Source organism: Micromys minutus (genome assembly GCF_963924665.1).
Source record: "Micromys minutus genome assembly, chromosome: 9".
Lineage (NCBI taxonomy): Eukaryota > Metazoa > Chordata > Mammalia > Rodentia > Muridae > Micromys > Micromys minutus.
Window position 1 is genome coordinate 60,575,838 of NC_137978.1, and position 283,841 is coordinate 60,859,678.

The 283,841-nt window shown below is 48.2% G+C and overlaps 8 protein-coding genes and 2 pseudogenes across 17 annotated transcripts; 5 read left to right on the top strand and 5 right to left on the bottom strand.

Moving 5' to 3' along the window:
- Nucleotides 1–10,435: 10,435 nt before the first annotated feature.
- On the bottom strand, nt 10,436–20,916 carry UBIAD1 (UbiA prenyltransferase domain containing 1). The gene is made up of 2 exons (XM_080920759.1): nt 20,109–20,916; nt 10,436–12,488 (listed from the first exon to the last, which is right to left on the bottom strand). Exons 1-2 carry the CDS (start codon nt 20,635–20,637, stop codon nt 12,001–12,003), a joined length of 1,017 nt encoding a protein of 338 aa, XP_080776885.1. The 5' UTR covers nt 20,638–20,916; the 3' UTR covers nt 10,436–12,000.
- Nucleotides 20,917–24,746: 3,830 nt separating this feature from the next.
- On the top strand, nt 24,747–132,525 carry MTOR (mechanistic target of rapamycin kinase). The gene is made up of 58 exons (XM_080921177.1): nt 24,747–24,836; nt 28,298–28,473; nt 29,053–29,161; nt 29,699–29,931; nt 30,514–30,714; nt 31,254–31,388; nt 34,764–35,039; nt 35,122–35,230; nt 38,115–38,301; nt 39,110–39,238; nt 39,852–40,096; nt 40,509–40,724; nt 41,308–41,513; nt 43,458–43,580; nt 44,251–44,340; nt 44,623–44,715; nt 45,422–45,556; nt 45,769–45,898; nt 47,122–47,372; nt 56,413–56,499; nt 58,708–58,875; nt 59,422–59,534; nt 59,747–59,909; nt 61,122–61,214; nt 62,021–62,167; nt 64,183–64,325; nt 65,802–65,964; nt 66,070–66,215; nt 84,382–84,457; nt 86,942–87,081; nt 93,183–93,283; nt 95,940–96,055; nt 97,068–97,145; nt 97,289–97,396; nt 101,872–101,997; nt 102,070–102,201; nt 106,587–106,702; nt 107,719–107,836; nt 109,238–109,486; nt 110,077–110,177; nt 110,517–110,613; nt 110,846–110,944; nt 111,033–111,155; nt 111,290–111,472; nt 112,966–113,100; nt 113,288–113,462; nt 116,273–116,408; nt 117,517–117,664; nt 118,350–118,472; nt 122,357–122,439; nt 124,091–124,163; nt 124,488–124,562; nt 125,050–125,185; nt 125,939–126,004; nt 127,284–127,364; nt 127,547–127,627; nt 130,800–130,905; nt 131,750–132,525. The coding sequence occupies exons 2-58, from the start codon at nt 28,312–28,314 to the stop codon at nt 131,763–131,765; spliced, it is 7,650 nt and encodes a 2,549-aa protein (XP_080777303.1). The 5' UTR covers nt 24,747–24,836; nt 28,298–28,311; the 3' UTR covers nt 131,766–132,525.
- Nucleotides 49,105–54,770, bottom strand: LOC308424916 (large ribosomal subunit protein uL15-like; annotated as a pseudogene). The gene is made up of 2 exons: nt 54,735–54,770; nt 49,105–49,552 (listed from the first exon to the last, which is right to left on the bottom strand). The product of its transcript is annotated as a large ribosomal subunit protein uL15-like (transcript).
- Nucleotides 69,710–74,629, bottom strand: ANGPTL7 (angiopoietin like 7). The gene is made up of 5 exons (XM_080920957.1): nt 74,113–74,629; nt 72,399–72,499; nt 71,736–71,930; nt 70,956–71,154; nt 69,710–70,795 (listed from the first exon to the last, which is right to left on the bottom strand). The coding sequence occupies exons 1-5, from the start codon at nt 74,459–74,461 to the stop codon at nt 70,626–70,628; spliced, it is 1,014 nt and encodes a 337-aa protein (XP_080777083.1). The 5' UTR covers nt 74,462–74,629; the 3' UTR covers nt 69,710–70,625.
- Nucleotides 132,526–134,071: 1,546 nt separating the features above from the next.
- EXOSC10 (exosome component 10) lies at nt 134,072–155,648 on the top strand. Of its 2 annotated transcripts, XM_080921986.1 has the most exons (25): nt 134,072–134,188; nt 135,226–135,362; nt 136,312–136,435; nt 137,405–137,509; nt 137,815–137,980; nt 138,118–138,232; nt 138,935–139,010; nt 139,152–139,262; nt 139,630–139,773; nt 140,312–140,502; nt 141,137–141,293; nt 142,727–142,875; nt 143,006–143,056; nt 143,678–143,789; nt 146,125–146,175; nt 146,317–146,395; nt 146,485–146,591; nt 149,070–149,165; nt 149,413–149,487; nt 151,466–151,553; nt 152,445–152,521; nt 153,474–153,645; nt 154,212–154,273; nt 154,933–155,009; nt 155,540–155,648. In XM_080921986.1, exons 1-25 carry the CDS (start codon nt 134,078–134,080, stop codon nt 155,568–155,570), a joined length of 2,664 nt encoding a protein of 887 aa, XP_080778112.1. In that variant the 5' UTR covers nt 134,072–134,077; the 3' UTR covers nt 155,571–155,648. The 2 variants fall into 2 exon arrangements, 1 of the variants encoding a protein (XP_080778112.1); XR_013975140.1 differs by lacking the exon at nt 155,540–155,648 and having other exon boundaries at nt 154,212–154,576.
- A 5,048-nt stretch (nt 155,649–160,696) lies between these two features.
- SRM (spermidine synthase) lies at nt 160,697–164,024 on the top strand. Its single transcript, XM_080920693.1, has 8 exons — nt 160,697–160,946; nt 161,233–161,353; nt 161,670–161,762; nt 162,362–162,515; nt 162,832–162,915; nt 162,995–163,140; nt 163,224–163,346; nt 163,428–164,024. Exons 1-8 carry the CDS (start codon nt 160,780–160,782, stop codon nt 163,446–163,448), a joined length of 909 nt encoding a protein of 302 aa, XP_080776819.1. The 5' UTR covers nt 160,697–160,779; the 3' UTR covers nt 163,449–164,024.
- A 1,296-nt stretch (nt 164,025–165,320) lies between these two features.
- On the bottom strand, nt 165,321–165,962 carry LOC308424851 (ran-specific GTPase-activating protein-like; annotated as a pseudogene). The gene has a single exon. The product of its transcript is annotated as a ran-specific GTPase-activating protein-like (transcript).
- Nucleotides 165,963–171,052: 5,090 nt separating this feature from the next.
- MASP2 (MBL associated serine protease 2) lies at nt 171,053–182,195 on the top strand (the record flags this gene model as incomplete). Its single annotated transcript, XM_080921288.1, has 11 exons — nt 171,053–171,057; nt 171,135–171,363; nt 171,459–171,636; nt 172,152–172,271; nt 173,833–174,029; nt 174,280–174,427; nt 175,393–175,511; nt 177,683–177,761; nt 178,486–178,617; nt 179,101–179,175; nt 180,197–182,195. The coding sequence occupies 11 exons, from the start codon at nt 171,053–171,055 to the stop codon at nt 180,955–180,957; spliced, it is 2,043 nt and encodes a 680-aa protein (XP_080777414.1). The 3' UTR covers nt 180,958–182,195.
- Nucleotides 182,196–183,385: 1,190 nt separating this feature from the next.
- Nucleotides 183,386–192,250, bottom strand: TARDBP (TAR DNA binding protein). Of its 7 annotated transcripts, none has more exons than XR_013975121.1 (8): nt 192,156–192,250; nt 190,853–191,104; nt 188,343–188,506; nt 187,259–187,399; nt 185,878–186,048; nt 185,363–185,480; nt 184,255–184,394; nt 183,386–183,530 (listed from the first exon to the last, which is right to left on the bottom strand). XR_013975121.1 is itself a non-coding variant. In XM_080920994.1 (7 exons), exons 2-7 carry the CDS (start codon nt 191,088–191,090, stop codon nt 184,489–184,491), a joined length of 858 nt encoding a protein of 285 aa, XP_080777120.1. In that variant the 5' UTR covers nt 191,091–191,104; nt 192,156–192,250; the 3' UTR covers nt 183,537–184,488. The 7 variants fall into 7 exon arrangements, 4 of the variants coding, with proteins under 4 accessions (XP_080777120.1, XP_080777119.1, XP_080777118.1 ...); XR_013975122.1 differs by having other exon boundaries at nt 185,354–185,480; XR_013975123.1 differs by having other exon boundaries at nt 185,336–185,480.
- Nucleotides 192,251–203,479: 11,229 nt separating this feature from the next.
- CIROZ (ciliated left-right organizer protein containing ZP-N domains) lies at nt 203,480–232,626 on the top strand (the record flags this gene model as incomplete). The annotated part of the gene is made up of 12 exons (XM_080920964.1): nt 203,480–203,505; nt 210,757–210,857; nt 213,363–213,461; nt 216,446–216,570; nt 216,777–216,920; nt 221,827–221,868; nt 223,519–223,656; nt 224,164–224,248; nt 225,232–225,428; nt 225,673–225,796; nt 230,227–230,408; nt 230,879–232,626. 12 exons carry the CDS (start codon nt 203,480–203,482, stop codon nt 231,989–231,991), a joined length of 2,376 nt encoding a protein of 791 aa, XP_080777090.1. The 3' UTR covers nt 231,992–232,626.
- Between the last annotated feature and the right edge of the window lie 51,215 nt (nt 232,627–283,841).

Sequence of the window (283,841 nt, forward strand, 5' to 3'; positions counted from 1 at the left end):
CCATTCTAATAAATCCCACAGATTCCCATCACCTCTGTTTCTCTAGAGAACCCTAATACGACATCAGAAGAAGAGAGAAATGCGCACTTCGGGAAATCTGAGCAGTGGTGGTGTCCAGTGATGGAGACAACTGCCTTCTGCCCTCATGTGTGGCTTCTTGCTGCCCAGAATGCACCAGGGCCAGCCACCTCACCCCCAAAGCTGAGTAGTATGTGCCCAGGCGTTACCAGGGAACTTTAATACTGGGAGAGCACAGAACGCTGTCAAGATAACATCTTCCCCCAAACAAAAGCATACGGTGGCTGAGAGTGGTGACACAGGCCTTTCAGAGCAGCTAGGAGTTCAAAGCCAGCCTGGTCTACATGCTAAGTTCCAGCCCAGCCAGGGCTACACAGTTACAAAGTAAGATGACCACAAGACCCTGCACAGAGCACCAGAGCACTGGGGCTACTATGGGATCCCAGCACTGAGGAGGAAGAGGGACAGCTGGAGCCACAGCCCGTCCAAACAGGCAGAACAAGACAGCTCATTACACAGAAGGCACCGACTCCGCATCCCACTGGGAAGCCCTTGGGAACACCCTGCCCTGAGAGAGCAGGGATAATTCCATAGCTACTCCAGCAACCTTTACAAGGGTGTTGGGGAAAACTTCTGCATGAAGGCATTGCACACTTCCAGTAGGACACTCCCATTCTTAGTGTCTCAGTCATGACAGGCAAATACGCCTGTTTAATCAGTACCCACCCTGTCCCCTTCTCAAGTCCCCAGCAAGAGCAACTGCTGAATTGACTTATGACAAATACGGACTAGTTCTGAGTAGGAATGTGCCTTCAGAGGCCAGTGACCCAGGCTCCAGACACAGGCTGTTGTTAACAGTCACTGTGCTAGGCTGTTGGAGCATTAGTCCTGTCTGGGGACAAGGAGGTACCTGTCAAGCTTCTCTGACCAAAACAGGCCGGGAATAGTTCAGTGGTAGAGCCCTCGTCTTGGATGTGTGAAGTCCTGGGTTCAAGCCACAGCAGTGCAGTAAGTGTGTAAAGCTTACAAGGAATGGAGGGGGGTAAGGGGAGGAGACAGGGAGAAGGAGTTGGGAGGGGGAAGAGAGAGAGCAGCCAGAGGTCAGCCAGCCTTGGAGGGCTTTTGCATTTTGCAACTATTCTAGCATTTCCTCCTAGACCGTCTTCTTCCCTCAACCCCGAGTCACTTGGGAGTTGGAAGGAAGTTATCCGACACTGTGTTCCTGTCGAGGCAGGGTTCCTGGAGGGGACATGAGAAGGACCCCGGGTCCAGGAGGCTTCCAGAGATGCTGGACAGAACTCCTCGGTGCTTCTTGGAGCAGGACAGAGTGTGGACCACAGGGATGGAAGGCACAGGCTGCAGTCACTGCCCTACATGCCCCGCCACCGCCCTATAACTCTGGCACGTAGTAGCTCAGGCACCCTCTGAGAATTATTGCCGATAATAATAATTGTCTTTATGGAAATCATTTAAGGTGAATTTTAATGTACTTCGCAATGAGATTTCTCTCCCCCTCCCACCCCCCCAAAACCTCTCTGCTATGAGAGGGTAACATGGGCTCTGAATATTAAGTAGTCAGGGGTTACCAAGGGTGTCTCTGCCTGTTGGACACCTCCCCAGTTAATTGCCTTCCTAACATCCATCCGATGAAGGACACAGAGGAACAGAGAGTCTCCCCAGCCCCCAGTCCAATGACTAGGTTCTCTTGGAATTTGGCCAGGTATGGTGGAACCTGTACCCAGTACTCTGGAAACAGAGGCAGGAGGATGGCTGAAACTTCAAGAGTAACTTAATCTCTGTTTCTAGCTCTAGCCAGCTAGAGCTACCCTGTGAGCTCCTGTCTCAAAGCAAAACAAAATGAAAACTGTCTGGGTAGACCAGGTTACTTTCTGCCCTAGGCCACCTCTGGTGGGGCCTGAGCTCATCTGTAACTGGTCCTCTGCCCAGCGAGGAAGACAACAGACCTGTGGGGGTACAGGGCAAGGGCAGGCTGCAGGGGTTTGGGAGCTGACAAACAGCTGCCTCTACCCCTCCAACCCTTTCACTATATCCCACTGAGATCTGCAGGGCAGGACTTGTGGGGACAGAGGTCAGTCCATTTCTGAGCATCTTACTTTTGCAGGTCAGTAGAGTATAATAAAGCCTTCCCTCTACTCTTCCTTGTGCTAGATTGTTCTCAGATAGGTCTCTACTTACCTCCAGGGTCTCCAGGCTATGTTTTCAGTCCCCCCAAGAGATATTCCTCTCCCCGCAAGCCCTATAAGTCCTCATTGCTCCTGGGACACCTCTCAGATTTTCCTTCCCAAAGCAACCTCCATGGACTGGATGCTTCTCGTTTTTCTCCCGCTGGAGAAAACTGTTCATCTTGGGCCCAGGCCTGACCCTCTGCTCTCTATAGTGACACAGTGATACTGGGTTTTTGGTTTTTTTCCCTGTTGGAGAATCTCCTTGGTTACATGCCAGTGTTTTAGCATGCAGCCCTGGGAGACAGGATGCCTTCCGTTCTCAAGGCTGATGGATCGAGGAGCTCAGGGCACCGAGGCAGGTTGATGCAGAGCTGTTCAGGGGCAGGAAAGCCTCCAAGCTCCCATTAAATCACGGTCATGCCTGAGCAGGCAGAAGGGGTGCATAGCCTTTTTCAGGAAATGTTTTACCTGCAAACCTGCACGCTGCTGCCAGATACTGAATGTTCTCGGTAGATGCATGGATGATGTGTGCATGCTAGAATAATTAGATGGATGCATGCATGCATGGATGCAGAGATGGACGGACAGACGGATAAGGCCCAAACGAGAATTGAACAAAACACATCAATCTCACCAGCCCTTGACCCCTTCAAGTCCTCTAAACTCTGGGATGCAGGAGGCCAGAAGTCCCAGCATCCCTTCCCTCTGACTTCAGCTTTGGGGCCAGTCCTGATGACAGGTCCAAGGCAGATCCTCCAAGTAGTCCTCAATACCCAGTGCCCGTTACTCTGGTAGCTTTTCCTGGACTTTCCCAGAAGCACTTAGGGCAGGGGCTGGTCCTCTGACACACCTACTCCCAAACCCAAGGCTTGCGGGAGCCTACCCTTCCAGAAAAAGCCTGAAATAGTCACGTGATTTCTGTCTCCGTGGCTGGCTCCCCCTCCAGTGTTTAAGTGCCTATTGGGGACAAAGAGACAGGGATGGAGAACAGTAACATCTGTTTCTGCAACAAAGCCAATGACAATGTGGATCTGGGGGTGGTACACACACAAGCACTGGGGCTCAGATGCAACCCTACAGCTGCTGAAGAACTGGTCCTCGTCATCTCTCAGAGGAATGATCTCCCAATCCATGGCTCCTTGCTTGTTGGCATTTATCCTCACCCGGGGAGCCTTCTCAGGCCACCATTGCCTTGTGAGGCAGATCATGCTGGCCTCTTGGATGTGTCTGGATCTCTGGTGAGCTGATCCCTGGTTTCAGAAGGGTCCTGGAAGCCACAGATGCTCCAGCTCAGTCCTGCCTGCTGGAGGCGATGACAGTGTACAGCAGGGACGCTGGCCCATGCCACAGAGCATAGTGGGCAGAGCAATGGGCAGGGAGTCAAAGACCCAGTTCCTAAGCCCAGCTGTGCTGCTGGTGCTGTGCTCTTGGGTTCTGAATCTGATGACATCATCAGCAAGGTGCTAACTCTGTCGGAAGAGCCTCACTCTCCTCATTAATAAACTGGGTCATGGCATTGCTCAAATGTGGCAATCAGCTGGTGATGAACCCAATCCAGGTGACAGGGCAGAATTGAGAGCCAGAGTGTGAGATGCGTCAGCATGCACTTCTGTGGGTGTCTTCTCCCCACCCATGGCTGCGGCAGTCTAAAGCTGGCTCCAGATCTCAGGGACAGCTGAGGTGACTTGCAGGGGCAGCCACATAAAGCCAGTGATTAAATCATCCATTTCTCAAAGAGAAGCCCCCTCTCTCTAGTGGAGTACCCATGCCCTGATTCTTCTTCCTGTCCTCTAACACCCAGAGCAGCCAGCTTGGGAGTCTGTTTAGGTGCCAGAGAGCAAAGGGGGTGCTGAGGGGGACTGGGGGGAGGGTTAGAAGGGGAAGGGAGATGAGGGGAGATTGTTGGGACAATGGCAAAAGAGGCAGCTGTGGCTCTTTTAACGTGTAAAATGAAAATGAGATTTATATTTAAAAACCAAAACCATGCCTCCTCTCCTGCCTTCAAAGGAAAGGGGAGCATGGCATAGAGGATGACTTGAACCCTGGAAATGCTGCATTTGGGGTCAGGAGAGAACCTGCTGAAGTGGGACCTCCAATAGACGGCTAGGGGTCTTTGAGGGAGTCACCTAATCTCTCAGAACATCTTGACTCAAATTTTGTAGTCGCTTCAGGACAAAAGGGGGCTGGGTGACAGACCCAAGTGTTCTCCCAAATCCTGGCTACCACGGCTCTCATGACTGGTCATGGGACAGGCTGCTACTGCTCTATCAACAAGAGAGATTCATGCCTCCAACTCGTGGGGCCAGCATAGGATCCCAGAGCAGGGCCTAGCTCCCTCCTGAGGAGGCGGGGGCTTTCTTCATAGCTCCTGGTAAACCAGCTCCACAGCATCTACCGCACGTCCTGAGGCGTGGATTACGAGGGCTCAGCCTCACTTGAGGGATTTGCCTATCTTTGCCTTCATGCCGCCTCCTGCTGCAGTTTCTCTTCGAGGAGAGATGAGTCTTCTCAGCAGAGCAGCCAGGCCCTGCATCCAGCCGGCAGCAGCTCTAACCTGACAGGATAAAGAACAGCTGTATCTCTCTGCCTCTGCCTGGAGCCGCTCTGGGCTATCATTTGCTCGCAGCCCCTGTGGTTTCTTTTCATCCTCCCCAGAACAGCATGGAGTTTGGTTATCTGGTAATTGAGATTGTTCTACAAGGTGGAGCTCATTGCACTGAGTCCCAAGAATTTTTGATGCTTTCTGAATACCTGGCACACTGTCCTATTACAGAGCAAGGGGGCACACACTCCAAACGGTCTCACATATATGTACACATGCACACGCACAGTTAAAGATATACTAACAACTCTGGTAAAATGGACTTGGGCATTCTGGAGATAGTCGCACCTTGTTGAACTAAGACTGTACTCCAAGATGTGGCCTTGAACCTAGGAGGTACCTCTCTGCAGGTCACGCAGACTCTCTACCCACTATTGCTCCTGGTGAGCCCCAGAACAGGCCTGGCTCTCTTCTGCAAGAAAGGCTCTGAATAGGTTGTCCTTGGTTGCTACAGAGAACTGTGTATTGACGCCAGTGTGTAGCAATCATTGGAGAGGCCTAACAAAAGAGCAGAGAGGCAGGGACAACAGGAATGAAGCCCTCACTCCCAGTAGATGCAGGCTCAGAGCTTGCTTCTTGCAACACTCTCCCTGGGCCTCATCGTTCAAGGCCATCCATCTGGATTTGGTACTGGCAGCCTGGGCTGATCCGATGTGCTATCATCCCCCTCTGCTTGTTCCTCAACAAGGCATCTGTCACTCCTCTGACGGCTTTGACCTTGGCAGTGATAAGGGCACCTTTGGTACATCTGCCTCAACACAACAGTCGTCTGGCTATGTGAACAGAAGATAGAAGGAAAAGTGCCTTGGATAGACTCAGCAGCAGGGAGGGATGGAGGGGGCGTGTCTCTAGCTGTGAGGACAGATATACCAGGTCACCAGCACCTCTCCTGGTCTCTTAGGAACCTGAGCTCTATCCATTGTCATCTCCTCCCAGAAGCCCCCCGACTGGCTCCAAGCTGTAGATGATCGCCACCCTCCATGAGCTACATATAGTTCTTGATCTCTGTTCTATAGCTGAATTTGTCTAATGCCTTCGCCTTTCCCTAATGTAAGCACACTCACCCAAAGGGGCAGCCTCCTCACTGCCTATGCCCAGCCTACACCCAAGTAACTCTCAGGAGAGGAGCAGATCCTGGTCCCCCTGAAGGTGAACTGGAGTTCTCTCCGAGGCCCCCTGGTAGCTGGTTGCAGTCTTACCAGGCTGGGCTGTTTCCATAGACCCTCTGTTTCAGTGACCAGGTGAGTGCTGGAGAAAAAAAAAAAAAAGGCTGAAGGCAGACAGAGGGGTGGGAGCCCACATTTAACTTGAGAATGGGCCTTCCTCTCCAGCTGAGGTGAGCAGTCTACAAAGATGGACAGAATCTGGCTTGAAAACTTGACCCCACTCCCTACCCCCACAGTAATGTAGACTTACCTTCTCTCTCACCACTGAGCAACTGGAGGCCCAAAGCAGAGTGCTCAAGGGGACCTCACTTTAAAGACAGAAACACTGGAGCCCAGTGTCAAGACGGGAGGCAGCTCCTAAGGGGGCCTGGTGTTTCCTCTCTCCTCATCTCTTCCAACTGGGCTGCCTCTTGGCCATCTTGGAATGGCATGTGGAAGGTGGCTGGCTCACTCTAAGGAGAACTGCCTTCTTGGCCTGTAGCTGCTGGCCCAGACACTCCCACATTTGGGAACCTTCTTAGCGCCGTGACCACAGGAAGGCCATGTGGGGCTCCAGCCCTCTCAGGCCTCAGTCCAGCGATTCCTTTCTCATACCTCCCACTCCCAGGACTGACCAGTGGATGGAGTCCTCTCGTGTGCAGGACACCGAGGTAAGCAGAGCCAGGACAGAGGCCATGGGAGAGATTCGCATGGGCACAGACTGAGGTTTGAATGATGGGTGATCTGGGCAATTAATCATCTCCCTTTACTCAGCTTTTTGTCTCGTGAAAAAAAAAAAAAAGACCTCAACAGCCTATTCATAGAGCTCTTAGGAGCATTAAAACAATGTACTTAAGCTTCAGAACAGTGCTTGGCACACAGTGAGCTTCCAATACATGGCAACGTCAGCCCCGACGTTCCCTCCGTCACTTATCCGACACCTTAATTATTTATGGCTCTGGAAACACCAGCTGGACCTGAAGAGAGCTTCAAGTTACTGGTATTTCTCCCTTCCACTTCAAACCGAGTGGAATTCGCTGTCCTTACTGCTGCGGGTCAGCCAGCCATGTGGTACGCTGGTGTTTGTCTGTCGGCAAGCCTGTCCCATGGGGTCTAGGCACTCCCAAGCCCGTGGTTGAAACCCACTATGGTCATTTGTGCAGGAGCTGAAACAGTCTTACCTGCCTGTCCACCATTGACAGGAAACACGCTAACAAACAGAACACACGCTGGAGCTGTCTTGTTATACAATGACTCTAGCTCTGACTGTGGTGGTGATTCTAAGCTGTGCTGGCAAACGCAGAGACAAAGGTATGGCTGGAGCATGGGGTGTGGACCTTGGGGCATGCTTTAATTACCACAGAGCCCAGAGCAATTTCCCGTTACCTGCCACACACAGTTTGGTCCGGAGCATGTGACCAAGACATCCACTGCCTCCTCTTGTGCTTCTCATCCTGGGAGGTAGGAGAGTGTCTCTCAGTCACAACTGATGGTGAGCTCCGAGGTTGCCAGGGCCTCACTAGGCTTCACCATACTCTGCTGTCCTGGCAAATGGCTGCCACGTGAGTACAGGTCTCACCAGAAGCTCTCTCTTACATCAGCCTGCACGGTCTGCAGCCAGGAACGAAAGAGGCTGACGGTCACTGGCAGTGGGCTCAGAGGAGAGCGGCTGTCAGCCACCTCCCTTCAAGGACCATTGAGGGGGAAGTCAACTGCCTGGCCATGTGTCTGGGTGTGTGTCTGTCTATGACTTTTGAAAAGCAAACAAAACGGGATTCCGGTATCACTCGTCACAGCTGTGATGACACTTAGAAGCTGAAATGTCAACGTGTTTCTTGTGCCCTCTGTTTCCAACCCTCACAGGCATGTCCACCGAGCAACTCAATCCGAACAGCCGTACCACAGGGTTTAAAGGCCCCGGTTGTCTCATCTGACCTCTCTGTGGTGTGACTCTTTGCTTCAGCATTCTCGCCAAGGAATCACCTTTCTTTTCTCTTTAGTTATAGCAAAGTCGCCACCCACTGGGATGTTCTGAACACTCCAACTGCTGTTTCCACTCATGGCTAGAGAGGTTCCTTTAACAAACAAGCACTGTTACATAGGGTCATGCAACTCCCATCTGCAAGTCCCGGTTTTGCTCTTAGAACACCACATGCCTAGCCCAATCCCTTTTCCCCAAGACACAACTCTTTTGGGTCTCCTTTCCAGACCAATGTGGTCTTGTGCGCTCTCATCCTCCCAAATGCTTCTTGGACAATTTGTTAATAACGCCTTCAAAATATGGTTCCCACACTGAGAACCTGTAAAATGTCTGCTACAGCTGTTACCCATGCAATAACCACACACACGTGCACACACTCACACACACCTAGAAATGTAGTCAGCCCCAACTACATCTCCATTCATTCTGCATCCCAGATGCTGTCAAAGGTTCTTCTGAAATCCAAATGCACATCTCTGTGATATGCTCCTGATCTGTCTCCACACTAGGCAAACAAGGTGTCCAGGTTCAAGTCCAGCCCACGAAAAACGGCCAGGGCTTCTGCCTCCTTTCTCTGGACTACAGTCTCCTGCCTGTCAATCTCCTGTAGCACAGTAACCTTCACCAAGGTCATCACTGCCTCAGTCTGAGGTTAGGGCCAGGTTCCGGTGTGGGTGTGGTTATCAATACATAGAGTGAGACGGAACACAGTGAGTTAATGATTCTTTCCCCTCCGGGCCAGCCTTGAGGTTCCACCTAGGTGGGACACTGGGTGAGGGTTTAACGAACATATGGAAGGAGGGCAGGTTTGAGCAGCAGAGGTGAACAGGGAAACTACGGAAAGGAAAGTTCACAGAGCCCTAGGTAGAAAATGGGTATAGGGTGGCAAGAACCAGCATCCCACACAGGCCCATGGTACCTGTCAGCAGGGGCATCCTGAACCCTTCAAGGTTCAGGGTGGATTCCAGGCCTGAACCCCAGCACCAGGTAGCAGAGAGGCAACCTTACGGCTGGTAAATGGAAGAACTAAAGACCTAGCTAAAATCCCTGACTTCTGCCCCTCCCACCCCCAGACTGAGGGGTCCCCAGTGACCAACCATATAGGAAGGGAAAGATCCTGAGGTGCCTGGAATTGAGGTCAGCTAGTGAGCAGAATAAACCTAACTCAGACAGTAAAGGTGTGTGACCATGCAGCCTAGAGTCATTCTAAAGCCCACAGCCGAATCTGCTCTCCCATCACAGGGCACCTCCTTCTCAATCACACTCCAATATCCAGGAGACCTGAGTGTATTGCTCTGCATTTACTCACGCTGGCTTTCTCTCTTGACCCGTGGAAGCAGCTCTCTAATTCATAAGCATCCTAATTATCAGTCTTTCTCTAGAATGTCTTCCTCTGAGATCTCCCAAAGCTTCAAATTGGGCTGCCTTACTCCGGTTGTTAATAACAGGTGTTGAGTCTTGCTGGGCAAAGGGCAAAGGGCAGGGCTTGTTCCAATGTGCTGCTGAAGGCTGCCTTCCCTGCTGCTACTGACATACTGATCCGTCAGCTCTCTCCCATGGCGCATTCAGCCTCAGGAATTTATCTAAGCACGGTGATATCCATTCCACATATCTCTGCCTCGTTCATAAGGATATATTGTCAAATGCCTAGCTGAAACGTAAATGCACTCCATCTACTACATGTTCCTAATCCATCAGCACGGTGACCTGGCAGAAGAAAAATGTGAGCAGGGGAGGGGAGAGGGAAGTCAGGTTAATGTGGTCTGGCCGGCTGGCTCTCAATGGCCCCTATCCTAGGCAGGGTTACCAATGCTGCGAAGAAACCCCATGACCAAAGCCACTTAGTGAGGAAAGGGTTTCCTTGACTTTCTATGACAAAAATGACACTTCCTCATTCTTGTTCACTGGAAAACAGAGCAGAAACTAACGGGGCAGGAACCCGGAGGCAGAAGCTGATGCAGAGGACATGGAGGGATGCTGCTTACTGGCTTGCTCCTCGTAGCTTTCTCAGCCTGCTTTCTTACAGAACCCAGGACCACCAGCCTGGGGGTGGTACCACCCACAATGAGCTGGGCCCTTCCACATCAATCACGAATGTTAAAAACTGCCCAATGGCCTTGCCTACAGCCTGGTCCTATGGAGGCTTTTTCTCAACTGAAGCTCCCTTCTAGTGAGTCAAGCTTATGTCAAGTTGTCACAAAACCATCAATCCTGGCCAAACAGTTCCCAAATTCATCACTGGTAATGAGGTGACCCTCTACCATACAGCACTGTCCCGAAGTCCCGGGATGAGTTTTTGTTTTGGAGACAAGATCTCACTGTGTATCTGATCCTCACACTCCTAGAGATCCTCTAGCCTGACTCCCATGCCCGGTACTCTCCGAAGTCTCTGCACATTTCCAGTAAGAGAAGCAGGTGGAAATCAAAGAAACACGAAGCCACTGACATATATTTTCTCTTATTTTAATTAACAAATTTACAGGAAACCTTCATTGAATCAAGAGACATAATACAAATTATGGTGGTCTGTATACAAAATGTGGCATCAAAGATGGCCTCTGGGATCATATATAAAAATAGGCATTTAAAATCTGCACCGAGCTTGGTGTAGCAGCCGACACAGTTCTGATGAGGGTAGCCACATGTAAGGCCTGGCTTATGGACGGTGAGAATCATTGGTACTCCAGGCTCTGGGTGACAATGGTCAGCCCCAAGCAGGGATCATAGGCAGGACACTCCAAAGCACCAGATGCCACAAACCGGGCATACTGGGGAGAAGAGGAAAGAACACACCTTTCCTAGGTTTCTGGACCCTGATCCAAGCTCAGGGAGCCTGGCTCTCTGGTAGACAAACCACCCTGACTATAAAGAACTCTGGGCAATGTTTAAATGTTTTCCCAAGGACGTGACCCAGTGCTAACTCAAGGTGGTTTCCTGCAGGCTGAGAGCCTGCGGCACCCTTCAGGACAGCTGACCAGAGTAAAGCTCACTGGAGATGGTGTCATACTCGGAAGGGTATGACAGGAAAGAGTGAGACACTGCTGGACTTTGGACATGACCTCGTTGAAGCCACCTACTGTCTGAAGGCAACAGAGCACAGAGAGATGCAGAACCATGTTCATAGTTCTTTCACGAGCAGCGCCTCTCGTTCTGGCTGAGTGGGGGCAGGACTATTGTCCGCTGGCTTGTACATTCAGGAGGCCCCTGCTTTGCCCATCCTGTGAATGGGCGCAAGGATCCCTGACTTGTGTTACTGTTGCCCATAATCTGGACAGAGATGCTGGGTAGGCAAGAGGAATACCTGGAGAGGCAGCTAGAAGACAAGCCCTGTGGGCTTTAAATGCCCATCCACTACCACTTCAGGTCCCCAAATTACTGCCATCCTAGTGGAGTCTACAGAGGGAAGCAGCCCCCCACCCGTGTGCCATATTTTACTGAGAGGGGGTGCTTCTCTCAGCCGCCCCAGGCTTAACTGTCTTGCTGCAGGTGATCTGACACTTTCCTCCAGTGGTGAGGAGTGAAAGGAGACATGAAGGACAGAAACGTCTGAACCACCAACTACACAAAAAGCCAGGAGCACATGCTGTTAATGAGGGCCCTTCTGTAGCAGGCAGCACATTCGGGGGACAGGTGCTCCGTGTAAATGGGACCTGGCACCAATTACTACAATTTCCTACGTGCCAAGGTAACAGGGCAGTACCATGCCTTGTCACTACGGCTCTTTTGGGACACAGCTCCTTCACACATTGTCAAGGCATTCTGTCTAGAACAAGTGGGAAAAATGGATATTCCATCCTAAAGTGGCCTGACAACACCCTCTAGTGGAGATTATAAAAACACAGGGACAGTGTGTCCAATTCATCTGCAGACACTAGAGTGGTTTCAGGGTTCCCTGTAACATGGACACAAATCACAAGCAGATTATCTTTAGGGAGATAATCCCAAAATACAAGGGCAGGAGTTCTCAGCCTATGCTGTGCACCCAGCCTGGCCAGCGGCACCCCTCTCAGCCTCTGGCTTCTGTACCTCCTAAGGAGGGGCTGTGCCGTGTGGGAGCTGCCGGTCTCCTCAGAGTCTGGGCAGGCTGCCTGCTGGTGCCAGGATTATGCCAAAGACATAGAAAAGCCCCAGCAGGAGGTTGAGCTTGGCTGTCTTCTGGGGCAGCTTGTTGAACACTTGGCTGCGGAACTGCCTCTCAAGGGAGAAGGCCATGGGGATGGTGAGTAGGGGCAGCGCCAGGCTGATGCTACAGTGTGTGGCCAGGATGGTGAAGATTAGGTAGGGCAGAAAGAGCAGTGTGTTATAGAGGACATAGGAGAGGGTGGGCCCGATGAGGATGGCCAGCGTGACAATGCCAGCCTCCCGGTCAGATTCCATGTCCCTGGTGTTGTTGGAATGGAGAATGGCTTCTGTGCTGAGGGCCAGAGGGATGGCGTAGACTAGAGGGAAGATGGCCAAGGATCCCACCTGGACAGCGTAGGCAAACACCACGGCCAGCGGGCCGAAAGTGATGAGGATGATGAGGTCTCCCAGTGCCACGTACTTGAATCCAATTCCTGTGGCCAGAAAAGCCAGAGAGGCAGTGTGAATCAAGGGCTGGACACTGAGGGTCTGTCCAAGAGAATACCATGTCTGATGAGAGGCTATGAGGGTGAGAAATCACTGGAACCCCCAAACAACCCTATACAGACTCAGATTTCTGAGTCCAACTGCCAGGTACCTGCCAAGTTTGCCTTTTAGGAATTGTCCCAAAAAACAGTTTCTGTCCCAAGGTGCCCAGAGATGACAGGAGCTAAGAACATGCAAAAGGTTTTAGTGCACTGATTTCTTTTGACCCTCTCCAGCCCTGCAAGGCAAAATGTACAGCTTGCCTGCCCCCCACCCCCACCCTGAGTCTTTTCTGGTTTGGAAGAGACCAGTGAGACACCACAGCATCTCACAGCCTGTAACTTCCACAGAAAGAAACTGTCACCCACGTAGAGAAAAGCAGAGGAAGTCATCGTGCATTGTACCGTCTGTGGATCTCATCAGCCAAAACTCTGCTCCAAAGCCTGCCTGTTCCCTCCCTTTAGCACCTTCCCTCCAGCCCTGGTACCTCGCTACAGCCTACTGTGGTCCAAAGCAGGGTCTTCTTACTCTGGAATACTGCCACACCCTCCTTGTGGCTTCTGATCTTGTAAGAATCTCTCACCCTATCCCAGTGTCTTTAAAACTTCCCGTTTGCCCTTTCTCCCAACACACACTCAAATCAAACAACCCTGTCTTTGGAATCAAAGTCCCAGCATCTGGCTTGTCATAACTGGCTCCCTAGTTCTTGGCACTGGGGCTGCACTGAACACAGACACAGTAACAAACACTTCTAACTCAAGAATCCTTCCACTACGACTGGAACAGGTAAAGCCATGTGCAACGGTGGGAGCTGGCCAAGAGCTGACCCTGTGAAGTCTTTGAATCTAATGATGTTATAATGTGTGGTCTCGGGATATCTGACCACATTTTAACCAGTCTAAAAATGACAGATGACAACGGTCTGCAGGGGATCAAAACCACGGGAACCAAGGACCAAGGTCTGGCCAACCTCACCTTTCCAGAAGCAGTGTGGGTCTGCTGGCACCAAATGAGTGCCCCTGGTTTTTTATTTGAAAGCAGCATCCCTACAATGCACCACAGGCATGACTCCTCAGGAAGCAGCCAAAAAGTGACATGGAGCTTCAGCTCGCTGACTTCCTTTTTCTTCTCGTTATTGCACACTGGCCAAAGCCTAAGCACGTGTCCCCAAACACTGCAGGCCTCTCAGTCCTTGTCTGGAGCCCCTTCCTACCACATAGCTATTTTCCTACCTGTATTTCAAAGGCATGACTTTGTCTCTCTGTGTCTCTCTGTCCCCTCGCCGCCCCATCTCCCTCCTCCCAGCAGCTAGATTTACAATTTGCTTCTCCTGATGTCTTTCTCTCTGATTCTAATGTGTTACTTGAGCTTCAGAACACAGCACAACGCAACAGAAACCTGTCCTGACCTTAGGTCCTCCACTAAAGCCAAGCACAAACACACTCGAGGGATGAGAAAGGTCTGATAACGTCGAGTTTATCTGATGCAATAAAATGACTGAGCCTTTGGAAACAGCACTTTCTCAGTGTGGGAGATATGGCCTAAGACCATAGGTGCCTCCTGACTCAGAGATGTGATCCTCGTGGGAGTCTCTTTTCAAGTGTTCCCACCCTCTGCAACACCGTGTTCTGAAGGAGATAACACAAGTGAAATACTGGGTCCGTTTTCCACACAGCAGCCAGAATTAATCTGTTAAGACCTACATCAAAAAGTTGGCAAGGGCCAAGTGGTAGTGTATGCCTGTAATACTAGCACTTGAAAGACAGAGGCAGGAGGATCATGAGTTTCTGGCCAGCCTGGCCACACACAAAGAGGCTAACTCTTAGAGGAAGCTGGCAAATGTGGAGAGACACTGCAAGTCTCATGCACTGGGAATATGAGCGGCATAAGTACTTCTGAAAGGAGTTGGCAGCTCTTTGTAGAGTTAAACGTCACCCAGCGGAGGCCACAACAGTTCCATTTCCAGGCATTTACTCAGGAGAAATGAAAACAAATCCTCATAAAAAGACTTGAACATGAATGTTCAGTCACAATAGAAAAAACACAGATAAAACCCTAAGGTCCCTGAACAGGTGAGCAGAACAAAAGTGTGGCCTGTCCCTCAACAGACGCACCCAACAATAAACATCAGCTCCTGACAAGCACCACAGCACACCGGGCAAAGGAAGGCAGACTCAAGAGCTCACTGAGGACGGCACCAGCAGTGGTAACTCACACCTCTGATCCCAGCGACAGAGGCAAGAGGAGCTCTGAGAGTTGGAGACCAGCCTAGTCTACATAGTGAATCCCAGGCTAGCCAGGGCCATATGTCTCACAAAACAAACAGACAACCCAGAGTTCACACTGCGGTAAACAAAGTCGTAAGTAGTCCATATGGAACAGTTCCCTCTACACGGTGCTCTAGACCACACAGAACTGGCCAGAGTGAGAGAAACTAGAAGAGCAATTACCTATTCCTCGATGAAGAGAGCTAGGGGAGGTGGGAAGAGCTAGAGAAAGTTCTGGGGGATGATGGAGATACAAGGACTACACAGCTGTTTACATCTGTCAGGGTTCACCAAGCCAAACACGCTCCACTGCACGTCAACTACATTTGCTTGTCTTTCTCTTTGACACTCCACCTTTATTGTTGTTGTTGTTTTTTTTTTTTTTTTTTTTTAAGATGGGTTGGGTGTCACTTGTAAACCCAGGCTGCCTCTGCTTCCTGCGCTAGAATTATAGATGTGGAACATCCCTGGCTGACTGTAATTCTAATAAGATAGAAAGCAAAGCCTCCCAGAGAAGGTGGCACAGGTGAAGGAGGTTAGAGTAGGCAGCACAGAGACAGGGAGAGCATTCCAGACAGAGAGGTGGGCACCTGTCAAGTGCATGCCTTGACAGCCAGGCCCGAGAGAGAAGAGGGCAGAGGTTCACAACAATGCAGGGTCCCGGGCATCACTATTACACCCTGGCTTTACTCTGAATGAGGTGGGAGCCACTGAGGAGTGGTAAACAGGACTGTCAGCTGCCTCCCACTGATAGGGTAACTATGGCTGACGGTCGGACAGTAGCCTGAAAGGGATGAGGGCAGACCATTAGGAGCTCCTGCCGGAGAGGACCACGGTGGAGGCAGGGCACGGGAAAAGAGGTCAGATCTCAAATGGATTTTTAACAGAAACACAACTTGCTGATGTGCTAGGAGCCAGATAAGAAGAGATCAGTCAGCACAGCGGTGCAATCCTTTAGTCTAGCACCATGAAGGCAGAAGCAATCAGGTCTCTGCGAGTTCAAGACCATCCTGGTTTGCAAAGCAAGTTCGATGCTACATAGAAAAACCCTGTCTCAAAAACAAAACAAATAAACAAATAAAACAATCCCGCCCCAAAAGTTAGTATAGCTGCTCATGGCTTTGTGCCTGAAGAGCTAGAAGGATGACACTGTGTGGGCTAGAGATGCAGCTCAGTAGTGAATACCTGTCTAGTGTGTGAGAAAACCTACACACACACACACACACACACACACACACACACACACACACACACACATACACACACACACATACACACACACATACACACACACACATACACACACACACATACACACACACACACATACACACACACACATACACACACACACATACACACACACATACACACACACACATACACACACACACACATACACACACACACACATACACACACACACACTCACATACACACACACACACACACATACACACACACACACACCTGCACACGCAAAGAGAAAAATAATGCCACTGAGGTAACCAGAAATTACTTCAGACGTCCTATAGGACTGAGAGCTGGATGAGCAGGGTGTGGCTCACAGGTAAGGGACACACTTGCTATGTGGTTCACAGGTAATGGGCACACTGGTCATGTGGTTCACAAGTAAGGGACACACTTGCCGTGCTGGGCCCAAGTAAAGAGAACACTGGGAACTGTCCAGCCCCCAGCTTCCATCCCTCCAGAGAAGTAGGATATGAGCCTGGAGTTTATAACCTAGAGCGTGGCAGTTGCCGGCTTAGCAAGTGACACTGGCTACAATCATCAAAGGGGCCATGAGAGAGGAAGGAGACCACAAGGCTGAGCCGGAGGCTGAGGGGCAGGGAGAAGCTGACGGATGGGAAAGAACAGACTGTTCTGTCTGTAACCACTGCTGTCCTTCCACCTGAGCCTCACTCTGCTGGACCACAGCGACCACAGACCTTTGCACTTGCTGGCCCTTCTATCAGGTTAACTGTAAACAATGGCCAGTTCTGTTTCCTTCAAGTCCTGGTTAAAATGTCACTTCAACAAGGAGAAGGCCATGGGTTAGAGAATTCCAGAAGGCTCATGTGTTGAAGAGTTAGTTCCTGGGCTGGTGGGATATTTTGTTTTTAACACTTATTTTGAGTTACGTGCGTGCATCCGTGTGAGGGGGCTCATGGGTCAGGAGTTTGAACAGGAAGTGGCCTGATGTGGTAGTGCTGGGAACTAGAGTCCTCTAGAAGAGCAACGACCATTCTAACTGCTAAGCCAGCTCTCCAGACCCTGGTAGAATTTTACAATTTTATTTATCTTTAGAATTTTTGTAGAGAGGGTGGTTCAAGGCAAGGTTTGTGTAGTCTTGGCTATCCTAGAACTAGCTCTGTAGACCAGCCTGGCCTTGAACTCACAGAGCTCCTGTGATCCGCCTCTGGGGTGCTGGGATTGAGGGCATGTGCCACCACACCCAGACAGAGGTAGAATTTGTCAGAGTGGAGCCTTAGTAGGAGGTCTTCCAGTCATGTGGGGGTGTGTACATGGAAGAGACACTTTGACCTGGGTCTAGCCTACTCCTTTTCCTCTATTCCCTCCCAGACTTCCTCAGCTATGAATCCCTGCCATAAATACCAGGCCATAGGCCAACCAATCATACATTGGATGCCTCTAAGCTAAGTAAGCCTTTCTTCACACTGAGCAGATTAATTCAAGATTAATTTGGGTACTTTGATACAGGATTGGGAAGCTGACGAACGCAGAAAGGTTCTTCCTTCCACCTGTGCCCATGTTTTTTATTACAGCTGCCTACAGCTTTCCCCTAACTTTTTTTTTTTTTTTTTTTTTTTTGAGGTAGAACCTCATCATGTAGCCAAGGCTATCCTCAAGTGTGTAAGTGTGAGTGTGTGTCTGTGTTTGTGTGTGTGACTTATATGAAACTTTCCGCTTCATTCTCCCGTGCAGGTATTAAAGTGTAGACCACCATACCCACCCAGCCTCTACTGGAACTTACTACATAGAACAGGCTAACCTCGAACTCACAGAGATCTGCCTGCCTCTACCTCAGACATTTTTTTTGAGACAGGGTTTCTCTATGTAACCCTGTCCTAGAACTCACTCTGTAGACCAGGCTAGCCTTAAACTCAAGATCTGCCTGCCTCTGCCTCCCAGTGCTGGGGTTAAATACTCCACTACTGCCTGGCTGCCTCAACTTTTTGAATTGCCCTAACTTTACATCTGGCTATAGGCAACTACAGCATCTTGATTTTCCTCCCACTCCTTCAGTCTCCTTTATATGGTCCTCATCTTCCCTCCTAAGCTGGAGGGTTACAGAGCCCAGAACTGGTCCTGTGCTTTTTACCAACACTCTAACCATCTCACCAACCTGTAGGTTTATGTTAAGGAGATACATAACTGGACAGTGACTTCCAAATACCTGTCTCTTTAGCCCAGGCCTCCTCTATAACCTGGGCTGCTTTATCCAACTACCCACCTCACATCTCCACTTGGAGCTTTAGCAGACATTAAGATAACCAGAGTTGATCTCCTGACTTCCCTCCAAAACCCTTGCCCTTCTCCTCTGTGTGACATGACACCAACTGTGCCCTTCCAGTGGCTTAGGCCAAACCTTCTGAGTTGAGCTTAATTCTGTGGAATCTCTGCCTAAGCTCCAGTTCACTGGCAAACACCGTCTACTTCCAAAGTCCATTCAGGACCTGACTCTCCTCTCTGTGGCCACCACCTTGATACAAGCCACGGAACGTCTTGCCTGGACTGCTCATGGCCTCTGACCCGGGTCTTTGTTTTTCTACCCTTGTCTGGCATTCTTATCTATTATTCCCAGTATCATGGCCGAAGAGATTCTTTCAAACCACGACTTTATACTGATCTTCAAAACCTTGCAATGGCTCCTACACTTCATAGTAAAGACGTCCATGAGCCCAAAGGGCCGAAAGTCTGCAAGCCTGCCTACCCCTTCCCAGACACTTCTTCCTCTCATCTTCTACACCCCTGGACTAACTCCCTCGTGCACATAAGTATATGTTATACAGGCACTTTGGCACTTGCTGTTCCCCTTACCTAGCGTTCTACTCCTAGACATCCAGTGACCAATCCATCCTCTCTCGCTGCCTTCCACCTAGCCCAGGTGTTACTGCTTCAGCAAGGTTCATGCCATCAAACTACATAAAGCAGTCATCGGTGTCCCCTTCTCTGCCCTGTGCCATGGCATATACCACCTCTTACACCTGGCTATGCACCACATCACACTTCAGTTAACGAAGGACCGGACACCCGATGGTCCCAAGAGATTGAAAGGGAAGAGAAAATGAAAGGCAGAGAAAATGCCTATGCTAATGACTTCCACAGTTGTCATACTATGCTTTCTTATCACACATTGACTTTGTGTTTTAATTTTATTTCAAGTGTGTGCTCAGGTATAAGAGTTTTGAGGACAACTTTCGGAAGTTGGTTTTCTCCTTCTACTTTATGGATCCTGGAGATCAAACTCAGGTCGCCAGGCTCTGTGATAGGGGCCATTATCTATCAAGCTATTTTGCCAGCCCATGTTACAGTGTTTTGGTTGTTGTAAAATTTTTATTGATGTGTGTGCACATGTGTGCTGATGCCCGCTGAGACTCCAAGAGGGTGTTGGATTTCATGAAGCTAAAGTTAAATACATTTGTCAGGCACCCAACATTAGTGCTGGGAACTGAATATGGGTCCTCTATAAGAGCAGTAATATATATAGTTATTTTTAAGTGCCGTTGAGTTTCCCACCTTTGGGGAAATCATAGGGGTCAGCATACTGGAGTGCGATGGATAATCCTCTGCCAGGGAAAACCACCTTTGAGATCATGGCATCTCTCTTGCCAGATAAGTATGAAGATTTATTTATTCTGTATTTTATGTATATGAATGCTCTGTTTGCAATGTATCCCTGCATGCCAGAAGAGGGTATGAGATCCCATTTCAGACAGTTGTGAGACACCATGTGTTTGCTGGGAAACTCAAGACTTCTAAAAGAGCAGCCAGTGCTCTTAACTGTTCAGCCAACTGTAGGGAGATCTCCAGCCCCCTTCAATAAGAGATCTTAAAGGTTAAGCCATGTCTCCAGTGGGTGAGTAGTGTTCATAATCCACTGCCAAACCAGGATCTTCACAACTTAAGGTTCCGAAGTATCCACAATACACACATTTTGGATTTCCGGTAAAGTGGTCTAACTTAGGCGTCTTTGACACTTCTTCAATCCCTATGGAAAGTCGCCGATTCCAGCTCAGGCAACTGGGACCTTAGAGCAGGAAACAGGCCAATTCTTACCTCCTGTGTAGAGAAAGGAGCCAGACAGGCCTCCAAAGTAGATGAGAGCCAAGTGCTCCAGTTTCAGAGTGGAGAGGCAGTAAAGGCAGGCAGCGCACACACAGCCCAAGGTGTAGAGAAAGACTCCAAACCGAACAACATCCTGGGGCTCCAAAATTCTGTCCACCAGAGTCCTGTCATCGCTCTTTTTGTGGTCAATGCCCTTAGAAAAGTCATAGTAAGTGTTGACCAAATTGCCGGCCCCGTGCACAGCCAGGACAGCCACTGCACAACCCAATAACAGCCTGGGATCCAGGACACCATGGGATCTGTAGGCCAAGGCACTGCCCAGGGCCACAGGGGTGAGTGAGGCACTGAAGCTCCAGGGTCTCAGGGCCAACACGTAGGAGGCGCATTTCTGTCTCCAGGATCGTTCTGGAAGTCTGTCCTGCTCGGGCCAGTCGTTCCTCTGCTCTTCCCTGTCCCCGACCTTGGTCGTCTCTCCTGTCTGGATATTAATCTTCTCCCCCGGGGCCTGTACCGCTGCCATGGAAGCTACACGTGGCTAACGTCAATTCTAAAAGTGAGCCACTCACGGGAACCGCCCCAGGACGAAGATAGGCGGGACAGCCTGGCCTGACCTTCCTTTGGTTCCGCCCCGGAACAGAGTTTGGGAGGCGGTAAAAACTGGAGACAACTGCGAGGAGGCCATGCACCGCCACGGATTCAGCGGCGCTGCCCGCTCACCTGTCACCTGAGGCCTGTCTGGGGTCCTTTCCCCGTGCCACAAGTCAATAACCCGACTCAGCCGGCAAACTCAAGCGGGCCACCGGCGCCGCCATCTTGTGCGCCCGCCTCAGGAGACCGGCCGGGAAACCCAGGCCTGGGGTGGGCAGGGCCGTGTGATTCCGCCGAGGGGCGTGGTCAGAAAAATGCGTGGTCAAAGGTCAGAGCCTGGGTTCAACAAATGAGCTTAAAAACAAGTCACTGGAAGAAAACAGCTGTTCAGCACTTCAAGGATTTCAAGGCGTGTCGCTTTTTTTTTTCCCGTTATACTAGGTCGGTTCACTTACTAAAATAAGAAATAAGACTCATTGTGAGGAAGATTACCCCTAATAAATCCTACGTTGAAAATGTTGCGCAACATGCTGGGCTGGTGGTGCATCTCTGTGGTCCTAGAACTTGGGAGATGAGGACAGAAAAAAATTCAAGGACATCCCTTACTATATAATGAGTCTGAGGCCAACCCAAGCATCAGGAGATAGTCTTTTTGATTTTCAAGACAAGTTTCTCTGTGTGGCTCTGGCTGTCTTGGAACTCACTCTGTAGACCAAGCTGGCTTCAAACTCACAGATATCTGCCTGTCTCTGTCTCCCGAGAGCTAGAATTAAAGATGTGTGCCACCACCACCCTGCAAAAAGGAAATGGTGAAGAGGGAAGGAGAGGAAATGGAGAAGAAGAGAGGAGCAGAGAAACAGAAATAAGAAAAAGACAGATTCATAAACAAAGATGGAATATGTATGTACAGCTGTAAGAAAAAGAAGTAGGAAGTTTTCTGTGTACTAAGATGTAAGACTTACAAGATTTTTCTGGTTTGGTTTTGGAGACAGGAACAGTGGCTAAGATCCCTAGCTGCCCTTCCAAAGGAACAGGGTTTGATTCCTAGCACCCCTAAGAGTTCACAACAGTTAATATCTGCATTCCCAGGGGATCTGGCCCCTTCTTCTGGCCTCTAAAGGCACCAGGCATGCATACATGCAAGAAGATCACAGTAAATATACATGCAGGCAAAACACACATTGACATAAAATCCAGTAATAAAAAGACAGGGGCCCGTGTAGCCAGGCTGTCTGGAAACTCACAATGTAGCCAATAATGGCCTTGAAATTCTGATCCAACCTTGAACGTCTTCCAACTTCCTGATTGCTGGGATTACAAGAATTCACACACACACACACACACACACACACACACACACACACACACACACGCATACACACTTGTGATTTTACTCCTTAAAAGGGGCTCAAGAAAAAGACTCTCAGGGCTAGTCTCTCTCTTTAACCTGATTTAGGAGGCGGTCCCTGGTCAGCTCTTGTGTGTACCCCAAAAAAATCAAGCTTGCTTCAAATTTGTCCCAAAATTGTGATAGTTGTCTTCTTCTCACCTGGCAGGGTTAACGGACCTCACTAACTCTGGCTGGCCTGGAACGCTTAGAGACCCACTTGCTTCTGCCTCTTCTTAAGAGCTGGGTCCTAAAAAATTTGGATTAAATACACAGATGTTGGGGTGGTGGAGGGGGATGCTGTGATCGGGATACACAGTAAATTTAAAAAAGAAATTATTGGAAAAAAACAAAACAAAACAAAACGAAAAAACCACGCAGACATTAGGCCAAGCATGGTGGAACACACCTTTTAGCCCAGCACTGCAGAGGCAGGAGGATCTCTGTCAGTTCAAGGCCAGCCTGGTTTACATATCGAGTTCCAGGACTGTCAGGGATACATAATGAGACCCTGTCTCAAGACACTGGAAAAACGCATTGAGGTGGGGAATGGGGGAAAAACCTGTAATCCCAGCATGGGAAGATGAAGGGGCACGGTGGGAGGTGGAAGTCCTTTTCCCAAAGTCTGGCATTCAGACAAAAGCCCATATTCCTTTAGGAGCTTGAAGACAGTACCTACTTGCTAAAAGGAGTCATTGTTATCATCTCTGGCAAAAGGTGTAGCTCTCCATTAATATAGGACTGAGGTGTGAAGTTATCCTCTAGGCCCCTCAGTCCCTACTCACAGGTCCCCCTGCAGCTCACAGGCTCCTCTCTTCCAGGTACTCAGCCCCATATAACCCTGGAGATCCATCCATCCACATCATACAGATCATCCACAGTCCCCCCCAACCTCCATCCCCCCACCTCCATCCCACCCCCCCCCCCCTGCTTCTCTCTGCTTTCCCAAGAGACAGGCTTGAATTTTGAAATAAACTTTTCCTTTTATCCCCTATGGAGCAGCTTATTTTGATTTCTTTGCTGTACCCATTTCTTCCCATTGGAAGCCAGCCTCACCTAGAACTAACTCTACATAGTAAGTTTTAGGCCAGCCAGGGATCTATAGCAAGGCACTGTCTTAAAATAAAAAGCTAGACATAGCGAAGAACATGACATTTAGAGAGGTACACCCCATTCCATAGTAAATTACCTTAACCAAAAGTGACAAGACTAAGGATTTAGGTCACCTGCCAATTTGGTTCCTTGACCACACATTAGCACTTGTCTGGCATGGAGATTTTCTGAAGGCTTATTTCTTCAACAGTTCTTTTTACTGTGCATCTAATAAGTGTATCTGCCCCAAATCTCATTACATTCTAGTTGGCATTTCTCCAATTTAATATCTAGGAAGTGTATCAATGTTTTATAAAGCATTGTGTTGTAATATAACTTGTACTTTGGGGTGTTTTTTTTATTGGTTTTTAATTTTTAAAAATTTACTTTTTTAACTAATTGGAAATCTTTATCTTATTACCAAACACTTATCTACATTATCATTATTAATAGCTTCACATGTTTCTCTTAATATTAATGTATTTAATATCCCATTCAAATTCCTAATTCAAGCTATTTAAAAATTTTTCGTGTGTATTACAACACGGACAGAAAAAATGAAGAATGTAAATAAAAATATGCATTCATTTCATTTGAAAAATTTTAATGATATACATGTGTTGGTATTTGTCTGCATGTCTGTCCGCGCATGTGAGTGCTTGTTGCTGGCGCAGGTCAGAATAGAGCATCAGACTTCCTGTGACTAAACATACAAGTAGCTGTGAGCCACCATCTGAGAGCAGGTTCTCCGGACAGGCAGCCAGTGCTCTTAAAAACGGAGCCATCTCTTTAGCCCAACCTTTAGTTTCTGACCCTCAAACCTCCGCCTCCAGAGTTCTGGGATTACAGGCGAGTGCTTTACATAGTGCTGGGAACTGAAGCCACAACTTTCATGCTAATTGGGAAAGTACTCTATCGACTGATCTACATTCCCAGCACCGTTTGGGGGAGAAAAAAAAAAGACCTGTTTGAAAAGAAAATTTTGTAAGTTTTTTTTTTCTTTAAAATCTTATTTAAAGTAGTTCTTGGAGATCATCTTACACGTGAGAATGAATTCACAAGTAAAGCAATGTGGCGGCAGTGAGAATAATTTTTAAAACTTGTAATTTTACAAAGGAGAAAGTACGAGTTCCTCACTGAACCGATTTTCAAGCTATGTCTTCTGCAGTTATTCGAGAGCGTCGGACACTCCGCCCATTCTCAGCATCTCGAGCGCGATCCCTGACCTCTGCCTCAACAAGTTCTCAAGGTACCAAACCCTGGCTCCACACGGTCACGAGTATGGACCGGACTCGTAGTAGCGACGTACCGGATGTGTGTGTGTGGAAGTGACCGAAGTCAACTCACGAATGATTGGCTCTCCGGAATACGCCTTAGCCTCCTTTTGCTTGCCACTGGTTGCGTGTTTTGTCTATTTGAACAATCCCCGCCCCCGAGAAGCCGGTCCCAAAGCTCCAATTCTTCATTATTATTGGTGGATGTTCCTCCCTGTCTGCGTTGTTGGCCCGTTGATTGGTTTAGGGCTTAAGATCCCGCCCTCCCCACCTCCCGGGCCTAGAAGACAGCGGGGAAGGCGGGTGGTGAGGCTGGGGGCCTGAAGCGGCGGTACCGGCTCAGGCGGCTGCAGCTGAGGCGGTGGCCGAAGCCGCGCGGTGAGTCTGGGGCCTGGAGTCGAGCTCCTGCGGCTGGCGGGACGCCCAGACTCACGGCCAGTGTGGGCCGTGCTGGGGGAGGCCCGGGAAGCCGCCTGTCTGGACCGTACAGCGCCCCAGCACCAGCCCCGCGCCCTCGGGGATACCCCTAGGCCAGGGGATCTACTCCGGGCTTACCGTGGCGCATTTAGGTCTCTTTTTCGGTCCCAGGACCTGGAACTCCAGACCCACTTACAGACGGTGGAGCCTGTCCGTGGGAGCTCCAGTTTCGGGCTCAGCCCCCTGCACTTTACCACGGAGACCTGCCAGGGACCCCATACCTCCTCGCCCACGCAGGGTCGGCCTCAGGGTCACGCCCTCGTTTCACGTTTTAACCTTTCAACTCGAATTCCCCTAGGGCGTCACCAAAACCTTTGGGATTTGTGACAAATAGTTACTTTGAATCCAGCCCGGGGCAGTTGGCTTGTGGGAGAACCTTCAAGTGACTGTCCAGTTACTGACGTGATGAGACTAGAAAGTCCAAGTCAGCCGCCTTCCCGCTGCCTCGTGTGCGTACACACACTCAGTGGTGGTTTCTTCCTCCCTAAAAAGGTTCAGTTCCCTTTCTAGTGTTTTAGTCCCTCAGCAGTGTGGCGTTTGAGAGCTTTTTCAAGACTATTTACTTATTGTGTTTTGTGTTTATCCCCAACCCCAGTATGACCTTGAATTTCTTGCCTCTACCTCAGTGCTGGGCTTAAAGATGTGTGACATCGTTCCTTGGCTATGCGGTGGTGGGGACTGAACCCAGGTTTCTGTGCACGTTTGGCTGTGTCTTACAGATTTCATTCAAAACCAGAGTGCTTCGGGAATTGTTTTTGTTTTTTAGTATAATCGGGCAAGATAGGTGTATGCTGTTGCCATGGCATAGTGGGCTGCCCCCCCCCCCCATTTTTTCTATGGCCACTTTATGTCTCCCTGGATTGTAAACTTATTGAAGGAACAAACAGCACATAATTGAAAAATGAGTGATGGCGTTTAACTCACAGTTTGTGTTGCCACTTCCTGTAAGGCGTGTGTGTGTGTGTGTGTGTGTGTGTGTGTGTGTTATATGAAATGGTGCGCTACTGGTATATATCCTTTTGTATGATTTAAGTCCTGCCTACCTTGCTTTTAATGTCAAACAGCATAAATGGTTGCTATACTTTATCGCATAGCAAATAACAACAAGGAAAAGAAACCTGTTAATGTGAAGCACAAACTAAGGGTCTCTCCATGTTATTTATTGACGGGGTGCTATGCAAGCCGTGGTGTACACATGGAAGTGAGGACAAATTATAGGAGTTAGTTCTTTTCTTCACCTTGTTGGTCCCAGGGATCAAACTGGGTCATCAGATTTAGCAGCAAGCTCCTTTCCTCAGTGAGGCATTCCCCACCCCCCCTGCCCCCCGTATATTCTGCCCACCCTTTGTAGACGCTACAGGTCCCAAAGCCACGGATGAGAAGAGCCGGGTGCCGGTGCTGTCTGCGGCTGTCCCACGCTGTACACCAGCCTGCAGCCACATGTGGCTGGTGAGGTTTGAGGGATACAGACTGAGAGAGTTGAATGCTAGATTTCAGAAGCTTGGCCTCAAAAGAACAAGGAAGATAGTGAGATAAGTTTTTATATCCATAAAACACCAAAATGAGTCTGAGCTATATGACCATTAGAAAACTTAAAATCACATGGGGGCTGGCAATATCCCAGCACTTAAGAGCTGTTCGTCCTGTGGACCCAGTTGGTTCCCAGTGCTCTTGTCAGACCAATCACACCTGCCTGCGACTCCTGCCTCCGGGGATCTGACGTCCTCTTCTGGGCTTCGAAGGCATCTGCACATATGTGGTATACACTCAGACAGACATGCATACGTAAAACAAAACAGCACAAAATTACCTACATGACTTGTATTATATTTCTGTTGGGTAAGGCTTCTGTAGACTAGTCCACACACTCCTGCAAATGGCAGTCTGAGGAGGGGAGAAATCTTGCCTTCGCTCTCTCTACCGCCCTGCTTCTGGTGCCTGACTTTAGGCCATATCTGCAGTAGTTATAACGGCAGAGAAGAGCTGTGTGCTGCACTTCCAGAAACACTTAAACGTGTCAATCCTCACCTTAACCCATGGGTTAGGTGCTCACTCCTTCTATTAAGGTGCCATGGAAACTGGGGGATCTTCAGTGTCTCCCTTAAGGAATGTAACTTTGCCTTGGGATTCAAGCCCAGGTAGTTTCTGGAGTCCCGTACCTGGCACGAATGAGTGGAAATCTGTGTTAGGAGTTAAGACCACAGAGAAATTTATTAATATAGTTTATAGAATATTAAAGTATGGGGCTGAGGATGGAGCTCAGTTTTGATAGAATGCTTGCAGCGTGCACAGAGCTCAGCTTGGAATCCCAGCACCCTTGAAGGCCCAGCTTGGTGGTGGAAGCAGGTGGTTCCAGGCTGTCAGCTGGAGTGAGTTTAAGGTCACACTGGGATATAAGACTAACTTAAGAAAGAAAAAGATTTTTTAATGGGGCCAGCAAGATGGCTAAGTAGGCAAAGGTGCTTGCTGCCAAGATTGACAGCCTGAGTTTTATCTCTGGGATCCACATAGAGGGAAGAGACAACTCCTGCAAGTTGTCTTCTCACCTCACGTGTGCATGTACACACACACAAATAAATAAATGAAAATTATTTTCTTCAATTTGAAAAATCCTTATGTATAGAAGTAACACTTACAATAGCCTGTATTGTCTGTGAGGCTCACTGCCTCCATTTGCTAACCTTGGTCTAGTACTGGAAGCTTCTACCCTCATACAATCTAATCTGGGCCTAGAATATTTTCAGTCTAGCTCTTTCTGATCTCTGGTTGGCTGGTTCAACTCAGCTGTTGGGGCTGAAGCTCTTCTCCTAGCTGACTGATTCGATCTGGCTTCTCTCAGCCTCTCCTGAACTAAGGCTAGCAATGTTTTCTAATCCTCTGGCTCATCCCTGTTCTCTTGCCCGTTCTCTCTTCAGTCTGTGAGAAACTCTCATTTCCCTCTCTGCTGTGTGGTCTCCATGAACTCTACTGTGTTCCTGAACTGTGCTCTTCCTCCCATACTGTCTGTCTCTCCCTAAAGTAGATTCCCTTTCCTCTCTTCTCGTGAGAGTTGGGCATATCCTATTCTGTCAGATCTTTCTCTGATTTGTTACTTTATCTGCCTCTCAATTAGACATCACTGTCAAACATGGGTGCTTCCTTCTGCGCACTAACTTAACCTTCATTGTTTAGGATTAAAGTACTCACTTTAGTACTTGAAAAGTATTCACTTCACCAACCAAGTACAGTAGTATTACTCACTACTAAGTATGTCTGTGTCCAACCAGAGGGTTTAAAGGTGTATACTAAGGGCTGAGCCACACCATCACTAGAAACAGGTTCAAATAACCTGTAACAATATTGAATGACATTCTTCCCCAAAGAACCCCAGGGCAAGATGCTTGGGACAGGCCCTGCCGCGGCCACCGCCAGTGCTGCCACATCTAGCAACGTGAGCGTTCTGCAGCAGTTCGCCAGTGGACTGAAGAGCCGGAATGAGGAGACCAGGGCCAAAGCAGCCAAGGAGCTCCAGCACTATGTCACCATGGAGCTCCGAGAGGTTGGTCTTCAAGAGGTGGTTTGGGGTCGGTCTTGAGGGTACCATGGCTGGTGTGCCATCTCTGGTTTAGATTGCCACTGTAGCTCAGTATTTGAGAAGACACTGGCTTTCATTCCTTTGCAGCAATTGCACATTTCTGGAATATTGTTTGTGTGTATGGTCTCGGGTCAGCTGTTTATTTTGTATGAATTTTTTTTCCTATCATCAGCCCTTTGGTCCTCTGTCTTGCACAGTGGTTGGGATAGATCTGGAGAGTTGATAAGTCTGAAAACTTCCCAAACAGACCACAGTTGAGGTCAGAGCCACTGACCTACTCACCTGTGTCACACTGGTGTTAGGGTTATTTTAAGACAAGCTGCTCTCTGCTGTAGAGTAGAGAATCAGTAAGCTGTTGTTAAAGAAACAGGAGTCATGTGATTAGTTGTTCTTCCCTTTAAAGCTATGGAAATGGGCTATCGCCTTGTCTTTGGTTTGACCTGTGCCTGCCACCGCTCCATCTGAATCTCACGCACCAGCTCCCTACTGCCTTCCCAGGGGTACTGGTACACAAATCTATTCTGTGCACATCTTCCCTTGCAGATGAGTCAGGAGGAGTCCACTCGCTTCTATGACCAGCTGAACCATCACATTTTTGAACTGGTTTCCAGCTCAGATGCCAATGAGAGGAAGGGTGGCATCTTGGCCATTGGTAAGGACAGCCTCTGGTAGCAGCACCTGTTAGGGACACCGGTGCTTACGTCCTCCATCAGCGCTTGTTAAAGGAGTAGCATCCAGTTCCTCTGTAGTCAAAATGAGTTTTAAGGCAAAACTCGCTGTTAGATGTGACAACTGAGTCTCAGAACTGGTGACTTCTGTGGCCAGTTTGCCAGGGCGAAGCTAGAAGCCAGCTTTTCACTCTTCCACCCTAGGTGGCCTTTGGCAGGTTTGGCCACAGAGCAGAGCAGAATTTGACACAGTGGGACTCATGGATGCAAAAGTAGAAATGCATGCTGTTTGCCCAAGGATTGGCCAGAAGACCTGTGAATTGTTGCTCGGTCTTAAGATTGAGATACACAGAGTATTAAATGGGATTATTTTGATATAAGTACATAGTTCCAGAACAAAAATCCAATCTGCTGGTTCAAATGAAAAACTGCCTTCTTCCATATAGAAATGTACTGAGAGCAGGGTAAGGCCTCGTGCATTCCAGAGCACGCAACATGGTCACCTTTGCTTTCTTTTCCAGCCAGCCTCATAGGAGTGGAAGGTGGGAATTCCACCAGAATTGGCAGATTTGCCAACTACCTTCGGAACCTCCTTCCCTCAAGTGACCCAGTTGTCATGGAAATGGCATCTAAAGCCATTGGCCGCCTTGCTATGGCTGGGGACACTTTCACTGCAGAGTATGTGGAGTTTGAAGTGAAGCGGGCCTTGGAGTGGCTGGGTGCCGACCGAAATGAGGGCCGGAGACACGCAGCGGTGAGTACCCACGGGACGGAGCCAGCCAGGGCTGGGAGCAGTGGGGCCTCGCTCTGTGTGATGCTTCCTTCTGCAGCTTGTCCTGGGAGAAGGATTCCAGGCTGTGAGGTGGGGAAAAGCCCTGATAGTGGCGCCTCAGCGTGGTGGCATTCCCAGCTGCTTCCCGGTTGGTTTCAGGGAACGAGCACAAGCATCAACCCTGGTTACTGGCTCTGTCAGTCACAACTTTGTAGCTTGGCTGCTTTAGCTGAAGGCACTAGTCTTCCCTGAAATGAAAGTATTAACAAAATTGAACATCATGTTTTCGTCCAGTAGCTCTTTATTGACTGTACTGGATGGCAGGCATGGTTCTCCGCTTGTTTGTTAGTTCGGTGTTTAAGAATCAGGCTCCTGCCTGTCCTGAGTGTCTAGATGGTGTCAGCATTCTGTGCGAAGCATGAGATGCTTGGTTGGGCTTCCTTTACCTCTCCTGGGGCCGGGCTTCGTTTTTCCTTTAGGGAGATGCTTTAGGATGACGGGAGTGTCCTAAGAGAACAAAAGTCCTGCTAGGAGTTAAGAGTTCTGTTTGCCCTTCCCTCCCAGGTCCTTGTTCTCCGTGAGCTGGCCATCAGCGTCCCCACCTTCTTCTTCCAGCAAGTTCAGCCCTTCTTTGACAACATTTTTGTGGCTGTGTGGGACCCCAAGCAGGCCATCCGGGAAGGAGCTGTGGCTGCCCTTCGTGCTTGTCTGATTCTCACCACGCAGCGGGAGCCGAAGGAGATGCAGAAGCCTCAGTGGTACAGGGTGAGGAGGTGGCTCCACAGTAGCTGCTGGCAAAGCACGGTGTCATCAAGAGTCAAAGCTGGGCACAGAGCAGGGCCTGGCACAGCTTTCTTCTGTTCACTGTGAATCCGTAGTCACTGTATTGTGCTCTCTTAGTACAGAGACAGTGGTAGTCACACCATTGTTTCATGCATCTCTAAGAATAAAAGTGTGGCATTTAGACTGCAGTTAGAGGCCTCTAGCTGTGGTGACATACCTCTAATCCCAGCGTCTGTCTGTGTCCTTAGTGCTGACATTATGGACATAGACCACCACGTCCAGTTCTATGCCATGCTGGGTCTTGAACCCAGAGCTTTGTGTGTGTTAGGTAAGCACTGCCAACTGAACTACAGGCCCAGCCTCCGGACGTGTCTTTTAAAGGTTGATAATTGACCATGTCAGTATTGATGTTGGCACAAGGCACCAACAGGCACTGGGTGCCACCAAACCTCTGGATAGAGAAGGCAAGCCTGTGTTTTCTACCTTGAACACTAGGTAATAAAGGCATTCTCTATACTTAGCACACGTTTGAAGAAGCAGAGAAAGGTTTTGATGAGACCCTGGCCAAAGAGAAGGGTATGAATCGAGATGACCGAATCCACGGGGCCTTGCTCATCCTCAACGAGCTGGTCCGAATCAGCAGCATGGAAGGAGAGGTGAGGAACTGCGTCTGGGGAGCCTAGGCTCCTGTGCCTGCCTATGAGCAGGCAGGGAAGGCCCTGTCCTCTCGGGTCAACAGACTAGATCGTTTCAGGTACCAGAAAGTCCTGTGAACCATGAAGCAGGCGGTAAGATGGGTCTGGGGTTGGAAGGGTAAACGGAGGATCAGGGATGCCCTCCCTAAAGTGGTGCGTCTGAGTGGGGCTGCAGGTTGTGAGTGAGGCTGGGAACTGTGTTCTAGGTAAGAGGTTTTGAGGTGGGAGAGAGTGTGATGTGGGAGGATGGCTGGGGTATTGTGAGCAAAGGAAAAGGGGGAGACGGTGTCAGAAGTGGGGCCCAGTTAATATGCTTACTGTTTGTGGTCAGCAGTGTTTTCTACTTGCAGCACTGATATTCGTGGTGTGCATGTGGGAATCATGGGGGGCTATGGATTTCTGACACCTCTGGCTGTTTGTGGGAACAGATGTGTGGAGAGGTGGGAATGAGGTCAGGGAGTTAAGTGTTGTTTAGTCAGCTTAAAGGTGGAAGGATTTGCAGCCTATGAGAGAACACAGGAAGGCCTGAATGCTCAAAAGAGAAGCGGCACTGCATGTCTCTTTGTCTTCATGTGAAACCACTATGAGGTTCTTAAACCAACGTGGGCCATCAGAGCAGGCTTGTGTCACCCAGGAGCAGGCAGGCTACAACATCTGCCTTCTGTTGTTGGCTATGAGCAATCCCTGTGTCCATGGCACAGGGCTGGGGATGGAACTCTGAGCAGCACCAGGGCCTCTTGATCGGTTAGGCTCCTGTGGCTGAGGTCACATTCTGGTGGCTGCCACAGAAGGCCCCTGGAATAGTTTGGCTGGCTTCAGTTAGAGGTAGTGAACACAGATGCTTGCTGAGGAAAAAGGATTCAGATGTTGGAGGAAAACTCCCATCTGTGAGACTTCCTGTGAGGGTCTGTTGTGTGGAAGTTCACCGCTGGGTTCCCTGACAGTGGTTGGTTGGTAATCACATGGAGAGAGTAATAGTGGGTGTTTGGCTCCACCTGTGTCTGCTGTGTGACTCACAAGCCTCCTGCTCCTTCCTTTCATGGTGCTTTCCCCATTTTTCTGGATTTGAGATGTTTCTAAATGCACTAAAGTGCCCAGAGCGGCCCACTTCCTGGGACGTGGTGTAAATGGTAGCACTCTGAGTTCTCTTGTAGTCCAGGTAGTTCTGGGCTTTGGTTTCCTTCTGGTGAAACAAGAATGTCACCTAACACATAAAGATGTTGGTACTACGTGGCATGGTTCTCACAGAGGCGCTTTGTGAACTATAAAGAACCTCCTAAAACAGGGTGATAACTTCATCCTGTGTTCTCTCACTCAGCGGGTATCGTTAACAGAACCCAGTGTGCAGGAGCCACAGAGAACCCTAAGACTAGAACAAAGAGCACTGAACAGGAAGGGTCACACTCTAGAGGAGAGGCAGACAGAGCCCATGCAGATAGAGATACACTGTGACAAGCTGTGTCTGTGCTGTGGAGTGGAGAGAGCCCAGATGGCTGTCTGCACACGGCTGAGGGAGATAAGCAGAGCCTTGCCGGTGTCTAGGGAAGAGAGAACACTCTGGGCAGCTGGTGGACCCATGTGCACTGCCATGGCAGAGTAGCGAGAATGCCCCGAGCCTGATCAGATGAGCAAAAGCTACGGGAACATCTGGTCTCAGGGTGCAGGAAGCCATTGAGTCCCCTTTGTGTGCATTGGGATGCTAATTGTAGATTTTAAAAAGAAGAATAACTTTTAAAAACCTTCTTAGTTTTGCCTTATCTACCTGTGTGTAGAGATGCGCACATTTACACATGGGAATGAGGAAGCTATAGGTTGGTGTTGAGTGTCTTTAAAACTGCACTTTCTACAAGGTCTCTCACTGAACCTAGAGCTCAACAGTTCAGCAAGACCAGCTGCCCAGTGTGATCTGGAGCTCCTGTCGTGACCTCCCCAGCACTAGCCGAGGGAAGCCACGCCCCGCTTGCTCTATGGGTGCCGGGCTTCTGAGCTGAGGTCCTCCTGCTTTTGCAGTGAGCACTTTACCGACTGAGCTGTCTGTTTCCCTAGCCCGTAGGCATGGCTTTTGACTGATGTGAGCCTCAGTGTTGAGAAGGGATTATTAGAGGGTCAAGGGCTGAAGCTCTAAATTTTATTAAGAGGAAACCGCAAAGCCGCCACATGTCCCAGTCAGCAGGTAAAAAGACTCTTGTGAGGTCTGATGAGCTGAGTTCAGTTCCCAGCTCCCACAGCTGTCCTCTAACCACATGCACACGCAGACTAATACATTTAAAGGGGGAGCGTGGCCATCTTGGCAGGGATTCTTGTGGCTCTCCATGGAGCTGTCGATGTGTAAGAAGGGGCTGGGTTCTGTATTTGAGATTTGAGATTAGAAGGAAGAGAAGTCAGAGTGTCTGGTTTTGTAACTGTGAGAATGGAGTTGCTTTGTGCTAAGATATGGAAGCAGGCAAGGAAACCGGTATTTTTGAGTGTGTTAAATTTAAGGTGCTTCTTGAGCACTTGAGTGACCAGGTGAGTGACCTACTGAGTAGTTTTAGGGAGAGATCTGGTTAAGAGAAATGAATGGGGTGGACACTAATTCAAGTCCTGAGACAGGGCGAGAACCACGTATGACCTACCTGGTGTAGATGGGAAGAGGTGGGGTCTGGGAACCTGAAGTTGACAAATGAGGAGCAACCAGGGAGGCGGGAGCAGGACAGAGTGGGGCTCACGCAAGGGATCAGCATATCAGATGCTGCAAATAGTCACATGAGATGAGGACTCAGAGGTGACTCTTGGAGCCTTCCTGGAAATGCAAGTGTCTGTGCCAAGAAGAGCTGGGGACTATTGGAGGAAGAGGCCGGTCGATTCCCTCAGCTGCAGAGAGACCAGCATGTCAGGCACCTTGTTCTACACCAGCCCAGGACGGGCGTTCTGAGAAAATGATTTGCCTGAGTTTCTACTCAGCTTCAGGGAAGAAGTTAGGGTGTTCTTAGCCGGGTGGCAGCATATACCTTCACCTTCGCAGCGGTTTGCAATCCAGCCTTCCTGAGCACAGCAGCAAATACTCGGTAGTAGGAATTCCAGGCAGGCTGCCGGCTCGGCTTTCTATTTTTATCCAAGAAAGGTAGACTTTGTTTACCTTTTTACCTTGCTCAGTAAAAAGTAGTCTTCTGCCTGTTAGAGCAGGACCTAGTCCTCTAAGGCTCTAGAAAGTAGTAGTCCAGAGAAGAGTGGCCCTCCACTGTCAGGTAGCCACTCCTCAGGGCTGGGCAGTGGATTACTCGGTACACTCACTGCGCCTAGGGCAAAAGCCTCTCAGAAGCAGAGTGACCTTTCTTTCCTCCCCTGCGCACGTAGCGTCTGAGAGAAGAGATGGAGGAGATCACGCAGCAGCAGCTGGTGCACGACAAGTACTGCAAAGACCTGATGGGCTTTGGGACCAAGCCTCGGCACATCACCCCCTTCACCAGCTTCCAGGCTGTGCAGCCCCAGCAGTCGAACGCCTTGGTGGGACTGCTGGGGTACAGCTCCCACCAAGGCCTGATGGGATTCGGGACTTCCCCCAGCCCTACCAAGTCCACTCTGGTGGAAAGCCGCTGTTGCAGAGACTTAATGGAAGAGAAATTTGATCAGGTAAATGGCAAAAGGGCCTTCCTTGTTCCCCCAAGCCCACACCTCCCTCTCCTCGGCCAACCCTGTATCCTTGCTCTCTCAGGTGTGCCAGTGGGTGCTGAAATGCAGGAGCAGCAAGAACTCACTGATCCAAATGACAATCCTTAATCTTTTGCCCCGCTTGGCTGCATTCCGACCGTCTGCCTTCACAGGTGAGGCTGTCCTCTGAAGACATTCCCTCTCAAAAGAATCTCAAACAGGGATGCAGGCGGTGGTCCAGAGAGTCAGGTCTGCCTCTCATTGGAGCAATGCTGACATAGGGCTAGCCTCTGGTCCCTTTGCCTCCTGTCCAGTTTCTCCAGTTTCTTTTAAGAGACCTAGCAGTAGTGGAAGTGTCTTAACAGTCAGGCATGGTGGCACGCTGGTAATTCCAGCCTCTGGAGGCAGAGGCAGAAGAATTAAGAATTCAGTGCTATCCTTGATTACAAAACAAGTTTGGGGCCAGCCTGGGCTATATGAAACAGTCTCAAAAAAAAAAAAAAAAAAAAAAACCAACACAAATAATCAATGTGCAATGGAAGATCAGTTCTAGGCCAGGTCATCATGTGTAGACACCAACATAATTTCTTGTGCTGGGTGTGATGGTTCATATCCACACCACAAACTTTGGGAGGCTGGGGGGGGGGCATCTAAAGCTTACATCCAGCCCGGGCCTCAAGAATGAGATCAACAGAAGGGCACTTCAGGTCCATACCATCAGCAGCACCTGTCTGGGGTAGAGCAGGGTTAGTGATCTGCTTTCCTCCATGGTGACCGGTCACCAAGCATCGCCTGTCAGGAAGGCAGTGAGGGTGAGTAAGAGGCGGTTCCACAGGTGGTGGATGGTGAGGTCCCTATGCTGTGCTGGCCTCAGTGGTCAGTAGCTGGTGGCTGTCTGGTCTGGGAGCACAGATCAGGCCTTCCCGTGAGGCCTTCCTGACTGTGTGGCTAGAGACATTTTTCCTTTCCATCACAGTCCTCGGCTCTTGGATGAGCATTCACTGGCCTCAAAGGGGATGGGAAGAGGAAGGTAGGGGAGGGAAAGAAAGAGTATGTAGAAAGAAGAGGACAGGTTATTGACCTCTGTGAAAAGGAAAATAATAATTCCTGCCTCCCAAAATGAATAGCATGTGAGTGCGTGAGCACCTTGTATGGTGCCAGGTTCACAGTGGAAGCCATTATCATAGTGTTACTGCCTCCTGGAGCTACTTCCGATCCATTTTGGAAGTGAGGAGTTACGTATGATACTAATACTCTAGTTGCCTATTTTAGTTAATGTCCCCGCCCGGCTTCCTACTTGGTGAGAGTGTGACCTTGTCTCAAAGGTCTCTTTGTACTTCACTGTAGCATGATGCCTGTGTTTAGTAAGCTTTCAGAACCAAGTCAGAACTAATGGTAGACAGGGAAGGTCAGCCTGACCTTTAGCATGTGCTGTTTCCAGCATGGGTTCTTGCACGCCACCCAAGCCAAGTGAGTGTGCAGGGAGGTCTAGATAGTGTGAAGCAGGCTGGGCTAACAAGTGCAGTGTGTGGCTGAGGACCAGGTGGGCACAAAGACTTGCTGAGCCACAGAAGACATGGAGTGAAGATCAGCCATAAGATCTGAAGTGTCCCTCCTGCCTGCCTGGCACCAGCAGCTCCCCTCTTTCCCAGCAACAGCCACGCCTCTGGGCGGCAGAACTTGAGGGCTCAAAGTCTCTGGTTCCAAAGAAATTTAACAAGTAGGTCAAATTTGATCAAATTTTGGCATGCTGTAGAAACATACCAGGGCGTGCTCAGGGGCTGCCTAGCGGCAGGGTACAAAGACAGAGGCTACTCTTGATGAAGGCCTGTTGCTTTCTTAACCATCACATTAAAGCACATCAGTGACACTCAGTCTGGAGGGTCACCATAGTTGTGTACCTCCATGCTGAAGCACATGCTGCTAAAACTCACCACCTGAACTTCCCAAAGGTGAGGTGAGGGGTCTGGAAATAGCAAAAATACCCTACAAACCAAACCTAAAGAGAACACAAGCTGGGCATAACAACTCGAGCATCAGAGCATTACCCTCTGAGACAGATGGTAAAGACTTGCCACCATGCCTGAGGGCCAGCATCAGTGGCAGAGAAGGAACCAGAGACAGCAGTCAGGAAAGTCCTTTGTTCTGAAATGGGGAAGGGAGTAAAACAAAAAAACAAAAACAAACAAAAAAAAAAAAAAAAACAGCTCCTGGTGCCCAGGAGCATCTATTTTTTTGTGTCCAGGTGTTTTGCCCACATGTTAGTCTGTGCACCACATGAGTGCCTAGTACCTGTGGAAACCAGAAGAGGGTTTTAAATCCCCTAAAACTGGAGTGACAGACAGTTGTGAGCCATTCATTGTGTGGGTGTTGGAAATTGAACTTGGTCCTCATCTTTTCAGCCTCTTTGTGTGTGTGGGGGGGGGGTGTCACCTTATAACTCTGGCTGTCCAGGAACTTCATATAGATCAGGCTGGTCTTGAACTCACAGAAATCCACCAACCTCTGCCTCTCAAGTGCTGGCCCCTTAGCAGTTTTTGAAGAAAAACATGTAATCTTTTCCCAGAGTAGTACTAATGAGGGTCCAGCAAGCTCAGCAGAAAAGGTGCTCGACACTAGCCCTGGTGACCTGAGCGTTACCCCTGGACCCACAAGGTGCAAGGAAAGAACTTGTTCCACGGTTGTTAGCCAGCTTCCACATGCTCATTGGCAAGAACCTCAACACATCTACCCCACACAAATATAATTACTAAAGAATTCGACTAATGGAGACAACTAATGATGCTTTCCAAAAGACATACTTGAGGAGTGATTACTAAGTTTAAAATGTCTTATAAAGTTCATCCTTTAAAACTGAGTGTGGTTGCATACACCTTTAATCCTAGCATATAGGGAGTTCAAGGCCAGCCTGGCATACAAAGCGAGTTCCAAGACAGCAGGAGCTGCTACATAGAGAAACCCCGTCTTGGGGGGGAAAAAGTTTATTCTTTAAATTCTTAGTGTCATTTGAATGCTGGGTAGGGACTGACCTTGGCCTTGTGCTCTTGTCTGTACCAGATACCCAGTACCTCCAGGACACCATGAACCATGTCCTGAGCTGTGTCAAGAAGGAGAAGGAACGGACCGCAGCGTTCCAGGCCCTAGGGCTGCTCTCTGTGGCGGTGAGGTCCGAGTTTAAGGTCTACCTGCCCCGTGTACTTGACATCATCCGAGCAGCCCTGCCTCCGAAGGACTTTGCCCACAAGTGAGCACCTCTTAGGAGTTCACCATGCGACTGCTCAGGTGGAAAGAGAACACAGTGCTTCCACTCATACAGCTTAAGCCCATTCCACACATTGTCACCTCCGAGGCACGGCAGGTGGAGGACAGTCCCTCCACCTGAGGCAGGGACTCACCTTGAGAGCATGTTGGAGGGCAGTGCATTCTCCAGGCTGGCTCTGTTCTCTGGTGTTCAGTCTTCTGTTGATAGACTGCTTGTGAAGGAGCTCCTGGCTGGATGGTCATCTTTTTCCTTAGCTCTGACATGCAACACATCATTCCACCACTGAGTAAAATACAGCAAAGCCGCTGCCATCTTGCCAAATGAGAGGCCTGGGTGATCCTGGGGAGTCAGCGTCAATGGCATTGAGCTTTTACGTTTCCATGTATGTTGTTAAGAGGGTTGCTCTGGTGGAGTCAGATGCCACCCATTCTGAGACCCAGCACTCTCATTATAGGGAGACATTTGTTCCATGGGATACCTATATATTACCCTCGGGTTCCCGATAAACACACCACTCGGTTTGCTTCCCAATGTGTAGTATGGTACCTCTTCCTGAACTCAGGAAAAAAGCCCTCCCATAAGACACAACACTGCCATCTGCTGGAGCTGTCTTTTAAATACATGTACACAGTGTCTGATGGGCTGGATCCTGTAGAATTTTGCAATAATCTCCACATTCATTTGTGGCCAGCCCTGCCTAAATAACTTGTCCTCCTGCCCGCAGAGTAGCTTTGAGGTGGGACATTATGAGAGTCATTATGTCTAACAAAGGCATTCTGTATCTTTGCAGGAGGCAGAAAACCGTGCAGGTGGATGCCACGGTATTCACATGTATCAGCATGCTGGCTCGAGCCATGGGGCCAGGCATCCAGCAGGACATCAAGGAGCTTCTGGAGCCCATGTTGGCAGTGGGCCTGAGGTGTGTGCCAGAGGCCTGTGGCCACCCAGCGTCAGTGATGGGTCTGGCTTAGAAGAGAGGGGAGGCAGGTTATTTGCGTATTAATGAGATAGGCAGGCTAGCTCAGGCTAAGCACACAGATCAGTTATGAATCCCAGTTTTATCACTGGCTCCTGTGTGCTCAGTTCTTCAGCTCTCTCATCTGAGAAAGAACAGTGTATACTGTGCAGGATAGTTGTAAGGGTTAAGTGAGAGCCCTTAGCACAAGGCCTGGCGTAGAGTGTTTAGTACACGCGCATGACCTTTGCTGTTAATCCTGGGAAGTCTGGTTAGCCTCCCAAATCTTCCTTCGTTCCCTCCCTGACGAAATTAGGAGGATGCTCTGCATCTGCCTCTGGGCATGAACTGAGACTGTCTTTGGTGGCTGAACTGCACTGTAGAAGGTCTCTCTGGTGAAAACTAGAAATGTGTAGATTATTCTCAAATTGAAACGAGGCCAAGGTTGTTTAACATTTAAGAAACTTAAGTAGTAATAGGGCTCAGTCCTACTGTCTGGCAGACAGTGTGATGCCCAAGCTGCCTGGTGACATCTGCCTCGCCCTGGCCGCGTGGTTACTGCTTTCCTTCTCCACAGCCCTGCGCTCACTGCTGTGCTCTATGACCTGAGCCGGCAGATTCCGCAGCTGAAGAAAGATATTCAGGATGGGCTTCTGAAGATGCTATCCTTGGTCCTCATGCACAAACCCCTCCGGCATCCAGGCATGCCCAAAGGCCTGGCCCACCAGCTGGCCTCCCCTGGTCTCACCACCCTCCCTGAGGCCAGCGACGTGGCCAGCATCACTCTTGCCCTTCGAACCCTTGGCAGCTTTGAATTTGAAGGTAAGAAATTACAGTGGCTCTTGCCGAGGTGTCAAGGGATGTAGTGGACCTGAGAAAGGGATGAGGGCATCGAGATTCTGAATCTGTAGAGTCTTCACAAGAGGGCACTAGACTCACAGTGGCCCCTCCTTTCCAGGCTTTTCCTGCCTGTGTTTTGTCCTGTGCAAAGGTTTGGGGCAGATGGTGTTAAAAAGCATGTATTGCTTCAGAAAACCAACACATCAGAGGTGAAGACTCAGGATGGCACTCCGCCCCTCCTCGCTGTCCCGCTGACCTGGAGGGGGATTTACTGCTTTAGAATGTTGGGCAGGGGTTTTGGGTGTTCCCATTCCTGTGATGTGTGGTGCAGCTGAGTTTGGAGTCCTGCCCCTGGCAGCGGCGTTCATTCCTCTTCCTTTTCCTTTGCACCTAGGCCACTCTCTGACCCAGTTCGTCCGACACTGCGCAGATCATTTCCTGAACAGTGAGCACAAGGAGATCCGCATGGAAGCAGCCCGCACCTGCTCCCGCCTGCTCACACCCTCCATCCATCTCATCAGCGGCCATGCCCATGTGGTTAGCCAGACGGCAGTGCAAGTGGTGGCAGATGTGCTCAGCAAGCTGCTTGTGGTTGGCATAACAGATCCTGGTAAGTCTGTGGCAGAGCAGTCCTGGGACCCTGGAGCTTGAGGTGTCTCTGCATGATCTGTAGAGACCACCAACGTTAATAATTTATCTCTGCTAAGGCATTAGGCTGGCTCCTGTAGCCTGTTAGCAAAAGATAATCTACTTTTACTTCATTTCTCTTTTATTCCTCTAAATAAATTTTTTAAACGAGGGAACAAAAGATTAGGTGGAAAAGGTGTTTCGGGGTTCTCCCACTCGTTTCACAGTAGTTCTCAACCTGTGGGTCACAATCCCCACGTTCAGGATCAAACAACCCATTCACAGGGGTCGCCCTTTCACAGGGGTCACCTAAGACCAACAGAAAACAGGCATTTACACTATAGTTCATAACAGTAGCAAAATTACAGTTATGAAGTAGCATCAAAAATAATCTTGTGGTTGGGGGTTACCATAACATGAGCTGTATCATGAGCTGTATTAAAGTGTTGTGGTGTTAGGAGGGTTGAGGCGCCACACAAAGGTCACAGCTATGGAGGTAGACACTGGGAATAGGCTGGAGGGATGGGACCCTGAAGAGGTATTCAAAGACTTGTTTGCTCTTGCAGATCCTGATATCCGCTACTGTGTCTTGGCATCCCTGGATGAGCGCTTTGATGCCCACCTGGCCCAAGCAGAAAACTTACAAGCTCTGTTTGTGGCTCTGAATGACCAGGTCTTTGAGATTCGAGAGCTGGCCATCTGCACTGTGGGCCGACTCAGTAGCATGAACCCAGCCTTTGTCATGCCTTTCCTGCGCAAGATGCTCATCCAGGTAATGGGATGACAGGCAGTGAGGGGAAGACCTCCACAGTGAGCTAAGAAGGAAGCACTGAGGACAGGGAGGGAGGAAAGACAGAAACACCTTACCACGTCATGTTTGCACTAAGAGTACATATTTCCCAGCTGTGGGTTACAGTCTGAGTGTGAGCCTGTCATCAGCATGGTGTGAGGTGCTTTTTGGTTCCAGACTCACCTCTCAGGCAGCTTGTCTGTCTCTGTGGCAAGTTTCCAGCGACCCAGTGTCTTAGCTCTCACTGTGTCTGCCGCAGCAGTCTCGGGGCTCCTGCTTGTCATATTCTTGCTACTACTAGACAAGCAGAAGGGCTGCCCATCTTAACATGGCGTGATCTTGCACCATCCTGAGCCACTGCACTTGATCAGGGGTCACTGGCATTTATTCTTAAGTAATGTGAGATGTCTGAGCTCTCTAGAGAGATTCAGGTTGGCCTTTCTGCTGCAATCTGGATCCTGGGTTTTTGTCTTCACTGTATGTTCCTTGGATTCCTGTGAACAGTGCCTGTTCCAATCCTCCTGCATTGCTATGTCCTCCTGCCTCTTTTGAAGTAGACAGGTTGCATAACACGGGAAGAACTTAAGCACAGAAGGCCCATATATGCAACTCACCCTAGAAAAGTGGTATTTATTTGATGTTTGCTGCTGCAAAAACAGCCACTACTGAGCCTACCAGTTCAGACTGTGCTGAGTCTGGCATGGAAATACCTCCTGATGAGAACATGGGTTTGTTCATCCAGTCAGGACTTGATGCTCACCTGCCCACAGTGCTGTGTGCTAGCAGTGTGTCAATGAACAAGCTAGGTGCAGCTTCTGTCATACTCAGCCAGCAGGCCAACTCCGTCCTGATGTTGGAGGATGTGAAATTCCATCACATAAGTCGACCATGTGCTGAACTTAACCCTTGAAACTTGAAAATAAAGAACTAAGAATTTTGCAAATATTTATTATATACTATGCAAGGGAATTGAAAACCAGGGCCTTGTATGTATTTGGAAAATGCTACTACTGAACTTTATCTGTGGCCTTTAAACTCTGAAATAAGGGGAAAATATAGTTTTGATGTGGATCGTCCCAAATTGAAATGTGTGTCTTCATTGAGTGACTTGGCCTTTCCCTGAGGGCTGGGCACTGGGCACTGGTGGATGTCACAGTGTATGAATGACTGACACTAGCCTGGCCTGCACATCTGCTAGTTGTCCTCTGCTTCCTGGGACACGTTCCCTGCAGCCAGCCAGCACCTCACACAGTTGTTCATGTATCGCTAATTTCTTTACCTGCTGTCTTGTGTGACTGGAGGAAACAGGAAATCAGTTACCAAGTCAGCAGCTAAGACAAAGGTCTTAATTCCGCCGGACCCCTATCTAATTGGGCTTTGTGGTGTCTATTTCAAGTGTGCTTACGTTTCTTTTCCTCGGCTGTACCCAGAAGCCCGAGTATGTTGTAGTGTCTACTTGACCTTGAGCTTATTACTCTGATATGTAGTGTTTTAGGGGTGTGGGAACAGGCCCAGCAGCTCTGTTGAGTAGTGGTTAAGACAGGATTCCAAGCACTGCCTTCATGTCTGGGTCACCTGTGGAAATCCGGCTCTCCTTTCTGTCTCACAGCTGTTTTGCAGTCTTTTGATTTCTCTGACGTTACTTATAGAGACTCTTGGTAATTTTGTGTCTGGACAGAGGTTTTTCCTCAGGGGTCTTTAGTCCTTTGTCTGGGAAACCAAAGTCTCAGCTCTGACTGGTGTTTCTTCTCCATTACTGCAGGGCTTCTTACTACTGTGACAGCCAAGGCTGTTGGGAGGTCCTCATGCTCACTGAGTGTCCACTGCAAGCCTGCTTCTTTCCTCAACTGCTGACACATGTACTTTTCTTACACGGTTCTCTCTGTGCTGTCCTCTGCCATAGCGGGTTACCTTTTTTCCCTACAGATTTTGACAGAGCTGGAACACAGTGGCATTGGGAGAATCAAGGAGCAGAGTGCCCGCATGCTGGGGCACCTGGTCTCCAATGCCCCCCGCCTCATCCGCCCCTATATGGAGCCTATCCTGAAGGTAAAGCACAAGAGGTGGCAGAGTGGGATTCTCACCCTCCGTCTGAGGGAGGGGGAGGGGAAAGGGGAGGAGTGCTTCAGCACTGCCACACTGAACCAAGTGGATCACTTCTCTGGTCCAGGCTTGGGACAAGGGCCACTCATAGCACCTTGAGTTAGTGCCAGGAACTTCACCAGTTGCAGGAAAGAGTCCCCTTCATGCTTCAGGCCCCCCAGATGGGCTTGGAAAAGGGAAGTGGGTAAATAGCGTGGGCACTTTCCCACGTGAGGAAACGAGCTTTACAAACGGACACAGCTTCAGATGGGAACATGGTATTCATGTGAAGTTTTCTGTGTCTAACATGCATCTGGAGGAATGGTAGGCAGGCAGAGGTGAAAGGGCACATGAGAAACGTTTTTAAACTGTGCTGCTGCCTGGGGCATAGACGTTGGGTTCTGTGTGGGTTCAAGAAAAGATTGGAAATCCACAGTTCAGAGTCTCCTATGTTCACAAAGCCTAGAAGTAACTTACATATGACCTAAAGGGTCTTAGGGTTTTTGTTTTGTTTTCTGGTGTTTGGGATTGAACCCAGAACTTTGTGTGTACTTGGGAGGCGTGCTGCCCTCTAGGGGTTAGATAGCTCTCCTACAGATTCCTGTCCACACTCATTTTCTCATACCTTCTTCTGTAGGCTTTAATTTTGAAACTGAAAGATCCAGACCCTGACCCAAACCCGGGCGTGATCAATAACGTGTTGGCCACTATAGGAGAACTGGCTCAGGTGAGGGAGCAGCTGGCCTTCCACAGGTGGAAGGCGCTCTTTAGCCTGGAGAAAGGCAGAGCACTGCTTTTCTCTCCGTCCCCTTTTCTGTTTTTGTTTGTTCTTATTTTCATTTAGAAGCAGTGTCTCACTGCTGCCCAGGCTGGCCTCAAACTCACAGAACTCCTCCTGCCTCAACTTCTAGAGTATTTGGACTTCTGGGTGTGAGCCACCACACCCCTCCTAAAGCAGTGTCTTTGTCTCACAGTGTCCACCCTCTGCCACTGTCTTCTGGTTTTGCAGGTTAGCGGCCTGGAGATGAGAAAGTGGGTGGACGAGCTCTTCGTCATCATCATGGACATGCTCCAGGACTCCTCTCTGCTGGCCAAGCGGCAGGTGAGTGCCACTGCTGCCTGCCTGGGCTGCAGGCCCAGGGGACCGCTGGCACAGGTCGTTCTCGGAATACGCTTTGGCTCTTCTCCCGACCTGCAGCTCGGATCCAGGCTGAGCATCCCTCTCCTCTGCATGGAGGAGAATGCACGGTCGGAGCCCGGCTCCTGAGGGAGGAGGCTTGGACACTGCTTGTGGAGGCAGACAGCTTCCCTCGCCCGCCCAGCTGCTGGAGGTGATTAGAGGAGTAGTCCAGAACGAAGACAGTCTTAACTTCCTTTCGTAGCTCCTAGTAGTCGTTCGGGATATGAAAGAACCACATTTCCTCTGAGAAATGTGAGAACATTCTGTATGGTTTTTTTTTCTTTGATTTTTGAGGCAGCGTCTCACTCCGTAGTCAACAAGTAAGTCAAGTTCCTTACAGTGCAGTTAGAACTGGACTAAGGCAGCCCTCCAACTTGAGCCTCCCTGCTGCAGAGAGTACAGTGGGAGCCACAACTCCTGCTCTGTTCTTTACCTTTGATCCAGTGACTGTAGGCTCATGCTAGATCAGCTGTCTGTGAGTCCTGACTCTAGGATTCCTGTTCATAGTCAGTGACTTAACAGTCTTCTAATTGGCTCTGACATCTCATTTTCCTCTCAGTACGAAACTATACCTGTGATTTCTTTTCTTGTACGGATTCAATAAGCATGTGGTCTTTTGTCCACTCAGGTGGCTTTGTGGACCCTGGGACAGTTGGTGGCCAGCACTGGCTATGTGGTAGAGCCCTACAGGAAGTACCCCACTCTGCTAGAAGTGCTGCTGAATTTCCTGAAGACGGAGCAGAACCAGGGCACTCGGAGAGAGGTACAGAGCAGACACCTGGCCTGCAAGGACTTGAGAGAGGAAGTAATGGCAGTAACCCACCCCATACTGGGCGGGGCTTCCTGTCTGTCTCTGCTGTTGATGGGATGATCATTTGTGTGGGAGGTGTGGAGTGTGGAACAGGAGAGTTGTACCTCGAATCCTATTGAATCGGATGTTGGGGTAAATGCTTATCTTCTTCCTTTCCTGCCCAGGCTATCCGAGTGTTAGGGCTCCTCGGGGCTTTGGATCCCTACAAGCACAAAGTGAACATCGGCATGATTGACCAATCCCGGGACGCTTCCGCTGTCAGCCTGTCAGAATCCAAGTCAAGTCAGGATTCCTGTAAGTTAGAGCGAGAGTATTGTCAAGCTTGGACTCACATCCCTTACTGGCCTTTAGAATGAGTGTTGGTCAGATAACTGATACTGAATCTCTTGGCAACTTGTGAATGAAGTGCCTGTTGTCCCTGCGTCTAACAGGGATGTTACACCCTATGTATCCAAAGTCCTGTGTCTGCCCAGGGTCTTTGTAGGGTTAAGTCTCGATCACCTTTGACTGCCGTGAGAGGTAGGAATCAGCCTGACACCGCTGCCACCTGTCACGTTATTAGTACTTCTTCTTTATTTATTTATTTATTTATTTATTTTTCTTTTATTCCCTGGCCCTCGTGGAAGGGGAAGATACTCTTGTCTTCTCTTTTTATTTGAGGGAAATCAGGACATAGAAAGACCAGTAGTCCCCATAAGCCTGTGCCCTCTCTTTTTTGCATCTAGTCTGATAATAGAGACCCACTGCCCTTTGACAAGCACCGTCCACTGGGGAAAGCCTGTTTATGGAGTTGAAGGTTCAGCAGTGGCTCTCCCCAGTGCTGTAGCAGAGTGTGATTTAACAAAATGAAACTAGTTGTTCCCTAAAATCTCTCTCGGTGTGATTGTTTGTTCTTCTCCCTTCTGGATTAAGGGGGTGTACCACGCTTTACCCTTTGCACCTTGACCATCAGGAGCAGAGCCTAGGCCAGGTGCCTGTGTTCCTCAGCAGTGCCTGCGTCCAGTCTCTCTCCTGCCCTACATCCATCTTACCTCCTCATTGCATGGCTTCATTCCCAGGACAGAGTCCTTGCTGTTCAGGGTATGGCATATGCCTGCTAACTTGTCTGTATTCCCTGTGGGACTAGCCAGCTGTGGAACAGATGTCTGCCTAATTTAATTCCCTTTACTTTCATTCGGAGGAGTAATTATTTTTATTGATGGTTCCAGCTATGAAGTTGTGAACTGTAATGCTGAAAAGCTACGTTAAACCTAGTAATTTAAAGAAAACCCATCATGTACTGTTTTAGGCTTTGGTGGTTTGGGTAATAGAAAAGCTAGAATGAGTTTTGCTCCTGACAGGGAAAGCCTGTTCATCTGTTCCTAATAGCCCCCGTGCTCCATATTCACAGCAGTGTAGCAGAGAGAACATATACATGCTAATGTCTCTGAAGGGGCTTTGTTTGCTATTAGCCATGCTTAGCCTCTCATCAGAGTCCTGTCACCAGTACTTATGATCTCTTTGTCACCTTGTCCTAGCTGACTACAGCACCAGTGAGATGCTGGTCAACATGGGAAACCTGCCCCTGGACGAGTTCTACCCCGCTGTGTCCATGGTGGCCTTGATGCGGATCTTCCGAGATCAGTCCCTCTCTCACCACCACACCATGGTGGTTCAGGCCATCACCTTCATCTTCAAGTCCCTGGGGCTCAAGTGTGTGCAGTTCCTGCCCCAGGTCATGCCCACGTTCCTTAATGTCATCCGAGTCTGTGATGGGGCCATCCGGGAAGTAAGTACTTAACCCCTTCCCTGCGCGCCCCTGCTCTGCACCACACATGCAGACCTGTCTGTACTGCGGCTTCCTAACACCACGCTTGGCTTGCACCGAGAGCACTGCCTCCTCCCTTGCCTTCTGTACCTAAGTGTGTAACTGGGTCTGTCCATTTGTCTACTTCACCCACAGGAGCGCTAGATGATGAACAGAAGGAACAGCATTGTTCTCAGTACTGTAGGTTCAGCTGTGCAAGGAACTGCATCCAGATTTCTGCGTGCTTCTCATGGCTAGGTGTAAATAAGGCTGAGTTTTTGTTGTCCTTCTGTTTGTTTTTAAGGTTTATTTTTATAATTTTAATTGTGTGTAGATGTGGGTGTCTGTGTGATGGTGTGTACACGTGCTCATAGAGGCCAGGGCATTTACCCTTGGAACTGGAGCTAAAGGCTGTTGGGAGCCTGATGGGGTGCTTCGAATCGAACATGGGTACTTTGGCAAAAGTGTGCACGTATCCACTGAGCCATCTTTTCTGCCCCAAGCTAGGCAAGGACTCCACCTCTGGCTGTATCCCTCACCCTTTCTTCTCAGATAAGATCTCAGTAAATTCTGTAAGCTGGCTTTGAGCTCTGAGCCCAAGTCAGCCTTAAACTTGGAGTCCTCTTGCTTCAGCCTCCCTGGTAGCTGAGGAACGCAAGGCAGAATCACACATCAATACTATATAGATGAAGTCCATAGTTCTTCCTGGGTCTAATGGTGTCATTCTGCCCTGGTATTGTTGGTTCTAAATCGGAGCGTGTGATCAGTAGCTGGGAGCTAGCAGTGACCGTGCTATTCCCCTGTGACCTTTCACCCAGTGCCTTTGGTGTTTCTCTGTAATCCTTGAGTCAGGTGCTGAACTGGTGGCTGCATCACGACTGTGTAGTTCTGTGATATAAGGTTCCATGACATCTGTACCCATGCATGCATGGTGTGTGTCCCAACAGCATACCTCACCCTGGGGAGTCAAAACCGTTGTTCTTACTGGTCTTGGAGTGACCCCTGAGGGTATGCAGGCTGTGCTCTGCTTGAAAGACTGCTTAAATTCATTCTCTTCCCCTCCATCACATATATTTGGAGGTAGGTAGTAACTTTTTATAAACTTCTTCCTGACTTTGTGGCTAAAGTACAGAAAGGGTGAGGTTTTGTTTGTTTGTTTGTTTGTTTGTTTGTTTTTGTTTTTTAATCCCTTTGGGGGACAGGATCTCTCTGTGTTGCCCAGGCTGCTCTTAAATTCCTGGGCTCAAGGGATTCTTCCTACCCGCCCAGATAGCTGTGACTTGAGTTCTGTGCCACTGTGCCTGGCTTTTGATTCACTTTTTTCCTTTGTTCTTAAAATTGTCAACCTCATTAGATTTTTAACTCCATTAACTACAAATGCTCCCTGACTTTGATTCTACATAATTACTTGCTCTGAAAAATAAAGGAGTTTGATGTTTTTCATTTTAAGCTATAAATCATTCATTGCCATTTTCAGTGCCTCGCTGGGTCACCACTGCGGTGCTGTTTCAGTGAGACTGCAGATCTCCAGTCTTGTTGCTGATATTCATGCTGGCTTAACTGCTGTCTCCGTTTCACTGCGTTATAACTGTTCCTGTGGTAGGGTTTGGGTTTTCAAAGTTTTTAAACATTCCTTTATAGTCTTAAATTATTAAAAGATTTTTTTGTTTTTTGAAAATATTAACATCTAATTAATCTCTTGTCTTAAGTGGCTTTAAGCCACCAGAACACAGGCACCTCCAACACCCTTCATCTTCTCTTCAGCTCTTCTTCTGGAGAACTTGGCCTTCTCGATGACAGGCTGCTTAGGGAGCTTTCCCTTCCCAAGAACTCTGTAGTAGCCTGACCAAACAGCATCAGTGACGGGAGCAGCTCCAGTCTTGATTTTTGCTGTATTGGCCCGTGTCTGCTCACTGACCAATGTCCATAGTCTATCCAGGTTGACAGTGGGCAGAGGCTCTGCTTCCTCTGCAAGTGGTAATGCCTCACACCAACTTTGCCGAAGTCACCTGGATGATACTTGTCAGAGTTGATCTGTGGTGATGCGTGCCTCAGCACCGCCGCAGCCTCCTGGGTGCTTGCGATGCGACATGGCCATGGTTCACGTGGCCCCGGAATTTCCAGGCCTTCCTCAGTTGGGATGGCGGTGGCAGAAAAGAATGCTACTTTTTTCTTTTCTAATCATGAGTTAATACTAGATTTACCAAACATCTTTTCTTTGTTTTAATAATTATCCAGGTTTTTTCTCCTTTAATGTATTGGTATGTTGTATTATATTAAAATAAGTTCTAATATTCTTTGTGTTCATACCATTCTGGTTATGAGAGATTTTTAATCTACCAATACCGAATCTGATACAAAATTTAGAATTTCTGCATGAAATAGAATTGATCTGTTGTTTAGAAACAGCAGACTCAAGATTTATTTAAGGACAGCTTCAGCCTTTTCTGTGGGACACGGGTTCTATGTAAATGGCAGCACTGTCTTCATGAGGATGCTCTTGTCTTGCTGATTGTTTATGTTTCCATTTCTTGGTGGAAATTCACCTTAATTGCCGTTTTGTTTTGTTTTGTTTTAGATAACACTTCTGTTGCATTTCTGTCTTGTATTTCTGGCTTTTTTATCTCATGAATCTGTTCTTTATTATTACTTTGCTCAGTCTGCTTTTTTTCTACTTAAAAAGTTGGTGCTCCTGAAATGACAGCGAAGATAAAAATGTTTGTCACATGAGCCTCATGACCTGTAAAGGTGGAAGGAGAGCACTGTCCTGAGAGCACTGTCCTCCGCCCTCCCTCCGTGTGCATGCTGTGTGGCATGCTCATGCCCATTCACACACAATAATAATCATTTTCAAAAATAGTCATGTGCTAGGCAGTGGTGGCGCACAGACAGACGGACAGACCAGTCAGGCGAGACATGGTCATGTATTCCTGTAATTATAATATGACGTTGTGGGGGAATCAACAGTCTAAGGCCAGCATGGTCCACGTGTTGATTCACAGGTACATAAAGAGCTTTCTATTAGGGGCTGAAGAGATGGCTCAGTGGTTAAAAGCACTGACTGCTCTTCCAGAGGTCCTGAGTTCAATTTTCAGCAACCACATGGTGGCTCACAACCATCTGTAATGGATATGATGCCCTCTTCTGGTGTGTCTGAAGACAACTACATACATAAAATAAATGCATAATTCTTTGGGGGAAAAAAAGAGCTTTATATTAGACAAGTAGGTCTCTGTTACCTTCGTTTCTTTCTTATTTTTGTTATTTCTTAGACAGGATTTTTCTGTATAGCCCTGGCTGACCTGGAACTCACTCTATAGACCAGGCTGGCTTCAAACTCAGATCCGCCAGCCTCTTCCAGGACTGAAGGTGTGCATCACCTTTGCCCAACATAAAAATCTTGTTTTTTTTTTTTTTTTAATGTGTGTCAGAGGGAGTGTTCTTGGGGAGGGAAGAAGATCTCCTTTGATCTCCTGAAGCCAGAGTTAGAAGCCTACAGGCCCATTGTAAGCTGCCCAACATGGATGCTGGGAACCAAAGTGGGTCTTCTGCAAGCTTTGTGTGCCTCTTAACTAAGAAGTCACCTCCTGCTCCCTCCTTTTCCCTTCTTAATTCAGTCCGTTAAAACTCTAAATTTTGGAGAGGCAGACTCCCAAGGATTGCCTAGAATAGCTGCTTTTAAAATATTTTAAACTTTCAGAACTAGGGAGATGGATCGTGGGTAAGAAGACTTGCTTATGTAAGTTTGTGGACCTGGGCTTGGGTCCCCAGCACATGCATGTGTTTATTTGAACTGTTGGCTGCTTTGTGCCAACTCCACACTGGGGCTGAGGCAGAGGAAGGATGTCTGGGACTTACTAGCCAGAGTTCCTAGCTGAAAACCAGCAAGGTCCAGATACAGAGAGACATGTACACATACAACTTAGAAACGACACATGCGCTTGTGTGTGCAACACACACACACACACATTTTACTGTTTAAACTCTTGAGTTGGGGTTTAGGGAGATTCCACAGTTGGTAAAAGTGCTTTGCTATACAAGCATGAAGACCAAAATTTGGATCAGCAGAAGCTATGTAAATAAAGGCCAGAGGGGCCTGGTAACACCTGTGCTCTTTGTGCTTCCCAGGCAGAGACAGGGAAGGACTCCCCACAGCAAGCTTAGCTAGTGAAATCAGCAGCCTCCGGGTTAACTGAGAGGCTTTGTTTCAATGTATAAAGTGGAGAGCAACCTAGGAAGACATGCTGTGTCAACCTGTGACCTCCACATGCACACCCATACACATGCACACATACCTCATACATGCCTTTTTATGTGCATGAATGTTTTGTTTGTATGTATGTGTGTGTACCACATGTGTGTGTGTGCTTGATCTAAGAGGGTAGTGAATCCCCTTGGGACCTGAGTTTTAGACAGTAGTGAGCTGCCATGTGGGGTTGAACACATGTCCTCTGGAGGAGCCACTCCACACTCCCTCCACATGCATCTTCATGTGCAAACATACCACTCATACAGACCTCTCAGAAAAGCTTTAAGATACAAATGACATATCAGAGTGTGTGGTCACCACTAACAGTCCACATTTAGAAAGTTTGCAGAAATCACTGTAGCCAGAAACCTCTCCTGTTGGCAGTCATGTCCATTCCTGCTGCATCCCAGAGCAGCTGCCAGTCCGCCCTGTGTCTCTCCACCTCTCCTCAAGAGCTTCTATAATTGATGGTACATAATATGAGGCCTTTTACATCAGGCTTCTTTCTTTCTCTTTCCTTGTTTACGAGGTATCTTATAGCCCAGACTGGCCTTGAACTTACTGTATGCCCAGAAAACCTTGATCTCCTATCCCCCTCCCTCTGCTTCCTGAGTCGCTCGCACACAGCTGTGTGCCGCCGGCCCCAGTTTCTGCAGTGCTGGGATGGAACCTAGGAGTCTGTACCTAGACATTCTACCGACTGAGCTCCTTCTGCAGACCTGTGTCTAGCTTCCTATGCTCAATATACTGCTTCTGGGTTCCATCCATGTTGTAATGTAGATTAATCGTTTGCTCCCTTCTTGCTGAGTGACATGAATTCTCATTCGTGTTCTAAAGTTAAGTCTTTTCTGTGTTCTAACTATGGTTTCTTCTTTTACCTTTGACTTAGTCACAAATGGGTATTTTATCCACAGACTTAGACGGCATCGATTTCTACACTAATTGCATCAGGTTTGTCATTCTTTCCTGTTTGCTGAAGTGGCCTGAATGGTTTAGTTGTTTCATTGATTCCCACAGATTTCTTCATATGCTTGTGCTTGCTACTGTTATCCACAGGGTTTTACATATATCACCATACCATGTTGCGATCTCGTGTCTGTATGTTATGTGTACATGTTAATGTGTGTGCATGTGTTAGCATGTGTGCGTGTGGCACATGTGTGTGGGGTGCATGTTCATGTGTGTGCACTTGCATGGAGTCCAGAGTTTGGTGTCAGGAATTCTCCTTTTTCTCTCTCTGTTTTACATATTGAGGCAGGGGTCTGCGTGCGGAGCTCGCTGATGCTGATGCAGAGTGTAGCTCCCCATCTGTGCAGTGGGAACACCGCGCCTGCCAGTGCTGTGTTCTTAATAGTCTTCGTTAACCTGTCTCATAGTGAGAGTGCATCAGATTTCCTTTTGTGTGTGCTGTTGTGTTACAGTTGGGGTAACAGAGCAGTGGAGGATTTCCTCCCCGCCTTGTACAGCGGTGGACTATCGAGGTTAGAGACAATGGTGACTCCAGGCAGCTGTCCCTCCAAAGCCCCAGCCCTAGCATGGGTCACAACTCAGGTCCCTACACAATGTGGAAGTGGCCACAGTAGGCAAAGTCTCCCCTTTCTAAAGTTCTCTGAGCTTCTTGAATCTTGTGAGCATCTTGTCAGTTTCAGGAGTCTCTCTAGGAGGGAACATTTCAATCCAGAGGAAACAGTATGCAGTATAAATTTTATTTATAAATTTATTTTATAAATTTTATTTTTTATTTATTTTACAATTTTTTTTTTTTTTACTTTTTTGTTTGGTTTGTTTGTATGTTTGTTTGGGATTTTTTTGGTCTGGTTTGGTTTGGTTTGGTTTTTGGTTTTTTGAGACAATGTTTCTCTGTGTAGTCCTGTCCGTCTGGAATTCTCTAGATCAGGGTGGCCTGGAACTCCCGAGTGCTGGGATTAGCCACATGTGCCACCACACTCTCTTGTGTTTTATATTCCTGCTTTGATTTCTGTAAGCATCTTAAATAGATTCACACTTTTAGTGTGATGATGACCATTTTCTCTAAGTTCTTGATTAGCCTAATTTACTGTAGTTTGTTTCTCTGGGCCCTCGAGCTCTCTGAGTGTTTCGTGGTCGCATGCCTTCTTTATTTACTTAATCCGTGGAGCAGCCCTGGAACATCTGCTCCGAAGGAGCTGAGAGGAGCAGATGTGCTTTTGCTTCAGCGCAAGTGACCCAGGACAACTTGAAGTCAGTGTCTGGCTTGTTCCCAGGCCACCCAGGTAGTTAGCCCATTTGAGAGTCAGCCTGAGATGGTCAACTCTTCTAGGAGAGTTTTTCTTCTTAGACCTCACATTAAAACTGAAGATGTCTTTGTTTCCTTTTGCCAGTAGAAGGGGGTTTGGTTTGGTTTTGTTGGAATTCACTTTTTCTCTTAAAATGATCCCATTAAAGTTCTGGGTTTACGCAAAACTGTTGGATTCTGATGATCTGCTTTCTAATGCATTAATTTTCCAGTTTTTTACAGTGAGAGGAGGATTCAGAGATTTAGTCTGCCATGCATTTCAGAAACAAAAATCACACACACAACTCATTGCTCCAGCTGTTTCTCAGGTTGTTCTGTTCCAGGTAGCAAGTGAACTTTTTTCTGCTTTACAGATCAGAAGTACAGGCAGGGCATTAAGTACGTCAGTCACTAAAGAAATTTGTGACGTCGATCCTTTCTCTTTATCCTGCTTGGGAAGAATCTGAGCAGGAAGGAAGGTGGCAGAGGTTCCTGGTCTTCCCTTGTGTATGAGGGAAGTGCTTTACTCCGTGCTTTTACATGGCTACTCCTTAGGTATCAGCTGCCACGCTTTCGTCCTGTGATCAGCAGTCAGGAGGCTCATTCCCTCTTTCTGTCTGGTGGTTTTTCCTGACCCCCCTTTTTTTTCAGGTACCCCAGTACCCTGCTTTGTCTCTGACTTAAGTTTTCTATCTGCTTCCAGGTTCATATAACACAATTAGCTGGAGAGCCATTATATCTAGAGTTCCTGTCCCTGGAGCTTTTCCATAAAGGTGTCAGCAATGATTCCGTGAGGGACATGCTAAGATAGGTAGGATGGTTCTGCTGAGTTACCCTGCACCATGCGGTAGCCAGGTCTGAACATCTTGTTAGCCATGGTTCCCTGTTAGGGAACTAGGCTGTCTGTGAACCTGATTCTGTGTGTCTGGTCCTCATTTCCGCAGGTAATGCACCCCAAGATGGGATAAGTTTATATTTTGTTTGTTGCAATACTAAATAGTAACCTTTTGCTCACTATGTAGCCCAGGCTGGCCTGGTGCTGTTGCTCTGCTGCCTCAGCCTCCTGAGTACTGTGAGTACAGGGATGCTGCGCTCGCCATTCAGTAATCAGCTGTCCTAGTGTGTAAGATCAACACTGCTTACTAAGCGCCAAGGAATCTGCCCGAGTGTCCCAGGAAGAGAAGAGAAAAGTGAGTGGTTCTGTCCACACTTGATACTGGAGAGGAGCAGTCTGAGCTGTAAAGTCCTGGGTTAGGGAACAGGAAGTCAGTATTGTCATCTGTCACATTCAAACATGATGTCACTAACTGTTCTGAGAAGGAATCTTTTACATGAGGATCAAGCGACTTCTTTATCCAAGCCCTCTCTAGTCTCTGCTTTACTTAGGTGGTAGCAATCTCTGACAGTTTTAGCATGCCACCTGCTGGGTTGGTGGCTCACATCTATGATCCCAGGATGTCAGTCTAAGACAAGAGGCTAGCCTGGGCTACAGAGTATCCAGTTCCACTCTGAGTTTGCTGCTTATTTTGGTTCATAATTTCTTTGAACTATTTTAAGACCTAATTAAGAACTGGCTGTAGTGATGGCATGCCCAAAATTCAGCACTTGGGGAACTAAAGCAGGAGGACAGGACAAAAAGGACAGAATTACTTCAGCTAGAGCAAGGTCTACATGATACCGTCTATCAGTATTTAAAAAGTAATTAATTGATTATATTCTGATATCTACAATGAGGTCTTTATATAATCTTTATTAATTAATTTATTTATTGAAACAAGGTTTTACTATATAACTCTGGCTGGACTATATAACCCACTATGAAGATCATTCTGGCCTTGAACTTCATAACCCACCTGCCTCTGACTCTTGAGTGCTGGGATTAAATATTTTGGAAAGTAAGCAGTAACAAATTAGGACCAAGTTACATTGTAGCTGGCTAATAACTTCATGTCAAGTTAGTCTGTTTTGAGGCAAGGCCTCAGTAGTACTGGCTGTCCTGGAGTTTGTTATGTCAACTAGGCTGACCTGGAACTCACAGAGATCCAAATGTTTCTTCCTCCCAAGTGGTGGGATTAAAGGTGTGAGCTACTGTGCCTGGCCTCATGATCATTTTTTTAAAAGTATTTAGTGACTAAAATTTTATGCTTCTGACTTCACATTGCACAAACAGCACTCCATCCCCTGCTCTGGTGCTTTAATGTGTGGCCTAGAGTAGCACTTGGGAACAGTCTGTGAGTACAGTACTGCCAACTGCAGTTTCCCACCTCAGAGGCAGGGCACAGGAGGCGAGAGACAGTGAAACCCAAGCTTTGCCTTGAGCTCTTGCCATTCAGTAATCGGCTGTCCTAGTGTGTAAGATCCTTGCCCCCTCTCCACTGTGAGTTAAGTTTACTTGGAGCATACTTTCAGTGTGGGCTGCTGTGGAAACCAACCCCATAGCTGTCTTTTCCCCGTCTCTGGGTAAGCCTGTAAGTTCTGCGTCCTTCAGGTAACAACTTGTCAACTCTTATCTGTTTCAGTTTCTGTTCCAGCAGCTGGGAATGCTGGTGTCCTTTGTGAAGAGCCACATCCGTCCCTACATGGATGAAATAGTCACCCTAATGAGAGTAAGTAGAAGCCACTGCTCTTAATCTGCTCGTTTGCGTCTGGGTCCAGGGCTGCCCAGAAGTGAGTTTGAATAATATGGATATTTCCTTCATGGGTCACTATAGAGCTGTTACTGACTGTAAAAAATGGGGCTCTACAGTGACTGTGCCAGCCACCAGATTCTGATGAGCAGGGTGGATGGGGATGCTCCCGGCTCCCAAGTACAAGAGTGTAAGTGTGAAGTCTGAAGAGAAATCCTGAAATAATTGTTCTGCAAAGACATTCTCGAATCACTTGGCTAACACACAGCAAAGCAGTTTACGCCGGCGTTGCAACAGAGCTTTCCTACTCCCACAGAAGCCCTTCCTCCTCCCGTGAAACTGCAGCGCAAGAGGGATAGATTGGGATTGGTTTCTCCTGGGCCTTGAAGTCTGAAGACCAAGGTGACACTTTGCCCTGCAACCTCCAAAGACATAAATGTCATTTGACTTCAGTGGAACCCAAGGCAGGGATCAGTGCCTGGCATTTTATAACATGCATTAAGCAAGTGCTCGAAAACGCTGGGATAATAGAAACACCATTTTACTGTTCTGTGCAATTTAAATGGTTCTGTGGGGAGGGTTGCTTTGTAGTTAGCTTGGTGGTAGCAGTGGGGCCAATTTCAAAATGGTTGACTCCCCCAGAAGAACTTCCCAGCACCCAGGTTCAGAACTGAACAGCCCTTACATGTATAAATCATTAAAAGCTGCTATGTTCCTATTTTCTACCGCGGAGGACTCAGTACAAGGAAGACTTGGACTGAATGCTTGACTGCCCAATGGATGGCCTTGGGGCAGGGAAGGCAGGAAGGAAACAGTGTACCAGGGTAGGAGGCTGAAGCCCTCTGACTCACACCCACACATCTCCGTGAAGGAAGTATGACCAATGCACAGGGATTCGAGGAGGAGCCTGGCCTGCAAATGCAGCTTTAGTTCTGTCCCTGCGGAGAAGATACAGCAGGTGCTCTTCCTGTGGCTGTTGATCCTGGGCATTAATGAGCTCCCTGGAGCCCAGCAAGAGAACAGTCTGTAAGCAGTGATCTAGCCCGTGTCCCCAGGCAGGCTGCCAGCTTCTGAGTAAAGAAACCTCTGTGAAGGGCCCATGGTGATATAGTTGGGAAACTTTCTCTGAAGAAGGCAGAGTGCAGTCCAAGTGAATGAACATCAGATGAACCAAGGCCTAAAACCCTGCACAGTTATTGCTGAGAGTAAACACAGGTTTTCCAGAGTACTCTTTCCAGCTGATAGAAAGTTCAAGCAGCATTTTCTAGTTTGTTTTCCCCTAGATTTTCATGATTGCCTGTGTGCAGAGTTAGGGTCCTGAGAGTATTGATGAGCTGCCATCAGCAGCAGAGTCTCCCTTACTAGTCAGTCTCCTGCTCCAGAGGCTGTAAAGAAAGCTGGAGGCCCCTGACTTTGAAGTGAATGACATCATGGAGTCTGAGAGGCCTGGGCCAGTTTGCCTGGTCTAAGGCAGAATATGCAGCCATTGGCCAGAATTTATATCAGTAATTTCTGTGGGTTATCAGTACCTGGAGGTACTTTGTTGTAGTGTCCAGGCCTGATGGACACATTTTTAGGAAACAGGTATCAGGTACTGCCCAGCCAACTAAGAAATCCCGAATGGGCATGAAATCTTGGTAACCTGGAGTCGTCTTCTGGTAGAGATCACACAGCACTTCCAGTAACATATGGACCAACACCATGTCAGAATTCTTGGAGTGACCCAGATATAAAAATCTGTTCTGTGGCACCCAGAACAGTTTGATGACTAGGGTATTTCAGGTACTCTGATTGGTTTTAGGGATCAGAGATGAGTTGAAGCCTCTTGCTCATAGCCCAAGTCTAACAGGAGAGCCTTGCAGAGCAAATTGGCATCAAGTTGGCAAGGAGAACTACAGAGGGATCTGAAGTGGGTGAGGGCAGAACAGGGCAAGTGAGGATGTGACAGCAGAGGGCACACGGGCCAGCAATGGGTTCCAGACTAAGGACTCCACAGCACAGCTTGGAGGAGACAGGGCATCTGGAAGTGCAGTATCATTTGTCCCGTGGCTGTGGCTGTTCAGTGAGGGAAGGCAGGAGGAGCTTGTCTGGCTCATTATGTTTTCTGCCTTTTTAGCCATCTTATTTCTAGGTTTACTGTTTGGCAAACGAACATCTGACTCTGCCCTTCTCTTTCCCCCTGTGCAGGAATTTTGGGTCATGAACACCTCAATTCAGAGCACAATCATTCTTCTCATTGAGCAAATCGTGGTGGCTCTTGGAGGTGAATTTAAGCTCTATCTGCCACAGCTGATCCCACACATGCTGCGTGTCTTCATGCACGACAACAGCCAAGGCCGAATCGTCTCCATCAAGGTGAGCAGTTGGGATCATCTAGACAGGTTCCTGGTTGCCTCGGAGTCTGTGGATGATAACTGAGCTGTGAGACCTCTTCTTGGTGACATGCTCATGTGTGGTCACCCAGAACTTACAGTCCTCTCTTGATGATCATTCTGTTTTGTCTCCTTTGATGGATTAGTCTTAGTGAAGGTTCATCTCAAGCTGGCTGTAGTACCTAGTGCCTGGTGTACATCGCTGAGAGAAAGAAAGCAAAGTAGCATGGACTCAACATAAAAGAAGGGGAAAGAGGCACCATGGAGAATGCAGCTGGGCCGTGGTGCACACCTTCAACCCCTTCACTCAGGATGCAGAGGCAGAGCTTGAGGACAGCTGGTCTTCAGAGCCCATCCCAGGACAGCCAAGGGGACAACTCTGTTTTTAAAAAAACATTTTTTTTGTAGGCCAGAGCTCTTCAGCATCCCTACAGAACTTTACATTTTCCGTTTGCTGCCCCAGCCATATCCCGGGTACTTGATGCCTTTCTGTGTCTGTTCACCACCAGGCTCTTGCTCACTTTTGCAGCTGTTAGCAGCAATCCAGCTGTTTGGCGCCAACCTGGATGATTATCTGCACTTGTTACTGCCTCCGATTGTGAAATTGTTTGATGCCCCTGAAGTTCCACTGCCATCGAGAAAGTAAGCACCCCATTTTCCCAGACCATCTTTGTGGGTGGGTTTTTTTTTCATCTCTCATTACTTTAGTTTAGAAATGCTCCAGGTTATGGAGATCCTATGGCTGCCCTCCTGATGTGTATATTTTGGATTCATGTCACTCACACAACCTCACAGCCATTCCTTCCCATTCCTCTCTACTGCTCTTAGCAGCCTTCAGCTTCCTCTTGTTGCAGGGCAGCGTTGGAAACGGTGGACCGCCTGACAGAGTCCCTAGATTTCACTGACTATGCCTCCCGCATCATTCACCCGATCGTTCGTACACTAGACCAGAGCCCGGAGCTGCGCTCGACAGCCATGGACACACTGTCTTCTCTTGTCTTTCAGCTGGGGAAGAAGGTAAGAGGAGCCTCTGAGTGGACTCCGTGATCGCGTACCTTGTTTGGGAACTTGTGAACATTTCCAGTTGTTAGTTCATAGGTCAGTACGTGGGTTTCAGCCACTGTTGGAGAATCTAAAATTATTCCAGTTTTTATTCTTCTTCCTTTCAGCAGTTTTCATTGGAGCACCTGTATGGGTGGAGTGTTGTTCTAGAGACAGCGGTGCAGAAAATAGCTGGGACAGAACTCAGTTGGTAGTGCGCTTACCTAGATCATGCAGGAAGCCCTGGGCTCTGTCCATAGGACTGCGTAAAACAGAATGTGGTGGTACTTGTGAGGTTCAAGCAGGAGGATCAGGAATTCGAGAACACCTCCAGCTACAACCTGAGACACAGGAGACCCTGTCTGGGGGAAATTTTTTTTCAAGAGGAAAGGAGAAAAGCACATTTTTGTTCTTGTAGAATACACATTCTAGAAGCAGAGTGAGTGACCCCTCCACACACTCAGTGCCGCGTGAGAGTGCAGAGAAGTGGCATCCACTCAGGATGGAAAAGACTTTTCTGATAAGCTGTTAAACATGCCTGACTCCAGTAACACCCACTCCAGAGTTACATGGAGATGCGCTTATGCTATATACACAGGGTGGGGTAGGCAGGAAGAGTTTATGGCACAGCTGGAGAGCAGGTTAACCCCAAAAGTAATATGGGAATACTTACTTGTAGCTAAGGTCTTAGAGATTAGACAGGCTTAGGTAGGGAAACTAAAGTTTAAAGCAGAGGATCTCCAAATGTGACTTCAAGATAAGTACCTTGAGCATTCTTGTTCCTGGAAGCTTGTTGGGAATGCAGAAGCTTGGGCTCAAGAACGTTATAAGCTCTGGGTACCAGTGCCCACCAACAAGGGAAGTCACTGTGGGCAGCATCATGAGGACTTTGTTATGCTGAGCAAGAATAGAAAGCTTGGAAGACTTTGATCACAGGAAAAATAAAATTAATAACATTTCAAAATGAAGGCTGTCAGTGATATATTCAGAGTGGACTGCGGAGAAAGACCTGGGCACTGGGGAGAGCCAATGCAGGGCTCCGGGAATTGGCTGGACTTGTAGCTGGGGTGGGTAAAGGAGCTCTAGGGATGGTCACAGGAAGCAGCTGTACTCCAGGGTCTTGCAGGGTGCTCTGGCGTCTGCTCTCCTGAGTAAGAGTTTCTGCTGTCTTCCTCCCTCCCGCTGTAGTACCAAATCTTCATCCCAATGGTGAATAAAGTCCTCGTGCGACACCGGATCAATCACCAGCGCTATGATGTGCTTATCTGCAGAATCGTCAAGGTGAGGGGCCACCCTTCTGCTCTGAGGTCTTCAGCATCCTTCCCCGGACTGGCAGGCATGCTGGAGAAGTATTTCTGTAGGCTGCGTGGTTTCCCTGCACGGCGTCTGTAGTCCAGGGCCTCACAGGTGCTCTGCCACCCTTCTGCCCATGTGGGTGAAAGAGCTGTGCACATAGCACGGAGTTAATACATCTCTGCTCAGTTAGATTTTATTTGTCACTGAAATTTGAGGTTCTTAAAATTTTCATGAATTGTAAAGGATTAAATTTTATTTTAACCACTTGATAATGAAAAAATTATGTTTAGCTCTTAGGCTGTATGAAAACAGGTAGCGGGCCGGAGAGATGGCTCAGCAGTTAAGAGCACTGACTGCTCTTCCAGAGGTCCTGAGTTCAAATCCCAGCAACCACATGGTGGCTCCCAACCATCTGTAATGGGATCTGATGCCCTCTTCTGGTGTGTCTGAAGACAGCTACAGTGTACTCATATACATAAAATAAATAAATCTTTAAAAAAAAAATAAAACAGGTAGCAAGCTGTGTGCCATTTGTGCCCTAAACAGCTGATGGCTTATATGTGGTCAGAGTTTGCCTTCGCCTCGAGTTTTTGTGGCTTATCCATTAAAGGTTTGTCAGTGGCCCCAGCAGGGAGTTCAGGCACCATTGTCATTTTGTGCATAGGTACAATTTGTACTGCTTGTTGAAATCCTGGCTCTTGCAGATAGGAATCTCTTGAGGTTTGTGCATGTTTTGTAAGCAAGGAGCATCTATGGAGGTGCAGGTGTTTTCAGTACATCTCTGCTTGCAGGGATACACACTTGCTGATGAGGAAGAAGACCCTTTGATTTACCAGCATCGAATGCTAAGGAGCAGCCAGGGAGATGCCCTGGCCAGTGGACCAGTTGAAACAGGACCGATGAAGAAACTGCATGTCAGCACCATCAACCTTCAAAAGGCAGGTCCATTGTTTCCAGGGGGTTGGGAAGCAGGGCTCTGTTTTTCTCTCATTGAAAACATTCATCCCTGACCACCTTGAATTACACCAGCTAATTGGTTGACCTTAGCTTGTAGCCATCCTCCTGTCCCATCCTCCCAATTGGTGGCATTTCAGGTATGTGCTGCCTGCCAGCACATCGACATTTTGTTGTTGTTTTCTGTAGCACAGATTGGCCTCTAACTCATGTTCCTCCCGCCTCTACCTGCTACATGCTGGGGTTACAGGCAAGAGTCATTTTAGTTTATCAGATTTACTCCTTCTGTGTGTGTTTGCACATGCATGCTTCATCAGAAGAAAGCCTTAGATCCTCTACAAGTAGACTTAAGGATGGTTGTGAGCCACCATGTGGGTGCTGGGAATCGAACCCAGGTCTTCTGCAAGAGCAGCAAGCACTCTTAACCGCTAAGCCCCAATCAGCTGTAATTTTTTTTTAATGTAGAAATGAAATATGTTTTGTGTTTGCTCATAACTGCAGTAGTAGGACCTTTTTTGGCAAAATAAAAAAAAAATGCTATTATGAGAAGAAAGCTGGTGTCTCAGTTTTGTTTTGTTTTTTTGTTTTTTTTTGGTTTTATTTTTTGGGTTTTTTTTTGGTTTTGGTTTTTTTTTTTTTTTTTTTTTGGTTTTCCTGCTGCTGTGGTAAAAGACTCCCACAAAAGCAATCAGAAGAGTTCCAAAGGGACATATAGCAGGGACGGCATGGCAGTGGGAGCGGGAGGCTGGCTGGTCACATTGCATCCATACTCTGGAAGCAGAGACAGAACAGGAAGTGGGGCGGGGTTTTAAACTGCAGGGTTCTCACCCCAGTGACTCACCTCCTCATAAAGGTTCCACAACCTTCACAAACAGCACCACCAGCTGGGGAGCAGGGTGACATTCATATTCAAACCACAGAAGCTGGTAAGCCCCTGATTAGCATAAGATGGATGTGGGCTGTTTGAAGCAGTGGTTTTTTACTCTTCTCCCTCTCATTGGGCTTACTGATCTCTAGGGATCTTATTAAAGCATTTACTCTGATGTGAGATGTCTGAGGTCAGGAAGATAGCTGTATTTGTAAGGAGCTCCCAGGTGTGTCTGATATGTCTAGCCGTGGACCACACTTCGAATATCTCTGCTCACCACAGCCTGGAATGTGGTCAACTCTCTGCCTGTCACACACACTTTGTTCATCTCTGAGTCTGGTCACCTGGATACGTTATAAAACCTGAGGCTCAGTGTTCTGGCTATGAGTGACCAGGTTGGGATTCTACATAGCATTCAGGCTTCAGAGAACAAGGACAACATGAACGTACTGCACTAAAGCAACGAGCACTGCTAGAGTTCATTCCGCTCACCAGTGAGTCCTCCAGGCACGTGTGAAACGGAAGCAGGCGTGTCCACTCTGTAAATAAGGAGACGGACTCGGGGTATTACGCTCCAAAGCCAGAAGTTACATAACTGAGACTCAAATTCATAGCCGTGGCCTCTACACCAGACTCCTCCAGAGCCTGATGTTCCCACTTACACACCCAGACTGTCCCAGGAACACTGTGGGGCCTGCAGCTGGCAAAACTTCTTCTAGAGCACGAGTCAAATCATAGTCAACTGCTGCAAAGCAGCCCCATATCCCACACCTGGGATTAAACAAAAATGAAATATTCTTACAATATTTCTGTCTTGTTTTTAAAGAAACCAGAATTCCAGAACTCTTTTACTTCTGCACTGTGGTCGGCCCGTAGGCTTCACTGCAGGCGGTCTGAATGTGACAGACCTGTTCATGTTGGTTCTGCGGAGTGCAGCACCAACCAGTGGCCTTTCCTGTGTTCCAGAGGCCACCACTTTTGCTTTATGTATTTTAATTAAACATCACTCTTTTGTTTATGTTCTGGAGGAGCTTTATCATAATCAGAGCCAAATTGTGGTGACGTAGGTTGCCATGGTTGCATTTTGCAACTGGCCCTTAATGTTTCTTATTGTCACCTATGGTGTCACAGGCCTGGGGAGCTGCCAGAAGGGTCTCCAAGGACGACTGGCTGGAGTGGCTGAGACGCTTGAGTCTGGAGCTGCTGAAGGATTCCTCATCACCTTCCCTGCGCTCATGCTGGGCCCTGGCACAGGCCTACAACCCCATGGCCAGGTGTGGTATGGCATGCCGGAGCCTCTCTGCCTGCCTCCCTTCTCTTTTTTCAAGCCCCTGCCCCCTGCAGTGGACATATTGTTTATAGTGGGGCATAAAATGGTCATTTAACTAACAGACAGGCATTTTCATTAGCTGATAGCAGAAGCAAGGATTTTGTGTCAGTTTTATCAGCACAGCTGGTTTGCTGTGTATATTTAGCAGTAGTCATGGGCTCCAAGATTACAGCTTTGATCAAGATTTGCTTCCTCTAATTTATCTCAAGTTGTTTGTGTGTTTAATGTTTGAAGTGCCATGTCTAGAGTTCTGTCTCTGTGGTGTAGGCTCACACATGCCTAGCTGATGCTCTGTGTCACCCTTCTGCCTTGGTCACCTCATCACAGTGTCATCCCCAGAGAAACTGTGGCCATTTATTAACTTAGTCCCAAATTTAAACACTGGAGATCCATTGTCACCTCTGAATAGATAAGGAAAGCTTATTTTTTATTTACACTAGTAAATCTGATTAGAATTTCAAAGTTTGGGTGGTTTCTATTTTCCTACCAAATTCCAAAATTATACTTGTTGTTCCGACTTAACCTTGAAGTGTGTAATAGCAATTGAAGAAGCATCAAGTTCTAAACCCATCATGGCAGGAATTCATTACACAAGTGGGGCTAGGGGGTGGGAAGGTCCATCCATGTGACACTGGCAGTTTCAAGTTGGTGGTGCAGTCCTGGGAATCGCCCTTTTTCTGTTGGAGACCTGCCAGAAGCCTTGTGTACCTTCCTGTGGATTCTCTTCTGGTGCTTCGAGCATTTTGTCTTCTCTCTCCCACGTAGTCATCCAGTGAAATGTTGTGAATATGTTTGGAAATCAGTAGCAGATGCTGCCTTGGCCATTTTTGATCATAAGAATTTGGACATTGTCCAGGAAATGTTCCAAGGATCACATAAGGACTGTTACTTCCTCAATCTGTTCACTTACAAGTTCTCTTTCTGTTCATCCCAGTGAAGAGAAACAAGGCAGGAACTGCCAGGAAACCTTACTATGAAGACAGTTCTCCTCCCTACCCTGCCCTCCCACAGTCCCTGTGTTTCATGTCTGTACCTGCCCTAAAAGAGAATGTTGTCATTGCTAGGCTTGGTGATAAAATTGCTAGGCTTTAGCTAGAAATCACAGCAGTTGGGAGGTTGAAGCAGGAGAATTGCTGTGAGTTTGAAATCAGTCTGGGCTACAGTGAAACCTTGCTCAAACAAGATTAATAGTCAGTAGGTACATGAGATTCTTTTAATCTAAAGTTCCCTCCCTTGTTCACCACAGAGCAACTATTTAGACCATCAATTACTCTGCCTCTTGAGGAAGGTTTAGGTAACATCCAACAAGGTCTGTCAGACAGCATTTCTCCTTGTAACCAAACCGCAGTACCAGAAAGGGGTTGATGGTGCTTGTGGCACCGGGCAGAGGTACATCCTTCCTCATTCCCTGTGCTTACAGGGATCTCTTCAATGCTGCGTTTGTGTCCTGCTGGTCTGAACTGAATGAAGACCAACAGGATGAGCTCATTAGGAGCATTGAGTTGGCCCTCACTTCTCAAGACATTGCGGAAGTCACACAAACCCTCTTGAACTTGGCTGAGTTCATGGAACACAGTGACAAGGTAAGACTTTGTCCCTGTGGACAGTAATAGGAAACCAGCTGGCAGAGGGAAAGCAACCATGCAGCCTACTGCTGTGTGTGCCTAATCTACTGTTTTACTCTGTAGGGCCCCCTACCACTGAGAGATGACAATGGCATTGTGCTATTGGGTGAGAGAGCTGCCAAGTGCCGAGCATATGCCAAAGCACTACACTACAAAGAACTGGAGTTCCAGAAAGGGCCCACACCTGCCATACTTGAGTCTCTCATCAGGTAGGCCATGGACACTTATCCCCTCCCACTGCTTGTCCCCTTTCACTGGACTCATGTGGAGATTCAGCTGTGTGGAATGTGCCACCAGGTCTTGCTGGCACATTTAAATACATGGTTACAGATGGCTGCCAGCACTCCAGCCACAGTTGTCACGTCTGTCAGTCTTTATACCACCTTTACTCCCGTTGTTTCCCAGCCTGTGCTTTCTTGACCCAGTGGAATCAGTAGGAAGCAGCTCTCTGATCTCAGCAGCCTGGGGAAGGCACGTGGGTATCTAAGTCAGGGGATGCTTCTGAGCAGGATTAGGGCACCTGCTTCCTGGGCTTCCGGGGGCCACCCAGAGACCGGGTCAGGTTGACACACCAGGTATTTTAGTCTCACTCTTCTTCTTTTGGAGTTCTGAACATAAAGCATAAAGTCTGAGATGCAGTGACCTTTTCCGAGTTCTGTGATTGTTTTCTCCTCTCCTAAGATGGTTTTGAGTCTTCTGTGTATGGAAAAGGAAGTTGTTTAATAAATTGTATGCTGTTAGAAATTACAAGCGGCCGGAAACATTAGCCTCAGCTCCTAGAGAACCGCTCACTTCCCCTAATGAGTCTAGAGAATGTTAACTCTGGAATCTAATCATCTCCATGGAGATACTAACATGGTTCATCCTTTAACTGCAGATAGCTCAGGAAAAATTAACAGCTAATAAGTCGTGGGGCAGGCAGACAGACCCTGCTGAGCAGAGTGCTTCAGCAGCCGAGCCTGATGCTCATTCTCCTTTAGTAGGATCCAGACCGTCGAAATAGAGCCGTGCTTCTGCCTAGATCCACTGACTCCAAGAAAGATGATTTCTGAAGCGCCTGTGGGAACAGTTAGAGATGTGCCCTCCCTTGAGGCCTGCTTCAGTCTTTGTGTTTCTCCCTGTGCCTCCTCTCCCTTGCACAGCTTCATGTGACAGCTGACAGAAACTAAGCCAGCTAACTGGGCATGCCAGTTCAAATTCAGACAGCTCAGTTTACCTATTGGGGCTTCTCTGACTTTTCTCAGATCTATTTGAAGCTCCTCATCCCACCCTTGGCTTTTTCTTGTATTTGAGACAATCAGAGAAACATTGAAGCTGATGCAGTTTTTAGCAGAAAGACATGGTAAGAATAGAATGGTTTAAAATGATCTAATTCCCTTCAAATAGACAATGGGTTTGATGCGACACATGTTGTTTTTTTTATAGTAAATTCATTTCTTGGGGAAGAATGCACTCTAAGCTACTCAAGCCTGTTCAGCTCTTGGAGCTCAGGTGCCCTTCTGCCCCTTGGGTGGCCTCCTGAGCCGCCCTCAGGTCCTTTCTCTGTCTTCATCTGCAGCTTTCACTTCCAGTGGAAATCTTTTCCGAGACACAGCTGAGTTGCACTGCAGTGCCATCTTTACTAGGGAAGGCTGTTTTATTGCTTCTGGAAGGTGTTAGATCTTTTTTGGCTATTTGATTCATTTTGGTTTGTTTTGTTGTTGTTTTGTTTTTGATTTTTGAGAACTGTCTTCCTGTGTAACACAGAATGAACTTAGCATGCTCCTGCCTCAATCCTATGACTGACTATAGACATGCCTCCATACCCAGCTTGCTGAGAAAGTTGTAAGGAAACACCTTGGGCAAAGCTGCTATTGGGAAGCTGCCCCAGAGTTTCCCCCGCAGAGTTCCAGGTGCGAGTCCTCTGGTTCCTCTGGGGTCCTGGCACTTTGAGGTGTGTGCCAGCAGTGTGCTCTTGAGGGTGCACCCCTCAAGTCACTGAGTGAATTCCGGCCCCTCTCCCCAGCAAGCTGAAGGTGCCTGGCCTGTTGTGACTGTTAACACCCCTCCCCCCACGTACATTGGTTGATTCCTTCCCAACCCCTTTTGTTAATTTACCTATTCTCAGAGCTTACAGTGATACATACACTTACTCTAGTCAGCTCTTTCAAGTTTCTTGGTTTTGTTTTTAAAAAACAAATTGCCTTTTAGCCAGATGTGGTGATGCATACCTGTGATCTCAGGACCCAAGAGGCCAATATGGGAGGGTTTTCTGCTTTGTTTCAGTCTGTCTGAGGGCAAATTAGATCCTACATGTAATCTCCAAGCTGGGTCACCACTGAGATGATATAAGCTACTTGAAGCTCACATAGATGAGAAAGTATAATCACTTCTCAGGGGAACAGTGGATTAGAAGGAACTGAACTTTAAGAAGTATATCATAATAGCCCTGGGACTCAGTTATCCAGTGCATGAGGGCAGAAGTCTGTTAGCCTGCTTTTTGTTATGGTGGTGGTTGTTTTGAGACAGGATTTCTCTGTGTAGACCAGGCTGGCCTCACCAGAGATCTGCTAGCCTCTCTAGCATTAAGGAGATTCACCACAGTGCCCAACAGCCAGCCTTTTTTTTTTCTTTTTTTTTTGCTCAGTAGAATAGAATATAGGATGTCACCAAAGCTGTTCGTTCTCTGCCCTACTCTAACATGCCATCTCCTTTTGAATTTTTCTGATTGAGATGCCTGCATAATTAAAAACAAGGGCTGGTGCTCCCTGGAAGGATCTGCTTGTCAGGCTGATTGTGAGCATCCTTTGTAGGTGCTGTTCTGTGTAACTCCTGTTCTTTTCTTAAAGGGCCTTGTCAGAACAAAATGCCCTTTGTCTCAGCCACACCCAACTCTGCTTCTGGTTCCTGGTGGTTCTGTCTTCTCTCTGGTGAGAGGCTGTGGGGGCACCATCCTTGGTGTGTGCTTGGGAAGTGGAGGAGCTAGGAATGCCTTGTCCATTCTCCACCCTCCCTCTTGCCATCTCTGAGAAGTCTTTTGGTTATGGGGATCATAGTAAAATGAAGAAAGAACCATCAGCTTTTGTGTGGGCTCCTTCCTCTGCACGCGCCCGTGAAGCCTGTTCCCCTGATCTTCCAAGCCTTATGGTTCCGGGCACTGCATTCTCCTGCCTGCCTGAGGAAGTCTGTGTTTGAATAGCTCTCCCCTGGGAATCCCTGCTTCAGGCAACTTCTTTTCTCTCTTTACTTCTTTGAAAACTCCCTAAGGTTCTTGCTCACAAGGGGAAGTAGTTTTCTAGCAGTCGCAGAAGTTATTAAGTGGGAATCATGGCTTATCTTGTACTGACTTCCTCTAGAGAATGATTCTTTGTGTAAAGGGCAGAACCACTGGACATCCCTATGGTGAAGGGAGGAAACAGGAACATCTTGTAAAGTGTCCTGAGAGCACATTGGTGTGGGGCTGTGGATGCTGGGCTCTGCTCCTACTTCTCCTCCCCGCCTCCCCACCTCCCTCCACCCCTGCTGCTCTCCTCCCCTCCTTTCCTCCTCCCAGTTTTTTTTTGGGGGGGTTGGTCATGCTTCTTTGGTTTCCTTGAACAAACTCCAAGGTCACCCCTTGTTCTGACTTCTTACCTGCAGTTTTTATCATGCTTTCTTTCAGTGGTAATAATAAAAATTTAAAAGGAAATCATCAATTTTTGATAGTATTTATTGTAAAAGAAAAAGATACTTTGAATGTTCAAAATAAAATCCAGAATATTTGATTCTTACAAGGAAGATGCTTCTATATACAGCACAAGTTTTAAACCACAGCGCCATCTACCTTCATTGTCTAGACATTTTTGTTAAAGGGGATCTGTTTATTACAGAATGAGTAAGAAAAAGGTTTTTTGACTGAGAATGTTTGAAGGCAGTATTGTGATCACCTCCCTCTGGTCTTCTCGCCCATGTCAGGCCCACAGCATGCTTTGCAGTGCTGGCCTCTTCCTCAGGGTTCTGCCTGCAAAGCCTAAGACCCTGGAGATGCCTTGAAGCAAGTCCAATTTGGACAGCTGGTTTTAGCTCCACATTTTTGTGTCTTAAAATTCCTATATGCTGGGTATGGTGGAACATGCCTTTAATCCCTGCACTTGGGAAGCAGAAGCAGATTGATCTCTGTGAGTTCATGGCCAGCCTGGTCTACATAGTGAGTTCCAGGATAGCAAGAGCTGTGTAGAGAGACAGGGAAACAAAGCAAATCCTATAGACACAAGGAAGTGTCATGGGGTTTAAGAATAGGAAGCCCCTTCTCCGCCACCTGCTTTCATTTCTCACGGCCTGTCTGCTGAGAATCACAACTCTTTTCCTCGCGTCATCTAAGCCTCAGGGAAATGGGTTAAGTGGTTACTGTTGTCCACAGTAAGGCATGTGGAAGATGAGCTACTGCTCTGTGGACCCACTCAGTCTTTCCCCTGAGACACCCATGGCAGGTCCCACTAGCCTTGCGCCATCTGCTAATGTGCACCGTTTGGTATGTGTGGTTCTATTGTATGCATGTGCTCGTGTGACTGCACAGGTAAAGTGATGATAAACCGTCCCCTTCCTCTTCGTTGTTCGCCCTCCTCAGCCTCCGTCTCACATGGCTCTGCAGCAGCCTTCTGTTAGGAATTGAAGGCTTCTGGACGGATCTTCATTTCCACCCGTTTGAGGGAATAGTTAGCTCCATGCCAGCCATACCAGCTGATGCCATCCATGTGCTTCCGGTGCTCCCCCAGGCGGTAGTACACCCCATTGAGGTTGGAGTCTGTGCAGCAGTTGTACCAGTAGCCACCTGGTGAGACACACATGAGTAAGCTGGGGTGCCCTCCCTAGATTCTGGTTGATTGAGGGCGTGAAAGCAGAGGGAACAGCATAGCCAGAGCACCAGAGCACATCTGCAGCTCACTGCTGTCCTCAGTGGGCCCAGCCCTCCCTTGCCTCCCAGGTCTTACCTTTTCGGAGCTCTGCACACTTGTCCAAGCAGTTGTCGTTGTCCTTGTCCTTGGTGCTGAAGACGGTGTTGTTATGATAGAGGAGGGCGTCCTTCTCCACATTGCCACTGTAGTTCCCCAGGAAGAGGCGGTAGCTGTTCAGTTCATTGCCCAGAGCAAAGTAGCTGTACTCTGCATAGCGTGTGTTGCCTTCCCAGTCCTGCAAGGGAGGAGCCAAGCCTTGGAGAAATCATAGAGTTTATTTCTGCAGACCCCATCCTCACTCACTCGCCCCACAGCTAAGTAGCTCTTCAGAGCTGGAACTCTGGTAAGACTATTACAGGTCGCTGTGTTTGCTGGAAGTCAGCAAACAAAGGTCTAAGACCAAACTTGGGTCCAGACTCACCATATGGCCTGGATTGTTCTGTCTATAACCCTTCATGTCTTTGTCTGAAGGGGCAGGTGTATGATTTTTGTTAAATCTCATTTTGAGATGCTATAGGAGTAAGTGGGGACATTGTGCTTGAAGCCATCTAAAGGGGCCACCACACAGCATCATTGAGGCTTGAACTTAACAAGATCCCAGAACAAAGGAGATGGTGATCTCATCCCAGTAACTCTGGGTTTACTGGGTCATCCTGGACCTCAGCCAGCCACAGTCTAACTTTGCTTAGAGACAGGAAAAAGCTCTTCAGGGATGTTGCCACACTGACCACACAGCTATAGGAAGTAGACTGTGGTGACGCCTCTGAACCATGTGTGCAGTGGGCCTGGGCCAGTCAGCCTTGAGCTCAAGCTCACCTCTAGCTCCACACGAAGCCGGGTCGGCTGCCTGGTAAGCCGGTGGATGTGTTCATTCCCTAGCCAGAAGTCACCTCGAATGCTGCCAAACCCTTGTTTGTACTGTCTCCAGTCTTGGTAGAAGGAGACAAGGCCACTCTTGCGTCTCTGGATGATGGTCCAGCCTCCGCCTGAAGTCTCCATGTCACAGAACACCTGGAGCAGAGAGGATCGTCTGGGCAGGAGCTTAAGGACAGACTTCCCAACCTGTGTGCTGTGGTCCTGGGCTCCCTGCACACTCAGCACAAACTGCCCCAGTGTGGAGGGGCAGGGCACTTGTGGTTAGCTTGGGAATGAGTGTCTGTGGGTCATGGTGGACAGTGTGAACACAAAGTAAATGGGAAAATCAGGTACTTCTGTGTGTCTTCCCTCCTCTCCTAGAGAGAGATCTGAACTCGTTCTGTGTCAGGAAGAACTAGGACAGTTGATGTCTGCTGATGCTCTGCAAACAGTAGAGGGCTGGAATGGAGGGAGAAGCCCATAAATTGAGGATTCTCATAACTCCATCATGGGGCACATTTGCATTTTTGAATTTCCCTTTCCGTAGACCAGAGCAAGTCCTGTTGTCTCTGTGCCTTTTAATGCTGGAGGACACAGGGTAGGACATGGCAGTTGTGACCTCACCTCTAGCTCAGGGCTACCCAGGAACTCATCAGGAGGAAGCTTGTACACTCCAGAGATTCGGTAGTTCTTCTGGTACAGGGAAGAACAGTCATAGATGGCATCTGTTAGGAGAACGCAGAGTGAACAGAGATTTGGGCCTTGAGGTTGGGAGGGCATGCCTGCTGCATCTGAACTGGATTAAAAATAAAAACCAAGACTTTATTTCTACCCCATGGTGCCTGTGGGTAGTTCCCCTGGGGTATTGATTTAAAGAAGTGGACATTAGGATTGAGGGGCATGTTTAGGCTTCCTCGGTTATGGGGCCATAGAATAAGGAAACTCTTACCCATGCCAAGGCACTGTTTAGCAGGAAGTTTCGGGCTAAATCTAAATAAGACATCCTGCTGTAGTGCTAAGCTGTGAATTCTAGAAACAGTAATGGTATGGTCTGTAAAGGCCACTTGATAGCTACCGTGGGAAAAGCATCAGGCTTCTTGAGTCAGACCTTAGCTAGAGGCCAACTTCTGCTATCTCAGGGAGTTGGGTTTGGTGTTGTTTCTCAGCTAACAGCCAACAGGTACTTGAATTAAGGGAGACAGATTTGAAATCTTATCCCTCCCCAGTCTCACATCACTAGATGCTCAAATGAAAACCAAAACCCCAAACAGCCCTTTGAGACTGTTCCCTGAAAGTTTTGATAAATCAAGGAAATGAGGTTTCCCACTTCCCCTCGGGCTTGACTTGAAAACTTCCATGGCTGTCTTGAGGCTGCTGCTTCCTACTGGGGCTTCAAAGAAACAGCTGTTTCTCATAGTCTCTGGCTGTTGTCCACGACACACTTCAGCACTATCTTGGGACTTTTTTCTTGGTGCCCCCTGGGCTGGAGACTTAGGGGGGAAAGCACTGGTGAAAATGAGAGATTCCGAAGAGCCTGCTTCCTCAACAGAGCATTCTGGGGAGGGGGAATGAGGTGTACCCACCCTTCCTCCCAGGGTATTTCTAGGAGCAAGAAGTGGTAGTCAGCCCTGCATCTGGCCTGATCTCACAGAGTAAATGAAGACTCACTTTTTTGGTAAATGAGAACTCTAACTTTCTCTTTTCAAACCAAGGGTCAGGAGGCATTTGCATTTGTTTAATTTGCTAACTGACTTTCTAGGCCTTGGGCAAAACTTTTTCTTTGTCTGAACCAAGGGTAGCCAGGGTCTTACACAGTAGAAGTTAATCATGTCTTCTTGACTTGGTTTATTGTGCAGTAAGCATTACTAAAAAATGCTTTATGTGTAAAATTACTCATGTTTTCCAGTAACCTCAGAAAATTAGATCTTTCTCTGAGCAGCAATTCATCTATTGGCTCATCTGAATGTTGTTTTCCCAAAGAACTCATAGCATGTGCCTTTCTTATTTTCAGCCACTAAAGGTCAACATTTCAGCATTACGTTTATTGGTCTTTCTATTTGGGAGAACTTTATTAGCAATCATGGAAGAAAGAGAAAGTAGATCAGAATTGTAGAACACAAGGAGTCTGCACTTTGTTGAATACAAAGGTTTTCTTCAAATGGCTGCAGGCTGTGATGTCCTGGCTAAACTTCGAGCACATCACTAACCTAGAGATGGTGCAGTTATAGATAGTGCATTCCCAAAAGCCCCCCAAGGTTGTGTTGAACAGGCCATCCAGAAACAGAGCTGGGGCCAGGAGATTAGCAGGATTGTGGTGAGGAGTGTGGGGAGCACTCACCTGCTGAGGTCTGTGTGACGGTCTGTGCAGCCTGTAGCTGCATGATGTCGATCTGGTTGTTCATCTCGGAGTACTTGCTCTCGGCAGTGGTGAGCCGAGACTCCATGCGCTTGCCGCTGCTCTCCAGCTCCATCACCTGCATGACCACACTGACCCAGTCGCTCTCCTGCTTCCTGCTCAGCTCACCCAGCAGACTGCTCAGATTGGCCACCTGGGCTTTGAGCTCCTTCATCTCCTCACAGCAGCTGGCTGCTTTGAGCTGAGTCTTGCGTTTATGAGGCTTCTGCAGCCACACTGGGCGGCTGACAGAGGCTACGAGGATAAGGCATAGCCAGGTGGTCCTCAGCATTGTGTGCAGGCGTGTAGGGCAGAGTCTGTACCTAGCAGGAGTAGGAGGCTTACTTTTTGACTCACACTGGCAGTTTTCTTCCTTCCTCGTGGTCTCTTCCTCTGTGTGCTTTCTTAGCCTTTCTTAAAGCTAGAGTCTCTGAAATGCAGCTCAGTGGGCACTTGAACACTTTCCTTCCCAGGTCTGAGCACCCCACCAAGGCAGCACCTTAAATATTGCTGGTGCCTGTACCTCCACCCCTGTGAGGGCCCTGTGTGCTACAGCCCCTCCCACCTCATCTGGGAGGGTCAGGTGCCTGTTGAGTGAAGTCAGCGTAAACCGAGGCCAGAGGAGAGGAGGAGGGGGACAGGGCAAGTGTTTGTTTCCTTGTCTGTACAGTCTCTGGGCTCAGACAGGAGCTGTGAACTTGTTTCCGGTTGCGCCTATTAGATTATGGCCTGCCAGCCACTGGCTCAGCTCTATCAGCAGACAGGCAGAGTAAAAGGCTTTCCCAACTCCTGTCTGAAGGTTATATAACACAGACTGAGGGTGAGGTAGTGATGGAGACTGCTTAGCCGGGGAGGCTAGCTAAGGTAATCCATGCTGTTCACTCAAGGTTCTGTTTATTTGGGCTGAGATGAGTTTTAACAGGGCTGGATATGTCTCTTTCTGGTCATCGTTCAGTGTTCTGCAAAATCCTATTGAACCTGAATTAGTGGTTTGCGTCTGTGGGACTGTCTTCCTTTTTACACATTCTCCTTCCAAAAAGATCACTCAACATTTTACAAGAGTTGTCATAGCTTAGGGCAGAGAAGAAGATTCAGCCATGCCAGACATGGTCTGGGGTTGGCCATCCACACTTCTGTCAGGTTCTGGGCAGCAGTAAGTGGGTCTGACCTTTACCCCATGTTCACACTCAGAGAAAAGACTCCCCATCACCAATAAACACAGATCTAGGTTCCCTCTCTGCCTGCAGTGTGGTTTGCAACTTGCTGCTAGTTCCCCTGTACCTACATGCATGTTGTCTGAGAAAATGGGGTAATCACAGCTTTTATACCTTTACCTGAAGGGCATTGCGCCTCTCAAGTTATGTAAAAGATGGAATATTTCCCTAAAACTATACAAAGGGCCCTCCGGCCTTATGGCAGGAGCTCTGTCAGACTTTATATTGTGGGTCCCACAGCTTTTCCTACCTTAACCCATCTAAGCCTTTCCCAGATGGGTTTCTGGCTCCTTGAAAAGTGGTTTCTGTTGAGGCAGCTGCAGTTACATAGCAGGGTTACATTTCTGAATGAAAAGCATTAGGTGCTCGCTAGGCTACCGTCCATTTCCTCTCACCTCCCATCTTTTTTGCCTCCTTGGACATCAGGTTGTTACTAACATCTTCTGGGTTAGCTTCTCAGAGGCTCTGACTGGGAGATGGCACTGTGCTAGTCTCTGCTCTTTCTTAGTTTTCTCGGTGAATAGCTAGTTTAGGAGGACAGTACAGCCTTTCTTGGTTCTGTGAAGTTTATTAGTGTTTAGCATCAAAGTTTGCTAAACTGTGGAGCTCTTTCAGGTAATCTCAGTCTATCCAGTGGCGCTGTGTGTAAGTTGTGCGCCGTATGATCATGTAAGAGCATCCTAGCTGCTCCTGCTGCCCTAGAACTTCAGTGTCATATGCAGAAGTAAGCATAGTGAACCAGCTGGTTAATTCACATTTTACCTTCACCTCACACCGTACATAGAATCTCAGTTCTACATTTAAATTCTAGAGGTGGAAGGCAAAATCATAACACACTGGTGTAGGAATTACCATCAACATCTTGAGATAAGTCAGACACCAAAACTGTCAACATTGGGGAGAGCACGAAGGTGTGTGGGCCAGTTGAAGTGGCACTTTCCTCATCCCCAGCTCTCAGAGGGCAGAGGCAGGAGGATTGTATGTTTTTGACCACCTGAACTACATTGCAAGTAATCACATAGCAAGAACCGCATGGTAATAAGAAAAGGAGGAGCTGGAGAGATGGCTCAGTGGTTAAGAGCACTGACTGTGCTTCCAGAGGTCCTGAGTTCAAGTCCCAGCAACCACGTGGTGGCTCACAACCATTTATAAAGGAATCTGATGCCCTCATCTGGCAAATAGACAGAACTTCATATGTTTAAAAAGGAATGAAAGAAAGTAGTCATTTCTTTGCAGCCGACAGCACAGAGAAGGGGCACCGAGTCAGGCAGTGTTTGCAATGTGTGCTCTTGTGTAAACCAGGCCCAGAGATTATAAAGATGTCCCCACCCAGCAGAACATGGGAACAGGCCGGGTTTCATGATGGAGGAGATCTGCAAGGCCCATAAACACGTGCAGGTCTCTGCCATTTCGTGAATCAGCTCGGAAACTCACATTTCAACCATAACAAGGCACATACCAGCCAGAAGGGCAGGGGTGGAAAAGCTGAAAATACCAAATGTTAACAGGAAAACAGATCGACTGGTTTTCACGCTCTACTGAGGGGACCAAAGACACAGTAGGAGCAGCATGACGTCTCAGAAAGACACACTCAGGGTGTTCATGGAAAGGCCACTGACAACAACCAGGCACTGAGATCCATTCAAACATCCGTCCACGGTCACATGGCAAACTGTACTGTCTCACCAGCAGAATAGCTGTCCCACAACAAGGAAGGGAAAGCTGCTATGGCTGCAACAGCACAGTATCTGACCAAACATAATGCTGAGCGCTCATATGGTGCTCAGAAACTAACAGTGCTGGGGAGACAGCTCCAGGCTTAACAGCACGTGTTGCTCTGGCAGAGGACCAGGGTTTGATTCCCAGCATCTATATGATGGTTCACGACTGTCCATGACCCCAGTTCCAGAGGATCCAATGCCGTCATCTGACTTTTGCAGGCACATGAATGTGCACAGACATCTCTGCAGGCAAATCACTCATACATATAAAATAAAAATAAGTGTTTAAAAACAGACCAGCTAGCTAAGTGCTGGTTGGGATAGTGCAGTAAGAGGCGCCTGCAGCGTAGTGCACTGCCCTGTGATGCACTGCCCTGTGATCTCCGAGTCTGTCGGAAATGCCAGCTGTGTCCTTCCCCTGATATCCATTTGCCTGTGCACTTAGGGACGTTTTCCCTATGTCTCTCCTTTAGAAATTTATTTAAAAATAGATGGCGCATATAAAATGCATAGATAAGTGTCTGACCGCAGAAAGCATCTCATAGGGATGATTCCTGCCTCCCAGCCTGGCAGTGGTCCTGGTCTGTTGTTGTTGTATCTGCCGTGAAGGACAGGCCTTGTCTGTCTGTCTGTCTGTTATGCTAGCTGCATTGGGCACTTAGCAGGAAGAACTTGTCAGATGGAGGTGGGACTCTAGGGGACATGTAGTTCCGCTAATATCTGTTCTGATCTGACATTCTCTCTGACATTTATCTTCGTGACCTTGGAGTACGTGAGTGGTGACACCACTGGCATCTCCAAATGCTTTGGGACATTTCACTGTCTGTGAGCCTTGCTGCCCAGGTATGGTGCGTCACCTCTATAAAAAAAACTTCTTTTCTCTGACCTCAGGAGGGACATTAGTATTCCTACAATGTGGCCCTGTCCCTAATGGTCCACAGCTAGCCCACCTTGCTTTTACAGAAGGTGTATCTAGAAGCTGATGGCGTCATGCCAACCTGTTTGTGTTTCTCAACTGCATCCACTTGTTAAACCGAGTCCCATCTTGGCCATCCAGAAGCCAAGATAAGACTTCACCCAAAATACCCAGTGTGTTTTGCATCCAGTTAGATTAAACTAGCTTCAGGCTGACCTTTTGCACTCTAGCCACCAGCTTCTTTCTCAGAGTCTCTCTCCAAGCTCTTCATTTCACTCTCGATGGTAAAAAGCAGAAAAGGGGAGAAAACCCTCCAGGCTCTCCAGAAGAGGGGCAGTGCAGAATTCGTTGTTGCAGAATAAAAAGATAACAGCCAATTTGTCAAGAAGCGCTGACAAAAAAGATAAAGTTGGAAGTAATTAACTAGCTGACATGCTGGGAGCAGTGTGCCTGCCAATGGCTCCCTAAATCAGCCAGGGCCTTGGAAATGTGACAGCCATTCATCACTTTTACAGCATGCCTCTAACAGGCCCTCAGTGGGAAACCCAACCCGCACAGACCCACACAGACCCACACAGATCCTGTGCTTTGACACTGAGGCTTGAACCAACCTGGGCCACACACTGGGTTGCTTTAGGTACAAGGCTCACATCCATCCAGATGACGGCAGGTAGTACATGCCCAGCCTGTCAGCAGGCATTGCTCAGCCTCCAGGACAGTTTCCAGAGACAGTTCTTCCAGCTTGCACAGGAGTGCTCACTGAGCAGAGAGTCCATGGGGTTGGGAGTGCATGTTCAGCTTCCCTTGTGTCCTGGACCTACCACAGTAGGCCAGCTGGGTTCTCTTGGTGGTGGCTTGTTGGCATAGCATTAAAAAGAGTTATGAGAACAATTGTGATAGCCCACACCTGAAATCCCAGCACTGCAGAGGTTAAGCCAGGAGAATACAAAGTTCAAGGCTAACCCGGGCTACATAGTGAGGCCATTTCAAAACTCACAAAACAAAAAAAAATATGAAATACCTTAGTAAAGTAGAAAATACCTGTTATGTGCAAAAGCAAAATGCAGGAGCATTTGTTATATCACTATGTAGAATAAATTTAATATGTATGTGTGAGATTATTTTGAAATTAAAATTATATTGTAGTAAACTTTCCTACCCATAATATTCCTTAATTTGGGTTGGGGAAGAGCAGAGACAGAGTTCAATGGAATAGCACTTGCCTAACTCGTGTGAGGTCCTGGATTCAATCACCAGCACCTTGGGTCACAAAAAAACCATGTTTGCCTCTCTGCTTCTCCCTTTTCCACCAAATTACAAAGATGCTTTGTCAGGCATGGTAGCTTATGCCTGTGTTCCCAGCACTGACTGACACATGAATATCACTGTACATTCAAGGGCCAGCCTTGGCTACATAGGAAGATTGTCTCAGAAAACCAAGTAATAATAAATAAATAAATAAATAAATAAATAAATAAATAAATAAATAAATAAATAAATAAATGATTTATTATTATAAATTTATTATTATAAGTAATAATAAATAAATAAATAAAATTTTATAGAAGATACACTCATCCTCATCAGTTTCTAAAGGCGAAGTTCTTTTATCCATCTTTCTTGCCTAGATACCTGTTACCCGTTACTCTCTTCAGCCGTGAGGATCACGTGGTCTCACTCACTGCACACTGAGCACATCCTCTGGAAGTGACAAACATGTAGCTGCCCAGAGGAAGGGATGAGGATGCTGTAGAGCTTTTCCTTCTGTGGAAACTCTGGGATTAAGACATCAGGAACCTTTGTGAAATATCAGAAAATAGCTACTTGGTTTACATTAATTTTTTTTTAAATTTACAGTTCTACCTCAGCTTCCTAAATGCTAAGATTATCATCATGTGCTACTGTGCCTAGCACACCCACCTTTTTAAAAAGATTGGTTTGTGTGTGTGTGCTTGTGTGTCTGTGGGGGCGGGGCATGTTATTACCATGTTGTGCAGTATCACACATGTGGAAGTTGAGGGCAACTTTTGGAAGTCAGTTTTCACCGTCCACTATGTGAGGTCTGGAAATGAGACTCTGGTTATTAGGCTTGGTGACAAGCCTTTACCCATTGAGCATCTCTCCTTTTTCAGGCGATTAATTCTAAGACCTTAGAATTTCCTAATAAATTCTTCCTGTCTGCATTTAGATGACCCCACCTCACCTCTAATGTGTTAGGTTTCAGATGTCCTTTGCTTGCTGTCTGCACTGCTGTCCTTCTGTCTTGAAATTAATCTGTTCCACAAGAGCTGTTGGGGTCAGGGATTTAGTTCACTGGTCTAGTGCTTGCCTAGCAAGTGCAGTGCCCTGGCCTCAGCTCCAGGAGAAGAAAGAGATTGTGGCTGTGGTCTGTGTGCAGACTATTCTCTTGTTCCAAGACTATTGAGCTGCCTGATAAAGACACCAGGGTTAGCCAGCCCTTTCATCCTGGCTCTGTAGAGGCATCAGCCCATTCTGATGTTAATCTGTGTTGGGCACCGAGCTGAGAGTCAGTGCTGAGAAAAGTAGCAGGGGAGTCAGAGGCAGTTCTATGCCATAGCAGGATTTGATGAGGTGGAGGGCCCCAAAGCGGTGTTGTGCACCATTCACGGTGGCTGCTTAGGACACTCAGTCCACACTTGTCCTGCCAGCTGTGCTGCATGTGTCCTCAGCACAGTGCCAAGGGAATTCAGAGAATCCTTCCTTGACAGGGAACCAAGCGAAAGGCAGACTGTCTGCCTTAGAAGCAAGGCCCAGGGCCATGTGGAAGCAAACAGTTACATTCTCATAAATTTCTGAGGGAGCACCAGGGAAGCCCGAGCACTGCAGATGGAGCGCAGATGCTCCCCATCTGCCTGGGCATCTCTCAGGGTTGGTGTGGGTGGTTCTCCCTGCACTTTGTCCTTAACTCCCTGAGGTGAGTCCCAGGTCAGCCAGGGCTACAAAGAAAGACCCTGCATTAAAAAACAAAACTTAAATTAAATTAAATAGCAAGGGCCCAGGTTGAGTCGGGGAATCGCAGATGTCCATAGGTCTCTTGCTACACTGGTGTCGGCCTTCATTCTGCTGTGGCGGCAGGCTGTTCTCTCACTTCAGAACCTCTCTCTGGAGTCTCACCAGCCTGCTTTCCCAGCCTCAGGAAACAGATTTTTGACTCTTAGAGAAAAAGCACCCCATGTGATCTAGTCTGTGAAGGACATTGAGGCAGCTTCTTGTCTTGTTCATTAAGCCCACTCAGCTCCAGAGAATGCTTTCCTCGGTTGGCAAGAACATCCCCAGTTTCTTGCTCTTGAATTTAACCTCACTTTAAAAAGAAAAGAACAGAATGAGTAAGCCTCTTCCCAGTTGACTTTTTCATTTCCTAAAATCAGGTCTGTTTGTGGACTCTGGTTTTATTTGCAGGTAAACAGTTTTGACACGCTTTGTAGATTCGTAACTATGTAAGAGCACCCAAGTAATCAAAAGGAAAATGAAGGCTCCAGCGCACCGTGCAGCTTACGTTCAGACAGCAGTGAGACCAAAGTCTCTCTTAGCTCAGAAAACTCTTGGATTCTGGCCTCAGCATGAATGGTGCAGAGCATGATGGGAAGTCTGAGTGGCCTGTCATCTTCATCCACCATGGTGCTTACCAGTCTCTCGAGTTGCTTGCTGTCATGTCTTCCACCAGCACCAGTGAGAGCTGGTTGTAAGCAGTCCTCTGCTGCTAGACCAAGTCTCATTCTTCATGGCTGTCTCCCTCAGAGGTAATCTTTCAGTGGTCTTCCTTTCCACTACACAAGAAACATCCAAACTCCATGGCCATTGCTTAAGGCCCGGGTCCTTCACTGTGCCCACTGCACTGTACTTCCTCTTCCCACTGAGCCCACCACAGCCTCAAGGCTGGCTCACAGTGTAGATACGCTGCACAAGTGATTTGCTTGACATCTGAAGGAGCCAGGGCCAAGGGGGTCTCACTGCATGCACAGTGCTGTGCTGGTCTGTTGTTCAAAGCTGCATTGCTGAGCTGCGGCACTTGTGAGATGTTTGGTCTTGTGCATTAGGATGCCGGCTTGTCACTTCCTGATTCTGATTAGTTGTTGTTAAAATCCCTTTTGTTCATAACCAGTGGCAGAATGGATTAGGTAAAGGCATTTTATGTGGTTTTGTTTTTTGTCTAACCACAATGTCAGTGAGTCTCAAAGCAAGTCAAGTACTTATACTTAAATAGAGTATGTTCCAGAACACAAGATTAGAACACAGCTGCTAAAAGTGGTGAGGTGATATCTGTCTGTTTGTTTAGAGTTAGCACTCTGGTTAGATCACTTCATCTTCCTTGTCAGGACAGCTTCGTTCTACCAGGAGCTCCTGTCGCCAAGGCCACCTCAGGAGCCCGCTGATGAGTGCTGAGAACGTGCCATTCCATGACTCAGGGAGCGTATACCAGCTTCCTTTTTTCTGTTGTCTTAGACTAGCAAAGCTATTACTTTGTTAGAAAACCAGTTAGTGACCGAGCTGTACTGAGTAATGTCTGTTAGCAGTGCAGTTCACCCTACACTATGACAGTGGACCACTGAGGTGACAGGACTCACGGGCTGTGATGTGCATGCAGAGACCAGCCTAACATTCCCAGGAGTCCATTCCTCATGATACCATGTAAGTTCTGAGGATCAAACTCAGATCTCAGGCTTGGCAGCAAGTGCCTTGAGCCATCTTGCTAGCCCACTCCCACTTGTTAATAGAGACATTCGGTTGCTCCAGAAATTAGTGGGGACATTCTAATTCCATCTGAGTTTAGGGACTTGTTACCTTTTCTTGACTTGGTGTCCTCATTAATTAGAGGGAACTAGTCCTAACCGTTCTTTTCTGGTTTTCTTAGAGATGTGAGGCCAAAGGAAATGATTGGAAGGATTGTAGAAATGTGCTTTGTAACCATGAGACATTTGATTATTACACACAGATGTTATCCTCTAGTCCATCAGCTCTCTGGGCAGTTCCTTTCAGTTTTATTGGAAATAAAAGGTGGTGAAATTAAAAATATATTAATAACAGCAACCTCTTGCCATATTACCACATGGAACCCAAATCCTGAAATTTCCCAAAACCACTTAAAAATTAATTCTACTCAAGTGAACAGTTTGTACTCTGCAATAAACTAGGTCCATGTTGGTTTAATCAGCAAGACTCCCAAGTTGGTGTGTCACGTGTTGGTGTTTGCTGCCCGGTAACTGGATACGGCTGCTGTTCCTGCACTAATGCTCTCCCCGATTCCCTGCCTTCCATACCAGTAGCAGGTCAGCTTTGGTTCTGGCTTAGTTGCACAAGTTCCTCTCAGACTCGGGCTGCGGCTCTCAAGTTCTCCTGCTCTCGGGGCCATGTTGAAGCCTCTGATTGCTTCGCTCTGGGTACCAGGCTGTCCAGTGGCACTGCTCAGCAGCCCACACAGTACGGTCTCCAGTCCTGTGGGCTCCAACACCACCTGCAGGTGACGTCAGTAAAGAGGAGCCCAGTTCGAAGCATCCACATGCTGATGGCCAGCACTAGAAAGTCTGCTTCTACAGGCTTATTGCAGAGGGAGGGAGTTTTCTCTAAGAGACCAAAGATGGCTGTGGATTTGAAAATAGTGGGCTCTGGAAGACACGTCATCAGCATGAATGGAGAGCCTAGGAATTATGTCATTTTTAAAAACTTTTTACTTTATGTCAATGAATGTTTGCCTATGTGTGCATGGATGGATGGATGGATGGATGGATGGATGGATGGATGGATGGATGGATGGATGGATGGATGGATGATTCCACCATGTATGTGAAATGCCCATAGAGGCCAAGTGAGGCTGTAAAATTCCCCTGAAACTCGAGTTACAGGCAGTTGTAAGCTGACTTGTAGGCACTGAAAGCCAAACATGGATCCTCGTTAAGAGCAAAAATGCATGCTCTTAATTTATATCTGATACCAAAGGACTGCTCTTAACCACTGAGCTGTCTCTCCAGTCCCAATTTAAAATGTTTAAACATGTGACAGGAGCATAGCTTGGTAGTAAAGCACATGCTTAGCATGTCTGAGGGAGGCTTGGGGCACACACTGCCTGACATCTGAGAGAAAACTAGTCTGTGTTGTCAAGAGAACAGGCCCAGAGTATCACATTTACTGTCCTGTTCCTCCAACTGGGGGCAGGAGATAAAAACCCTTTTCTCAGATAAAGTCATTCAAGCTGAGCTTTCTGGGAAGTGATAGGTGACAGATAACCCCCGAGTCTATGAGAAATCATCCTCAGGGTACTGATGAGCCACCTTGCCTATAGTGCCCCCAGACCTTTTCCCCTCAGATGCATGAGTGTAACTCTTTCTTCCTCTTTTTCCCTCAGCATTAATAATAAACTCCAGCAGCCTGAGGCAGCTTCTGGGGTGCTAGAGTATGCCATGAAACACTTTGGAGAGCTGGTAAGTGCCTTCTGTTTCTTTCTAGAAAGGCAGAAAGTAGAGACTTAGCTACAGAGTCACTTGGCTGCCACCTTGAGAAAGTTACTTTCCATTTCTGTGGGTTTTTTCTCTAGTTTGTAAGACTCTAAATTCCAGCTTCCCTGAATCTTGAGGATGAAGTGTGCAAGTCAAGGGGAGCGTGTTCACATGGACTGGAGACCAGCAGTGGTGATTGCTGTGAACTCTTAGTGCGGGCTTCACCCTGGGATGAGTCTCCACATGCTTTACTTGTCATTATGCTTTACTTCTCAAGTGAGGGGACAGTGGGCCCGGCAGGTTGAGCACCTGCTTGAGCTAACAGAGCGATACAAGGCAGGACCAGGACTTTTTCTGGGCAGGCAGGTACCAAGGGCACTGTTCAGCCTCGCCTATCACTGTGTTACCCAAGGCGAAGCCCCTGTGCCTGTTTTAGAAACTGGCTAGTTCCAGAGGGGAGAGTAAAACGCATCTTTTTCATTTGTGTCTGATCCCATGCGCTGTGACATATGCATCTGCCTCTCTGCTGCCATCTTTGCCTGTCATAAACAAATCATTCCCGCCGTTCCTTGCAGTCTGAGGGTGTTTTGGTTAACCATGAATTTATAAAGCACTAACTTAATCAGTTTAACATGGGACCCTGGAAGGTCAGGAAACTCGGTCCATATATTTGATGGGGAGCCTTTCATAAATTGTGTAGGTCACTAACAGTGGCTCGCCTTAATTAAAAGGCAGGTCTTCTGTTTGGTGTCTAGCATTGTGCCTCATTGGACTGAAGCGGCAGGCGATCTTTCCCCATCGTAAGCACATACTGCCTGTAAGCAGACTAAGGACAGCCTCTGTCCAGATAATGACAAAACACAAAGAGAGATTCTCATCGCCTTGCCAAGCCCTGGTTTGCAGAAGCAGAAAGCACACAGTGTGCTCCTCAGACCAGGCTGTACTCTGCTGTAGTACAAGAGCTCTTCGCACATCTGGTGTTCAGGTGATCTACCAGCAGATGGCTCGTGCTCCAGTGCTCAGTGTCAACCGTAAATGAAAGTCTCTCCATCCCCAGGTTCTAAAGGTGGCCATTAGCTCAGGATTATTGCTAAGCCGTGGCAGATTTCCTGTTATATTTAGGTAGCTGAATCATATTAAGCTTGACAATGGTTTGCCTTTTCTTGGCAGAGCCTGTGCTGTCTCAGCACAGTTTATGTAACAGCAATCTCATTAGAATTCTGTGTGATTCATTGCTTAAACCTTATAGTTTCTCCAACCCATTGCAATTCAAAATGTCCTGCCCCCTGCTTGACCTGTTCCATATGCTGCTCCCTCTACGTTCTGCTGGTTCACAGAGTGTGCCATTCATTCATTAGTCACTGGCTCCTTGGGCAGAAGCTCAGCCTGGGACATTTATCTGTGATGTCCTTCATCTTAGAATGTCCCTCTACATTATTCCTCAGCCATTCCTCTCCAGTGTCCTACTACACTGTCTCTAAACCATTCTTCTCCAAGCTCTCTCTTATATGTAGGCAAAATAGAGGCATAATTCTTGGCTTAAAGGGTTAGTTTACTGTACACAGATAGGCTGATCTCAGCAAACCCCACTGGCATGCGGACTAACGGGATATTGGAAGGAAATGCAGTCAACCAGGACACTCAGCAGAGTGCTGATTTCCTCTGGATCTGCTATGTAAGCATCAGTTTTATCTAGAAAGGTGAGGAAGGAGCAGGGGAAACTAATATGGGCCCTGCATTAATCATATACAAGTTCCACCTCGGAATCATGTGGACCCTTTAGAGAGCCAGTAGCCTGGTACAGAAATAGTCTTCTACTGAGCTGATGAAGAAACTCAAAGGCAGACAGAAAACACATAAAACAGTCTCTAGTCACTCTGTCTGGAACTTCCAGACTGAGTGCCTTACTCATGTGGACACACTCAGCCTCAGCGTGGCACTCTGTCTGCCAGAATAATGGAATTCCTCCTTTGGCCTTGACAGTGGTCGAGGTGCCAAGAACTATGCAGAAGGGCATGCTGGATGAAAGGTTGTCCAGAGAACTTTAAGTAGTAGCGTTGCGTTGTATTTTAAATTATTCCCTGGAAGTTTAGAAATGCATTAAGAGCAGAGAATCAAGGGCTTCTAAAAAGAAGCAGCTGTGGTCCGGGCTGCTGTGCTTGTCACAGCCCGGGGTCAGCAGTGCAGCAGAGGAGCACAGAGCCTGTGGCTCGGAGCCCACTTCCCCTGCATGCATCCCTGTATGTACTACAGTTATCGTGACCCCTAGACGTGATGGATGGAGCTGGACCCTTCGTGTGCCCTTACTTTATCTTGGGATTCAGGATCAGTCATTAGCATGTGCAGGAAATAGCATTTCTACCTCTGCCAAAAAGCCTATACCAGCTAAGTGCTTGTCAGTGGAAGCTCGTGTGAGTGTGGTGTAGCAGGGGAAGGGTGTGAGGATCTAAGTGTACCCTTGCTCTGCAGGAGATCCAGGCCACCTGGTACGAGAAGCTGCACGAGTGGGAGGATGCCCTTGTGGCCTATGACAAGAAGATGGACACGAACAAGGATGACCCGGAACTGATGCTGGGCCGCATGCGCTGTCTCGAGGCCTTGGGGGAATGGTGAGCTGCATGGGGTGGTGGCCTTGAGTGGCCAGGAGAGGCTCCTCCTCGCCAGTGAGTTGTCTCCAAACAGGTCTCACTTTCCCAGGAAGCATCTACAATTTTGGTGTTTCTGACCTCTGTTCCACCTCAGCACGAAGTTGGCTTTGCTTTGCTTTAGTTGGTTCTGTTTGTTGTTTGAGTCACTCTTACCCTGTAGCCCATACTGACCTGGAACTTGATATCTAGCACAGACTGACTTGAACTTATGGGAGTCCTCCTGCCTCAGCCACCCTAGTGGTAGAATTGTGGCTGTGAGTCACTGTCCCCAGTTTCCCTGTTTTATGCTTTTTGGTTTCTTATCCTGCATAATGGTTCAGACAGAAGAGCCGTGTGTTCCTGTGCACCAATCCTCCTCCATCCATCTGTGCTCTTGTGCTCCTGACCTTGGCTGACCTGTTAAAGAACTCATTCTACAGCTTTAATTTTTTAATAATTAGCTCTTGGGTCTGAAGAGATGGTTTAGCAGCTAAAAGCACTGGCTGCTCTTACAGAGGACCTGGGTTCTGTTCCCAGCACCTACAGAGCAGCTGATCACCTTCTACCAGAGAATCCAGTGCCCTCTTCTGACTTCTTCAAGTCACATGGTGCAGAGACATGCAAATGCAGGCAGAATGCCCACACACATAAGAGCACTGTCTGCTCTTCCAGAGGTCCTGAGTTCAAATCCCAGCAACCACATGGCAGCTCACAACTGTCTGTGACACCAGTTCCAGGAAACCTGATGCTTTCACACAGACGTAATGCAGGCAAAACACCAATGCATATAAAATAAAAATAAATTAAAAAAAAAAAAAAAAAAGAGCAAACCAAAGCACATGAACTCTTGGTACTGCTCTTAGAAAAGCACGGTGACTACCCTCTGCAGGTGCTTCGTGGATGTCGGATTCCGAATAGTGCAGGACCGCACAAGGGTACAACAGACAAAAGGAGAGTGCCACTGTGAGGTTGATAGGCCAAGCACATAAATAGTTACAAAAGCTGAGAGAGTGTCCTTCTAAATCTAATTACACATCACTTTTTGGGAAAGTTACTGTGGCTTTTAGTTCTCAATGCTAGTGGATATAATCCCCAAGATAGATCATAGTACAGTGTTTTTGCATGATAATTTAATGTTGATGAATTTAGCCATAAACAAGACTTTCCCCTGAGTGATTATGGTTCACACCTTTAATCCCAGCATGGAGGCAGAGGCAAGTGGATTTCTGCTTTCAAAGCCAACCTGGTCTATAGAGTGAGTTCCAGGACAGCCAACTCTTCATAGAAAAACCCTGACTTGAACAGCAAACAACAAAAGAGAATTCAGATAGACAGAGGCTGGGGAGATGGCTTTTTCAGTAAAGTGCATGCTATACACAGGCAGAAGGATCTGAGTTCGGATCCCCAGTGCCCACATAGGAGCCAGGCTTGGCAGTGTGCATCTGACCCTACGTAGTGCTATAGATGCAAGCCAGTGGATCCCTGGAGCTTATGGCCAGCGAGTCCTGAGTTCTGGGTCAGAAAGAAATCTTGTTTCATAAAATTAGGGGCAAGAAGGCAGGTGAGAGATGGTTCACTGCTAAGAACATGTGCTGCAGAACATGAAGGCCTTGGTTCATATCCCAGCACCATATGAAAAACTGGACGTGGCTCATGCAGGCACTTGTAAGACCAAACACTGGCAGGTAGAGACAAGAGGTTTGCCAGTCTCACACAGCCAGCCTGGCTCCAGGCTCAGTGAGGAAATCTTTTCTTGGGGCCTGAGAGATGGCTCAGCTCTTAAGAACACTGGCTGCTTTTCCAGAGAACCGGGTTTGATTCCCAGCACCCACATGGCAACTCACAACTGTTTAGAACGCTAGTTCCAAGGATCTAATGTCCTCTTTTGGTTTCTGTGGGTACCAGGCATACACATTGAAAGGAACATATGATGGGGCACCACTGAAAGGAAAAGTCACGGAAATGAAAAGTCATGGAAATAAAAAGTCAAGGGGCACCAATGTTGTAAAAAGATGACGTCCCGGGTTTCGGCACCAAATGTTAGGGGAAGGATGAAGAGAGTGGGGGGCATATGGCCCATGGAGGTGCAGCGAGGCCTGGGGGAAAGGGGGGATGCCTCTGGGGGGCCCATGTTGAGAATCCCTTCCCCCTGAGGGACCAGCCACACAACAGTATAGTACAGAATAGAGTTTATTCAGGTCATGGGAGAGTTAAGAGGGTGGTAGAGGCGGGGAGTGGGGGGGTAGAGGAGTAGAGCCGGCCATGAGCATGTGGAGGGAGAGGGGGAAAGAGAAGGGGAAGCAGAAGGGTAGGGTTGGGAGAGAAAGGAGGGGGCAAGCAGCCCCTTTTATAGTGTCTGGTCACTGGGGCAGAGCATACCTGGCTACTGCCAGGTAACTGAGGGGTGGGATTTATAGAATCCCAACACATATGGTACACATGAGGGCATACATGCACGCAAAACACCCATACATATAAAACTTTTTGTTTAATTTTAAAAAATGTTGTTTCCAAGTAATTAAGGCAGAGAGTGATAACACAGGACGCCTGAAATCCTCCACGGGCCTCCACACACGCTCAGCACACCCCCTTAGACAAATGTTCCTAAAACTTAGGTCTGATCAGTTCTGAAATGCTTTAATGCTCCCCTGTGGCCTTTGACTCGCCTGCGTGTTGTGGCTTTAGCCCCTTCACCTGTTCCCCCATGGCCTGTCAGTGTCTGAGCACAGTCACTCTCTTCGGTGCTCACTTTGTCCCTTCCTTCCCTCCACTGCCATCCTCCTATGCTCCCTTTTCTATCTTTAAAACCAGTTTCTTTTCCTTGACCTCTTTTGTGGCCTTTCCTTTCTCTTGCCCTTCCTTTTCAATTAGAGTTGGTATTTTCCCTGACCATACCAAGTAGGGACAGATTGGATGCCTTGGAAAAGCAGAGATGTGGTTTCTTCCAACCCCCTTAAATAACAGGCTCACAGTCTGAGGTCTCCCGAGAGCAAGTGCCACAGGCCTCTTCCCCTCACAGTTCCCGCTCCCAGACACCTCCTGTCTCTTGAGTTCTTTCCAGTTTTATAATTACCTACAAAGTCTACAGGGCTGGGGGGTGCTGACCAAGCAGAGTTTTTAAGAATGTGGAAGTCTATAACAGAGACATTAAAAGACGTGAGAGAAGCAGAACTCCTTCCTGGTCTTATTTAATCCGTTCTGTTTGGAGTGCAATTTCTGAGTTTCTTTCTGTGTGAGCATGTATTCTGAGCCTGCCTGAGGCAGGCCTTCACTGAAGGCTCCATCAGGAACAACCATAGGCAATCCACAGTGAGGGTAAAATTGCCCCCTTTCCATGCCCATTTGCCTTCTGGGTGCTAATTAGAAATAAAGCCCAGCACTATAGCAGCTCAGACACACCCACCTCTTCACACTCCCCACACTGCCTCTGAGTCTCCAAGAACAGGTTCAGTGCTGTTAAGAGCACAGGCGGCTAGCTAGGAAAGTGTTCCAAATGAAAGGGCTTGCTAAGCCTTCTGCTACAGTTTCATGGGGTGGGAGGTCAAACTCGAGAGTTTCTTCTCAAGGGGCTCAGACACAGTCTAGCAGTTCCCCATTGAGAGTCAGCACTCAGTGCCGGTTTGTAAGAGAGGGATCCCTGCCTTTGCTCTGTAGTGGAGGTGTCATAGGCACTGTTCACTTCTTCCTGCCTCCTGGCTAACTGTATGAGAACCACTGAGCAGCTTGCTCCCTTCTTGCCTCCAGTTGAAAAGGAAAAAGGCAAAATCCCTTTTGCTACCCTGGCACAGAGTCCTCGCAGCAGTGGAGGGAGGCTGACTTGCCTGTGGCCACCAAGTTAAAATTCTGAGTGGGGAGATGGCTCAGTAAAGTACTCAGCATGTACGCATGAGAACTTGATTTTGGATCCTCAGCACCCCTGTAATCAGCTGAGCTGGGGAGACGGAGGAGCAGAGCCCTGGAGTTCGCTGGTCAGCCAGACTGGGTTCAGAGAGATGCTGTCTCTAAACACCAGGAAGAGAACAACTATCTGATAGGAAGACACCCAGTATAAGCCTCCACCCTCTACGTGTGTGTGTGTGTGTGTGTGTGTGTGTGTGTGTGTGCGTGTGTGTGTCCATCCATGTGTGTCCGCACGAGTGCATGCATGTGTGCTCACTGATGGTCACCCCCACAACACACACACACCACAGACATGAATTTAAATTCTCACTGCATGTGAATTCAAAGAAATTGTCTTCATGAAGCTCCACACTATACAGTGAATATACAGCAATAAAAATTTAATACTTTTTAAAAATTTAAATTCACAGCCTGGTAGGATCATTTACAGCTAATGGAGGTTTCTTTGTTTGGGAAACTCTGGAGTTGTCCTAACAAAAATGCACCAGTCGATTGTTCCTGTGCTCTGACCCACACAAATAAATAAATGAATTTTTATTTATTTCAAAGAAAGAAGTTGGTCCCTTTAGGAACCGTGTGGCCGATGTCCTATCAGGGTTCCAGCCTGGGCAGGCCCCGTGGAACTTGTGCTGTTTCCTTTGAATCTGCTTCAAGCTAAACACTTTGCTGTGTGCCTCTCCAAAGGGAAAGCTGAAAGAGACTCCTAGCTGTACCTTGAAGCTCCTATGAACTTGGGGCTTGCCCTAGTGCTCTGTAGACGTGGGATGTTGAGGTGACAGTTCTGTTTTCTCTCTTTCTCACTTGTTCTCTTTTTGGCTGGGGTTTGAGCCCAGGACCCTAGGCTGCAGGCCTTAAGAGGGCACATTCATAACTGGCCATAGGAAGTTTCTCTTCTAGTCAGGCGTGGTGACTTACACCTGTGATAATTGGGAGACTAGAGCAAGAGAATTAATTGTCTCACGTTTGAGGGCATCCTGGGCTACATAGTGAGTTGTAGGTAGGCTTCAGCTGCAAAGTGGGAGCCTGTCTCAACAAAAGGGAAATCACTATTCTTGGTGTGGTTCTGTTCTTTTATATTTTGAGACTTAAATTTTTTATTTTAAGTTGTATTTTTTGTGTATGAGTATTTTCTGTGTGTGTGTGTATATATGTGTGTGTGTATGTATATATGTATGTTTGTATACCATATTTGTGCCTTGTAGCCATAAAGGTCAGAAGAAGTCATTAGATATGTTGTGAGTCACCATGTGGTTGCTGGGAATTGAACTCAGGACCTCTGGTAGAGCAGCCAGAGCTCTTACCCACTGAGCCATCTCTCCAGCCCCCTGTTGGGATTTCTTAAGCACTGTTCACATCTCAGTAACTAGGTGGTCATAATGTGTGTGCCAGTAATCCCAACAATTGAGAGGTAGAGGCAAGAGGATCAGGGTTTCAATGCCAACCTTGACTACATAGTAAATTTGAGGCCATTCTGAGCTACATAAAACTTGGTGTCAAAAAACAGACAGCTGGAGAGATGGCTCAACAGTCTTCTAGCTAGCCCAAGTACAAACTACAGCCCCCCACATCAACTGCTTACAACCAGCCCTAGCCCCAGAGCACACAGACCTCCTCAGGCATCCACAAGCACTTGTATGCAAAGTCACACATACAAATACTCAGTTTGTTTTGTGTTTCTAATTTAAAATAACACTTGTAAGGCCCTCCCAGTCCTTCTCTGCATCTCAGTGACTGCACCACTTCAGAGTGAGTGGCTTCCAGGCGTCTGTGAGATGGGACCTTTCTTCTGCAGATTGAGTTCCTCTCAACTGAAGTCAGTCATTGGTAGTACTTGTAAGAGCCAGACTTCCGCAACTTTACCCTCAAAAGGAATGTCCAGATTGCTTTCTCTGTAGACCCAAGCCTGTGTTGAGAGGACAGAAGTTAACTTAGTAGTTCTTAAGGGGACAGATGTTGAAGATATTTTATATCATAGAGTTAGACACTTGTGTTCTGCTTAATAAACTCATGCTGGGCTGGTGGACACTAGACCCTAGAAACTACAAACAAGCCATTCACTTCTCTGTTTCCAGGCTCCCAAGTTCAAGGCAACCAGTTCCTTTGGACCCCAGCTAACCCAAAGGACATTGGTGGGTTGTAAAGCAAAGTTCTGCTAACGTGACTGCACGTGTCTCTTCCTCCAGGGGCCAGCTTCATCAGCAGTGCTGTGAAAAGTGGACTCTGGTCAATGACGAGACACAGGCTAAGATGGCCCGGATGGCTGCTGCAGCAGCGTGGGGTTTAGGTAAGGCTTCCCCATGGCGACCCAGCCAAGAGTGGGGACTCTGACAAAGGATGGGCTGCAGTGGTGCAGGCACAGCAGACCGGTACACATCAAACCATTTGTGCCAATGTACTCATGCGGCCATCTGTCCACTTCACTGTGAAAATAGCTCATGAGCGAGCTCGGGATTGAGACGTGGGCAAGATATCACCCCCTCCAGTTCAGGGACTCAGGCCCACATACCTGTACTCATGTTAGATACAGTGGCATGTTCCAGGCTGTGCTTTATGCTTCTGACTGACCTCCTGTGAGTCATGGTTCCCACAGCTCCTCATCAGCACAATGTTTCTAAGACACATCCCAGAACCCAGAACACTTACTTCACTTGTGTCTGTTTTGAAGACCCTAGATATGTGGCTACATAGAGATCTAGTAGGGTCCACAGCACAGAAGCATCTCCCTCCAAGGTGCACTGTCCCCCACCAGCTGTTGTGTGGTACTGTTCCAGGGACATAGGACAGATATCTGCTCTCCTCATATAGGAAACAACAGACCAAAGTCAGGATGCTTCCAAAGTCCAGTCTGGTGGTGTTCTTTATAGCAATATGGGTCAAAGGTAACTTATAAAAGCAGATGTGACTCAAGGAGAGCCAAAAAGCCAGAAGACCACCCCAGCTAGAAAGCTAGAACCTTGAAGTTCACTGCACAATTTGTAGGTAGCTAAACAGGTTGGAGTCTCTCCCAGGCAGTTCATCTTGTCTTGAGTGTCAACCCATCTTACTGCTTAGGAAGGGAAGAGTTGGTGCAGTTGATCAGTTTCAGGAACTTCCTGGAGCCTTAGAGTTTACTTCATGAGTTTTCAGGCAGCATGGAACACCCCACACTCAACCCTCCTTCAGAAGACCCTGAGTCCTAAGGAGCTTTCTCAGAGATGGCATCTTTATCTCAGAGGAGACTGCTGTAGCACAGCAGCATGTGGGTATCTTGCAGTCCCAGTGTCTTGTTAAAAAACAGATTTGCCCTTCAGGAAACTCCAGGGTTTTAGAAGCCCTGCAACAGGAAACAGGAATAAGTGAGTAGACTTCTTTGTGTCATGGTAGGATTTGGCACTTGGCTCTCAAGTCTTAGCCTTTCCCCTCTGCCTGTATGGCACGCCTTTTCACCTCATGATTCGTCCGTTGTTAAGGTACCACCCATCCTGTGTCTCAGATAGGAGGGAAGACAGAAGGGAGTTGCCTGTCTGACTTTATTAATGTTTATGTAGGTCTTTGACCACAAGTGTGTAACTGACTAGGGCAGTGACACTCCAGGTGTCCACCACCTTCTCCAACAGTCAGAAACATTTTAATCACGTTTTATCTGTTCTCACTGCCAGACACTCGATAACCTCCCTGCTACTCTAGCCTGTTAAAAAGATTGTTTATTTTTTAGATAGAGTTTCAGTTTGTGTCTCTGGCTATCCTGGAACTAACCACCTGCCTCTGCCTCCTCAGTGCTGGGTTAAAGGTGCATTCCACCCTGCCTGGTCCAGATCTGTCTGAGGCTTGGCAGTTCTTTTTGTTTGTTTGTTCATTTTTAATTACATCTATGTGTTTGTAGCTATAAGCATGTGAGTGCAGGTGTCAGCAGAGGCCATAGGCTCAGATCCTCTTGGAGCTGGAGTTATAGATGGTTGTGAGACACCTAATGTAGGTTCTGGGGACCAAACTCTTCTTCTCTTCAAGAGCCGTATAACCGCTGAGCCATTCCTCTTTGCTTTTCTTGATGGTGCAAGAGAGAATAGACAGGATGTGGTGTGTGCCAAACCATCCCCGGAGCCTAGAGCAAAGTAGCAACTGCCCTCTCCATGTCCTCTCCCAAGTCACAGGCTTCTGTGCTTTGCTGTCGTAAGCCCTGGGCTTCATCCAAAATGTCTTTTAAAAACAAATTGCTTCCTGAGGAGTCATCTTTTGCTGTCTGCTTTTACCCGGAGGTGTTGGTGATGGATGAACCAATAGTTGGGAGTGGAATGCTGGAAAATGCCTTGTAAAAACAGCAGCCCCGCAGTTTGCACCTAATGAGGCTGGTATCTCTTCTGCAGATGGTGTTGGCAGGATTGACGCTGGATGCCTGCTCAGCACCGGGGGAAATACATTTCTCTCCCCGGTGCAGCCGTTTCTTCATTCTAACATGACACGAGAGATCACTGCGCGGTGACCCAGCCCATCTCTCTGCCGAAATGGATTATTTTTAAATATTTGTGGCTAACACACTGCCACAGTGAAAAGGGCAAACAGTTTGTCAAAGCTTGTCCTCTAATTGGAGGATGGCCATTTTTCAATTGTTTAGAGGAAAATGTAATTTCCCAGTATTTCATTGAGCTGTGAGGTGGTCATTTGTAGGGAAGATCGTGATTTTATCTTACCTGGAGAAGCCGTGGAGGGAGCTCTCTGGGCTAATAAGGGGTAGCACTTAGGCCCTGCCTCTTGTCTTATGCGACTCCCTGGGGCACCAGCAGAGTCCCTTGCTTAGAAGGGAACCCCCACAATAGATTGCAGGGCTCAGCAGTATGTCAGGCCCTAGTCCATTTGACTTGTGTGTACCTCAAGCTAAATGAAAGTATCAATGACAAGATTCGGTGGTACCTCCAACTCGGCCAGCTGTCCCCCTGATTCTGTGTTGTGTGCTGGTGTTCCAGGTCAGTGGGACAGCATGGAGGAGTACACCTGTATGATTCCTCGGGATACCCACGATGGAGCATTTTATAGAGCAGTGTTGGCATTGCATCAGGATCTCTTCTCTTTGGCACAACAGGTAAGAAAATGTGTATCCAGCCAAGAAAATAAAAAAGTTACCGTGTGTGTCCTTTTGGTTCCTAAGCACATGTCAGCATTAGTTATTGAGCGTCTGCCATGTTCACATCTCAGAACTCTGAATGACCTTGATGCATAGCGTACGCTGCAGATCAGGGAGCTAGCTAGCATGGAGACCAGGATTCTGTCGTGTTCCTCCACTGAGGGGCTGTGTGGATTGGACTGGTTTGACAAGTTTCCTGAGTCATTGTCGGTCATTTTAAACACTTTCCCCAAGTTCTCTGTCTAGTGAGAGGAGCTCTTAAGTTTCACCAAGGGAGGACTTGGAGAGCCAGTGGTCCCCACTGTGGGGATCCTCTGGACATGCAGGGAGCACGCACTGCTCTAACTTGCAGAATGTGTAATGAAGTGGTGTATCCACCTTGTCAGACACGAGACTGTCAGTAAATGATCCGAGCACCTCAGCGATGCCAACATAGTAATTAGCCTGAAACATTCAGAAGAGAAGCCCACAGAGGGGTCTTAAGTGGTAGCACAGAGAAGGTTCAGGGTGCAATCCTGTGGTGTCCCAAGGCTGAAGTGCTTGGCAGGGTTCCAGACCCGGCTCTTCTGGGTCAGAGACGAAGGCGCCCATTTCGATGGAGAGCATTGCAGGAGCACTCCTCGCAGGGGCACGTGGACAGGGACTACTTGATGCCCACCTTGGAGCCACTGCCATGTCCAATCTGTTCTCACATGTCCATCAAGGGAAATGACAAGAAGACAGAGCTCAAGGGCATTCTGCCCCATAGCGTACGTTCCCTCAGCACCACCCAAGCTTGTGCCTGAGCCCCGCTCACTCTCTGTCTTTGCTGCGGCACTGGGCACTGAGTGAGCTTCTCTGGCCATCCAGAGTAAGTGTTCAGTTTCCTGTGGTGAGTGGTTGGCTTCATCCTACAGCTGAAGTGACACAAATAACTTTGTGAAGCGCAGATGTGGAACCCAGATCCAGAGCTTCCTTGTTTCTCTCCTAGTGCATTGACAAGGCCAGGGACCTGCTGGATGCTGAGCTGACTGCCATGGCAGGCGAGAGCTACAGCCGAGCCTATGGGGTGAGTGTCGTGGTGACTGCACGTCACAATCGACAGCCTAGTACAGCCTAATGAGGGGGCTGTAGAGGACACAGCAGGTTGCTGAGAACTTGCCGGCAGAAGGGTGGTGATAATTAGGCTGGAATGTGATCTGCTTCCTTCAGGCCATGGTTTCTTGCCACATGCTGTCAGAGCTGGAGGAGGTTATCCAGTACAAACTTGTCCCTGAGCGACGGGAGATCATCCGCCAGATCTGGTGGGAGAGACTGCAGGTAAGCTGGAGACAGCCCCAGGCCACACCTCAGCCTGCCCAGGGCCTGCCGGAGCTCGTCCACCCCACCCCCCCTGTTCTACTCTGCTCTGCCACCTCTTGCCAAGCAGAGCCTTCAAAGGTTTATCACCTCAGATGTGGTTCTGAGAGACTGACCAATTGGCAGCTCCTTCAGGCTTTTCCAGAGACAAGGAAAGTGTGTTTAGCAAGTGACACCTAGGATTATTCATTTGGAAATTGTAACCTCAGAATCAAGTTTATCAAAGCTCCAGCTGAGACCTCCACACAGTGCACTGGCTTGGAGAGCAGCTCTCTTTGCCACTTAACTTATCACATTGGCATATACACCCAGGATCTGAATCTCTCCTGGCTCTCAAATGACTTTACAGTGTGATCCAAACTGAGAGCCACCCCTCTAAGTGTAGTCACTAGCCACAGGCATCCAATGTTTTCAGCAAAGTTGTTTTGAGACAGAATTCCTGCTTATGATAACTCTTTATGTTAGTCTCATCCTAAAACATCTGTTCAGACCTCAAAGAGATTTTCCTACGACTTCTGCCAGCATTTCAATGTGGCAGCCTGAGGAGCTGCTATCTCTAGACCTGGGAGGGTCTCAAGTACCCCTGAAAAGATCAGCCTGTGTCCAGTCCTTGAAAAATTGGAGGGAAAGATCATCAGCAAACAAAAAGCACACTAGGGATGTGGTTCAGTGACCCAGCACTTGCCTGGCATTCCTGGGGCCCTGAGTGCCATCTCTTATACCACATGCTCTAGAAACAGTACATGGGTGCTCATATACTACTCTAGAAATGGTACATGGGTGCTCATATACTACTCTGCATACAGTACATGGGTGCACACAAACTGCTCTAGAAACCACATGTGTATGTGCTTATGCACTGCTCTGGAAACCACTGGTCTTCCTATTGCACAATATTCCTATTGCCTTTGGTTTTAAACTATTTCTTCTTGGCTACATCCACACCTAATTCCCACTTCTCTCTCCAGACCAATCAAGGTTTATGCCACCAAGCTTTTTAGTAGGCTGTGACAAACTCTGACTCCAGGATGCATTCCTGTCTAGGAAGCTCAGGGCACATTCCACTGGACAGGAAACAGCACTAGGCACAGGCATTCATGGCTCTGAAGTGAGCACATACAGTTCTTCTGCATGTTTTATTAGTAATTATAAAATGCCCAGTGAATGTTTTTGATGGAAAGTTGTCTCAGAAAAAATTCTACAGGGGAAGCACTTCCCACTCGACCTGTACACACCCTGGTGTTTTAAGTGCCTGTATTAGGGTGTGGCGCTTCCAAATTAGGGAGCTGATGATCTAGACTTTCCAGCATGGAGAACTTAGAAATAGAGTTGGAAGGAGCATGATGGAATTAGATGGAGGGGGAGGCTCGTGCTAGCTTCGCTGAGTTCAGAGCATCGCCAGCACCTTCCTGAGCGCTGTGTCCAGACAGCAAGATGCTCTTCAGCCTACAGGGAGCCAAATGATTGCAGCATGTGGGAGAAGCAATCAGAGTAATCACTCCGTGTACTTTTTCCTTACTCTTCAAATCATTGTCAACCTCATGGGCTGGGAAGCTGTTATCCAAGGCTGGAAATAGAGTTGCCCTGCTGGAAACTTGGCTCTGAAATGTGGCTGGTAGTCAAGACACTCAGTGAGCTGCTGGGGTGGAAAGCTGCCACATGTGTGGTCAAGTCAGTTCAGATGAACCCACTGTTTGCCACGGGGCAGCTGAAGAGGTCGACTGTAGCTTGTGTCTTTTGCCTCAGGTTCCCAGGTCAGGAATGTTCCAGTGTGCACCCTGTCACATACAGAAGCCAGAGGTCACTGTCCCAGGGTTTTAAATTTGTGAAATTCACACAGGAGGTGGCAGGAACAAATCTCCCTCCTAAGTGTGACTTTTTTATCAGCAAGGATGGAAAAGTTCACTTAGCAGTCATTTGATACAAAAATCAGTGTAGGCTGGCATGATGTCTCAGTGGCAAAATTGCTTGCCACCAAACCTGGTGTGCTGAGTTTGATTCCCTGGGACCTACTAGATGCTGGCTCTGAACTCAGTGAAGCTAGCACGAGCCTCCCCCTCCATCTAATCCCATCATGCTCCTTCCAGCTCTATATTTCTAAGTTCTCCATGCTGGAAAGACTAGAAGGAAGGAACAGCTGACTTCCACAATCTGTCCTCTAGTTCCCACACATACACACGTAGCAGCAAGCACATACACTTTGTGATAACAATTACAAAGAATTCGTCTGTAAGTAAATTAATTATTAGGCTGGAGAGATGGCTCAGCAGTTAAGAACACTGCTTGCTCTTCCAGAGGTCCTGAGTTCAAATCCTAGCAACCACATGGTGGCTCACAACCATCTGTAATGGGATCTGATGCCCTCTTATGGTGTGTCTGAGGACAGCTATAGTGTGCTCATAAATAAACTCATGCAGGCACAGATGAAAATTAAAAAGGAGATAATTAATTTACTTTTTAAAAAGTATTTATTTATTTATTTACCTACTTACTTATTTAATGCATGTGAGTACACTGTAGCTCTTCAGAAGAGGGCATTGGATCCCATGGTTGTGAACCAACATGTGGTTTCTGGGAATTGAACTCAGGACCTCTGGAAGAGCAGTCAGTGCTCTTAACCATCTCTCCAGCCCTCCTTTCTTATTCTTATGTGTTGTTTCATTCGGTTTTGGAGGAAGGGAGATTTATTTATTTTGTGTGCATGAATTTTTTTTTTTGCATGTATATCTGTGCACCATGGATGTGTCTGGTTTCTGTGGAGTCCAAAAGAAGATTGTCAGATCCCCTGGAACTGGAGTTACAGACAGTTGTGAGCTGCCATGAGGGTGCTTAGAATTGAATACAGATCCCCTAAAGATCAGCCTGTGCTCTTAGCCACTGAGCCATTTATCCAACCTTTGTTTACTTGATCTTTGAGACAGGCTCTTACTATGTAGCTCTGGCTAGCCTGAAACTTGCCATAAGGACCAGCCTCAAACTCACAGAGATCCTCCTGCCTCTGCTTCCCAAGTTTTGGGGTTCGAGGCCTTGTGCTATCTAGGCTGTAGCCACTTCCTTTTCTATATGCAGTTTTTTGATCAGACATAATAAAACAGAGGATATAAGATGGCCAATGACACTACTTCAAGAAACTATCCCTATAAAGGTGCAAACCTTGGCCTTACTAACTTTAGAAATATAAATATTATCAACTTCTCAGCATCATTTGAAATTTTAATTATGTAAATGTCTTACACACTTAGTCTTTCAAATTTTGAATGATACATTTTAAATTTAATTTTTGGTCAATGATAGCTAAGAGCACCGGGTATTCTTCTAGCAGAAACAGGTTCTATTCTAAGTACCCATGTAGTAGCTTGAAGCTGTCTCTGACTCAGTTTCAAGGGATCCAATGTCCCCTTCTGGCCTTCTGTGGAGATTAGCTACACGTGTGATACACATATATACACACACAGGCAAAACACCCATATACATAAAATAAAATTTAAGGAAGAGTGAATGAGCCCAAAATGGTGGCACATTCTTTTAATCCCAGCATCTAGGAGGTAGAGCTGTATATTCTGAGTTCAAGGCCAGCCTGATCTAATCTACATAGTGAATTCCAGGACAGCCAGGGCTTCATAGTGAGGCCATGTCTCAGAAACAAAAGGGCAATGAAAAGAGAACCCTGACTTTGAATTCAGTACCCAGGAGCTGGAAAGATGATTCCGTTGGTAAACTCGTGGAGGCTGGAGTTTCATGATCTCCAGCACCTCTGTAAAAAGCTTGCACTAGTAATCAACTGGGAAGACAAAGACAGGAGCACCCAGAGTTTTGTGGCCAGCCAGTCTAGCTCCAGGTTTGAGATAGACCCTACCTTAGAGAACAAACTGTGAGAGGCAGCCGAGAGACGGCTCCTGGGATTGAACACGAGTGCACTCACGACACTACATAAGAGACAGCAAGATGGCCTAAAATAAAAGTGCTTTCTGCCCTGTTTGTGTGCCTGACTTCAGTCCCCATAATCCACATGATCTCCCACAAACTGTCCTCTGACCTCTACAAGTTTGTTATGGCTTGGACATGCCCATGTGCACACAAACAAATAAATGTGAAAAACAAATAAAATACCCATTGTTTTTTAAAAACATTATTCACAACCCACAAAGAATCTGAATAATTTAATTTACCCACCAGCACAGTCTGAAGTTAATGACATTTTCATTCTAATCCACAGACCAGTCAGAAAGGTTAAGTAATTTTCCCAAAGCCACAGAGTACTGGACACACCAGGGCTCAGCTACAAGCACCACACCCTACCGCTTCTCTGATTGTTGACAAGTCCTGGAAGGCAGCTCCTTTATAGCTATTCCCTTTTTCAGAGACAACATGGCTGCTGATGTGGGGTTTCAGGTGGAGCAGAGGACAGGTCTAACCCTCATTTCTGAACATTCCAGGGCTGCCAGCGCATTGTTGAGGACTGGCAGAAAATCCTCATGGTCCGGTCCCTTGTGGTCAGCCCTCACGAGGACATGAGAACCTGGCTCAAGTACGCAAGTCTGTGTGGCAAGAGCGGCAGACTGGTGAGTAACCCCCCATCACCAGGGTGGTACCCTGCCCCCGTTCTGTTTGTAACTTGCCCTCTTGTTTTTTAGGCTCTTGCTCATAAAACCTTAGTGTTGCTCTTGGGAGTTGATCCATCTCGGCAACTTGACCATCCTCTGCCAACAGTTCACCCACAAGTGACCTATGCCTACATGAAAAACATGTGGAAGAGTGCTCGGAAGGTATGTTCCTACCCACCACTGTGCTCCCTGCCAGAAGGATTCAGTGTCCTTACCACCTACCTACAGTGTTGGAGGCTTCTTCCAGTTTCACAACCAGAATCACAGCCAGGTGGAGATTCCAATGCATGAAGTCACAGTTGTAGTCTTTAGTATCTGAAAAGTCCTGGGCCTTGAGAGAAGGCCGACCACTTGGCACATAGTCCCATATTCATGAAATCCAGACTAGAGCTTTTATAAGACCAGCTGGGTTTCCTTCTCAGACTTCTGGTCTCCTTTCCTGTCATCGATTTGGACTCAAATGCAACAGCATGCAGGGAGAAATGCTAAACAAGGAGGGAGTTTTCCTGAAGCCAGTGGAGAATTCCTTCTTGTTTACAGACAAGTCCTTAGAAAACAGATGTGCTCTTGATTTTTGTTTGAAACAATCTCTGGATGATGGTGGCAGTTTACAAATCCACGGGCCTTGAAGGTATGATGGCCTTGAAGGCAACATCATACCTGTTTGGGGTCCCTGTCATCCTTATCAAAAGGGGAGCGAACTCAGCTTTCTGTTCCTGCTGTAGTCTTGAAGCAGTTCTCCCAAGGTTGTTGACTTTGAGTGACACTCAGAATGAAATGAGCAGCCAGGCGTCTGCTCTGTAACTGGGCTTTGCCTCCTCACTAATGAATGGCCCTGTCCTCCCAGAGTGCACTGTGTGAGGATTCCTTTTGTTTTCCGTCTCTGAGTCCCCCATCCCCCACCAAACACACTTGTAGGCAAGTGAGAAGAGCAGAAGGCACTGGATGTGAAAGTCCTGTCTGTGTGCATCCTTTAAGCACTTGTCTTCCTGTAGAGAGCAGAGACCTTGGAGATGATTTAGCCAAGGAGTGACTTATTTCAGTGTAATAAGAGCAGCCCAGACTATGGATAGCACATGGACTTTTCTATGTCGTACAAACTCTGGTGAGGTTCAAGATATAGAAACCTACCTGAAAGATGAGTTTAGACTTCAAGCCAGAGTGAGTGCTGGGTCCCCACCCAAGGAAACAGCCCAAGCTGTCACTGCTGAGCTAGCCTTCCCTGTGCTGTTGCCAGGGTCCTTTCTTTATGGCTCTCCAAATACAAAGTAGGGACTAGCAGGTCTTGCCCTCAGGAAGGCTTCAGATAGGTGTGTGTTCCTTACTAAGACACAAGACAATGCCTAGAGACAGGTTAGTCCTGCCCCCACATTCCCCACCCCACCCCTGGATGTGGGACTAAGGAGCTAGAGCACTATGTCTGGCAGTAGCTCTGTGGCCTGAGAGACCCACCCCTCCAACCCATAACTGCTAGTTCACTTACTGAAGAGAAGAAATTACTTCCCCCTCTTCATTTCTAAAAAAGTAAAGAATTTTTTGAAACATTCTCTTTTCAGTTTCTCAGAGTGGAGTGTAGAAAGACAGTGATTTCACCCATGCTTCCTAGCCGTACATAGGGCAGCCCCACAGCAATACCAACAGCCCTGTTCGGCTTTTTGTTAAGGCCACCACAAAGTATTCAGACTGCCACCAGCAGTGTGGTGATGCACTCAGGCAGACAGGTCTCTGTGAGTTTGAAGCCAGCCTGGTCTACAGAGTGAGTTTCAGGACAGCCAGGGCTACAGAAAAACCCTGTGTCACGAAAAAGGAAGAAGGAAGAAAACTGTGAACTGTCTGGATTACCTATGACATAGAGCATGTGGGCCCTGGGCTCACATCACTGTCTGTGATGTCATTCAGACCCTGGCTTAAACCCACCCCATCCCTCCTCTCTCTCCCTCTCCCTCTCTCCTTTCTCTGGCATATATTTTTGTTTTTTGTTTTTACTTTTTAATTTGTCCTTAGGTAATTTCACACATGTATACAATGTATGATGACCCAGCACATCTCTACCACCTCCCATTCTCCCTCCCACCCCAGTTCACTACCCCCCCCCCAGCCCCACCCCACAGGTCTTGCTTTCACAGTCATGTCTGTCTGTCTTGTGAGTTTAACCAAGGCAGTGTGCAAGCTGTCTAGGAAGTATGTGTGTGTCCACCTGACACCTACAGCTCTACAGGGGGTATCAGCCATAGACAGTGATCACCTCTGTAGAATCTGTCAACACCAATAGTTGAAAAAGAAAGAGTAGGGCCAAGTGAGCCCCTTCCCTTTCCACAGCTAATTGTTGGTGGGGCCAGTCCTGTGGACCCAGTGCAAGTAGCCACAGTTATTATGAGCTGATTATCACATATGTTAAATCTACAGGACAGTATCCATAGCCCCTCACCCTATGTTCACATACGTCCCTACTCTTCCTCCACAATGTACATTGAGCCTTAGGGGCACAGCTGTAAATATCTCACTTAAGACTGAACCCATAACCATCACTTACTCCAGTACCTTGGGAAGCAGTGAGACTGCGTCCACTGCTGTTCATCCTACAGAAGTCCTCTGGCCAAAGCCGAGAGCAGCTTTTGTCTGTGGCTGTCAGTGTAGATACCTAGAAGTGTTTGGTTTCTGTGTCATTGTTGCCCAAAAGGACAAGGACAAATGCCATCTGTCTTTGTTTTTATGTGACAGTCTCACTGTGTACTCTATACCTGCCTTGAATTCTTTCCTGTTTTGTTTTATTTTTTATATTTCACATTTATTTAGTATGTTTGTGCCTATGTGTGTGGGAGTCACAGGGCAGCTTCCAGGGATTATTCCTTTCATTCTACCATGTGAGTTCTAGGAGTAGACTCAGGTCACCCTCAGGTCCAGCTCTAGCCTTGCCTAAAATTCCTGATCGCTCTGCCTCCAGGTGTACTCTCCCATGCCCCAGCTGAGTATTCTTATCCACAGTTGGCTAAATCCCAGAGTATGGAGTTCACAGGCACAGACTGCCAACTGTCCATTGTTTACAGGGGAAGAAAAGATGTCTCCTACATTACAAGGGTAGACTAGAAAACAGGTTTTCTATGTTTATTTTGTGTGCATTTGTATGTGTGCACATGCACACGCTGTAGATAACATTCAGGGTATTTTTTTTCTACCTTGTGGGTCCCTGGAGTCAGACTTTGTAGACAACACCTTTCTTTACCCACAGAGCTATCTTGCTGGCCCAGAACATGAGTTTTCAGTTTCTAGGCACAGAGTGATGCTCTAACTGGGACAGGAGTGGGGGAACATAGCCCGTCATCCAACCAGGAGTTGTGACAGTGAAAGAGGTGCTGTAATCGTGGGGACGATTGGAACTTTTGGGAGCACTGTGGGATGAGGAAGCATAGCAAAACCCTCATCTTAAAAATAAATAAAGAAAGAATCCTACCATTTGTAGCACCATGCAGTGGACTGGAAACATGTTAGGTAAAGAAAGCCAGCCACAGATTCTAGTGTTCCACAGCACAGTGCCATGCCTGTAGTTTAGAAGAGTGTATAGCTAGAAAGTGCTAAAAGCAGATGTTCCCAACACAGAACAGTAAATGTTTAATGAGACGACAATGCCAGATACCTGATTTAATTATTGCCTATTATATTCATGTGTCAAATCACACTGTACCCCATAAATTATTTGATGATTTTTAAAATGGCTCAGTGGTTAAGAGGACTCGCTCCTCTTGCAGAGAACCTGAGTTTAGTTTCCAGCAGCGGCGCTTGCCTGGCATGCAAAGTCTCAGCTTTAGTCCTCAGTACCACAAACAAAACCCAGACTCTGGCTCCTGTGCATCAAGATGCTGGTGTGTCTGGATGCAGCAGGCTTGGTCAGTATCTAGCTCTGGCCCTGCACTGCTCCTCACTCAGGTGCTCGCTGCTTGTCTCCTGTCAGGTCCCAGAGCTTCATGGTAGATCCAAGATCTAGTGGCAGGAGGATGCTGTAAATTCTGTTCCCAAGCCACCCTGCTCACATAGTGGCCTGCCTTGCTAGTGTCTTTTACCTCCTCCGCTTGGGTGCATGAAGGTGTTCTCTGGTCCTGCTTTACTTGAGTTTGGGGATTCTATCTGATCTCTACATCTGTAGTTTTGCCACGATGAAGCATCCCAGTGTCTTAGTGTTTTAAATGCATACTAAAGTTTTATTAGTTAGAAACTGTCCTATCAGCCACATTTCCCTTAGGGCAATATACTGTTAGTAAAGTAAGCACTTGATTTCTATTGTTTCATGTGAATTCTTACCTGGGTTGGTCAGACTTGTAGGTTTCCCAGAACTAACTAAAATGATAATTAGAATTGGCAGGGGAAAGTTAAAACAGGTAAATGATGACTTTTCTGGGATAGCCCGGATCTCCTCCAGCAGCACACCCTGTTTTCTGTCCAGTAGGCCCTCACCCTGCATCCCAGGGTGCTCCTTTGGGAAAGTGCTGGCTTAGGTGCCCTGACAGGTTGGGCAATGTGCCAAGTGGCTCTCTGCCTCTGTCCTGCTACAGATCGATGCCTTCCAGCACATGCAGCACTTTGTGCAGACCATGCAGCAGCAGGCCCAGCACGCCATTGCCACAGAGGACCAGCAGCACAAGCAGGAGCTGCATAAGCTCATGGCCAGGTGAGCCCTGCCCACCATCCAGCCCTGATGCAAGGGCACACTCACGGCTTCTATAGTAGCTTGCTGCTGGCGTCTCTCACTCTTCCACAGACGGTCCTAGGCAGCCATCAGCTCATCTGCTGCAGTCTCTGCCCCTGACCTCCCAAGGCTTTGGCAGCCTCCTGTGCTAGCCTCCAGTTGGCAGCTTGTCATATTTCCAAATATATTTTTTAATTTTACATTCACTTGTGTGTGTGTGTGTGTGTGTGTGTGTATGTGTGTCTGTGTGCTCATGTGTCTGTGTGTGCGCGCATGTGCGAGCGTGCACACGCATATGTGCGCGCGATTCTCACTTGGATTCAAGTCACGGCATGCACGTGGAGACAGAGGATACCTTGCAGAGGTCAGTTTTCTCCTTCCGTCTTACAGGTTCCAAGCATCAAACTCAGGTCATCAGGGTTGGTGGCAAGTGCCTTTCCCTGCTGAGCCTTCTCACTGACTCAGGTGCCTGGTTTATTAACTTGATGTGTAGACAGCTCTGACTCTAGGTAGGTTAGTTTCTCTGTGCCTGGGATTCCTGACCATGTAAAGGAATAATAAAAACACCTATTTCCGATGTGATGTGAGGTGTTATAGTGGAGCCCAGAATCGAGCACAGAGAGCGGTGCCTGGAGTAGCAACCAACAGATTGGCATTATTGCTGTCTGGAATGGAGAACAGAAGGAGGGAAAAAATCAGGGAGAAAAAATTGTAGTCAAAACTGTCCTCCATAAAGCATAGCTGGGTCCATGCAGGTACACCTGTACCAGGTACCTGGCTTATACTGTCATTGGAAGACAAAATTCTGAAGAAAAGACACCTCTAAGATTTTCTACAGACCCCTTCCCCTTCCTTTCACAGGGTTGAACATCCGTCAGTTGCCTCTTGAAAGCAGGAGTAACTGTCAGGAGTCTTGGGGCTGCTCCTAGCAATCTGCTCTTCTCCCTCGGGCCTTTGATGGGAGAGAGCAACATGGGCTCTTGCTCCTCTGTTTTCAGGTGTTTCCTGAAACTTGGAGAGTGGCAGCTGAACCTCCAGGGCATCAATGAGAGCACCATCCCCAAGGTGCTGCAGTACTACAGCGCAGCCACGGAGCACGACCGCAGCTGGTACAAGGTGAGGGCGGGCCAGCACTGCCCCAGACCCTCAGCACTCCACACAGAGAGCCTGCACCCTGTTGAGTTCTCCCATGTTCTCAGGGTCACAGCCAGGTCTCTGGAATGCCCGGAGTCTGTCAGAAGCCCAAGAAACCTGGAGTTTCCTTTGGGAATTGCAGAGAAGCTGATGGAGGCTTTGGTTTGAGGAACACTTCCCGTGACGCTCCAGGGCCTCAGTGTCTGATAGCCTCTCAATGCCTGACGGCCAGTTAGAGGATGTGTGAAAGCGGCTACTGACTGACCAGCTGCTGCACTATTCCTAGAAGGGGGTGTTTTTAGAGGAGCACATAGACTTTTTTCTAAATCTTCATCCTTACTAGGAAGTTATAAATTCTTCCCTCTGGGGTCAAAATTGATTTGAAGAAAATAGAAACATTTGGAATAAGAAGTATCCTCTGCAACTGCTTCACACTGATCTGAAAACTGCACTTCGGCTGGGGATGGAGCTCAGGGATGCAGGCTTGCACGCGCACACACGGAGTCCAGGCTATGACAGGATCAGTGATTTCCCCTATCGATAGCTGTATACCCAGAGCTGGAAATATATCCAGAGACATTTTGCTTAGTGGGAACCTTGTTCGTCAGCTCACAACCACCTATAACTTCAGTTCCAGAGGATCTACTATCCTATTCTTGTTTTTACAAGTACGAGGCATACACGTGATACACACACACACACACACACACACACACACATATATACAGGCAATGTATCCACTAACATAAAATAAATGTGCGGTGGGGGGGAACCTCAGGAAACCCCACGTTCTCAGATGAAACAGGCTACCTTGGCCCAGCACATAGACTTCACTATCTGGTGCTTTGGCACTTGGCCAGAGGCCCTCCCTCTAACTTGAGCCTCAAGCTGCAGGCACACATTTCCTTGGACTGCGCTATGCCTTCCATGTACCTATATTTTTCCCCACCAGGAAGACTAATTGCCTCTGTCTTTGTTGTACCCTCCTTGTTTAAGAGCAAGGCTTAGCCAAACCCCTCTTTTTTATGGAGCCCTTAAGATTACTGGTATTCCCACTGGCCACCTTATCTAGCCCCCATTTGCCTTGCAGTCTAAGGGCCTTAAGGTTTGTGAGCAAGCACCCCTTGCTTACACTGCCCCTCTTATTGTGACCTTACAGTCAATGCTCACCAAAAGCCCGGTGCCATTAATGCTCTCAAGATGAACAAACCATATGGGTTGTAGTAATACCCACTTCCTGGAGTATGTAGAATTAGAGACTCACTCTGCTGATCTCAAAGCTCCATCCTCAGGGCACACTCAGAATCCAGTCTTCCACTCTAGGCTTTGCAGTAGATGTGAGCTAGCCTATGCCTGCCTTTGACTCTTACCCCATGCTCGTAGGCTTGGCACGCATGGGCGGTGATGAACTTTGAAGCAGTTTTGCACTACAAACATCAGAACCAAGCCCGTGATGAGAAGAAGAAACTGCGCCACGCCAGCGGAGCCAACATCACCAATACCACCACCGCTGCCACCACTTCCGCCTCCGCCGCTGCTGCCACCAGCACAGAAGGCAGCAACAGCGAGAGTGAGGCTGAGAGCAACGAGAACAGCCCCACCCCGTCCCCTCTGCAGAAGAAGGTCACTGAGGTAACTCCACCTCACTCAGAACTGGCCAGGGCACAGCTCTGAGCGGAAGATAGTTGTGAAGTAAAAGGAAGCTGAGGCTTTCTCTGAGGCAGAATAGATGGGGCTAAACACACTGACTGGCTGTTGTTACTGTGTGCATGCGCATTTCTGCTGTCAGCTGAAGAACGGCTCCTCCTGGCAGTGAGCACATCTCAGTGCATGGCCTCCATGTGCGGGTGTGTGGGTGGCTGCCACAGCTGCAGGGCCACTCTGAGGCCAGGGCCTCGAAGATGTGTCTGTCCTCTGCTCTGTTCTTTCCTGTCTTCTCCCCTTGTCCTGTCAGTTCAGACTGTAACAGGGCAGCCAGAAAGTACAGAGAACAGCATGTTCAGTCTCCACTTCACCCCTACTGCCCTGTTCAGGAAGCCATACTATGCCAAACTATGATTATGAAACCAGTTGCCTTTATGGAATGTGTTCTATATGCCATTAGTTCCTCAGGGCTCTCACACTCCTAACTACCCTCTAAGGCAGGGTACCATCAGTGTGCAACTGTGCCCATTTTACAGATGAGAGAGTAGAGTGTCAATAATACACTTGTGTTTCAACAGGATTTGTCCAAAACCCTCTTGTTGTACACTGTCCCTGCTGTCCAAGGCTTCTTCCGTTCTATCTCCTTGTCAAGAGGCAACAACCTCCAGGATACACTCAGGTAAAAAGGAAGTGGGGAGGATGTAACTCTGAAAGGAAGTTCCGTCTCTGGTCAGTACAGTCCAGGTCAGCATATGGACTTTTCTCCTCCTGGGCCTTGGCCTTGAGACATGATAGTTTACCAAGCCTCACACATGAGGATGGAGGCAGAGACCAGGAGAGGGTCAAGAGGCCTGTCTCACCAGCCTCACTGCAAGCACGTCCTCACCCTGGCCGACCTTGGATGAAGCTTGGGTTTTAGAGCCCCGCTACCTCTGTCACAACCGTTTGCAGCCCTACAGGGGAAAAACAGACAAGAACCAGAAAACTCAGTTTCCCGTGACTTTGCCTGTCCTTCCAGAGTCCTCACCTTGTGGTTTGATTACGGTCACTGGCCAGATGTCAATGAAGCCTTGGTGGAAGGAGTGAAGGCCATTCAGATTGACACTTGGTTACAGGTGAGAATGGTGACAGTGAGGATATTCTCCCTTGCTGTGCCAGGAAACTGAAGGGTGAACCATTTCAAGACCTGCTAGACCAAAGTACATTCCTGAAATCCCAGCACACGGGAGGTAGAGGCAAAAGGATCATGACTACCCGAGGCTATATAAGACCTTGTCTAGAAAACAAAGATAAAAATCATCTTTCCCATGTCTCATGCACTGCGTGATGTATCTTCCCACATACCAGGTTATACCTCAGCTCATTGCAAGAATTGACACACCCAGACCCTTGGTGGGCCGGCTCATTCACCAGCTTCTCACAGATATTGGCCGGTACCACCCACAGGTACGTGCAAATCCTGAGCATTTTCTCATGAAACCACTGACCATTGATTTGCTGGCTAGCCTTTACAAGTGTTCCTCTGTCTGCGTAGGCCCTCATCTACCCCCTGACAGTGGCTTCTAAGTCTACCACCACAGCCCGTCACAATGCAGCCAACAAGATCCTGAAGAACATGTGTGAGCACAGCAACACGCTAGTCCAGCAGGCCATGATGGTGAGTAGGTCTTGAGGCAGCAGCCAAGGGTGCTGGTGATTGCCTCTCTCCCTCATGCACATGCTCTGTCTCCACGTCAGACCTTCCCAATCTTAGCATCCTGTGGTGTTTCCTTCCTTCTCCCTTTGACCCAGGTGAGTGAGGAGCTGATTCGGGTGGCCATCCTCTGGCATGAGATGTGGCATGAAGGCCTGGAAGAAGCATCTCGCTTGTACTTTGGGGAGAGGAACGTGAAAGGCATGTTTGAGGTGCTGGAGCCCCTGCATGCTATGATGGAACGGGGTCCCCAGACTCTGAAGGAAACGTCCTTTAATCAGGTACGGGATCAGTGACAGGACATGACCCTCACCTCCTCAGACTGCTTTCCCTCTACCTTTCTTCTGTCCTTAAAAGTGGCACTCCGTAGAAGTCATAGCACAGAAAACTGTTGTCCTAGGACTCTGTGCAGAATTACAAAGTCAAAGCCAGCATAGACCTAGAACCCAGGCCCAGAAAAATAAAGCAAAACAAAATAAAAATGTAATTGTTACAGAAACCATATTTTTTAAAAGATTTGTGCATTCTTTCCTCTGCTGCCCTGGGCTCTACTGTTTTGGGCCGAGACAGAGTGCAGTAAACTCCTAGGGTTACTGCACTAGGCTGGGTGTAGTGTGCACCCAGTGTGTACACCTTTAATCTCAGAACTCAGAAGGCACACACAGGCAGACCGCCGTGAGTCTGAGGCCAGCCGGGGCTCCATCATCATTTTTCTCAAATGAAAAATATCTGCATGCTAGAGCCTAGACAAATCTTTCAAATCCTGGTCACAATGACCATGTCACCTTGATTACATGTTGCCCATGAGATCTGTGCTTCCCTGGTTTACCCAGACCAGGCCTTCAGATCGGCCCCTCCTTAGCTTTTCATGGTTGGCTGACAGTTCCAGGAAATGCTTGGAGGAGTTGGTTGCAGACATTATGCGGTTTTGGGTAGCATTTTGCTCATAGTTACACAGCTACACCTCGAAGGAATAAATTGGTATAAGAAGAAAAAAAAAAAAGATTTGTTTATCTTATTTATATGAGTACACTGTCGCTGTCTTCAGACACACCAGAAGAGGGCATCTGTGTCCATTACAGATGGTTGTGAGCCACCATGTGGTTGCTGGGAATTGAACTTAGGACCTCTGGAAGAGCAGTCAGTGCTCTTAACCACTAATCCATCTCTCCAGCCCCAACCCCCCTATTTTTAAATAAACAAATTTATTGGCTTTTTTTTTTAAGATTTGTTTATTTATGCATTTTATGTGTACGGGTATTTTGTCTGCATCTGTGCAAACCAGAATAGGACATCAGATCCCATGGAAGTACAGTTATATATGCTGTGAGCTGCCATTGGTGCCGGGAATTAAACTCAGGAACAGCCTTTCTGCTTAACCTCTGAACTATCTCTCTACCCATTTAAATTATTTTCATTTTCATAACATGCTGGAGGGATCAAACCCAGGTCCTCACACATACCATACAGGTACTGCCTCACCAAGCAGTTCCCTCAGCTCTTGAAATTTTAATGAAATTTTAACTGGAAATTTACAAGATTCTTTCAGGAGTTATCTTATATCCCCCTGAATCTCTTTTGGGGTAGGTCATCCTCATGCCTTGGGAGCTCAAGGGTTGGGACTAAACAGCCCATACTGTTAAAACAGCCATTCCCTCCTGGAACCTTTACACCACTTGGGGCACCCTTGGAGTTAGTGTGGACTGCCTAAGGATTTGGCCTAAGGTCATGGCCACCTTGGTAACTTGAGACTTTGTTCTGCTTTTGCTCTTAGGCATATGGTCGAGATCTAATGGAGGCACAAGAATGGTGCCGAAAGTACATGAAATCAGGGAATGTCAAGGACCTCACCCAAGCCTGGGACCTCTATTATCACGTGTTCAGACGGATCTCCAAGCAGCTACCCCAGGTAGGCTCCTGAGGCTCCCACAGGCTGTCTGTCAATATCCTGGGTTCACCCTGTACATCCAGCCTTGCTTCTGCTGGAGACTTTAGGACAAGCAATTGCTTATAGTCGTTTACTGAAAGAGAACTTAGACTGCATTTCCATTTTCCTTGAGAGGCAGAAGTCTGAGTCCTTTCCTAACTGTCCACAGCTCACGTCCCTGGAGCTGCAGTACGTATCCCCCAAACTCCTGATGTGCCGAGACCTTGAATTGGCTGTGCCAGGAACATATGACCCCAACCAGCCCATCATTCGAATTCAGTCCATAGCCCCGTCTTTGCAAGTCATCACATCCAAGCAGAGGCCTCGGAAGCTGACCCTGATGGGTAAGAACTGGCACACCTCCTCTCTTCTAAAACGATCGCCTGCCATCTCACCTGCTGCAGAGAAAGAGAGGACAGTGAATCTCCTCCTGCTGTGTCTTATAAAGCTCCCTGTTTGCCCAGAGCTGTACTTGTTGGCGTGAAGTAGCAGACTGTCTGTCACTCATGTGGTGGGCAGCTGTGGGAAACTGGTGAGGGGTGTGTGCGTGTGTTCCTGATTGTAAGTGCATGTGATTGTAGGTGCCAGAGATAGGAGAGGACACAAAGTGTCACTCCATGTCAACTGCTTTTTAAAACAGAACCCTCCCCTTGCCCCCCCCCCCGGATATATATGAGCCTCTGGGGCCCTCATTTTTCTCTGCTAGGCTGAAAGCAAGTCCCAGTAATCTTCCTGTCTCTGCCCCACTTGGAGCTAGGGTTACGGGACACCTAGGTTATTTTGTGCGTGCTGGGGTAGGGCCTCAGGTTCTTCGAAATCACTCGGCAGACACGCCCTCCCTGCACCACGTGCATCCCTTTTGTCCAGAAGAGGGTGTTGAATCCCCTGGAGCTGGAGTTATTAATGTTTGTGAGCTGTCATTTGGGTGCTGAGAAGTGACCCTGGGTCCTCAACCAATTCTTTTACCCATGAGCCCTCTCCCCAGCCCCATGTAGCACAGGCTCTTACCTGGAGAGTTGTCTGTGTAGCCCAGACTTTGTATCTCATAGGAGCTTGTGTGGAGGCTCTAGCAGGGAACGCAGCTGCTCCTCCTTGACAGTGAGTATCTTTGGGAGGGACACACATGGAGCAGTGACAGTCAAAGCTACCCCTGATCAGTCAGACCAACCTCGGAGTACCCAATGGCTCACACATCCTTTCTTGACTTTTTTATTTATTTATTTGATTTTTGTTTTTTCCAAGACAAGTTCTCCTCACTAAGTAGCCTTGGCTGTCCTGAAACTCATTCTGTAGACCAGCCTGGCTTCAAACTCACAGAAATGTGCCTAGGAGATCTTAAGTGCTCCCTCCAGAGTACTGAGATTTGGAGTGCTCCCTCAGAGTACTAAGATCTGGAGTGTTCCTTCCAGAGCACTGGAGTCAAAGGTGTGCCACACTGCCAGCTTCCTTCCTCGCTCTAGGCTGGAGAGATAGCCCAGTGGCTCAGAACTCAACGCTGCTCTGACAGAGCTGCTCTGTTCCCAGCACCTACGTCAGGCCGCCTGTAACTCCAGCTCCAGGGGAACCCTCTGGCTTCTACAAGCTCCTGGACAGACCCACACATTCATGCACACAATCAAAATAACAACACTTTTTTAAATGCTTGTTTCTTAAGCATAGTGATTATTCTCCACCATCAAATAATCATGTCCCACAAATGATGATCTTGGCAATATAAAAACCATGGGTATTGTTCAGTTGGTAGGTGCTATCCTTTCATGCACAGTGCCCTGAGTTGGACATACAGGACCGTATAAACCAGGCATGGTGGCACACACTTATAATCCCATCACTCTGGAGGCAGAGGCAAGAGGATGGCTACAAGTTCAAGGACAGAATGGGCTGCCTGAGACTCTGTCTCTTTAAAGAGAAGCTGAAGAATGAACTGTCAGCTGGGTGGTGCACACTTTTAATCCCAGCACTCTGGAAGCAGAGGCAAGTGCTTTTCTGCAAACTCAAGGCCAAGCTGGTCTAAAAGCTAGTTCCAAAAAAAAACCCCATCTAGAAAAACCACATACACACACACATACACACACACACACACACACACACACACACACACACACACAGACACACACACACACACACACACACACACACACACACACACGAGAGAGAGAGAGAGAGAGAGAGAGAGAGAGAGAAAGAATCAGAATGAGAGAGAATGAAGTGTTAGCAGAGTGCCTGCAGACCTACTTGCCCAGGCAACTGTGGGGCAAATCTCCTGACCTGTCCTTCACTATGAATCTGGAGCGGTGGCACATCAGCTTTGAAGTAGGCTTTTGTCAGTAACTGTTAGCCAAGATTGTATGGAATTATCCTTTTGAAAGATCCTTGGAGTCTTTGCATAATAACTTGGTCCCAGACAGGCCTGTCAAACTAGAAAGTTATGGCTGAGAATTGCTTAGGTAATGGCTCTCTCCAGAGAACTCCTAGATCAGATAAGAAGTGTTTTGGTTTTTTAAAGATTTATTTATTTTTATGTAAATACACGGTCTTCAGCCATAGGGAAGAGAGCATCGGGACCTCGGGACCTCTAGAAGAGCAGTCAGTGCTCTTAACCACTGAGCCATCCATCTCTTCAGCCCCAGATAAGAAATTTTGGTATGCAGAAATTGACTTGCTAAAGTTCCTTTTGTGTAACAATAAAAAGTGTTTCTAGGGAACTTCCAAGGTCAGTCCTTCAGAAGCTGATCACCCTGGGCCTGAGAAGCTTAGATTCATTCTGCAGTGGCTCTCTTTGAGCCATCCTCTCAGAACCCAAAACAGCACCCCTTCTCATGTTCTCTGACACATCAGTAGGGATTGATGTCCCATTGGGCATACCCACTGGGGCTCCAGGTGATGTGACCTATAGGGATCAGGAAGGGCCAGTGGAATGGGGAACAGAGAACCTATAGGGTCTCAACACATAATAATTCTTAGTCCTCATGAAACAGTTTTGTTTTAACCAAAGCAGAACTGTTCTTTGCCTCAGTTCTCGAGTGTGTATGTGCCTGTCTATGGGGACCATATGGTTAGGAAGGGGAGAGGTTTTCATAGGCCTTGGCATTTGCTGGTGGTCTTGGGTAGGAAGTTGTGCTGATCTGTTTCTGTTGCTCCCCGTTTCTCACAGGCAGCAATGGGCACGAGTTTGTTTTCCTCCTGAAAGGCCATGAAGATCTGCGGCAGGATGAACGAGTGATGCAGCTCTTTGGCCTGGTGAACACACTCCTGGCCAATGACCCAACTTCTCTTCGCAAGAACCTGAGGTACTCAGAACACTGTGTCCTACATGAGCTCTTAGGACACTTGGCATTTCATCCTACACTATCCACATAACCATGTATTATTATTGACTTTTGAAAGTTTGGCACCTGAGCCAGGTATGGTAGTGCATGCCTGCAGTCCTGTAGCTTGGGATGTCAAGGCAGAAGGAGCAAGAATTCAAAGCTAGCCCAGGCTACATAGAGAGCCAAGGCCTACATGAGGTATACAAAACAAAAATAGCTGTCTTAAAACAAAAATAGCTCAGTATGGTAGCACACATCTATAATCCCAGCACTCAAGAAACAGAGGCAGAGGCAGGGGGACTGCAGCAAGTTCAGAAGCCTGGGCCAACAAGGAGTTTTAAGCCAGCCAGGGCTGCTTAGAGAACCCAGTCTCTGCACGGGCCAGGAACTCTTATAGTTTTGGTAGTGAGCCTAGCCTTTAATGGCTGAGCCATCTCTCCAGCCCAAGAACCTAGTCTCAAAAAAACAAAACTAACATTATAAGTTTCTGACAAGCATTACCAAGGTCCCCAACACAAGAAGATTCTCCAGACAGTTTAGGGTGTTGCTGTTGTGAAATGCCTTTAGTGATCTCTCAAAGAACTCAGAAGGGACTGGGCGTGGTGGCACATGCCTTTTATCCTAACACTCAGGAGGCAGAGGCAGGAGGGTCTATGAGTTCGAGGCCAGCCTGGTCTACAGAGCAAGTTTCAGGACAGCCAGGGATCCACAGAGAAGCCTTGTCTCAAAAAAAAAGACAAAAACAAATCTCAGACCGGAATGCTTCAAGATTTAGACCAGATTCTACAAATTGGTGTTCTCCCCCTGGACCAAGGCTAGTGGAACCCTGGTTGCACCTCTGTCCCTTAAGCCCATGGCTGTTTCACAAGAGGTTACCTTAGCATTGTAAGTAGTCACTCGTTGCTTGCTCAACACAGGTGAGTTTGTGAGGCAAGCTGAGGACCACTGTGGCTTTCATGGCATCCTTCTGGGGTGCCTTCTTCACATCCTGCAGCTGGGAGTTCCACAAAGGTGTTGTGTGTCCTAAGCTGATTAAAGCTGTACTGCTGGTCACTGTGCAATGACCCCTCTTTCCCTATGCCACCAGCATCCAGAGATATGCTGTCATCCCTCTGTCCACCAACTCAGGCCTCATTGGCTGGGTGCCCCACTGTGACACACTGCATGCCCTCATCCGGGACTACAGAGAGAAGAAGAAGATCCTCCTGAACATTGAGCATCGCATCATGCTGCGGGTATGTGCTGCTGCGTGCCAACCCCTGAGCCTTGTGGGCACCCACACACCTGCCTGGTTAGGAAAATCACTATGGAAGAAGGCTTAATGAAGTAACTAATAAAACAAATAACCTTTGTAGATAAAAGCTCTTACTGTGTAGACCTGATGCCCCAGAATCCACAGGAAAAGGAGAAAACCAACTCCCAGAAATTGTCCTCCGACCTCTCCAAGCACACAAAATAATTATTACACATAAACATATTTGTGTGTGTGTATATATATATACATGTATATATGTGCATGTGTGTATTATATGTAAATTAAATAGTTATATATAATATAAAATAATATGTGTATTATATATAAAAGTATATGTGTATATATGTATACAGATATACATTGTATTTTTTAAGTTGCTGGGTATGGTGGCACACACCTTTATTTAATGCCAGTACTCAGGAAGCAGAGGCAGGCGGATCTCTGAGTTAAAGGCTAGCCTGGTCTACAGCACAGGCTACATAATAAGACCTTATTTGTTAAAAAAAAAGAAACCTCATTGTTTTTCCCTTTGCCATGTTATTTCCTTTCTGTCTTAGCTTTGCTGTTGGTATCAGAATGCAGCTCTGCCTGGCCCTAGCCTGTTCTACATTTGAGCTGCCTCTCATAGACTCCTCTCTCACTGACTGGTTTTTGTCCTGATTCAGATGGCTCCTGACTATGACCACCTGACTCTGATGCAGAAGGTGGAGGTGTTTGAGCATGCTGTCAACAACACAGCTGGAGATGACCTGGCCAAGCTCCTGTGGCTGAAAAGCCCCAGCTCAGAGGTATGTCCACAGACACCTTCACAAGCACCCACGAGTGACAGGACATATACTCCTTTTTGTTGTGGTTAACTGAGAAACTTTCACTGTCTTCATGAAAAGCTTTTTGAAGCCTGGTTAAATTGAGAATGGTAGTTCATGCCTATAATCCCAGCATTTGGGAGGCTGACGCAAGAGGATCACCATGAATTCAAGTCCATCCTTTACTACATAAAGTTTTTTGCTTTTGTTTTGTTTTTTTAAGATCTATTTATTTTATGTAATGTGAGTACACTGTAGCTCTCTTCGATACCCAAAGAGGTCATTGGATTACATTACAGATGGTTGTGAGCCACTATATGATTGCTGGGAATTGAACTCAGGATCTCTGGAAGCGCAGGCTGTGCTCTTAACTGCTAAGTCATCTCTCCAGCCCTACTACATAAAGTTTTAAGGCAGCCTGAACTATATCTGAGATCCTGTAACTCCAGTTCCAAGAGACTCAGCATCCTTCTGGCCATCTCAGGCACTAGGCATGTATGTGGTACATAACACATACATACATTCCTACACATAAAAATAATTTTTTTAATGAAATAAACCTGGGCCAGAGAGATGCCTTGGCAGTTCAGTTCACTTGCTGCCAAGTCTGACAGCTAAGTTCAGTCCCTGGAACCCAAATGGGTAGGAGAGAACCAGGTCACACAAGTTGTCCTCTGACCTCGGCTCAAACTCTGTAGCCTGTGCACCTGCCTCCCAGGCATACACACACAGATAAGTAAATATGGTTTAATAAAGTGTTTAATGATCAGCTACTACCTCACTGTTTACCAGAGTGTCCAACCCTCTCCCCCGCTTTAAGAGACAGCACTTTGCTCATGCTCACACACTGAGCTCAGTCTCCCCTGGAGCTAGCTTTAGAGCCATCTAATCGATATCTCTGTGTCTTGAAAACCAGTCATTCATACAAGTCTCTTCACACAGTCTACTTCTGTGATGGTTTGCGTATGCTTGGCCCAGGGAGGGGCACTCACTATTAGTGTGGTCTTGTTGGAGGAAGTATGTTACTCTGGGGTGGGCTTGAAGACCTTCCTTCCTAGCTGCCTGAGGATGCCCAGTGTGTTGCTGGCAGCCTTCAGATGAAGATGTAGAACTCTTAGCTCCTCCTGCACCATGCCTGCCTGGGTGCTGCCATGTTCCTGCCTTGATGATGATAGACTGAACCTCTGAACCTATAAGCTAGCCCCAATTAAACGTTGTCCTTTATAAAACTTGCATTGGTCATGATGTCTGTTCACAGCAATAAAACCCTAAGACAGAGCTTGGTACCAGGGACTGGGGTGTTGCTATGATAGGCCTGACCATGCTTTTATTTGAAGAATGTGGATTCGGGGACTTTGGATTTGGAAAGCAGTGGAAGCCTTTAAATGGGGCTGTCCTAGTAGGAATACGGAAGACTGTTACTGAGAGTGATTTGAAATATGCCAACTTGGGCCAAGCTGTTTTAGTGGATCATTTCAGTATGTGGCCTAGAGACTGTTTTTGTAGTATTTTGGTGAAGAACATGCTGCTTTTTGCCCTTGTCCAAAGAGTTTGCCTCAGGTTAAGGTGAAGAGAATTAGATTAATTGTCTTGAAAAAGGAAGTCTCAAAACAGCCTGGTGTAAATTCTTTTGTGTGGTTACTAAAGTTCACTCTTATGAAGAGCATTTTAATGAAAAGGAGCAAGTTGAGGAAGGAAAAATACACAATATAGGGTTTGAGTATTAAACAGACACTAGGACATGAAATGGAGCTGAATCCTGTGTTTGAGGATATTAAATTGAATTAAGGGAGTAATGACCTTGGGGCAAGATCCCACACAGCTAAATTAGCTCCAGGCAACTTAGTACAAACTTTAATCCCAGGAGGCAAAGACAAGCAAATCTCTGAGTTCAAGGCCAGCCTAGAACAGAGCAAGTTCTAGGTGAAGAAATGCTTAAACCAGGTGTTGTGGTACACACCTTTAATCCCAGGAGATCGGCATACAGATCTCTAAATTCAAGGTCAGCTACTGAGCAGGATCCAGTATGGACAAGCTTAGGTAGTGAAGGAGTCAGAAAAGAGGAAGCTTGTGATAATGTATGAGAACAAGGCGGGCAATGTTCAATTCCCGCAGGCAGCAGAACTCAGCGGCTTCGGCCATGTGTCCATGCGTCTCTGACTTTACATTCAAGAGGAGAAGGAGACACTGGGACAGTTGATGCTGGGTATCTGGAACTAAGATATCAGTGGTGATTAAGAAGTAATCAGCATCCCTGAAGTGAAATCTTCTGGGAAGTGTTTTCTGAGAGCACCAAAAAGGCTGTGTTCCAGAGATAGCCAAGGTTGTACCTCATGCTGCAGCTGTACTTGGTAATGCATAAGAATCATCCAGGTGGTATTAGTTTTGAAGGCATGAAGGTATCATGAAGAGCAGCTGAAACTCGGGACTGTGAGAGGCTGTGGAAGGCCATTGGTGAAAGTACAGCCTCTTGAAGAGGTCATGCAAAGGATTTGAGGGTTGGCACCATGAAGGGAACCTAAGAGAGGCTATTGGTGAAGCCTAGTTGCAACAGAAGACCCCACTGTATTAGAGATGACAGAACCATGGGATGATCACCAAGAAAAACAGCAGAAGTATAGTGGATCAACCTGAGATTGAAGTGCTACAGAGGGCAGAGCTGGACAAGTGAAGCCAGCCCTTTGGAGGAGCCCAGAAGATCATGTGTGGATCCCAGACATTGAAACAAGAAGCTGTAACAGCTGTAACATTGAAGCTGCCTTGGAGATCCAAAGATGTTAATGATGCCAGAGCCCTGGGATATCTGTCTAAGAAAACTGCTAACAGGAAGTAGAACCAGCCCAGGAGAAAAACAGTTTTTGCAGTCAACAAAGATGAAAAAGGAGTTGAAGATCTGAAGACCACTTTGACATCAGACATGGAGATGGCAGAGTTTAGAGTTTGCCCAGCTGGTTTCCTGTCTTAATTCAGGGATAATTACAATTAAATGATTAGATGATCTCAGAAGAGACTTTGAACTTCAGACTTTTAACATTGTTAATACTGCTACGGACTATGGGGACTTTGGAAGTTGGACTAAATGTACTTTTTATTATGCTATGTTTAGGTATGGCCCCCATAGACTCATGTGTTTGAACAAGCCTATGGGGGCCAGGGAGTGGAATGTGATGGTTTGCATATGCTTGGCCCAGGGAGGGGCACTATTAGGAGGTGTGGCCTTGTTGGAGGAAATGTGTTACTCTGGGGTGGGCTTGGAGGCCTTCCTAGCTGCCTGAGGATGCCCAGTGAGTTCCTGGCTTCCTTTGGATAAAGATGTAGAACTCCCAGCTCCTCCTGTACCATGTCTGCCTGGATGCTGCCATGTTCCTGCCTTGATGATAATGGACTAAACCTCTGAACCTGTGAGCCAGCCCCAATTAAATGTTGTCCTTTATAAAACTTGCATTGGTCATGATGCAATAAAACCCTAAGACAACTTCTGTATTGTTTTTTTCTACCTCATAAATTTGAGGACCGTTGTATTGAAATCTCAAAAACAGGGCCATTGACACTTTTTGGAATGACATTAAATGCACCAAATGACTTGGAAAGAAGGGTTATCTTCACAGTCTCAAGTGGAGCTCCTAAAGTGGATATTTTCACTTACATCTTCACATTCCTAAGAAAAAGCTCATTCATTATTTACCCAAGTGCAACCCCTTTCTGATGAAATTGATTTTGAGGCACAGTTTATAATGACAAATGGGATCTTCGTTGTCATTCATTCTAGCTGGTCACTGGTAGAATAGAAGAGCAGCTGTTCTGGCTCTAACTCTGCTGACACTGCTGGTTTATAGACTGTTGTCACATGTGCTCTTGTGCTATAGGTGTGGTTTGACCGAAGAACCAACTACACCCGATCCCTGGCTGTCATGTCGATGGTCGGATACATTTTAGGCCTTGGAGACAGGTGAGTGAGTTTAATTTGTTTCTTTGAGTTTCTTTCTCCAGTTATTTTCAATGGTCTCATTTTGTTTTCTACAAATATGTAACCTTTGAATCAATAACTATTTGGATAACAATTTGGAAAGACAATCAAGCATAGTTTTATTGAAAAGTAGGATTACTGCAGCCTGCAAGAGCAGAAAGGGTCCTCAAAGTAATTTACTAATTTAACAAAGTGATCAATCACCGCTGTGCTAAGATGAAACCAAGCAAAGCAGAACCTCTGTTGTACAAAATAAACTTAAAAGTGTAATACCAATGAGAGAATTCAGGGTTGTGGGTAGACTCATCAGAAAAGCACTGTGTAGTTAATATATAACAAAAGTTTGATTTTCAGTACTATGCCCCCCCCCAAAAAAAAAACAAAAAAAGAAGAAAGAAAAAAATCAGGAATATTCAGACATTGACTAATAAGACTGTAAACAAAAACGGTTCTTTAATGTCTCCTGCTTTTCTTTTGTAATTATGTTTTATGCAGTTGAGAGTAAAAATCATTTTTGCCCCCTACTTCCAAATAAAAGCTCAAGCCAGGCTCTGACATATACCTGTAGTTTCAGCACTTGGGAGCTGAGGTTGGAATATCACCTGAATCTGCGACCTTTTTTGATGATTGTTCCCAGCCTACGATTTTGAGATCACTCTCAGCAGCGAACCGAGATCTTAATCTTTAAAAGACAAGACCAGTGGGCCAGACCTGGTGGAAAAGTCCTTGACTCTAGCACTCAAGAGCCAGAAGCAGAACAGGCAGATCTCTGAGTTCTAGGACAGCCAGGACTACACAATGAGACCCTGTCTCAAAAACAGCCTCAGTGGTGGAGGCTGGAGATGTGGCCGAGCAGTTAAGAGCACTGGCTGCTCTTCCAGAGGTCCTGAGTTCAGTTCCCAGCAACCACATGGCAGCTCACAACCATCTGTAATAAGAAATAATGCCCTCTTCTGGTGTGTCTAAAGATACACACACAGAGCTCTAGAAACCAGTAGTCTGAAATCCTAGCAGCATGCCTTTGATGAAAGACTAACAAACTAAGAAAGACTTAATCTGATCCAGATGTTCAAGCAGACAAGCCCTCTGGTAGCTGCTTGGTAGGAATGATAGACCTGTGCTACTCTTGAAAGGAACTACTTTATGGAGAGACAGCTCAGTGGTTAAGAGCACTGACTGCTCTTCCAGAGGTCCTGAGTTCAAACCCCAGCACCCACATGGTGGCTCACAACCATCTGTAATGGGATCTGATGTCCTCTTCTGGTGTGTCTGAAGACAGCTACAGTGTATTCATATACATGAAATAAATATAAATAAATAATAAAATGTGTTTTTTTTAAAAAAAAAAAAAAAGAAAAGAAACTACTTTCCTAGGGACTCAAGATCCAAAGAAAAAGAATGCAAGACTGATGACATATTTTAGGCTTTGTGGTCATACAGCCTCTGCCACAGGCCTTTCTTCTGCCTTTGCATCTCTGAGGCAGCAAGCAGCAGTTTAGGAAACACTGAGTAAGGCACAAAGTCTGTGCAACACAGGCATGTGGGGACAGGGCACAACCAAGTGTGGGCCTTTGCCAGCTAATTGATCATCAGGGCTGCCTTCTTATCCCTCGTGCTCTTACTTGTCCCTCAGGCACCCATCCAACCTGATGCTGGACCGGCTAAGTGGAAAGATTCTGCACATTGACTTTGGGGACTGCTTTGAGGTGAATATGCTAACCCTCCTGACAGAGTCCCAGAGGCCTTCCCTTCTCTCTCCACAGGCTCTCTTCTAGGAGGGCTCTCCTGCCCCCGGTTGCATGCACACTGGCCAAGGCCAGGCAGCAAGCACTTGTCCCTCTTTTCCGTTTTTGTTTTCTTAAGCCATCTTTCAAATGCCTGTGATAAATGTCCTCTCACTGAATTCAATGGGAATGCTCTTTTTTGCTGTGATGTAAATCAGAGCACAGAGAAGCCACCACCTTCACCTGGCCTCAGCTGCAGTACATAATCTCACCGTGGGTTTGCTTCTTCCTTTCATGACCCTATAGGTTGCTATGACCAGAGAGAAATTTCCAGAAAAGATTCCATTTAGACTAACAAGGATGCTGACCAATGCTATGGAGGTGAGTGGATTCTGGGTACACACTGATTTGAAATGGAGCCAGCACAATCATACTTTTCTCTGAGGACAACCATACTTGTTAGAGTGCATGAGTGCCCATGTGGTTTCTGTAGCAGGTTCCATTACTGCGTTAGAAATGACCTCCAGGGGCTGGAGAGATGGCTCAGCGGTTAAGAGCACTGACTGATCTTCTAGAGGTCCTGAGTTCAATTCCTAGCAACCACGTGGTGGCTCACAACCATCTGTAATGGAATCTGGTGCCCTCTTCTGGTGTCTTAAGAGAGCGACAGTGTACTCATATACATAAAATCTAAAACAGGAGAATTGGCCCAACTAACGTCTGCCCAGCCTAAGTCATAAATCTAAAGATTCATGAGCAAAATAAATGTTTAAAAAAAGAAAGAAAGAAATGACCTCCAAAGGTCAGCATTTCAGGTGTGTCTGCACCGGCCTGGGTCTGTTAGTGACTCTTTCTGACCTTTGTGCAGGTTACCGGGCTGGACGGCAACTATAGAACCACATGCCACACAGTGATGGAAGTGCTTCGGGAACACAAGGACAGTGTCATGGCTGTGCTAGAAGCCTTTGTCTATGACCCTTTGCTGAATTGGAGGCTGATGGACAGTAAGCTTCAAATACGTGGAATGGATTCTATTAAGTTCCAAGCCTGCCTATGCTGCTTAAATTATATGTATATGTATATGTATATGTATATGTATATGTATATGTATATGTATATGTTTTCATCCCTGACAATTACAGAGCAGTTCTGGGAGCTGGAGAGGAATTCCAAACAATTTTACAAGCTAGAGAACGCTCCAGCTTAGCTGTTTAATGGAGATGTTTTTCTGGATAAACTATACCTTGGTGGGTTTTGTTTGTTTGGCTGTAAAGTAGGAAGCTAGTATTTTAGTGGAAAACACAGATAGTTGTGAGTGTGGCCCTCTTCTCCACTCCCTGGAGGGTTCTAACTATGGAGGCTTCTGCTGGCCTATGAGTAAACCAGCACTGACCTGTCTGTGTTAGGCCTGCGGTGGAGAGCATCCAGGTGGCAGATTCAGCATTACAGCTTTTTGAAAAAAAAAAAAAAAAAAACAAACATATATATGTTTTAGCTGGGTGGGTGGTGGTACCTGCCTTTAATCCCAGCACTTGGGAAGCAGAGGCAGGATGGTCTCTTGTAAGTTCAAAATCAACTTGGTCTACTGGGTGAGTTTCAGAGGTCAGGGCTACACAGAGAAACCATGTCTCAAAAAAAGAAAGAAAGAAAAGGAAAAGAAAAAATATGTTTTTATGATCATAAGAAAATACATTTCCAACCAAGTTTCTTTCAAGTCACAGTCCAAAGTGCTTCTAACTCATCCTTTCTTTTCCTAGCAAACACCAAAGGCAACAAGCGATCCCGAACAAGGACAGACTCCTATTCTGCAGGCCAGTCAGTAGGTGGGTACACCCCGGGAAATGGCAGACCCATTGCTTTGCCCCGAGTCTTTGATGTCATCTTACCTACATAGCAAGTGTGAGGCTAGCCCCGATTACATGTAACCCCGTCTGAAAAAAAGAAAAAGGGGCTTTGTCAAGATGCTTGTCACTCAAGCCTGGTGATCTGCGTTCAGTTCCCAGAACCCACATAAAAGGTGGAAGGAGAGGCTGACCCATGAGGTCCTCTGACCACAGCTGAGCTGTGACATGCACTCCTCCACACACAGACGTTCACAATAGTAACAAATAACACATTCTAAAATAATTAGAAACGAATTGCTTTACTCTTTTTCTTTGTGCGTGTATAGGCGTCTTGCCAGCATGTATGTTTGTGCATTTCATTCATGCCTGGTGGAGGCCAGAAGCATGTGCTAGATCTCCTGGAACTGGAGTTACAGATGCCTGTGAGCCACATGAGTACTGGGCAACAAGTCAGGGCTGCCACCAGAGCTAAAGGTGCTCCTAGCCACTGAGCCACCTCTCCAGCCTATGACGTGCTTCTCTGATGTCTGCTTAAGATGTAGCTCTACAAGTGCTTACCTAGACTAGTGAGCCCTGAGGCTAACAAGGGCAGTTCAGTGGTAAGGGCACTCATGGTCAACCCTAGCCACCTAAGTTTTATCCACCAGAAACAGTGGAAGGAGAGAACTAACTCCTAAAAGTTCACCTCTGACCTTCCATACATACTGTTTCACCTCCCCACCCCCAACACATAAAAACACATACATAAATGTAATGTTTATTTTGGAAAGAATAACAGCCTTTAATCCCAGCACTCGGGAATCAAAGCAAGGGGATCTGTGAGTTTGAGGACTGCCTTGTCTGTAGAATGAGTTCCAGGACAGCCAGGGCTGCATAGAAAAACCAACTCCACCCCAACCCCACCCCCCAAAATGTTAACAGGGCTGAAGAAAGGACTCAGAAGATACGAGCACAATACTGTTCTTCCAGAGGATCTGAGTTCAGTTCCCAGCACGCACATCAGGTAGATCAGAACTGTCTGTAACTCCTACTCTAGGGAGATCCAACTGCTTTGGTCTCAGGCACCCAATACCTTACATGGCTATTGTAAGCCCACATACAAACACACATACACATAATTTAAAATGGAAATAAAGGGGCTGGAGAGATGGCTCAGCGGTTAATATAGAAAACCTCAAAAGATGTATGAGAAACTATTGGTTCTTTACTAATTGAATTATCTGCTAATTGAGGGGGGTTGTTTGTTTGTTTCTCCTAGAAATTTTGGACGGTGTAGAACTTGGAGAACCCGCCCATAAGAAAGCAGGGACCACTGTGCCAGAATCCATCCATTCTTTCAGTAAGTCCGTGCTCGGAGGAGCTCATTGCACAGGTAGAAGCTACGGTGAACAGTGAAAAGCCAGAGGGAATCAACAGAGCTGCCTTTGAGAGGGAAGAGCACAGAATTGTTAACACTTAGAGATAAGTTTCATAAAAGCAGGGCAGCCTTGGACCTATTGTTTCTACTCTTGTGTCTTTCAGTTGGAGACGGTTTGGTGAAACCAGAAGCCTTAAACAAGAAAGCTATTCAGATTATTAACAGGGTTCGAGATAAGCTCACTGGTGAGTGTGTGGTGGCTAAAAGGACATGAAGCCTGATGAGAAGAGTGTTCTCTCGGTGGGTGGCCAGCCTGCTGTCCTGGGATTTATTTCTACGTGGCTGTGAGTAGCATTAAGGAAACAATGGAGCACCCCTCTAGGTCCTGTTGCTGCAGACTCTTAATATCACTTGACATCCCTTAACCTCATTAGCTCTAGAGATGAAGGAGGCTCTGTTGGAATCTGGGTGGATTCCAGAACCAGCCAACTCCAAAGGCAAGTTACTGGCCTCATGGAAAGACACTGGAGGTGTCTGACCACTTAGATAGACTGTGGCTACTAGCATGCTTTGGAAGGATGGACGGGGAGCCAAGTATGACTTTGGAAAGAAGCAACCAGTCCAACTGATCCTCTTCTGTGGATGGGGTGGGTTAGTTTATGAAGAGTGGAGCCGAGTAGCCAGAGACTTCAATCCACACTCACTTCCTATGTAACCTCTGAATGCTTTTCTCCATCTGAGTGATAATAAGAAACCATAACAGGAGATAAACATCACAGAAAACACGGGATTCCAGGCACTGGGCATCAGCCAGCCAGTTCTGTAGTCAGGAGTGCTTAATCAATTAAATCAATAATGGAGCCACACAAGTGGAAAAATGCAGCTTCCCTGGCTTTCCAGGGCTCAGAATCTAAGGGGAACATTGTCACTGAGTGGAGAAGAGGCTGTGATGCCTTGTGACAACAGTTTGATTTAATCCAGAAGTCCCAAAAACATCTCCTAAGGAAACTACTGGAGCTCACGTGTAAGAAGGAGTATTTTAGTTAAATTTCTATTACTGCTGCTAAGATACCAGTACTTATAAAGGAGACCATTTATTGGAGCTGACAGTTTTAGATAGTTAGTAGCCCATAAGCATCATGATGCTAAGCATAGCAGCAGCAGGCAAGCTTGGTGCCTGAGAGCTTACATCTTGATATGCAACTCTGAGGCATAGAAAACTAACTGGAAATGACATGGGCTTTTGAAACCTCAAAGCCCACCTCCAGTGACCCAAGTCCTCCAGCAACACTACACCTCGTAATCCTTCCCAAATAGTTCCATCAACTAGGGACCAAGTATTCAAATGTAGGAACCTATGGGGACCATTCTCATTCAGACCTCCTAGAGGACATTAACATGTCAGGATGAGGGAGCAGTGTATCTAGAACCTTTTGATAAGAGTGATGGTAAAAGGAAGATCCCAGGCTGCCATTCAACCCAGGGAAACCACCAGGGCAGGTAGGTGCAATGGGGAGGGAACCAGGCCTGATTTTTTGTGTTGTGATACCAACTGCACCAGGAGGAGGGCATGTCTTGTCTACTGTGCAGACAAGACAACTACTGATGAAATCAAGACCTCAGATGCAAGACGTCTTGAGGAAGGCAGGTCAAAGGCTGGGCTAGGGCTGTGGCTCAGTAATGTTATTGCCTGCCACACACAAAAACTAAGTAAGAGCTCCAGTACAACACAAAAATAAAACCTGCAAAGATGGCCGTTGACACATGAGATGTGAGAAAGTCAAAGATGACATCAGTGGTGACCATCTGAGAGGTGTGTGGAGCCTGATAACCAGACTAAAGTTGTTGAAGAGAATGTAATAGAGGCAAGAAAAGTGAGATATAACAAAGCTCTTGAGCAGCTTCTGTAGGGAGGAGTAAGTGAACACACCAGAGGCTGTGGTGGGCAGAAGTCCTGGTGCTGAGACCATGGTACAAAAGGACCCTTCCCTGAGCCATGCCCTACGTCTAAGAAAGAGTGTGTTCACAAAACTGAAAAGGCCATCATGATGCCTCATAGCTTTGACCTCAGTGTTCAGAAGACAGAGGCAAGCTCTAGCCAGGGCTATGAAGACAAAGAGACCCTGTCTCAAACACTCAAACAACAAAACCCTGCGAGAAGGATGTAATCAAGGAAAGACTGAAGACTATACATAATCAGTATTCAAATGTCTAGGAGGGTTGGACCTGAGCACAGGGCAGGATGTTCAGAGGAGAGGAACGCATGCCTGGCTTTGGGAGAAGAATTCTTGAGACTGATAAAAAGAAGCCATCCAGTGTAGCCCGTGACAAGTGGAGAAACTCTAGTATCAATGGAGATCTGGACCTACACAGTCCTTGTGGTACTAGAAAGGCACTTTGCCAGCTAAGTGTGGTGGTTCATACCTGCAATCCTAGTAGTAGAACAAGGCAAGAAATACTCAAAAGTGGTTCCAGAGGTCTATAATCATCTGTAATCAGATTGAGCAGGTAGCTACATACTTCAGGTCAGCTGACGGACACTACACGAAAGCTTTCCAAACCCAATGACAACAAAACACTTCCCCCATCTCAAAGAAAAGAAAAAGAGGCAGGATGGGCCTGGGGAGGTGGCTCTGTGGTGAAAAGAGGTGTTATAATTGTGGGCTAGCCAGGTTTGATTCCCAGCATCCATATAGTTATTCATGACTGTCAGTTAACTCTAGTTCCAGGGCATCTGACTCCATGTTCTGACCTCCAAGGGTACACACATGGAGCACATACAGGCAAAACACTGGGGCACGTAAAAGTTAATCTCAAACAAAAAAGAAAACCATGCTCGCTTTGGCGGCACCTACACTAAAATTGGAATGATACAGAGAGGGTTAGCATGGCCCTGAGCAAGGATGGTACGCAAAGGACTCTGGGAGGGGAACTAAATAAAACAATTAAAAGAATAATTAAATAGAAATTTGTAATCATGTTTGTGCGCTATCTTTAGTAGACTTCTAGATATTTGGGCGTCTGGGCTATTGATTACCATAGTAAAATGAATTTGACTTAAAACACAAGCATATTATCAAAAAAGCTCTTTTGGCTAGTTAGGCTGGTGAGTTTGTGTGGGAGCAAAATCTTAACTCTCCGGTGGAAACACTGGTGAAGGTTTGTGGGGTTCAAGCTAAATGACCTTGTCCACTTCTCAAATCTGATTTTGGAACAGCCCCATTAGCCATATGTTTGAACGGGGTCTATATTAAGAGACCAGTGTGCCTGCAGGTAACAGCAATGAATTTCTCAATGCAGGTGTGGTCTGTCCTTCCTGCTTTGGTGACTGTGGCTGCACAGACAGCTAAGCTGAGCCAAACAAGAACATGGGCTGTGTTGTTGCCAAGTGCAGATGACAGTATTTCTGCTTCCTAGGTCGGGATTTCTCTCATGATGACACTTTGGATGTTCCAACCCAAGTGGAACTGCTCATCAAACAAGCAACATCCCATGAGAACCTCTGCCAGTGCTACATTGGCTGGTGAGTGAACCTTGCAAAGAAGTCTCCTCAGCCAAGCATGGTGGTACATGCCCTTATTCCCCAGCGCTGGGGATGCAGAGGCAGGCAAATCTCTAAAGTTTCAGGAGAGCCAAGGTTATAGTAGTGAAGCATGTCTCAAAAATAAATTAGTCTGCAGTAAGGACTCATTTGAAGCCTCAAATCCAGATATGAAAAGATGTAGAGTGGTCATAAAGAACATTCTTTATGGGCTCATGTCTCTTTAGAAGTTTGTAGGCTCTGAGAATGTTCCTTGCCTAATGGGAAACTGAGAGATGTAATCTTATTTGGAAGTAACAGCTGCTTTAAGAGCTACGGTTTAGGGCTGGAGAGATGGCTCAGTAGTTAAGACCACTGACTGTTCTTCCAAAAGTTCTGAGTTTAAATCCCAGCAACCACATGGTGGTTCACAACCATCTTTAATGAGATTTTATGCCCTCTTCTGGTGTGTCTGACAACTACTGTGTACTTACATATAATAAATAAATCTTTTTTTTTTTTTTTTAAGAGCTACAGTTTAGAATGGGCAGGGTACATTACTTGTCTGTGGTGCTTTTGGATTTTTGTTGACACACTAGAAATGCAGAAGGGCACAGGAAAAGTCAGAGCATGCTAGAGAGGAAAGATGAAGAAAACGATTAATAATCCTGAAGAGTCTGGGCAGGAATTTGAGAGAAGGGGCGGAGGAATCTCTGGGACCTCGGGGCCATTAGCCCTCGACTAGAGATCTTGACTGAGTCCCACAGGCTTCAGACCTGCTCTTTATTTGGGTAAAGCTTGGAAGAGCCCTGACTGACCATGCCTTTTTTTCTGTCCACCTTCCTAGGTGTCCTTTCTGGTAACTGAGGCCTGGCAAACCATCTCATCTCCTCTGAGGCTTTTGTACCTTGGTCTGTGCTTCCAGTGGACTGAAACCATGGTCATAAAGTTGGACTTTGTTAATATTTTGAAATGTATATGAAAAGAACTACTGTATATTCAATGTTGGCTTTAGCCAACCTCCTAGCTGCTGTTGAAAAGACACTGTCAGAAACACAAGGCTTGATTCAGTTCCCAGGACAATGAAACACAGTAATCCTACAGAAATTAAGCCTTCCGTTTTGGGAGAACAGAAGATGAGTAACTGAGAAATACGGGTTTTGATTTAACTTACAAAAGAACTCATCATAAGCATCTGCTGACAGAATAATCTAGTTGATCCTCTCAACCAGGGGCTCCAACAGCAAGGGCACACAGACTTCAGCACTCCATCCTGTTACCTCACCCGTCCCTGGATGCAGTGGCGACATCTACAGGATGTGCCACCGTGGGTAAGAAGGTCTGTCTTCCGCCTGATCCCATGATGCTGAAACTCACAAGAGCTGACCCTCCAGGAGGGGCGTCTGCTCAGATTCCTGACCACTGAGAGTGAGCAGATGTGCAAGATCTCTGCGCAGGGACTCAGAACTCAAATGCTGTTGTGGAGGTGCTGATCACAGAGGGACACACTAGAACAGGTTGTGGATTAGAAGCAAAATAAATATCCAACTAAATACACAAAGTATAAAGTGAAGCCACAACTAGACACCATGTTGTATCAGTAACTTTTGTGCCAATAAATGACATCAGAATTTTAAAAGCATATGTGTGTATGACTGGCTTACTGTTCATTATTTTGCAAATTCTCTTACGGGGTTTGGATTAAACTCAGTGATAGGCCACTGACTAATGGGCACAGGAGCCTACACCATTACATTCAAGCACTAGATAGACCAAGACGGAAACAGGCAAGCATGTTGATCTCTTGAGATTCAAAACTACACAGAAATGCCCTGTCTTGATAAACAAAAAAGAAAAATACACACACACACTTGTCTGTTTGTATCTGTATGGCACTTGTGTATTGGTGTTCATGTCAGCCAGATGAAGTCATCTGCTCTCTTAGAGCTTGAGTGGTGCTATGGTCCTCTAGAAAAACAGCAAGTGTTCTTAACTGCTTCAAAGTCTCCCTCCCTCACCCAACTTTTTAAACAAATTAGAAAAACTCCAATCCTAGTGTGGTTTTGCTCACCTTTTTTTTTTTTCTTAGATATATTTTATTTACATTTCAAATGCTATCCCCTTTCCTGATTTCCCCTCCATAAGCTCCCTATCCCATCCCCCTTCCCCCTGCTTCTATGAGGGTGCCCCCCTATCCACCCACCCCCTCACACTTCCCAGTCCTGACATTCCCTATACTGGGGCATTGAGCCTTGGCAGGAATAAGGGCTTCTCTTCCCATTGATGCCCAGCAAGGCCATCCTCTGCTACATGTGCAGCTGGAGCCATGGGTCCATCCGTGTGTACTCTTTGGGTAGTGGTTTAGTCCCTGAGAGCTCTGGTTGGTTGGTATTGTTCTTAGGAGGTTGCAAACCTCCTCAGCTCCTTCAATCCTTTCTCTAACTCCTCCATTGGGGACCCTGGTCTCAGTTCAATGGTTGGGTGTGAACATCCACCTCTGTATTTGTCATGATCTGGCAGAGCCTCTCAGGAGACAACTACATCAGCCTCCCGTCAGCATATACTTTTTGGCATCTACAATGCTGTCTGGGTTTGGTGGCTGTATATGGGCTGGATCTCCAGTTGGGGTAATCTCTGGATGGCCTTTGCTTCCGTCTCTGCTTCAATTTTTGTCTCCGTGTTTCCTCCTGTGAATATTTTTGTCCTTCTTAGAAGGACTGAAGCATATGCACTTTGGTCTTCCTTCTTGAACGTCATGTGGTCTGTAAATTGTATCTTGGGTAATCCGAGCTTTTGGTTTTTACACGCCTTTAATCCCAGCACTTGGGAGACTGAGCCAGGCAGATCGGAGAAGAGCTACCTTTAAGTGTGATCTAAATTGTATCCTCTCTCCATTACACGCCTTTAATCCCAGCACTTGGGAGACTGAGCCAGGCAGATCGGAGAAGAGCTACCTTTAAGTGTGATCTAAGTTGTATCCTCTCTCCAGTTCTCACCCTAGGCCACAGGTTTGTTAGAATACAACGTGAAATCAAAGAAAAGCCAAGTCCGATAACAAGCTATACTTACTTGGTTTGGATCAGGAGGCATGGGATTGAACCGCGAGCATGCGCGTTACGCACGTCTCCGGCTTGCCGGAAGAATCTCGCGAGAAGTTCCGCCCTAAAACGAAAAGATGGCGCCTCCCAGTCCCCGGGAGCATCAGTCCTCGCCCGCGAACGGTGCGACCAAGTCTGACGCGGAAATGGTACTGCCTGGCTTCCCCGATGCAGACAGCTTCGTAAAGGTGAGTTCGCGGGCTCTGGGGCACCTCAGGAGCCCCCTGTTCTGGACGGAAGGGGGTCTGGGGCTGCGAGCTTCCGGCGCCTGTCACGGCGGCCTGTCGGCACGCAGGGAGAGCAGGAGAGGAGGGTTCCGCGCTTCCGGTGTGAGCGCGTGCGGCTTCGCGAGTAAATCTCTGTCCGCGCCCTCGGAAGGGCGTCCTTTTCCTTCACGTGGCGCGCCCTGCACCACCTCTCCTGAGGGGCCCAACAGCTGGGCGACTGTCCCGCCCATTGCTCACCCCGCTAATGCACAAACGTCAGTTACCCCAATCTCTCCCTCGGGTTGAATGCCACCCGTCACAGCTGCCATCGAGCCTCTCCTAAGTGCCAAAGCGCATTCACCACTCTTAAGAAGGAGCATAGAGGTTTTTATTTAAATTCTTTGTTCACAAAATTCACGATGCTGTCACTAGGCCTTAACAACCCTCCCTTCTGATGGGACTCCCCCAAACATAAGATTATTTTCATTGGGGGTCTTGCTGCAAGCAGTCTATGTAGACATTAACTTTAAAATATTGCGATTCTCTTGTTGACTAAAAATTTTTTTTCGTTGCTAATTTTTTAACTGTAATTTTGCTACCGTTATGATGCATAATGTAAATAGGCAGGGTATCTGATATGTGACCCACAGGTTGAGAATCACTGCCTTAAAATAAGTACCCATTCTTTATCAATGACAGCCACTCCTGATTGTTGCCCATTACCTACCTCACAACTGTCTACCTAAACTACTGGTTATAAAGTGATCCAGTCATCTGAGCCTGGCGGTGGTGGTACACACCTTTCATCCCAGCACTTGGGAGGCGGAGGCAGGTGGATCTCTGTGTGTTTGAGCCCAGCCTAACCCAAGTCCCAGGCAAGAAGTGCTAAGCACTCTTAACCCGGAGCTGTCTCTCCAGCTCCCTGGGATAGATATCTTTAAAATCTTGTGCCCTTTTTAAAATTTCTGATGAAGGAGCAGGAATCCGTGTTTAACGTGTCTTTTTCTCTGGATTTTCAGTTTGCACTTGGGTCGGTAGTGGCGGTTACCAAGGCATCGGGAGGCCTGCCACAGTTTGGTGACGAGTATGACTTTTACCGGAGTTTTCCTGCCTTCCAGGCATTTTGTGAGACACAAGGAGACAGGTTGCTTCAGTGGTAAGTTTTTTACATTGATTGAAAGAAATGAAAGATTTTCCTGAAAGTGGCATAGCTCAGTGGTCAGGAAGTAATGACTGGATTCCTGGGTCTGAACTCAGTACCAACCACCACCAAAAAAAGTACTGCCTAAATGCCAGTAACCAGGAGGAACAAGATAATCACATAGCCTGTGGTTGTTGGGAGAATAGCAACTCACAACGGAGGCCAGGCTAGCCTAGAACTTGCTATGTAGACCAAGCTAACCTTGAAAATCTTAGAAATCAACCTTCCTCTACCTCCTGAGTGCTAAAATAAAAATGTAAGCCATCACAGCCAGCATGATCTGTGATTGTTAAAAGCAAGATAATTTGGTGGGTAAAAGGCACCTAATGCCAAGCCTGACAGACTAAGTTCAAGCCCTGAGTCTTTCAGGATGGAGCGAGCTCACTCCTGCAGATTATTCTCTGACCTTCCCATACGGGCCAGGGAATTTACACACAGACACACAAAATATTTATTTATTTAAAAAGTCTTTTGTTGGGTATGGTGGTTTGTGCCTTTAATCGCAGCACTAAGGAGACAGAGACAGGTAGATCTCTGAGTTAAGATTAGTGTGGTCTACACAGTGAGTACAATAGCCAAGGCTGCATATTTCTCATCTGCTAATTGTTGAGAGAAATGACCTTGAAGTTATTATCTTATTGAGAATAGGTCTAACCAAACTGCACAGGTCGACTTAAAAACTCACTGTGGCCCAAGCCCTCCTAGAAGCAGATATCACAAGCCTACACCACCAGGCCTGGCTTTGGGTCTTGTGTCTCAAAGGTTGCTGTGAGGATATACATTTGATTAATTTCGTCCAGAGTGCTGAGAACCCTGTGACCCAAGCTATCTGAGGTGTTTTCCCAGACTTTAGATTGGTAGAATAAAGGCATACATGCTGACCTTGGTTTTCCTCTCTCCTTAGCATGAGTCGGGTAATGCAGTACCATGGGTGTCGCAGCAACATCAAAGACCGAAGTAAAGTCACTGAATTGGAGGACAAGTTTGATCTACTAGTTGATACCAACGACGTGATATTGGAGAGAGTGGTGAGTGCCTCCCATCCGCATAAGTAAACTCAGAAGGCTCAGATATCAAAGGAGAAACCCAGCTTTATGGAAAGCGAAATAAGTGTAGCAGGCCTAGTGGCCATATCTGTGTCTTAGCACTCAGGAATCGAGAACAGGCAGGTGTCTGTGAGTTCCAGGCCAGCCGGCTCTTTAGGTCTGGAAAGATGGCTCAGAAGTTAAGAGCACTTTCTGCTCTTCTAGACAACCCGGGTTCAATTCCCAGCACCCATGTGGCAGCTCATAACCGTCTATAACTCCTCCATGGAATCCAATATCCTCATACAGAGACACACATGCAAGCAAAAGACCAGTACACGTAGAATAAAATAAATAAATCATTTATAAAAATGTAAAGTTTTAATTGGCAAGTTAAAATTCTGAATACTTATAATGTATAAATAATATTTTGTTACATTTACCTATTCTTTTTAATTTGTTCATTTCTGTTTTATGTGCATTGGTGTCTTGCCTGCATATGTGTGTGTGTCTGAGGGTGTCTCCTAGAACTGGAATTACAGACAGTTGTGAACAGCTATGTGGGTGCTGGGAATTGAACTCAGGTCATCTGGAGAGATAGCTGAGCGGTTAAGAGCACTGACTCCTCTTCAAAAGGTCCTGAGTTCAGTTCCCAGCAACCACATGGTGGCTCACAACCATCTGTAATGGGATCTGATGCCCTCTTCTGGTGTGTCTGAAGACAGCTACAGTGTACTTATATACACAAAATGAATAAATAAATAAATAGATAAATAAATAAATCTTTAAGAAAAGAAGAAAAGCCAGTGCTCTTAACCACTAAGCCTCTCTCCAGCCCTTACCTACTCTTTGATATGTGCTTGATATGAATATAAACCACATAATTCTGTGAATGAATTTTTTGAAAATGTCAGGTAATTGAATCTGTCAGAGTCATATCCTATCCTAACGCAGTGCCGGGTCTCCTCATAGGGTATATTACTGGATGAAGCCTCAGGTGTGAACAAGCATCAGCAGCCTGTCCTTCCTGCAGGGCTGCAGGTCCCCAAAACAATAGTATCGAGCTGGAACCGAAAGGTGAGCCCCGCTCTGCAGGGTGTTGATAGAGCCTCTAACGTGAGTTCTCACAGCATCTTGTGTTTCAGTTGTTATTGCTGACATGATGAACTGCTAGTAGGGATGGGCGCTCCCCACTTAACGCATGCTCTCATAAGCACACACACCCCTTCTTCATGTGGCACTCAAACCCACACATACAATAACATTTCAGATGTTTGATCCTGAGATGTTCTTGTCTCCAGAAGACAAGCTAGAGTTTCATTTTCTACCTCATCAGTGATGCAGCTGATTTGTCTCAGCTGATGCGTATGTGTTGACTGCAGGCAGGAGAATATGGGAAAAAGGCAAAATCTGAGACTTTCCGACTGCTGCATGCAAAAAACATCCTCCGACCTCAGCTCAGGTTTCGGGAGAAGATTGATAATTCCAACACACCATTTCTCCCAAAAATCTTTGTCAAACCCAATGCTCGGAAGCCACTCCCTCAGGGTAAGCCGTGCCTTTGAAGTGGTTGAGAGTCACTCCCACATTTCTGTCCTCGGAGGGGCTGTCACCTCCTCCTCTTCCTAAGCTGAGAAGAGTGTGCCTCATGTGGAATGCTATGTTTGTCACTGCCTGGTCTCCAGCTCTCTCAAAAGAAAGGCGGGAACGCCCACAGGATCGTCCTGAGGACCTGGATGTCCCGCCAGCCCTGGCAGATTTCATCCATCAGCAGAGAACCCAGCAGGTGGAGCAGGACATGTAAGTGCATAGGTGTGGCCTGTCCAAAGCTGGCCCTTAGTACCATTTCTTAAAAGACTCAGTGTGCGTGCGTGTGTCCTGCACACATACATGAGTGCAGGTGAAGGCCAGACAAGAGTGTCAAGTGATTCCGAGCTTTCTGACATGGGTGCTGGGAACTGACTTTAGTTCTCTGCAGAGCAGTGTAGACTCCTAATGCTGAGCCATCTTAGGCCTGCATGTCTGTCACCCTTACATAGGGCCGTGCTAATCGCTACCATTCCACTTTTGGTATATACTGCCTGGGTGAGCATCAGCCTCTGTGTTTATTATAGTGAGATAAAGGCTCATTTTTGTAGCCCAGCCTGGCCTTTAACTCACTGTCAAGGTGAGATATTTTCACAGTGTGATCCTTCCTCGTTTTTTTGTCATTGGGGTTAGTGGTAATAAGACATGGTCTCGTATATCTCAGGAGGCTGGCCTCAAACTTACTGTATCACCAAGGATGACCCCAAACTTAGGATCCTCCAGCCCCCACCCCCCAGATGCCAAGATAAGAGCTACCTGCCCTCCTGCCCCAGTCTGTCTGGTGTTGCTGGTCAGGCACTGTAGTAGCCCAGCCCCGACCCACTCATTTGTTTACACGCACTGTGTCTGAGTGCTGTGTTCCTTCTGAGGCATGGCATTAACGTAAAGGTTTGTGTTTGTATTTTGTTCACTCAGGTTTGCACACCCTTATCAGTATGAACTGGATCACTTTACTCCGCCTCCCTCGGTGCTTCAGAGGCCGCAGCCCCAGGTTAGTGCCCTCACGCTCTCAGAGCTGGCTTCCAGGAGCCTGGGAAGAACAGCCCTGCTGTGTGCTTCCATTCCCTGCAGTGTGGGGTCTTCCTAGGGTTTGTCTTTAACACGATGCTGTCTGTGTCCTTTCCTGGTCCAGTTGTACAGACCTGTGGAAGAGACACCCTGCCACTTTGTGTCGTCCCTGGATGAACTTGTGGAGCTCAATGAAAAGCTCTTGGGTTGTCAGGAGTTTGCAGTGGACCTCGAGGTAACCTTGAAATTGACCTTTAGTGAAATCTTTATTTTCCTGTGAGTTATCTATGTGGGAAGTCTAAAGTTAGCACTAATTTTAATCTCTTTTGGTTTTTTTATATGTGGGGACCTAAGAAAGTATTGCAGTGTGGGCCAGGCTGGCTTTAAACTGACTGTAGCCCATGCTGGCCTCAAGCTCAAACCCATCCTCCTGCCTTAATGTTTTTTTTTCCTAAAACTTAGTTGTGTAACTTATACAGCCAACTTTAAGAACGGTAGAGGAAGCTGCTGGGTATAGCTCTGCAGAATTCCCAGAGTAAGAACTAAAAGGTAAAGGAGCACCCAGTAATCCTTCCCCACAACCCTCTTTCCATGTGGCTCAGCATCACTCATACAGGAGCTTCCTAGGACTGACCTGCCTGATGCAGATCTCCACTCGAACAGAAGACTTCATTGTTGACACCCTAGAGCTTCGAAGTGACATGTACATTCTCAACGAGAGCCTCACAGACCCAGCCATCGTTAAGGTCAGCCATTCTGGCTCTTGCCCAAGGTGGGATCACAGTGCTTTTCAGGGTGCCATCTTGTTCTTTCAACCTAAACCCAGTGGAGGAAGAAACCATGTCATCTACCCTGAGGTTCAGCATGCTTATCTGCTTAGCTCTCAGTCCCATAAGGGCATTTACAATGTAGCTTGTTGTTGGCCAGAGACATAAATCATGTTAGTGACTGTCTCAGAGATCCGAGTTGATTACACTGCTTGAACATGAGAACACTTTTGGAGTTAGTTGGGTTCCTTACCCGTACTGGGGCCTGAAGGCAGGTGCAGTTAAGGAACAGTTACAAGCTCAGAGTGCTTATGTGGTCTGAGTAAAAGAAGCACGTTGAGCTACTCGCACCCTGGGCAGCAGATGTCTTCCGCTGATAGCCTGCTTGCCTGGCATATGCAAGCCCCAGGGTTCAGTTCCTGCCAGTGTTCCGGTACCCCAAAAACGGGACTAAGTAAGGAGACAGATGGATAGCTTGCTGTTAGTGTCAACTACACGGCCTGGATTTTGTTTCCAGGTCTTCCATGGTGCCGACTCTGACATAGAGTGGCTGCAGAAAGACTTTGGGCTCTACGTGGTGAACATGTTCGACACACACCAGGCAGCACGGCTTCTCAACCTGGCGCGTCACTCACTTGACCATCTGCTGAGACTCTACTGTGGGGTGGAGTCGAACAAGCAGTATCAGCTGGCAGACTGGAGAATACGGTCAGTTCAGTCTGCCAGTGGCAGGGATGTGCGGGTAGCAAGGAAAGTGTCAGCTTGGAAGCTGGTCCACCATGGCCACTGTCAGGATAGTTGTTCTTTAGCTGCCATGCCAGAGACAGGGTTTCTCTGTGTAGCCTGGCTGTCCTGAGACCAGGCTGGCCTCAAATTCACAAAGATCCTCCTGCCTCTGCCTCCTGAGTGCTGGGATTAAATTGGTCCTCTACCACCGCTAAATATCAGTATTTCTAACTATAAAAAGGAGAATATATTTGAGCTGATGTTACATTCCCAGTATAGGAAGGAAATTAGTCACATTTGAAAGCCACTTCTCAAGCTGTTGCCCGCCTCCCAGCACTGGGCCATGTGGGCCAGGGCGATGCCCTGCTCATCCTCACAGCACTCTCTGTGCTTGTTCCCATCTTGTAGCAGAGATAAGAAAGTACAGACAGTCAGGACACCCCATGTTAAATAATTGTTTGTCATACTGAGACGCAGGAGCTGTCCGTGTCCCATTGGGAAGGAAAGGGCACTGAGATGAGAAAGGGGCCAAGAAAGTTCTGTCACCCGGTACATAGACAGTGTGGACGGCTGTCCCTGGACAGTCACTGAGACTATGCTTTTCTTCCAACTCTAGCCCTCTGCCAGAGGAGATGTTAAACTACGCCCGGGATGACACCCATTACCTGCTTTACATCTATGATAGAATGAGGCTGGAACTGTGGGAAAGAGGCAATGACCAGCCTGTCCAGTTGCAGGTGGTGTGGCAGCGGAGCAGAGACATCTGTCTCAAGGTACCGTGTCACTCAGGCTGCTTCTCATTGAGTTCTTCTGCTCTGTTCTCTCTTGTCTGAGGTTAGCATTGACAATAATGGCTCTCGGGGCTGGAGAGGCGGCTCAGTGGTTAAGACCATTGTCTGCTCTAAAGAGGATCGGGGTTCAATTCCCAGCATCCACATGGCAGTTCACAAATGTCTGTGGTCTAGTTGCAGTCTAGATCCAATGCCCTCACACAGACAGACGTGCAACTGAAACACCAGGCGGATCTCTTGAATTCAAGGCCAGCCTGGTCTACAGAGCTCCAGGACATAGAGATCCCCTGTTTTGAAAAACCAGAGAGAGGGGATGGGGAGGGAATGAATAATGGCTATTATTGTGGCTATTTTACACATGTATGTCCTTACACTTCTACTTCTTCATCCTCTTCTTACCCAAACACATAAAATTAATAAATAATGTACAAGCTGCTTCATGTTGGTAAACACCTTCAATCCCAGAACTCAGGAGGCAGAGGCGGGTAGATCTCTTGAGTCTGAGGCTAGCCTCATCTACAGAGTGAGTTCAGGACAGCCAGGACTACACAGAGAATCCCTGTCTTGGAAAAAACAAAAAAACAAAACAACAAATTAGATAGATAAATACACAGACAGATAATCAGCATTTTCCTGATAAGAATGTTGAGCAAGTTGTCAAATGCCAGCTTTTTCTGTTTCTTTTGAGAGCCTGAGTCGGTTCACTGGTCCCTTTCTTGAGTGGGTGATTTGGATGTTAGGTATTTATTCTGCGGTTCCTGTGCATCATCCTTATGCGGAAGCCAATACTAACCCTTGTGCTGTTACACTGTCAGTGTGTGTGCTGCCACAGCAAGGAGTTAGGCTTTGCGTTTCACCTTGTTTTTCCTTGCAGCACTGAGAATTGAGTTCAGAACCTTACATGTGCTAAGCAAGCCCTCTCCCACTAAGCTCTATATCCAGCCTTTGGTTTCAGTATTTTGGTTTTTTTGTTTTGTTTTGTTTTGTTTTGTTTTCAAGTCAGAGTTTCTTTGTAGACCAGTCTGGCATCAAACTCACAGAGATTTTGTGAGGTCCTCCTTCCTCGGCCTTCCAAGAGCTGGGATTAAGGGTCTTTCGGGTTTTTAAACGAGGTCTCACTAGGTAACCCAGAGTGACCTGGCTTTTTATCCTCCTAGGTTAGTTTCGTAAGTGAGCCACTAAGCTCATCTTTATCCTTGTCCTTTAATGCAAGAGGCAGACATTTTTGAAGAGTCCTGAATTAGCCAGGGCTTCAGCCTGGGACAAGCCCAGAGCACACATTTTAATTCCACTGATGTTTTCTGTTTTTTAGTGCCAAGGTTCAAACTCGGGGCTTCATGCATATAGGCAGTCATTCAGCCGCTGAGCCTTTCCATACTGCTTACTGATCTTTAACATTGTCTAACATTTTGCAGAAATTTGTCAAGCCTATCTTTACGGACGAGTCCTACCTTGAGCTATATCGAAAGCAAAAGAAGCATCTGAACTCACAGCAGCTGACAGCCTTTCAGTTGCTGTTTGCTTGGAGGGATAAGACAGCTCGCAGGGAGGATGAGAGCTACGGGTAAGGGATAGGTTACTGCCTATGGGCCCAGTGGGTACGATTGTGAAGGCTGGCTACTGTCTCCTGCATGGCAGGGTTTAGTGAACCTTGCTAGTTGTACTTAACATGATCTCATTGTGTTTTGTTCCAGATATGTTCTTCCAAATCACATGATGTTAAAGATAGCTGAAGAACTGCCTAAGTAAGTCTCAGCCTGAGTGACGTGCTCTCTCTCCTCACTCACTCTCAGTCCTTCACAGCCAAGCACTCTGACTGAGGCTGTGCTCATAGAAGTTAGTACTCCAGGCTTGGAAAGTGGCAAGGCCCAGGGAGCCACAGCCGTTGCCTGGGGGCTCCTGGATAAGAACTAAAAGTTGTCAATTGGAGCATAAACAGGAATAGGAAATTGGAAGTGGACTTTCCTTGAGACTTGCCTCCAGCTCTCAGAAGTTGTAAGACAACCAGAGGAATAGGCTTGAGAGTTGGTGCAGGAAAGATCACATGTCCGGGTGGCAGGTCTGGGCTGATTTATCCAATCTGTTACTCCTTCTATGGCCTTCACTTTGGAGCACAGGGGGCTGTGGGGAAGGATCTTCACTCCATGACTGGGCTGACCTGCACCTCACTATGTAACGGAACTTTTGTCCTCTTGCTTCTCTCTCTCAAAGCTGGGGTTACAGACCTGCACCAGGATGCTTGGTTTATGTTGTGCTGGGCATGGGACTTAAGGCTTCCAGCTGCTGAGTGAGCCACAGCCCAGATGCCCAGTCACTGCTGTCAAGGCTTGCTCCAAGTTTAGCTGAGATCTTTACCTTGTTTTCAGGGAACCTCAAGGCATCATAGCTTGCTGTAACCCAGTACCCCCTCTTGTCCGGCAACAGATCAATGAGATGCACCTCTTAGTCCAGCAGGCTCGAGAGATGCCCCTGCTCAAGGTATGCAGTGTTTCTTTCCCCCAACAGCCCTTTCTCCAGCACCTTTCTCCTGTGGCCTTCCAGAGCCCTGAGCTCTTCTGGTCTAAACCACCCTGAGGCATGCTGATGATTTGGAAAGCTGCAGAGTATGTCACATGAGCTATGGGGTGTGTTGTGTTTACTGGTTTGTAGTTGGAGTTTGAAGAATGGTTTTATTTGGTACTAGGGTTCAAGCCCAGGGCCACCCGTGCTACACAGGGTGAGTACTTTTCTGCCGAGTTTCTGCTCCAGCCCACACATTTTTTTAAATTTTCATGTATTCTGTGTGCGTGTAGATGTGTGTAGTATAGCACGTGTGTTTGGGTCAGAATACACACTGCAATTCTTTCCTTCTCCTGGATGAGTAAGAGCGAGCCTCTCACCAGCAACTGAACTGCATTGTTGTTTCTAATGATAGTCATAAATTAAGCCTTATCCTTTATGGCCCTTCTCATAATTTGATAGCAGATAACTGGGCCATTTAATGATTTCGGTCAAGCAGTTAATCTGGTGGAATGAGTAAGGATCTTGGCGTAGAGAGCTGGCAGTGGGAACCCAGACTGAAGCCATCACACCCTGGTGCCCATGTTTGGACCAGTGTGGACAGGATTGGCTGTAGGGAAGCACCCGAGAGAGGCTCGTGGCACTCAACAGGTCACAAAGTGCTGCCAGGTACTGCTGAGCCTAGGAAATGTAGAGGAGCCTGACCAGTAGTTAGACTTGCTGAGAGTGGGGGTAGGATCCAGGACAACAAACTGCAGTCAGTCTCAGTAAGAGGGGAACGAGGAGAATCGTGGGTGAATGGAAATGAAGAATGAATGCAAAAAAATGAAGGCAAGACTAAAGCTTGGATGGCCATAGGTGGAAGCGAGAACTCGCTCAGAACATAGACCCAGAGCCACGCACACAGTGACGCCTGTGACCCAAGCAATGAGACCTCGCTCAGAACGTAGACCCAGAGCCGCGCACACAGTGACGCCTGTGACACAAGCAATGCGGCCTCCCTCAGAACGTAGACCCAGAGCCGCGCACACAGTGACGCCTGTGACCCAAGCAGTGAGACCTCCTTCAGAAAATAGACCCAGAGCTGCACATGTAGTGATACCTGTGACCCCAGTGACCCCAGCATGTGGCTGCAGAGCAGAAGGATCAGGAGTTCACCGTTATCCTCAGCTATCTACTGAACTTAAGGCTAGCCTGAATTTCACGAGACCCTGTCTCAAAAAAAACCGAAGACCTATCAAGACGAGATGGTACAGACGCTCACCAGCAGCCTGATGATCTGAGTTCCATCCCTCTGTTCCTTATGAAGGAAAGAACCAACACCTTAAGTTACTGTCTGTGTTCCATGCTGAATGAGTGACTATAAAGAAAGAAGAACTACAGACACGTCTTTGTGGGAATACCTGTGTTCTGTGTAATAAAACTTGTTCAAATCAACTTAAGTGGCTTCTTTTAGGGGTTTTGCTTTAATTCTTTCCCTTCGTTTTGAAATAGGGTTTTACCACACAGTCTTCCCTAGGCCAACCGTGACTTCAGCTGTGGAACCCTGTAGCCCAGGCAGACCTTGAACTTTCCGACTTGTCCCACCCCCTCACCCCCACCCTCCAGCCTTCCAAGTAGCTAGAATTACAGACTTGCACCATCATCTCCACCTTTCTCAGGACAACTGTGAATGTGTTGACTCTGGTGATATAAATATGTAATCAATTGCTTATTATCTTTTGAAAGATTGTTGACCCACAAGACCCAAAATAAAAGGAGAGCGTGTTTGCAGCTGGGGTGTCCATCTAGGGCTGAGGAGGTCAGAGAGATGGTGTTGCCGCTCCTGTGTGAGGCCCTGGGCACCCATGCACCACACGCATATACACACTACATGTACGTGTGCGTGCACTTACAGACAAACACACAAAGCCTTTCTTGGTTTCCCAGTCTGTATAAGTAGAAAGCATGCCAGCTGCCATAGAAGACCTCCAGGCTGGCTGGAAGCCATTGATCATAACACCTCCTGACACATAGTCTTGCTCGAGTGCCAGGGGCTCAGGGTAAGGGACGAAAGGACAAGTTCAGTCTACTGAGTAAGCAAGTGCCTTTACACAACTTTCCTCAGTTTCTTTTTTCTTTCTTTGGTTGTGTGTGTTGAGACACTCAAGTAAGCCAGAATGGCCTTGAGCTTTCGATCCTCCTGCCTCTGCAGTACTGGGGTTGCAGGGATGTGCAATCACACTCACACAAGTCAAGCCCAGGGCTCTAAGCTTGCTAGGGAGACACTGCCGACTGTGCTTCATTCCTGGCCCTACTCTTCTTTCCTCCTTAGTCTGAAACTGCAGCCGGAGTGAAGAAGAGCGGACCACAGCCTAGCGCCGAGGTACAGTGTCACGGCTGCTGTGTCACCTATGGGAGGGGTGGAGCTCACAGCCCCTGACAGGTCAGTGCTGTCCCACTGGCCAAGAGCTCCTGGCTTGCTTATTAGTTTTACATGTGGTCTGCTGGTTTCTCTTTGATGCAGAGATTGGAGAATGATCTCTTTGGACCCCATGACTGTTCCCACGCCCCTCCAGATAACTACCCAATCACCCCAACTGATGGTAAGATGGAAACCCTCTGGACTCCCAGACAGATGAAGCCAGTTTCCTGGGCAAGAGCCCACAGGTCTTGCTTCCCTCTGTGTCTCCAGGGACCGTGCCACTTCAGAAGCAGCCAAGCCTCTTCTCAGAGGGCAAAGAAGAGGCCGCCGTGGATGCCAGATGCCTACTTGCTACAGCCGTCATCACTCTGTTCAGTGTGAGTAACAAGGACACGGGCTTCCTCGTGATGTGTGGTCTTATCACACGGGCAATCTGCCTGGAGTTTGCATGCATATTTGGTAAAGCTGGAGAGGTGTGGGCAGGGGAGCTTTCTAGGCAAGGAAGGGTGTCTCGTGAGCACTGTTTGTGAGGAAACCTTAGGGTACAGGCAAAGCAATGGCTCAGAAGCCAAGAACACTGGCTGCTCTTCTAGAGGATCTGGATTCAGTTCCCAGTACCTACATAATGGCTTACAACTGTCTATAATTCCAGTTCCAGAGGATCTGACACCTTCTAAACTCTGTGAGCACTTGGCACACACATGGTACACACATGTATACATACAAAACACTCATACACATAAAACATATATCTCTTTCTAAAAAAAAAAAAAGCTAAATGGTGGTGGCGCACACCTTTAGTCCCCCGCACTCAGGAGGCAGAGGCAGGTGGGTCTCTGAGTCCGAGGCCAGCCTGGTCTACAGAGTGAGTTTTAGGACAGCCAGAGCTACACAGAGAAAGACAGGCAGGCAGGCAAACAGACCAACCACGTGACCTTAGAGGGAACAGTAGCTGAGGTCAAGGACACTGGGTGGACGTGACAGATGAGCAGATACAGCCGTGACGGGGAAGCAGAGCAGAGCATTCTTCTGAACTGTTTGTGATGTGTACGTCTCTGAACACCCTATCATCTACACACGCTTCTAGGAAAGCGTGAAGAAAAGCCTTAGAAACACACTTGTACACTAACACTCATGAGAAGAAATTTTATCAGCCAGTGCCAGCTCTAGGGGGTAGCAGGTCCCTGCTCCCTGACCCTGAGAGAATTCATGCTAGAGACCCTGTGTGGCTTGCTTGGGCGGAGCTGTGTCCCTAGGACCTGGCTGTGGTGTAGCTTGTTTCTGCCTGCATTGGCACCTCTAGGTTCCCTGCAAAGAGAAGGCCCAAAGGCCTGGAGAGATGGCTCTGTGGATAAAGTACTTGCCATGGAAATGTGAGGCTACAGTGTAGATTTCAGAAACAACTAAAAAGCCAGACAGTATAGTACACCTGTATAATCCTATTGCACTTATGATGGTGGGAGAGGGCTCATGGGCCAACTGGCCTGGCATACATGCTGGTGAACAAGAGACCCTACATCAAAGGTGATCCTTTGACCACTGTGTGCATGCACTTGCACACATACACATATTTAATGAGCCAGGCATGGTAGTGCATGCCCAGGACTCAGGAGGCAGGAACAGGCAGATCTTTGAGTTTGAGGCCAGCCTCCTCTACATAGTGAGTTATAGGACAAACAGAGTTACACAGACAAAGTCTGTTACAATAAAAAGTATTTTAGACAGGGTTTTATAGTGGTGATTCATGAACAAAAAGGGGATAGGGGCCTTTGCTGGCCACAGGCTGACAAAAGCCCATCATGGGGATTCAGCAATTTGATATTGTTGACTAGGACTTTTTTTTTCTTTTTGATCAGGATCGAATTCTGTTATCCAGTCTAACCTTAAACTTCCATTTCTTGATTGTTGCTCCTGCAGAGGACTTTAGTTTAAGTCCCGATACCCAGATGGAAGCTCACAGTGATCTATAGCTCCAGTTCCAAGGATCTAACACCTGACCTCCATCAGCACTGGGTACACATGTGGTGCATATACATACATACATACATACATACATACATACATACATACATACATACACACACATGCACATGAAATTTCTTTTAAAAATCAACTAGCAGTGGTGGTGGATGCCTTTAATCCCAGCACTTGGGAAGCAGAGGCAAGTCGATCTCCTGAATTCAAGCTTAGCCTGCTCTACAGACTGAATTCCAGTACAGCTAAGGCTACACAGAGAAACCCTGTCTGAAAAACAAAACAAAAGGCTTCTCCCGCCTCGACTTTGCAGTGCAGGGATTACAAGTGTGTGCCGCATTCCTGACCAGCCTTCATGAACTTGAGGCTACACTGTCACGAGACTTCTGTGTTTGTTTGAGGAAGGCTATATTACCTCTGTACTGTGTTAGAAACAAACAAGGGACAACAAATGTTATGAACCAGTTGGAAGCAATGTTCAGTGGCGTGTCTTTACTGATTCCCTGTCAAGACCTAGAATATTACAGTTTACCTTTATCAGTTAGGGCTTCGGGCTGTCTGGCCAGGCTAAGCTGTGTTTAAATCCCTGTGCTTTCTTCTTATGAACAGAAGATAGTGACAATACCACAGGCTGTATAGGTTGTGAATGTATTAAAAATGCATCAATTCACATGCAGCCCAAAAGCAGATAAATACTTGATTTTAAGACCAGCCTGGTCTACGTAGTTCAAAAAAACAAAACAAAAATAAAGAAAGAAAGAAAGAAAGAAAGAAAGAATCCATTACCTTAAGAAATAAATCCTCCTTGTTGTGGACCCAGGGAAGCATGGTGGCTTGGAGGGTGGTCATGGTTAGAAGTGATGGTTGGTGTGTCCCTGCAGGAACCCAGCACTGAGGAAGCTGGAAAGATCCCATTGACGGTTGCACAGAAAAAAGCCCAGAGCATAATGCAGTCCTTTGAAAACCCATTTAGGATGGTGAGTAGCACAGCTGCACCAGGCCGGCAGGAGCTGCGGGGAATTCTGCAGCCACGAGTCCTTTCACCGGGGAGGAAAGGAGGCCTGTGGAGGGGGAGCCCAAGTCCACCGGCACATCAGTCATCCATGGTGTCCAGGTCGGGACTCTTGAGCTGAGGCCTTGTGGGACCACACTGGCAATAGTAGAGCCTCTGACAGGCGAGATGCCTGCTCTTGGCATTTGCGGTGACTGTCTCCCCTTCTGCAGTTCCTGCCTTCTCTGGAACACAAGGCCCACATCTCTCAAGCAGCAAAGTTTGATCCTTCTTCGAAAATCTATGAAGTAAGTAGCTCTCTCCGGGCTTCTGACCTGAGTGAGGCTCTCCTCTCAGGAGGGCTTCAGATCTTCTTTAGGCTGCTGAAAACAGGACAGAGATACTTTGCATCTAAGCCTGCATCTAGGGAAGAGTCCAAACTATATCCTAGTCCTCGGAAGTCTCTAGGAGTCTCTACAACAGAGGGCTTGGGAATAGAGCTTAGTTAGTATCGGGCTTGCCTGGCTCGTGTGGAGCCCTGGTTTGATCCCCAGCACAACACAAAGCTGGCGTGGAGATGCACACCTATGAGCTCAGCACTTGGGAGAGACAGCAGGAGGACCAGAAGCTCAAAGGCATCTTCAGCTACAGTGTATTCTAGGATAACCTGGGATCTAGGAGGCCCTGCCTTTAAATAAAAAGAAAGAAAGAAAGCGGCAGCCTGCTCTACTTCACGAGCATTTCAAAATAGGGTAATGTTTGTCTGGTGTATAATAACTTGGGTTCAAATCCAATACTGGAAAGGAAAAAAAAAAAAACAAATCTGTTTTGTGTTTTTCTAATGGAGTAATTTATATGTAATAAAGTACGTAAATAATCTAGTTTATAACATCTGTATATGTGTATATTGCTTCAAGGCTCCTAAAGGGAGCAGCTTGAATCTGAGGAGACACTGCCTTGCACTGTGAACAAGAGACTTCCCCTCACACAGAGCCCTATAGGAAGGATGTGCTCTGATGACACCCACAGCACAGCCCTGTCAGCACACAGCACCCTCACCGGCCTCAGTCCTGTGCCAGAGGGATTAACCTGCTGCTTTTAGGAGGAGTCCCAGGGCCATCGAGGTGGTTCATGGGTAAAGGATCCCAGCACCAAGCCTGGAAAGCTGAGTTGGATGCAGGAGCCTATGTGGTGGAAGGAGAGAAATGGCTCAAGCTGTGTTTTAACCTTCATAATATGCACGGTGGCTTGTGTACACACAAACACACACACAAAATGAGTGAATAAAAGTTAATGGAAGTGGTTAGGTAGCTGGGTATGACGGTGCACATCTTCAGCCCTGACACTTGGGAAACAAAGGCAGGCAGTTTTCTGATTTCTGAGACCAACCTGGTCTATATACCAAGTTCTAGGGGAGCCAGGGTAAGGTCCTGCCTCAAAAAAAAAGGTAAAGAGATGGAAGCTAAAAATGAAGAGATGAGAAGCCCTGGACTTGGAGACTTGACTCACTGGTAGTGTACTCACTCAGCAAGTGCAGGGCTCTGGGTTCAGACCCAAATCGAGGGAAAAAAGCAAGCCAGGCATAGTAACATGTCTTTACTCCTAGCTTTCAGAGGCCAGCCTGATCTACATAGTAGGTTGTAGGCCTAACCAGGGCTACAGAGTGAGACCTTGACTCCAAAGAAGGGGTCAGAGGACTAGAAATAGGGGATCTATAGTGTGTAACTAAACCCAGGACATGGGCAGTGGGTGCAAGAGAATGAAAGGGTTTAAGATCACTGTTGGCCGAATAGAACTTTGGAAACTAACGTTGACTCAAAAACCATAATAAAGAAGAGGAAGTGACGGGGGTATCTTCACCTTCCCTGGCCATCCTTGTGTTCACGTAGCATCACCTAGATGTGATCTGGGGCGCATCTGTGTGGGACGGGGGTGGGGGCTAAGGAGACACACCTTGAGCCCCACTTTGTTTACTGTCTGGGCCACAAGGTCAGTGACTGAGGCCTGGCCTAGAGGGTGACTGGGCTGAGATATCCAGCGTGAACACATACAGCCCCACGTCTGGAGTTCAGGTGTATTTCGCCCTCCTTAATAAGAATCTTGTAAACAAAGCCAGCAAAAGATGGTGCTTTCAGATTTAGGGTGTATTGGCTTAGAATGTGTGTTGTTAGGTTAGCATGCCTGCCATTGCCTCTGAAGCAAATAGGCACTCCCAAGTAACTAAGTTTAGGCAGCTTCTTTTTTGGTTTTTTGTTTTGTTTTGGTCATTGTCTGTTTTCATTATAGATCAGCAACCGCTGGAAGCTGGCCAGCCAGGTCCAGGTCCAGAAAGAACCTAAAGAAGCAACCAAGAAGAAGGTAGCTGAGCCAACAGGTAGCGTCCGCATCCTTGTAAATGCAGCAGGGTCTTTGAAGGGACAGCCCCAGCACAGCAGTCAGGTTGAGGATGTTGAAGGACGGGTGTCTCATAGGGATCCCAGCCTTCACTGACAGACGATGAGCAGAACAGGGCCAGCCCTGGCCTTGCAGACCTCAGCTTCTACTGAGGGTGGTGCACAGTCACTGCCTGTGTGTTCTGCCCCTGTAAAACAGCAGTTCTGTATGTAGAGGGGAAAGAGCTCTGGACGCTGGTGAGAAAGACAGTCTAGGTCCCCACAGATCCGGGGGAGAGAGCACTGAAGCAGAGTCCAGGGTCCCATGTGATGGCTGGCTGGCATGCCCAAAGAATGGCCTGGCAGGGCTGTCCAGAGTGCCTGGGTAAGAAAGGCAGACAAGCAAACGGGGCCTCTCTGAGGACTAGCTGGACCTTAGAGTAACTTGGCAGGGCTCTGAGCAGAGGGGATCCAACTGACACAGTCAAAGTCAACAGAAAGCCCGAGCCCAGCAGCTCAGCTGACAGGTCTGATGTCAGATCCCAGACTCGCCCTGTTTTAGAGCCGGCACGTGGTGCTAAGTTGCATGAAGCATGGGAAAGGAAGGTGTGGGGTGGCAGAGACTCTGTCCTGGGCACCTAGGAAGATGGGGTTGCTGGCTGTGAGTGAAGCCCCATCTTTACACACCAAGAGTGTCAGAGAAGCCGCTGGCTGTTCGACCTGGCCTCCTGAGAGGCACAGGCAGGCAAGGCTATTGGTCAGAATCTATAGCTAAGGCCAAGGAGCACTTAGCTGAGCCCAAGGGACAGGTAGAGGGAGGGGCAGCAATGCTGTCCCTTGTGCCCAGGTTGGGTGGACAATGTCAGGAGTCTACAAGCAGTTCTCTCTCACAGCTGCCCGGGAAGAGGCAAAGGAGGAGTCCGCAGCTGCTGTGCTTGAACAAGCTATCCCCGTGCGGCAGCAAGCCGCGGTACGTGATCCCCTTCCCCTTTTCAGAAACAGATACCCCTGGTAATGTTCAAGGTTTTCCTGGCCCACTGTTTTGGAGCTCACTCTACACCCCAGCCCATCTGAGTTTGTCAGTCAGCACCCACCTCTCTTCTCCTCAGACTAGATGATGTTAGAGTTCTCTTCTGATCCGTGGCTGTGGTCTGGCCGAGGACAAAGCACAGGGACATTGCAGTCTACCCTAGAGAAGTTTTTGTTTTTGTTTTCTGAGACAGGGTTTTCTGAAGCTTTGGCCATACTGGTCATCAATAGACCAGGCTGGTCTTGAACTCAGAAATGCATGAGTCTCTGCCTCCCTAGTGCTTGGATGACACCACACCCCTTCCCCCGCCTCCAGATCTCTTTGTTCTTCTTTTTTTTTTTTTTTAAGATTTATTTATTATATATAAATACACTGTAGCTTTCTTCAGACACACCAGAAGAGGGCATCAGATCCCATTACAAATGGTTGTGAGCCACCATGTGGTTGCTGGGAATTGAACTCAGGACCTCCGGAAGAGCACTCAGTGCTCTTAACCACTGAGCCATCTCTCCAGCTGATCTCTTTGTTTTTATCACACCCAGACCATTCTGAAATTCCATTCCTAATCTTTGCCTTAAGTAACCTGAGAATACTGTCAGTCAGGAATTTTCCCCAGCTAATACTAGCTGGGTATGACTGTCCCTGAATTCCAGCTCCGCTCCCATTCCTGCTGCTGAAGCAGCTTGAGCTGTCGCCAGCTAAAACAGGTAGAGCATCCCAGTCTGTTACCTGAAATCCAAAATGCCTACTGTCCACACCTCTCTGAGGGCTGACCCAACACCACAGGTGGAAAATTCCGTGCAGGTAAATCACACGTCTACACTCGGGCCTGCCGCAGGCCAGGTACTGCAGCCGGATGTACAGCACACTCCTGAATGTTCTCACCCTGCAGCTAGAAAATGCTACCAAGAAGAGAGAGCGAGCCACCAGCGACCTGAGGACCATAGAGCAAAAACAGGAGAAGAAAAGACTAAAAAGCTCCAAGAAAGCCAAGGACCCCGATCCCCCAGGGAAAGACTTCAGTCCATATGACTACAGCCAGTCAGACTTCGGGGCCTTTGCTGGTAAGGACAGAGAGAACACTGAGAGGCTGCGGGATAGTGTAGGGGGAGCTGCAGAGTTTGGGGAGTACCTTCACTCAGTCCTGCCCAGAACATAAGACAAGAGGTGGCAGAGACAGTCCCCCATTCTTTCCTAGCTGCAGACTCTCAGTAGCCATTGTCCCTACTCAGCAGGACATCCTCCGTTTTGACTCCTGCTTAAGTTTGCCTCGCATATCCACAGAATCAAGACTAGGTTGAAGGCATGGCTCACAAGTGACCTCTATGTTAACCTAGAGGTCCCTGTGAAGGGTATCCATGTGGCCCTCCTAACTCTGCAGCAGCTGCTAGAGCTTGGGAAAGTGGGAAGGCAGGGCTAGACAGTTCACACATGGATGTCAGGAATGTTGCCTCAGCATGAGGTCTTCTTGATGCAGAAGTGTCAGCCTGCCTCTGCCAGCCTGGAAGCAGACCTGAGCATGGCATAGTCTCAGACTGCTGGGCACAGGAAAGGGCGGCTGACTGAAGCCCAGGCCCCTGGCCTGTCAGGGTTTGTGTTTGCTCACAGTCATAATCATTCTTACTTTCAGGGGACAGTAAATCCAAGCCTTCCTCCCAGTTCGACCCCAATAAGCTGGCACCTTCTGGCAAGGTAAGGCTGCAGAGGGCACCCTCAGCTCCAAGTGCTCTGGCTTCAGAGCCCACCTGGGGCTTCTCACACTTTCCCGCCTCATTTCTTCTCAAGCACAGGCGCTGCTGCCAGTTGCCCCGCAGCACTTCTTTAAAATGTATTGTTAATGTGTGAGAGAGCAGAGCAGCCAGAGGACAGCGTATGGGATTTCTGACCTCCTACCACGGGCTCCGGGGATCTAGCGCAGGTCACTGGGCTTTACTGCGCCGTCCTGCTGGCCGTGTATCAGCAATTTAAGAACAGGCAGCGAACACTGTAGTACAGGTATAGCCCAGGCTGACCTAGAACTCACAACCCTCCTGCTTTTCTGCTTCCACCATTTAAATGCTGGGATTACAGGTGTGTGCCGCTCTACCCGGCTTGGCATGTTGCACAGGGTGTCTCCCAGTCTGCTGCCTGGGCCTGCGGTGCTGCCGTACACTGAAGGGCTACATAGAACTCCTGACTGCTTGAGGTCTGTGCTAACCAGGCTGAATCTGAAGCATAGTGAGAGTGGTCAGCACTGTGCAGAGCCCTCCTGTTCTCTCACAGCCTGTCAGGCACACAAGCTGCGGGGAGAACTGTCTTCCCTGGGGCTGGAGGTTGAGGTTGCATCAGTGCACATAACTCTTCTCTTTCAGAAATGTGTTGGAGCCAAAAAGTTCAAACAGTCGGTGGGAAACAAAAGCATGTCATTTCCTGCTGGGAGGTCAGACAGGTAGGTGGCCTGACTAGGCCAACAGGAGAGCCAACCACTGTACCTGAGAACCTCAGCACAGTGCAGGTCCAGGGACTTCAGCTGCACATGGGGAAGACCTCTCTGTCACTCAGAAATCTGGAGAGGACATCACCTGCTCCATGTCAGAAGTCACATTCATATAACCATGTCCTGCATCCTAGGCCTCAAATCCCATCTTTTCTCTCTCTCTTATACTATAATTCCTCACTGCTACCCTCACCTCATGGGTGGGGATTTTCCCCACACCACCGTGGTTCTTAAGGATGAGAGACATCAGCAGGTGGTCATCACTGGAGAGGTTTCATAGCATGAACAACTCACGCTAGAGCAGAACTCAAGGTCAAGTTCCCACACACAGAGCAGGACAGGTCTGCTGCCACAGACTCCACACAGCTCAGTGCCCAAGCATAGGCCTCACGTTGCTCCTGCTCAGCCCTCCCTTGCTGTGTGTTTGAAATGTGTACAGCTCCTAAGCTGAGAGGTAACTCTTGTTTTCATCGTCTCTGCAGAGGCTTCCGGCACAACTGGCCAAAGAGATAGTCTTGAAGAGGCTCCTGGGGCTGCGGGCAATGCTGCTTTGTACAAAACCATTTTAAAATCATTAAAATTTATGCCTACCAGAAGGTTTTGTGTTTTGGTTGGTTGGTTGGTTGGTTGGTTAGTTGGTTGGTTGGTTGGTTGGTTGGTTGGTTGGTTGGTTTTGGGGGTGTAGGGAGTGGAGGGTTGTTTTGTTTTGCTTTATTTTCACAAAGCTCTGGTGTTTGCTTCTTTCTTTTGCTTTCATCCTACTTTATTCGGAGGCTGGGAGAGAAACATGCTGACTTTGTCTCCTAGGAATAAAAGTATGTATCACTATGCCTGGATCTAAACTTAGCTGGGTAGGATCTTTCCCCCAAATTCCTTAATCAATTATCTCCTAGAACATAGGATGATTCTGTCCCATTCCACTTTCTGGTGCTCCTTTAATACTCAAACTATAAATTTTATATTTTTCCTTTCTAAGCTTGCTATGCTTTCAAAATGCTCTTCATGAGTCTTAACCAGAGAACAAAGTCTATGATGGGCATTTCTGAGACTTCCTTTGTCAATACAATCAATCTGAATCTCTTCACCTTAACCCCAGGCAAGTTCTTCAGGCAAGGGCAAAAAGCAGCCATATTCTTCACCAAAATACAAAAACAGTCTCCAGGCCACATATTAAAATTCTTCACTGAAACCTCCTGGGCCACACATTTAAATCATTCTCAACAACAAAGACTTCCATATTCCTACTAGGATGGCCCACAGAGCCCCACTTAAAGCATTCCATTGCCTTCCAAATCCAAAGTCCCAAAATTAACAAAAGTATGGCCAGGCCAGTCACAGCAATATCCCACACCTGGTACCAACTTCTCTCTTAGGGTTTGACTGCTGGGAACAGACACTATGACCAAGGCAACTCATAAGGACAACATTTAATTGTGGCTGGCTCACAGGTTCAGAGGTTCAGTCCATTATCATCAAGGTGGGAACATGGCAGCATCCAGGCAGGCATGGTGCAGAAGGAGCTGAGAGCTCTCCATCTTCATCTGAAGGCTGCTAGTGGAAGACTGACTTCCAAGCAGCGAGGATGAGGGTCTTAAAGCCCAAACCCACAATGACACATCTACTCCAACAGGGCCACACCTTCTCATAGTGTCACTCCCTGGGCTGAGCATAACCATAACACCTGCCCAAAGAGGCTGCCCAGAAACTCAAGGCCACATAAGCAGGAGTGCCACTCAGGAGCAGCACCGAGCTCACCCTCTGCATCTGGAAGGCTTTATAGGCTGCCGATGGCTGATGTGGGACATGGGTGTCTCTGCCTCAGCAATTTAGGAAGTGTTATTGGTCATCAGCTGTGCCTCTTCCTCAGCCCCTGACTTGGGGAGACTGGGGCATGGCTTCATTCTGTCATCTAGACATGGCTGGCTTCAAACTTAAAATTCTCCTGCCTCCGATTCCCCGTGCTAGTCTCACAAGTGTGTGCCACTATAGCACTGGCCCCTCCCTTTCTCTGAGACAAGGTCTCACTGCCTAGCCCAGGCTGGCTCAGACTCAAGGGCTGCCATTCTGCCTCAGCCTCCAGGCTATGGTGATGGTAGGTGTGTCACCACAGCCAGGCCTCATCAGACTGAGATTTAAGCTTAGTGTCTTGTAAGTGCAAGTGGTCTGCACAGAGGAATATTTCCAGCCCTTTCACCTTTTCCCTTTGTACAGTTTTGTGTGTGTGTGTGCACTCGCTCTCATGCATGCTCAAGAGCACACACAGTCTAGTGTGAGACTCGAAGAACAATTTATGGGAAACTGTTCGGTGGCAAGCAGTGCCGTATCCACTGAGTCATCTCTACAACCCAGTGTTTAGCTCTTTGAGACAGGGCTTAAGGCCCAGGCTGACTTCAAACTCACCATGTAGTCAAGAATGATCTTAAACTCCTGATTGTCCCGCCTTTGTGTCCTGGGTGCTGGAATTACAGGTGTGTCACACAGGACATCTTTTGTACTATTCATGATGCTACATTGAATGGCTTTCCCTTTTTAAAACTTTGTATGTATGTGAAGCATGCACACGCCACAGTACATGTAATCAGAGGACAATTTCTGGGAGTCTTAGTCTCTACTTTGTGGTCCCAGGAGTCAATGTCAGGTCATCAGCCTTGGTGACAAGTGCCTTTGCCACTTACCTGATAGGTGTGTTGGTACATGCTCTTTCCTGGCTTCCTTCAGTGAGGGACTACGATGTGGTTGTGTAAGCCAGATAAACCCTTTTCTTCCCAACCTTTTCCTCTTCAACTTGCTTTTTGGGTCATGGTGTTTCATAATTGAAGCATTAGAAATCATCTGACTGAACACAGGGACCCCAATGAAGGTGCTAGAGAAAGGACTGAAGGAACAGAAAGGGTTTGCAACTTCATGGGAAGAACAACCATTAACCAACCAAACCCTCCACAACTCCTATGGACTAAAACATAAACCATTGAGCACATATGGAGAGACCCATGACTCCAGTTGCATATGTAGCAGAGGATACCAGTGTCTGGCATCAATGTGAGAAAAGACCTTTGGTCCAGTGAGGACACGTTTTCCCAGTGTAGGAAAATGCCAAGGCACTGAGGTGGAGAAGGTACACCTTTGTGGAGACAATAGAGGGGGAGGGGATAACATTTGAAATGTAAATACAAAAAATATCCAATAAAATATATTTTTTTAAAGCATTAGAAACCCTATGACACCTCCTGGACCATTCTTCAGCCCTGGTTCAATGTATTAAAAGGCAACTTCCATGCCAGGCATGGTGGTACATGCCTTTAGGAAGGTAGAGGCTGGTGGATCTCTTAAATTCCAGGCCATGCTGCACTATATAATGAGACCTTGATTTAAGGAAAAAAAGGGAGGAGGGGGGCTGGAAAGATGGCTCAGCCGTTAAGAGCACTGGCTGCTCTTCCAGAGATCCTGAGTTCAATTCCCAGCAACCACATGGTGGCTCACAACCATCTGTAATGAGATCTGATGCCCTCTTCTGGTGTGTCTGAAGACAGCTACAGTGTACTTATATATAATAAACAAAAAATAAAATTATAAAATAAATAATTCCTTCAAAAGAAAGAAAATAAAGTGTTTCTCCAAAGCTATGTGCGGTGGCACACACCTTTGATTTTAGGATGTAGAAGCTGCCAGGTCTTTTGAGTTCTTTAAAAAAAAAAAAATTGGCTAAGGCTGGAGAGATGGCTTAGCAGTTAAGAGCACAGGTTTTTCTTCTAGACAACATGAATTCAGTTCCTGGCACCCACATGGCAACTCACACCTGTCTGTAACTCCTGTTCCCGGGTATCTGACTCCCTCCCACATGCAGGCAAAACATTAATGTACATTTAAAAAAAGAAAAGACTCTCCAGTGCTAACTGCCTAGCTGGTGTGTCTAGGGACAGACACCGTGTAGCAGCCCCATGGCCGGTATTGGCAGGCTCACCTTGTCCCTGTCCGGACCTTCCTTTTCTCTTTGTACACGTCAGCACTCCTGCTCTGGCCTCAGAGACAATCTGTTTTCTGCCTGGCGTCTGATTTTCAGTGTCACTGTGGTTTTTCGTGGACTGGTTAGTGAGAGATTAAAGACAAAACCACAGCCTTTCCTCCAGGTCCCCAGCCAGCTGGCCATTATGCATCCAGGAAGATTTTTGCTTACATGTTTTTATTTAGTGTTGTTTTAAGACAGAACAGTTTTTTTTTGGGGGGGGGTGCTTTCTTAGATTTTGGTTTTGTTTGTTTTAGGTTTTTGTTTGGTTTTGGGGATTGGTTGGCTTTTTAGGTTTTTTTGGTTTTGTTTTATAGACAGGGTTTCATTATGTATTGTCTTGAACTCACTACGTTCACACAGGCTGACCTTGAATTTACAGAGATCTAAACATGCCTCACCCTCAAGGTATGGACCGACCACCGTGCCTGGCTTTACTTGCAGTTTTTTCGGTGTCTGCATCTTCCTAAATCTGAAAGGTGTGGTCAATTCAGTCTTCCTGGAGGGTACATTCGGGAACAAGTTTGTCCCCTCTCTCACGTCCTAGGGGAGAGATGAATGGAATGGATTCAACTCAGGGGCTGGCACTCCAGAAAGCACCTTCTGGCAAGTTGTGGTTCAGGGCTTCTGGCAAATAGCCATCCATAGCCCAGAGGCAGAACCGTTCTGGTGGCAGTAGATACTCTGAGTCCAAGCTGTCCCGGTCAAGCCCGTGAAACTGGACACGAATCTCCATCTGAGCCATGGTGACCCTGGATGCTGTGACAACTTTGTTGAACTACCTCCCTCATTCCTACTTCAGGAGCTTGAAGTCAGCCAAGGCACAGACAAGGCTCCAAGTAACAGCTCCTGCCCTTCAGCCTGTGCCTACTGACAAGGGAGCTCCCACTCCAGGTGGAGGCTGCTGAATGTCAGTCAGAAAGCATCCCTGACACCGTGTTAGGAATAGCTTAATCGTGGTTCATCTTCCTTCTTTGGCATTCAAACTGTGTATGGAGCAATTAGCATTTAATATTTGGTAATTAGCATGCTTAATGTGATTCTGATAAGTTCCTTGACATTTTCATAAAAACAGCACGTTCCCTCCTACCCTTCAAGGAGCAAGACTCAGTTTGTCAAAAAAAAAAAAAAAAAAAAAAAAGCTGCGCGCCAGTCTTTTTTAGTTTTGAATATGCATGTGCAGGGCCTCTTCCTGGGCTCTGCTCGTAAATTTAGAAACCCATTCTAATTTTGCAGCCACCCGCTCCTGGCTCACAATCTGAAGCACGGGAGCCAAATGGCGCGACAATCCTCGCAAGTAAATAAAAGTCCCATGTGCGCCCAGACTAGACACACGATCTGCTCAAACCCAACCAGAGTACAAGGATGGGCCCCGGCCCTCGAACCCCTGCGCCGGCGCGGCCCGCCCCGGAACCCTCCCGCCACCTGGGCCCCTCGGCCCCACGTGGCCCAGCAGTCGGCCGCACTACCCTGCTGTCGCTGACAGACAGCGCGACCCAACCAATCACCGTGAGCTTCAGCCCGGGAGCCAATGAGCTCCTTGTGAAGCGCCGGGCCGGCCCATGCCGCCATTGGAGGGACGGGGCTCCGCCCCCTCCGTAGGCCTCGCCCTTGGGCAGGTTAGGTTGCGGCGCGGGCGGCGGGCAGAGCTGGTCCCGTTGTGCTGGGGCTCCGCGCGGCCTGCAGTCCCGGGCCCGCGACGCGCGCCGCCCGCCCGCCATGGAGCCTGGCCCCGACGGCCCAGCCGCGCCCGGCCCCGCCGCCATCCGTGAGGGCTGGTTCCGAGAGACCTGCAGCCTGTGGCCTGGCCAGGCCCTGTCGCTGCAAGTGGAGCAGCTGCTGCACCACCGGCGCTCGCGGTACCAAGACATCCTCGTCTTCCGCAGGTACCGCCCGCCGCGCGCCGGTACAGCTGTCAGAAGTTCTACGCTAGGCCCGGCTCCCGCGCGCTATGCCCGCGGCCGGGCCCTGTGTCCACGTGTCACTGCCGGGACACGTCAGCTGAGGGGACCCCGGGGCCCACCCAGCCCCCACTCGTGGCCGGCTTGCCACGTGTCACCTGAATGCCCACCCCGGGACCCCATGGTGGCCACTGTGCGTGCCTAGGGCGGGCTGGGACCCATTCTCCCTCTGCCCCCGGACCCACATCCCTGACTGTCACTCTGCCCGCAGTAAAACCTACGGCAACGTGCTGGTTCTGGATGGCGTCATCCAGTGTACTGAGAGGGACGAGTTCTCCTACCAGGAGATGATTGCCAACCTGCCGCTCTGCAGCCACCCCAACCCGCGGAAGGTACCTCATTTCCCCGGGTTCGGCCCTGAACTCAGGGTCCTAAAAACCGGCCTGGCTGACACCAGGTGGGGATGTTTGGTGCCAGATGCTACCCAGACGACTGTCAGAAAATGCCAAAATGCCGGTCAGGATGAATGGAGTCACTGGGAGAGCTGGTCTCTTTAGAAGCCCTGCGAGGGGAACCCAGACTGCCAGGACCCCGAGGCGCAGAAGGGTTCAGGAGAGTAGAGTATGACTCAGAGAGACCTGTAGCTGGGAAAAGCAGGTTCTGTGGGAGTGGACCTGCTCAGTCCTGACTTGTCCTTCCCCGGCCCAGGTGCTGATCATCGGGGGTGGAGATGGGGGCGTCCTACGGGAAGTGGTGAAGCACCCCTCTGTGGAGTCTGTGGTCCAGTGCGAGATCGATGAGGTGGGTGCTGTCCCGGAGACCTGGGTTTGAGTCACCAGAGTCAGCTCTGTCCCACCCTGACTCTGCACCTTAAGGCGCAATGTTCTTTCCTTCCCTGGCCTGTTTCCTCGTTCTGAGAAGATGGTTCAGTAGGAAAGCCAGATAGTTAAAGCCTGGCACACACAGTGCCAGGGATGTTAACTCTTAGTATGTTCAGGCCCGGGAAGAGGCGGGGACATCCACAACTGCAGTGTCTACCCAGTATGGTTTTAATGACCACTTACTGTACTCTGAGTGTTACCCAAATTGCTGGGGTGATACAGTGATAGACAGGTGAGTCCCTGAGTGTGGAGCTGATGCTCTGGATTGGAGAAGACACCACAGCATGACATGCTGAGGTTAGACAGGGAAGTGTCAAGAAAGCCCAGATCTCGATGGGACACTTGGTCGGCGGGGAGATGAGGCTTGAAAACCATGAAGAACTGAGGCACCAGATTTAGTCCCTCCCATCTTAGAGATCTGTGGGGGAAGGTTCCAAAAGAGAACACTTGTCCAAAGAGACCCAACCAGGATTCTTCAACCTCTGACCCAGCCCAGTTCTTCCTGTCCCCCCTCCCCAGGATGTCATTGAAGTCTCTAAGAAGTTCCTGCCTGGCATGGCCATCGGCTACTCCAGCTCAAAGCTGACTCTCCATGTGGGCGATGGCTTTGAGTTCATGAAACAGAACCAAGATGCCTTCGACGTCATCATCACCGACTCTTCGGACCCCATGGGTGAGCCAGGGCATATCCCGCAGCATGCAGCAGCCCCCAGACTAGACCTGGGGTCTCCCTTGACACCACAGATGATAGAGACCTGAGAACAGGAGGTCTAGCCTTGGACCATAGTGATCTCTGCTTCCTCTTTGGCTTCTTCATTATTCTTAGTTGGCCAGCATCCAGGTGTGCTGTGGTATAGCGGGAGTGGGGCTAAATGCAGGGCCTCCCCAGGTGCTAAGGCACTAAGTGCTGCCACTGAGCAGCTGTGGCTGTGTTGTGGGTGTCCGTGGCCTGAAGGTCTCAGCCAGGATGGCCACGGTCTACCCTGTAGGCCCTGCTGAGAGCCTCTTCAAGGAGTCCTATTACCAGCTCATGAAGACAGCGCTCAAGGAAGATGGCATCCTCTGCTGCCAGGGTGAGCATGGACACAGTGGGATGCAGGGTGGGCCAGCTGCCTCTCTTGTAGCAAGGCTGACACCTGGCCTCCCCCACAGGTGAGTGCCAGTGGCTGCATCTGGACCTCATCAAGGAGATGAGGCATTTCTGCAAATCTCTCTTCCCTGTGGTGAGCTATGCCTACTGTACCATCCCCACCTATCCCAGCGGCCAGATCGGCTTCATGCTATGTAGCAAAAACCCGGTGAGCTGGGGACAACCTGCAAGGTAGGGTGCAGGCAGGTGCTGAGAGCCCCAGCTTGATGCTCTTTGGTCCCTGGTCCCCAGAGCACCAACTTCCGGGAGCCAGTACAGCAGTTGACACAGGCCCAGGTGGAGCAGATGCAGCTGAAATACTATAACTCGGACATGCACCGTGCGGCCTTTGTACTGCCCGAGTTCACCCGGAAGGTGAGTGGCCCGACAAGCTCCCTGCCGGGCCTCTTCCTGCACAGCTTACGCATCCTCCTGACTTCCTTCATATCCCACCAGGCCCTGAATGACATAAGCTGAATCCAGGTGCCACTGGAACACCACCCGAGACCTCAATCGGAATGGACCAAGGAGCTTCCAAGTTGTCTGGGGACCACCAGTCCTGGACCAGACTCCCAGATGACTCTTGCCCACCAACCAAGTGTTACAGGCCCCAGAATGCTGCCTGGCCTGCCCTGCTGGGTGGACTCAGTCTCTGTGTCTGTCTCTGTGGCGTTCAGCCCCACGCCTATACCAGCTCTGTACAGCACCGCCTATGCCGTGACCCAACAAAAAAACGTGTATTTATAACAAACTCAGTCACGACCTCTGACCCTTTCTGGTCCTACCAGTAGCACTGCCAGGTGTTGGGTGTTCTGTGGCCTTTAGCACAGAGTGAACCCAGCAGTCCTAAGACCATCCTCAGGATCTTCTGAGAACCTGCTAGGGCCCAATGCTGTGGGGTAAAGGATCCAGGTAGGGCAACCTGGAGTCACAGCTTTTAAACTGCCTGGGGGTGTTCCTAGCAAATGGGCCAAAGCAGGGTGCAACATATCTGTTCAGTAAAGCAATACTTCTACTGTGGATCTAAACCTGAGTTCAAATCCTTTAGGAGCTCTCCTGAGTTTCCAGTTACCTGCAGAGGGCTGTCCTCTCTCCAAGGTGCTGAACTTGATCCTCAGGGCAGCATCCTGGTGTGATACCAGAACTAAGGCTCTGGTTGCTGGCGAGAAGAGCCAGTTACAGGCCTTGCCCACTCCTCAGGAATGGCAGGAAGGCTTGCTAGAGCGGGAGTCACCCTGGCCAAGGAACACGGAGAGGGGAATTTATGGGAAAATTGTGGGCCAGCAGGTTCACCAAGGTGGTTGGCCCCCTACTGGAGTGACACTGCAATCTCCTTTGTGGGAAGCCACAGGGGGTGCTGTGGAGTAATCCTGGGGACCCAGGGTCTGGCACACACAGACTGTGCCAAAGAGCTGGTTAATTTCACTGTTAATCTAACTTCTTAGTGCCCATTCCCAAAACTCTTCTAGCTAAATGTTGGGATACCCATGGCTGTCTACCCAAGTAGTGAAGGGCTGAACTTCTGTGCTTGGGCTCCCAGGAAGACATCCACAAACACCATCTCCCAGCCTGAGGCAGGTCTGCTGAGACCCAGGCAGGGGTGCTGCTGGATAGAGCAAGTGGGACAAACTCCAGACCCTTAAGTAGAACATTGGCACCGTGATCATCGGGCTTGTGACATCTATCAGTTCCCTGACCCAAGTATCCCAAGTTGGATCAAGAAGCAGGGCTAAGTGAGACTAGTCTTGGAGTATTTGTCACCTGGGTTTGCTGCCACAGCCCAGGTACCGGTCCACAGCTTGTGTGCTCTTATTTTCTGAACAAATCTACATGACTCCTTGTCATGAGCAAGACACTGGGTTCCAGCCCACACTGTGAAAATGAGAGTTAGCTCTGCCGTCCTGCCCTCCTTGGTGAATGGGCTTTCACATAGATAGCATGCTCACAGCTTGCACAGGAAGTAGCCCATTGTGGCTTGGTCTCCTACAAAGTGTGAGGTTTTCCCCGGGATGTTGATTGGTTGGCTTGTTTTCATCATTTTTAACTTTTAAGATTTTTCATAATTTTTAAGGAGTTTTTCTCCCCCCCCCCCCCCCCCAGGTTTTCAAAGGCATTTTTTATTCACTATTTTTGATGACTATAAATAAATGTTTCCACTATGGAAAAGGTTAGCACAGTACATTTTCATGACTGGGGAATGGATGTCTGAAGTCATGTTCAATGGTGTCAAAACTTGGAGGACAAAAAGTTAAAAAAAAAAAAAAAACCTGAGGGTTGGAATTCAGTTCTTTATAAAGTCCCTTGTAAAAACAAAACAGAATAAAAACAAACCTTAGAAGGTGGGGCAAATTTTTAAAAAGAAAGGGAAAGGAAAAAGAGTGATTTATTGCTTCTCCTCAGACTTCTCTTCAGCCTCATCTCTGGCCTCCCTCACTGAAAGAGCTTCCAGCTTCTCAGCCACCTTTTTGGCATTGTCATTTTTGCCTGGTCCTTTTCTCTCTCTTCAATTTCTTTCCTGCATTCTTCAAACTTTGTTTTGAACTTTTGTTCATTCTCAGCATTTAGGAAGCAAATGGCGAGCAGCTCAGGCTTGGGGCACTCATCAGCAAAGTCAGCGTGGGTATTCCAGACCCAGGCACGGTCACTGCCAGCTTTCGGCTTCAGTTCCATCATCCGTGTGATATAGTGGTTGGCGCATATCTTCAAGGTTTTGTCCCTCGTCATGAGAAGGCCAATGGTCCCTTTCTCCTTATGCTTCAGGAGCTTGACGTCACCAGTGACTCGCTCCTTCCATTCTGGGAGGTCATTCTCTGAAGCAAACCGGAACAGCTTTGCACGCATCTTAAAAAGTTCCTCTTCATCTTCCTCCAGCGTTTTAATTTCTTGCTCAGGAAGAGAAACTATTGGCTCGAACTGGGGGTCGTGGTTGAACTCATCTGCATTCTCTGTGGAAGTGTCACGGTCCTCGTAACTGTCCTTGCCGGCCGCCATGGGGGCGCTAGCTCAGGCGTCTCTACACAGCTAGTCGCAGCTCCTTTCCTCCTCGTCTGGCGCCGGCGTCTCCTGCCCGTCCACTCTTCCCTCGAACCGAGTTGTTTTTCAAGACAGGGTTTCTCCATTTAGCCCTGGCTGTCCTAGAACTTATTCTGTAGACGAAGCTGCCTCAAACTCTGTTGATCCACCTGCCTCTGTCTCCCAAGCACTGGGATTAAAGGTTTGTGCCACCACCTCTTGGCATAAGGACTTATTTTGTTTCTGCAAGAGTATGTATGCTCAGAGAGGCCAAAAGAGGTTGTGAGGTCAGTGCTGAGACTCAAACTCAGTCCTTTAGAAGAACACTATGTACTCATAACCACTAAGCCATTCCCCCATCTCCTTTTCTATCCTTGTGAGAGAAATGTGTGACAAAACTTCCTGGGAAGATTACACACTAAGACAAACCAAAGTATAGGTACCACCAAAGGCCAATTTGGTGAACCAACTAGTTTTATTGGGGGCAGAAATGACAGCTGCGTCACCAAAGCCTACCCCAGCACAGATGATAGTTCACAAACCTAGGAACCTGGAGCATACTACACAGCCTGAAGGCAGCTCAACAGGTTGATGAGTGTCTTTTACAGATGCCTCAATTAGTGTAAACCTGGTTCAGGCGCTTGACTGGTTTCTGCTTCTTGTCTGGTCTCAGAATCATCTTTGCAGTTGGGTGTCCCTCCATCTAAGGGGGACTCTCATCTTTAATTGTTTACTCTGGAAGGAGGGGCCTAGTGAGTCTTGATTGTTTCAGGGACTTCCTGAAGCTATTTTGTGTAGTTTACCCTTCCTGCTTAAGGAGCTTCCCTACTGGATGGAATATCTTAATCTCAGGGAAAACGTAGAAAACATACATGAGACTCCGGGTTTATTAGAGTTGCTTGTGACGAAGGAAGAGGAGGAAAATAAGAGGCTCATGGCACATACCTGTAACCCTAGCACTCAGGAGGCTAAGGCAGAAAAATTGAGCTCAAAGGCAGCCTGGCCTATATTGGGAAACAAACAAGGGATCTGGACAGACAGCTCAGTGGTTAGCACTGGGTGCTCTTGCAGAGGATCTAGGCTCAGTTCACAGCACCTACATGGTGGCTCAGAGCCATCTGTAACTCCAGTTCCACAGGATCTGATAACCTCTTCTGAGCTCCACAGACACCAAAGGTGCACATGATACACACATATATAATCAGGCAAACACTAAAAAAATGCTTTTTAGAGAAAGGTTCAGTGGGGGCTGGAGAGATGGCTCAATGGTTGGGAGCAGTGACTGCTCTTCCAGGGGTCCTGTGTTCAATTCCCAGCAGCCACGTGGTGGCTCAAAACCATCTGTAATATGAGCCAGTGATCTCTTCTGGTGTGTCCAAGGACAGTGACAATGTACTTATACAAAATGAATAAATATTTAAAGAAAAGATTGATAAAAAAAGGTTCAGCAAGATGGCTCAGTGGTTAACAGTGATGCCACTAAGCATGACCGACTGGGTTTGAGCATGAGGTCTACACTGCAGACAGGCAGAGCCCGTTCTGGCAAGCTGTCTGCTGACTTTCGTGCTTGTGCACAAATACAGATCAAACAATAAGAGCAGAGGTGGTTTACATGACTTGGGGGACTGGAAAGTGGGGGTGCACAGGTTGAATCCAGCGCTCGGGAGGCAGAGGCAGGTAGACCTCTTGAGTTTGAGGCCAGCCCGGTCTACAGAGTGAGTTCCAGGACAGCCAGGGCTACACAGAGAAACTGTCTCAAAAGGAAAGAAAGAAAAAGAAGAAAAGAAAAAAATCAGGAGTAAAGGGGAGAGGGGAAGGTAGGGGAGTACATTCTGTCAGACCTCCTAGGACAATGAAAAAGCCATTTACTGATGGGGGACATGGCTCTGTAGCTGAATATATACGTAACACAAGGGGTTCCAGGGTTCATTCCTCAGCACAGAAAACAGGCTTGTAAAGTTATATTTATCTGTGTAAATGTTTTGCCTGTCTACTTGTCTAGGCACTGTGTGCCCAAAGACACCAGAAGAGGTTGTCCGATCCCCTGAACTGGAGTTGCAGTGAATGGAACCTGGGTCCTCTGCAGGAGCAGCTAGTGCTCTTAACCGCTGGACCATTTCTCCAGGGCCCCCATTTTATTTTTTTTCTTCCACACCTTCATTCACATGGACAATGTGCTTGACCACACCCACAAAGTGTCTTTTTGTCTGTCCCCACCACCAACCCCTTCTACTCAACGGACCCTTTATACTCCCCAGTCGGGGGGGGGGGATCTGTCTGTCCATCTATCTGTGTGTCTGTCTGTCCATCCATCCATCTGTCCCAATCCCACTGCATTTAATTAATGCTGTTTGTACAAGCATGTGTGAGGAGATATGTATTTGAGCAGGGACAAGCATTGTGTGTGACTATCCGGAGCTGGGCCAGTACCATGTTTTGTGGCATTCAGCTGTGAAAGGATTATCCCAGCTAGGCTTGTTGACTGTTTACACCCCCCACAATGGAGGGTACTCACCTGAGTATCCAGTGTTTCCTTCTCCCTGTTCCCCAGGCCTTGAGTGCTGTGGCCTGGGGGAGGGGCTAGAGAATACAGACTGGGGAAGAAAGCGCTCATCTCTGCTTAGGTAAAGGCTTCCCACATGAAATGGAGAGATGGCTCAGTGGTTTAAAGCACTGGCTGCTCTTCCAGAGGTCCTGAGTTCAATTCCCAGCAACCACATGGTGGCTCACAACCATCTGTAATGGGATCTGATGCCCTCTTCTGGTGCATCTGAAGACAGTGACAGTGTACTCATACCTTAAATAAATAAATCTTTAAAAAGGAGAAAGAAGCACCCACACCCTTGCCAGTAGCATTCAACCATGAGCCTAATATAGAATATATTATTTCCCCAAGTGAACTTGAGTGAAATCTTGGCCTTGGGACCTTAGGAGAAAGTCCTTCTTTACTCTCTCCACTGGAAAGGAGTTTTAGCAAGAGAAACTTACATACCTATGGCGTGAGAACAAGTACAAGGGATGACGGCCCATTCCTCCATAACTGGTGATCCACCCCCTGAGAGTCTCCTTCCCCTCTCGATAGGAAATACCTGTAGGCATTAATGCAGAAAGCATGCAGGCCCTGTCTCCCCAGCTCCTTACCACACGAGAGAAACCCAAGGGGCAGGTAATGCCAGCATGTCCCTGAAGACAAGAAGATCTGGAGTTCACGTAGGAGCATCTCCCTAAGCCATGAGCACAGCCATCTTGGAAGGAGGGGAGGTACTCTTTCTTTTTTTTTTAAGATTTATTTATTATATATGAGTACACTGTAGCTGTCTTCAGACACACCAGAAGAGAGCACAGATGGTTGTGAGCCACCATGTGGTGGCTAGAACTTGAACTCAGGACCTCCGGAAGAACAGCCAGTGCTCTTAACCACTGAGCCATCTCTCCAGCCCGAGAGGAGGTATTCTGAAGGGGCACTGTGCCCTTCTTTTGACTCAACTATTGAAATAACGGATGCCAAGGCATTAGAACCTTCCAGGCATCCTCTGCTGGGGAAGGCCTCAGTCCATTGCTTGCCCGAGGAGGGACTTGTCTCCCAGGAACGCACTTCACACAGCCTTGGCAGTTTCAGCTCATCTGAGACAGTGGTGGGGAGGACCGCATTTTGAGCAGTGTTGCTTATACACACATACTTACTTCTTCATCGCCAATTAAACCTAAGCCTCAGGTCAGGACCCTGAAGAGCTCTTCCCAATGTAGTCATATTGAAGAAATCTTCTATCTCTGCTTTTCAGTGTTAAGTGTGTCTGTTTAATTGGCCTATTGAGGCCTGGTATCTGAGGCTAACTATTCAAGTTCTGACCCTAACAATTTTTGTATAATAAAAAAAAATTACTTTTTTTTTTTTTTTTTTGAGACAGGAGTTCTTTGTGTATCCCTAACTGCCCTGGAATTTATCTGTAGGCTCAGATCCATCTGCTTCTGTCTCCCAAGGGCTGGGATCATAGGTGCGTACCACCACCCGAGAGTTCTTTAAAACCACATCCTTGGGACTGGAGAGATGACTCAGCAGTTAAGAGCACTTGCTGCTCTCCCACGGGACTCAAGTTCAGGTTCCAGTACTTGGCTCCCAGCCTCCTGTAACTCCAAGTTCAGGGGAGCCAGTGCTCTCTTCTGGGCTCCAAAAGCATTTGAACATATATGGTTCAACACTAAGACACACACATACACACACACACACACACACACAGACACACAAACACACACTAACACACACACTCATACACACACACTAACATACACTCAGACACACGCACACACATACATCTAAAATATTGCACCCTGTGAGTAATGGCCCCTCCATGGTCCAATCTAAGGACACTTCTTTTCTCTGTGGCCAAGCCGAGCTTCCCCATTTCTCAATTTTGACTTACATAATGGCTGGGATGAAAGTTCCCTCTCCACAGCACTCCAGAGCCAGAGGCAGGAGGATGGAGGCGAGTCTACACACAGTTCAAAGCCAATCAGGGCTAAATAAAGACCCTGTCTCCAAATGAATAATGTTACCTCCAAATGAGCACCAGTGCCAGGAGCCCCAGCTTCCTAATTCTGCTTTGGGCTTAGGCGTCCCCTGCAAGACACTCGCCCTACCTGCACCTGCCACTCATGGTCCCCAGTGCAGTCATGGCTTGTTCTCTGCCTGGTGTTCCGTTTCCTCTTGTTTAAAAGTTTTCTCAAATGACTTTCTCTGCCTCTCCCTGGTTTTGCAGTGGAGGTGGAGATCTTCATCACTGAGACTCTGGCCCACCAGACCTTCCTGGTCCCACCAGGAAGCAAGCGCTGAGGGTGGGTGAGGGTGGACTTAAGGTTTCCTCCCAGGCTGTGGTCTGAGTCAAGCTTCTGGCTCTCAAAGCCACCAAACCTTCCTGCCTGGAAGGGAGGCAGGCGGGAACCATTGGTAGATTTCCAGAATCCTTGAATTTGGTAGGCTGGGGGTGGGGTGGGGTTGGGGGTGGGGCCTGGTGCTGGACAAACAGATCAAAGGTGACAGGCACTGGACCTGCAGAGCTGGGTGGCACATCATGAGGTGGGTGGGTGACCCACAGCTTCTGGGGGAGCAGAGCAACTTAGGCCTGGGTTCTCATGTCACTCCCCTGCCCACAGGCTACTGATCTTCCTGGGTCTGCTGTGGAACTTGGTGGCCACAGTTTTGGGCTCCAAGTGGCCTGAACCTGTATTCGGGCGCCTGGTGTCCCCTGGCTTCCCAGAGAAGTATGGTAACCAACAGGATCGATCCTGGACACTGACTGCACCCCCCGGTTACCGCCTGCGCCTCTATTTCACACACTTCGACCTGGAACTCTCTTACCGCTGCGAGTATGACTTTGTCAAGGTACCTGACAGGGTGCTTGGCTGAGGCCTTCTTATGAGGTATGGCAAAGGCTGGCCTAGTTCTAACCTTCCCTCCCTTGGCCCCCGACCCTACAGTTGAGCTCGGGGACCAAGGTGCTAGCCACACTGTGTGGGCAGGAAAGTACAGACACTGAGCAGGCGCCTGGCAATGACACCTTCTACTCACTGGGTCCCAGCCTAGAGGTCACCTTCCACTCAGACTACTCCAACGAGAAGCCATTCACGGGATTTGAGGCCTTCTATGCAGCGGAGGGTGAGCAGCGGTGGGCTCAGGCAGCCCAGATGCAGCTGGGTGACTGACTTGTCTTCGCCCTGTCCCCATCTTTGGGTCTCTTGCTTCCCACCTCTCCCGGGGCACTGTTGTCCTGTGCCATGTGAATGGAGTGACTGCTAAGGATGTAAGGAGCACCCATCGGGTTACAGAGAGCTTGCACAGCTCAGCCTGTCAGCCCGGGGTGTTCCACATGACTGTGCACTCCGGTCCCTGAAGGAGACTATCTGTGTGACCTCAGGCAAGTGGCTCAACCTTTCTGCTCAGTTTGTCCCCATTTGCTGCTAGACTGATGGTGGCTGTTCCCTCCTCTGCCCGGGTGGCTTTGAGCAGGATGCTTAACCTGTCACTGGTTTAACACGGATGCTACTTGCAACTCTGGCCCCATCTTGCGAACTGCCGAGCAACAGGCCTCCGTCAAGTGGGCCTCCAGAGCCTGAGTTCTCTGTTCCATCTCTTTCCCTCCCCCTCCTGCCTGCCTGGCCCCTCTCCCCTAGATGTGGATGAATGCAGAGACTCAGTCCCTTGTGACCATTACTGCCACAACTACCTGGGTGGCTACTACTGTTCCTGCCGAGCGGGCTACATTCTCCACCAGAACAAGCATACCTGCTCAGGTGAGGGGGAGGGGCATCCCATCGGCACCAGGAGCTGTTCTGCCCAGGAGGCTGGGCTCCTCTGTTCCCTCCAACTCTATTAGCATGTCTAACTCCTCCCCTTCCTCCCTTCCCCTCCCTCCAATGGTGTCCTTTGATCCCCTGTCTGTACTCCTGGAACCCCTAGTTCCACCAGCCAATTGCCTCTTCTTTCTAGGTGGTTCCTAGGTAGACTTGGTATCTCGGGCTGAGCCAGGCATGCCTTAAGCTTCCAGTCTACCACGGGACCTCAAAGTAGAGAAGTGTAGGCGGCTCAGTGCCAAAGTTCCTGACCCCAGCAGCTGAACGCTTTGGCCTCCTTCTGATCCTTTGCCCTGGCCCTTCTCAGTCTTCCTGATGCCCCCCCACATCTGTCTTCCAGAGCAGAGCCTCTAAGCTCCCTCAGCTCCAGCCTGCCCACCCCAATGAGTCAGATACCAGTCAGCACATGCCCAGTCTACGCAGCTCTGTCAGGCTGGAGTGGCTGCCGGCTACAGCACCCATTCACCTTACACGACAATAATAAACCTGCCTCCATTTCCACTGTGGATGTGTGTCTCTTGCCGGGGTTGGGGTGACAGGCTTGGAAGGCAATAGAGCAACCTGGGTTCCTTCATTAACCTTCCTCCTTGTCTCACGGCCCGAATGTAGGAACTCCCTGAGCTCACACAGGGAGACCCCCTCCCCCACACACACACACCTCTCCTGGGTTCCCTGAGGCTGATCTCAGGACATCTTGAGCCAGTTCTACTTTTGAGGTCAATGCAAGTCTTTCTTCTCTGACCCCGGGGAACTTGACTCAGGCCAGAGACCAAAGTGGGTGTTACTGAGAGATCAGGATAGTCACCCTGTATCCAGGGGTGTCCTCTACATGGGGGAGGCTTCCAGAGGAGGGGAGTATGGGGAGCCTTCCTAGCCTGTCCCCATGAGCAGGTAGGTAGGGAGCAGAAATGGAGCCTGACCCCCACCAATGGGACACCTTGGCAGCCCAAAAAGGAGGGGAGACTGTGTGCATACTGGTGACATAAACTTCCCTGAATCTTCCCCAGGGCCACTTCTAAGAACAGAGAAGGCCTGGGGAAGGCCTAATCAGCCTGTTACTGGGTTCAAGGGCTCTGGGCTGGTCCCTGGCAAATAAAGGTTAGCACCCCTTGTGGACTCACTTGGGAACTTCAGAGCTGGGCACTGGAGTGATTTGACAGAAGAAAGCCTATCAGTTCAAGGGGCCTCCTCCTTTCCCTGGATTCCTGGGGACTTTGGGGAGGTGGTCTGCCTCCTCCAGGGCCCACTTCCCTCTGGCCCCCCTTCCTTTACTGTCCACCTTTGTGTGACTCTGACCCAGCAAACTGCCCGATAGAACGGTCATGCTTCAGCTGAAGCCCGAGGGCGACCCAGTCCCTTTGGGGTGGGAGTCGGGGTCCTCGCCTGCCTCTGCAGATTGTCAAGTCTTGACCAAGCCCGGGGTATAGATGTCCCAGGCGTCCCCTATGCTCCAGCGGTGTCCCTCCAGGAGCAGCCATGTTATCCTCTCCTCTCTTCCCAGCCCTTTGTTCAGGCCAGGTGTTCACTAGGAGGTCTGGCTATCTCAGTAGCCCCGAGTACCCGCAGCCGTACCCCAGACTCTCCAGCTGCAACTACAGCATCCACCTGGAGGACGGCTTCAGTGTCATCCTGGACTTCGTGGAGTCCTTCGATGTGGAGATGCACCCTGAAGCCAAGTGCCCCTATGACTCCCTCAAGGTCTGGTTCTTGCATCCTTACCTTGACACGTTCCCCTCAACAGCCCCTCCACCCCATCCTCCAACACTGCCTGTCTGTCCTCCAGCAAACCCCAGTCAGCCTTTTTCTGGAGGGGGTCTAAGCCAGGCTGTGGCTTCAGCATAAGGATACCCCACCTTTTATCCCCAGCCTGCCAAAGCCGGTTTGAGTTACTTTACTTCTGTCTAACTCAGACTAGAACCCTGCAGTAGGTCAGAGTCTTTTTATTCAGATTCAAACAGAGAAGAGGGAATACGGTCCATTTTGTGGGAAGACGTTGCCCCAAAGGATTGAAACTAACAGCAACAAGGTGACCATCACCTTTGTCACTGATGAGTCAGGGAACCACACAGGCTGGAAGATACACTACACAAGCACAGGTGAGCAAATGGCCCTCAGATCCAGCTTCTGTCCCTTATGCAGCATCAGCAAACCACATAGCTTTGGACTCTTTCCTGGCACAGAAACTTCCATCATTCTGGAATCTGATTTTTGGGAGGGGAGGGGACAGGGCACTGATGTCTCAAGACAGGGCTTCTCTGTGTAATAGCACTGGCTGTCCTTGAACTCATTTTGAAGGCCGGGCTGGTTCCAAACTCACAGAGGTCTACCTGCTTTTGCCTCCCAATTACGGGGATCAAAGATGTATGGCACCATCCCTGGCTCCTGGTTTTCTTAACCGAGTTAACCAGGCAGAACTGACGCATGCACATGCTTTTAGTCCCACCACTCAGGAGGCAGAAGCATGTGCAATTCTGTGAGTTCAAGATCACCCTGAGCCATAGCTCAAGTTCTAGGACAGTCAAGGATACACCAGAAAACTGTCTCAAAAACTAAAAAATGTCTCTTTGGCATGTGTGTACAAATGCCCAGGACAGAAAGGTCAGATCCCTTGGAGCTGGGGTTCCATGTGGTTGTGTGAGTCACCTGTGTAGGTACTGGGACCCATACTGGAGTCCTCTGAAAAGCAGTACTAACTGCTGTACCATCTCCCTATCTAGCTTTCTCACCTACCTATAGCTGAGTCATGGGCAAAGAAATGAGTCTGGCTGTCCTGGACTCACTTTGTTGACCAGGCTATCCTTGAACTCACAGAGCTCCATCTATCTCTGCCTCCTGAGTCTGGGAATAAAGGTGTGCACCACCACACCAAGCAAGACAAAAGTCTTGATTTGTGCAAGTGATTCAGCTTAATTTTGCCTTTGGTGTTAAATGTTTGGATGACCACTGTACTTGAGGCGGGTGCTCTCTGCCTCTTGTTTCATTTATAAACTAAAAATGCAGATTGCTAACTTCAGATGTGGCTGTTACAGACATAAAGAATAAGCCTGTTTCCCCTGCACAGCACAGCCCTGCCCTGATCCAACTGCGCCACCTAATGGCCATATTTCACCTGTGCAAGCCACGTATGTCCTGAAGGACAGCTTTTCTGTCTTCTGCAAGACTGGCTTCGAGCTTCTGCAAGTGAGTTACTAAAAAACTAAGTGCCTATGATTAAGATGGCTTTGAAATAAGAGATGAAAACAGGAAGTATCTATTCATGAAAAGAAAATCAAAGTAAGTTTGCAGAAAACAAAAATGACTATGAAGAATTGTATGTGTGGTAGAGGGGGAGGGTTCTGTCTTTCACTGTTTTATATATACTTATTTTTTTAATTTATGTATTTATTTTATGTATATGAATACTGTTGCTGTCTTCAGACACACCAGAAGAGGGCATCAGATCCCATTACAGATGGTTGTGAGCTACCATGTGGTTGCTGGGATTGAGTTTGGAACCTCTTAGTGCTCTTAACCACTGGGCTATCTCTCCAGCCTGCTATCACTGTTTTTTGAGTCAAGGGTTTCTCTGTGTACCTCTGGCTGTCCGGGGGCTCCTTCTGTATACCAGGCTGACCTCAAACTCAAGAGACCCATCTGCCTCTGCCTCCTGAGTGCTGGGATTAAAGGCATGTGCACCATCACACCAAGTTGTTACTTTTCTAGGACAGTAAGATGTAGCCCAGGGTGACCTTGACTCATGACTTCCTGCTTCAGCCTCTCCAGCGTTGGGATTGTAGGTGTGCACGGTCACACTGTGCTCAAAGCTCTTTTGGTGCTGCTACTCATATGTGCTAAGTGCTCTTATCACTGAGCCAGCACGCCCCACACCGTCTGCTGTAACCACTATTTTAGAGGGCTAGTCATTAAAAAAACAAAGCAAAAAACCTTCTGATCATCATACACTGCAGCAGCTCTCTGTAAAGTGGCTGAAACAACAGAAACAGGTGCTCACCCGGCCCCATGAGCTCTGCATAGCTCCTTCTGTTAAATTAAGTCTTCCCTGGTCAGTTGACAACCTTCCCATAGAACAGCTCATGAGCCCACAAAGATGAGACAGCCCTGGAAACAGTACATTCTGCAAAGTTATAAATAGTGCTCACTGTTAAGGGAGAGGGAATATAATTTTAAAAACTGCTTAGCGTGTTGCTTCAGGAGCACAGGTAAGAGATTAACTCATCTTTGTGTTCTTCAAAATTGTCACTGAATCCCAGTAGTAGAAAGCAATAACCCTGGAATGACAGCTAGGAATGGAGTCCAGCCCATGGAGGGTCAAACGAAGGAGTCCTACCTTGCAAAACCCCTGTTCAGGCCCTTTTCTACTGTTCCTTGGATTGCAGGACCACAAACTGTTTTGTTTTGAAACAGCTTCATTGTAGCCAAGGTTGGCCTTGAACTTACTATTACAACTGAGCATGACAGTCTCCCGATCCTCTTGTTTCCCAAGTACAGGTATTAATGTGGCATCATGCTGGTTCTGTGGTGCTCGAGACCAAACCCAGGACTTTCTGGATGCTAGTGATGCATTCTTTATGTCCTGTTTATCATTTAACCGAATGATATCACTTACAGCCTTTGAAACATTACAGCTTTTGCAAATGGTTTCCTCTTCCATTAATGCTTGCTTTCTCTCTTGGGTCTATGCAGACCAGGCTGCTCTCAAACTCAGAGAACCACATGCCTTGGATTAAAGGTGTATACCACCATAGTTGGCTGAATAATTGATCTTATAGTTTTTCTTCAAACACTAGCACTTTTTCTTGGGAGGGGGGAGCTGTATAGCTGAGACAGGGTTTCTCTGTGGAGCTTTGACTGCTCTGGACTCACTCTGTAGACCAAGCTGGCCTTGTAGATCCACCTGCCTCTGCCTCTGTGTGTTGAGATCACTGGCACTGCGGCTGCACACAAAGTGTGGATGTCAGAGGACAGCTTCTAGCTCTCTCTTTACCATTTAGGTTTCAGGTATCAAGCTCAGGTTGTCAGGCTTAACAGTCAACTATTTACTTTTCTATAAAGCTATTTCATTGGCCTTACTTTGCACTTTCAAAAAGCAATGTTGGAAAGGGCTGCACAGGTGACTCAGTGCTTAAACACACTTGCTATTTTTGCAAGGACTGGAGTTCAGCTCCCAGAGCCCACACGGCAGCTCACAACATTCCTTACTCCGGTTTTAAGAGATTCAAGGCTGCTTTCTGACACCAGGCACACACAGGCACACAGATGCCTTCCACAGTTGCTGCCCTGACTTGGGAGCGCTGCTCTGGGGAAGTGACCTAATGTTAACAGGGAGCTCATTTTCTGAATTTCCTCCCCAGGGTTCTGTCCCCCTGAGATCATTCACTGCTGTCTGTCAGAAAGATGGATCTTGGGATCAGCCGATACCAGAGTGCAGCAGTATGGTCATATGGTGACAATCCCCTTTCCTTGCTGCTGCCTGTACCATCTGTGTTGTCCCTTCATGTGTGCAGAGGTTAGAGCAGTGGTTCTCAATATAGTTCACATTGTAGTGACGCCAACCATAAAATTTTAGTTGCTACTCTATAACCATGATTTTGCTGTTATCAACTGTAATATGTTTTCAACAGCCACAGGCAACCCCCAAAGGAGTGGCAGCACAGGTTGAGAACCACTGGGCTAGCAGGTGCCTGACATTGTTCTACCAGCCCCAATGACCTTAGCTAACCTCAACTGGGGGTATCTATGCTCAAAGCAAGCACTTTCCCATTGAGAAATTGCCCCAGTCCCCCTAACACTTCTGTGGCTTCTAGTCATCCCACTCCCCTGCCAAATGAACTCCCTCATTAGGGCCTGAGTCTGACAGTCTGTGGGGAATCAGTAGTCTGCCACTGCTGCCTGTACAGGTGCCATTCTACCAGGAGGCAGGTAGATCTAGAGTTCCAGAACAGCCAGAGTCATATAGACTCTGTCTCAAAAACTACAAACTAAAAGCCAGCACAAGGCCCACCTGGCTCTGTAGGCTTCCTGATCCTAGAGAGCACAATGGGGGGTGGGGCTTCTCTTGTGCTATTGGGTACTTGCAAGGCTATCTCCACTGCACAGACCTTTCTAGTATCAGCTCCAAGGTACAAAGGGATCCTCCCTCCCATTTCTTTACTAGTTATTGATTGTGGCCCTCCGGACGACCTACCCAATGGCCACGTGGAGTATGTCACAGGCCCTGAAGTGACCACCTACAAAGCTGTGATTCAGTACAGCTGTGAAGAGACTTTCTACACTCTGAGCGGCACCAGTAAGTACCTTCTTCAAGGAGGAATGGGTGGCGTTTAGAACTTGAACCCTTAAGGTTGAATATAAATGTCAACCAGCCTTTTAGGCTAAAGGAGACAAAGGATTAAAAGGCCTTTCTCCCAAGTGCTAAGTGAAATATTACAGTTAAAGTGACTTTAATGTCAATTTGCAGGAATCTGAAAACAGATCGTATCTAGTAAATGACTACTACAAACACACAATATATTCCAAATGGTTTAATTTAACAAGTCAAAACCTTATCATTAAGCACTTGAGATCTTGATACATATTCAAGTTACACATCTAAAAGGTTTCCACTTTGCAAGCAAACATGGTAATGCAGATACCTATTTATGAAATCATGTAAAATGGTTATTCACACACCTCACCCCACCACGATGCTCAAGAATCAACATTTTTCAAGGGATTATTCAAGCAAATGACAACTACAGCTAAACATTTTTGCTTTTCCAATGATTTGCAGGTAAATATGTGTGTGAGGCTGATGGATTCTGGACGAGCTCCAAAGGAGAAAAATTCCTCCCAGTTTGCAAGCCTGGTAATGGACGCATTTTTAAGAGAGATTCATAGCTGACAGAGTAGCTGGCTGACAATAGGCAGTCTAGTTGGGGAGGCAGAAATGCAAAAAAGGTCAGCATTTGGCTTAGGCTAGCTTAGTGTTGCCCAACAGTGTGCTCACATCACCCCTTCCCACATGGAAGTTAGGTGCAGACTGCATCATGCACTTGTTTTTGACCTTGCAACTAGGCAAGCATAAAAAATTAAGTCATTTCTTAAATTATCCCAAACCATTTATACATTTATAACCACGAACTCGTTACTTTTCTTCTCTGTAAAAGTGCTATTAAACCCCAAAGCTAATAACTTCATTATTTCCCTAAGCAATTGTTTTCAACGACATCTAGATTTTTAAACATTAATGCAATTTGCCTTTTAATAGTACTTAAATTTCTTTACCAGAATTGGCTCCAACAATAGTTGAGAATGCTTTTTTTAATTGAAAGGTAATAATACACTCATTACCCGTGTTAGCTGGTTTAAATTAGTTTTCTGGCCCTGTATTTGGCTGACATGCTGCTTCTCAGTTTTAATCAAAGTGCACAACCACAATAAGGAGCATATGCTGCATTTCTGAGCACTCAGTCTGTAGTGAATGGTAAACCAGTCTTTGGATGACTCAACCACACCAAAATTACCAAGTTTGAACCAGAAGCACCTTGGCTATTGCTGCAACATTGTAATTTAGACTTTTACATTCAAAGGCAACAGTAATTTTATAAATCATAGTTCCTGTTTTCTCAGAATTCCCAGTAAGCTAAAAGAGCAAACAAAACAGTGCAAGGTATGGTGAGGGGTCCTGCTCTTTGTTTCTATGTAATATCCACACACAATTCCTGTCTTTAGATTCTCTCATCTTGTTTTCATTTAGCAAAACAGGCTAAAATAGGACTTCTCAGGTCTTTATATACTATTTAGAATGGCCCCACTCCCCTCAACAGGGAGGACGGGTATCAATCTGTGGGATTATGTTTTGGCTGACACCACTTTTTCCCCCTCAGTTTGTGGGCTGTCCACACACACTACAGGAGGCCGTATAGTTGGAGGACAGCCTGCAAAGCCTGGTGACTTTCCTTGGCAAGTCTTGTTACTGGGTGAAACTACAGCAGCAGGTGCACTTATACATGACAACTGGGTCCTAACAGCTGCTCATGCTGTATATGGGAAAACAGAAGCAGCATCCTCCCTGGACATCCGCATGGGCATCCTCAAAAGGCTCTCACCTCATTACACTCAAGCCTGGCCAGAGGCTGTCTTTATCCATGAAGGTTATACTCATGGTGCTGGTTTTGACAATGATATAGCACTGATTAAACTCAAGAACAAAGTCACAATCAACAGAAGCATCATGCCTGTTTGCCTACCAAGAAAAGAAGCTTCATCCTTAATGAGAACAGACTTCTTTGGAACTGTGGCTGGCTGGGGGTTAACCCAGAAGGGGTTTCTTGCTAGAAACCTAATGTTTGTGGACATACCAATAGTCGACCACCAAAAATGTACTGCTGCATATGAAAAGCTCTACCCAGAAACAAGAGTAACTGCTAACATGTTCTGCGCCGGCTTGGACACCGGTGGAAAGGACAGCTGCAGAGGTGATAGTGGAGGGGCATTAGTGTTTCTAGATAATGAAACACAGCGATGGTTTGTGGGAGGAATAGTTTCCTGGGGTTCCATTAACTGTGGGGAGGCAGAACAGTATGGGGTATACACAAAAGTCATAAACTATATTCCCTGGATTGAGAACATAATACAGAATTCCTAATTTGCATCAGTAAATTGTTCCTTATTTCTACAAGTATCTGGGAAGATTACAGATCCGAGAACAATTGACAGCCTACCCCAAAACCAAAACAGACGAGATCGTTACAGGTATAAGAACACTTGCCAATGTCAGCTTTGATTTATGGTGTTCAATATAGCAGTGCTTTGCCAACCCCACAGACTCACTAGGTCAAGCTGTATTTGATTCCCTACCATCTACTTATTTCATACTGGCTGTTCCCATTTCTGGCCAACAAATGAATTGTTGATTTTCCTAGTGTGTAGATTTGGTCTTTTTTTTTTTTTTTAAATCTATTTATTTACTTATTTATTTATTATATGTACACTTGAAGCTGTCTTCAGACACCAGAAGAGGGCATCAGATCCCATTACAGATGGTTGTGAGCCACCATGTGGTTGCTAGGATTTGAACTCAGAACCTCTGAAAGAGCAGTCAGTGCTCTTAACCGCTGAGCCATCTCTCTAGCCCACCACTAGATTTGGTCTTAATGAGCTCAAGAAAGTGCTCTGTAAGTGTCCAGTACCTGAGAAAGTCCTTTTGGAAGGTAAATCAAGAGCAGGTGCGTGACTTTCACATGTTAGACCAGCAACACCATAAAAGGGTGAGAAACAGAGTCCATCCCAGAATATTGGGATAGGAGGCATGTTCTACCATATCCAAATTGTCAGATTAAAAAAAAAAAAAAAAAGAACATGAAAGCATTTTGCCCTTTTAAAGGGCAATTTAGCAATCTGTTTCAAAAATCTTATAGTTTTTCACTATACCCAGCCTACTAAGCATTAACTACTTGGGCACAGGGAAGCCAAGCCTAACCGCACAGTACAGTCATTCTCTCATGTACCAAAACCAGTAACTAATCATATTTGGGGGGGGGGGAGCTCTTCTGGTAAGATGCCGACTTAACCTTAGAATGTCATGTTTGATTTTACTTGGCTTTTCCAACAAGTTTTAAAGACAGACAGGGCCTCATGATAGAGCAATAGCCAACCTACAACTCACTTGCACCTGCCCCAAACTCTGGGATTGAAAGCATGGGCCACCACATCCAGCTGGAGACTCACATTTTAAAGGATGGAGATGCTATACTACATCTTCCCACACAAGTCACTTTAACTTTCTAGCATTTTCAGGATATAGAATTTTCCAGTTAAGACTCCAGACACTAAACTGTTGGTGGCAAGAAAACCTTTTATTCAACTGTGGTTCAGTTGTTTTTCATCATTTTAAGGAATGAACGCGTTTTGATGACCAGACTTTCAAAAACAATCTTTGCCAAGTAGTTTATTTCTAAAACTCCATTTATGGCAAGTAACTATCTACAGCTATGTCATACCATAAACATGTTAAAAGGCTACTTAACACTGAAAGCCTTCTATGACCAGTAAGTCTTTAACAAGTGCAAAAAAGGGATCAAAACCATGCCATTGACGAGTAACTTACCCCAGGACTCCTGGACGGCTTGCCAGTTTTAGTCTTTGGAGGTTCCCGAAAACCATTTTAATGTTACCATGTTACTGCTGCTGAGTAACAGTGCAAGTGCTAAAATGCAAAATTCAGATGTACAGGGTTTGGAAATCATGCAGGCTTAGATGCAGAGAAAAAAATTTACAATAACTCATGATCCCTTTACAGAGGATACTGTATAATGAAACAATGTGTTCATAACAAGTCTCTAAAGGATATAAAATTTTAAAACACGCAACTTGCAAAATGACAAACCTATTTGTATCTATTTAGGTAAGGGCATTAGGGAAACTACTGACACAAAAACTGTCACATTCTTCCAGTTAGAAAAGGAGCTCCTCAGTTCTTAGTTACAGGAAAAGTACAATAATCAATGTATTATTGCTTTTACATTCTTAACAATGCATTGACAGTCTAATCTGATTTTGTGGGTATATTTATCCACCACTGCATATCCCCCACATTCAGTGAGGGTAAATCCTACCTCAGATAAGACGACCCACCCACTAGTTCTTAAAGCTATCAGACTTCTTAATGGATTTCAGGCACATGGTTTCTTGCTCTCTTCTACTTCATCCCTATTGCAATTAATTCCACTTTTCAAATCCCAAACAGAAAGGTGCTTATCATCCCTTCTTCCCAATTGATATGCTCTGCTACAAAGCACTTGGAAGCAACTGTTTTGCCCCCTCTCCCAAATAGTATTTTTAGAAGGCATGATTCCCCATCGGAGATTTATACAGCCATGTAAATAGAAAATCACTCAAATGCACAGAGGCACTCAGACCAAGCTGGAGGGTAACGGCTTACCATCTTAGGTGCAGTCACCCAGACTTAAGAAAAACTAGATTAAAAACAAAATAACCCAAAGAAAAACTTTCACTTTGGACAATGCAAGAACAAATAGCAATTAAGTCTGGGTATCAGGTGTCAATGCATGACAGGTGATGAATCCATTTGACTTGAGACAACTTTTCAAATAAGTTTATTTGAAGCAAAATAAACTACTGCCAAGAAACTTTATGAAAGTTCCATCTCAAAAGGGTCAAAAAGGGGAATTAACTGCTATGAATTCTTTGCATTCAGGGCTGCAAAACAAAGACACATATTATTTAAATCAGTTTTATTTAAGAATTTCCAACAATGACAACTCTTATAAAAAAGCATCCAAGCACAGGACACAGAACTGCAGCAAACAGCATTCTTATGAATAGCTAACAGACATGAGAACTTCCACCCTTCTTTGAGACACCTGAGCTCACTGGTGAACTCTGCTTCCAAGTTCTCCTGCAAAGCACACCACAAGCTCAGTCCATGTTCGCAGCCCATCAGCTTCAGTTCACGTTCCCACACTTCCAGATCAGTAACAGAGGAGAACACACACCATACAGCATTCACAGCAGTTGACATAGGGGGAGGGAAGTACAAGTATTTCACTTAACACATTCAACTAATTGTGGGTTTCCTAAGAACAAAACTCAAAGTCTTCCAACAGATGTGGATGTCCTTTGATGCAAAAACATTCGTACTTTATTTGCTATCATTGCTCTCTGCACACTCTCTCACCAAAGCCACAGGATTGAGTGACACATCTCTCCAAGTTAAAAAATATCCATTTTTCACCACCAAGTCTCTGCACGCGCTCTCCTTTTCTCGCTCATACTAGCCTTTCATGCCTCGGCACCACCATCAATCCCACACAAGGTTTCAAAAGTTCAAACAGCCTTCTGGTTCCATTATCACAGCCTTGCGTTCACAGCGTTGATACGACTCCATGAAATAAAGAGTAGCGGATAAAAATGGAACACCCACCGTCAAAGACGCGGCCTGTGCAGCGTGATGACGAGTTCTTGGATGAGAAAGCATGTGGACAGAAGTATTCCTATGGCAGAATATTTACAGCACTACTTTCAATGAAGTGCTTCTTCCATAAACATTTGAAATGAGATGAACTGCAGAGATTAAATGAAGGCTTCATATTGTACTTTCGTATATGAAGGAAGACAAGTGTTAAAAACAAAACCAAAAGAACCAAACACCATGACATCATGATCTCCCAAATGGAGATTTTCCTAAGGAAAAAATTCATAGGGTGGGATTCAAATTAAAATAAGGAGAAAAGAATGTAGTTCTAACCAATGGTTTCTACTCTGAACATGCAAAGAATTCATTAACAATTTCAATGATAGAATATACAGAGAAACCTTCTGAGATCAATTGTAGTGTTGGTTTACCAATTAGGCAAACAGCTGTTCACTTTCACCCACTCAGTACTTTAACCCTTTATATAACAAAACTTATAAAATTCATTTAGCTTTCCCCTCTTTTTTTCTAAAGAAAAATGTCAAAAATACTGCTGAATATACTCCACACTGAACAAACCAATCTGAAAATTTTAGTACATATGTATTTTACAATATACTTACCATGAGTTTAGAAAAATTTGAATCCCACCAATCTAAGCCTACCTAACCTACCAACCAACCTACTACTAACCAACCCCCCACCTACATTCCCCAGCCAGAGGATTTAGAATCCATGCTTGAGCCAAAGCCTCCATTAAAACCACTGCCCGATCCTGCATTTGATGCTGACCCCCAACCAAGAGGGGCACCAGAATTAGAACCACTGTAGGAATTATTTCCAGAACCAAAAGCCTGATTTGGTTCCCTTTGCATGCTGCCCTGGCTCTGGTTATTCCCAGATGGGCCTGACTGGTTCTGCTGGCTGGCTAACATGCCCATCATACCCCAACTGCTCTGCAAAGCTGCCTGAGCTGCAGCCATCATTGCTGGGTTAATGCTAAAAGCGCCAAAGTTCATCCCTCCACCCATATTACCACCCTGGTTATTTCCCAAGCCAGCTCCACCCCCTCTACTGTTACCAAACCCACCCTGATTCCCAAAGCCACCTGGATTACCACCAAATCTTCCACTTCTTTCTAACTGTCTATTGCTATTATGCTTAGGTTCAGCATTGGATATATGCACGCTGATTCCTTTAATGATCAAATCCTCTCCACAAAGAGACTGGGCAACCTAAAAGAAACAAACATGCAAATTATGATTAGACCACCAACTTGGACAGGACATCAACACAGCAATAAAACCTAGATCTTAGTAGAACCAACTAAGTAGGAGGAAAAATAGGCCATTAATGCTGACTTTACTTAAACTCAATCAGCAGTTTTTAGCTATAGTAATATTAATAGCACTGTTTCTGATTTAATGAAAAATACCTAAAGGGCATCTTTCAACTATCTAAACCTACTCTATCCCTCAAAAGGGAAGGTGGCAATCAGCTGGAATAAATCACATATCATTTTTAGTGCTGGAGACTGAGCTCAGTACCTGGTATACCATGCTGGTCACATACAGTAAGCAGCACTAAACCAGATACATTCCCAGCCCTGGAACAAATTAACAAGAAAAATACCTTATCATCTGCAAAGGTAACGAAGGCAAAAGCTCTGAATGGTTTGGGAATGAAGACATCTACCACTTCTCCATACTGACAGAAGAACTGCTGAAGCTCTTCAGCAGTCATGTCCTCTGTACAACGTCCAACAAACACCTTTCTGCTTCTCAAAGGCTCATCTGGACTTTGCTGGTCAAAAGAAGGCAATAGGAGAAACAAACAGTAAACACACCAATGCATACTTTTAAGTCCCTTCCCCTGTAGGTGTTTTTGTTTCTAAAGAATCACCGCCCATCCTGTGCACCCCCCCACCCCCGTGCTAAGATTAAAAGGTGTATACTGACAAGACTGGTCTCTTGGAATTACAAAAAGAAAAAAAAAAGGGGGGGGGTGGTGGTGGAGTGTTACCTTTATGCCTATCTGCACTAAATGCAAGCCGGATGCCTTTTAAGGTCAGAAGAGATAGTCATTCAGAACTGTAGTTAGTTGTGTGCTGCTATATGAATGTTGAAAATGAAATCAAGCCTCTCCAAGAGCAACAAATACTATTTGTCACCCAGCTACCTCTTTGTAGCCTCATTTCTTTGAGAATCTCAAAAACAGGCTCTTATGTGCCCCAGAATGGCCTTAATATTCGAGACCAACCCTGAACCCTGACCTCCATTACTATCTCCCATGTTGGAGATTATAGGAATGTAACACCATGCCCAGTTTTAGCTTGTTTTATACATACAGGATAGAGATCAATGTTATCAGCCACCCCTCCAGTCCTTTTTGAAGTTGGATTTCTCACTGAACCTTGTAATTTGGCTAGACTGGTAGCCAGCAAGCTCCAAGGATTTATTTACTCTCCAGGAGTGGGATTACACGTACATGCTATCAGCTCATGCCTTAAATCCCAACACTTGGAAGGTAGAGGCTGAGGGGGTGGCACTCTGAGTTGAGGCCAGTCTGGTCTACCATAGTGAGTTCCAGACAACCAGGGCTACAGAGAGAAACCCTGTCTCAATATAAATATAAAAATGTGTGTGTTCTGGGATCAAGCACAGGCCCCTCATGCACCTTACTAACTGAACTTAGTTAGTAAATACTAAGTCTCAGTCCAAATAAAGTTCTATTAAAGTATACTTTGATCCCAAACACAATGTTCCAAGTAAGTCTTGCTTGCCCAACAAATCACTGGATACTAAGTTTCCCAGAATATTAAATAAAACCAACATTAAGTAAATGGGGTGACACCTTTATTTACTCTGAGCACTCAGGAGACACAGGCAGGCTAATCTGAGTTTGAGGCCAGCACAGTCTACAAAGTAAGCTCCAGGACAGCTAGGGCTACATAGAAACCATGTCAAAAACAAACAAACCACCAATCAAAGGAACAAAAAGCAGAACAAAATACCTTAGAATTTGGAAGTTTACAGTCACACCACCGCCCATCTATCATATGCCGCTGTGACATTACTTTCACTTGGGTTTCATATTCCGTAAATCGAACAAAGCCAAAACCTTTTGAGTGACCAGTTTTAAGATCTTTCTTGACCTGAGAAGAAAAAAACAATTGAAAATTTTTCTAACACCATACGTGCGGCAAATCAGAGTTGCCTCACTCAACTGAAAGCAGTAGCTTAGCGAGTAAATGGAATCAAGTTAGTTCAAGGTAAAACTAACAAACACATCTTTAACAGTAGACTCACTTGCACAACACAAAACATTGCATAACAATTTTAAAATGAGCACAAATTTGGTTACAATTTAACATGGGGAAAGAAAAATATTCCAAATTAATATATATTTAATATAACCTATTTCCTTTTAAAGCAGTGGTTCTTAACATTCCTAATGCTGCAATCTTTTAATACAGTCCAACCATAAAATTTTCATTGTTACTTTATAACTGTAATTTTGATACTGTCGTAAAATGTAAATATCTGATATTCAACCCTTGTGAAAGAGTTGTTTGAACACTGAATTATTCTCCCAGGACTCGCTTTCAATTAATTCCCAGCACCCACATGGCAGCTCACAACTGTCTGTAACTCTAAGATCTGACACCCTCACCCAGACATATACACAGGCAAAACACCAATGCATATTTTTAAAGAAAATGGCTGAACAAAGCCAGGCAGTGATGGTGCATACCTTTAATCACAGCATTAAGGAGGCAGAGGCAGTTCTTGATCAGCCAGGGCCACAGAAAACAAACAAAACAACAACCCTGTCTGGAAAACCAAAACAAAAAGATGGCAAACAACAACACCAGTGCTTTTCCTGGGTAAAGAGTTGTTTATGAGGATGGGAGAGATGGCTTAGTGATTAGGAGCAATGTTTTTGGTTCCCAGTACCCACATGATGATACAAAACCTTTTGTAATTCAGTTCTGAGACTTGAAGCTCTTTTGACCTCCAAGGACATGTTCTACACTCAAAACACACAATCAAAGCATGCATACAAATAAAACACTTGTGAACTAGAATAAAATTTACCTGAACCATAAGAACCTCTCCAAAAGTACTGAAATAGTCTTTAAGATCCTGCTCTGTTGTTTTCCAGGGGAGGCCCAACACTATGAGGTCAGACGTTTTCTGAACTGCTCTTTTCACCTTCACTGCCGAGGAGGCATCTGCCTCATCCATTTTCCTTTTGTTATCTAAAAGCAAAGCACAAACACAAAGTTTAGCACTCCAGGAGGCAGGTGGATCTTTGGGTTCAAGCTCAATTCTGTCTATGGAATGAGTTGCAGGAGACACACACACACACACACACACACACTCACACTCACACACCCCAAACAAAAAAACCTACTTCCACTTGGCAAATCAAGGCCAGCTAGATCCTGCCTCAAAAACCAAACCACACAACACAAAGGCCAGGAGGTAATGAGGCAGGCTGATCTCCGAATTTGAGGCCAGCCTGGTTTACCAAGTTCCAGGATGGTCAGGGAGGGCTACACAGAGAAATCATGTCTCAAAAAGACAAAATAAAAACCAAACCCACTGACACACACTGTCTTAAGAAATTACAAAGTAAAACAAGGTCAGATATATGAACAGTGAAGGCACTGAAGACTTTGGTAAATAAATATCTGAAGGACTGAAAGTAGCTTATATGGCTGGAGTTAATTTTCTGGTGCAAATTGGAGGTACCCCAATTCTAGTTTTGAATCTTTCTGAAAACTGATTTTGCATACATAGTGGAATGTGTAAAGGACATTTGTAGCAGGTTCTTGTTTTCTACCCAGTTAGGCAAGGTCTGCTGTTACTCCTGGTACTACACACCTTCTCTTGGCTAGCTGGCTTGTGAGCTCCTAACAGCACTGTGTGACTGCCTTGTATGTGGGTTCCATATAGATAAGGTTGTGAGGTTTACTCAGTATTCTTACTGATCAGGTTTTGAAATTATGCAAGACTGTAATCAACTGCACGTTCTCTTTCTAAAAGCTGTATCAAAATAACAATTCTATTTCATTTAATTTTGTGGTATTAAAACATATCTAGGTATTAAAACTTTTTCTGATATAAATGCATATACTCATATGAACTTGTAAATTAAAATAGCAACATTTTTTATTTCTACACATAAATTCAACTTTCTGTTATCTAAACTTTCAGCAATAACAATTTTGTAGTAAAAACAAATTAAGATCACAGACCTAAGTCTCAGGTTACGTGACATTTGCTTTTTTGAGATGGGGGTCTTATTATGCCAACAAAACTGGTCAAAGAATCACCTCTCTTTATTTACCAATTATTACAGGTGCATGCCACTTCAACTACAAGCCACACAAGCACTACAAGTTGAGCTTTTTCTCCTGGTCCCAGGATCCTGGAATATCTTGAGACCCAAAACATTATCACAAATACCTTGGCCATAAGCTTTGGCTGTTCCTTGATAATTCAGGATGAACACTGAGTTACACAGCCAATGACTTAAAAACCTGCACAGTGCAAAATCCAAGTTTCCCCAGCCTAAACAAGACCCTATCTTTAAACACTCTTCTTAGAAATACATTAGTTTTTGCACTGACCAAACTTGGTGGACTGCTCTTGGTTCTCTGCTATGTATAATCAGGCTGGCCGTGAACTCTTCTATACCCCAGCCTGGCCTCAAATTCACCCTCCCCTCTTAGCCCCTAATGCTGGGAAGGCACCAGAAGGACTATGTTGCAGCACCACCATAGTAAAAGCAACAATTTACTGACTCACATGCATTCATATCCCTCTGCTCCTAACGCAGGGTCTCTGTTGTCCTTAATTTCTGAGATCCACTGCCTCAGCCCCCTTGAATGCTGGAATCAAAGCTGTGTACCACCAGACCCAACTTTCTCATACTTTCAAGACTGTCACTTCTGAGGATCAAGGTTTGGGTATCAGCACCCACAGTAGTACACAACCATAGCTTTAGTTTCAGAAGGTCGGATGCCCTTTTGCATCAGGCACACACAGTGGAGAGACACATACAAAGAGTTAATATAAAACATAAATCTTAAAACGAGAAGCTAAAGCTGCTAGGAAAAGCTGGGCAGTTGGTGGTACACATCCCAGCACTTGGCAGATGTGAGTTCAAGGTCAACCTCAGCTACAGAGTGAATTAAGACAGAGACAAACACTTTGAGGAAAATGGCTAAGCCAAATGCTTTTTTACAAAACAGATGTACCTTTAGGGCATTTCGTTTTAACCACCTAAAATTGGCAATGACCATGTTTTGATGGCTTAACATCTAAATAAACGCTCCTCAAAAAAAATTTCTGTGTCTCAATTTTTACTTATTTAGACTGCTGACCTGCCAGAGTAGACTAGGTCTAAGCAAAGTTTACAAAAAAAGGCAGGGTTCTAGGAGACATTCTTTCAGGAATGCCAACCCAGGACTGGAGCTCAACAACAGACTACTATTATCCCAGCAATCAGGAAGCCCTGGATGTTATAGCCTCACTGAGGATGGCATTTAAGTCTAACCATAGCCAGCAATATGGCAAAACCAAATTGACGAACAGACCTTTGGGATAGTTGACAACATATACTAGATTGCCCCAGCCAGCATCTGGCGCATGCAGAATTCCTTCCACCAGTCGGACGCCTCTCATACACTGAGACACTGGATTCCGGTAGCGCAGGCCACACGCCCCTGGAAACTGGGCTGTAACTGTAGACAGCAACACTGTTCCATCGTCTTCTGATGGTATTTCAATGGGCTCATCATTCTCATCTTCTGTTACCCGAATATATTCAGACATCTTTGCTTAAATCTCTTAAAAGAAATGATCAAGAAAATCGAAATGGTTATCCTTCTATAATTAGCTCCTACCACACCACTGCATTGTTCCCATTTCCTGCCACCTAAAATGTTTCCCTCATCCCTGAAAAAAACTAAAACTAAAACACCGAGAAAAACGAGGTTTTTTAAAATAAAAGTTGTGATTCTTGCCTAGCAAGGTTACCCACGATTTTAATCTCAGCACTCTTGAGGCAGTCAGTGCTACAGAGAAAGCCGGTGGTGTGATGCTGCTCCCTGCCACCCCCCAGTTCACCGTTTTTGTCAGGGCTAAGTGCTTCCCGTGCGAAAATCGTAACAGTGTTACCATGTGGCCTGTTGGTTACAAAGCCAGACAAAAACAAGGTGTTCAAGAAGTATCTTTCCCAACTTTTTTCTTCTTGCAAACAGTTCTTACCTGGCACGCACAGATTACAGGCTACGGTATTTTCTGACCATTCTGAATTAACTTATTCTAAAGCCTGAGAGCCTAAATCAGGTTTAGCACGTGATTTAAGTGTAAGAAACTAGCAATGCATTGGGATTAGAGAAATCTTGACTATGTTGGTGGAACACAAAAACCGAGGCTCAGAACAGAGATTCAGCAATTCTGTTCCTCATTTTCATAAAAGTCTAGCTAAAGTTGAGAGTCGAGGGAGCAACGACAGATACTCCGTGGGGTAGGCCGCCACTTCCCAGAAGGCCATGCGTGATAGACAACGTCGGTTTTCCCCCGCTTTCAACTCGGCCCAGGGTGGGGCCGCGAGAGTCCAAGTCCCATGGTGACAACGGTTATTCTCAAATGCGAGAACCTACAGGGACTAGCACTGCTGGAGCCCTGGGGTCACGACAAACTTCCGCCCGGGGCTTCAAGGCCCAACAGGCCCGGCGTCCCGCTCCGGTTGCCGCCCGCGCTAGGCCCTAACGAAGCGGTGGCGCGAGGCCAACTAGGCCCCGCTCCAGAGCTCCCTTCCTGCGGCTTAGATCGCCTTAGGCCTCCCCAAAGCAACACCCGAAGCACGCAAGGCGTCCTCTGTGAGCAACTCACCCACTCGGCTGCTACTAGGAAGCACAACGAAGAACCGTGGACGGGAAGGAATCCAACAACAGCCGAGCTACCGCTTCGTGCCCACAAAATGGCGCTAGGGCCGCCTCCCGCCCTCGCCCGCCTTCGGCCTCTCCCACTTGCTTCCTATCAGTAGGGGAGCTCTCCGAGAGAAGCAATAGACGCTCTCCCATAGAAGCGACTCGGATACTAGCAGGCTCGTAAGCATGCAGAACAGAGTAAAATAATACAGAGATAAGAGTGGCTAGGTCTGGAAAGATGAAAGATGAGGAACAGCGTGGCCACGCAGGCTTTATAGTCCCCCTATGTAACGTGACAGATGGCTTCGCCCGACCAACCGCCGGCCCTAGTTGAGGAGTTCGCGCGCGGTGAAATCGCGCGATACTAGCGTAGACCCGGACCGGCGCGGATTGGGCGGAGCTAGAAGAATAGGGGCGGGGCCAGGGTTGGACTAGGCGCGTGAGGGCGAGAGCCCTCCCTGGGTACCCTGGGTTTCCGGTCTAAAGGCTAGTTTTAAGTGTCTCCTGTTTTTGCTCGTTAATTTCCAACATAGAAACATTAGCTTTGGTCTACAAAATGGCTCTTGTCCTAAGTACTACTTTGTGCCAAGTACCTTTTGCCACGCTCCGGCTCTAGGGGGAAAAAAAAACCCAGAATCTTGTTAATGCCAGGCAAATGTTCTACCATTGACCTTGAGTTTAGCCACCAAATATTGTTTTACAGACAGGGATCTCAAAGACACTGTGTAACCTAGGCTGTCCTTTAACTCATCGTGGCTCCTCCCCCATCTTCAGGCTCCCAACTGTTAGTGTTGCCCCAGCAATCGATGTGATCGGTATTCTAGTTACTCTCCTCTTTCAGTAAGTGAAGAAACCTAGGCACATAGTTAAGTATCTTGCATGAAATCACCCCGAGAAAGAGGTCCCATTAGGATGAGTCCTGTGGCAGAAAATACTGGGAAGTTTCTATATTTCAGTTCCAGTTGACCAGTCCTAGTTTAACTTCGTAAAGCTGAAGGCTAGCTCCATCACCAAACTGCAGCTGTAGACTCAGAATTAGCCCGGATTGAAACTTCTTGGTGTTATCAGATTCAAAGTTTAGCCGCAAAGGTTTACACCGTTGCTTTATTTACTGAAACTGGGTCTTGCAGTACAGAACAGGCTGGCCTTGAGTTTGCAGTGATCCTCAGGCCTCTGCCTCCTTTCCAGGGCGGGGAGGGAATCACAGATCACCATCTCATCCGTCATGCCAAGCTGAGTCTTCCCACTTTAAACGAAGATGGCATTGTAAGAACAGATTAATGTCTGGCCCCGACCTCCTGTTGTACCCCAGGCTGGCCAGGTACTCCTGGGTGGGCCTCAACCATCTGAGTGCTGGGATTACAGGCATGAGGCCTTCTACCCGCTATTATTGATTTTTTTGGTTTTGGACTTTTTAAAAACAGGATCTCTAAGTAGTCTATGGCTGGCCTGGAACTTACTGTGTAGACCAGGTTGGCCTCAGATTTGCAATGCCTTTCCTGCTTCTGCCCCTCCACTGCTGAGAGTGCAGGTGTGAGATGCAAGGCCTTTAACAATAATTTAAAACAATGATTACATTTTTGTTTATTGTGTGTTCATGCCTCTGTGCACCAACAAAACAAGTTTACCTGCTGAGCCATCTAGCCAGCATCAACTGTAATTTTTTTAGACAGGGTCTCACTGCATATCCCAAGTTGGCCTTCAAACCAGTCTCTCCCCTAGGCAGGCCTGCAGCGTGCTGGAACTGTGGAGATGTCCCATCACAGCAGCCCTTGAACTCAGAGAGCTCTGCCTGCCTCTGCTTCCCAAGGGCCGGGATGAAAGGCGTATCTGTGCCTCCACATCTTGCTAATCCTTATTTCTTATTCAGTTAATTTTTTTCCCCTGAGGCAGAGCCTCATGTGGCTCCTGCTGGCCCCCAACTTACTGTATAGCCCGTGCTGGTCGGTCTTTGTTGTTTCCGTTCCCGGGGTACTGGTATTACAGGTGGGAAGCACCACACCTGTAGGGGATTAGTATAAATTTTAAGTTTTTTTTTTTTTCTTATCATGTGTGGGTGTTTTGCCTGCATGTATGTCTGCACTGTGGGCAAGCCTGGTGCTAACAGAGCCCAGACATGGTTGTAATCTGCCTGTGGACGCTGGGACTTGAACCCAGGTCCTGTGAAAAGGCAGCCAATGCTCTTAACCACTGAGCCATCTCTCTTTTATTTGCTTTTTGAAAAAGGGTCTTTATTTGGCAACCTCATTTATCCTCCTCTGTAACACTTGGGTTACACCTAGCCGATAGTATTTGTTATTGAGACAGGGCTTTGGCCTTCGGGTTTACTGGCCTCACCTGACAACTGCTGTTACAACTACCATACCCGGCTTTCTAAAAAGCAGAACCCATGGTACCTGTGCTGTACATAAGCTGCTGGTTACTAACTGCCTCACCCTGCAGAATTTCAGCATGAGAGTCTGCCTATGCCCAGATAACATTACTTTTTGTTTGAGACAAGCTCTTGCCAGATAACCCTGACTGGCCTGATGCTCCCTATGTAGCTCAGGCTATCCCTGAGCTCATATGCCAGTCCTCTTGCCAGAACTTCTCATGTGTTGGGTTATAGGTGTGCCCAGCTGGCCGCTGCTTCTGAGATCTCAGTTTTGTGGCATGCCCCACATCTGGGGTTCGTCCTAGTTTCTCAGGATACACCCCCCCCTTTTAAACATTGTTTTAAAATTTGTTTTATTTATATGAGCACACTGTAGCTGTCTTAGGACACACCAGTAGAGGGCATTGGATCCCATGACAGATGGTTGTGAGCTACAATGTGGTTGCTGGGAACTGAACACAGGACCTGTGGAAGAGCAGTTAGTGCTCTTAACCACTAAGCCATCTCTCCAGGCCAAAATTATATATCCTAGTCAAGAAGACCATGGAGGACGTGTGTCTGTGTATCTGTTGATATGTTCACTGTGTCTCAGAGCCATCTCCCATTATACAGTTGCCATTCATTTTGGCTTTTTTTTTTTTTTTTTGGAAATAATTTCCTGACTTAAGAGCTTTAGGTCTACTGATGAGTCAGTCTTGCCTTGTCACCGACTTCTAGATTGATGTGTGTGTAATTTCAAGACGAAGTTTCTCTGTGTATCCCTGGCTGTCCTGAAACTTGCTCTGTAGAGCGTGCTGGTCTCAAACTCAGAGATCTCCCTGCCTCTGCCTCCCGAGTGCTCCCCTTGCCCAGCTACTGATCTATTATTTATTTGTGTGGTGTCGTGTGTCAAGCCCAGGACTAATCATGTGCTTATGTCCCAGGCTCACAACAGATTTAATAACTTTAAGGATTTTTACAAATGTTGTTTTTATCTTATGTGTATGTATCTCTCTGTATGGCATGTATACTTAGGTGCCTGAGGAGACCGAAAGTACTAGAGCTCCTGGAGCTGGAGATACAGGAGATTATAACTTTTACTTTGGAGACTTCAAAGCCTGACTTGATGATGCATACCTTTAGTCTCAAATCTGGAAGCCAGCCTGGTCTACATAACTCGTTCTAGGCCAGCCAAAGCTACTTAGTAAGACTCAGTCTCAAAAACACTAAAGAAGGGCTGGAGAGATGGCTCTACTGTTAAGAGAATTGTCTACTGCTCTTGTAGTGGACCCTGGGTTCAGTTCCTGAAATCCACATCTGGCTTGTTCCAGCTGCCTGTAACTGGCAACTCCAGGTGATCTGAAGCCCTTTTCTGACCGCCCCGGGTATCTGCACTTGTGTACACAAACCCACATTCAAACATATACACATAACAAAAATAACCCTTCAACAAAACAAAGCAAATCCAAACAAAAAGAACACTTGAAGTAACAATCCAATGTGTACCAGCATAGCTGCCACTCATATGTAACATGTAGGGGCGTGGAGGTGTTTGTGCTCATGGAAAAGCACTAGGGGAGTCTGGAGCACACAAGGGAAGAATGCTAGCCTGTTACCTGCCCAGAAGGCTGGGAGTGGACAGGTTTCTAGCCTGGTAACCTTTGCACTCCCTGTGAGACCACATCAGACCCTTCCCCCAGACTCCTGAGAGCTTCTTTGTCTCAGTTTATCTATAAAACCTATTTTTCAGACGGTGTCAAACGTACTTTCCAAAGAGCTTTGATGCATCCCATCTGATCTTTAGTTGGCCTAACTTTGTTCCTCAAAGAGATTTATGTACCCTTTGTTGGATACGTGAGACAGAGTTCATTGTCACCAGAAAAGTTTTCACCAAATTGCGGTGTGCATAGATGCCTAAAATAAACCACTCAGGGTCAGACTCTTAAGTTTGAACCAGTAACTGCCTACTGAGCCCAGCTGAACCAAACTGCCTTATCTCCCTCTCATCGTCTCTGCTGCCTGTGGAGGCTGCAGAGAACCCTGTAGTAACTGGCTAATATTTTGTAACATCTTCGTGCAGTCTGCTTTCCCTGAGCAAGCAAGCGGTTCTCCTGCATGACTCGGAGGGCTAAGGCAGTGGAGTAGAGGAGGTAGGAAAGATAAACTATTAGTTTTCATGTTACTGATTGCGAGATTCACTTAAAGCACCTGGAATAGAATGATCCTGAGAAACAGCCGAAACAATACCTCCTTGCCCTTAGCAACCTGACCACAAATTGTCAACTTACAATCTGATAACTGTAGCCCACACGTTTGAAAACCAAAAGCCCTGAGCTAACTGCAAGTATGTTTCTGTTTTGTTTACTTGCTCACCCCACCTTGTGGTTTTAGAATATAAAATGAAGCCTTTTGGGAGCTCAGTGCACTGGTGACACCTCCTTTCTTGCTTTTCTTCTTCTCTTCCTCTGTTTGTTTTATCTTTAAATTTATTCTCTCATTTCTTACATCCCGACTCCCTTCTCCTTTCCTCCCCGCATTGTTTTTGTTTGTTTTGTTTTTCGAGACAAGGTTCCTCTATGTAGCCTTGTAGATTTTTAAAGTCATTTTTGTAGGGGCTAGGGAGATGACTCAGTGGAAAAGTACCTGCTACTTTTCCAGAAAAACAAAGTTTTGTTCCCAGCACCCACTTAAGGATGGTGGCTCATAGCCACCTGTATATATAATATATATAATTTTTGCAAGAAAATCCATGCAAACACCAATATCAAAAATCCCGAATCAAACTAGGCTGGTCTCAATTTGCAGTGATCCCCCTGCCTCATCCTCCCAGGTGTTGGCATTATAAGCATATATACCATGCCCCTCTTCAAAATTCTTTTTATAAAATGATACTGCATTTACATATAACCTATGCAGATGCCCCATATACTTTAAACCGTCTCTGCATTCCTTACAATACCTAATAAAATGTAAACGCTATGTAAATAGTGGTTGTATTGAGTTATTTAAGGGAACAATGACAAGGAAAATTTATGCACATATTTAATGCATAGATTTTCCCCCTACTTTTAAAAAACAGACTTATTGGCTTCCTTGTGTGTACATGTCTAAGTGTGAGTATGTGTGCATGAGAGAGGCATGTGTGTGTGTGTGTGTGTGTGTGTGTGTGCGCACACAGCCAGATCACACTCTCTCCCTCATCACTCTCTCTACCTCACACCCCCCCCCCCCAATCTGGGACTTTTTTCCCCTAGGCTGGCTGCCAGAAAGCCTAGCCTTAAGTTTCTGCCCCTCTCAGAGCTGGGGTTACAGGCATGCACTGTAAAGCCCCTCTCCTATGCAGTGCGTTCCGTTACTGTTTCCACAGTACACAGCAAATGCTCTTAAATACTGAGCCATTTCTCTATTCTCCCCACCCTCGTTTATTTCTTTTCCTGAGACAAAATCTCGCTACTTTAGCCCAAGCTGGCCTTATGCTCACTACTCATTGTGTTGGTGGCTCAGATGTCAAACACACAGCAACCTTCCTTCGTAGTTTCTGTAGTGCTGAACTTACAGGTCTAAGTAATTTCAAATCAATTTGCTGTTCAAATCATCTTCGAGATGGGTCTGATGTAGTCTGGAGTAGCTCTGAGCTCCTTATGTAGCAGAAGCTGATCTTGAACTTCTAACCATCTTCCCTCCACCTCCCAAGTGCTGGGAGTACAGGTTGGGGCTGCCATGCCTGGCTCTAACACGCATGCACGCACTCAGGTGCGTATTTGTTTGTTGAGACAGGGTTTCTTTGTATAGCTTTGGCTGTCCTGGAACTAGCTCTGTAGACAAGGCTGGTCTTGAACTTGCAGAGATCCATCTGCCTGTTCGTCCTGAGGATGGGATTAAAGGCACGCACCACCATGCTGGGCTCTAGTACATATTTTAAAAAGAGCTAAAGGAGAGACATTTAGATGTTTCCAACTCAGGGGAATGACAAACCTTTAAAGAGACAGAAATGATTTGATTTGATGATTGCATACTGTATACATGTGTCAAATTGTCACACCGTGCCCCATAACTACCTGCAGTTGTTATGTGTCAGGTTAGAAGCTGGGGACTGAAGATGCAGCTAAGCCGGACAACATATGGGTAGCACTGTCTGGGGCCCTGTGCTTGATTCTCAGCATCATAAAGCTTTCAAGTTTTAGTCATTTATTAATTTTGATTTTAATGGGCATTGGTGTTTTGCCTGTATGTATATATGTATGTGTGAGGGTGTCAAGTCACTTGGAGCTGAATTACAGACAGTCATGAGCCACCACATAGGGGCTGGGAATTGAACCCAGGTCCTCTGGAAGAGTAGTCAGTGTTCTTAACCAATGGGCCATCTCTTCAGCCCCAGTTTATTATTATCATCATTATTATTATTAATTATGTTTATGACTGAATGTGGATATGTGTTCACAGAGATTATTAGAGGCAGTTATGAGCTGCCAGGTGTGGGTGCTATGAACTGAACTCAGGTCTTTTGCAAGAGACCTGCCCTTAACCACTGAACCATCTGTCCAATCCCACAGATAACAGTTTTATCAGAACTGGGCAGCTCACTCATTTGTCTGTCCTCCATTTGTTACATTTAACATTCACAGTATCACCTTCAAAGCCCAAGTGTTCACTGTGTGTTCTTTACAGAAAAGTGTACCAGCCTGTAGTCCCTTACTTCTAACAGCTTACAGCATTCAGTGGATGACTACCCTGTGTCACATGCATTCTCTGCTGGTCCCTAGAGATCCAAGACTGCCACAGAGGAGCAAAGCTCCTTGGCCATTTGGGAGCTACAAGGCTGTATTCACAGAACCCTTCTTTGGCACAGGTACCATCTTAGCAGTTAATGTCAAGAGCTGCTTGAGTCTTTACTTCTGTGAAGCAGCTTACTACCATCTCCACGGTCCAGATAAGAAACCGGAGCACAGGCTGGAGAGATGGCTCAGTGGTTAAGAGCACTGGCTGCTCTTCCAGAGGTCCTGAGTTCAAATCCCAGACACCACATGGTGACTCCCAACCATCTGTAATGGGATCTGATGCCCTCTTCTGGTGTGCCTGAAGACAGCTACAGTGTACTCATAAAATAAATAAACACATCTTAAAAAAAAAAAAAAAAAAAGGAAACAAAGAAACAAAGAAAAAGAAAGGAAGCACAGGACAGGCTGTGGCCCGGTGCAGCGCAGACCTCGGAGGACCTGAGTGCTTTCCCTCCCCCTCTGCACAGTTCCCCAACACTCCTCCTAGCTCGTTTCCATCTCCCTAATTTTTGCCATTCTGATGAATGTAAAATGCTCTCTCATAATGTCACTTTGATTTGCATCTCTCTGAAATCTACAGAGGCGGAGTATTTCCAGAATCTGGGTTCTTAACTGTTAATTTGCTTCTTGAAATCAAACTATATTTTCTAAACAAGGTGGAGAAGGCATGTTTTTTTCTTTTCTTTCTTTCTTTTTTCTTTTTGAGACAGGGTTTCTCTATGTAGCCCTGGCTACCCTGGAACTCACTCTGTAAACCAGGCTGGTTTTGAACTCAGAGATCCAGCTGCTTCTGCCTCTGGAGTGTTGGGATTAAAGGTGTGTACCACCACTGGGCTTAAAAAGAAAAAGGGGTGGGGGGAGGTTTTAACAGAGACTCTAGTGGAGGCTGAGAGACAGCTCCAATAGAAAAAAAAAATCAGAGTTTGATTCTGGAATCTGGATTTGAAAAAGGAAGGAAGGAAGGAAGAAAGAAGGAAAGAGAGAGAGAGAAAGAGAGGGAGGAAGCGAAGGAAGGCTTTTGGTTTGGTTTTAGTTTTTTAAGACAGGGTTTCTCTGTGTAGTCCTGGCTGTCCTGGAATTCAGTCTGTAAACCAGGCCGGCTTCAAACTCAGAAATCCTCCTGCCTCTGCCTTCTGAGTGCTAAAATCAAAGGCATGGGCCACCACTGCCCATTTACATAAAAAGCTGCATACTTCTCTGTAATCCTGCATTCCTAGAGTAAAATAGGAGAGACTGGAACTTCTGGAGGCTCAGGAGCTGGAAGGACTGACTCTACCTCAGCAACGTGGAAGTGAGAACTGACCTTTGAAATTGCCCTTTGACCTACAAACCCATGCACACAGAGGGAGGGAGGGAGGGAGGGATGGAGGACAGAGGAATGTGCTGGGGGCACAAACCTTTAATCCCAGCACTCAGAGGCATAAATGCAATAAAAGTCTGAAGACAACAAAGCTTGCGGTTCTTGTCTGTGATCCCAGCTCTTGGGAGCCTGAGGCAGGGACATCAGCTAAAATACTTGGCCCCTTGTGTGTATTTTACCACATATAATGAAATAATTAAAAGTATGAATGTCCCTCTGCCCCAAATACCCCAGCTGACAGCAAGAGCGAATTATTAGATCCACAGCGTCATAACATTAGCACTTCCGGGTGGAGGCTTGACGGCCATCATGGGTCACTGCCTTACCTGCAGAGCCTTGATGAAGACCTAGGGCTGTAGCTCTTGTGAGGAGTGGTCGGGGTTCAATCCCCAGTACCAGAAAAAGCAGACAAAACCAGCGCTGACTGTAAACGCTGTCTGAGGGCTGGAGAAACCACTCAGCGGTTAAGAGCACTGACTGCTCTTCCGGAGCAACCGCATGGTGGCTCAGGCCATTTGTAATGGGATCCGATGCCCTCTTCTGGTGTGTCTGAAGACAGAAACAGAGTACTTATATATAATAAATAAATAAATCTTTAAAACAAATCTTTTAAAAAAAGCAGCTGTCTGAGATTCTGTAACAGTCACCATGGGCCACGAAAACACATAGATTAGAACCAGTAATATGGGTATATCAGGTAAGGATGCCTGGAGCCAAGTCTGACAGCCGGGGTTCAATCCCCCGGAACTCACATGGTGGGAGAGAACCTATTCCACAAGTTCTTCTCTGATTGTCACATATGTGCAGTGGCACACATGCACGAACGCGTGCACACACACACACATACACACACACAAAATAAATAAATGGAAAAATGAAAGAAATCACCTGGGACTTCTCTTGGCAGCAAAATAATATAGTGGTACTGCCTACCTGCTGAGTTTTACAGCCTGAATGGTCCTTCCATCGTGGGGTCAGTTTGCTACAGTCTGGAGCCCTGTTACACTGAGATGCAATGGGACACTTTGTATTATCTTGTAGCTGACTAACCAGGTAGACATTTGGCAACCCTAGTGGTGACAATGCTGTACTTCACAGAGATGGGTGAACTTGAGAATGCCCAGGAAGTGGGACAATTGGAGTTAATATTTTCTTATTAATCTTTGACCTCCAAGTGCTGAAGGAGGCCCGCAAGTATGTGAGTGGTTGTGCTTTTTTGTGTGTGTGTGTGAGGAGTAGAGCCCATAGTTTAGATGCTATTTCTCATTTGCAAGAGAGGAGGTTGTTCATAAATAAAACTGTGGTGAAATCCGCAGGGAGCTGTGACTTACCAGTTCTTAACTGTTATTGAGGAGAAGCAATTTTCAGAATGTGATGTTTCCCAAATGGAAAAATGAAATTAGAGCTCATTTGTGAAAGATCCCAGTGAAACTGGCTTCTCGAAGAATATTCCAGAAGTGTGTGTGTGTGTGTGTGTGTGTGTGCGTGTGTATGTGTGTTTGTCTGTCTCTGTGTGTGAGCGTCTTTAAAGATGTGTGCCTTTAATGTCAGCCCTTGGTAGGTAGAAGCAGGTGGACCTCTGAGTCTGAGGCTAACCTGGTCTAGAGGACGTTCCAGGAGAGCCAGGGCTACACAGGGAAACCCTGTTTTGAAACACAACACAACTTAACAGAACAAAAACAAACAAACAAAAAAGACATGTGTTAAGGCACGTGACTGTTTCTGTAGGGGTGTTTGTGGGGGTGTAGGAGGAATGAGATTTATGTTGTCAGAAAGGGAAGGCTTTGGCGTTCCTGTGTGAGGCGATTTGAAGTGAGTGCTTCAAGGGTCCCCATGAAGGGCTACCCAGCTGTGTGTGCTTCTGTTTGGTGTGACAAGAACCTTCCATCGGTGTGTAAACAAGGCCTACATGACACATTTTCAAGAATTACCCCGAGGTCAAGGTTCCATCCATGTCTCCTCAGGTGACTCCGAAGGAACCTGGGGTCACAGAATAAGTTGTCAGTGCAGAGTTGAGCTCAGAAAACGGTCTAAAAGAAGTGTGCTAAACACTAAGAAAGAAAGAAGATTCTAGAAGACGGATTCAAAGTTCTCCTTGTACACAGCCCTGTGTGTTTTGAAAAAAAACTTTATAACAAAATGGGGGAGAAGGCCGGTTAAATGGCTCAGTTTATAGAAGCATTTGTCACCCACCCTGAGGACTCTTAAATCACTGGGACACACATGGTAGACACAGAGAACGGACTCCTGAAAGAGGACTGTGGCACACACACACACACACACACACACACACACACACACTCGCACACAAGCACACTCGCACACATGCACACACTCTCGCATACACACACTCACGAATGCACACACATACTAAATAGATGCCATTACGTGTACGTGCTTTGTTCTGAAGACAGGGTTTCTGTGTCGTCCTCCCTGATTCTGTGTAGTCCTCCCTCAGTTCCTGCCTCCAGGCTCCTGCTCCGTGTTCCTTCAGTGATGGACTCTAATGTAAGATGTAAGAAACCCCTTTCCTCCCAAGTTGCTTTTGGTCATGGTGTTTGCTATAGCAACGAACACAGCACCCCCTTTTTTTTTGAGGAAATAAAGCAATTAAGGCCTCCCCAGGGGTCACAGAGCAGTGGAGAGGTATTGACACACATCTGCGCATTCTGGCACCTGGCTGGCACCTGAGTGACTCTTGGCAACCACGGGAGTTGACAGGCTGCCCCTTTACTTTTGAGCTGGGAGTGCCGCTAGATAAACTCCTCCAGGAGAGGAGAGCCACCGGGCTGAGGATGTGGGGGTCTGTGGCAGTTGTCTGGTAAGTGGCCTTACCCAGGCCCTCCAAGAGGGTCTTCCTTAGTCTTCCTGGGAACTGAGAGACCAGGGAAGCCCTGAACTTTCCTTATGCCCTATGGAGCAGAAACCAAATATTTCCTTTTAGAATCCGGAAGCGTCATGTCTAGGGAGGAGGAGGGGGTGGGTAAAGCCTGCTCAGGTCTGAGGCTGCTTGGTCGACAGAGATGAAATGAAGACACCAGATGATCCAGTGTTCTAGGGGGGTCTAGACAGTCACTCCCACCCTGCCCAAGCTCCACAGCATCCCTTGGCACGGGTAGTAGTAAAAGCCAAGCTGGAATCTCACTCCTTGTGGGAGTTGGAGGAGGAGGAGATCGGAGGGGTGCTAGCTGCCCTGACTCTAGCAAAGCTGGTGTAACACAGTTTCCTGTGTAACAGCTCAGATGGAGGAGAGATGGCACCGCAGCAGCCTGAGCACCTTGTTTCTCCTTTCCCGGGTCTCTTCTTGGCCTGTAGCCCCAGATTCACCCGCCCTTGGGGAATCTTTAACTTCAACGGCAGCAAATGCTTTGCGAACTAATCAAATGGCGATAGTGCTGCCCCCTGCCGGGAGCCAGGGGAGACTCCACTCAGGTTCATACCTTGCAGAGGCGGAGATGATGTCACCAGGTTGTCTCGAGAATGAGGATCCCACTTGCAGTTTGAGATAAGGTCTCGGTGTGTAGCTCAGGCTGGCCTCAAGCTCCAGATACCCTTGCCTCTGTTTCCAGAGTGCTAATGCTGCAGATCTGTGCCGCCAGGCCTGGCTTTATTCTGTATTTTGTTTGCGGTGGGTAGGTAAGGGGTAGACAGTTGAATCTGACTGCAGGCCCAGCTCGGATTACAAGTTAGTCAAAGTGTCTAGGCCAGAGGTTCTCAACCTCTGCTTGGGGGTGGAATGACCCTTTCACAGGAGTTGCTTAAGGTAATCGGAAAACAAGTATTTACAATTCATAACCGTACCCAAATTACAGTTATGAAATATCAAAGGAAACAATTCTGTGGCTGGGGGTTAGCATACATGAGGAACTGTATTAAGGACTAAAGTGTTTGGAAGGTTGAGAGCTACTGGTCCAGGTACTTTTTGCTATCTTATTCTGGAGGACTGAGTGTCTTGGCAGTTGATCCAATTGATGCTTTTGCCTTGGCTCCCAGTTCATTTGATATCCAAGAACTGGAGGACCCAGTGATAGTAACCTTAGATGGAAGGCTAGTGTCCTTTCTTTTCTTTTCTTTCTCTTTTTCTTACATATTCATTTGTTTTCTATGTTTATGAGTGTTTTGCCTGCTTGTCTGTAAGAGCACCAAGTAACTGCAGTACCGGCAGATCAACAGATTTCCTAGAATTGCTGCCTCGGTGGTGGCTGGGAACTTAACCCTGGTCCTCTGCAAGGGCAGAACATCCTCTTAGCCAGCTCTTCAGTCCCTTGTTTTCGCTTTTGAGACAGTTTCTCCATGTAGTCCTGAGTGGTCTAAAGCTCAGATTCTTCCTGCTGTAGCCTCTGAAGTGCTGGGATTAGAGGTATATGCAGCCATACTTGGATTGATTACTTAAAGTATAACTTCAAGGGCTGGAGAGATGGTTCAGTGGTTAAGAGCACTGACTGCTCTCCCAGAGGTCCTGAGTTCAAACCCCAGCAACCACATGGTGACTCACAACCATCTGTAATGGGATCTGACGCCCTCTTCTGGTGTGTCTGAAGACAGCTACAGTGTGTTCATATACATAAAATAAATAAATCTTTTTTAAAAAAGAGTTATTTACTTATTATATATAAGTATAATATAACCACTGAGCCATCTCTCCAGCCCAAATAAATCTTTTTTAAAAAAGAATTGTATAAATAAAAAAAAAGGAAAACCAACTTTAAAAAAATGTAATTTCAAACATTTGCATGTACATATGTGTATATTTCCACACACATATAAATAGGAATTATATACATTTTCCATTGTGGATCAAGCGTGGAGCTTTGCTGGTACCATGTAGCTACACACTGTACTACATCTGAAGACCTTCACTTAAAAAAAAAAAAAATGAAGTCTCCGTCTGCGAATGTAAAACTGGCCTCGAATGCGTGAGGTCCTATGATTTATTATCCAACACTGAAAGAACTAAATTGAAATGTGAACACATTTCTGAGATTTTTATTAAATGTTTTCTTGGACTCAAAAGAGAAGTCCCCAGAGCAGACACGTGTACAGGCAGGGAAGGATGCCGAAATGCATTCCCGTAATGGAGGTAAAAGTTAACCACAGCCATAGGTCAGCAACAACCTACACTCTACCTGGGTATGACTGTCTTTTTGTTTTAAAGGATATTTTCTCATGTAGCCCAGGTTGTCCTTAAACTTGTCCTGTAAAGGAGAATGCTTTTGACTTCTGACCTTGTTGCCACCAACTCCCAAGAGCTGGGATTACAGGCTCCTGGTGTTCGGAGTGCTAGGGTCAAGGCCAGGCTTCTCCCCACGTTTAAGAGCTCTACCAACTGAGCTATAACCCCAGCCCCTGGCTCACATTTTTCTGCATCAGAACCTCATGGCGCTCAGAAGCTTTTGTTACTAGCTCTCAGATAATCAAGCAGGCACAGACTCCACCCTGAGTGCACTAGAGAACATCCTGTTTTTGTTTTTTTTTTTTTTTTTTTTTCCGTTTGGTTGGCTTGTTTTTTGTTTTCCCTGAAGAAACTTAGTATCTTTGTGGGTGCATTCAGGAGTCTTTCAAACGTTTCTTTACACTAACGCAATTCTAAAGCAAACACCCATGGCCGCTGCTCCACCCCTACCCCATCCCCCGGCCCCGCCCCTACTATGCCCCTGCCCACTCCAGTGACTTCCCTTTCCTCCCCAGAGGAGCGGCTATCTGCACCTCCAAATGCAATGACTGTATCTATTTTTGACCTGTCTATAAATACAGTCACAGAAGAGATGCTCCGTCATGTCTGGCTTCTTTCACTCAGCAAAACGTCCATCAAGTGGTACTTGGCTTTTTACTGTGCTCTACCATATCTCTTCAGTGAACAGATCCCAGTGTGGCCGTCCATCGTCTCGTGGATGGGCATTTGGGTGGTTTCCAGTGTCAGGAAACAGCCCCGCTCTGTGGACCGCCCCGTGCATGCCTTTTTGGGCGCTGTGCCGGAGATGTCGCTGGAATGAGATTGCAGAGGGATCAGTCTTAGGTGGTGCTGGCTCCTGAAAGTAGTGGGATGACGCATTTCCTAGCTTCTGGTAGCTGGAGCTTTCTCAGTGGCCTGGCTCCTGCCAGCTTTTCCAGGTGCTGTCAGTCACGGGAGCTTCTGACTCCAGGGCTATTTCCCAAATGTTACTTAAGGAGGTTGCCTTTCTGCAGAGTTTAGATTCTCCATTAGTTCTTCAAAACAAGACATTAAATTTTATTATTATTATTATTATTATTATTATTATTATTAGGCTGGAAAGATGGCTCAGTGGTTAAGAGCACTGACTGTTCTTCCAGAGGTCATGAGTTCAAATCCCAGCACCCACATGGTGGCTCACAGCCATCTGTAAGGGGATCTGATGCCTCTTCTGGTGTGTCAAGGTGCAGACATAGGTATGTGTGTTATATATATTAAATAAACAAATCTTTAATTTTTTAAAAAATTTAGCCCGGTGGTGATCTCTGAATTGGAGGCCAGCCTGGACTACAGAGTTTGTTCCAGGATAGCCAGGTCTACACATAATAAAATAACCCTGTCTTAACCCCCGCCCCGGCCCCACAAGATTTACTTTTAAAGGCAGGGGTCTCACTATGTAACTCTGGCTGGTCTGAGGCTCACTCTGGAGGTCAGGGCTGTAGCTTTGTTTGGTAGAGCGCTTATCCAGAATGTACAGAGCCCTGAGAGCTAAACCTGGCACTGCAGAACTCCCTCCCATTGCTACAGGTAAGCACTACCATGCCCGTGTGTGTGTGTGTGTGTGTGTGTGTGTGTGTGTGTGTGTGTCCATGTAGAACATACACACGTGAACATAGGACTTCACAGAGGCCAAAAGAAGGTTTCAGGCTCTCTGGAGCTGTAGAGGAACTGAGGTCCTCTGTAAGAGCAGGGCTCACTAAATCCCTAATACCTGGGACCTTTTGAATACTAAACAAGCTCTCTACCCCTAAGCACATACCTCATAGGTTAATTTGTTACTGTTTATGTATTTATTGTAAGGTGGAGTCTTGCTATGAAACCCTAATTGGTCTGGTACTTATTATGTAATCCAGGCTCAGTTTGCTATTGTATACATGTATGTGTGTATGTATGTATATAAATGTGCATGTATGTCTGTAGGTATGTATACATGTATGCAAGTATGTGTGTGGGTATGCATACATGTATGTATGTGTGTGTAGGTATGTATACATATATGTATGTGTGTATGCATCCACTTGATCTTAGTCAAAAGGCTGAGAATTGATTTTGTTTTTGAGACAAGGTCTTTGTCTGTAGCCCAGAATGGCCTGGAACTCATAGGAATTCTCCTGCCTCGGCCTCTTCAGTGCTAGGTTTATAGGTGTGAGTCACCACATCTAGAGTTGTAGTTGATTTATTAAATCTAAGAATACTTAGATTGATTGGTTTTATGTGTTTTGCCGGCATGCATATAAGCACATCACATGTGTGCTCTGCCCACGGAGGACGGAAGTGGGAGTCAGGTCCCTGGAACTGGAACTACAGATGGTTGTGAGCCACCATGTGGGTTCTAGGAATCGAACCTAGGTTTTCTGCAAGTGCTACAAATGCTCTTAACTGCTGAGCATCTCTTCAGCTGTCTAAAAGTCATATGAATATGGTAGAGCATGCCGCTGATTCCCGCACTTGGGAGGCAGAGGCAGATGGAGTTCTGAACTGAAGGCCAGCCTGGTCTACATAGTAAGTTTCAGAACAGCTGGGCTACACAGAGAAACCCTGAAACAAGGGACCATCTGCCTTCCCCACTTAGGGTTCTCCAGAGCTTCTGGTCTTTTTATAGCCAGACCCTAGTCCCTCTGGCTCTGGAGTGACCTACCCAACTATCTGCCAGCTGTTTGGCCCTTTGTCCCTCTGTCCATCTGCACTGACCTTTTTACTTAGTTCTTGAACTGCCTCAAACTCATTGCATGAGCCTGTGGACCTGCTGTTCTCTCTGACTGGAATGCACCTCCCTGGATGGAAGCTCGGAATCCTTTGCTGTTTCACCTCTGCTCAATAAACACCACAGCTCAGCGATGTTTAAATCTGACACGGGAACTTTGCAATAGGCAGCGAGAGCGATTGTTTCTTTTTAACATTTATTTATTTTGATGTGCGTTTTCACGTGCTACTATGTACAGGTGGGTCAGAGGGCTGTTTTATGGAGTCAGTTTCTCCTTCCACCACGTGGTTCCAGGGATCCAACTCTGGTTGCTGGGCTTGGGGACAAGCACCTTTCCCCAGTGAGCCACCTTACAGTCCCTAAGATTTCTACAGTTACTGGCTGTGTCCAACGGATATGGCTTGCTTAGTGCAGACATTTTTCCTCCCTGACTCAACATTCCTTACCTTAGCATGTGATACCTTATTTTTTGTATTTACTATTTATGTGTTATAGGTGTGTACACGTTTGTGTGTATGCACCTTGTTAAGGGAGGCACACATGTACAAGAATGTGTACGTGGGGCATGTGTGCTCTTGTGTGTGTGTGTACAGGCCACAGGTAGACAAAAGTGTCATCCTTTATTGGTCTCCATCTTATTATTTTTTTATTTATTATGTATACAGCATTCTGCCTGCATGGATGTATGCATGCCAGAAGAGGGCACCAGATCCCCCATTACAGATGCTTGTGAGCCACCATTGGGTTGTTGGGATTTGAACTCAGGACCTCTGAAAGAGCATCTAGTGCTCTTAATCACTGAGCCATCTCTCCAGCTCCTCTCCACCTTATCTTTTATTAGTTTTTTTGATCCATCTCCTCAATGCCTTCACATTATTATCATAATTATTATTGCTGGCGTTTTGAGATAGGATCCACTATGTAGCCCTGGCTATCCTGGAACTCACTAATTATGTAGATCAGGCTGGTCTTGAACTCACAGAGATCCACCTGCTTCTGACTTCCAGCTATGAGATTAAAGATGTGACCACCATACCATGACAGCTCCATCTTACTTTTTTTTTTAAAAGACAGGATCTCTCACTGAACCTGGCTGGCCAGGGAGCCCCTGGGAATCACACAACTGTGTTTCCCCAGTGCTGGGATCCCAGGTGCGCATTGTCTAAGCTGGCCTGCTCGAATATCAGGTACTTAAAGATGGAGCCATCTGTCTAGCTCTGTGAGGTACTTTAAGCTGTGGAGATTCCTAGGGCATGAGAAAGATTCTTGTCAGAGGACTGGTGTGTGTGTGTGTGTGTGTGTGTGTGTGTGTGCATGCGTGTGTGTGTGTGCATGCATGTGTGTGTGTGTGTGTGTGTGTGAGAGAGAGAGAGAGAGAGAGAGAGAGAGAGAGACAGAGACAGAGACAAGGGTGTTTATTCAGAACTTCTGCCTCCCTCTCTGGACTAAATTGGTTTCCAGTCTATTTGCAAATTCATCCCAACACCTGGAATCTAGAAAAAAAATGTACCTTCTCTTCCTCCCCTTCTTTTTTTTTTCTCTCTCCTTTAAACTGGCTGCAATCTGCAGGGCTCCCTCGTTAATAATGCCTTATTCTTTAAAGTGGATTCACTGTGGAATCTGTATCACAATGTTGCCTTTTTGGAAACTTTTTACCCTGATGTTTTGGGAAATCGCCTGTCTCAGCATCCCCAAAACGCCAGTCTCTGGCTTCTCATCCCAGTTTCTTCTCTAGTGTGTGCTTGCTAAGGAAGGTCTCACTGTTGTTCATTTCTTTCTTTGTCTTTGTTACTTGGTCCCTGTCTTGGTTACTGTCCGCTGTAGGCATGCAAACAATATATCTCTGGGGCTGGGGTGTAATTCAGAGGTAGAGTGCTTGCTTAGCTTTCCGATGCCCTGGATTTGACCCCGAAGCAGAGCAAAACTAAACTAAAAGAAAAGAAAATCCATATGTACATAAATATAATTTGAGTGGATGGACGGTAATTGAGATGTTGAACACCTGTAATCTGGGCATTTGTTAGGCGCAGGAAGGAGGGAGGGGCTCCAAGTTAGTGGCGAGCCTGGGTATGTAAGAGTTGAAGGTTAGCATGCTGTCTTAAAACACAATACAAGAAAAAAAAAACCCGCTCCATGCCCTTCCTTCTTGCTTGCAGGGCCATCTGTCTGGCTTGCTTTCAGCCCGCTGTATGCCCATGGATCCTCCCCTTCAGGTCAAACAAGGACAGGCCTCGCCCAGCGCATGGAGCTCTGACAGGTAAATCAGTCGAGCTTTTCTGGTTCACAGCAGGCTTTTTGGGCGGTCCTCCCTCTCCTCCAACTGATAACTACTTGCTGCAGTTACATGGGAACCAGAAGGCACATGTAGCCAGCACACCAGCCTGGATGGCCTTCCCTTCTTTCAACTTTGGGGCCAAGTGCTGAGGTTCCCAGGGACAGCTGGGGCCAGAGGCAGGACCCAGCTTCCTGTCATAGACGTCAGCACTTGATGGGACATATCTGGTGCTGGCTCATGTACCAGGCCTGGTGGGAGTCTTGGTAGCCACTAAGACACGTTTTCACCTTTGTTGTTTGTTTGATTTTTTTTTTTTTTTTCAAGACAGTTTCTTTGTAAACCTGGCTGTCCTAGAACTCACTCCGTAGACCAAGCTGGGATCAGAGATCTGCCTGCCTCTGCCTTCTGAGTTCTGGGACTAAAGGTGTGTGCCACCGCCTGGCTTGTTTTGTTTGTTTGTGGCACAGGGTCTTGATATAGGGCTTTGGCTGGCCTGGAACTCACTGTGTATACCAGGCTGGCTTTGAACTCGCAGAGATCTGCCCGTCTCTGTCTCCCAAGGGCTGGGATTAAAGGTGTGAGCCACTGCACTGGGATCACTAACTCATTTTTTACTTCAGAGTCCAGACGAGTGAGGGACATGTCTTCATTCTCCTGACAAAGACTAGTAGAGCCCAGATTTCATCTAGCCTGGGGTCTCCATTGTCAGTCACTTGCCACACAAGAGATACTACAAGAGTAACACACATTTATCAAGCATTTATTCTGGGCCAAGTCCTATGTTGTGATCCTCTACCCAACTCCTTTTTTCTTTTAAAGATTTATTTATTATAAGTACACTGTAGCTGTCTTCAGACACACCAGAAGAGGATATCAGATCTCATTACAGATGGTTGTGAGTCACCATGTGGTTGCTGGGATTTGAACTCAGGACCTCTGGAAGAGCAGTCAGTGTTCTTAATTGCTGAGCCATCTCTCCAGCCTTTTCTTTTTTTTTAAGATTTATTTATTTCTTGTATGTGGCTACACTGTCACTGTCCTCAGACACACCAGAGGAGGGCATCAGATCCCATTACAGATGGTTGTGAGCCACCATGTGGTGTCTGGGAATTGAACTCAGGACCTCTGGAACAGCAGCCAATGCTCTTCCACTGAGTTACCTCTCCAGCCACAAAGTAGGGTAGGGTTTTTATTTGGGTTGTTGTTTTTGAGACAGGGTATCATTATGTAGTCCTGGCTGGCCTGGAACTCACAGAGCTTCACCTGATCTGCCTCCTGAGTGCTGGGATTAAAGGCATTAGAACACCTGGCATTTTCTTGATTCTTGATTGACGTAGGAGGGAACAGTCTACAGTGGGCAGTGCTCTCCCTGGGCTGTGGTCCTGAGTTGTGTAAGAAAGCAGGCTGAGCAAGCCATGGGGAACAAGCCAGTGAGCAGCACCCTCCATGGCCCCTGCTTTGTTTCCTGCATCCAGACTCCTGCTCTGACTTCCCTTTATGATGGACTACAACTGTAGACTGAAATAAACCCCTTCCTCCCCAAGCTTCTGGTCAGGCCATTTATCACAGCAACGGAAGGAAACCTAAGGCGTATGGGTTCTGGGAATCTAACTCGGGTTGACAGGTTAATATGTTTGGGGGGCAAGGGCCGTGACTTGCTGAGCCATCTCACCGGCTCCCACTTTTTACAAATTAATTTATTGTGTGTGTATGGTCTATGCACCTCTCTGGGTATATGTGCCCCTTCACACATGCAGGGGCCAGAGGAGGGTGTCAATTGTCCTGCTCCCTCTTTCTCCACCCTATCCATTGAGACAGGCGGGCTCACTGAACCTGCAGCTAAGCTGGTGACCAGCAAATCTTGGCAGTCCCCCTGTCTTTCTATACCCCTCAGTAGAGGGGTGAAAGTATATATATATGGCCCTTCATGGCTCTTTCCACGGGTGCTGGGACTCGAACTCAGATCCTCATGCTTGCTCTACAGGAGCTTATCTCCACTGAGCCATATTGCCAGCCCCCGGAATTTTTCATTATTCACTCGTCTTTGAGAGAGGAGATCTGACGGGGTAAGAGCAGGGGCGGGACCCTCAGGTTTATTTGTTCACTAGAGGAGCTCTCAGACCGCGGTTACAGTTCTTCCCGACACAAGGATGAAGACTTAAGAGTGCCTATAATTAATACCATCACTCTTGTCTCCTGTCATCATACACAGACACGCAGGGGCGCGCGCGCGCACGCACACACGCAGACGCGCGCACTCTGGGTAGGGATTTAGACCCAGATGTTTTGATGCCGGTGCCTACACACACAAGTAATAACATCGTTCCCAGCCTCTCAATAAAACACTGATTAGACGCAATGGTGATCCGTTTCCTAGCTGGTCCACTGCAGCAGGATTGGAAGGAGGCTTACCCACCCTTCCTCCTTCTCTTCTTCTCTCTCTCTCTGTCCTCTCGTCCTCCTCAGAAGTATCTTTTTGCCTCACAGAGAAGGTCGAGTGCTTCTCAGACTACATGACTCTGAAGATCCCGAGGAGCCACGTACAGGGTTTGAGGCAGTGGCTGGCCGGGGTCCTGCGCCTGCCGGGTAAGCCATCTTCTCAGATCCGGGTTTTCCGATGTTCGGCCGTTGATTGGCTGGAGATCCCCAGTGCGCCCCTCTCCCCAGGGCAGAAGTACGGCCTTCCCTGCAGGCTTCAGGCTGGTTCCTTCTCAGGGTCCCTCTGACCTTACCCAAGACAGCTCTCTCCTGGTTGTGCTCTCATCCCATTTGCTCTTCCGGTCCCTACTTAAAATGGCCTTCTATCCTTGTTCACACGCTTGTCATCAGCGCCACCTGCAGGTAGTTGGAAGCAGGTACAGCCCATGACTCCATGTTGATAGCTGCTGTGTGTCTCCAGGACTAAGGACTCTCGGTTTCAAGTTTAGGAGACTTCCTAATAGATATTTGCTTACCTGGGTCGAAGTGTTCGTCTGGTGTTAGTATACCCCGAAACGTGCGCACACGCGCACGCTCACTTAAGGGTTTACAAAACTGTGCTGCTACGGTGTTCATGTGGCGGTCAGAGGATAACTTGCAGAAGTCATTCTTTCCTTCAACTAAGTGGGTATGAATTTGAACTCGAGTCATCAGGCTTGGTGTCAAGTGCCTTTATCCCATCGAGCCATTTTGCCGGTTCACAGTTCCTTTCTCTTTCCGGTTTAAACCTCCATTGCCTGTGAATGGGTGTTTTGCCTGGAGGCCAGGGCTGTAGCTTTGTTTGGTAGAGCGCTTATCCAGAATGTACAGAGCCCTGAGAGCTAAACCCCGTACTGCAGAACTCACAGAGATGTAAGTCTGTGCACCATGTACATGCATTCCTAGTGGGGGCCAGAAGAGGGCGCTCATCTTCTGGAACTGGGGTTACAGATGATTGTGAGCCACCACGTATGTGTGTGCTGGAAACCAAACCTAGGTCCTCTGGAAGAGCAGCATCCAGTGCTTTTAATCATTGGTCCAGTCCCTGACCCATATGTCTTACCCATGGGAACCACTATCTCATGCTTGGTGGGAGAATCTCATGCCTAAAACAGCCCAAAAGAGGAGCAGTTATCATTTTCAGAAAGTTTTGAGCCACGAGCTTACCTATTGCAAAGTGGGAAGACCTTCAGAAACTTCTAGAAGGAACTCTAACAGAGTTAATGCGCCTGCAGCTCATCTCCTGTCAGCTTTGACCACAGAGGCCACAAGTAAGACACCCACAATTTTCCTTTTTTGTACAAGAAGGAAGAAATTGAGGTGGGGGGGTCTTCCCATTTCTCAGTGTCTTTTTCCTTTCCCTTCCCTTATTCTTGAAGGCAGGGTCATATGCTGTGGCCCAGGCTATCCTAGATCTCTCTGCAGTCCAGGCTGGCCCTAAACTCATGCTAATCCTCCTGCCTCAGCCTCCCAGTGCTGCAGTTACAGGTGTGAGCCACCACACCTGGCTTAGTCTGGACGTTCTAAAGCACTGTCTGGGACTGGTGTGTCCTGAATCCTGAATTGGCCCTGGGATGGTCAGCCAGCCAGCGATGCCTCTCGGGAGCTGGAACAGCCTTTGTGTATTAAAAGGCCACTTTTCCGGGAGAAAAACGAAGAGGATACATTAAGCTGTCGCCTGTTCTTTGGAAAGCCATTATTAATGGAAAACAATAGATTAATAGTTTTAAAACGCTTGTTCAATAAGTAATTTTTATGGCTCTGGATAGAGCCCATTAAACATTTCTGTGTGTTATTATAAAGAAGTTTTAAGTGTAAAATCATAAAGTCAATAATCAGGGAATTAGTCACAGCAGCCAGCCACAGGCCATTAGTTTTAGGCGCTGTCAGAGACACCTGTGGGTTTGGAGGGAGATGGTTTCTTTTGCTCAGCAGCGCCAGGTGGAGATGCAGAAATGATGCTGCCTGCTGCCTTCCATAAAGTTGAAGGGACAGCAAGCAGGTGTGAGCAGCAGGATGCGGGCAAATATTTACAAAGTGCAGACGTGGATGGGAAACTAAAGATCCGGGTCAATTTGCACATCCAGGCTCAGACACTTTATTTCCCCAGCGATCTGCCTTTCAGAGCCACAGGCTGGGCCTTGATCTCCTGCTAAAGATAGCCTCGAAGGCTGCATACTCTTAAAAAGGAAAGCATGTCACCAGAGAGAGTCCCCCATATCCAGGCTTCGAAAGCTGTCTCCTGAAACGCTGTGTTCATCTCCCATCAGCTGAGACTTCATAAAAAAAAAAGACCTGAAAAGCAACAAGAGATAATTATGGAAACAGAAGAAATCTAAAGGCGATAATAAAGACTACCTGTAATCCCTCTGCTCCGTGGTATTCCTCATCCAATGAATGTTTACTGGATGGGCCAGAACAAAACAGATAAATACTCTTGGCGCCATGGGGCCGCCATTTGAGTGGAGGGCAACCTGACCATTGTTTATAGTCACTGAAGTTTTTCAGCCGGGGAAGGTGGTAATGTGGGATGCAGAAAGGCATCCTGGGAGTGGTGCGGGGTTTGGAGAGGGGTGATGGAGGCTCTGCTGGCAGAGACCTCGTTGACAAGGAGGTTTTACTTAAAGACTTAAGAGGGGTGGACCTAGCCACGCAGGTATCTAGAAGAGAGTTCTAGACTGAAGACTCAGCTCTGAGTGCACCCACGTGTTAGAAGTAGCCGTGTGGCTAAGGCAGAGGGAGGGCAGTCAGAGGCTATGTGCACTTCACATGGGTCTCTCTGAGTGGAGAGTGGAGGGAACTGTTGGCTCGAGTGGGACTCCGCGGGGGATGGGGGTGGGGAAGTAGACTACCGTGGGCGGAAGGAAGTAGGAGAGAAGCCAGGAGACAACTTCCGCAACCCAGGCTGGGCCCAGAGCTGAGAGGTGGCTGTCTGTCTGTCTGTATGTCTGGAAGAACCAACAGGCTTCTGTTGGCGTCGACGTTCCTCGGTTCTCTCTTTACCCGTTCCTGGCGCTCCAGAGCGGAGCAGCCTTGGGCTTATGTCTGGGTGTTGGCCACTCCTTACCTCCCCTCCACTGTTCTCCTAAACAGGTTGTCTGTTTCTGTCATAGGCACCAAGAGGGCCCCCAACCACCTGGATTCTCTTCTTACCAAATGTGGTTATCTCTTGCATCCTGCTCATGAGGGAGACTTCGTCTTCCGAGCGCTGTACTCTGGCTGCTTTGTACAGAAAGAGGTGGGTTTCAGAAACCGTTATTTGCTGTGCTGGGGTCAGAAGTCAGGGCCTCTGACCTGGGATGCCAGGCAAGTGTATATCCCTGAGATCCTTCCACTTGCTCCTTAATCACGCCCACTGTGAATAAAGGCCGACCTATAATTGCGGCTTGCTAACTGCATTTTTCTTCCTTTTATTTGCGCGTGTGAATTTTGCCTGACTTCCAGAAAGCAAATTATAGGTTGGAAATCAGAATGTTTCACAGACGGGCAAAGAGGTTGAAGCAGAGCGATCACTACATAATGAAATGTCCCATGGTCACGCCAAGGTTGGGCGAACAGAGCGTCCGATGCCATCCCTCATTCATCCAGGTAACACCCTGGGAAAGCCTGTGAGGGGCCCCGAGATGGTAGTGGGGTATCCTGGGCTAGCTTCCCTTCAAAAGGCCCAGGTAGATGACTGGTTCCTGAGCCTTGGGACATAGTCCAGCAAAACAGACAGCTAGAGACATGGGATAGGACCACTCTCTGCGGATCTTCGTAGTGTTGGCTGGGAGCCACCTTCCACTGGGCTTGTGAGCTATGACACCTACGTCGGGATAAGGGGTGGGATGAGTGAGTAAGTCTCTGAGGATGTGTTTTTTGTGCCATCCAACAATGTCAAACAAACATTGGTGCTTTTCTCTTTGGATTAAGGAATGTTGCTGGCTTGATCCTCTCGCCTCCCTGCCCCCATGTGTGTGTGTGTGTGTGTGTGTGTGTGTTTATATGTATGAGTTTCTTTCGAGTGTCCCGAGGACAGTGGGAGTCAGAGGGCAACCTCAGGTACCAGGTCTCACCTTTCACTTTGTCAGAGACAGGGTCTCTCATTGGCAGCAGACTCTCAGACTGGCTGCCTTCAAACGTCTTAGGGGGGTGTCTCTCAGCTCTGCCTCCTATCTTGCTGAAGGAATGCTGAGATCACAGACCCCAGCTACTGCATCTGGCTTTATGTGGGTTCTGGCGATCCAAATTCAGGTCCTTACATTTTTTTAAAGAAAGATTTATTTATCGAGTTTACGCACATGAGCGTGCCGTCTTCGTGCATACCAGAGGAGGGCATGGGATCCCATTACAGATGGGAATGGAACTCAGGACCTCTAGAAAAGGTCAGTCAGTGCTCTTAACAGCTGAGCCATCTCTCCAGCCTCAAGGTCTTTACATTTTTTAGGTAAGTGCTTTATGCACAGAACAAGTTCCACAGCATTGGGTCCTTTTTTTTTTTTTTTTTTAAAACCTAGGTCACATCAAAGACTTAGAGACATCAGTGTGCACAGTCCCAGGTTCTATACCCAGCAGTGAGGCCCGCTGGTTGCAGAAGTAACATCCCAACTGGAGAGAACACAGGCCTATGGCATATTCCAGCTGTGTGCTGTCACTGCCTGGTAGCATCCTTAGGCTCAAGATTCTCTGAATCACAGACAGACTTGGCTGGGGGCAGGGGAGGGTTTCAAACCCACAGCAGAAATGAGTGTGCTCAAGATTCTCTGAATCACAGACAGACTTGGCTGGGGGCAGGGGAGGGTTTCAAACAGAAAAGAGAGAGGATTAAGGAGCTCAAGCTTTCATTTCCTCAGAGCGGCTTCTCTTCCCACCCGCCCTGCTGTGTCAGGTGTGAATGTTGCTGCTTTGTGGTTTATTATTTGGGCACTAAGGATGGAACTCAGGACTTGGTTTCTATTAGACAAATGCTCCACCACCCAGCCACGCCCTTGCCCCTGCTTTGCTAATGCTGACCCATCTCACAGTAGGCGGGAGGTGCTGTTTACAGCCCCATTTTACAGAGTAGACAAGTAGGTAAAGAAGTGAGAGTTACCGAGGCCCCCACAGCAGGCAGAACGGGGCTCTGGGCCCGAAGTATAATAGGCCTTGGCAAGCTAGGCCAAACCTTCAATGAGCAGCTGCCCAGCCTTGCTAGAATTTTCAGCTTTTAAAAGAAAAACAGGACATCTATAGGTGTATGTAAAATTGCATCATAAAAAGCTGACTGTGGGCTGGGACAGTAGCCCAGTAGTGGAGTGTTTACCTAGCATGTGTGAGGCCCTTCCCTCAGCAAGGGAGGACTGTCTACTTTATTCATCAAACAGTAAGAAGCTGTTCACTTACGTTGCTACCAGGGTCTCATGGATCTCAGGCTGGCCTCAAACTCACTACGTAGTAGCAGAGGATGACCTTGAACTCCAGATTCTCTTGCCCGCATCTCCCAAGTGCTAGGACCACTGCTGTGACACTGCACCTGGTTTATGCACTAGTGGGGATTAAGTTATGGCCGCATGCATGCTAAGAGAACGCTGCCCACTGAGCCACGTCATCCAGCATCCAAAAGGTTTAACGTTCATCTTGTAAATGCCACATGGCCAGACAGAATGGTAAACTTAGATCAGGGTTTGATGGTGCGCTTCAGGAATCCCACACTCAGGAGGCTGAGGCAGGAGGATTGTAGGTTTGAACTCAGGATGGGCTACCGGGAAGAGCCTTCCAGAGAGTGGGCAAAGGTGCTTGTCGCCAAGCCTGAGTTTGGTTCTTGGAACCTGTGTAGTGGAAGGAGAAAAATGACTACCGAGAGTTGTTCTCTGACCAACAGCCACACACAAACTATGACACACGTAAACCGTGACACACACACATACAACTACCCACACAATACATAAATAACCCAAACATCCAAAACCCCAAATGCCCGGATTTGCCTGATGATATGAGGGAGGAGTAGAGGAGGGGAGGTTGGAGGGAAAGACCGGCTAATGACAACTACCTCCATTTAAGAAGCGTCTGAGTGCACGTACCAAATGTTAGGCTCTACGCTGGTGCCCAGTAAGCAAGCAGATCTGAATGGGAGTTAGCCTTGCCTGGGGCGGGGGTACAGTTCCACTGTCATCTGATCTGGGCTTGGAGGTGAGAGAGCTGAGGCAGGAAGAGCTGAGCAGAGGCTGGAACTCCAGCTCTGACCCTCCTCCCTGTACTCTTGCCTCTGGGCTTGTCTGCTGCTCGACTTTAAGGAGCAATACCTGAAGCCGAGGGACGTTTCCGTCCCATTGTGGTCATGTCAGGCAGGGCGTTGCTGATCTTAAGAGTCACAGGCCTCATCTTAAAGATCCCTCAGCATGGTATGGTCATGGTTTGACAGTCCGGGGCTGGTCACGTCTCTTTACACTGGCCTGTAATTCTAGGAGCAGCCACCAGGGGGACAAGTTTGCCTGTGTTGTGTAACTGTGGACAGAAACCCGGAGGAAAGCAGAGCTAGTAGCCGGCCAGCCAAGCACCCACTTTGTCCCTTTTGACCTGCCCAGATCCTCAGTGTCCTTCCCCAGTGTAGATGTTGGATTCTCATGCCTCTGGGTAGAGTCACAGAGAATCAGCTACAGGGGTACAATGGGTCTCAGGTGCCTCAGGCTCCTCCGTTCCCCCTCCCCTGGCATAAAACCTCACTACCTCATCCAATTGACTGATTCATTCCTGGTGACTTCTGCAGCCACTTCCATGGCTGCACCTTGAACTTGCATTAAGTTTTAATTAAAGCCGTTACACCAGCCTTGCCCTTGGCTAAATGCAGCTGTGGGCACAGGGCACATAGATATTTAATACTCTGCCTCTCCCTGCTGATGGCACAGGGTGCCCAAGGGTGTACCCGAGCCATGCCCTGCACACAGCGATCTGCGAGCTTGCTTAAGTGTGCCCACAAGCCCCGAGCGGGAGGCTGCGCAATAACTATTCATTGCCCTGGGTTAAGTGTGCCCAGGGGCACCTGTAAACTCAATGCAGTGATTAGCGATTGCTCCCAGGGAAGACTGCCCGAGGTCCTGCTGAATGTCTGCTGGCCCTAAATATAGTCTGCTTGTGGCCACTTAAAGGACATGGTGGGTTTGGACTGTGCACTGGATCCTACTTCCTTTTTGTTTCATTACACAAAACTGCTCCCTCCATGGGAAAGCCCAGCCCCCAGGGCTACCTCCTTGCAGTAGCACCTGGGTGTAGGGACAGGAGGGAGGCTTTGGTGGCTGACTTGGAATCCCTTTACCACCTCACCAAACCTCCGGATGTCTTCCCTATTCCTTCCTCTCCGCTCCCAAAGTGAAGTCAGTATCCCCAAGGTGAGGAAATTGCAGGCTCTTTGAGGGCTGTACTGAGCCCGTGGACAATGGTGGGGGCAGGCGGGCGTCTCTGAGGCCAGGGGCAGCACAGCTCAGACACTGAGGAGGCTGAGAGGATGGGGGGTGGGTAGCCCCAAACCCTGGAAGAATGGACTCTGTATAAATGGCAGAAAGGGATACAGCTTTAGGTGGGAGAGTTGCGAGGGGTCATTAGCGTTTTTTAGACTCGGTGTCCTTAACTTTAGGAGGAGGGGAGGAGATGGAGTCGCTCTGATAGTCTTGGTGCCTCAAGCTCCCTACCCACGCTTACAGCAAAGAGAAAGGAAGCGGGGGGGGGGGGGGGGGGGAGGTTAGTGGGGCGGGGCTGTAGAAGCGGAAGAGGAGATTTGTGAGAGGGATGCTCATTGGCTCAAGGCCCTCCCACCCCAGCCTGACAACCTGAGTTCCGTGTCCAGGACTCCACACGGTGGACAGAAACAGCTGACTCCCCTAAGTGGTCCGTAGACCCCTACACGCACACTGTGGCAGGTGCGTGCCCCACCCCCAACACTGACATAACAAGTTCATAAATAATGTAGTAAAGGAAATGTAGGTAACAGGACAGCCGGGCTCAGGCGGGTCCCTTGGCCACACCTCGCGGTTCAGGGGCTGGGAGAGACCATCTGTCCAGGATTGCCTGAGACCGTCCTTATTTTAGCATTGAGAGTTCTTTGTTGGGGAACTGGAGATGATTGGGCATTGGTGCCAAGGGCGAGCTCACTCTTCTCTCTTTGCTTCTTCTTGGAGTCCTCAGGGAAAGAAAAGAGTGAGGAAGGAATGGGAGCCTTGGGGGAAGATGAGGCAGGCAGGAGGACCTGGAAGAGGCCTGGGACCCACCTGATGTCTTGAACATCGGGGCCATGCTACACACACACACACACACACACACACACACACACACACACACACACGCACTCCATCTTGCCAGCTGTGCTCTGTGCTCCAGCTGTCCTGATGGCCAGGCCCAGAGCAGCAGCTGAGGCGACATTTCTCTGGATCTGTTGACACTTGAGTCTCAGAACATAATCCCCCCCCCCCCCCCGCTGAGGTAATTACCCACCTTTGCCCACAGCTTCCAGATATTCCTTCCTCTCCTCTCTGTTCTGCAGGTCTCTAGGCCCTGGCCTCCGCAGGGGAGTGATAGTGGACAGGTAGGTGTGCTAAGAACAATGTTCTGGAGGGTTCTGCTAGGATCAGAGGTAAGAGGTTGTCACTTCCGTGGCCCTTTTGTGGAGAGTGTTCCTGGACAGTGTGACCTTTGTGGTTCTGGGTTTTGGCAGAAGTGCACCCCACCCCCACCCCGCCTCCGTTTCCCTGCATGCAGAAGTCTTTTCCCTCCATGCAGAAGTCTGATGTTGTCTGGAAAAAGCCTTTTGGGATTCTGCTGGGGTAGGAAGCCTCTGGGTCCTGCTGTGCTAAGGTTCTCTCTGAAAGGTCCCCAGCCACAGGAGATGGCTCCTTTTTAAGGCCAATCATTCTTGGGGTACACAGTCTCTATTTCCCTTTCTGATTTTCTCCTCTCACTTTCTCCTCTTTTTTTTTTTTTTTTTTTTTTTTTTTGATAGAATTTTCACTAGGTAGCCCTGACTTGCCTGAAATTTTCTATGTAGACCAGGCTGGCCCTGATCTTACAGAGACCCATCTGCCTCTGCTTCCCGAATGCTGCCATCAAAGATGCATGCTATGATGCACAGACCTTCCTCTTTCTTTTTTCTTTCCTTTTCTTTTTTAAGATAGGGTCTCAGGGAGCCCAGGCTGGCCTTGGATTCACTAAGTATCTGAGGATGACATTAAACTTTTGGTTACATGTGTCTAGGTGGCTGAACTCAAGACGTTAGGCCTGGCAGCAAGCGTTTTTACCCACTGAAGCATCTTGCTGAGTGGGTGTGTACCACCATGACCGTTTTCTTCTTCTTTTAACAGTTCAGGGTAATCAAACCCAGGGTGTGTCAGACAACTGTTCTACCTATGTCTACCCCCCACGCCCCACCCTCCAGTTTTTGTTGTTCTGAGACAAGGTTTTACTATATAGCCCAAACTGTTACTTAACTCATGGAAAACTCTTTGCCTCGCACTCCCAAGTGTTAGGAATATAGGCACAAGTCACCATGTCACCATGACACCAGGAGTTTCTTCGCCATCTTAGGTATTCCCACAGCCACCTGGGAGGAGCCAGCCCCTCTTCCTCTGAAACCCCTTTGAGTCCTTGCATGCCAATAAAGTCCTGGGCTGCAGTGTGGTTCCTCCGTGCGTCTCTTTCATTACCAGGCGTCATCTTTATTCCGCATACCCCTTGCCAGCGTCCCACTCAGAGTGGCAATGGAAGCCCAGGACAATGGGGTGCCTGTCATGTTGGCCCAGACAGTACACAGGCTGAGAGGCTGGCCCTGCTCTTTGGAGCATAGCATGTTTTTTTCCTGCTCTAAGCATCCCTACAAGAAGAGGTCTGCTCCAGGGCTGGAGAGATGGCTCAGTGGTTAAGAGCACCAACTGCGCTTTCAGAGGTCCTGAGTTCAAATCTCAGCAACCACATGGTGGCTCACAACCATCTGTAGTGAGATCAGATGCCCCTTCAGGTGTGTCTGAGGACAGCTACAGTGTGTGTATATATAATAAATCTTTTTTTAAAGAGGTCTGCTCCCCTGAAATATAAGGGTATCTGTGTATAAGTAGCTGCCATCCTACTGATCTCTCCGTGACCCCGTTACTCTCTGAGTATCCTCCAAGTACTCATGCTCCTTGGCCCTGAGTGACCATGTCTCCCTGGTCAGATGGATTGTGATTTTGCTTTATCTCTTCAGACACCGTGGCTGCTGTCCCTTCGAGGGGAGCTGGTGGCTTCTCTGGAGGATGCCAGTTTGATAGGATTAGAGGTAGATATTGGTACCACCACGGCCACCATCCAAAGCCCAAGGCAAGAACTTCTTCAGAGGCAGGAGGTCAGTGGTGAACGGCAGGCTGTGCCAGGTTTGAGGGAGGGCTCTGTAGCCTGGCACCCCAAGGAACACCTTGTCACCCTGAAGGGCCAATTCACGTGTCCACCTGTGAGACTGGACAGATTTAGGCAGGCGGCTTTGAAAATTGGGCCCCATTAGCATAAAGTGCACCGCTCGGCAGATGAGGGGCTCCGGCAATCATGTATTCAGCGAGTCCTGATCATGGTGGCAGGAGCGTAATTACATCTCTTTAAATAGCCCAAAGTTGCCGTGTAAGAGAAGACGGCTCACATGACATTTGCTCCGAGCTTGCTTCCTGCTAAAAATATCCTGGCTAAATAATATTTCCTGGTTGCACTGGAGCAACAGGCCCTGGCCTGGAGTCTGACTGACTCTTGAGGCTTTGTTCAGGGATGCAGTGGAAGGTGGGGTGGATAGGAGAGGCACTTATGGAGACAACGTGCCTCTGGAAGGAACAGTGGCCACAGGGGGACCTTCCTGCTCCCCCAGGTGTGGAACACTTCCCTGGAGCTCCTGCCACTGTGGCTGGTGAGCGGCTCCTATGCCTACTCCTTCGAGGCTGCCTGCCCACTGGGTAAGACCCAGGGGTGCCCCTAACGACCCACTCTCTGACTTAAGCACTGTCTGCCACATTTGTTTTCTCCCCTCTGCTAACCACCTTTTCACCTGTCCCCCACCGCCCCAATCTGCCTCCCCTTTTCTTATCCTCAACCTCGGTCTGAGTAAGCCTAGTGGTGTGTGGAATGTGACGGTGGACCGTTCTCTCTATTGAGGGCTGCCGACCTGGGATCTAGAAACTTCCAGGGGCTCCAGGCAGGTTCTAGGGATGCTGAGGACAAAGATGGGAAGGGATCTGTGGTCTTAGAGGTGATACCCTCCCTTCCCTCGCATCGTGATACACTCGCTTCTTCATTGCCAAAAGTCTGGACTCTGAAAGTTTTCTGCTGGCCTCCAGGGGATTTAAATCCTAAAGATGTCACCATGCAGAGTTAGAGACCAAGGGCTTTGTCCTGTGTGGGCAGATGACAGATGAGGAGCCCTGCAGGTTTGATTGGCATTTGATCATGAAAAAAGTTTCCGAATGCGAACTCTGGGGAGTTTGGGGGCCTTGGGGAATGTCCTTGCCAAGTCCCTATACAACTCCTGCCCTGTTGGTATTATTTGAAATATCTTTATTTGGAGACAAATGCTTTCATTTAGCAACTGCAGAGTCGGCTCAGAATGTCCCTGTGAGAGGGCTGACACAACGAAATTCTCGCTAAAGTGTACACTACTGATGAGCCGAGTTTCCTAACAGCGGCATCAATTGGAAGGGGCTGCAGGCCCACGGAACCCTGCTCCTGGCACCTGCTTTTCCACCGACCTTCCCAAATGACAGCATCCCCTGGGAGCTAGGCAGGATGACCTTTCTGTCCCTTCTCTCTTTCATCCATGAAGGCGTGGTCTTGGGACCAAGTCCCAGTGTCAGAGTCAGTTGAGTAATGTGTGGGGCTGGTCACAGCCATGTTAAGGCCCCGTGCACCTGTAACTCATTTTCTGGGTCACTTGTCCTTCCAGTGTCCTCCCAGCCAGGGTCGGAGATCTCGGTTCACATCCCCAAGCAGAGACTGGGTCTGGTCAAAAGAGGATCCCTCATTGAAGAGTCTCTGAGTCCCAGGTTCCTTGAGGTGCAGCAGTTTGACACCTTCACGGTGGCTGAGGACAGAGACTTTGTGGTTGTCAGCATACCAGCGTCTCAGCTGCTTCAGGACCAGGTCAGTGTCCTAAGGACACCACCATGCTATTCCCCCAACCCCGCACCCCGAGCTTCCTACTTGGGCTACAGGTAGAGCCAGAAGTCAGAAATGCAGTGAGCAGGACTTTGTGGGGCTGGCTGGGAGGTGGCCTCTTTGTTCAGATCCGGGAGGTTCAGCTTGGTTTTGGAGGTGGCCCCAGGGGGACAACCGTAAGACATAGGTACATCTTGTCACATGTAACCAATGCCTTGCTGCCCTATAGCCATGCCAAGAGGCCAGAGAATCCCCAGGGACACAGGCTTTCTACAGGGTGGATCTGAGACTGGACTTTGCAGAGATGGTCACCCCGGTACACTGGACGGTAGAGAACTTTTTCCAGTGTGTGGGTAAGTGTGCATGCGCATGTGTGCCCGCGTGCATGGATAAGGAAGTCGAAGGTTAATATCCAATGTCTACCTTGCTCACTCAACTTTTTTTTTTTTTTTTTTTTTTTTTTTTTTGTGTCTCACTGAACCCGGAGCTTACCTGTTCAGCTTATCTGATCAGTTCGAAAAGTTTAAGGATCCTCCTGCCTCTGTCTCCCCAGTGCTGGGATTATAGGACCATACTGCAGCATGGAGCTTTTAAAAACATTTGTTTGTATGGGTTTTTGTTTGTTTTTGTTTTTTCTTTTCTTTTTTTTCTTTTTTCTTTTTCTTTTCTTTTCTTTCTTTTTTTTTTTTTTTTTTTTTTTGAGACAGGGTTTCTTGGTGTAGCCCTGGAACTTATTCTGTAGATCAGACTGGCCTTTGAACTCAGAGACTTGCCTGTCTCAACCTCCAGAGTGCTGGGATGAAATTGTGTGCCACCACGGCCCAGCTTCTCCTCCTCCTCCTCCTCCTCCTCCTCCTCCTCCTTTTAATTTATCTGTACAGGTGTTTTGCTTGCATATATGTCTGTGTTCCATATGTGTATCTGGTGCACATGAAAACCAGAAGAGGATTTCTGATCCCTGGAACTGGAGTTACAAACAATTGTGAGCTACCATGTGGGTGCTAGAACTCTCTTCACTCCCTGGCTTTTTCCTTCCAACAAGGGAACTAGAGATCCTGACTCAGGTCCTTGGATTCTGTGTGGCAACCACTTTACTGATTGGTCTATTTTTATTCTGAGACAGGGACTTAGTGCGTAGCTTTGGTTGGTCTTAAGCTTCCTCTGTCACCCTGGTATTGGGTTGGCACGCATGTGCCTGCCACTTCTCTGAACGGTGTCAGAGGTTTCGATTTTGTTTGTCTTGTGAGATAGCCAGAGATCACTTGGTCCAGGCTGGCCTTGAACTCACCACCTAGTTAAAGGTCACATCGAATTTCTGGTCCTTCTGCCTCTAGCCCACAAGTGCTGGGATTACAGGCTTATGGAACCACATCCAGTTTATAAAGTACTGGGGACCCAACCGGGGCTTCACGTATGTTAGGCAACCACTCTCCCCACTGAGCTACATTCATACCTAGTTCCCACCTCAGCCCCCCCCCCCCCAGTTTGGAACAGAAGGATCCCAGAGTCTGTCTCTGTGTGTGCTCCAGTTCTTTGGGCCAGTCAGTGCCTCAGACTCCTTAGCAGAGAGCCGAACACTTTGCAGTGCAGCCTGTATCCACGGGGATGCCAGGTAAACACTGGATGTTCGAACTCTGCACAGGATGCTGCGATCCCGTCTTTAACAGGGGTGGGGTGGGGGGTGTTTGGGGAAAGCCAGGCTACCAGAAAACCTGGTATTCACACGTGCAAAACCACCAGGAGCAAAACCCATTCGAATCCAGCACGAGGAAATACACATAATTCACAAATGATGTCAATCACTTTCATCTCAGACTTCCTAACTGTCCTCAATAGAAGACAGACGGTAAGGAGATTGAACTCAGATGTTAATAGTTCAAGAATGCCCCGTTACCAGGATATGATGTCTCGGTGCTGCATAAAAATGTAATTATATTCAGAACTATATTTAAAGATTAAAAGGGGGGACTGCCTACCACATCTAGCCCCAAACTTGGAATTAGAAACAAAGACAAAGCCAGGATGGGTTTGGGGGTAGGGAGGAGCGTTAGGACGGGTCTCATTCAAACCCGTCTGCTAAAAATGGAAATATTTCTCAAAAGTGTTTTTTTTTTTTTTTTTTTTTACATGTTTTCGGCTGCTTTTGTTTTAACAGATTCCTGCGGCACTGATACTGATTTTGAAAGGGAGGGTTGGAACTCTACCCGGCCAGTATGCAGTAAGCACTCAGAGGCCACCAGATGGGGGTCTCTCCAGCCGCCTGTGAAGGGAGATAAGAGAGTCTCTGGGAGGGCAGGTGGACTCAGTGGGAGGTGCTGAGTATGAGCCGGACTTTGTCCTGGCCTCTGAAGGGTAGGTAGGTTCTTCTCAGGGAGATAATGAATAAAATACCAAAATAGCAACAGCAATAAAAAAAAAATAAAAACATTTTAGGAAGATTTCTTTTTCCTCCCTTGGAAGATTTACATGGGGAAAGAATGTTCCCTTTCTGGTTTTATTAATTTCATATCAGCAGCCGGAATGAATCTCTCTCCTCCCCGGTTCCCAGCGCACCTCCCCTGCAGTTTCTAGGGCTTTCTGTTCTTTTTATAGTCTCTCCGCTGAGTTCCTGACTTGCCCAGCAGTCTGGAAGCCTGGAAGTCAGGAGCTGCTGTGTCTCCCGCAGTTTTTCTTTTTTCCCACCTTGCCTTTAGTGACCCCCGAGTGAGTGCTTGTTAGACCCAGTTTTCAGCAGGGATTTTTCACAAGGTGCTTTTCTTTTGTGCCTTGTGAGTTAATGTGAATGGATTGTCCAAGTGCCTATGGTTATGGAGTGGTCCTTTTAGATTTCTTCTTCCTCCTCCCCTCCCTCCTCCTCCTCCTTCTCCCTCCTCCTCCCTTCTCTTCCTCCTTCCCTCCCTCCTCTTCCCTGTTCTTCCCCCTCCCTCCTCTTCCTCCTCTTTCCTCTTCCTCCTCCCTCCTCCCCCTCTTCCTCCCCTTTCTTCTCCCCCTCCTCCCTCTTCTTCCTCCTCTTTTCTCTTCCTCCTCCTCCCTCCTCCCCCTCTTCCTCCCCTTTCTTCTCCCCCTCCTCCTCCCTCTTTTTCCTCCTCTTTTTTTGTGTGAATGCCTGTTTTGCCTACATGTGTCTATGTACCATGCTTGTGCCCAGTACCCTCAAAGTTAAGATGAGGTGACCAGGTCCCCTGGAACTTACAAATTACAGGTGGTCATGACACACCACATGGGTGCTGGGAACTGAAGCCAGGTCCTCTGAAAGAGCGGCAAATGCACTTAACTACTGGGCTGTCTCTTCAGGCCCAGGTTACGGATCTTTCTTAAGTCACCCTCTTCCCCCAAAAAAACCAAAACCTAAGCAGTGTTTAATAGCCAAGCCTGTTTCAGAGGCAGCTCTTGAGAGCAATGGAGTAAGTGGGGTACCCAACCCCAGAAAAGACAGTCGAAGGTGTTGGGGGGCTGTGGCTTCTGAAGCTGAGGTGAATGCGGGGAAAGTGGCTCAGCAGGGAAAGGTGCTCAGTGCCTAGCCTGACAGTTTGAATTCATACATAGCCCCACATGGCAGAAGGGAAGAAATGACTCAGGCAAGCTGTCCTCTGACCACGTGTGGAGACAGACATGCCAAGTGTGGCCCGTGTGCTTCCCTGTAATAAAACTTTAAAGTTTATGATTGAAAGGGCCTAGAGGGAAGTGTCCATAGGGGTTGGGTAAGGCATACAAACCAGTGAGGGTCTGGACTCCCAGGGCCCAGGGCGAGGGTGATACACCGTATCAGTGGAGGCAGCAGGAGCAACCGTACTTCTCTAGAAATGATAGGCTGGCTTCCCTGGAGATGCAGCTGAGAGATTTGTTGTAAGGAGGTGGCCATGGTGGCAATGTCTGTTTATTTCTCCATGTGAAGCTGTTTATAAAATGCGTGGTACCACATGCCTGTGATCCTACCTTTGGGGTCCCAGGTCGGAGGAAGGAGAGTGAGTTCAAGAACAGCCTGGGCCACCTATGGAAATCCTGTCACAAGCAGCAACATGACAACATCCCTACAGAGTCTAACAGTTTTAACAACCCTCGAGCCTGAACCAAGAATTTTAAATTTGCTACTTAGCATGTCCGGGGGATGCTACCAGTGTCCGGTACCCAGAGGCCAGGGATGCTGCTGATCCTCTTAAAATGCACAAGATGCCCTACCCCACAGGACAACATGGTCTGGTCTAGAACATCAACAGCACTTGGGTTGACTAACCTGAGAATGGGAAGACAGAATTACCCAGTTCTGATCAATTCTTGGGCTGGGCCAGTCAGTGCATTGTATCTCAGAATAGGAGATGCCTCTTGTGCTGAAACCATCTGGTAACATCAAGACTGGTCTTTGCAGAAACTTGGATGTACAAATTCTAAGCTTGTTAGTTTTTGAAATGGAGTCTCAAGCTCACACTGGTCTTGAACTTGCTACTCAAGGTTGACCTTGAACTCTTGATACTTGGTCAATACTTTCTGCATTGCTGGGGTTACGGGTGTGTACCACCATACTAGCTTAAGCCATGAAGGCTAGAGCTTGCTGGGCAAGCATTCTGCCAACTTAGCTGTATTTTTAGCCTGTACAGTTTAATTGTAAAGGCCCATGAGAATCACCTGTGAAGACATCTCCTATCCCAGTGCCGGGCACTGACCACTAGGCTTCTGTTCTGTGGGAAAAGGGATGGACGCTCATGCTTCATGGCCGGCATCAGGAAGGCTTTCACCTCCTTGCGGGGGTTGGGGAGTGGCTGACCTCTGTTTTCCATTTTGAAAGGATCGAGAGAAGAATTGCTTGTCTCAACAGCCACACCGAGGACTACTCTTCCTGCCCTGTCCCCTGGACCGCAGACTACGCAGGAAGAAACACCATCCACTGCCTCTTCCCAGCCTCAGACTCCACCAGTGGCTGCCCTGGGGGAGCCCCCTGAGCATCAGCCTGCTAAAGAACCCACCAAGGCAAATCCACAGTTGTGTCCTCTGTGTGATGTGCCCCGGCCAAGAGTCTGGTCCCCATGAGGCAGTGACAGCCTTAATTGGGCCTAAGCCATTTCTTACTAGACCAGTCATTCAAGGACAGTCGCACTCTGACGCCCTCCCCAGCCACTCCTCACCAGTCACATTTCTTTTTCAAATCCAGAATGTTTCCCAGGGAATGTGGTGACCCAGAGCACTCCCACCTGAGGAGTGCTTTTTACCTTTTTACCTGCCTTCTCTGGCTCTCAGCCTTTCTGTATCTCGATGTGTAATCTGAGGAAGCAACAGTAAGACAGAAGCCATCTTCACAAACGGGGGTCAGAAATGGAGGAATGCTCCCATAGTCCAGTAGCTAGAAGCCCAGCCTGAGGCCAGTGGCCCCATATTATTCCTGCAGGGTGGCGAGGGAGGGCCATATGCTTTTATTTCTGATGCCTTTTCTCTCTCTGCAGCAGGAGCTAGCGGCGCCATTTATGGGAATAACTAGACCTGCAGGAGAAGGCAGGGTATCGATGCCTTCCCCCTCCTCCAGGGCAAGGCAGGAACACCATGGTCCTCAGTCTCCTCCAGGGAAAGCAGACTTCAGTCCACATCCGCAAACTCCAGCTACACTCTCCTCAGACCACACTGAGGTTTCCCAGGCTGGCCCTGGCCCTTCACATCTGGTCTTCCTGACTCCTGGCTCCCTGAGCAAGCATTTGTCTCCAGCAATTCCCTCTTCTCCACGGCCTTCCTGGCCATCTGATGGGCCCCAAGTGCTCCCGAGTTCTGAACCATCTGCTACGCTAGCTGAAGTCTCAAGAACTGTAAGAGATGAGCAAGATTCTGTTCAGCCACCAGGAAGTCCCTTCCCACCGGGAAATTTGTCAAGTGAGACTGTGAATTCAACAGAGTCAATGGGGTCCATACCACAGGAGCCTGCCCACATCAGTGAGGACTTTCTGCTATTGACCAGGCCCTTCATGAGCAGCCTGGCTGAAGAGGGGTTGATTTTCCACCATGACCCCAAGAGACCTCAGGAGAGACCCATAATCGAGGCTGGGGAACCTCTGCAGAATGACCATGATCCCTCTGGAGAGGAGACCAGAGGGTACCCAGACCTGCCAACCTCAGAACCAAGCCAGGAAAGGAAAGGGCTGGGGACAGATGCCACACTCGACACTTCTAGAAGGAGGCAGCCAGATGCCAGGGCCTATCTGGGGACCTCAAGTCCAGAGCCCACTGAGAGGCTCAGAGAGGGCTCAGCAGCTCTCCAGACAACACTTCCCAAGGGCCTTCTGGCTTCCACTTTTGAGAAGCCTGCAGCCCCTCCTGAAGGAGGTGCAGATAGAATCCTAGAGCTACAGTCAGCACCTTCCTGGCCTGAGGGCTGGCATGATCTGGGGACTGCACACACAGCCAGTCCCCTGCCCTCACATACCCAAAACCTTCTGGCTCCTACAGAAGTCATATTTCCCCCCTCCGGTGAGCCTGGAAACACCCTTCCTAGTGGTCAGGAGTCAGTGGAGTCTAGGCTGGACCCCGTTGCTGACAGCCATCAGCCTCCTGAACTTGAGTACATGTGAAGGGGTGCTTTGAGAGGCCCCTATGCTGAGCCTTTCTGGAGACTTCAGGGGTGAGTCATAGGACTGTCCAGGGAGGGGAGCCCAGAAGAAAGAGAGGACATGGTTTGATATAGTCACACTTCCTTCAGGACATCAGCTGGGACAGGACAAGAGCCCTTGGCTTCCTTGAGTGGGTCCAGCTGTGTTTTACATCTTCTCTCACTGTTAAATCCTGGGAGGCATCTGGGCAGGGTGCTGCCCTATGGTTGGGCTCACCCATGTCTAGGGCTCTGGTCTCTACTCTCTCACTTGCAGGGCACTAGCCTTTCTGAGCCTTAGTTTCCCCATCAATGAATGGAAGTGATATTAACTCCTCCCCAGTGTGTTTATTGATGGTGGTGGGACGGTGCGTGAACAGGGATCAGGTAAAGTGTGGAGCCCTGCCCAAGCATGCCGGGAACCCTAGGGGAAGAAGATGGAGTGGCCTTGCTTTGCCTCTTGTTCATCACGTCCCGTGGTTTCTATGGCAGCAGCTGGTTCCCTTCTGGCTTGGCTAGACCCGTTGACCCGCAGTGACCCAGAGCTCCCAAACTCTGTGGCCCAGAAGCCCAGCTGTGGCCAGGCACAGTGACCCCGGCCAGAACCCCACTCTGTGCCTTGCCCTCCCCACCCCCAGCCGAGGCCGACCTGTGGCTGGAGGTGGGATTTGAAATGCAGCCAAGATGAGGAGGCCAGCAGCAGTACCAGCCCAGAATGGGAACTAAATAAATAAATAAATAATCAGGGTTGTCTTGGCTGATAAACGGTCCCTACCTCGAAGATGACTCCCCCCCCCGTGTGTGCCCCCCTTCTTCCTCCTTCTCCGGGCAGATCCATCCCAGGCAAAGGCTTAATAGCCCCATTTAAGGCTTTTCCTTTTCACCACGGAATTGAGCTGCTTCTGCCATTACAAGGTTTTCAGCTTCTCTCTGAAATCAAATTACTGACTCCATTTAATTTTTTAAAAGCTCAGATGATTTCCCTTCTTGATTCTGAACCGTGACTCCAAGGCCAGCTCTCTCTTCTGCCCCCCCCCCCCCACTACCAGGCACATCCCCTATGGATAACTGCTGCCCAGGGATGGTGGCCCTCCTGCCAAGGCAAGCCTGACACCTAGAGGGGGAAGCCAACAGATGGTAGCCCAGGTCCCACATCCTGGACACGTGGCCGTGTGGTCTCGGCTTCCCCTGGGTCTGTAAACTCACAGGAGTCCAGGGAGCCCACAGGACACACCTTCACAAGATAGATCAGTGGTCAGAGCCCAGACTGATGCTCTGGGCTCATGGTCATTCTGCAGGGCTCCACTCTTGCACTACCTTCCAGCATGTGTGTTTAGGACTCCATCCCTTGACAGATGTCTATGGAGCCGCTCCTCTGTACCAGGTACTGTTCCAGCTCCAGGAGGCCCCTTAGACAGAGAAAAGTCTTGTATTATTGTGTGTGTTCTAGGGGTGGAGATGTAATAACCACAAGGGACAATTCCAGACATTTCCCGGTACCCTGAAGAGAACCAAGCAAGCGTTTGGGTCAAGGGTTGCTTTGAGTGAGAGTCAGAAAGCACCAAGGAGAAAGAAGGTCAGAGGCAGACTCGGAAAGAGCCCAGGAGTCAGGCACAAGGTATGGTGTCACAGGCCTGTGAATCCAGCGCTCCGGATGCTGAGGCAGAAGACGCTCAAGGCCATCGGAAGCTGCAAGATGAGACCCTGTCTCAAAAAATAAGAATGAGCAATTTCTCTCACCGTGAAAAGGAAAGCAATATCTAGGTGAGGTCATCTAGGCCAAGTGACAGAAATGACCAGGGTGCAGGGGGACAGAAAGGTCACTGGAGAAGGTATTTAAGCCGGATGTTGTCTGTAGGGTCTGAATGTCTTGAAGGAGACTGAGTTTCACTCTGACCTCAGCAGGTATCTGATAAGGTAAGCACCGTAGGGGACGAACGGCCTTATGCAGATGCTTTACAAAGGTGGCCATAGTCGGGGGACAAGCATAGGAGCCGGGGGAACAGGGGCTGGCTGGTTCAGGAACTGCCTGTTCTCCTAAAAGGAAAGCCACTCCCCAGGTTGCTTCTGTGCGGTTCCTGTGTTGTAATGGGTGAGACATGGCTGCCGTCTCCTGTCTTCACCCTGGCTCAGTGCAGCCTCAGGGAGTCATTTTGTGCCTTCGATTTCTCTGCCACTCACCCCTCCACATCTCCAGTTCTCCAAGGCCACCTAGCATTGGGACATCACAGACCGGGGCTTAAGCACACCCAGAAAGTTCTGTGAACCTCTCTCGGGCTCTTTCCCAAGTCCTCCGTGTGTTGTGCCAACCTGCGTGCTTGGATACCAGACAAAGGGAATGGAGTTAAGGAAGTCATCAGGCCTGGAGTGATGATGTGGCTCAGGAGGCAGAGAACTTGCCTAGCATGAGGCTCAGGGGTTTGATCCCTAGCACTGCATACACTGGAGATGGCTGTGCACATCTGGAATCCCAGCACACCAGATGTGGGAACCTCCTTCACGCGCCACATCTGAGACAAGCTTGTGATAAAAAAAAAAAAAAAAAAAAAAAAAAAGACTATACCTAAGGCTGGAGAGATGGCTCAGTGGTTAGAGCACCGACTGCTCTTCCAGAGGTCCTGAGTTCAAATCTCAGCAACCACATGGTGACTCACAACCATCTGTGATGAGATCTGGTGCCCTCTTCTGGTGTGTCTGAAGACAGCTACAGTGTATGTAATAAATAAATCTTTAAAAAAAAAAAAGGACTAGATATCTAAATACAAATAAAATAATAAAAATCGCTATGAATGGTCCAGCAATTCGCAAAACAGGAAGAGTCCGGGCATAGCCTGGCCTGGGCTCTGGGTGCTCTTTCCAGCCAGAACAAACAATAGGCAGCTGTTTCTTTCCCCTCAGCTCACTCTCCTCATACTCTCAAAGTGGGAAGTCTTCTTTAATTAAAAAGCACTCGGGGTTCTGTGAAGGACTCCCGTTCTCTTTTAAGACATAACAACATTGGCTCTGTGACTCCCCCTAACTCTTGATGTACCAGGGCCAGAATGGTACCCATGACCAATTCTGGGGCTGTGGCAGGCATATTCAAGAACATCGACCCTGCCTTGGGGACATCTAATTTTCTTGCCGAGACCTCCCAGGACTTGTAGGCATCTGTTTATGCCTGATACATCTGTGTGCCGTGACATCTTGGAAGAGGGGTTCTGTGGGGTTGGGGGTGGGGGTGGGGGGTCTTAGCTAGCCCAGCCTATTCAATGTGATTAGATATCACTGGGTCCCTTGGGTTCTAATCTCCTCAGTGACTGCAGAGTGCAGTCAGTATGCATACACACATGGTATGTCTCCCTTGTCCGTTCTGTGCAGCCGTCAGCACAGCTGGGGAAACCCTGGGTTGGCCTCTGTGAGTACCAAGCCTGTGGCTCAACTCTCAGATGTTCGATGCTTCCCGAGATGGCTTCCTGTCACGGCATACCCTTTTAGCGTCGGCTGCAAGTCTCTGTTGGGTATTTGAATCTTACTTAAACTGGAACTGTAGTTATCAACTCAGTAATTCTCCAAATTACCAAGTAACCAGAGAGGCTGTGTGGTGGTAGGGAGGGCTGTCTTCTGGCTGTGCAGGGCCCAGACTTGCTGAGCCTGGACTCAGTACGGAGTGTCTGGAAGTCGTGTGGCTGGAACCTCTGACCTAGGATAAGGCAAGTCTGTTGCTAGAAATGAAGCCACTGGGCAGGGTCTGTAAGCCCTAGTTGAGCCCAGGCCTTTCCATCTCCCTGTAAGTGCTTCTTTCGGATCTGAGTTTGGTGGTGACGATGGTGGTGGGTACTGTGGGCTGCTAAGGTTAGGAAAGCCAGGCAGGATGACAATAGGGACAGGAGGTCGTTCTCATGTGCCCAGCCAGGGGTCACTTTTCCTTTTCTCCATAGTCCATCTCCTTCACTCCTCCCCTTAACCTCTGATAGACGTTCAAGGACAATCCTAAAACTCACTGTGTAACAGGATGATTTCAAACTCCCGATCCTTGACCTCTACCTCCCGGGTTCTGGGAAGAACCATCCTGCCATACGCCATTCATGTAAGGCTGGACGTGGAGCCGGAGGCGTCGAGCGTGCTAGGTGAGAACTCTGCTAGCTGAACTATGTCTCAGCCCTATCTGCTCTCCTCAGCCCCCCTCTTTCCTCTTTGGAGAACCAGGGTGAGCCACCCCACACCCCAGCACTGTGTCTCTCAGAACTCTACTTCTCCTCAGCCAGCAATGTCTGCATTCCCTGGGAAATTGCCTGAAACACAAATCACTAGGGTACTTTTTGTTGTTTTGTTTTGAGACTCAGTCTCCTGTAACCCCGGACTCTCTGGAGCCCCCTGTATAGCTGAGGCTGCCCTTGAATTTCTGATTCTCCCCCCCCCAACACCCCCTCCCATTTTCCTCTCCCACCTTGCTCAGTTTAGATATGCAAATCGTTAAATTTGGAATGTAGCTCAGGTACCACAGTCTAGCCTCGGCCACTGAAGCAGGGAATGGACCACACCCCAGATGACAGATCAAAAGATTCAGTAGGCGAGGCTGTTAGTTTGCATTCTAACAAGACTTCCAGAGGATTCAGGTGCTCCATTGCACACAAGACAAATGCTAGAGAGAGAGAGAGAGAGAGAGAGAGAGAGAGAGAGAGAGAGAGAGAGAGTGTCTGTGTGTGAGTGTTGGGTACCCTCTAAGTCAGAGAACTCCCCCACCTCTAAAACAAAGGTGATCTTCTGTTTCCAAAGCCTTGCCACCACCATCCTCCCACAGTATGCAGAATCACCCCTTTAAGAAAGAAAGAAATGACTATTCCCATTTTATGGATGAGGAGACTGAGCCTCACAGCCCCATCCAAAGTCACATAGCTGGAAAATAGTTACTCAAGGTCATTCACCATGGACTTCTTATTCTTAGGCAAGGAATCCTTCCTTCCAGCACACCTTGAATCTCCAGAATTCTTTTAGAACCAAGCAAAGGAACTCGGGTCCATTGGCCAGAAAGATCTGCCTTCCGGCTTTCTGCCCAATTTCCAGTTGCAATCACAAGAGAGAGCATCCAGGAAGCATAAATTCTGCCTGGCAGTTGAGTAAGGGCTCTGAAAGGAGTTACACGTCAGGGAGATGGGACTTTATTTCTCAATGAAATAGCCTTTTTATGGCTAGAATAAAAGTGCCAGGGGAGCCTAATGCCAGGAAGTAGCAAGCACATTTGATAAACTCCTCCAGCCAGGGCGGGGCCGCTTGGGAACTCGTGGTAGAGGTCCCCACAACTCCAGTGCATGTTCCTCTGCAGATTCGAGTCCCGGGAGGAATCTCGGCTGAAGGGGGAGGTGGGCGTGGGGGCGTCGGTCCTCGTGGCCCTTCTGGACCGGGAGCCTGCAGCTAGTTAGAGTGGAGCTGCAATGTGGAGAGCAGTCAGCAGGGGGCAGCATAGCACACCGTTCCAGCGTTGACCTGTGGCTACTGCAAGGGTTGGGGGCTTGGGTATGAGGGCGTCTCTGGGTGCAACCCTCCGAAGAGGTCAGCAGTAAGTCTTTCTCCTCATTTCAGCCTTTCTCTACAACCGGTTCATATCAAAAAACAGTTTCCCACAAGCGGGAGACCGTTCCCTCATCTAAGCAATAGATGAGGTAGGGTTTCCCTGTCTTGCCCACCCTCTGGCTGTCTTCTAAGCTTCTACAGGTTTATCTTTGGACTTGACTAACCCGTTGGCTTCCTCCCAATGGGGTCTTTCAGATGGTCTTAACGTGACTATGTGCAAATGGACAGGGTTGGGAGGGGGCGCCTTCTTAGTCCACGGGGGCGCGAAAAAAAATTCTGAAGGGCAAAGAAAGCAGGGAAAACTCCTCATTTGAGTGTGTGTGATTGGCAGGTTTACGGCCTCAGGAAGGTGCGTGGTATTCCGCACAATCAAGTCATTTTTAAAAATAATCTCCCTGCTTAGGTCGTACACGCTGCTAATTGCATTTTAATAAGTCTCTTAAAATCTTGCCATATTTTTTAATATCCTAATATTAGGTAAGTGATTGCGGGGGACACTGGAGGGCACGGGGAGTTTATGTAACAGAGGGAGGGCTCTGGAGAAGCTGGGGGCTGGGAGTGGCTTCCAAGTGGCCTGTGGTGTGTGTGTGTCACATAAGGGTGCCTGCACTTGTGTGTGTGTGTGTGTGTGTGTGTGTGATATTGAGGGCACAAGTGTGTGTCCGCTCAGAGTGTATCCAGGGCATGCATCCTCAAGACCAGCCAGCCATACTTTAGTGCCTTTTTTTGGCCACTAAATCAAGAATCTTTGAAGGAGGTAGATCGCCGCCCTCCCCCCCACTTCTTTTTTATCTCCAAACTGGCACAAATCTGAGGAGACCCCTGACCAGCTTGTCTTTCCCAAGACTAAACCCCCTGGGCTCAGAGAGAGAGGCCACTTAGCAAGACAGAGGACTCAGGCTTGTGAGGCCAAAGTGCAGGCCATCCTTCCTTTTTCAGCCCCAGGCTCTGGGCTGTGCCCCGGGAGTACTGCTCTAACCCTGCCCTGATCGATCACATGAGATGTACTGGTGGGCAGTTTTCCTGTGGAGCTCTTCCCAGAACCGGGAAATTTTTGCTGACCCCTTTGCCCTAAGTGACCCTGTAGGGTGAGTGTTCTTAGGGTCTTGGGGTGGACTCAGCTGAGAAATAGCAGAGATGGTGTCTGAACCTACAGTCAGCTCCTGTTAGTGGAGACTCTCTCTCTCTCTCTCTGGGTGCACACACGCACACATATGTACATGAATGAAGGTGTCTGTGGAGGCCAGAGGCATCAGATAAGCAGGGTCTGGAGTTACAGGTATATATAAGGCACCTGCTGTGGGTGCTTGGGACTGAACTTGGAGCCTTTGGGAGAACAACCAGTGTGCTCTTAACCACTGTGTGGTCTCTTTGGGCTCCCCACCCCCATCCTTTTTCTTTTTTAACCTGGGTCTGATAATCTAACCCAGGTCCTCACATGTGTGATGCAAGCACTTTACCGACTGGAGCCAGCTCCCCAGCCCCCAGCAGAGAGGCTCTTCCTGTCTGGACAGAAAGATGAGTAGGGGTTCCAGGGACGTCTTGTACAGCCAAGGATCCAGGCCTGTGCACACCATGAGACGATCCCCAAACTGTCTGTTACCACAGGGCTGGCTCCTCAGACTAAAGTCAGTATCTACCATATTCCATCTCAGAGGCCTGGAAGGACCCTGCTGAGGTCACCGGGCCAAGCATTGTAGCTATTCTTTGGACTAGTGGAGGTTCCTGAATGCCTTTTACTGGCCCTGGCCATCCTCCTGCCTCCTCCTTATCCACAGCACCAGCCCGGGTGGGAGGCACATGTTGAGCGAACTTCTGAACAGGAAGTCAGCGTCCAGGTCGGCCCGAGTCCCTTTTCATGTGGTTTCTTTAATCCCTCGGGCTGGGTTTCAGAAGCGTTTTATAGTTTCAGTTTTACAAAGCTACGCTCCCTTTAATGTTAGCGTGTTCAAGAGGTGGGGGGAGAGGGCTTCAGTCAAAACATGTGTGTTCTACACCAGCCAGCTGCGGGGCCGTGCAGCCCAGGGAGGAGAGACAGCAATGTGGCCTCCAGGCTCCCGACACGGGGCCTGGATGGACGGGAATGACATCCACTGGCCTCTCTCACTAGCTCATGCTTACCTGTGCCTGGTCCTCACCATGGTCAGTAGAGCCAGAATCCCACCTCTCTTCCCATCTGGGCAGGAGGAGGATGCTGTCCTGTGCTTTCACACCTTGAACCTTGATGCCCAGCATCCCGAGGGGGGGGTTACTTAGTGTCTTTCTCTTACACAGACACAACTTAAGCGGAAACAGCCAGGAAATGGTCCGTTTGAGATGCGGGTTATATCTGAATGGTCTCATACACACAAAACACAAATACGTAACTTTTCTTTTTCCTCTTTTTGGTTTCCCTGGCTCTCCTTTGTAGGCTAGGCTGGCCTCAAACTTCATAAAGATCTGCCTGCCTCTGGCTCTCAAAGGCTGGGACTAAAGGTGTGTGCCACCACACCTGGCAAAAATTACATATACATTTATTATTTATTCATTATATTATTATTATAAATAATAAATAAATAAATAAATAAATAAATATATGTATTTATTCAGACACACCAGAAGAGGGCTTCTGTGTCCATTACAGATGGTTGTGAGCCACCATGTGGTTGCTGGGAATTGAACTCAGGACCTCTGGAAGAGCAGTCAGTGCTCTTAACCGCTGAGCCATCTCTCCAGCCCTATATAAAACTTTTAAGTAAAAAAATTACACAATTGTCATGCATGTTCTGGGGCAGTCCCCTTCTCCAGAAAAGAATTTTTTAAAAATTCTTTTTATTTTCTTTTTGCTTAGTTTTTGTTTTTCAAAACAGGCTTTCTATGCGCAGGCCTGGGTGTTCTAGAACTCACTGTGTTGGCCAGCCTGGCCTCAAACTCATAGAGATCTGCCTGCCTCTGCCTCCTAAATGCTGAGATTAAAGGTGTGCACCACCGCTGCCTGGCTTAAACTCAATCTTTGAAAAACTACATTTATTTATTTATCTGTTGCCAGCAGGGGAGCAACGGGTGTACCAGGGCATAGAAGTCAGAGGACAACTTGCAAGAGTCAGGTCTCTATTCATCAGGTGGGACCCAGGGAGTCATGACATTAGACTTTGGGGTCTGAGTCCTGGCTTACATCCTGGCTGAGCGGTTGCCCTGGGTGCGTGTCAGGGTCTCAGGGCTTCCTGAGTCTTCCCACTTGTGACATGGGAACAGGAGTGTCCGTGAAGAGACAGTGAGGCAAGAGAGAGCTAGCGTCAACTTTGGGTCGTTTAGAAGCCTGGGAGCCTTGTTCTGAGCCACTTTCTGACCCCAGCCTTTGCTTTGTGATGGGTCCTGCCTTCTCCACGAAAGGTAGGAAGAGCTGGCACAGATCTGCTGGGAACAGGGCCTGCTTCCCCATGTCCAGTGTGAGGACATAACTATGTTCTGGCCTGGGGTGGTTGGCCTATAGGAGGTGCCAGGGGCCCTGGTCTGCGGACGCTGTGCTCCTACCAAGGCACCTTTGCTGGCCCCGAAGTTCTATGGGCATTTCATGATCTCCTCCTGCTGTTTATACCCAAGAGCCCTGGGCACAGTGTCTGCTCCGAGTTTCCACCCTCAGCAGCCAGCCGCTGCCCACTGCTCCTTACCTCCCTGGTGGGGTCTTGGGGATGAGCGCTGTTCCTGGAGCTGGTTCCCTCTCCTCAGAGGCCGTAGGTTCTGAAGTAATAATGGCTGTGGTGGATGACAAGGGCAGATCCTTCCAATGTGACCGACAGAGCGGAGCCCTTGACACATTTTCTGTCTGCCTTGTGTCAGTCGCTCAGAGGGGATCTAGAGCAGTTGCCTGGCACCCGGTAGGCCCTCAGGAAGATTTACTAGTCTGGAGTGATGGTTCCAGCAATCGAACAAGCCTGGGGACCTGAGTTCAACACCTCCTCCTCCCGTCCCTAGGCCCATGTGAGTCTTGGGAAAAGCTGGGTATGGCGAAGCGCCTGGAATCCCAGAAGTGGGGAGGTGGAGAGAGCGGGACACCTGGGGTTTGCCAGTCTAGCCAAATAAGGAAGTTCAGGTCCAAACTGGAGATCCCATCTCAAAAAGTGAGCTGGAAAGTTAGGGAGACGCTGGCCTCTGCGGGCACGCGCACATGCGCATACAATTTGCTGAAGTACAGAGGCTGGGAGGGTGGCGTAGGCGGGGGTGGGGGGGGTGGGGGATGGGGGAGGTGGTGGGGGGTGGGGGGGTGAGGGAGTCGCGGAACACCGCCCTTCTCCTGTGTTTCTTCTCCAGCAATGGCTGGTAAGGTTGGGTGTTGGGTCACCACCCGAAGCTGCTACCAGCGGAATTATGGCACAGGTCTAGGAGCCACACCTGATGCCTTCCTTTTGGGCAAGTCTGTCCACTTACCCCCCTCCCCCCAGCCACCCAGGGGAGAACTACCCCGGGGCACAGGGCCCCTTCTGTCCCCCTCCCTGGGGCAGTGAAGGGCTGGGTGCTGGCCCTGCTACAGCTGCTTGGGGCCCAGGGAGGAGAGAATCAAAGGCAGGCCATGTGGGCCCCTGCTTTCATCTCAAAGCTTCAAAGAGGTGCAAACAAACCCTGTCCCCATGCCAGGCGCTGCTGCAGCAGCTCGGCTGCTTACAGCTCCAGCATGTCCTTCCTCATCTCTCTTCCTTCCCAGAAAGAAGCCAGGGCCCAGATCCTGGTCCCTGGACACCCAGAGGGCCTGGACTTCTGGCAGAGCAAACAGTACTAGGCAGGGGCCACGGGGCAGGTCTGTCAGGCACGGGCTGGGGGGGGGGAGGGAGGAGGGGTAAGGAGGACGGCGGAGGGGGGGCAGGCAAGGCGACCGAAACCCTTCTTCTCACACTTTCTCATTGTGGGCAAGGCTGGGATCTGGGATTCACACACTCTGAATAGAACCTTTCAGTCAGGAACTGCATCGCTCAGGGTGCTGGTCATGCGTGGTTGCTGAGCACCTGGGGTGGCGCTAGACCAAATGGACATGACCACCCCCCCCAGACTGCAGAAGGGTGTGGCACAGTTTACGGGTCACTCTAGTTCCCACTGAAATGAAAACAATGGGCATTATCAGGGTTAAAAAAAAAAGTTAACCAACAAGGTCACTCTTTCTCCTTTAAATAAGTGACAAGGATGTTGAAAACGGTCCCCGGGTTCCTCTGGGAAAATGCAGCTCCGGGTTGCATTCCCATTCTGCAGATGAAGGGTCTGAAGCTCAGGGGTTTTTGTCACGTGGCTCCCAGGTGATGCGCAGACAAAATCTATGGATGGATGGGTAGGTTGGTACCTGGGGCAAGATGTCTAACGCTGGCTTCGAGGGAAGACACAGACGAACCCTAGTCATGAGCAGACTCTGGTCCAGAGCTTGGTGGATGTGACCGTAGAACCAGCTCCCAAGTCTCTGGGGGGCACTTCCGGCCTCCGAAGGGATAGATGACCCTCAAGAGGCTCTGGGGTTCAGACCCTGCTGGGTTTCGATGCTTCATTTGAGGCATGATCTTGGATCAGGATTTATTTATTTATCTGTCTGTTAGTTTTGAGGCAGGGTGTTGTGTAGCCCAGGCTGGCCTTAAGCTCCCCACGCAGATGAAAGTGAACCTGAACTTTGACCTCTGCCTCTGCCTCCCGAGAGCTGAGATCTTAGGGAGGCTATGGGATTAGGTGAGCTTCCACCCACTTGACCTGGAGCTGGGGAGAGAACCCAGGGCTGCGTGCAGGCTGGGCAGATCCTCTACTAACCAAGCCACAGTCAGAGTCGAGACCTAGCCGTTGGCGCTGTAAGATGGGGGTGATGGCACTAATAATTAGTAATAACAATGAACAACAACACCAACAATAAAAACAGTGATTTTTACCTCCACTCTGTCCCTGAGACGCAGGGACCGGTGCTGTAGGAACGGAAGGCACCTCCATCCCAGTCACACAGAACAGAGCTTCAACAGTGCGTGCACCATGGTAGGCATTAGGTGACATAGTCTGACTGTCCCGTGGGACGTGCATCATTCAAGGTCATACAACTGATAAGTAGCAAAGCCCAGGTCTGGGCCCAGGAGCCCCTTGGCAACCCTGTTGCTCAGAGATCTGAGGTGCCCCAGAGAGCCAGAGTCTGAGTCTATCACTGTAACTATGGCCACACACCGTGGAACGAGGGCTGAGGGTATCAACTTGCACTAAAAAGAGCCACCTTTCAGGGAACTGTCACCACACCCAACAACAGGAACAGAGGAGAAAACCTCTGATTCCCTCTTCATCATTTCTCTGGGTTCAACTGGGCACTGGGTCCCTTCTTCTAAGACTGATTCCCTCTTGGTTTCTGGAACTGTCATTTCTTCCTTCACCTTCTCGGGCCCCATTCACACCCCTCCCCCAGCTCTGTTTCTGAGGTCCTGAGGCCGCCCGAACGTGGCTTTGGAGCTTTGAACTGGACTGTCCTCAGGTAGACAGGCTTCGGGGTTGCTCTAATGCAGGATCTGAGAGAGGACAGAGGGGCTCAGCACAGAAGGGAACATGGAAGCTCCCATGAAGGAGTAGAGGGACCAGGGTAATTGGGCTCCTGGACGTCTGGATGGGACTTGGAAAGCTGTAGTGGGTACCATGAAATCCCAGGGCACCCCAAAAACAGGGGAGGGCAGCCACCATAAAGGTCTGAGGGCAACAAGATGAAATCTGTTCATGGTGGAGGCCAAGAAGCAGGGTCAGGTCACTGGGGACCCCAGTGGGCAGAACTTGCTGAAGGCTGAAGGAGGCAGACAGCTTCCACAGCTGGAGAATAGGGGTTCCCAGAGGTGTAACAGGAAGTGAGTCAATTGGAACCAAACAGGGCCAATGGGAACCAGATGTGATTAGGGTCGGGGGCTCTTGCAGGGAGAGATGTTTTCTCTTTCCTTCCAAGCTGTGGCTGGGGGGAGGGGAGTGGGTACAACCTGGTGTTCTTTTCTCAGTCCCTCCCCCACCCTGTCTCCACCTCTGGTCCAGTGTGGCATCAGGAGCTTAAGATAAACCACCAGTCCCCAACAGGTAAGGAAAGCCACGGCTGGGAAGGAGTTTGCACAATTCCCAAGGTACCTCACAGACACTCTCCAGGAGGGGGGCAGGGCAAGAGCCTCCTGCTTTAGCCTCTGCCTGTAGCTATGGAGGTTCTTGGGGACCCCTAATTGCTTACCGCTATTGCAGGTTCCTTGCTGGTTGGCCTTAGAATCTAGGCTCTGTGCCTAGTCTAGACATTGCTTTCAGGAGGTTCTCTTAGCTCCTTACATTGGACCAAGTACCCACTCTGTATTTCCAGTCCCCTTAGTGGCTATCCTGAAAGTCACTGTATATCGGTTGGCCTTGAACTTGAAACAATCCTTGTCTATACTGTCACTGTCTTCAGACGCACCAGAAGAGGGCATCAGGTTCTATTACAGATGGTCGTGAGCCACCACGTGGTTGCTGGGAATTGAACTCAGAATCTCTGGAAGAGCAGCCAGTGCTCTTAACCACTGAGCCATCTCTCCAGCCCTTGTCTTTACTTTCTAAGGGCTTGGATTATAGATGTATAGCATCCTTCTGTATTTTGTTTATTGGTTGATTGATTGAGACAGATCTGTAGCCCAGATTGACTTTTTTTTTTTTTTTTTTTTGCTATGTATTTGAGGATGGCCTTGAACCCTCAACCTCCTACTCTTCTCATAAGAGAACTAAGTGGTTCTCAACCTGTGAGTGGCAGTCCCTTTTGGAGGTCATCTTGAATATCAGATGTATACATTACAAGGCATAACAGTAGCAAAATTACAGTTATGAAGTAACAGCAGATGTAATTGTATGTGTGAGGAACTGTGTGAAAGGGTCAGCTTTAGGAAGACTGAGAAGCACAGTCTAAATCTGGGATTGCAGGCGTGCACCAAGACACATGATTTACATGGTGCTAGGGATTGAACCCACAATGCTTGATCAGCCCTCAGTGGAGTTGGTATATAGGATTCTGACTACTTCAGTGAGTTGCTTAGAATCCCGGTCCTCATCCACCACTCTTCAGCACTGAGGCTGAAGGCACAGCACCCATAGGCACACCCCCAGACTGTCCTCATACCCACCTCCCGACTCTATTTCAGGGGTCACTTTGAAACAAGCACACACACAGGGACGGGGGAGACAGACAGAGCCCTTCACCAGTTAATACTTACAACCCCCACCCCCAAGGGCAAACCTGCCAGGCTGTGATTGTTTCCAGAACCCAGGAGGATGTCTGAGTCTGAGGCCAGCCTGGTCTACACAGTGAGTTCCCAGATAGCCAGGGCTACACAGAGAAACCTTGTCTAGAAAAACAAAACCAACTCGAAATCAGGGAACACAAATGTGAAAGGTCCCTTGCCTGTGCCGCCCCCCACCCCCCAGGCTCTCCCCAACCATGGCGACCACTGTTTGGCTTGGTGCAGGCTTTTCAAATCCCGAGTGTGCACGTGTGAACACACAGCAGCAAACTTGCCTCTTTATTGCTGTTAAGAACACAGTCCAACGGCCCCAAGGATGCTCATCACCGAGGTGTTTCTCCAGACTGTCTTTATCTTCTCCTACTGAAATGCTGCCTGGGGTGGACCTGTCACCCCTTCCGGTCCCTGCTTTGCTTTCTCTCTGTGAAACCTGACTCCTCTGGGCACTTTGAGACAACAGAATCACCCTCTACCTTCTGTGTTTGATACATATCACCTAGGAAACTATCCCCAAGACTCCTGTATTGTAGTAGGTGTCAGGATGTCTTCCTAAATCTTAGAAAAAGCAAAGCCACTAGAAACGTACCCCAGTTCGTTATTAGAGTGTTTGGCAAGCATGCACAAAGCCCTGAATTCCACTCTGGCACTGGTAGGACTGGGTGTGGTCACGCATGCCAACAGTGCTGTCTTGAATAGGTATCCTGGCATCTTAACATAGGCATGCGCAGAATGTAGGTTGTTCAAACATAAAGCATATTTCTCTTTTTTGTTATGTGCATATGTATGCACGTGCTCATGTGCATATGTATGTGCATGTTCACGTGTGCTGCTGGGTATGTGGGTACATGTGTATGCATAAGCATGTGGGGGGCAGAGGACAAATCGGGTGCCATGTTCAGAAATGCTGTCTGTCTTCTTTGACAGGTTTTCTTGTTGGCCAGGAGCTCCCTGATTGCAGTAGCTTGGCTAGCCAGAGAGACCCAAGGATCCTCCTGTCTCTGCCTTCTTAGCAACCTGTGGACCAGGGCTGCCACTTTTTCATGGGTTCTAAGGATTGAACTCTGATCCCCAGCCTTACGGGCGAGCACTTCACGGACTCCAAGCCCCTTCCCAAGACCTTAGGGAAAACAAAACATTTTTTGCATCAGACCAGTTCCCTAACATGACAAGGACACTCTGTCTCTAAGCCCTGACTCACATGGGTCTACCTGTCAAAGTGCACCTGCTGTTTTTGTCTACATCTTTCCCCCAATTTTCATATCTCCACTGTGTGTGTGTGTAAAAGAGTTGGCTCTCAGTGGGTAAGAGCACTTGTTCCGCAAGGGTAAAGACCCGAGTTCAAATCCCCAGCTTCCAGATAAAAAGCTGAGCATGGCTCCGTGTCTGTAACCCAGCACTGAGTGTTGGAGACAGGTGGATCCTGATTGCTGGTTGACTGGCTGGCCTAACTGAAAACGTAAATTCTGGTTCAGTCTGGTTTAGTGAGAGGTCTTGACCCCAAGGCAACAAAGTGGAAAGCAATAAACGTGTTCTGTCCTCTGCCTGTGCACCTCTCTTTTTCTCATGCTCTCTCTCTCTCTTTTTCAGCTCTGTTCAAATGTTCTGAGAGGCCCCCCATTTGTTCTGTAGACCCCAGGGACCTCTCTCTTCTTGGCATTTTATACCCCGGATCCTCTCTGATAGTGGCTGAGTTCCCACACTCCTCATAGGGAAAGTGACCAGTCTTCCCAATCTTGCAGTAAGCATCTCTGAGAGCCAGTCCATCCCACCCTGAAACCTGTCCCATGTGAGTGAGAGAATACAAGATGGTGCACTTGCTTACAGGAGGGCAAAGGTCAAGCTTGTTGAGCACTGCTGAGGTAACACTGGTGCTGGTGTTAGTGGTGATATGCTAGTGACAGAAAATGGTGGTCATCAAAGACTCATAACAGGTGGCACCTGACCCTTTTAGATTTGAGGCACCTTTTTACTTGCATTATGCTCTCTCCCAAGTGGAAATCAGAAGTTAACTTTCCAGCTTCCCTTGCAGCTAGGATAGATCCACATGCCCTGGCTTCTATTAATCTGATATGCCCTAGGATTTTTTACTTGCATGAGACACTGGGCTGCTCTGGTGCTGATAAACTCCTGTAAGAACATGGAAAAGAGTGCTCACTTCGGCAGCACATATACTAAAATTGGAACGATACAGAGAAGATTAGCATGGCCCCTGCGCAAGGATGACACACAAATTCGTGAAGTGTTCCATATTAAAAAGAAAAAAAAAAAACATGGAAAAGACACAACCAGACACTAGAGGCAGTGGTGAAGGGGTCATGACAGGAGCATCCCTGTCACCTGTTGTAGACTGAATTGTCTTTTTCTGTGCTCAGAGATAGCGGCAGAAGTCTCTTCAGCAAAGCAATCCTGGGTGCCTGACCATCTTCCACATATGAGTCAGGACAGTGTGGTAGTTTGAATGAAAATACTTGGTCTCTGTTAGCAGAACTCTTTGGGAAGGATTAAGAGATATGGCCTCATTGGAGAAATCTGTCACCAGGGGTGGGCCTTGAGATTTCAAGACTTCTACCATTCCCTGTGTTATTGGAACTATGTAATCTCAATCAGGGATTTTTTTTAAATTTGGACTTTGATCATTCAGTTCCCAGATAAAAGACATGAGACTTTTATATTCATAAAAAGCCTTAGGCAGTAGAAGCTCTGCAGATACCCACCCTCTATGCTGTTATGTCTACTTCCTGCCAATAACCCTGAGATATGACTCACCATGTTCCATCTGGGCAGCTCTTAACTCCAACTGGCCACCCCCCATGATTCATCTACCCCATGCTGTCTCTTCCTCTCTCTCCCTTTTATTTTTCTCTTCCTTGTGGTCTCTCCTCAGCCCCAAGCCCAGGAACGGAAACCCCACCCACCTCATTTTTGCCCAGCCATAGGCTATGAGCATCTTTATTCAACCAATAGTTTTAAACTAAGGAGCAAAGTCACACATCATTACTTGATCTATGTGAGGATTCTGTCATCCTTGAGGCAACCAGGGCCAGGATTTAACATTACAGTCCATAGCAACAGAGCAAACCTCAGCACCCCATGTGCCATCTCTGCTTCTTGCTTGATGATCCAGATGTGAGTTCTCAGCTCCTCCTGTCACCATGCCTTTGCTCCATCACCATGGACTCTAACTCTCTGAAACTGTAAGCCCCATTAAATGTTTTCTTTTATAAGTTGCCTTGCTCATGGTGTTTTGTCACAGTAACGGAAAAGTGACTAAGAGAATGACTTAACCCCCACACCCCCATACAAATCCCAACTTAGAGACAAACAATTAAAATAAAAGATTTCATTTTTATTTATGTATGCTTCTCAGTGTGTATGCTACATGTGTGTTATAGATTTATGTTAAGTGAGTACATGAGTGGACAGGGAGAGGAGGTGGGAGAAAAGAGAGGAAATGGAAGGGGAGGAGTCAGGGAATAAACCGGAAGAGGAAGGAACGGGAACAGGAAGACAGTTAATGGCAAGTGAGAAGGGATCTCCTAGGAGGGGAATGGAGAGTGTAGTGGTAAATCTGCCCAAAATAGACAAGTTTTCCTAATTACTGAGTTGTGTTTTCATTGAATGGGTTTATTTGGGTTGAAGAGGATATTGCAACAAATTGGCGATTTGTGTTGAAGAGGATATGGCAACAGTGTGTGGGTGTTTTCAGAAGCCTATGCAGGGCTCCAGATCCTCCAGAGCCGGAATTATAGGCAGTTATGAGGAGTCCAGCAGTCCAGCATGAATGTTAGGAACTTATTCTCACCCCCATCCCTTACGTCTTTTTCTTTTTCTGTAAGGTAACCCAATATTTACATACAGTAAAGTTTGTAAGGCCGGGTGTAGTGGTCACGACTTTAATCCCAACACTAGAGAGGCAGAGGCAGACCTATCTCTGTGGGCTTAAGGGCAGACTGGTCTACAAAACAAGTTTTATGACAATCAGAGATACACAGAAAAGCCTCATCGCTACAGAACCATGACCACTACCACCACCATCACCAACACCACCGCCACCAGACTTACATATGTTCTGTATTTCTTTACAGACTTACCCGATCATGCAATTTCTACGATAATCACCACTATATAGAACATTCCATCCCACCCCAAAGTCTCCAGGACTTTTCAGTTACCTTGAGTTATCCTGGAATAACCAGCTGACGTCAGTGCCCAAGAGTCAATGACAAGCTCCCAGAAACTTTGTGAGCAGGATGCTAAGCCGACGGGTCCCCCATTTGGAGGTTCTTTTGAGACCTTTCCCTATTGATATTATTCAAACACACTCTCTGGATATTGGTCTTTGATGTGTGACTACAGGAACCCCACGGAAAGATGAGTTGAAGGGCAGCTTTTTTCCAGTGTGCCTCAGACTGTGCGCTGGCCATGGTAGAAGTATTTACACCAAAGAAATTGGCAGTGCCACAAATCCGGGTTTGATTGATTGCTTTGCTGATTGTCTAGACCCAGAGGACGGTGCTGATGAAATTTAAATTGTGTTCCCCCTGCAGCCATTCACTGTGTGTGAGAACGCGCACCGAACACACACACACACACACACACACACACACACACACACACACACTGAGGAACTACCCTTTCCGGCTCTAAGAGCCATTATCTGACTCAGCAAAGTGTCACTCACATCCAGAACAAGTGGACGAAACTCTGACAGATGTCTTCGTTGTTTTCTTCTCTTGTCAAGCGACGGACGGCTCCTTAAATAGCTCCCTTGCTACCGTTCAGCAGACAAAACTGAGCTTATGGCCGACCATGGCCAGGAGGACGTCACATCTGAAGAGGCCTGTGACAGCTTCTGAGTGGGGAGCATGGGTGGAGGTTATTTGTGAGAACTGGAAACTTGCTGTAAGGAGGATCTTTCTGAGCCTGGTGTAGTGGCACAGGCAGGCTGGCCAAGGCTACATAGTGAGACTTGTGTCCGAGATAGGGGTGAGGGTTATATATGTTTGGCCAAGAGAGCGGCACTATTAAGAGGTATAGCCTCGTTGGAGTAGGTGTATAACTGTGAGTGTGAGCTTTAAGACCGTCACCTTAGCTGCCTGAAAGTCAGTATTCTGCTAGCAGCCTTCAGATGAAGATGGAGAACTCTCAGCTCCTCCTGCACCATGCCTGCCTGGATGCTGACATGTTCCTATCTTGATTATAATGGACTGAACCTCTGAACCTGTAAGCGAACCCCAATTAAATGTTGTTCTTTATAAGACTTGCCTTGGTCATGGTGTCTGTTTACAGCAGTAAAATCCTAAGACAGACAGACAAACAGACAGACAGACAGATACACACACACACACACACACACACACACAGAGAGAGAGAGAGAGAGAGAGAGAGAGAGAAAGAGAGAGAGAGAGAGAGAGAGAGAGAGAGAGAGAGAGAGAACAAGAAGAAAAGAGAAGAATCTTTCCAAACTGAAGTTTGACTAGGATTGGACTAAGGGTCATAATAAAACACTGTACATTGGAGAGAGAGAGTTGGGTGTAGAGAAAAAAAATCTAGGAGTCCCCCCCATTTGTTGCTAAAGATTGACCCCAGAGCTTTGTGCATGTGTGACAAGTACTTTACCACTGAGCCATGCCCCCAGTCCCATAATATAGGTCATTTATCTATTCAGAGACAGGGTCTCATTATGTGGCCTGGCTGGTCTGGAATTCTGTAGACCAGGCTGGCCTCAAACCCATAGAGATCCACCTGCCTCTGCCTCTGGGGTGCTGGGATTAAAAAGAGCACCATCATGCTGGTCTCTGTGCCCCTCTTTAATTCCAGAGCTGGGAGGGGCAGCAGGGGGTGGGCAGAGTCAGGAGAATCCACGGAGTTCATTGGCCAGTGAGCCTAGCCAAATCGATGAGTTCGGGGTAAACTGACAGATCCTTCTCAAAATAATTAAGATAGAGGAGTATGGGAACAGTTCAGTGGGTAAGGTTACATGCTACCAAGCCTGAGGACCCCCGGTTCAACTCCCGGACCCACATAGTGGAAGGAGAGAACTATTCCTGAAAGTTATCCTCCGTGTGTGCCTTGACACAGCCCTGTGCGCACTTACGTGAATGGATGACTGGATGAATGCTGTTAAAAATAAAGATGGAGATCAACAACACCTGATGTCAACCTCTGGCCTCCACATGTGCACATCCAAAAACATATGAAAGCTATACTGCCCCACCCCAAAAATCTATTGATTCAACCCAACACCTATCAAAATTCCAGCGGCCCAGAGGAGAGGGGTAGCCCAGTGAAACATGTGTTTAGCATGCTTGCTGTTCAATACCCAGAAAAAGAAAATTAATAGACTTTGAGGCAGGTCAGGGGAAAAAAGTTAGGAGGAGAGCAATTGAAGAAGAGCCTGTTGTCAACCTCTGACCTCTGACCTCTGGCCTTCACATGCGTACAAGGGCACAAGCAACCAGAAACATGGGCACACACACACACACACACACACACACACACGTGCATGCTTGCCAAACACGCACAAGTGCAAAGATGTATTCGAAGGATCCCATATAAGCATGTTCATTGTTATGTATGTATTATGGGGGGGGGGATGGAAATATCCTGACCGTCCATCAACAAGAGAATGGTAGGATGAACGGCGGCCCGTCCACATTGTGAAATACTATGCAGACTTCAAAAAGAACGAGACAGATATTTATGGCCAGCCCAGGGAGGGCAGCATGATGCATGGCACTATGTTAAAAGCAACTTGCAACAAGACACGCAAGCCCATTTATAAAAATGTACACAGACGTTTGTTTGCACATGCAGAGCAAATGTCTGGAGCCACACACGCAGAACGATGAATAGAGTTATCCCCGGGTGCTTCTGATCTGCTGGAGTTCTTTTGCCTTGAGCAGTGACTTTAATCTAAAAATAAAAACCACACACAGTCACACACATACAAGGTGAGGTGTGGTGAGCTGGGTTTCTTTACTTTAGAGATTGGGATATGGTGCCACAGAGGACCGGTGCTGTCCTGACTTGCCCAGGTGGGTAGCCCAGGGAGCCACAGAGAGGAACTGGCTGTGTGGAAGTCTCCTGTCTGGTTTCCCAGGCTTTGCTCTACCCTGCCCTATTCAGAAGCCAGGGCTCCTGTTTTCTTGCTTGCCACCCTAGCCAGGTTGCTCTCATCTTGCCCACAGAGGAGGTGGCTGGAGGTTGTGGTCTGGGCCACATCAGCTTTGCCTCTGGTGTGTGTTTTTTTCCTTGTGGAACTTCCCGGAGTCAGTGACTATTCCCCCACTGCCTGGGGTGGATGGTGGGTGGGGCTGATGCAGGTTCTGGACCAGAAAGCTTCAGGATGAGATCCGGCTGCTACAACCTCCCCAGCAGGACTTACAAATGCTGCTGACTCCTAGGATCTGGCAAGATGGCTCAATGGTTAAGGCCTCTGGCTGGTCTTCTAGAGGATGGTGTTTAGCTCTAGGAGGTGGCTCACAACCAACTGTAGTTTCAGTGCTAGGGGATCTGACTCCTCTTCTGGTCTCCATGGGCACCAGGTACACATGTGTGCACATCAATCCATGCAGTAAACACTCATACGCATATTAATTTTTCATTTAATTATCTATTCATCTATTTAGAATTTTTTTTTTTTTTTTTTTGGTTTCTCAAAATGGGGTTTCTCCATGCAGTTTTACCTTCCCTGGAACTAGTATCTTTGTAGACCAGGCTGGCTTTGAAGTCACAGAGATCAGCCTGACTATGACTTTCCCCCCATTCCCCACTTAATGTTCACATACATTTTTTTAAACATAAAAGAATGCCAATTATCGGGTTCTACCCCAAATCTGCTGCATCTGAATCCCTTGGTGAAGGGATTAAAACCTGGGTTTTAGGGGGTCTGGGGTATTGTTCAAAGCTGTTTCTCAGCTCTTTCCCTTAGAATCAGCTGGGTACTTAAAAAAAATAGACCTCCCCAAAAGAACCTGACCAGGGATGTGGGCATCTTAGTTTTGGTAGTATCAACATTCTTTTGTAGTACTCTGGCAGGCAGGCTCACCACCACCACACCATTATTATTGTTACTGTGATGTATGTGTGTGAGCGCGCACAGGCACACTAAGGCACACATGTAGAGGTCAGAGAATGTTCTGTAGAGTTGAAATTCATCCTTTAACCTTCATACGAGTTCCAGGGATTGAACTCAGATTGCCAGGCTAGGGCAGAAAGCACCTTTCCCCACTGAGCCATTTTGCCATGACTTTTAGTGTGCCTGTACCCAGGTCTGAAAACTACTGGTCTCCCATTGAAAGTCCATCAGCATCTCTGGGCGGGCACACGGCCACTTGCAAATGCTTCTGGTGCCTGGAACATTCAGACAAACCTGGTATCCTGTGACCACATCAGAACCGACGTGGAACTTGCTAGAATTACAGATTCCCATGCAGACCCACAGTGTCAGCATCTGCACTTTCTCCTCTTTCGTTATCTTTCTTTTAAATATTCTTTATAGTATTTCTTTATTTTTATGTGTCCGTTTTGCCTGCGTGTATGTGTGTACAGCGTGGGTGCCTTGTTCCGAGCTGCCTGCCTGCCTGCATGCGTGCCTTGTTTCTGAGGAGGCCATAGAGGGTGTTAGAACCCCTGAGACTGCAGTTACAGATGATTGTGAGCCACCATGTTGGCTCTGGGAATGGAGTCTGGGTCCTCTGAAGGAGTGGTCTGAGCTCTAAAGTGCTCCTCATCTGTCCAGCTTTCTCCCACCGCTCTGCTTTTCTGAGACAAGATTTTGCTCTGCAGCCTTGGCGGGTCTGGGACTCCATCTAGAAGCCAGACTGGTCTTGAACTCATAGAGACGTGTCTGCCTCTCCCTCCTGAGTATCAGGATTACAGGTATGTGCCATGATGTTCAACTTCCTTCCTTCCTTCCTCCCTTCCTTCCTTCTTCCCTCCCTTCCTTCCTTCCTTCCTTCTCTCTCCCTCCCTCCCTCCCTCCCTTCCTTCCTTCCTTCCTTCCTTCTCCCTCCCTCCCTCCCTCCCTCCCTCCCTCCCCTCCCCTTTTTTCCTTCTGTTTTTGAAGCACAATCTTGTGTGTTTCAGAATAGCCTCAAACTCGAGCTTGAATTTCTGGTCCTCCCAGCTTTCCGTGCCAAGGCTGAGGCTACAGGCATGCATTACTACACTACCATGTGGTGTTGGGGACGGAACTTAGGGCTTCGTGCCCAGAATCTAGGTCTTGGGATCCTTAGGGAGGGGCATAGAGAAGAGAGTTTGCCATTCCTATAGAAGACTTGGGTTCAGTTCTGGGGATCTGATGGACCTCTGACCTTCATAAATAAACTCCCACAGGCACGTATATACATACATTAAAAAAAAAACAAATTAAAACTAAAGTAACCTTAAAAGGATGTGTGCCTCAGGTGACTTGGATATGGATCACCAATGGAGACATGTAAGAGGGCTGAGCCTCAGCAGGGTAAGTTTAGTGATTCCGGCACCCAACATTTGAGCCACCTGGAAGTTTAAAATGCCCCTATACCCAGGCAGCACCCAGACAGTCTCACCTGGGCATATGTGGTTCTGAATAAAAGTTCACAGGTTCATCCAGTGTGGGGCACGAGGGCACAGCTGGGGCTGGCGTTGGGGTTAATGTGCTGTTTGGTGGGATTGGTCTCTTCATGGGTAAGGATGTGAAGGCCTGGGCTCAACCTGCATTTCCTTCTGCTTCCCAGCTTCCTGTTCTGTGGGAAACAGAAATGAGTTCCCCCTTTTCTTTCTTTCTGTCTTCTCTTCCTCTTCTCCCTCCCTCCCCTGCTCATCTCAATCCTCCTTCCTTCCCTCCTTTCTTCTCTCCTTTTTTTCTCCCCCAGACAAGATCTCATAGTAGCCCAGGCTAGTCTTGAAGTTTTTAATATTGTCAATGTGGTCTTGAACTTCTGATCCTCCTGATTCCATCACCCCAGTGCTGGGCCTATCCGCATTTACCACCACATGCAGTTTATGTCGTTCTGGTAACTGAACTGTGAGTGTTGTGCATGCTAGGCAGGTGCTCTGCCCACTAAACTCGGTCCTCAGTCCACCCTGAAGATTTCTTAGGGCATCGGCGAAGGTGGCTTATCTCACACCACAGAAGGCCCGAGTGGCGGTGGCATCTGTAATCTCAGCCATTGAATGGTGAGGCCGAGGCTTCAAGCAGTTCTCAGGGGCTGAGGGAGGTGTGGCTTTACAGACATCCCTTAGAAGTTTCCAGGCCTCCCATGAGGACTAAGCAAGAGGGAGTTAAGAATGAGACTGTCAGAAGACCGTGCCCCACCTAAGCAGTTTCTGGGCTCACTGAACCTTCCGAACTGCTTGGCTAAGTTCACCCCTCCTCCCACAATTCATCCAACATAGAGGAGATAGAAACCTTTCTTCCCTGGCCTAGGACATGTATTTGGGACATAAACATGTATTTGGGGGACATAAAATCAGAGTGGGGTCACTTGGCCAGCAGGAGTCTGCCCCACAGGTGGGTTACAGCTTTGACTCAAAGCTCATTTCTTAAACAAGATCAGCACCCCCTCCCCTTCCTCCCTGGCTCCCCTCACCCCCAGAGGCTGGTAATTGGTAGACAAAGGAGTTTCAGACAGTTGGGGACCTGCGTCCTTGAGTCCCTGAAAACATGCTATTATTAATTAAAGACTCTGGCTTCGGTGGGGCCTGGGCCTGCCTCTTTCTGGCTGGGCCTCAGACTCACGTCTCTTCAGCCGTCTCTTCTTGCTAAATTTTTCAGTGTTTTTAACATCAGACTGATGTTACGTATAATTACCAACTTTGCACCCAAATTATATTTGACATGGCTTGTGTGGGAAATTAGACCATTTCAGTGCCTATAAATTCACCTGGGAAGCCGAGGCAGGCGTGCGGGCGTGCTGGGGGAAGTCATTTAAATATTACATGTGCCCTCCTGGAAATGCCAAAACTCTTCAAACTGCCAGGGAGAATCTGGTCTATCCCCCACTTCTGTTTGCCCCCCCCCACAATGTTAGGAGAGCTCTGAGGGTAGAAGGCAGGGTCCTGTGCATGTGGACAGTCACAGGGACCCAAGTGGCTTGATGGGTAGATGTGAAGCCTGGTGGCTGCTCTGTGTGGGCTACCTGCCCCTCCTCCTCCCTCTTGCCTCCTCCACTCCCCTTCCTATGCCAAAAGAATGGAGGCTCCACCTCCTCTGGACCATGGCGAAGGGTAAGGCACAGTTTGTGCACCGGGACCCCAAGCTTTCCTGGGACCTCAGGGCTTGTGGGGTGGGGCCTCCATGGGTAAATCTCAGTTGAAGAAATGAGCTCCCAGTAGGCGAACCCCCCTCAAGAGGTTTACTTTGCCATTTTATCTCCACCAGTCTTAAATGTGACTGCTAACCAGTCTCGGGGACACTGGGGGAATCTGGGACGAAGCTGGAAAGCTCAGTGGCTAGAGAACACCAATGTGTGGGAGCCTGGAATCTGGTCTCTGCACCCCAAAACTGGTTATGGAAGTGCACACCTGTAATCCCAGCACCTCTGGAGGTGGAGGTGGGAGAGTCAGAAGTTCAAGGTCGTGGGCTGGGGAGATGAGCTTAGGAGGGTGGAGGCAGGCAGAGCCCTGAAGCTCGGTGGCTGACTTGACAAACTTCAGGGTCAGTGTGAGGGGGAGACCTATTTCAGAAAACAAAGATGGGGAGCAGTGGGGAAAGAGCCTGCATCAAAGAGGGGCCTCCTGTGCACTCATATTTACAAACCTACACTACAAGTTTACATAGAACTCTCTTCCCTAACACACACACACACACACACACACACACACACACACACACACACACATTTAAAAAAAATAGAAATTTGAGGCTCTTCTCATCTATAGCTTTACCAGCTTGAGCTGCATGGGATCCTGTCTCAAGAAATAAAACATGTGGGGCGTGGTCATAAACACCTTTAATCCTAGCACCAAGGAAACTGAAGCAGGCAGATCTCTGAGTTTGCCTGGTCTATGCAGCAAGTTCCAGCTCAGGCAGTGCTGCGTGGTAAGCCCCGTATAGTAATAATAAAAAACAAACAAGCAAACAACCTAAGTAAAACCCAGCACATTCATCCATTCACTTGCTCACCAAATGTTGATCGATTTCTTGTCACAGGTGAAATAAAAACGTAGAATGTTCCTTCGCTTGTTCATTCTAACGGTCATGTGCTGGGCTCTGCTCTGGCCACAGACACACAGCAGCCCAACCTCATTCGCTCTCAGTGATGTGGGGAGTCAGGCTCCGAGGCAAACATTAAGAGACAGGGCCTGTGAGGCTGGAAGACCAACTCTTAGTTGCTCCTTTGTTGACAGAGGCTGTGGCAGGAAGGGAGTCCCAGGCTCTTGGGTATTGCCACTTGACTGTGAAGTTAGAGATGGAGCAAGGTCCCACAACGGCCTTGGTAGAGGAGAGAGGCTCCGCATGGGGGTGTGGGGGTGTGGCCCAGGTGGGATGTCTCACCTCCCTTCCCTTCCTGCACACTGACCCCTGTGCTTGGCTCCAGAAGGGAGGGCTGGCCCTTTGGTGAGTGTTGCTATGTACTGGGTGGCAGGAGGCCTACTGTGGAAGCTAAGAAAAGAGTTAACAGTGGGCGAGCCTCCCCCTGCTAGCCTACACCTGGGACTGGGCTAGTCCAGAAAAAAATCAGGATGGAGACAACCAGGACTGGAAAGGGGAGCCACAGGAAGGGCCTCAGAAAGTTGTGTGGCGAGAGGGGTGGAGTTAGGAGCATTTTTGGTTGTCAAGGGCCCCCACCTCACCTCAGCCCCTGCACTCCTGGTCTGGCGACTGGATTCCAGGTCTTCTGATCCTGTTTCCTCTCTGTTCTCTTTCCTCACTTACTAGAGAGGTCAGTGCTACCAGGTCTGTGTTTCGGTCATTTGTAGCCTGGGCAGCCAGTTGCTCTGTCCCAAGGTGTCGTGGAGACACCTCTCTGCCTCAGACTATCCACTCTCCAGTATGTGGGGGGTGGGAGTGGAGTGGTCCTGTGTCTCCTCCCCCAGTTTTCGGACAGAGCTTTGTGGGTGGCTCCAGGGAGCAACCTTAACTGTGGTGAATTCAGAACCTGGGTGGTTGAAGCCCCGTACCCTCCTGCCTGGTCTTCAGCACTGTTTCTCCATAAGCCGCTGCCGTACCTCATCGCACCAGGAGGCAGCTCTGTGGGCTGCCCACAGTGGAAGGCCATGCATGCTTGAGATTTTCAGCCAGAAGTCTAGGTGGGGCCAGACCTTCGAGGGACATTCTGATGGCTCCATCCCTGTGTTGCCAGAGGCACCCAGCCAGGTCCAGGGATGGTAGAGCCTCCAGGTTCTCCCGCCAAGCCTGGGTCCAGGTCCTCCTGCCAAGCCTGCTCCCAGGCCCTGGCTCATGGGATAGTAAAATAAACGGGCATTTCACAACAGTTTGAGGTTGGTGTATCTTGCAGCCCCAGTTGCTGGGATGATTCCCTCTTGATTCCCTTCCCTACTTGTCCCTCTCATGAATACACTCTAGGGTTTAGCATTTAGCTGGCACACTATACCATTACAATCCCCACTTTCTTGCTTTGGCCACACAGTCCCCTGCCTGGAGTGGCCGAATGTCATTCTCAAAGACTGAGTTAGCTTAAGGCGGCAGAGTAGCATTTACCTCTCCCTTTCCCAGGACACTGTCCTGACCTGTGTCTGGCTTAGATCTTTCTCTTCTCCCATCCCATCAGATTTTACCACCCCACTCCCCCACCTTCCTACCCCCTCCATTCCCCCCCTCACTGAATTCTATTAATTTTCCTGTTATCTTTTCTCACCAGGCTGTGAGCCCCTAAAGAAACCTCCCAAGAGTCTTTGCCTCTAGCCTGGCCATTCTGGTTACATGGGGAGTGCTCAGGAGATGTGTTTCACTTCAGGGGACTCAGAGGCCACACCTGGAGTGTGGGTGGAGCCGTCTCCCTGCCATTAATGTAAGGATTTCTGTGAATGCCTGATCTGGACTCAGTTTTCCCCATGAGGGTGTTGTTGAGGAGGTCACCCGGGAACCTACAGCTCACACGATGGTTCAGGGGTCATCTGAGGCAGCGAGACACCTTCCAGCCCCAGACTGACCACAGAAGTATAGAAGGAGACGCCACCTTGTCCCAAATGCCTTTGCTTGGAGGTTGGTGACATCCAGCAAAATCCAGCTCCTTGTCTTCCTCCTTTGTGTCTTCCTCCCTTGTGTGAAGGACGGACTCAGCAATCAAGCAGCCACCATGGGGGATGGGCAGAAGGAACGCCCAGTGGTTACGGACCCTTGACGAATGGAACACATTCCCTGGCTATGGCCTCCAAGACAAATGTCAAGTGATATCGGCCCAGAAGTGATTCGCACTGTTGCTGCTGGGCAGGGAAGGACCGAGACTCAGAAAGGTTATTTGACTTGTTTATGACCACATCGCCATGAAGCTACAGTGCTGGGGGCCAGAATACAGATCTGCCTGACCCAAGGTTCTCTTCCTACCCAATAGATGTCCAACACACACAGGCCTGGGCCAGGGCTGTGACAGCAGATAGCGCTGGCTGTCCACCGTGGTTTCTGTTGTTGTTGTTGTTGGTGTGTGTGTGTGTTTCTGTGCACGAAAGCCAGAGATTACCTTCTGGTACATTCTTCAGGAGCCGTCCACTTTGTGTTTTGAGACAGAGTCTTTCAGTGGAATCTGTAGCTCACCGATCAGGCTAAGCTCATCAGCCAGTGTTCTGAAGTCCACCTCTTACCATTGGCCCAGCACCAAAGTCTGGGCCACCACGCCTGGCTTTTGTGTTTGGGTTTTGGGACTCAAAACTCAAGTCTTCGTGCTTGCGAATCAAACATTTTACTACTTAAGCTTTCTTTCCCCCTGTCCGCAGCCTATAGTTTTATAGAGGGAGAGAGATGCCAGTCTTTTTGCATTCTGTTCAGTATCTCACGTCAGGACAGACCCCCAGACCTCAGGGATGAACCCACAAAGTGCTCGGCAACTCCAGAAGACCCCTGATCCTCCCCTGTGTAAGGCTCCGAGCTCTCTCACCCCAGCTCTGACAGGCAGGAAAGGGGTAACCCTGCCAGGTGGGGGGTGGGCTTAGAGCAGTAGGTGACTGACATTTTCCCCTGAAATGACAGCCTTCACTGTTGGTGGCAATGACAGCCCTTGTTGGAGCCCTGCACACCCACACACGGGCATGGGAGCACCGCCCTGCTCCTGACATCCCGTTCCCCCAGCCCCAAAGACACAGCCATGCTCAGAGGTACATGTGTCAATGCAACTTGTCATCTTGGGCACCCCCAGACCCGTGCGTGCGTAATGAAGAAGGCACGGTGGAGTCTGGAGAAGCCCCCTCTCCTACTCGGTGGAACTGAGTCTTTTGGGAGCTGATGTTATTTACAAACATCTCCTGTCTTCCCTGGGTTCTTATTCTGTCCCGGGGACATGCCTGGGAGAGAGTAGCTCTTTTCATTTTAGCCGTGGCAAAACAGAGACTCTGAGAGGTTTAGCTGCTCTATTAGAGTCACATGATGGGCAAGTGCAGCCGGCAGAAGCTTACAAGCCCAGGTCATAACCACCAGGCTGTGCCACCAGGCCTTACTGCAGCTGTGCCACCAGGCTCACTCCACCCATCTGTCACAATCTTCTCTTCCAGTCTGCCCCATGCTCCCTCCCTCAGCACCTCTTCATGGGGCTCCTAGAAACATGCTGACATTCCTGTTGTTTCTCTGCCCTCTCCCCTCTCACCTGTCCTCCTCCACCATTCGCCATTTACACACAAATCCATGCACACACAGACACAGACATGCACACAAACACACAGACACACCTGAACACACAAACACTGACATTCACACACACACACACAGATACACACATAGAATGATGCACACACAGACACATACATACACACATACATACACATACAGAAACATACATAAACACACACAGACACACATAAACACACAGACTCAGACATCCATACACACACAGACACAGATACACATAAACACACACAAAGACACACAGAGATACACACACAGACAGATGCACACATATTCATACACATACAGACACACATAAACACACAGACATATACACACACACAAAGACACACACAGACAGATGCATACACATCCATGCACACAAACACATACAGACACACATGAACACACAAATATCTATATACACACAAACACATACACACACAAAGACACAGATACACACACAGATACATGCACATCCACACACACACACACACACAGACACAGTTACACACACAGATAGATGCATGCACATTCATACACACACAGACACAGACACACATAAACACACACACAGACACACATAGATACACACACAGACAGATGCATGCGAGCACACATGCAACACACACGTGCATACCATGATTAGCACACTTGAGGGACCAAAGGAACTCCAGGAATAGGTCATCCAGCTTCCTACTATACTGGGTCTGAAGAGGGGACAGTTGTAAGAGGTGCTGGAATGGTGTGGGGGAGCTGAGCACTCCTTTAGGCCTCCATGCTGGGTCCCTCCTTCTAGGGGAGAGCTGGTGTCCAGGCTGGGGAGGGCATGCTGGCTTCTGAGTTGATAACAGAGCATCCTGGAGGTGGTCACACCCTGTTTCATATCCAAGATGGCTTCTAGATGGGTGGAAGGAATGCTAGCCTCAGACAAAGCCAGGCTCCTGGTCTTTCATTACTTCTTCAATGTCTGTTCTGTCCTGACCTGGACCCAGTTTCCACCAACCTGGTCAGGCAGGCCCATGTCCACACCCACCACTAGGTGGCACTAAGTGCCCTTAAACTGAGGGGTAAGCTGCCCCAGAGGGCTAGGGCAGGGTAGGGGCTGGCCCCAGCACCCTCTCAGGTGGCTCAGCCCCAATATCCTCTTCCTTGAGTGACATAGGCCCTAAGAGTACAGTACTATAGGCTTTCTCTTACAGACCTTGAGGTGTTGTCATTGTCCCCAATTTACAGATCAGGAAACTGAGGTTCAGGCAGGTACCATAGTAGATCTGAAAGCCACAGAGATTCTGACCCTGTGTTCCACGTTAAGCTTTCTGTTTCCTGAATGCTCACTCCAAAGGGTCAGAGTCCAGGGCTTGAACCCTAGAGCTGGTCCACAGTGCTGGGAGAAGCCTTTCGATTGGAGGGGTTTCCGTGGCCTGAGAGGAGGGGAGTCCAGTTGATGGGAGGGGTGGTGGAAGTCTCGAAGCAGAAAAGCGTCAGGAACAGGAGGGAATTCCTGGCACCAAACATCTGGAAAGACATTGGTGCTGCTACTTGAGGGAGACAAGTTGCCAGATGTTACAAACCACGCTGGGCAGATGGTGCAGGGTCACAGAGGCCCTGCCTTCACACACAGTCTCTGTGGGTTGGACCCATGTAGGAAGATGGGGACATCTGTCCCTAGAGAGGAGGTAGAGTGTTTAAACATGGGAAGAGGGGCTGACCCTGGGTTCCTTGGGGAGCCAGGGTATGCCACAGGCCCAGAAATTCCCAAGGCTCACACATATCTCATCTGCTACCTGCCATGACAGCTAAAGGAGCCGTGTGGCCCACCCACCCTTCTGGATACAGAACACGTGGACAGTCTGTGCAGGGACCAGGAGCTAGGGACACCACAGGACCAATTGGCCCCCTGTCTTCTTTCACCTTCATTTGGGGCAAACAAGCAATAAACAAGTAAATAAAAACAGGGATAGAAGGTAATCGAGGAAGCCCTCCTGGAGGAAGAAGCATTTGCCATAAAGGGGCCCAGACACAACGTTCCAGTAGAGGAACGGGGCAGTCACTCCGGCAGTCAGGCGGGACTGAGGGTTACAAGGAAGGTCACAGGAACCGTTACCAAGTGTGTGAGGGCAACGCCGGGCTGCAGAGAGCCCTACTAGGCGCAGCTTGTCCTCGAGAGGTCTGAGCAGCTTTAGGATGTTGGCATAAAGGGGAAGAAGAACGAATTTCGGAAGTCGACTCGTGAGAAAGAGAGGTCTGAAGCTGCTGGGGACCGAGCAGAGAGACTACCTCAGGGACCCGAGTGCACAGGGGCCGGAAGACCTTCCAGGGCTCTGGAACTCTGCGCTAGATTCGGGCCCAGGCCACAGTGCTCTCATCTGTGTGACACAGCATAGGTCACTGTCATCCTCTGAACCCGGGATTGTCAAACGCTGCCTCGCTCCCTCCCTCTAGAAGTGAGGCTGAATGAGGCAAGCCTGAGCTAAAAGAAGACCCAAGGCTAGCTCAGAGAACTGAGGCCCCCACCCAGGAGGAGCCAGTCTTGTGGCTGAAGCCCAGGGTGCCACAGTTGTCTAGATCAGGGGGTCCCAGCTCTGTTATCTCTTTCTCAAAGGCCGCACCCCCACACACCCGGCCACAGTGTCCCTTCCTTCGTCTTTTTAGAATAAAAACGCCGGCCTCGCGCGGCTCGCCGATGTTTATGCCTCAGTAATACATTATGTATTACTTTGTTTTAAGCGCAGCTTTTGCATCCTGACAGTAACAATAAAATGTGACTATGAGATTGCTAACACAGACAGACTAATGTTTCCATCGCCCGCCTCTTTTTTTTTTCTTTTTGCGTCCTAAGCACTTTTGAAAAGCTCCTTTTATATTCCTAATAAAATTATAGCAAAAATACATCGATTTACTGGAAAAGAGTTGAGGGTCGGTTAGGGTATTTCTCCCCCTCCCCCCGGAGCGGCCGATGCTTCCCCCTGTCAAAGGCGGATGCATGTTTTGAATCAAGCTTCTAAAGTGCCACTTGACCGTTAACCCCAGGTGGCATTTACCTCCCTGCTTGCCTGCTGCTGGTGCTGGTGGGACCAAGGAGTCCGTGTTGAGTGCATGCATTTATACATCTATGTGTCAAGTGTGCCCGTGTGTCGGGGTATCCACTCCAAGTTGGGGTGTCTGTCTATATCGGGGCATCTGTATGTGTTGAGGTGTTGAGGTGTGTAGGAGGTGTGTAAGGATGCCCGTGGGTCTGGGGGAGGGGTGGTGCACTGGTATAGCCTGGCCACACCTGTCTGGGTGTTTGTCACTTCATGGGAGAGCCTGGCAGTTGTGGGTTTTAAGATTATGCCTGGATATTGCTGTGTTGCTGGGGCCCCAGGGCCAGGCAGTGGGTGTTTGTGGGTTTGTGGTTGTGGGACATATGAGGAACGGCCTAGGTGAGGCAGGGTTTCTGGACTGGCTTCTCCAAAATGAGGACACGGGGAGTGTCCCAAGCCTGTGAAGTCGGAGTTTTCTCCACGAAAAAGTTTCACCCTGACGGCTCACTGATAACACTTCACGCTGGCTGTGAGTCTGACTTACTCCTGCCCGGATGGGACACGGAGGGGTTCTTCCTTGTGGGTAGAGGCCACCACAAGCCCAGATGGCTTTTTGAGACTCTCAAGCTTCGGCAGACATCAGGTCTCTTGGGTAACTCTTCAGCTTTACGGAACCTCCTGAAAGGGCTACCCAGGACAGCAGGCTGGGGATGTGTCCTGGCATCCCAGCCACATCCACAAAGGCTGTGGACGGAGGAAAGGACCCGTCTCCAAGGAACTGCGGACATGCTCTGTAGGGCCGAGGTGTGGGCAGGGGACCTGGTGGGCTAAGCAGCAAGAGAGAGTGAGGCAGTGGCCCTGCCTTCTGACACAGGGCTCTTTCTGGGTCCTTCTATTGTGCTTCTTTCTCGAGCACCCCCTCTGTCCCCCCAGAATTGGAAGTCTAAGGAAGTAAAGACACCCCAGACTCTTCCCACTAGCCAGCATTTGCCTCTGGGGAGTCTAAACCCTGGATCCACTAGGGGAGGGCTGGACGTGGGATGAGGAGCAGGAATCCGGCAGAGAACCCCACATCCGCTGCCCCCAACCTCCTAGGAGCTGAAAGCCCAAAGCCCAGCAGCCCCGCCTGCTGCTCTCTTGAGCTGCCTTCCTCCCCACCACCCGCCCTGAGTGTGTATGGACTGTGATTCAGAAACAGTAAGAGAGGAAAAAAAAAAAGAAAGAAAGGAAAAGGTTTTGTATAGTAAGCACTTTTGAGGGCAACCGGGGGCCCCATAATCCAGAGGTTTCTAACCACCCCAGCTAATGCTCCCTGACACTGTGTTTTGATATCATTACTACATTATACTCACAATTTTTGAGTGAAAAAATACAGTACTTAGAAAGTCGAAATTCATAAATAAATTCATGTCAAACCGCACTTAATATTGATTTTGTTAGTGTTCAGATTCAATAATAAGGTACTGCGTGCATGAATATTTAAATATAATCATCATTTCTGCATCTCCTAATGGCCTCTGCTCCTCTACACTCAATTTAAACACAATTTAAAAACTATAATGTATTGAAAAATACTAGGATTTAGCAATAAATCATCATGGGGAGATTCCAGGCCTCTTATAGGATGGCTCGGTATGGCTTTCTCTCGGGACCGTACAATTAGATTCATGTTTTTAAACTTCTCAATTATCCATATACCATAATTTTATGTGAAAGTTTGTTTCGCTTCCCCCCCCCCGCCCTCCCACTCCCCCACCCCTCCCTAGCCCCCCCACCCCACCCCCCGCCTCTCTCTCCGAAGGAAGCAGCAGAATATGGCTTAAGTGTCCTCTTAGCTAGAGTGGAGTGGGGTCAAAGGTGGCCGTCCTCAAACTGAATTAGAAGCCAGGCCTGCCAGAGGCAGCCGGCGCTGAGTCACTTAATTACATTATTTAGGAAAAATATAGGGGGGAAAGAGATAAAATGACTTAAAATGAACTTGCCAAGGAGGAAGTGGAGTTTTTAGATTTATTTAAAAAGCAATCCTTGGCCTGATGATATAGGCTCAGGCCTGTGGCAGGATGCGGTGGGGTCCCGATCTCTGAGGAGGGTGGCAGGAGCTGGCGGCTCACTCAGTGGGGGCGGAGGGGCTTTCAGCCTGGTCCCTGAGCACCATGGCTTCCTGAGGAGTCCCTGGAGAAGGTGGGGGGTATCCTGGGGTGGGGGAAAGGAGGTGCCTCTAGGATAGGGGAGCAGCGAGGCCCCCCCCCTCTGAGAATCTGAAGGATGGCTTTGGCATCTTCGAGGAGGAAACAGTCTCTGGGGTATCTGTGGGAAGAGCAGGGTAGGGCAGGATTTAAGTGATGCCTAAGTGGCAGATGGTGGCCGCGGGAGTTAGTGGAGGGCAGAGTGGATGAGGACCAAGACTCAGAGAGGGAAGATGCCCCTTGGCTTGGAGCTCCGTGCTGACACAAAGCATAATCAGGCCCATTTTATAGATGAGGAAGTAAAGCTCAGAGAGGGGAAGCTATAAGTCCATGGTCACACAGCTTATGAGAGAGGCTGGGGATCTGAACCGAGCTCTCTTCAGATCCAATGTGTTTTGCTCCTGGCTCTTGGCTTCACCTAGAAAGGTATGGTGGAGGGGTGAGGGGCTGAACCATAGCCTCTGAATTACTCAGAATGTGGCTTAGCTCTTTATATCCTAGGAGGCAAATGGGCATTTATCTGCTCATCTGGACCGTGGACAGGGAGTACGGCCTGTCTGTGGAGCCGAAGGGTCACTGGAGTGGCCCTGGGTCTGGACTCTGGCTTTGTTGTCAAGGGAAACCCATCTGTTGGACTGACACTGAGGGATGCCCAGGCCACTTGTGAACAAATGGGACAGACAGCTATAAGGAATATACATCTGGTTTTCTGGGCTAGACTTGTCAAATTGACCAAAAATGCCAGAATAAGGGCTCCATCTGGGAAGTGGGAGCCATACTAGTGGTGGCTCTATAGTGTTGGATGGGCCCAGGATGACTACCTCACCACAGGAAATGCCAAACCCAACTGTGAGGCTCTAGGTATACCAGTGGCTCCAGGCCAATTCACTGCTCATCCAGAGTCCCACATCCTTACCTGTGAGCAGATGACAAAGCCTGCAGCCATCACTTCAGTGTCCCTTTGCATGACTCCTGACCCCCAGAACAGCTGTTATTAGAACAGCCAGGCTCCAGTCTATACCTGGGCAGGGACACGTTTTCCCCTCCCAGACTGTTCTGTTCCTGTCCCTTCTGCGTGTACTATGGAAGCTGACTCTGGCTGGGCAAGAACCAGGCTCTTTCCTTCATCTGGCTCAGCAGTAGGCATAGCTGTAGGGCAGAACCAGCAAGGGCCCAGGCACAGGACCCTGGCAAGCAGTTCAGAAGTGGGACTGTCCCTGAAACCTGTAGATGGTACAGACTCCTTTGGAGACAGTGCCCTCTCTGACTCGTTCATTATTATTCCTTTATCCATTTGCTCATTCTGAAAACACCCATGATGTGTCCTCAGCCTCGGTTCCCTCCTCTGTGTGGAAAGGTTGGAGGGGATAGCCTCATCTACTTTATTCATTTTTGTTCTCTCTGTGGGAAGATGGACGAGAACAAGGACAAAGAAGGAAGAAGTGGAGGAAGAGGAGGAAAAGGAAGAGGAGGAGGAGGAGGAGGAAGAGGAGGAGGAAGAGGAGAAGAGCCATCCTGTACAAGCTACAGTCTTTTCTGCAACAATTGAGCCAACAAGCCTCACACAAATGGAAGAGTTCTTCCCTGTCTCTTGCAGTGGTTGACTGGTTATGTTTCTGGATGGTCTGAGGGCGGGAACCAGAATGGCCGCCTCTTGGAGCTCTTAAGCTGCCCATCAAGGAGGTCCCTCCCAGTTTCTCCTTCCACAAGGTCTGGAGGTGAAGCAGAGAGGCTGTAGTATGTGGGAAGGTCCTGGTTAAAACCACCAACCAATTCCCATACCCAGTCCCCTGCTCCCCTGGCTGGGTCATGGGTGAGAAGGAGGGATGTCCTCCCACAACACCATCCATAGCTAAAGTCTCAGGCCTGTGGGATGAGGAGGAGGCGGTTACCAGGGAGCCTGGACAGGGTGTGAGCAGACCTAAGTCCCTGAGACCGGGACTTCAGGGAGGCTGCAGCCAATAAGGGCTTCCTGTACCTCTCCAGGAATGGCACAGACCTTCCCCTCAGGAGTTCTGCCCTTCCTGACTTCTGGACCCTGTCTAATCGCTTACAGCCCACATATTAGTTTCTGTCTTCCTTCAGACCTATGATTTTTTGTCTGTGAAGTGGGCAGACTCTCTCCCAGCACTGAGTTTCCTCCCTCAGGACCAGTGGCCCTCAGCTGTCCTAATGCTGTGACTCTTTGATACAGTTCCTCCGACTGCTATGACCCCAACTATAAAATTATTTTCGTTACTACTTCTTAACTGTAATTTGCTACTGTTATGAATTATAATATAAATATCTGATATCCAGGATATCTGATGTGCGATCCCTATGAAAGGTTGTTACTCCCCCCAAAAGGAGTTGAGACCCACAAGTTGAGAACTGTTGAGTCTGCCTGTTAGGAGGACCCCAGGGGCAGGGACTGTGGAGGATTTGGTGAGATGGAAATTGCAGGAAAGGTGTGTACTTTGCTCATAGCTCACACCATGTGGCCCTGAGAGCCTCTGAGCAGTCAAGTTTTAGGTTACAGAGGACACCAGCCATGTCCTGGTCCCCAAGCCCTATCCTGTCACCATGTATCCAGGGACAGTTTTTTTTTTTTTGTCTAGAAAACAAGCAGCATTCATCATAAGTGACAGCGCGGCCTAATGCAATCTCTGAGAGAGCCATGAATTGCAAATGCACACAGCCAGGAGCTTGCTCCATGGGAGCCTTCTGGGAGAGCCCAGCCTGGGACATGGGTCTGGCCATTCATGGAGACTCCGAAAGGACTTAGGGTGCAAGCCTTCCTCAAATGTCTCCTTGGCCAGGCCCCAGCAGCCACCTCCTTTGGGTCCTTGGGGTAGGATAGGGTTTCAGAGTGGGCGGAAGTATGGCTGGTTGCTAGTGACCTAATCTGCCTTTGCATCTCTGAGCTTCACAAGGGAAAAGTAAGACAGCTAGCAGTCGGGTGAAGCGAGTTGGACCAGTAGGGTCAGGCAGGAAGGTTCCTGGCCACGACATTGACATCTCACCTGCTTGGCTATTAGGAGAGCCTTGCCCAGGAATCAGGGGCATGAACATGATGGGAACATGCCAGGGGCATGGATTGTATATGCACATAGCCAGGACATAGACCCACACACACACCTCACTCCCCTGGGTCTTCTACAGGACCTACATTCTCCTGGCCTCCTAGCTCTGCCCCAACCCAGGGCTGCTGCCGCTTCTGCATGTGTGTGTGTGCCCCCCAGTTCCGTCCCTGCACACCTCCCACCGTTCTCCACTCCCACATGTGCACCCAGGCCTCACGTGGATGTGCCAGCTTGCTGCCAGCCCAGCACTGAGTCAGGGCGTGTCTGTCTGCCTTTGGCACCCAGTGTAGACGGGTGGGTTTGTTTTCCTTGTATGTTTTGGGTTCAGGGGGAGAAAAAAAAATCTCCAAATGAGCTTCTTTCTCCTGGGGCGCTTTTCCCTTCATTTTTTTTTTTTTCTGCCCAGGTGTCTCTGAAGGGAACTTCATTGTCTGTTTCAAATTCATTTACACTTAACTCATCTAAAAGTTTTGCAAGAGCTGTTTGATGTCCAAGGAGCCTTGGAGCACCCCTCCCCCTCCCCACCCTTGTAATGAGCCCTTTAACTCCCAGAGACCTAAAGCAGTCTTTGGTCCAGAGTCAGAGGTGGGATGCCCCCTTCGCTCCCCAGTGTGGGAGGAAAGCGTTCTGGTGTGGGGGTGTGGGGTGTGGGGTGTGGGGTGTGGGGTGTGGGTGTGTGGGTGTGTGGGTAGGGGGAGAAGGCTCCAGGAATGGCCTGGCCGGGAGTTGAAGAACCATTGTCCAACATGTCACAGGGCATCTCTCGCCCAGCTGTTGGTGCGCTAAGCCTCCTCCATTAATTAATGGGTGCCTGCGAGGGCTGACCCAATTCGCCCCCAAATTAATCTCAATTACAATGATTTGGTAAGAGCCAAGCTAGCCAGCCTGATGGAGCCAGGATTTCATCACCCGAGAACAAGGAGCCAGGACAGCTCAATCCTGATGTTATCAGCGGGGGTGGAGTGTGTGTGTGTATGGGGGTGCTGGGTGGGGCTGTGGCCCCAGGCACCCGAAGCAATTATCAGCACCATCAAATTAGTTCACACTAGCTAATATTCACATTGGCAACCTGGTCCACCATCCCCACCCCCACCCCTTTCCCAGTGACCAGGGATAGGGGATTATCTTCAGCATCCAAAGTCCTACCAAGGTTCTACCAGCTCCTGGTAGAGGGGAGAGCGGTGAGTTACCTGTGGAGAGCTGCCTGTGGAGGAGCGGTGATTAACTTGGAGACTCTTAGCATCACAGAACAAGGGATCTAGAAAACCTTGTCCAGTCTGGCTGCTGCCCCTGGGCACAGAGAGATGAGATGATACAGGAAGCAGATAGGCTGTTGACAGCTGTGTGCTGGCAGCGAGCAGGCGAGGTTTCTAAAGGCCTCTCCTATCTGGTAGCACCGGTTGCTCCCTGCACTATCCCCTTGGGGTAGGGCAGGGAATCTGTGACTCCATTTTACAGAAGGGGAAGTAGAGACCCAGGGAGGAGACACGGCTGAGTGGGCGATACACGGAGCAAGCCATGGCCCTAGTAGGAGACAGGACTCCTGGCCTAGTGCTCATGGGGACACAGTTGGCAGACCGTACCTCTTCCGGCCAGCGGTATGCTCAGTGCTGCCTCCTGTGATCTTCGGTTCCTCCTTTGTAAACGAGTGAAAATATCATAACAGTGAAACCTGCTCCAAGCCCACCCTTGCAGACTCTACACACGAGAGCCTCGTGCGAATGTGAGCACATCTTTATCCACAATGATAGACAGAGAGGGTTGTATCTGAGAGCTTCCAGCCATGGGAGTTTTCCCAGGGAACAGGGCAGTATGTGGTCCCCCTCCTTGGAGTACATTTTAGCTTTCTGATGGCAGTACCCAGGCAGCCAAGGCCAACAGAGGGAGGAAGTCAAAGAGGCTGATCCTTGGCACGTACCACAGGTGCAGACTCCTGGGGTCATGCTACTCCTGGAGATGCTTAACACAACTTAAGCTGGTTACAAGCTCCCTTCCTCCTGGCCTCCGCCCACCTTTCCCCAAGGCATCCCTGCATCTTCAGCTCCCCCCCACCTCCCCCCCTGGCATCTTCAGCCAGCCCCCCATACTTTCCAGTCTCCCCAACTCTAGGAACTCCACCTTTTATCTCTGGTCCTTTCTTGGCCAGCTGAGGGCTTGACTGGAGGCCCTTTGGACCCTCTCTGACCAGTGCCTAGTGATGGGTACCCACACCAGCCACATGTGCTAGCCACCCTAATAGGGAGCACAAGCCCCACAAGTCTTGTTCGCCCCCCCCCCCACTTCCCGCAAAGCCAGTGGCAGGATGATTGATTTTGCGGGAAACACAGTTCTGAGGGTGGGGGTGGGGAGCCAGGGCGCCAGGGGATCCTCACTCCATTTGCTTGTGGCTGTGAGTCAAAGCTGGGTCCCACTGGGCGCCCTGTGAGGTGTTCCCCGCCACTCAGTTTTACTGGCGCATGGGGGTGTGGGGGGGAAGGGGCGTATATAGGGGTTCTCATGGGTCTCTGACAGGGAGTCCAAAGCTACAGGGTGCTTGGCAGCACGGAGGAGCTTGGCCTTGCTGTGGCATTGGCCTCCCTGGAGATTCCTTATATGATGTCGCTGACACCTCCGTTAGGGAATGGAGATATGTGGTAAGCCCCAGCCCTGTCTAGCTTGGTATAAACTTTGCAGGTCCTGATGGTGTCATGGGAAAATGAGCAGCCACCAGTCTGGCTGGGTCTACTGTTCTTTGTCTATGTTCAGGGGTCTTCAGAGCTAATTGGGGACCAATGTGGAGACAAAAGGGAACTCAGAGCTATGTAACAGCCATCGGTATATGTGTTCAAAACACACACACTAACACAGACACACACACACACACACACACACACACTTCAATGGGAATCTACCTACAGTTAAGTCTTAACATACAAGAGAAGGTATAAAGGATCATGTGTGGCACGGATGAGTCACATATGAATGAAGGCCAGGTGACTACCTCCACACACGACAGCCAATCTGCGGGCTCCCACACACCAGTAGCTTCAATAGGGACAGGAAGTGAGATTGTCTTCTGGTCCCTTGGGAGATGGGACAGAGACCGAAACCTAGGGCAGGGTATGACTCAGGGCCCTGTGAGTCAAGAGGCCGCCTAGCCTGACTTGGGAAGCTCCCCGGATGCAAGCCTCCAGAAAAACAGGCAGGATGCTGTGCCACCTGTCACTCCTGCCGTCCTACCTGTCACTCCTGCCGTCCCTGAACTTTTGGGCTTAGCACAGATGTAGGTGAGGAACTGCCATTCTCCCTAGCGATGCGCAGAAGGAGATAGATGTCTTCATCTGGGAAGAGGGCTGGGGGGCATTCATTGACAAGGGACCTGCAGGAACTCTTCAGAGTGGAAGAGAGGGAAGAAGAGGGGAACAAGAGGAGAAGGAGGAGGAAGGGGGTGGGGTGAAGGGGGAGAAAGAATTAGAAGAGAGGAGAGGGAGGAGAGAAATTTATGATGAGACACTGTAAGGATTTGAGGAAGATGGTGTCTGGTTGAATGAAGGGAGGGAGGTGGTTTCTGAGAGCAGAGAGCAGCCAGAGTTACGGGGTCAGGAGGACAGTAGGTCAGGCCTGGTTTTCTAAGGATGATTTTACAGGCCTTGTCTGAGAACTGAGGAAGTCTCTATAGCTAGCCTTGTATCAGGACAGCAGGGAGGACTCATCACCTCCCACAGAAGCATCTAAATTCAACCTGAGACCATGGCCAGATGGGGGCAGCACCCTACAGCCCTACCTGATATGTAGTCTCCACTGGGGTTCAAGGGGGTGAGGAAGTCTTGGCTGTTTAGGAGTGGGTGGACCAGTGCATAGGGAGGGCATCTCAGGTGAGCAGAGGCAAGGCAGGGCCAGGCTCCCAAGGCTGTCTGTAGAAGTCTGAGGTGACCATAGTAACCCTTTCTGGGTGGTGGCAGTAAACCCAGTGTAATGTAATACCCAAACTTTTCCTTGAATCAACAGCAAGGGGCTTGCTCAGGAATATTGTGGGTGCCACAGTAAAGGCTTGGAGCAAAGTGTTCTTCCTCTCTCTTCTCACCCTGTATGTCATATGTGCACTTGGTTTATTGTGACTGACATGAGGGTACATACTAAAAGACTTAGGATGTCAGTGGTGTGGGCGGCTCTCCATTTCAACAGTGACTTAAACATTTCCTTCTATTACATTTAAAAATCGTTTTGTGTGTGTCTGCCTGCTTGCTATCAAACTCACCTAGTCTCTTGAAATTATGGCTTCATTACCAGTGGTCACGCTGTGGAGGGAACCTTTGGAAAACACTGACTTGTCCTTAAAAAGAAACAAAAACCACTACCCCTTCTTGGGCTGGGGAGACGGCTTACCTGGTAACATGCTTGTGAAGCTGGAGAATGTGAGTTCAAATCCCCAGAACCGGTAAAAAGCCAGATTCAGAAACACTCAAATCTGTAACTATGGAGCCCGTATGGGGAGAGAGAAGACACAGACGGGACATTCCCCGCAAGCCTGTGGGTCAGCTTGCCTGGTGTATGCAGGTCAAACAAGAGACACGGTCTTAAAACAGAAGTTGAGGAGTAGCCCTGATGCCGCCCCTCTGGCCTCCACAAACATGTGCATGCATTACAATTTTTTATTTTTTATTACAAACAAAAGTGTGTATACTTGAGTGTGTCCGTGTGTAGTGTAGGTACATTCGAATGAGTGCAGGGACCTACGGAGACCATAAGACTCTGGAGTTGGAGTTACACGCACTTGTGAGCCACCTTGTGTGGGTGTCAGCAAACCAAACTCTCTCCGTGTCAGCAGCAAACCCTCTTAAATGCTGAGCCATCTCTCTTACACACACACACACACACACACACACACACACACACACACACACACACAGAGGCACACACTGAAAAGTAACCCTCTTTCTTATTTACTAAGCCTTGCTGTTTTACACACGTTGTGTAAAATACAGAAAATGGGATATATTAATTTTTCAGCGTCTTCACTTCGAGCTTCGAGATTTTCTTCCTTTTTTTTTCTTTTTCTTTTCTTTTCTTTTTTTTTTTTCTTTTTTTGGTTCTGGGTTCGAACGAAGGGCCTCTCAAGCAAGGCAGGTGCTCCCTGTGCTCTCTTGAGAAGCCACACCCCCAACCCTTCAGCTGTAGGTCCTAGACAAGGGCTTTGCCACATGGCATGACCTTCTCCTCACAACCTTTATCTTTTCTCAGCTTTGACCCTATGGAGCAAAGGCAATGCAGATATAAATCTGAATTGGGATCACACACTTTCGTATTCTGTTCTTCTCTTCATGCTAATGAGCTAATAGCTTACAAAAGAACGTATGTGCTACTTAGAGAGTAATAACTAAACAGGTGTCCACCACTCAAGTCCTGAACTGTATCCTGTTTCATTTAGTATGATGCTCTGATGCTTCCTCACGCTATTAAATATTCTTCGAGTAACTGAATTTTAATGGCTGACTGGTAGTCCTTCAAAGAGTGGACCATATTTTATTTAACAAATCGCACCTTCTTGGAAATTTAGACTGCTCCCAACTTTTTGCTATTAGAATCTATCGTACGTAGATTTTGCCCATAATCAGGACAAAGAGGACTTGTTTATTGAGAGTAGACAGAGGGGCTGGCGAGATGGAACGGTGGTTAAAGTACTGGCTGTTTGAGCAGAGAACCTGGATTTGAATCCCAGGACCCACGGAATGGCTCACGCTTGTCTGTAAGACCAGCCTCAGTTTCAGGGAATCTGAGGCCCTCCTCCGGCACCAGGCACCCATGTTATCATGTGTAAACATGCAGAGAAACATTAATACACGTGAAATAAGAGTAAACCATATTTCATTTTAAATATTCATTTAGTTTATGTATATGAGTGCTCTATCTGTAAATACCTACAAGCCAGAAGAGGGCATCGAATCCCATTACAGATGGTTGTGAGCTTCCACGTGGTTGCTGGGATTTGAACTCAGGACCTCTGAAGAGCAGCCAGTGCTTTTAACTGCTGAGCCATCTCTCTAGCCCACAGAAACTTTATTTTAAAACAAGAAGGCAGACAGAGAATTAAAGTTGAGCTGGAGTTTTGTGCCGAGGAGATAGCTCAGTGGGTGAAGTGTTTCCTGTGTGGACCTCAGTTCAGATCTCTAACATGGCATGAAGCTGGGTGCAATGGTTTGTGTGTGTGACTCCAGCTCTGGGGTCAGGGGCAGGTGGTCCAGGACAGGGGTCCGGGACAGGTAGTCAGTGTGGCTCAAACAGTGAACTCCAGGCCCTTGAGAGACCCTGCCTCAAAACAAAAACAAAACAAAACAAAGAAACAAAACAAAAACAAAAAACAATGATATTGAAGTTTGCAAAGATGTATAGAGTTTACACTAGGCAAGTGCTGTAACAACTTCTTTAATTTAGCCCTGAGATGTTTTTGTTTGCCAGTTACTTAAAATAAAGTGTTTTCATTTTTTAAAAGGGGGCTTTGTGGATAAATGAAAGTAATTGAAGTCTACCTCTGGCTTCTACTCACACACACTCACACACACATTCACACACACACACTCACACACACACATTCACACACACACTCACATAGACACACACTCACACACATTCACACACACACTCACACACACTCACATACACACACCAAAAGTCAATGTTTTCTTTTTTAATTGCATTTATTTACTTTCCCCAGGTGAAAGGGGGTCACGTGAGTGCCTCAGCACACACACAGAGGTCAAAGAACAAGTTATGGGAATTGGTTCTCAGCCACTACCATGTGGATCCCAGGATCAAACTCAGGTCAGATAGACATGAAGTCACCATTAGCCACTGAGCCACCAGGTAACTACAACCAACCACAAGTTTCCTTGCCAGGCATAACCGGCAGCTTTGCAGATACAGCCAGTGGTTACTACTCTCATTTTCATTCTACAGATGAGCGAGCTGAGGGTGGAGGGCAAAGCTGGACACCAAGTCCTGTGGTCTGGCTTCAGAGCCTGGGCTCTCCCGTGCTTTGGTGTGTTCAACCATTCGATAACGTTTCCTGATGTAGTCCGGGCACCATTACAGATGGCAGGTCTGTAGTGTGGCGCTAAACTGTACGCGGAGGTGCGAGACAGCAGAAGGGAGCGTTCTTTAGGCTGTTAGAAGGTGATCAGCCCTCCGGCAAAAAGAGCTGCCTTAGGAAACAGAGCTGTGGCGAACAGGATGGGGAGTGGGTGGGAGGGAGGCCAGCTGAAATGCCAGACAGAGAAGCAAGCCAGGAAGAAGGTGAGGGAGGATGCTCTTCCAGGCAGTGGGATCTGCCGGTGCAAAGCCCTCATCTCCCCCACCCCAGGGATCAGAGGCAGTAGGACTGGAGGAGATGGGGAGGAGGAGGTCACACAGCTAGTGAAGGAGGTGCAAGTCCCTGGGTTCTGGGGCTACTGAGGTCTTAGGCTGAGGCATGAGGTGGCCATGTCTGTTTTCAAAAGAAAATTGATGTGACCTACCACGTGGCCCCTGTAGCTGCTCACTGGAGAATACCCACCGGGGACAAAGATATGAGAGCCACATTCATGGCTCGGGCAGAAAGAGATGTGAGTGACCTGGGCGAGGCTGGGTGTATGGAGGAGAAAGATGTTTATTCTTGTACTGTGTTGAGGAAGAGAGTCCCCAGAGCTATCCACTCTCCGACGGGATAACAGAGGCAGGGAGGAAGGGTGCAGATGTAGCTCAGTTGGAGAGCTCCAGCCTTGAATGCACAGGCCCTGGGTTCGATCCCTAACACGGCAACCCGTAAGCCAGGCATGGTGGAGCACGGCTGTATTCTTGGCACTTGGGAAGTGGAGGCAAGAGATTCAACAAGTTAAAGAGCATCCTTGGCTACACAGAGCGTTTGAGGCCAGCCTGGACAATTCGGAATGCTGCCTCAAACAAAACAAATTAGAAACACGTCAGAAATAATAATAATAATACAATGGGCAGGGTTCAGTGGTTTAGCCCTTACACCGCCAACACGCAGGAGGCCCTCGGCTCTTGGGGAGGAAAAGAAGTGCTAAAGTGGAGGGAGAGGGAGACAAGGAGGCCTCTCGGTTTGGAGCTGGATCTCTGGAGCAGGGGATGCTGTTACTACCACTGGAGAGAGTAGGTTGGTGGGTACTCACAAGGGCGGCCATCCCACAACCTTGAAGTCACAGGGGTGTGGGTGGGAATGATGGGGTAAAGTCAGGGCTGTACGCTGAGTAACCCTCAAGCCTGCAGATTCCCTATTCATGTCATCTTGGAAGCCCGTGTCCAGGATGGAACCTCCATCCATTAGGTCCCTGGTCACTCGGGAACGAGAGCAAGGGGCTCCGTCCTGGACATGAGTCATCAGAATGAACCAAAGAAACCTCCGTTCTCCGAAACAGCAAGGTCCCAAGATTGCAGTTCGACATCACAGTATACTTGACCCTCGTAGGCCTGTCAGCAAGGTTTCCTGTGCACTCCACAGACTTGCGGACCGTCTAAGTCCTGCACACCTGAAGGTGTGTGTGTAGTTACAGCCTCGCTCGGGGGCCCCCAAGCTGCTCTGAAAAGCCTCAACCACCCTGCCTCCAGCTCCAAACTTAACCACAGCTACCTCTTGGCAGGGGCGATGGGCAGGTGTTTAATGTGGCTATGGCCACGGGGTCTGGGTCCAGTGACAAGATGGTAGATATGTGCCCTAGGAAAGACCCTCTTGGTTAGGCCAGGCCACACTGAAGGGTGAACACTGGGGCTCTCTCAGCCACCCTCTGGCAGGGTTCAGTGTGTTCTGGAGGACACACAGGCTCTAGGCACAGACCCAGGAGGAAGCATGATTTGAGTCACATGAATTTGAGGTGGGTTCTCCTGATGAGCCACACCATTTATAGAAGGGCTGTTCTGGGGTCTCCCATCACGGCCTGGCTTTCGTTTCTTCCTTTCCAACATAGTTTGGAAAGCTATATACTTCTCAAGGTTTATGTGTGTTTTGTGTGTTCCTTTTCACCGTGTGTGTGTGTGTGTGTGTGTGTGTGTGTGTGTAGGGGGAGGGACAGGAACTGACAGCCACCTTATTTTGTAGCAGGTGTTACCCACTGAGCCAGGAACTTGCTAATTAGGCCAGGCTGGCTGGCCTGTGAGCTGAAGGCATTCTCCTGCCTCCACTTTCCTGCTGAGATTACAGGTCATTGTTGCCACAAGTGTGCCACAAGTTTCACAAGTGTGCTCGGGATCTGTGCAGTTGATACTTTACCCCCTGGACCATCCCCCTAACTTCCCAACACCACCTGTGTGTGGCTTAATGAAGCCATTCCTTCCTAATCTACAGGTGGCTTTCTGAGCTAGAGGCTCACTGGGTGTGGGACAGACAGATGAACAGAGGTTTGAACGGCTCAGAGAGGTTTGAACAGATTTAAATCTGGGAATTGCTCGCCTGTGCTTGGTGGTTAGAGTGTGGCCCCCGGGGTTGGAGTTGGGGTCGCAGAACATGGGGATGTGGAGAAGAAACAAGGGCTCTCTAGGGTTTGCCTGTGGCGAAAAGGAAGACTCCCCTTTGCTTTAGAGTCGGTCAGGCAAGAGACAGAAGAGACCAAGAAGGGGGAGAGGACAGAGAAGACGGCCAGGGAGATTCGGAAGGCCCCCCACGTGTGTCAGAAGTTGTGGAGGAGGCCTGATCTTGGGATTCAGGAGGCTGAGGCAGAGTAATAAAAGTTCTAGGCTAGCCTGGGCTACACTGTGAAACCCTGTTCCAAGGTTGGGAGGAAAGAAGGGAAGACAGTGACTTCCGACCGCTTGAGACCTGGGTCTGGGTGCAGCGGCTGTCTGTCACGGGTGCCATGAAGTGTACAGGGACGGAGCTAAAGGGAGCCTGGGAGAAGAAGAACCAGGCAGCAACTAGCTAAGGGTCTTCCCAGGCATCTACCAGTCAGGGAGCAGCGGGCCGGAGCTGGAGCGGAAGTGGATAGAGGAGAACGGGACCCGCCGGAGGAAAACAAGGTCAGGGCAGAAGAGACAGCCGACAGGAAGCTTTCGATACCGGAAGTGACACCTCCTGCTACCTGAGAAATAAGTGGGGGTGGAGCCCAGAGGGAGGGTCTAGCCAGAGATGGCAGAAACCAGGTTGCCAGTGCCCTCCCAGGACTGCCACAGTACCACCACAGTAGCCCCAAAGGATGTCCTGCTTCCTGTGGACCCACCCACAAAAGGGTATGCATTCATTCCATCATTGGGAATGCATGGATCCCTCAATGAGATTCCAGTCAGGAGTGATTCCCCCAAAGGGCTGGCTCACTCTAGTGCTCAGGCATGCAAAATGTTAAGAGAGCTGTTCAAGAGTTGGTTGTGGAAATGCAACCCCCAGGCAGGGGTTGGAGAAGCCTTGAGGGTGGGGGGGTTGGGGGAAGAACCAGAGCCTAATGTGGACTCCTGTTTGTCATCCCAGCACTCAGGAGGCCGAGGCAGGAGGACTGCTGCAAGTTCCAGGCCAGAATGGGCTTCAGGGTGCCTGCCCTCTGTTTCACAACAGCAAAAGAAACGGACAGCCCTGGTGGTGAAGGTCGTGGGGTGGCGGGGGCCTGTTTACAGACCCGGCCTCTGGCTCAGTGGAGCAGTCCTGACAGAGGACTCAGAGGCCTAGAGGCAGGAGAGCCGGAGGTGAGGCTGCGCATGGCCCATTGGGTGGGTCCCCGCAGCACAGCGCCCGCCTTGCAGGAGCCAGCTCGCCCCGCCCGCGGGGGTCGCCGGTCCCAGGCCGGGGAGTCTAATGTGCCCGCAGCCGTTCCGGGGAGCGGTCCCCGCCGCGCTAATGTGCGGTCGCCCCGCTCGCCAGCAGTGGTGCCCCCGCGCCGACCCCGAGCGCAGATCGATACGCATCAGGCGGCGGGCTGCCCCGTCCCCTCCCCGCCCACACCCCTCTCTCCAAGCTCCCTTCCTCCCTCTCGGATCCCCCGGACCTGCCTCCGCCCTCTGGCTTCCTGGGAGCCTGGGAATCCCCGGGTGAGTGGATAGGGGGCTTAGGGCCAAAGCGTGCTCAGTCGTCGTTCCCCAAAGCTGGGACCCGAGGAGGGGATGAGTGAAACACTCCACTGCAAAACGTCACGGGTGATGGTGGTCCCTGCATAGGAGAAATCAAGATAAGTAAATTTAGGCCCGGGAATGTGGCTCAAAGACACACCTGGCTTAGAATGCAGGAAGTCCAGGGCTCGAACCTCAAAAGCACATAAATTGGATGTGGTGGTGCACACCTGTAATCCCCAGGGCTCGCTCTGCAGTGGAGGGAGGAGGATCCCAAATTCAAGGTCAGTTTTCAGAGGCTACAAAGTGAGTTTGAGGCTATCCTGGGTTAAGGAAGACCGTGCCTCAAGTTAAAATCAAAAGGCCTGGTGGAAAAATCACTCAAAGGTTCAAATGTTTGTTGGGCAACAAACACTCCAGAGTCTGGATTCCCAGAGCCCGCATAAAAGCAGGCAGGTCTACCCGCACCCGCTAGTCCAGGTGGGCACAGAGGACCCTCAGACCAGGCTAGACCAGGCTAGACCAGGCTAGACCAGGCAGACAGGAGGAGCCCCAGGCTCACCAAGAGCTGCAGTTGGAGTGTGGGGTCAGCATGGAGGCACAGTGAGTGAAGTCACCGAGGAAGGCTGGGGGCCTGAGGTCTATCCATGGGACCTTCTGGACGCCGGAAGCAGAGAGCTGACTTCCACACGTGCACCACGGCATCTGTTCCCATTTGCCACCCCACCCCACACGCCATGATAATAAAAAAATTTTAAAGATTAACAACAACAAAAAAAGGTAGATTGTGATAGAAGACACCAGGCACCTGAGTCCCTACAGGAGCACACACACACACACACACACACACACACACATGATAACTAAGTTAAAAAAAATTAAGGGAAGAAATTAATGCAAAAAAAATTCTCAGTGATCAAAAATAAATCAAAATTTTAAATGAAGCTAAGAATCAGTAATGGCTGAGCAGAGCCATATCGGAGCCTGGGGCAAAGGAAAAAAATATCAAGAATCTGGATTCTCTTTCGTTTCTATGTTGAATTCTTTGTCACAGATTGCTCACTGGGGGGATGGATTGTCTCTGAAACTCACTTTGGGGATGTAATGACAATAGAAAAACTGCCAGCACCTTAATTACCTTAAAACATTGTTGGGGAGAGGGTTAATTGATGGGGGGAAGGGTTAAACCCAGGGCCTCCTGTGTGCTAGGCATGGGGTGTATCCCCAGCACCCCCCCTTTTAAAAATTGTGGTTATTGCAACAGGGTCTCATGTAGCCCAGGCTGGCCTTGAACTTGCTGTGTAGAGTCTGGCTCCAATCTCTTGCTATTCCTCCTGCCTCCAGAGTTCTGGGTTTACGGGCATACGCCGCCACTCCCAGTACAGCATCATCCACACTGACCCGGAACCGTCCATCCTCCTGTCTCAGCATCCCGAGTCTCGGTCTTAAGGGTTTGTAGCACCACGGCGTCTCTTAATTCTCTTTTTTTAAATTAAAAAAAACAAAAACACGGCGGCTATTTACAGTTCACGCACCATGCGATTCACCTTTTGAAGGCTTTCTGTCCCGTGGTTTCCATTCTCTTCGGAGCCCCGCAGCCGTCACTGACCAGCTTCAGCACCACGCTATACCCTTCCCGGAAGCCCCGTAACCACAAGCAAACGCTCATTCTCTCTGGTGTGGCCAGACCCTAGCAACCATATTATTTCCATCTCTTGGGCATTCTCTGTGCCGGAGGTGTACACGGGATCCCCTGCTGCGTGGCCTCTTGCATCTGAGGGTTCGTGGCGACTGTAGATGCTGTTGGTATTCTGCCTTGTTAGTTCGTGTGTGCATGTGAGGTGTATGGAACCTGTGTTTATTGGCCCATATGGCTGTTCTCATGGGTGAGGAGGCGGGGGTGGGGGGAGATGCCTTCCATCCTGTCCCATCAGCCACCTTCCATCCTGTCCCATCAGCCACCTTCCATCCTGTCCCATCAGCCACCTTCCATCCTGTCCCATCAGCCACCTTCTTCTCTTGAAACAAGGTCTCTAGATGAACAGGGGCCTCGGCTGGTGGCCAGCAAGCTACAGTGATCCTCCCGTCTCTGCTGCTCACGGGGCTGGGGTTAGAGGCGGTGTGGGGACCCAGCTGGCTTTTCACAGGGGTGCTGGGAACTGGAGCTCCCTCGGGTGTTCATTCCTGTGTGCAAGCACTCTTCCCTCTCCGCTCCAGGGTTGCATTTTTTCACATTTTGAATCATGGTCCACTGTGTGGCTATTCCTCCGCTCCCCAGCCATTCCTCAGCTGATGGATATGTGGGGCGTTCCTTGTGCCTGCTCTTCGCCTTTTATGAATAAGGCATTTAAGCTGTGCTTGCCCCTGTGCGGAGGGCATAGTTGTACATTTGCTTGGAGACCTGTCTGTGCACATGTTTTGGTGTGGACCTGTGCTTTAATTTTTCTTTATTTTTTTTTATTATTACATTTCAAGTTACCCTGTGTGCATACTAGCATATGTATGCATGTGTGCATGTATGCATGTGTGCAGTATGTGCATGCATGTGTGATGTGTGTACATGCGTATGTGTTCGTGTGCATGCATGTGTACACGAGCATGTGTGTGAGTGTGTGCATGCATGCATATGTGTATTGTGTGCATATGTATATGAATGTGTGTGTGCATGTATGAGTGCATGTGTGCATGCATGTTTGTGTGCATGTGTGCATCTATGTGCATGTGTGTGCATGTGCATATGTGTGTGCATATGTGTGCATGCATGTGTGGATGCATGCTTGTGTGCATCTGTGTGCATGTATGTGTGCATGTACACATGTGTGTATGCATGTGTGTGCATATGTGTGCATGCATGTGTGAGTGTATGCTTGTGTGCATGTGTACATCTATGTGCATGTATGTGTGCATGTACACATGTGTGTGCATATGTGTGCATGCATGTGTGGATGCATGCTTGTGTGCATGTGTGCATCTGTGTGCATGTATGTGTGCATGTACACATGTGTGTATGCATGTGTGTGCATATGTGTGCA

Excerpts from the sequence above, each read along its gene's own strand:
- UBIAD1 (XM_080920759.1), bottom strand. The coding sequence starts at position 20,637 with ATGGCAGCGGTACAGGCCCCGGGGGAGAAGATTAATATCCAGACAGGA. Across the intron at positions 12,489-20,108 it reads CTCCTTTCTCTACACAGGAG|GAATTGGATTCAAGTACGTG; the intron begins GTAAGAATTGGC and ends TTCTGGCCACAG.
- MTOR (XM_080921177.1), top strand. The coding sequence starts at position 28,312 with ATGCTTGGGACAGGCCCTGCCGCGGCCACCGCCAGTGCTGCCACATCT. Across the intron at positions 38,302-39,109 it reads CCGAAGGACTTTGCCCACAA|GAGGCAGAAAACCGTGCAGG; the intron begins GTGAGCACCTCT and ends GTATCTTTGCAG. Across the intron at positions 39,239-39,851 it reads ATGTTGGCAGTGGGCCTGAG|CCCTGCGCTCACTGCTGTGC; the intron begins GTGTGTGCCAGA and ends CCTTCTCCACAG.
- ANGPTL7 (XM_080920957.1), bottom strand. The coding sequence starts at position 74,461 with ATGCTGAGGACCACCTGGCTATGCCTTATCCTCGTAGCCTCTGTCAGC. Across the intron at positions 71,931-72,398 it reads TGGGTAGCCCTGAGCTAGAG|GTGTTCTGTGACATGGAGAC; the intron begins GTGAGGTCACAA and ends TCTCTGCTCCAG. Across the intron at positions 70,796-70,955 it reads GTGTGCAGAGCTCCGAAAAG|GTGGCTACTGGTACAACTGC; the intron begins GTAAGACCTGGG and ends GTGTCTCACCAG.
- EXOSC10 (XM_080921986.1), top strand. The coding sequence starts at position 134,078 with ATGGCGCCTCCCAGTCCCCGGGAGCATCAGTCCTCGCCCGCGAACGGT. Across the intron at positions 137,981-138,117 it reads TCGGAAGCCACTCCCTCAGG|CTCTCTCAAAAGAAAGGCGG; the intron begins GTAAGCCGTGCC and ends CCTGGTCTCCAG. Across the intron at positions 146,396-146,484 it reads CCCAATCACCCCAACTGATG|GGACCGTGCCACTTCAGAAG; the intron begins GTAAGATGGAAA and ends CTGTGTCTCCAG.
- SRM (XM_080920693.1), top strand. The coding sequence starts at position 160,780 with ATGGAGCCTGGCCCCGACGGCCCAGCCGCGCCCGGCCCCGCCGCCATC. Across the intron at positions 162,916-162,994 it reads TGGCATCCTCTGCTGCCAGG|GTGAGTGCCAGTGGCTGCAT; the intron begins GTGAGCATGGAC and ends CCTCCCCCACAG. Across the intron at positions 163,141-163,223 it reads TGCTATGTAGCAAAAACCCG|AGCACCAACTTCCGGGAGCC; the intron begins GTGAGCTGGGGA and ends CCTGGTCCCCAG.
- TARDBP (XM_080920991.1), bottom strand. The coding sequence starts at position 191,090 with ATGTCTGAATATATTCGGGTAACAGAAGATGAGAATGATGAGCCCATT. Across the intron at positions 188,507-190,852 it reads TGTTGTCAACTATCCCAAAG|ATAACAAAAGGAAAATGGAT; the intron begins GTCTGTTCGTCA and ends CTTTGCTTTTAG. Across the intron at positions 186,049-187,258 it reads GTAAACTTCCAAATTCTAAG|CAAAGTCCAGATGAGCCTTT; the intron begins GTATTTTGTTCT and ends TCTTTTGACCAG.